Source organism: Malania oleifera, chromosome 4 (genome assembly GCF_029873635.1).
Source record: "Malania oleifera isolate guangnan ecotype guangnan chromosome 4, ASM2987363v1, whole genome shotgun sequence".
NCBI lineage: Eukaryota > Viridiplantae > Streptophyta > Magnoliopsida > Santalales > Ximeniaceae > Malania > Malania oleifera.
In genome coordinates, this window is record NC_080420.1 from 24,029,943 (window position 1) to 24,318,300 (window position 288,358).

At 36.4% G+C, this 288,358-nt stretch overlaps 7 protein-coding genes across 18 annotated transcripts; 4 read left to right on the plus strand and 3 right to left on the minus strand.

Moving 5' to 3' along the window:
* Positions 1 to 43,536: 43,536 nt before the first annotated feature.
* Positions 43,537 to 43,845, minus strand: LOC131153725 (uncharacterized). Its single transcript, XM_058106171.1, has one exon. It carries the CDS (start codon positions 43,843 to 43,845, stop codon positions 43,537 to 43,539), a length of 309 nt encoding a protein of 102 aa, XP_057962154.1.
* Positions 43,846 to 87,687: 43,842 nt separating this feature from the next.
* On the plus strand, positions 87,688 to 169,532 carry LOC131153623 (uncharacterized). 7 transcript variants are annotated; one of them, XR_009136285.1, is made up of 17 exons: positions 87,688 to 88,272; positions 88,849 to 90,059; positions 90,156 to 90,337; positions 90,947 to 91,152; positions 91,306 to 91,374; positions 96,980 to 97,052; positions 99,080 to 99,236; positions 99,392 to 99,683; positions 99,768 to 99,882; positions 100,054 to 100,217; positions 100,456 to 100,530; positions 100,653 to 101,077; positions 101,533 to 101,597; positions 102,471 to 102,520; positions 102,656 to 102,685; positions 134,545 to 134,769; positions 168,962 to 169,532. XR_009136285.1 is itself a non-coding variant. In XM_058106052.1 (12 exons), the coding sequence occupies exons 1-12, from the start codon at positions 87,865 to 87,867 to the stop codon at positions 100,839 to 100,841; spliced, it is 3,141 nt and encodes a 1,046-aa protein (XP_057962035.1). In that variant the 5' UTR covers positions 87,688 to 87,864; the 3' UTR covers positions 100,842 to 101,291. The 7 variants fall into 7 exon arrangements, 2 of the variants coding, with proteins under 2 accessions (XP_057962035.1, XP_057962036.1); XR_009136287.1 differs by lacking the exons at positions 134,545 to 134,769; positions 168,962 to 169,532 and adding exons at positions 132,652 to 132,861; positions 132,987 to 133,858; XR_009136284.1 differs by lacking the exons at positions 134,545 to 134,769; positions 168,962 to 169,532 and adding an exon at positions 132,987 to 133,858.
* Positions 169,533 to 195,693: 26,161 nt separating this feature from the next.
* Positions 195,694 to 197,978, plus strand: LOC131153271 (uncharacterized). Its single transcript, XM_058105472.1, has 5 exons — positions 195,694 to 196,094; positions 196,235 to 196,338; positions 196,524 to 196,695; positions 196,803 to 196,922; positions 197,032 to 197,978. The coding sequence occupies exons 1-5, from the start codon at positions 195,909 to 195,911 to the stop codon at positions 197,773 to 197,775; spliced, it is 1,326 nt and encodes a 441-aa protein (XP_057961455.1). The 5' UTR covers positions 195,694 to 195,908; the 3' UTR covers positions 197,776 to 197,978.
* Positions 197,979 to 198,388: 410 nt separating this feature from the next.
* Positions 198,389 to 200,821, minus strand: LOC131153317 (homologous-pairing protein 2 homolog). Of its 2 annotated transcripts, none has more exons than XM_058105537.1 (6): positions 200,686 to 200,821; positions 200,547 to 200,572; positions 199,515 to 199,782; positions 199,169 to 199,239; positions 198,865 to 199,053; positions 198,389 to 198,786 (listed from the first exon to the last, which is right to left on the minus strand). In XM_058105537.1, exons 1-6 carry the CDS (start codon positions 200,711 to 200,713, stop codon positions 198,751 to 198,753), a joined length of 618 nt encoding a protein of 205 aa, XP_057961520.1. In that variant the 5' UTR covers positions 200,714 to 200,821; the 3' UTR covers positions 198,389 to 198,750. The 2 variants fall into 2 exon arrangements, with proteins under 2 accessions (XP_057961520.1, XP_057961519.1); XM_058105536.1 differs by having other exon boundaries at positions 198,389 to 198,790.
* Positions 200,822 to 221,171: 20,350 nt separating this feature from the next.
* Positions 221,172 to 228,621, plus strand: LOC131154104 (uncharacterized). 5 transcript variants are annotated; one of them, XM_058106623.1, is made up of 5 exons: positions 221,172 to 221,720; positions 224,590 to 224,683; positions 226,888 to 226,925; positions 227,040 to 227,175; positions 228,085 to 228,621. In XM_058106623.1, the coding sequence occupies exons 1-5, from the start codon at positions 221,265 to 221,267 to the stop codon at positions 228,498 to 228,500; spliced, it is 1,140 nt and encodes a 379-aa protein (XP_057962606.1). In that variant the 5' UTR covers positions 221,172 to 221,264; the 3' UTR covers positions 228,501 to 228,621. The 5 variants fall into 5 exon arrangements, with proteins under 5 accessions (XP_057962606.1, XP_057962609.1, XP_057962604.1 ...); XM_058106621.1 differs by having other exon boundaries at positions 221,231 to 221,720; positions 227,040 to 227,205; XM_058106626.1 differs by lacking the exons at positions 224,590 to 224,683; positions 226,888 to 226,925 and having other exon boundaries at positions 221,222 to 221,720; positions 227,040 to 227,205.
* A 15,071-nt stretch (positions 228,622 to 243,692) lies between these two features.
* LOC131153727 (uncharacterized) lies at positions 243,693 to 244,511 on the plus strand. The gene is made up of 2 exons (XM_058106173.1): positions 243,693 to 244,102; positions 244,391 to 244,511. The coding sequence occupies exons 1-2, from the start codon at positions 243,693 to 243,695 to the stop codon at positions 244,509 to 244,511; spliced, it is 531 nt and encodes a 176-aa protein (XP_057962156.1).
* Positions 244,512 to 268,081: 23,570 nt separating this feature from the next.
* Positions 268,082 to 268,961, minus strand: LOC131153301 (small ribosomal subunit protein cS23z). The gene is made up of 2 exons (XM_058105512.1): positions 268,530 to 268,961; positions 268,082 to 268,463 (listed from the first exon to the last, which is right to left on the minus strand). The coding sequence occupies exons 1-2, from the start codon at positions 268,806 to 268,808 to the stop codon at positions 268,176 to 268,178; spliced, it is 567 nt and encodes a 188-aa protein (XP_057961495.1). The 5' UTR covers positions 268,809 to 268,961; the 3' UTR covers positions 268,082 to 268,175.
* Between the last annotated feature and the right edge of the window lie 19,397 nt (positions 268,962 to 288,358).

The window sequence follows — 288,358 nt, forward strand, 5'->3', positions numbered from 1 at the left end:
CATCCCCGCATCACCAAATATATGGCACAAAAGACTCGGATACATGGGAGAGAAAGGGTTGTTCACATTGGCAAGGAAGGCACTCATCAATGTGTCTAAAGGTACACCATTAAACCCTTGCGATCATTGTTTATTTGGGAAACAATATATAGTCTCATTTAATTTGTTGGAATTGGTGTATTCCCAAGAGGAGGGGTAAATTGGAATTTTAAAACTTTTGTCCAGGTCAATTCAGATTCCTCAACCAGTAATGCATAAACCTAGGATATTTCTATATAATCATAAACCCAATAAAATATTAAAACAATTAAATGCAAACATTCAAGTTCTGAAATTTAAAATGCGAAAATTAAAAGCAAGCACAGGAAATGTTATTGGGGTTCGGCTAATACCGCCTATGTCCTCGCCTCAGCTCGCAAGCCTGAGGATTACTACTATTGCTCACTGAATGGGTGAAGCAACATTGCTTACAACACCTTACCAAGATGGTGCACTTAACTTTCCTAATCGGATAAAAGTCAATCCGAGACTATTCTCATAGGGCTAGTCTCCCTCTTCCGACAACTTGTCGGGAATACAACCAGTAGTGTCAAATTCGTGTACAAGCAGAGGTACTTCTAAACTAAACAAATAATGTACAACAATATGCTCAATACAATTACAAATTGCACTTCCATAAGATATAAATGTATAAGCTCAGTGAAGTCTAAATGCCAACTCTCAGTTATGTGCAACAATAAAAATTTATATGTGAGAGTCGTGTGAATGTATCTTTAAGTTAAAATATATATATCAATCACAAACAATAACCTCAAAGATCTCAAAAGCACACTCAAATATCTCTAGAACAAATATCAAGTATAAAGTATAGGAGATATTTGAAATCAAACTTGTTAGAAAAGTATTTTATAAAAGCACACAAAAACAAGCCTTTGAATACTTGCAACAATAATGCAAAACTCACAAGCTTTAGAGAGTATTCCCACCGAAGACTTATGAATTAAATTAGAAGTGACTCTCAAGCTCACTTTCAATAAAATCAATACCAAACAAATACAATGAGAGTGTAAGCTAATATAAACAATCTCAATAATACTCTTACCAAGGGATTTTAGCAAGTAGGATGAATAAGAGAGGGATTTATAGCTTATATGAGTATTTGGAAATTCATAGGATTTTCATTAATGATTTTTGCTAATCTCACATTAATCTTTCCAAATGAACTAGTATATATAGACATACAAAATATTATAACCGTTGAGGGACATAGGAGTCTTTTTAGAAAAGATTAATGAAGGTTAAATAAAATTAACCTTATTTTATTGCAGTTAAAAATGTTTAACCCGAGATTTTTCAGTCGACTATATTTTAAGTTTGGTTGACCCAATTGCCAAGTTTGGTCGATTGTGGAGTGAGGGTTCGGTTGACTGACATAGGGCGATTTTCGAACCCTTCGAGGTTCGGTCGACTATATCTGAAATTTGATCTGCTATTCTAATGGTTCAGCCGACTCAATCACAAATGCACTAGAAGTTCGGTCAACTAAGTTGTTGGGGGTCAGACACGTGTGAGTTTGGTCGACTGTGGAAGATTTATTCAAAAAGGATACAGTCGACCGAGTGAAGTCAAATTGTTGACTTCCACCCAGTTCAGTCGACTGAGGCATTTTACACTGCCTAGGTTCGATCGACTGAATTTATCCACAAACTATTTTTGGCCCAAATAAAGACCTAAGTTAAATCCCTATAAATGTGAGTTATTAACCTATATGCTTGAAGGATTCCTATAGTCATTCTATGGACTTTTTGAGCATATGCAATCTATCATGCAAGTCATACAATTATATTACAAACCAAATTTAAAAACTAAAAGCAATACAATGAAAAACTTCTTCTTCTTTTTTTTGCTCTTTAGATTCCCATGGATTATGCCAAGAGTATGTGCTCGTTTAAGGTCTTTCTAGCTTCCACTTCACTTTCATGTGTGTGATCTAAATGATTAACCTGTTCAAGTACTTAGGCACACACATTAGTAATATGCAGTTTGTCATTATCAAAATCAGGGATCAGACTCAAAAAGTCAACAATCTTCCCTTTTTTGGTGGTGGCAAACACATCAGAGCAAAATGAGGATTGAGCCTAAAAAGGCTTCCCCTTAGAATATGCATAAATTAAATTTAAACAATAGAGCACACGCATATTAACAAAAGACAATTCAAAATATTTGCATTCAGTTTTAACAATAAGGTACAAATACAAACATGCATACTTACAATACATACATTTTGCTCATAAAAGTTAATACATACATGCATACATACAACATATAAATTTTGCTCATAAAAGTTCTCGCCCTTTTGGCGTAAGCAAAAAAGGCTAAGAAAGAAAATAACTTGTCATGTAAAACAAACTTAGCAAAAGAGAACTCCCTTTTGAAAAACATTTCCCCCTTTTTATCATATAGTATTTTGGGCATAAGAAAAATTGTAAGGATATAGCACTAATGCACATAAGTAAGAAAATAAGATATGTCACATGTAAAACCATCTCTTGCCAAATAACAAATATTTGGAAATAAATATACATACATATATATATATATATATATATATATATATATATATATATCCAATACTGGGGGTGCTTGCTAAAAAAAACTTTAAATGTCATGCAATCACAATTTTTCTAGTGATCATTTTAGACATAGAATAAAATATGACCAGAAAAGTAACCATATGGATCTAAGAAAAATATGGCAATTTAAGTTCAGATCATATGACAAATAGATGACTGTGGCAAAATAACAATACATTTTAGCACGTGACATGATGAATTCATTCAAGATAAGCTAAACATATTGGTGAGCAAAACAGAATAGAAGTTAATTTTAGATGCTCCCCCTATCGATTTGAATCCTGGCTTAGATGAAATAAATTGCTTATACTAGTCAAGATTTAAGTTATTAAGCATACCAAGAAATATAAGCAACCTTTTAAAATTTCTTTATCATAACTATACTGGATATTGATTAATTCATTTCAAGCATTGCAACCAATATAGTCTCCCTAGATCCTTCAAATGCATCAGAAAATATATACTAAGGCATGAAATGATACTCATAACCTAGAATGATCCATATCAATTTATAAACTTTTAAGAAATTGGATATGATATTCAAGGTTCTGAGAAGAGCCTCAATACTTAAACAGCAAACTAAGATGCAAATGAGTAGTTTATGCTCTCTTTCTTTAGCTAGAGCTTAACTCCCCCTAAGTATATGATGATTATGTATGGATGAAGTTCAATATTCAATTAGTTTTCATTCACCCTTTCAAAAATATTTTAACATTTGTTTCAAACAGTTGTTTCAACATAATCATCTTTGCACAAAATTTTATTTTTGAAAATATTTCTATCGAAATTTTGGCAACATGCCGTCTGTAAAATGTATATTTCCCAAACCTAGAAGTTGTAAAAATCATACATAATATGCACCAGTATTACACATCACTGCATCAGCCATACAAATGGCGTTCTAGATATAATTAGTAAAGCAAAAACAGTAGTGACAGTTGATGCATGATAAAGTAATATAGTCATCTGCATTATCAGTTCAACCATCAATAGTAGCTATCCATAATGACCCTACAATCAGATCTGAAAAATAGATAATAGGTGAACATGCAGTGCAATCGATGAAAGAAAACAGGATAATGTATGATGTTTAGATATACAGACCAAAATAAAAAGTAAGCAAATAAAGAGATAAGAAAATCAAATTGCTTCACGATGTTCTCCCAAGGCCTATGCACTGTATCCATCGTCAGAAGATCCTTGTTGACCTTATAGGTCATGCCCGGTTTTGATAATGACAAATACTTGTTATATTTTATGGGTGCTTGAGGTTATGTGTAGGTATTCTAATTGGCAAATCATAATGACAGCACAAAGAGAGATTGAAGTTGAAGACCCAATTTATGATGTATTTTATTATTATTTAAAGGGTCTGTAATAGTAAAGAGGGTTTGACTTGTAATAATTGCATGCATCACCTGTATGATTTAACAGGTAAGCTCATAACTAAAAAGAAACTAGAAATGACCCTAGGACAATCACTCATGCACGTATATGAATGATCATTTGAAATTGGTGATTGAATGCTTAAAACGGCACCGAAATGCACTAAGTGTTCACATTCAATCGACCGTACTCCCATGTATAGAATTCCCCAGTCAACCAAACTAGAACCGAGTCAACAGGTTGACCACAGCCCTGTTGACTAAACTCACTTAGCTCATTTGAACCCAATCAACCAAACTCCCAAGGAGTCAACTTAATTGACCTTTTGGTCGACCAAGCATAAAATGCATACCAACACCCTGGTCGATCGAGTTCCCACGTGTGGGAACTCAACAGTCGGTTACTGAGGTAGTTCAAAATGTTCCCGGTCAACCAAACTGCGCTAAAAGGGAAAAATCGCCCTTGGACTTACAAGTTCGATCGACTAAACTTATAGTTCATTTAATGCCCAGTCGATTGAACTTCAAGCAACTCGGTCAACCGAACTTGGCTCGATCAACCGGTGCTCTCGGGTTGCCCCATATTTTTTACCGCAGTTAATATTTTTAAATGAGGTTAATTTAATTAAATCATATTAAAACTTTTATAATTATTCCATTTGGGTCCTTAATGGTCATATTTTTCGGGATGTTTATATATACCCCCTCATTTGGAATAATTAGCATGAGATTAGCAATCTTAATTAGGAAAAATCTTTTGAAATTCCAAAATCTATAATACTCATTTTTGAGCCTCCAACACTCATTATTACTAGATTTTATTGCTCAAATATCTATGTAAGTGTGATTTGAATGTTGTTCTATAAAATTTGCTCTCTCAAGTTTATGCTTGTTTGATGTTATTTTATTTGAGAGCAAAACCTCAAGTGTTCTTAGAGGACTTCATTGATAAGTCTATCCTAAGAAGACTTCACTTGAGCTTCTGAGTATTGCATTGTCATTGAAATATCTTGAGAAGTTCGTATTTGATTTTGGTTGCAAAAAATTTTTCAAATCATTTTCAAATATCTAGTGTGTTTCATCATGAGAAATCTTTGAAGAGATATTTTTTTTATGTGGTGAAAATCTTTGTTGCAATATTCATTGAGTAATATCATTTGTTGAATACAAAGATTAAAACCTCTTGCAAACCAAATCTATATATATATCTTAAGCTTTATACATTGAGAAAATCTGCTGTTTGAGATATATGAAATTTGACTGATATCTTTGTTTGAGCATTTACATTGAATATATATTTTGTGATACAAAGATCATATTGGTTGCACTCTCACGCACTGATTACAACGATTACAAATATATTTGAGAGTAGACATCTAAAACCACATTGACCTTACTTTATTATATCATTTGGTGGTGTATGTGATTGCGTAGATTGGGTACACATCTACTTTACATGAAAGCATAATCATTGTACCATTTCATTATGAACAAATCTGTTGTATTCCAGGCACGGGTCTGAAGAGAGAGACTAGCCTTGGTAAATAGTCCTGAATTGGCTTAGACCCGGTTAGGAAATCTAGGTGCACCATCTTGTTAAGGCGTGTTGGTTGGGGTCAGCCCCTTGAATTGACCTAGTTGTAATCGGTGACGTTCCACCTGTTAAGTGAGCCTTTAGTGGAATCCTCGGGCTTGTGAGTGAGAGGCGGGGACGTAGGCACAGTTGGCCGAACCCCGATAACATATCATGTGCCTTATTTATATTTCTGCACTTTATATTTACCGCACATGTATGTCATGGTGTGAATGATGCGTTTGATTTAAATTTCTGCACATTATATTTATTGGCGCATTTGGAATTGCATAGAAAGACCCTAAGTTGTATTATATAGCTATCTCATTTAACCTAGGAGATAAATTTTAAAATTCCAATTCACCCCTCCCTATTGGGAATATACCAATTCCAACAATTGGTATCAGAGCCTCATTGCACTAGACTTAAAAGTTTTTGCAAAAAGATCGCAATGACTCGATTTGGTGTATCCTCATTCAGTGAGGGACAGTCACCTTCCAGTCCTCCTTTATTTTGTGGTGTAAATTATACCGCCTGGAAAACTAGAATGAGCATATTTGTAAAATCTATGAATTGGAGGGCCTGGCAGGTGATTGATAAGGGAATTTGTATGTCTCTAGAAAATGATATGAATTCAATGCATGCAAATTCATATGCCATGGATTTATTACATTACGCTTTAGATTCTTATATTTCTCATGAGTTTATGGCATGTAGAAGTGCACAGGAGATCTGAGTTGAGCTGGAAAAGAGATATGAAGAGATCGAGGAAAAGGAAATTGCCACTTCAAATGATGATCAGGTAGTGGCTTAACATAAGCAGGTTGCATTAGTAGATAATGAGGTATATGAATCTTACTCTACCTCATTCACTGATTTATGTAATGAAGCATGTCATGATTCCTATACTGAAAATTGTGATATAGCATATGTTGAATCATCAGTTGCCTCTAATGTCTACTTTGACAATGATGCATGTATTAATTCATGTGGTTTTTGATGTGATGATTCTTGTGCCAAATCATGTGATGTGTCAAATATTGAATGATCTGTTAAGTTTCATAATAATTTTGAGAGTGATGCATGTGATGATTTTCGTGGAAAATATTGTAATAGAGTGTATGTTAAATCATCTATCAAACCATGTGATAATGATGCAGATGATTCATGCAATGTTTATTATGATACAACTTATGATGAATTATACATGGTTTCTGTTGATGATGTTATGAATGCATGCAATGATTCATGTGATACTTATGGTGATAAATCTAACAATGTTGAATCATGTGCATCTAGTTCTAGAAGCATGACATCTTATAAGAAATTACATAAGGAGTTCTTTAGTGCTCATAAGTTCATTGTTAGGATGTATAAAAGGAAAATATTTCTGAAAAATGAAAATAAAACCATGATATACAAAAATATAAAGAACCATGATTATACAGAATTTTATAGAACCATGATATACAGAATATAGAACTGTGAAGTACAGAAATACAGATTATACAGAATGTAGACCCATGACATACATAATACAGAATTACAGCTACAAAATATACAGATATATAGTTATTATAGCATCATGGCCATACAGTTGATATAGAATCATGGTTATTACAGAAATATAGAATCATGGTAAAATAATTAGATTTATATAGAAATATTATTATACAGTATCAGACCTGGATGGAACGCAACAATATATTAAGCACGATACCATTGCGTTACGATATAGACAGTGCAACCATACGTCTTAGACAGAGTATGGTACAACCGATTATGCCCTCAGGTAGAGTGGTGAGCTCCCTGGCTTCCGGACTAGGTGGAGCGGGCCTTTCGTGTTATAGGCATCTAGATATGCATACAGTTAGGCTAGCACCGGAGGGCCAACCAGTGTTTAGCCTTGCCTACGAGCCGCACAACCTAATTATAAGTGGGTAAGTCATGACATATAGCCATCTAGGGGGAAGTTTACAGATTTATGTTTATGTATAGTACACACAGAAAGCAAAGATTACTTATTATAGATAGAAGTACCTTTGAATAGATAACTCATAAATTTTCATATTCTAAATGACATAAGCATGCGTTATTATACAAATGTTTTTCTTGATGTATATCGTATATTGTATAAATTAAATGATATGTTACCAATTAACTCATATGCCACACACTGGTAAAACATGCCACACACTGGTAAAACATGTTTCTCCTTACTGAGGGGTGTCTCACCCTGATATTATTAAACATTTCAAGTAATTGAGAGAGGCGAGCAGGGTCGGCTCAAAGGTAGAGGAGGTGTAGAGTCGGCGTAGTTTTTGGGGTGAGTTTTGGGCTGGTCTATGGAGCCCACAGTATTTTGGGATTTTTGGAAAATTTTATGTATATGTATGTATGTGTACAACTAGGTATATAGTACTCAGGTATTGTATTTTGGAATATGTTGGATATGTATGTACTTCTCCTGCTTAGGTGTTGTATGAAATGCACAAGATATCACGGTCCCACTTCGGGTCGTGATGATGTCAGCTATGCTCATGCAAGGTATAGAAAATTATATATTAATATAAAAGGAAAAAATGGATGAAAATTTCAGGTTGTTACAATTTGGTATGAGAGCCTAGGTTGCTAAGTTCTGTAGACTATAGAGTGCAGCAGAACAATACTAGAGTATAGGAATAGATTAGGAATTCGGTGAATTAATATTGGGTAAATGAAGATAAGTATTTAGGGTTTTGTTTAGTGATCGGGAAACAGAAGTTCCATTGTGGTTTCTGTGTCTTTCCTGGGGTGGCGATTTCAGTAAAGTCATAGTAAACTATGGTCGAGTTGCATTTCTTAATTACTGAACTGAATCTTAAATTGAGGGTAAGGACAATAGATTAATTGATGTTATAAGATTTTAAAATTTTATGAATATACTTATTATGTTATACAGACAAGGTCCTCAGAGTATGTTTTTTTAATTATATGATGGACCCTGGGGGTAGCAGTGCTCACATTAGTGGAGATGATGGTACATGCCCCTCTGGTACGGGCGGTGGTGATTCAGACGTAGTACTGCATAGCGTGGCTCGGCAAGTTATGGCTGAGATTGTACGTAGCTCTAAAGAGCAGGGAGTTCCATCGACAAATCGAGGTTGTACTATTAAAAAGTTCACAAAGATGAATCCTCCAACATTTGGGGGGGGGGGGGAGCAGATCCTCCAGCGGCTGAGAATTGGATGTAGGAGATCGAGAAAATACTGATGGTCCTCCATTGTACCAACGAGCAGTGGGTTCTTTATGTTGCCTATAAACTAACAGGTGAGACCAAAAGGTGGTGGGCAGTTACAAGATTACTAAAGGAACAGAAACGGGTACTAGTAGCTATGACCTAGTGCCAATTTTAAGAAATCTTCTTTGATCTCTATTTTCCCACCACCATCAGGGAGGCAAAGGTAACAGAATTTCTGGGATTGACTCAAGGAAATCTTACAGTCCAACAATATGCAGCGAAGTTTATTGAGCTGTCACACTTCGCCCCTTATATTGTTCCAAATGAGGTGGAATTGTCTTGGATGTTTGAGAGGGGTTTGATACGGGATATTTATAAACAAGTGGTGGTTTTAAAGCTGCAGGACTTCTCTAAGTTGGTTGATAGGGCCACTATGGCAGAGGAGAGCGAGCAAGAAAATGCAGGAGCACCGAACCAGAGGGATGTGGGGACCTCGAGTCAGAGAAAGAGGCTTGCATCTTTAGGATTGCAGACAAGTTCTAGAAGAGACCATTGGAGGGGAAATAGATTTGGCAGAGTTTAGAGGCAGGAGGGAGGAAATCATAGGTTTCAGGGTGAGCAAGCATTCCCTATTTGCTCTATTTGTGGTAGGAGGCATACGTGAGCATACCGGTTGGGGAGTAATGTTTGCTACATTTTTGGAAGACCTGGACACATAGAATGGGAATGTCAATGGTTACTGAATAGAGCACCAGATCCTATACAGATCCAGAGACATAACCAGGCACCCAGGGGTGGCAGCCGGTAGAGGAATGTAGCCCCGACGAGGGTTTATGCTTTGATGCCGAGAGACGCTGAGACTATCGCAGACGTCATGACAGGTATACTTACCACTTTATCATTTAAAGTTATTGTTTTGTTTGACACATATGTCACACATTCATTTGTTTCATCGAGTTATGTTAAATTATCTGGGATTGAGGCACAACTATTAGATGTAGAGTTTTCTGCTATTACGCTGACTGGATCTACAGTGAGATGTAGAAAGGTACTTAGGAATTTTCTAGTGGCCATTCAGGAGAAAGCACTACCATATAATCTCGTGGTACTAGACCTATAAGGGTTTGACATGATATTGGGTATGGATTTGCTGGCAGTTAATCATGCCAGCATAGACTGCTATCAGAAAGAAGTGATCTTCAGACCCCCGGGTGAGCAGGAATTCAGATTCGTGGGATTGCGTGCTTGCGCCCCACCACAGTTAGTGTCGGTTTTACAGGTGAAGAGGCTGCTTCAAGACAGTTGTCAAGGATTCATAGCTTATGTAAAGGAGAGGTCATAAGGAGAGTTAAAACTTACTAATATTTCAGTGGTTAGATAATTTTCAGATGTTTTCTGAAGGGGTTACCTGGCTTACCACCTAATTAAGAGATAGAATTTGCAATTGATCTGCTTCCAAGGATGACACCAATATCTAAAGCTCCTTACAAAATGGCTCCAACATAATTAAAAGAGTTAAAAGATCAGATGCAGGAGCTGCTAGAAAAAGGTTTTATTAGGCCTAGCGTATCGCCTTAGGGAGCACCGGTGTTATTTGGGAAGAAGAAAGATGAGACCATGAGGATGTGCATTGATTACAAAGAAATAAACAAAGTGACAATAAAGAATAAATATCCTCTTCCCAGAATTGATGATCTATTTGATCAACTCCAGGGGACTTTAGTCTACTCCAAGATTGATCTTTGGTTAGGTTATGACCAAGTGAGAGTTAAAGCGAAGGACGTTTCGAAGAAAACTTTCAGGACCCATTATGGGCATTACAAGTTTCTCGTTATGCCGTTTAGTCTGACGAATGCATCGACAACTTTTATGGACCTGATGAATCGAGTATTCCATCAGTATCTAGACTAGTTTGTTGTAGTTTTTATAGATGATATATTAGTCTATTCGAAGAGTTTTAAGGAGCATGAACATCATCTGAGGCTGGTGTTGTAGGTATTGAGAGAAAGAAAGTTGTACGCAAAATTCAAGAAATGTGAATTCTGGCTGAGGCAAGTCATTTTTTTAGGGCATGTGATATCCGGGAATGGTATAGTAGTTGACCCAGGCAAGATAGAGGCAGTGGTAGATTAGGTGAGGTAAAGAAATGTTCAAGAAATCATGAGTTTTCTAGGACTGGTAGGGTATTAACGACACTCTGTAGATGGGTTTTCCAGACTGTCAGGTCCCTTAACACGACTCACAAGGAATAGTGCAAGGTTTGAATGGTCTGACGAATATAATCAGAGCTTTCAAGAGTTGAAAGAGCGGCTGGTTACTGCCCTGGTGTTGGCTATTCCATTAGGAAAGGATGGATTTGTCATTTTCTCAGAGGGGGCTCAAGTGCATGTTGATGCATCACGGGAGAGTTATTGCTTATGCATCCCAACAACTTAAAGGATATAAGAAGAATTATCATATCCATGATTTAGAGTTAGCTGCAGTGATGTATGCCCTCAAGATTTGGAGACACTATCTTTATGGAGAAAAATGTGAAATCTTCACGGACCACAAAAGTTTGAAATATTTCTTCACTCAGAAAAAATTGAATATGAGACAGAAGATGACTGGAACTCACCAAAGATTATGATTGCACTATTAGCTATCACCCATGGAAAGCAAATGTGGTAGCTGATGTACTGAACAGAAAGTCAGTGGGAGCAGTATTGCCAGCAGTGGAGATTCAATACCCTATCCAGATGAATTTGGAGAGGTTGGGGGTGGAGCTGATAGAGGGTGATCACCAGGCATTCCTTGTCAACCTGGTGGTACATCCTACTTTGTAAGAAAGAATTAAAGCAGCCTAAAGGAGAGATCTAGAATTAGCAAAACTAATGGAAATAGTACAGGACAGATAGGGGGAAGAGTTTAGTACTTCAGATGACGGAGCTTTGAGGTTCCGTGCCAGACTATGCACTTCTGTAAACACCGAGATCAGGAGAATGATCTTAGAGGAGGCTCATAGATCCCTTTACACAGTGTATCCGAGTAGCACGAAAATGTACCAGGATCTATGGGAATCCTTCTGGTGGAGCAGCATGAAGAGGGAGATTGCTAAATTTGTGAAACAGTACTTGAGGTGCCAGCAGATATAGGTTGAGCACCAAAGACTGGCAGGGCAGATATAGCCACTTTACATCCTTGAGTGGAAATGGGATCATGTTTCCATGGACTTCATGACGGGGCTACCGCCAGCGTGGCAAGGAGAAAATGCTATATGGGTGGTTGTAGATCGGCTGACGAAGACCACCCACTTTATCCCTATCAAAGTTAACTATTCTATAGACAAACTAACATAGTTATGCATTCATGAGATAGTGCGCTCTCATGGTGTGCCAGTATCTATAGTCTCAGACCGAGACCCCCAATTTATTTCACGGTTTTGGAGGAGCTTTCAAGAGGTTATGGAATCACAGTTAGCATTCAGCACTATTTTTCATCCTCAGACAGATTGGTAGACAAAGAGGATGATCCAGATACTTGAGGATATGCTGCGACCATGCGTGCCGGATTTTGGGGGCAGTCGGACCCAGTATTTGTCACTAATCGAGTTTGCGTACAATAACAATTATCAGGCCATCATCGTAATGGCACCTTATGAGAATCTATATGGTAGGAGGTGTTATTCTCCATTATACTGGGATGAAGTGGGAGAAAGGCAAGTATTGGGACCAGATTTGGTGTAGTAGGCGTACAATTAAAGTCCGGCTTATTAAAGACAGAATCAGTGCAGCTCAAAGTCAGCAAAAAAGTTACGCAGATACTCGCCGCGAGGAGTTAGAATTTGATGTGGGAGATCGGGTATTTTTTAAGGTAGCTCCACTGAGAGAAGTTATGAGATTTGGGAAGAAGGGTAAGTTGAGCCCTAGGTACATTGGCCCATTTGAGATACTTGAGAGAGTGGGGTCAATTGCCTACAAGCTAGTTTTACCACCAGTTTTGTTTAGAATACACGATATATTTCATGTTTCCATGCTAAGTAAATACGTAACAGACCCATCCCATATGATCAGTTATGCAGAGATGGAGCTTAGAGATTAAATGGCATATGAGGAAGCACCAGTGTTGATCTTATACAAGAAGGAACAGAAATTGCGTACCAAGAAAATTCAGTTAGTAAAAGTCTTGTGGAGGAATCATGACATAGAGGAAGCTTCGTGGGAACTTAAAGAAGAGATCACACAAAAATAACCACATTTATTTAGTGGGATATAGTAATAGTCAGTATTGTTCAGATAATGACAGTTTTATTTTATGCAATGCAGAGTGATAAATAGATAGTGATATTTTAGATTATAAGTTTGGTAGTATTTTAGTTTTGGGAGAATTTTTTTTATGGGTATAATTGTAATCTCCCAAAACTGCGTATGTAACCACGGTATTCCTCTGCCATAAGTAAGGGTAATTAATAAAATAAGGAGCATGTTTTCCTCAATGGATGGTGTTCAATACAGATAAGCAAATTTTGAGGACGAAATTTTATAAAAAGGGGAGAATATAAAGATCCAAAGAATTATAGTAATTAAATAATAAAGGAAAATAGAAAAAAGGAAAATTTTAAGAGGGACTTAGGAGGGCCTCGTCGATGAACGCACAGTGCTTGTCGATGAGAGGCCTTCCTGGGATCATTGGCGTGGACTCATGTCTCGTCGACGAGAACTTACCGAGAGGGATGATTTCAGGGCCTGAAACTCGTCGACAAAGGTTAGGTGTTCATCAATGAACCCCCTTATTGGACTCATCGATGAGATGATGTGACTCGTCGATGGGGCCATGTGGATAGGCATTCTATATAAGGCCAAAAATCACATTTTCTCCGAGAGATTGCATGTAGGCTCTCTCTCTCTATCTCTCTCTCTAAAATTCATTCCCCTCTCCTTCTCTCTACGATTACGGCTTCGATCTTGCTCAGTTTGACGATCAGAAGCTGCCACGCTACTCCTGGGAAAATTCGCTTCAAATCTACTAGAGTAGATTGTTGGTTAGGCCAACTTGGGCACCATCCCAAAATCAGGGTAAGTTGATTATTTGGGTATTTTCAGTATTATCAGGCTTATTTGAGTTTAGATTCTGTGTTGTATAGGAATATATTGGTGTTTTGTGGAGTAAAACTAGGATATTATGTTTTCAGGATTTGGGTGTTTCTAGGACCCTGCAGGTATAGGTTGAGGACCCTAGCAGGTATCTTGCCGGTAGTTCAGGTAAATTATAGTTAAAAAATGCTGGATATGTGGAGTTGGGGAAAATATGAATGTGATAATTATTATGGTTAATTCAGTTGTGTGATTGGGGATTATATGGGTGTTATTTCAGGTGTTGAAAATTATGAACGTTGCATGCGTAAGATTGTTAAATAGTATCTAGAGCTAGATAGTCTGGTAAGGAGAATACATGTTATACGAGCTTTATTAGACATTTTACTAGTATAGCATAGTATTTTATCAGATCATGAAAATTATACATCTTTATAGAATATATTTATATGGAATTTTATTTAGTTGTGTGACATGAGAATTACTGAAATAGTATACATTATTCAGACAGAGTATAGAATTATGCTTATATATAGTTTCTACAGAAACATGTTATACAATTTTATAGAAAAATGATTATATAGCCTACAGAGTTATGAAACATAACTTATACAGTTATATATTCAAAGCTATGGTTATATAAAATTATTTAGAACTACAGGTTAAATGATATACAATATTTTACCCAATTATGATTACGTAGTATATTTCAGAACAAGATTGTACAGTGTTTTATAGAGTTGATTAGATAGGGTTTTTATTATCATGATTATATAGAAATATACAGAACCATGATTATATAGAATTTTATAGAACCACGATATATAGAATATAGAATTGTGAAGTACAAAAATACAGATTATACTAAATAAAGACAGTGCAACCATACATCTTAGACAGAGTATGGTACAGTCGATTGTGCCCTCAAGTGGTGAGCTCCTTGTTTTCTGGACCAGGTGGAGCGGGCCTTTCGTGTTATAGGCATCTAGATATGCATACAGTTAGGCTAGCACTGGAGGGCCAGCCAGTGTTTAGCCCTGCCTACGGGCCGCACAACCTAATCATGAGGGGGAAAGTCATAACATATAGCCATCCAAGGGGAAGTTTACAAATTTATGTTTATGTATAGTACACACAGAAAGGAAAGATTACTTATTATAGATAGAAGTACCTTTGAGTAGATAACTCAGAAATTTTTATATTCTAAATGACATAAGCATGCGTTATTATACAAATGTTTTTCTTGATGTATATCGTATACTATATAAATTAAATGATATGTTGTCAATTAACTTATATGTCACACACTGGTAATAACATGTTTCTCCTTACTGAGAGGTGTCTCGCCCCCAACATTATTAAACATTTCAGGTAATCCAGAGAGACGAGTAGGGCCGGCACAGAGGTAGAGGAGGTGTAGAGTCGGCGTAGTTTTTGGGGTGAGTTTTGGGCTGGTCTGTGGAGCCCACAATATTTTGGGATTTTTAGGAAGTGTTATGTATATGTGTATGTGTACAACTAAGTATATAGTACTTTAGTATTGTATTTTTGGAATATGTTGGATATGTATGTTGTAACGACCCGACCCTTTATATGGACCCAAGTGTCACTCACTTATACCAAATACATGTACCTGTTCAAGATATGTAAACAACCCGCCCTAAACAGGGACATACGGGTATAAATCATACATAACTTCGATGTAAATGTTGCGGAAAAACATAAACATCCGTTGGGATTTCTATCAGTCTTATACCAGAGTTTACTAATACATCCACAATTACATAAAACCAGACATAGAATAAATCTTGTTATTACATCCCTCCAAAAAGGACTTCTATCTAGGTTTAATACAAGATTCAAATGCTTACGTAAGTTAACAAAAAATAATCTCCCCGGTCCCTTTAACTACTAGGACCAACGTACTGATAGACCTGAAAACAAAGGTTGTATAATAGGGTGAGACACCTCTCAGTAAGGAAGAAAGTGTTACAACAATGTGTGACTGCATATATGCACATTTTCATGCAAACTTATACGTTTGAAACATTTGTTTATAATACTGTATCGTATAACATTTATCTGCACATCAAGTATTTAAATCATGCATATGAATATTAGAACAACTACCAGCTTGTCATACATGTTTTTCCTATTTACCCCGTGGCACGGGTTGTGCACGGATATCTCTAACAATGCCCTATTCGTGCAGGCACATGTCAAGTATCTATATATAGTCCGACTGCCCCATCTGGTTTATTATTTCACCAGTGTTTTCATTACACCTGCTGGCCGACCATCTATGTACCCACATTGATTTTAAACATAAGTGGTTGCGTTGTACCCTTCCAGCTGAGGAATATTCCCTGCCATTTGGAGTATCTTTCACCTCCATTACTAAAGTTTTTTCAACTTCTTACATTGGAGTATCTTTCAACCCCTACAGTAGTAAGTTGTGGTTCCATTTATCATATATACAATTTATAACAAAATATAGTAACCTATGCAATTCCAGTATTTTCACAAATTCAAATAATCACATTGGGTTCAAACCGGTGCCTATCCACTTGGTTTACCCCTTTTCACAAATACAACTCGGTGTATTACCAACCTTTATTTTCCACTTACTCAGTATAACATATTGTAACTCCGTTCCCATAATCTATATCAATAGTATAGAAAATTCATACATTTCCATTTCAACATATATCAGACAAGTTTAGTCCAAAAATCCGCTAAATGATATAAATCCAGTAAACATCATTTGAAAGGAAAAGTAAAGGATTCAAGCATATCCTATTACAATATAAATGTAAACAAGTGATTTTCATAAGATTTGGAGATCATACGCCAAAATCCTCGTTTTTACCAAAAATTGTAATATCGTAAAACCGGCATTTCTACTCGGTAGAATTTAGTAACTAAGTAGTTAAATCATACATATAAGTATAAACTAGCTTTTTAGCAGTTTAGTTTTCCAAAAATGACTGTTGCAATCAAATTCCCGTTACCTTAAACTCGAAATGAAACTACGTTCGAAAACGATCCAAACCGACAACTTGGAATCCCGAAAACCTAAAACCACAGAACATAATCTTACTATATTTTCTACTACTATCCAAATATCTAATCAAAACTAAGATCAGATCCCTACCTCGATTTTTGGAAAAACCCTGAAAATCTCCGAAACAACGATCTGATCCGATAAAATTGTAGAATTTTCTCTTCTGATCCACGCAGTACCCTCCGTTTTTGGAAATGGACGACGAACGGTAAAGAATCTTAGAGAGACAGAGAGAAATTCGCAGGTTAGAGAGAGAGAGAGAGAGAGAGAGAGCTTTTGGGAGAAACGTAGCTATTAAGCAACTCAAATTGGATATTTATAGGGCCTTTGACCAAGTCCAATTCGTCGACAAGGCAGCATCTTCGTCGACGAATCCACCACATGACTCGTCGACGAGGCCATCCCTTCGTCGCCGAGGTCAAGTCCCGGATATTTCTCTGATCCGCTCGGTATTTTCTCGTCGACGAGGCTCTGAATTTTGTCGTCGAGGATGTGAAGGACTTTGTCGACGAACGTGACCCTTCGTCGACGAACCCAGCTTATACAGGTTTGGGTCTCTACATATGTACTTCTGCTGCTTAAGTGTTATATGATATGCACAGGATACCACAGTCCCACTTCGGGCCATGATGATGTCAGCTATGCTCATACAAGGTATCAGAAATTATATGTTAATATAGAAGGAAAAAAATGGATGAAAATTTCAGGTCGTTACAATGACCTTTCTGCGTGGTGAAAATACAAATAGCCACGAGGTTCAGTCGACTGAATGAAGGTTCGGTCAGCGGAACCACAATAAATGCAGCTTGAGCTGAGTCTTGTCAGTCGACCGCGGAAGCATTCGGTTAGCTAAAACTTTAGGTGACCTTTCAGTTTCCACAACTCAGTCAACCGAATGACTTTTGTTCTTGAAGGGTATGGTCGGCTGAATGACGTTTGATTTTGGATTCGGTCGGCTATGGGTAGGCTTAATTGGATTTGGTTGGCTGAATGTCTTAAGTATAAAATCATATAGTTGAACGAATTAAGTCAAAGTCAAGATTCAAAGGTACGGTCGACTGAATTCATTAAGGCATTCAAATATAGTTGATCGAACACAGTCAACAATGCAATTTTGACCTGATTTTGACCAAGTCCTTGTTTTTACTACCCCTTATGGCTAATCTATGCTCTAAGGAAGAATAATTATTTGATTTCAATTGGAACTCTTCCGTCCTCTTGTCCTATGGGATTAGTTTTCATGATCACCCACAACATTTCTTTGTCTATGCCTCTGGCACCTCTAGATGTACATTTATATAGAATATGTCACATCATTAAGCAAATTTTTTATATACGTGAAAGATTTTTCTTATTTGTTCTCTTTTTACTAAATGAGGCAGATTTATGACTGTGGGACTTAAAAAGTGAACCCCTTCTAAAAGATTTATTTCTCTTAACTTCAAAGGGTTTATTATGATTATTCTTTTCATAATTAACTTTGAGTATGACTCTAGGATAATCACCAAATTTTTTTTCTAACAGATAATGTTCAATTGTTTAACCAACCTCTTATTCTCATTTTTCTTTTCTAAGCTAGCATTATAATCCTTTAAATCTTTCAATTGTTTTACCAGCCTCTTATTCTCATTTTTCAAAAAGATTTTCTGCTTAGACATCCCAACTAGAAGTTTATGCATTTTAAATAAAGTACATTCTAGTTCTTTGTTCAAAGGCATGCTTTCATTTATCGATTCGGCACATAATTCATCACAAGAATTATTATAATCATTATCATATGAATCATTGCATACAGCACTAGCAGTATAATCATAATTTTCAACAGATGATTCATAGCATAATATATTCTCGTATTCTACATGAGAATCATCAAGTGCATCAATAACAAAATTATCACAATATTTAATAGATGATTCAACACATGGAGCAACACAACATTCAACACAAGAATCATCCATCGAGCAAGAGAGAGAATTATATACCTCACGTTCTGTTATTGCACTAACTCCATGATTTACCACATCTAGATCATTTGAGCTTGATGCTTCTGAAGTGGTGGTCTCCTTCTCCTGGGTCTTTTCATACTTCTTTTCGAGCTCAACCTAGATCTCCTGTGCACTATTACATGCCACAATCTCAACAAAAATATTAGAATCTAATGCAAGATATAACATGTCCATGGCATATGAATTCGCATGCATTATCCTACTATCATTTTCATCCAAGGGTATACGAATTCCATTATCAATCACCTGCCAGGCCCTCTAGTCCATAGATTTTATAAAAATGCTCATTCGAATTTTCTAGTGGGTGTAGTTAACACCACAAAACAATGGAGGACTAGTAAGTGATTGTCCCTCTCAAAATATACACCAATGTGAGTCATTGCGATCTTTTAAAAAAACATTTAAGTCTATACAACGAGACTCTGATACCAATTGTTGGAATTGGTGTATTCCCAAGAGGGGGGTGAATTAGAATTTTAAAACTTTTGCCTAGGTCAATTTAGATTTGTTAACTAGTAATGCATAATCCTAGGGTCTTTCTATATAATCATAAACCTAATCAAATATTAAAACAATTAAACGCAAACATTCAAGTGCTGAATTTAAAATGCAGAAATTAAAAGCAGGCATAAGAAAAGTTATCGGAGGTTCGGCCAATACTACCTACGTCCCCGCCTCAGCTCGCAAGCTCAAAGATTACTACTATTGCTCACTAAACGGGTGGAGCGGCACTGTTTAAAACACCTTACCAAGATGGTGCACCTAACTTTCCTAACCGGGTCAAAGCCAATTTGGGACTATTCATAGGGCTAGTCTCCCTCTTCCAACAACCCGTCGGGAATACAACCAGTAGTATCAAATCTGTGTACAAGTAGAGGTACTTCTAAACTAAATAGATGATGTACAACAGTATGCTCAATACAATTACAAATTGCACTTCCGTATGATATGAATGTATAAGCTCAGTGAAGTCTAAATGCCAACTGTGACACCCCAAGCCTGTTACGTGGGACCCGAGTGCCATGTTGTTCAATCCTCCATCTCTGATACCATAATTAACATACACGCAGCGGAATATAAATAAATAACCTCAAATAAATACCAGAGTTCTATATAACATCCCAAAAATGAACACTACAGCATCAAGATATCCGTATCTACAACCAGCATTTAAAACATAACCCCATACAAATATATCTATATATTTACCAGTATCTCATAATACCTTAAAAAGAAAACTATCAAAAATAGTCTCAACCTAAGCCTTCAAGCCCAGTCTCCAGAAAAACCTGAAAAATTGATAATCTACTAGGGTGAGACACTTCTCAGTAAGGATGGAAGTAAATTATAACAGTGTGTGGCAGATGAATTTATATATATATATATATATATATATATATATATATATATCAAAATAAACTGTTTCTCATATAATATCAATAACAGTTAAGAAAATGCATCATTAATAACATCACTAACATTTGATATCATACACACATCTAATATGCACAAGTATATAATTTTTATGTAGGAGAAAGTCCCCAAGGATAGGAAAGATTAATAACATTAATAACATTTGTTTTTATTAAAGTTGAAGGTTTCCGAGGATTGGGATGATTACCCGCCCATACAAGTAGCTAAGAAACTACCTATCTGAGCACTCACCTTTCTCAGCAAGCCCCCGATGGTATGTTTACCTCGCTACAGGCACACACATGCATTCACAATATGCTATACCATTATTATTATGCTATAATTAAATTCACATGTGCACAATACATCTACACAGGAATCATGCATCTCATACTTCATCTTCCAATGTCCTCAGTACATGGCCCACACGAGCAACTGTGTACATATCAATACGTGGCCCACCCAAGCACCTACGTACTTCTTATCTACATGTAGCCCACATAGCCACCACTTTTCACACAAGGTGCATAACATGGCCCACATAGGTGTCATCGTCCACACAGGATACATAACATGGCCCACACAGGTGCCATCACCCACACAGGATATAACGTGGCCCACATAGGCACCACTATTCACCAGTATCCAATCCCCATGACCTACCCATAGTACATCAATAGAACAAACTCCTTAGACCTGTCAATGTCCTACCCTATATAAATGACAATATGACGAACTCCTTGGCCTGCCAACATCATATCATGATTTATATCTAGGAAATATAACAACCTTTTCATGTCAACATTATATCGTGATGCATACGAATAATAACCACACCACGTAATTCACACAGACGCATCAAAGCATTTGCACACAGGAATTCAACATATTAATACATTTCCACACAGGAATCAAACATAACAATTCATTCATCATGCCATAATTATTACAAGCATCCCCATATGCAAGCCCAAATATCACAGTAATTCATATTCAATTTATTAGGAAAAATCGTTCTCATGCCACACAGATTTAATTTCATATGCAATTATCCCAAATATAAACCTTAAACAAAATCATCATTTTCTAGTACTCAGGTTGTTCTGAAAATTATATAGATAAATACTAGGTTTCATATGCTCATAAATAACTGGTTCACCTTAATAAAATACTAATATAATTTTATTTCCCCTTACCCGACCCTCGAAAATAAACCAGTAGGGACCCTACACCGCTCATGCGGCATCTATGCAAAAGTCCCTGTATCCATAAATTCCAAACCAATCATCTCAATCTCGTAACACTTCTTAATAATATTCCTTAACCTATTTCCCTTAAACAATCATTAAAACCCAAAAATACAACCTTACCCTAATTTTGGAGCTACGCCCCGGAACCTCAAACCAAAATTCCGCTTCGCTAGATTTGTAGAGAATTGTTCCAGGAATCCTACGTTGGTTCCCGATCGTTAATTTGACTTAAGATTTAAGAAAATTTAAGGAAAGAGTGAGAATTTGTCTTATCCCAAGAGATATGCCTACGTCGCTCCTACGACAAATCCACTCCAGTAGAAATATCAGTGGTAGAGAATGGAGCCCAGTGGTATGTTCCAATTTTCGATCGGCCAAATATTTGCAGAGAAATTGAGGAGAGAGAGTGAAGTGGATGGAGGAGTGAGAGAAAGAGAGTGGACACAGTTGGGGGGTCTTTGTTCTATTTGCAGGAAAGAAAAAAAAAATCTTCCTAACATTGGTTTATATATATATATATATATATATATATCTTTTACACACACACACACACATAACCCTCAAATTTCTTAATTTAGTTAATTTTCTTAATAATAATTAATTAATTAATCAATAATTAATTTTTTTTGGTTGTTACATTCTCCCCACCTTATAAAATTTCATCCTCAAAATTTGTGAACCGATAATTCTATCTATATTCTAGTATTCATGAATCAATCACACACCATGCATTTCGATATACTCCACAATTCTAAGTAAACATATGAATCTAAAATCAAATCAACCATTAATATAAAATCATACCTGCTCTTACACCACGAGCAGTATCCTTACCAACTGGTGTTAACTTTGGTGTATTCCCAAGAGGGGGGTGAATTGGAATTTTAAAAACTTCTTAGGTTTAACCAGATATCAGTAATACACAACCTAGGGTCTTTCTAATCATATACCAATTACGCAGATAATGATATGCAAAAATTAAATCATGTGCAGCATTCACTATATATCGAATATAACATACATGTGCAGGAATATAAAGAATAAAGTACTAGAAATATAAAGTACATGCACGATATGTTATCAGAGTTCGGCCAATACTGCCTACGTCCCCGCCTCAGCTCGCAAGCCCGAGGATTACCACTATTGCTCACTTAACGGGTTGAGCGGTACAGTTTACAACCAGGTCAATTAACGGGGTTGACCTCAACCTATAACTACACCTTACCAGGATGGTGCACCTAACTTTCCTAAGCGAGTCAAAGCCAATCCGGGACTTTTACCAGGGCAAGTCTTGCTCTTTATGCCCACGCCTTGAATACAATCAATTAGCTTAAATTTTGCATACAATGAAAAGTGCTTCTAACACAAGCAGATTTGTACAACAATTCAGTACAGTATAATAAATGCACACCAATAATGTAAGAACTATAAGCTCAATGATGTAAGTGTGCAATCAACACTCAAAGTAATGACAATCTCAATCTAAGCACAAGAGTGTATTAACATGTTAATCCTTGAAACAATGTATAGATGCAAATCTCAATAACAATGGGGGTTTCAAAGATATCTACCAAGAATATTTAGAATATCTCAAAAATTCTTTTCTCAATATCAAAGCACACAAAGATATTCAAATATGAGCTTGTAAACGGATTTTTGCACACACAAAAATACAAGCCCAATGAGTCTTGCAATGAAGATGCAAAGATTCACTAGCTACAAGATTTTTCCCGCACACAGATTTATTAAATAAAATCGAGGAAAAAATCTATGCTTAACTCTCAATCCAAAATCAAACAAACAATATGAGAGTATAAGCTAGTGTAGGATCTCTCAAGATACTCTCACTCAAAAGGATTTTGCAATACAATGATCAATGGAAGAGTATTTGGTTTAGTATGGGAAGATAGAGCTCTCAAAATTTCAAAGGAAATTTTAGCTAATTAAATATCTAATCTCTCTTTAATTTTTGCAAATGAAGACATATATATAGCCTTTAGGAGACAAAGGGTATTCTTAAATTTGTTTAATAAATTTTAAAATCAATTTACCCTTAATTAATCCCAATTACCCACGGTAAAAATTGAGCAACCTAAGAGTTTCGGTCGCCCAAGCCTTCTGTTCGATCGCCCGAACAGAAACTGGTGAAAAAGTTATTTTTAATGTTCAGGTACCCAAGGAAAGGGTCGGTTTGCTGACCAAGGCAATTTTTCAAAAGTCTGCGATTCGGTCGCCCGATGTCAAGTTCGGTTTACCGAACTTGCATATTCGGTAGCCCGATGCAATTTTGAACGTGAGAGTTCAGACTGCCGAGTTAGTGGAAAAAGTAAGAATGGACATTCAGTTGGCCAAGGATGGTAGTGCCCTTTTCGGTTCGATCGCCTGAAGTTTGGTCAACTGTTTGACCTTTCAATGGTTCGGTCGCCCAAGGCAATTTAACTTGCTTAGTTCGATCACTCGAAACCCATGTGATTTAGCCCTTTAAGTCCTGTTTTAATTCAATTGATTCCCCATATAGCATATGTGATTTTGGGGACTATCTTACGTGTAAGTGCAAGGACTTAGGGTCTTTTCTAAGGTCTTAGAGCTTGTAGTTCCTGCATGCATGATATGCATATTATTACAGACCTTGTCCAAATAAATAAATATTACAGACCCAAAAGACTTAAAATAAAGATTACAACAATTGAAATACTTTGTCTTCAAATCACTTCAAGTCCATGTGCACCATATGATATTGCTAATTTGATCCTGCACACAAACTCGGCAAACATTAAATACCTTATATTTGTCATTATCAAAAATGAGATAGGACTCAAAAAGTTAACAATCTCCCTATTTTTGATGATGACAAATACAAATGCAAAAATGGGTAAAGCCAAATAAAGCTCCCCTTAAGAATATGCATACCAATTTTTGCAAGTGTATTTCACCCCCTTTTGGCATCAGCAAAAAGGGCATGTAAAATATAATTGGTTTTTGAAAAAAAAAAATAGCAATTGAGCACACAAATAGTATAACTGGCCATTTAAAATAATATAACAAACCAGGTCAAACTACAAATATTCGCAAATCATTGCAGTAAACAATACATAAGATCTACAAACAGAATAAAGTTCAAAACATGCGGCATATGATAGTAAAGAGTAGATTTGCAAATAAGTGTAGTCTAACAGGACTGTATACATTTTCATTTGAAACCACCAAACAAGTTATGCAATTCAAGAAACATATATGTATATAATAATAATAATAATAATAATAATAATAATAATAATAATAATAATAATAATAATAATAATAATAATAATAATAATAATAATAATAATTAGGCAAGAGATAAGGAGTTTTAGTTTTGAAATTTGATCTTGCCAAAAAGTATATGTAAATAAGTATGTATGTATATATATACATATATATATATATATATATATATATATCCCCCTTTAATGTTTGCAAAAAAAAAAAATGGCACTGGGGGTTGCTTGCTAAAGAAGAAACTTTAATTTAAAGCACATGTAAGCTAAATTTTTTTGGTGAATATTTAAGCATAAAACATCGCATGACGAGAAAAATACAACCATATGAAACTTAAAGCTATATTCAAAAACAAGATCATATGACAAAAATGGATGATTGTGGCAAAACTACATATTTCAACTTAAGATTTTCAATATAATCATTGTATTTAAGCACAAGCCACAGTGAACTCATATTAGATCTAAGCTAACAATATTTGCGAGCAAAAAAAAATAGGAATTTATGCTTAGATGCTCCCCCCTTTCAATTTGAATTATAGCTTAGATGAAATAAACTGTTTATACCAGTTAAAGACTAATTTCATTATGCTAAGTAATATAAGCCTTCATTTTAAATCTCTTAAAATAAATATACTAGTAATGGTTAATTTACTCTTTTAAGCAACCAGTATAGCTATCCCTATGGATTACATATGCATCAGAAAAGATATATTAAGGCATGATTTTGTGTTCACAACCAATAATAATCCATATCTATTCATTGAGCTTTAAGAGCTATATATGATCTTCCAGGTTTTCAGAAAAGCCTCGATATTTCAAAAAAGCGAAGTGATGCATTTGAGTTGATTTAGGACTATGATATCCTAAGGACACTGATTTTGAAATGATTAGTTACTCAGATACGGACTATGCGGGTTGTAAGATTAATAGAAAACGTACAAGTGGGACTTGTCACTTTCTAGGACGGTCTTTTGTCTCTTGGTTCTCCAAGAAACAAAACTTCGTAGTCTTATCCACCACTGAAGTTGAGTAATGGCAGCAGGTAGTTGTTGTGCACAAACTCTCTACATGAAATAACAATTAAAAGACTTTAATTTAGAATACTCAGTCATATCGATAAAGTATGATAATACAAGAACGATAAACATATCTAAAAATCCAATATCACACTCAAGAACCAAGCACATAGACATAAGACATCATTTTTTAAGAGATCACGTGCAAAAGGAGGATATACTACTTAAATTCATAAATACAAACAACCAATGGACGTACATCTTCACAAAACCTCTTCCAGAGGAAAGGTTTATATCAATAATAAGAGAACTTGGTCTATTACACAATAGGGAAGTGGTTTAGAAAGAATACAAGAAGAGAAAAGAAGAAAAAAAAAATTTAAGTCAATGCTCCGGAGGTAGAACCTCCGAGCGTACATCTTTAGTGTTCCCAGATGACTGAAAAGTCACTACCTTGTAGTAATTCAACTTCTCTGTCAGTCAGACGACTAACTTCTTAGATCCAGTCGACTAGATCATAGGGGATTTATATATTTTTAGCGCGAAACCCTAAGTTTTTTCATCCTAGTCAGCTGGACTTGGCTCCTCTTGTAACGACCCAAGGAATTTTAGTTATTTAAAACAATAATAAAGAAAATAAAAGGAAAAAGGGAAATGGAAGTAAGGAAAAATAAATTATAAAAGGGTACAAACAGGTGCTCGCCGATGAGTAGAATTTTCTCATCGACGAGAGATCTTCAAAAACTTGTTGCCGAGTATGTATGTCTCGTCGATGAGGATTAACCGATAGAGTTTTGGCTGTTTTGAAACTCGTCGATGAGCTCATGGCCTTGTCAACAAGTGTCCTTCAGTGGTTCGTCGATGAGTCCTATTTTCTCGCCGACGAGTCCACATGGCAGCAGCGTCTATAAATTAAACTAGGGTTGCTTCCATGCAAAGGAATTTATTTTCCTTCGATTTTCTCTCTCTAAAGTCATCTCCTCTCCCTTCTCTCTTCAAATATGGCCCGGACTCAGCCTAAATCAACGATCGGAAGTCGCTACAGTGTTCTAGGGAAGATTCTCTATACATCTAGCGGATCAATTTCTTAAACTGAGTTTTTTGGGAAATGCTCCTAAGTTGAGGTAAAGGTCTGGATTCTTAATTTTAGGCTTTTAAAAGTTTATTTAAAATTATTAAGTTGAGAAAATGTAGAAATAGTAGTTTATTTGGGGTTTATTTGATTAAATTAGGGTTTTTGAACCAAGGTCCAGGTGAGCATCACATGCATCAGTTTGGGATACCTATTGGTGTAATTCAAGGAGTCGGGTAAGGGGGAAATCTATATATTAAATCAGGTTTTTATGTATTAAATGGAAATGGATTATTTTATATATATATGTATATATGTTTTCATGTGGGTATAAATGTCAACCGTTTAAATAATGTTTTTCTAAGCTTAGGACTGCTTATTTAACTACGTATATGTGAAAATGAACTAAGGAAAGTGGAAAATATTTTCAGGATAATTATGTAAGAAATGAAGGTATATTTTTAGTATATCAACTTTGTATCTAAACGTTAAATATTGGTTGACTTATTTTACAGGCAATATATGAACTTTTCTGCTAAAATGTGTGGCATGAGTGGATAGTAATGTTGTTTGAACATATGTTATTTGTATGAGATGCAGACTATGTAAGAAATGCACTATTAATGAAATTTTATAAGGACCATGTTGCTTGTTTTTGATAATGCAACCATGTATGCAATGACAGTTAAAAGGAGTTGTAGACTAACTGATGTACAGCTAAAAGGAGCTGTAGTACGAATGAATGAAAAGAAAATGAATGAAATGGAAATGTGAATGAAATGGACATGAAATATGAAATGTGAATGATATAAAATGTTAAAGGTTACGTAAAGGAAAATGTTATGAAATGCTAAAGTTATGAACATTAACAGTTATGGATGTTTAAATAACAACAGACAGAATAATGTATTATGGTATTATCAAGTATTTATGCTAGTAGAACATGTTACGTTAGGGTAGGGCAAACTCTTCGTCTGAGGGTTTGCTGAGAAAGGTGAATGCATTAGTAGTATCAAATGTAGCAGTAGGTTGCATAATGCACTAGGGCAGAGGGAAACTACTTGTGGGCGGGTAGATTTCCTTATTCTTGGGGGCCTTCACTAGTAAACCTTTATATGAACTGTGTGAGTACGAGATTAATCTGTCACTTAAGGGCTTACTAAGTAAGGTGAGTGCTTTGGTATACTTGTATGGGCGGGTAATCACCCCTATCCCTTGGTAGTCTCGTGGGTAAATATTCCTATCCCCTTGTAGTCTCGTGGGTAAATATTTACTTGTGTATGATTAGGTTCAGAAAATGATTTCAGAATATATGTTAATGGTTTTGCAAATGATATTAAAATGTTGATTATAATCTCATGTTGACCACATGTTGTTTTTAATATATATTATTTCTTTCCCTTACTGAGATGTGTCTCACCCGATTACGAATTTATTCTTTTCAAGACTACCACGTAAACGAGCTTAGAGAAGCTCGAGGTTGATAACATTTTTGGGGTTCTAGATAAAGAAAAGGGTATAAATATTATTGATGATATTTTGGGATGTATATAAGTTATGTTTTATGTTTTTGTGCTTTAAATCTTCTATGATATGGATGGTTATGGAACATACTGGTGTTAGTGAATGTTGATTATTTTGGAGATATGTATATATATATATATATATATATATATAGATAGGAATACAGGTGATGAATGGCTCTTGTGGATTACAGATAGAATTAGTAAACTCTGGTATTTATTTTTATGATTGACGATCATAGTTATGTTTTTCGCCACGTATGTATGATTTAATTATGGATTATCAGGATTTAATCAGGTATAACGCACCGAACCGGGTTTAAGGGTTCGGGGGGTTACACCTCCACTCACCCGAACTATTTTTCTTCCATCTCCCTTGCTTGTAACCTCAAAATCTAGCATTCAAAGAAGTGGAAATCATCTTCCCCTTCAGATTTCTAGGGTTTCTGTCTCTTTCATTCATCAATATGGCAAGAACCAAATGAACAACGAATCGAGGTTCTACCTCCGGACAAGAAGAAGACAACATTGATCAATGGCTTGTTGCCTCAAGCCAAATAAAGATATCAAATTCATCTTTGAGCAACTGATCGCATACTCAGTAAGATCATTGACACAACTTTCTTCACAGTAAATTTTCCAAATATTCTACCAATGTTTAGGGAAATTGGGTGGAAAAATCTTGTTGTTTATCAAGCAAAGGGTCTATACCCAATCTTGTTAAGATTTTCTATGCAAATATGGCTCAAAATCAAATGATACTCACCACCAAAGTAAGAGGCCAAAGAATTGCATTAACCCCTCAAACCTTGGCCCCCATTCTTCGTATTGACCAAGGAGGTTTTGAGTGTCTTGCATTCTCACATACTTGGATCATGGACCAAGGATTCACCCCCGAGGAATTTTTATCGTTAATTATGGTAGAAGCACCAGATCAATTTAGGACTCCTCCTAAGTATACTCAGTTGAACCTTCAAGCATAGATACTTCAGAAAATCACAACATACAATATCACATCCCAGGCTAGATCCCACGATTACATGTCATATGTGGACTACTTCATCATGTGGTGTCTTTTGAAAGGGAAAAAACTTGACTTGTCCGGTTTGATTTTGAAATGGATGTGGACAAGGTTGGAAGCATGTCAAGTTACTCTTCCATATGGAGGCATTCTTAATATCTTGTTTTCTCATCTTAGTATCATCAGCCCAAATGAGTTGTTCATCAAAAGAACTCGATATGATCTTTTCAACTCCACAACTCTTAAACAAATAGGCTATGAGAAACATGAGCAAGGTTGGTTTCTGAGAGGAAGAAAACCACCTAGGCCAGCTCCTGAGTAAGCCTCAGCTCCTGATCAATAGCCAAAACCTCATATTGATGCTCCTTCATGGTTCATACCATTTCATCATCAATTTACTACTTTTACTAGTGACGTACACTTTGGACTTCAATCTCTTAAGGACAGTAACACCTCCATTCAGTCTAGTATTTCCTCCATTGATCAAATACTTAGCCGTTTGGAACAATATCATGTTAGTTCCTCACGTTATCCTAGTAATGAAGCATCTTATGAGTAATCTGAGGAAGAGAAAGATGAAGAAGATGCTGAAAGTTCTGGAGATGATGATGCAGCTACTACCGATGCTTGATGTTTTTGTTACTATAATATAATTCAATGCTATATTAGTTTTTGTTGTGCATCTCATTGCTATATCAATATATAATCAGTTTGTTTATGTTTCGGGTTGTATTTCAGTTTGTTGTTTTTGGTATGTATCTCATATTGCTTATGACACTATGTACATCTATGATTCTATATGAATATCTTTTTGTGTATGAATTTGTGTCTACCTTGGACTTTGATTGCTATTTATTTCTCTCTTTTTGATTAATGTCAAAAAGGGGAGAAGGATTAAGCAAAATTGAGCATAAAAGTTGCAAAGCAAAATTAAGAAGTTTGATACAACTGAGTGATATATGCTGATATATGATGAAATATTGATATATGAAATGAATATGATACGACATAAGATCTTGCAATATGAACTTTCATAAAAATGAAGTTGATACTATTAAATGATTATTGTACTTTCAAAACATTGTTAAAAATATGCTTATTGTAAGGGGGAGCTTTGTCAAGGATTACCCACTTTTGCTCCTTATTTGTCATCACCAAAAATGGGGAGATTATTGGTCTAACATGACTTACTAATCTTGTTTTGAGGATAACAAATCAAAGGTAATTTAACATGTTTTGTTGAAAGTGATGATACTTCAGGAATCAGGTTTTTAAATCTCAAGTTCGATTAAACATGTCATTGCAAGACTACAAAAGGGAAATAAAAGATTAAAGGACATAAAAGCATGTATTTCAAAGATAACTTGATGAAAGCTTAGAGAATTGAAAAAGCTTAGAGAATTGAAGCTCAGAGGCAAGATGGACTAAGAAAATGACAAGCATGAAGATTCCAAGCTTAGAATAGATTTAAATCTTAAAAGAGTCTCTATGAAAGTACTTCATTCAAATGATGATATGATTGAATTTAAAGCTTATTAGGAAACTCATTGACTTAGAAACCATGTTTTGAAAAACCCTAAAAAATATTTTTCAAAAGTCTTAAATTACATTGGGGAAAGCAAAAGAGCAAAAAGTTTTTAGAACAAAAATGAAAAATCAGATTTTGGTCTATCCAGGCGCTTGACAAAGTTGACCCAGAGGACTAACATGAAAATAAACTGATTTTGAGAGAAGCCAAGAGGACCCAGGCTACTAACTCATAATGACCTAGTCGACTAACTCCTTATTGCCTTTGAAATTCTCAGTGTTTTAATGGATCCTAGCGACTGACTCTCAGTTCCCAATCGACAGACTTTTCGAGATTTCAAATTTTAAAAAATAACAGGAAGTTTCCAAATTTGAGTTTTTGAATTCTAAATGTTATGAAAACTTAGGAAACACACCAAGTCACTTGGGGAACATGAAATACTCTTGTTTAAACGTCTATAAATACCCCCCAAAGCTAAGGATTCAAAACACCAACCAATTACACGGCAATCAAAGATCTCTTGCTCTCAAAATTTTTGAAGATCACTACTGAGTTTTGTTGTAAAACTCTCATGAATTATTGAGCATACTCTAAATTATTTCAATCAAGAAAGAAAGATCACAGTGATATACTTTTAAGGCTTCAAATTCTTTCTATTTTTATTTTGAATTGAAGTATATTGTAGTGCTTTATTATTGTACTAATCAGCTCTTGTTGAGAATGTCTTTGTACACTAAATTTGTTATTGTTTTTGTAGACGGTTCAAGTCTTTGAATCGTTGTGGACAAAGCGTGGGGTATCGTTTGGAGAGGCGAACTCTAGCCTATTGAAGGAGAGATTATAAGGTTGCTCCTACCCTCAAATGAGTGTGTAAGATTGCTCCTACCCATAAAGGAGTGGTATAGTGGAATCCTTAGGTGTGTTTCTTAAGGTGAGGATGTAGGCGAGTATAGTCGAACCTTGTAAAAACTCAGTCTCACTCTCTTCCCTACTCTCATTTAATTTTCTGTTCATACACACTGCATGGTTGGATTTTAAGTTTCTGCTCATATAAACTACGTGGATTGAGTTTTAAATAAACTAAAAATTAATTTGACTTTGAGATTGCAAAAACCGAAAGGGAATTCGTTGGTTGATCAATACTTATTGTGGAAACTGTAAGGGAGTACGTTAATTGGTTAACACCCAAGACTTATTAATTGAAAGTTTATTTAAAATTTGAGTTTTGGAAGAGTGTTGGAAATTTACATTGTGCTTAATATTGAGAAATCAAGTTCACTAATACAGGGCTTTTATTAGCTATATACTTAAACTTTACTTTGAGTTACTCAATTGCTAAATCTTGGAAGTGGTGTTGAATTCATTCTATATTGTGAATTATGTCTTGGTTATCTTGGTTGGATTAAATTAAATTACTGAAAGAAGTATTCAATTTGGAATCCTTATTCATAAAGGTTTATAACCAAGTAATTTTTTTGTTGAATTTGTGTTTGTAAATCAACTTTGTATGTGCGTCTGCTAAAACCAAAAAGAGTTAAGAAAAAGTAAATTAAAAAGGATATAAAGAATTTTTAAAATCCCAATTCACCCACCCTCTTGGGAATACACCTTTATTTTCAAAAGGGAATCACTCTCAAGTATATACAAATATATACACATTTGTTGAGAGTTGGAATATAGCTTAGTCCAATCTCACTTTAGCATAAAATCTTATCATCCAGAGTCTATTAATTGTATTGTGCTCATTGGTGTACGCATCTGCTTAGTATAGAAGCACCTTTCATTATACACAAATTTTATATTGTGATTGTATTCCAGGCGTGGCCTGGGGGGGGGGTGTTGATCTAGCCTGTAAGGATCGGTTGTAATTCAAGCGTGGCCTAAGGTGAGTCTTCTCCGCCCCTTTAAGGAGAAGTTGTAAAGGTTGGGATCAGTCCTGTAAATTTGAACTAGGATTTCCCTTGCATAGTAAGGAAATGGTATTGTAATTAGTGTCGCTCCTCCTATGAAGTGAGTTTTAGTGGAATCCTCAGGCTTGCGAGTTAGAGGCGGGGACGTAGGTACAATTGCCAAACCTCGATAACATATCGTGTGTCATTGTGCCTTTACTGTCTTTACATTTTGTGATTGCTTGCGTAATACTGGACTACTTTATCTGCCTAGCATATCTAAACGCATGAGTATCGGTTGAATTGGAACTTGTTGACCTTATAGGCCACACCTTGGTTTTGATAATGACAAATACAATTGTATTTAATAAATATCTAGTTCATGTGCAAGTTCCTATTAGCATATCTTCAGTGGCACGTGAAAAGCTTAAAGACTTGAAGACAATTTCATACTCTTAATTGTAATAGTTTTTAAATGAAATTTGTCTGTAATAGTAATTAGGGTTTTCGGTTTGTAATAAGCTCACACACATCACATGCATGATTTAATTTGTAATCTCAAACCGAACCATAGAAAGACCTTAGGGTGAACCATCGGTCGACCTTAGGTCGACAGACACCGGACTTTTTCGGTGTTTCCAAATTGGACCCTAAGTGACCTTAGGACACGCACATATGCACATATGTTTATAAGGCACTTGAAATAGACTTATTTGGGTCAATTCGGGACCGAAATGCACACTTGGTGCACTTTCGGTCGACCGACCAACTCAGTCCAATCTGGCCTGGTCGACCAAAACCGGTCCGGGTCAACTGTTTGACCCAGGCCCGGTCGACCGAGCCCTTATAGGTCATTTGACCTCGGTCGACCGAACCTCCTGGGAGTCAACTTTTTGACCTCCCGGTCGACCGACCAGATTTGTACTCCATCTACCTGGTTGACCGAGGGGTCTTGGGAGAATTCCCAACAGCCTGGTCGACCGAGCCCTGTAGTTCAAAAAGGTCCCGATCGACCGAACCTCGAAAATTTGGCAAATCGCCCTCTCCGATCGACCGAGCCACTCAGTTCAAAATTGCCCTAGTCGACCGAGCTACTTGAATCCTGGTCAACCGAACCATTTCTGGTCCACCGGACCTCTCGGGTTGCTCCCATTTTTTACCGCAGTTAATAATTTTTTAACGGGGTTAAATTATCTTAAGTGTCATTAATCTTTTCCAAAAATCCCTAATAAGTCCCCAACGGTCAAAATTTTTAGTATGTCTATATATACTCCTTCATTTGGTGATTTAAGTACGGATTAGCAAAAAAATTAAAAAATTCTCTCTCAAGCCAAAATAATCATTTTTGCCTCTCATTACTCACACTTCTTTTGAAACCTACTCAAGCTTACACTCTTCATCCATCTAAATCATTTGTAAGTGTATTGAGTACTTTTACTTAGAGGTTAGCTCTCCATATTGTTGCATATTTGAATCGATTTTTGAGAGCATAACCTAAGTTTTCTTAGGAGGCTTTGCCAATAAGCCTGCCTTAAGAAAGACTTGTTGTGACATCTCAAGTATTGCATTCTCGTTGCAATATCTTAGGAAGTTTGTTTTTGTTTGGAGATTGCAAAAATACTTTCAAACATATCCGAATATCTTGTGGTGTTCATATTGATATATTTGTGAAAAGATATTCGTGTGTGTGGTATATCAACCTTTGTGGTATTATTTATACAAGTATATATATCATTTGCCGAAAACAAAGATTATCTATTTTGCAACCCAAGCATATACGCATTCTATTGATTGATAATATTGAGGCTTGTTTGATATTCTGTGTGAACACTCTTGACTGAATATTTTGAAGTACACAGATTATTATTGACACTCTCACCTACTTGCAACACAGATAGAAAACATTGTTGAGAGTTGACATATTTAGACCACACAGAGCTTACATTATTAAATCATCTGTGGTGTTTGTGTTTGTGCGCACTTGTGGTACAAATCTGTTTTACGTGAAAGCACTCTTGTATTGTACCTTTGATTGTATATCTAAGAGATTCCAGGCGTGGCCTGAGGGGGCGGTAATCCATCCCGGTAAGGATTGGTGTAAAGGTTGAGGTTAGCCCTGTGTTAATTTGACCTGGTTTGTATAGGTGTCACTCCACCCGTTTAAGTGAGCAAGGTATTGTGATAATTCTTGTGCTGGTTAGCCAAGGCGGGGACTTAGGCAGTTGGCCGAACCTCGATAACATATCTGCGTGTCATCCTCTCTTTACTGCTTTCTGGTGCTTGTATGGTTGTTTAAACTGCATTATTTAATTTCTGGTGTATTTACATTATTTGCACTAGATTGACCCTAGGCTTGTGAACATACTGCTGCTAGGAGGAATACCTAGGAGATAAAATTTAAAAATACCAATTCACCCACCCCCCTCTTGGGATCACGGTAAAGCTAACAGAACTGCTTAGTAAAGACCTTAGGTTGTGGTTTACTGCTACTGGTTATTTGACCTAAAATTTTTTAATCTCCAATTCACCCCCCTCTTGGGATCACACCAAAGTCAACAATTGGTATCAGAGCCTCGTTGCATAGACTTAAATGTTTTTTCTAAAGATCGCAATGGCTCTAGTTGGTGTATCCCCATTCGATGAGGGATGATCATGGGTCAAGCCTCCTATATTTTTTTGGTGTTGATTACACCATGTGGAAATTAAAAATGAGTGTATTTATAAAATCTATGAACTGGAGGCCTGGCAGATGATCGTTAATGGAATTTGTATGCCTTTAAATGAAAATGATATATGTTCATTACATGCAAATTCAAATGCCATGGACATGCTATATTGCGCTTCAGATTCTAACATTTTTATTGTGATTATGGCATGTAAAAATGCAGAAGATATATAGGATGAGCTAGAAAGGAAATATGGAAAGACCTAGGAAAAAGAGACCACCACTCCAGAAGCTCCAAGCTCAAATGGTCAGGTAGTGTATTGATGACTCTGTTTGTGAATGCTGCTATATGTCATGTGCTGAATCTAATGATAGATCTATTGTTAATGCATGCAATGATTCTTGTAACAAATATTACAATATATCATGTGATGAATCATGTGATGGCTCATGTGATATTTCTGGAAATGATCCAAGCAGTGATTCATATGATAATTATTATGTTAAATTCTGTAATGAATCACATGATGAATTTAATGATGCTAGCATGACTTCTTACAACAATGTAGAGAATGATTTATTTAAAATGCATAAATTGCTAGCTAGAATATCTAAGAAGAAAATTTTTTTGAAAAACAAGAATAAGAAAGTGGCAAAACATTTAAAAGAATTAAAAGATTATCATGCCACCTTACAAAAGAAAAAGATTGAAAAGGTATTGAAATTTATCTGCTTGGAGGAAGAAATGAATGATCATTCCAAAATATCAACCAAAGCCAAAAATGAAAAGAATGATCATAACAAACCCATATGAGTAAAAATAAATACTTATTCCAAAAAGGGTTCAAAATTAATTGATATATCCCATAGTCGTCTTCATGCCTCTTTGAATAGAAATAGAACAAATAAGCATAATCCGTCACGAATATACAAAATCTGCTTATTCGGTAAAAAGAAATGGCACATTTGGTTTACCTGTTTATTTAGAAGTGTTAAAGGCTTAGATAAAGAGATGATGTGGGTAGTTATGAAAGCAAACCCCATAGAACTTAAGAAAGGGTGGGATCAAATAAGAGTTGAATATTCGTTTTAAATTCTTCCTGAGTTCCTAGGTTTAGGGGGTAGTGATGACCAAAAGGTTAAGAAGTGGTCTATGCTTAAAATATCAAATCTTAGTATATACATTCACCATATAACATTGTTGTACTAAGAACCATTAGAGAATCACGCCAATGTGGAAATACATGTAATGTATCCAATTTGAACTTAATGCACATATATCATAATGATTGGTGAAAATGTGAAAACATTGGCTATAGCCTTCTAAAATGAAATTCACTTCTGAATGGACAAGGCATCTATGCCTAATATATATTTCTTATTGCTTAACTCACATTAAAATATGAAAATCTTAAGTTAAGCATACATTGTCCATCACACAAGCTTGTGGTTAAGGGAATCCTTCTCACAATATATATCATTTAATCCTAAACCCATCCTTGAACTTAAAAGCCTTGAACAAGTAGCTGTCATTACTCTAGGATTTAGCACTAATGATCATAAATTCCTATTCTACAAGTGCTTATTTAAAATACATCTTGTTAATAAAATTAGAGGCATCCACTAAGGGAATTAAATCTTCATTCATTTATAATAAATTTTTTCCCTATGTGCTTAAATTATAAAAAATCTCTAATGTTGGTTTGCCTTTTCCTCCATAGGAACTCTTTGCCAACCACAATCAAATTCAGTAAAGTTTCATCCTATTCCATGGTTCGTATCCTTGCTCAAAATAGTGATCATACTTAAAGGATTCTTTCCAATTACCAAAGAGCTACAGTCAAAATTCATATACTCTTTAATACTCTTTGCCAAAACAATTAGGACAATATCTTTAGACTGCTTATCCTTAAAAATGTCCTGCCTATCCTAAATACTCTTCTGTACCCATTAGTGATTTAATTTTCAAAGAGTATTTATTCAAACTCCCTTCACAAGCTCTCAAAATTTAAGTCAAAACTTTTAGAGCTTTATATCCTTCAATGGAGTTGAATGGCTAAAATGACTACCTAGGTTTCAATCTAGATGATGGAACAAAAATTCATAGAAACATATGCACATGTAGTTAAAGTTTAACGCCATACGTACTTGTGCCTCTCACGCATTGAAATTCATAAGAGGCAAATATAGGCTTATGACCCTGAAGAAATGCTATTTGTAATTTTTTTGGTCTGGTAAGCCTAAAGCATTCAAAGCCAAGCTTAAATCATTAAAAATCTAAAGCACTTGGCTAAAAGTTTGAAAATTTTGAAAACATAAAAAGGCATAAGTTGATAATAGTATACAACTGATGGGGAGCATATATCTTTCATGGTTATTAATTTAAAATGCTCTCATTGTATCTTATCCATGTGCCTTCATAAGCATAGCACTAAACATTCACTATCCACCCTTGTTTAATGTCTATGTTTATCTATTGGATAGTTTATTTTAGCATGAACAGAAATTGAGCTATACTGAATATCTTGTGTTGATTGTCTACTTAAATACATGTTTGTATGGAATTCCAATGGCATCGCAGTTGTAGTATTGTGAACTGCATGCTGTAGAATCAACTAGGAAATCTGGTGCATGAGTTTTTGTGACTTGTAGGTTCTTATGGAAAACGTTCTATTTTTAAAACGAAATGCTGCCCAAATTTTTCTAAAAACCGCATACATATTTTTTTTGGAAAAATTGAACATTATGGACTTATATGCTTCATCGTTTTGTCTTTGAGTCCAAAGGTTTGTTCGCACTCCTAGTACATCACAATTATGTGCTTCATGACTGCATTCAATATGGTTTGTTCTAGTGACTTATGAACACCTTGCATGACTTGATTTCAGAAAACTTTGTTGCTTGTGTATTCTAAATCTTCTATCTAAGCTAGCTTTCTAATTGAAAAGGGGAGCTTCAGTCTTGAAATTCTACCTCTTTGGGCTCACCCAAAACTTTTGGATTAGATCTGTATTGAGTTTTATTGTGGTATGATTATTCAAGCTTAATGATCATATTGATTATCTTAAATGCAATGCATGCCACAAACTCTTTTCCTTAAGTCTCTGCCATATAATGTTGCATTAAGATCACACTTGATGTCATATGGTTGTTTTTCTTTTCCTTTCTGATCATATATTCTGTGATTAATTGCTCACCAGAAACATCTTGTTTGCTTGATCATTGTTTTATAAATTTTTTTTTTTTTTTTTTTTTTTTTTGCTAGCATAATCCCCAATGCACAATAGAAAAGTTGCCTACAGATATAGTAGAGTGCATAAACTAAGGGGGAGCAACTTTACTTAGAATACTACGGCTCCGAATATTTTAACTTTCTCACATTTATATTCATATATTTCATATTTTGTGAGAACTGCATCTATTATCCATAATGAACTTCACGTCTATACTATTTTATGGACATTAACAGTGTTATATGTGTTGCATGCATTTTCTTGGACCATACTGAATTGCTTGTGCAATACCTATTTTAAATAGTTTTGTTTCTCTACCTAAGGTTGCGTTACATGCATATTTTTATTACCTTAGCCCTTTATGATGATGTCAAAAGTAGGAAAAGTATCTTAGCAAAACTGGGAATATTTTAATTATAGTACTTGAGCGATAACTGCCAAAAATTTGAATTGCATGATTACTTGGTATCTTCATTCCACACATGCTTGAACTTAGTTGTATATTTTGTATGCATATTCTCAAGGGAAGTCTTTTATGACTATCCATTTTTGCTTGAGTATTTATCATCATCAAAAATGTGGAGATCGTTGACTCTATGAGTCATATCCCATTTTGATAATGACAAATCTCTTAGTATCTTACCCGTGCCTTGAGATTTTGTACAGGATTATCCTTAGCACGTGTGGATGGTAAAGATACACGTTTTGCCATAAAGAACCAAATGCTCACATCAAGATGGTAATTGAAGGACAATAGGAATGAAGACCATTTTTCTTTATTGTATTTGCAATTCAAATTCTCGGGTTTGTAATATTTATGGTCTATAATAATGCACTGCTTGAATGATAGGATCATATGCTCAAGAGACCATAGAATGACCATAGGAATCCCTTACGCTACAAATTTCATGCTTATAATAACAGGGTTAGAAAGTATCAAGTCAAAGAGGCATTACCTAAATTTCTAAGTGCCTTGGTCGATCGACCTCCTGGCATTATAAATGCCTCGTCGACCATCCAAGATAGAAGTCAATATGTTAACAAAGTCTCGGCCGACCGATCATAATTAAACGCATCGTTCATGGTCGACCGACCAAAAAAAAATATGACTTCTCTACCTACCTCGGCCGACCAGCCTATTAGTTCAAATGAGCCCCAAGCGACTGAACCATCGAAGGTTTGGAAAATTTCCTTGGCTCAACCGACTGAAACTATGCTCACCCAACATAACCCAACTTAAAGCTCTTAAATTTCTGTGAGTGTTCAGGCAACTGACCTTATGTGCCGGGTGACTGAACCTCTCAGGTTGGCGCATTTTTACTGTGGTAATTAAGGGGTAATTTTTAATTAAACATGGTTAAACTTTTTCTAAAATTCCCAATATGTCCCCAACGGTTATATTTTGTGAGAATTCTATATATACTCCCTCATTTTCCAGATTAGCAATGGATTAGCATTTTGATTGGCAAAAATTCTCTCTAAATTTTTTACACTCTCATTGCTTACACTCTTTCAATTTTCAAGCTTAATATACTCTCTTATTTGATTCTTCTTGCTAAAATCATTTTGAAGTAGAGAGCATTATATTCTTATACTCCTCATTTACAAATTATTTACAAGTTGAAGGGAGCTTGATTTTTATTGTTGTGCGCATTGTTATACATTATTTTGAAGCTCACTACTCTCACACGTGCACTGCTTTATATTGATTTTTGAGAGTGAGCTAAAGTTATTCCAATTATATTTGATTGATAAATATCATTTGGGAAGAACTCATATTAGCTTCTGAGTCTTTGCATCCTTATTGTCAGATTCAAAAGTTTGCTTGTGCTATTTGATAAAATACCTTTTTGCAAACTTGAACTCTAATCTCAGTTGTGCTTAATACTTGAAAAATATTTTGTTAAGATATCCACTTAGAGTTTCAAATTTCCTTTGATTATATACTGATTACATTATCTTAAATCAAGTTGAATCACTCTCAAGTATATACAAATATATACACATTTGTTGAGAGTTGGGATATTGCTTAGTCAAATCTCACTTAAGCATAAAATCTTATCATCTATGAGTGTATTAATTATATTGTGCTCATTGGTGTACGCATCTACTTAGTATAGAAGCACTTTTAATTGTACACAAAGTTTATAGTGTGATTGTATTTCAGGCGTGGGCTGAGGGGGTGTTGATTTAACCTGTAAGGATCGATGGTAATTCAGGCATGGCTTGAGGTTGGTCTTCTTCGCTCCTCCAAAGAGAGGTTGTAAAAGTTGGGGTCAGCCCTGCAAATTTGCCCTGGGGTTTCCCTTGCCCAATAAGGAAATGATATTGTAATTGGCGTCACTCCACCTGTGAAGTGAGCTTTAGTGGAATCCTCGGGCTTGCGAGCTAGAGGTGGGGACGTAGGCACAGTTGCCAAACCTCGATAACATATCATGTGTCATTGTGCCTTTACTATCTTTACATTCTATATGAATGCTTGTGTAATACTGGAACTGCTTTGTCTGCCTAGCCTATCTAAACGCATGAGTATCGGTTGAATTAGAACTGCTTAGTAAAGACCTTAGGTCGTGGTTTATTGCTGCTGGTTATTTGACCTAAAAATTTTAAATCTCCAATTCACCCCCTCTTGGGATCACACCAAAGTCAATAGCTATCTTGACATCCATTTGCAAAATTTCATAATCAAAATTAATTGCAATGGATAAGAGAATTCGGATAAACTTTAGCATGGCTACTACGAGAAATTTTCCTTATAGTCGATTCCCTCTTTCCGAGTAAACCCTTTCGCAACAAGCCTAGCCTTGAAGGTTTCCACCCTTCCATCTGATCCTCTCTTCTTCTTATAGATCCACTTGCATCCGATAGGTTTTATCCCTTTAAGTGGCTCTACAAGATCCCAAACTTGATTAGAGTATATGGACTCCATCTCCGATTTCATAGCCTTCTGTCAGAGTTCTGCATCTTTATCTTGAAGTTCTTCACCGTAGTTGCCGGTTTTGGTATCTAGTTCATTAGGGATCCTGCCATAAGACTCTCCTAGAAACATATACCCATCAGGCTAGTGTACAACCCTCCCACTACAATGAGGCACATTTTGCTGTGTTGATCCTGATCCTTGTGCACCATCATTCTGCCCTGGTTGTACAATCAGCGTATTGATGGTAGCTACACGTGATAGGTCAGACTCAGCTTGAATTACAACATTCCTCCCACAATGACGAGGCAATGGGATGTCAATAACTCTATCTTGTGGTGGTTCTTCTTGCGCTATTGGTATAGCTTATATATCTCTTATCAACTCTTCTAAAACAATCCTACTTCTGGGTTTGCGGTTCATTACATAGTTTTCTTCTAAGAATCGAGCATTGGTGCTAACAATTACCTTCTAATCCTTAGAACAATAAAATAAACCACCTTTTGTTCCTCTAGGGTAGCCAACAAGTAAATAGACATTTGTCCTTGATTCCAACTTATTTGTTTTCCTTTTTAGCACGTGTGCTGGACTACCCCATATCCAAACATGTCGCTACTTGGTTTGCGCCCAGTCCACAATTTTGTGGGTGTAGTAGGTGCTGACTTAGATAGGACCAAGTTCAAAATATAGGCTACTGTTTCTAGTGTGTGTGCCCTCAAAATGAATTAGGCAAATCTGAATAACTCACCATAGATCTGACCATGTCTATAAGATTCCTATTCCTTCTTTCTACTATACCATTTTGTTATGGCATACCAAATGCATACAACTGGGCTTCAATTCCCTCCTTTGATAAGTAATCCACAAATTCTCCTAAGAGGTACTCGCCACCACGATCAGATCGTAGTGTCTTGATACAATTACCCTGACGTTTCTCCATTTTTGCTTAAATACCTTGAATTTCTCAAAGCATTCAGACTAACGGCGCATCAAATAAATATACCCATACCTTGAGTAATCATTAATGAAAGTAACGAAATACTCAAAGCCACCTCTAGCCTGGACATTCATGTGGCCACACATATCAAAGTGAACCAGTTCTAATGAACCTAATGGTCCATTCTGAACCTGCCTTGAAATCCGTCTTAGATTAATACGACCTAGGCATAAGTGCCAAAGATAAGTTTGGTTCAATTTAGAAGGTCTCTTTCTCTTACATGGTAGTTTATCAGTGTTATTCAATTCATTTAGTTGCACTGTATGAGAAATATGATTAATAATATAAAGATCATCCACCAATGTACCAGAACAGATAAAACATTTATTTAACTTGATAACAACTGAGTTATTAAAATAAACGGAATATCCGTGATCAACCAACTTGGAAACTAAGATCAAATTCCTTCTAATGGAAGGTATATAAAGAGAGTCTTTCAATATTAAAATCCTATCTCTACCAAAAGAAATGTGAATATCTCCTACTGAACTACTACTCTCGCGCCATCTCCCAAAAATATGTAAATCTCCCCATCACTTAGCTAGCGAGTTTGCTGGAACCCCTTTGTTGTTATGTTTGGCAAGATAAACTGGATATTGTGATTTCCAGTGCCCTAGTTGCTTGCAGTGTAAACACTTGCCCTTAGGCTTTTTCACTCCATCCTACAGCCCACGCACTACTAAAGGAGCTCCCTGTGGTTTCTGAACCTTTTCTGCTTCTTTTGACCTTTTGGCCTAGAAGAAGAACCTTTCTCAGTCACAAAAGCAATAGTTGGCTTCCTGATAAGGCCCTTAGCTGCTTAAAGCTCTTTAAGTAGTTCTACCAATGAGTAAAAAAGCTTATTAATGTTGTAGTTCAGGCAAAACTGCTTGAAAGAGTCAGGCAGCGACAGGAGAACGATATCAACCAAGGTTTCCTCATCGATTTTAGCTCCAAGGATCTCTAGCTCATTGAGAAGACCAATTATCTTCAAAACATGATCCCTTGCTAGGGTTCCTTCTGCCATAGTAGTATTCATAAGTTCCTTCATAGCATTCTGCCTAGTAGCACGATTTTGATCCCCAAACATTTCTTTGAGGTTCTGCATTATATCATAGATAGAAGGCATAGACCGATGCTATTGTTGTAGAACATTCGACATAGATGCCAAAATGCAACACTGTCCCATCTCATCAGCCTTAATCCACTTCCGGTAAGCCTGGGTTTCCTCATCGATTGCCCCTTCACCGGGTTTCTATGGACATACCTCTACGAGCACATACTTGTACTCCTTTGCAGTCAGTACAATATCCAAATTCCTTTTCCAGTCAATATAATTAGGTCCAACCAGTTTGTTTTCTTTGAGAATAACAGTTAGGGGATTAAAAGACATTTTAATCCTGAGAATCACATATTATAACAAAATATGATGAGCAATATAAACTTTTAATTCAATTAAAAGAATATGGTTCCCTTTACCAATATTTTCTTTTAAAGAATCTGTCAACAACCTAGCACACTGTGTGTAGTATACCTCGATGGAAGGTCGTCTACGATTCAACATTTTTGTAGACAAGTGAGGACCTTTTAATTTTACTATCTAGGCAAAGTTACTATGCCAAACAAAATTAAACTGCTGACTTAGCTTTGGTCTTAAAAACAATAGCAATGACTTAGATGGTGAGGATACTATTATTCATAGCTAAGTGTATACCATCACATAATACTAGACCTATTGTCCCGTAGTGAATCCCCGGATGGAGAGGTGGCCCAATACTAACAATTATTAGAGTTTATACTTGGTGAGTCTGTAATTAATTCCATTCGATGGGGAGGAAATACTAACATAATCACATAAAATTAATTACTTCACCTATAAACTAGTGATGGAGACCATGAGATTTATATGTAATAAATTCCCTCACCCACTTAGTTATTTAATTCATGAGGGATACAAACGCGTGTTTAATATTCAAATAAATTTAATATTCCAATATTGGTAACTAAATTACACGCAACAAATAAAATTCCAAATTCCTTCAATATTTATTTTTTTTAAAAATTGTATTATAACTTGGGAATTAATTTTTATTCTCTAGTTGCAGATGCATAAACCAACATTGAAATTTTAAATTTTACATGCTAATAACATCAAGCAACTTGCGTCATAACACCGTGAATCTTTGTTCACAATTATGCAGTGCTGGGGTTCGGTGGGGGCTCAGGGCAGCACCCCCAGCGGGGTTTGACCTGCCCGGTCAAGTCACAGGGGTCCAGGTAAACTTAAATTCAAATTCAAAAAATGAACGAAAAACTGTTCTAGGGTTTTTCCTATTTTTTGCCACTGCTATGCACATGCCGCAACTGTGCCTCCTTCTCGGATAAAGCTACATCAGATTACAAAATCCTATGCCTTCATAACTGGAGTTCACATGCTACAAATCTTGTAATAAACAAGTACAATCATAAAACATACATTTGTGTGATGAAGCTACATCAGATTACAAAATCCTATGCCTCCACAACCAGAGTTCACATGCTACGAATCTTGTAATAAACAATCACAATCACAAAACATACATTCATGTGACCATAATTTTCAGACATAACACTGCAAAACAAAGGCCAGTGCATACACACGTTCTACCCTAAGCATGCATTGATTCGATTTTGGAAGAACACAATATTATCATCTGTATACAGTATCAACTGAGACTCTGATACCAATTGAAGGGACTTGTGGAATAGCCTTAAGATCCGTTTGTAGTGCATACGGATTAAAAAAAAAGATCAAAACATACAATCCCTAATTACATGATTAGGATTATACCTACAAGATCTGTCTTGTTTGATCCCGAATCTGCAAGTACGAAAACAAACTCTTAAAGAAAACCAAGAATCATCTCTTGTATTGCTTAACACGCCTTGCTACTGAGAGAGTGAGCTCATAAGCGGCTGCTAGGGTTTTCGTCTCTCACAAAAACGTCTGCCTCTATGAGAGTTTTTTCGTCTCTCCTAGCTGCTGAATGGAGCGCGTGTATATATAGGTTACAATGGGGATCTCTAGGCAAATATGACTAGGGCCTCCTAATCCGCCCCGAATTCATCCTTAATTACGTTAATTATTTCATACCAGTAAAGAATTATAATTGTACTCCTTGTCATATGCTCCTATTATTAAATGCTTATTTTTCTCCCCACGTAAAGATTACAGATACCCGTCTATTAAATTAAATTACTAACAATTTAATTAATTGACATATTAATTCCCTGAGACATTCCACTTAACTTATTTGATATGCTAGATTCAAAATCCACCTGCAGGGTTTGACACAATCAAAACTTATAAGCTTCCTCAAGAGGGTATCATCAATCCCGATTCCGGGACGTGGATTCCATCAATAATTAATGTTCACCATACACATAATGTCATCACCCAACTCACTGAATATTTTGACCCATAAAAAATCTCACTCTTCTATAAATCAAAGTAATAAATTAAACATTATATGCACGTGTCCAATAATCATATCAGGATTAAGAGCATAAGCACTCATAATAACCATGAGATATTAATTATTTTATATAGTCAGTATAAAAACAATTACCCCAAGACGGTCATATTCAATACACACAAGGTATAGTAGCACAAGGAGTGGGAACTGTACCATTCCCAATAGTCAAGATAGACCTATTAAAACCTTGTGCTACAGTCCTACCAATGGTGTGCTCAATTTCATTTAAGACTATGAACAATAAACTTATATTCTATAATAACTGATGATCTAATCTTCTGTATATAAATCGTACTCTACACACTAGAACACCTACTATATATAATAAAAGATACACATGCATAATCATTAAATAAATAATGTCAAGCAAACATTGCCCACAAAGATTCTCATTAAAATGGAATAACTGAAGTTATTGATAAATACTAAAACCGATTACATAAAGCATGTCTTTCAGTATAAATCCCTAACAGTATTTACATAAGATTTACAAAATAAAATGATAGTTTTCTTTACATAAAAGGGACTTATTTTCAAGGGTAACAATTGATGAAATTTTACTAATTTAATTGAGTTTCCAATCGTAGGTTAGGTTTTGGGACATGATTTAAATCTTAAAATTTGAACTTGTGCAAAGGCTTGAATAAATATTAATATAATTTCTTATTATACTTTACCTAATACATTTAAATTTAAATTCAAGTAATTTTTGAAATATATATTCCCAAAAACATGAATATATTATTTTTTAAATGATAATGTACAACAAAAATATAAAACCTAAGTGTTATGGGTACTTTATAGCAAACATTTCTTAATTTAAATTACATCAAGATTCAAGCTACATGCTTGTAATGGTAAGAAACTTAAGGGCTTATTTGGTATCATTTTTTTTCAGTATTTTATATTTTGCTTCTATATAGTGAAAAAAAACCAATTATGAAAATACATTTGTTTATGTTACCGATTTTTATATTTATTGACAGTTTTTAAATATTTGAAGAAAAAAATTGAAAATCAAATTTTATGATTTTCATTCTTTTTGGCAACCTATTATTAGGATATTTTAGTATTCAGAATTAACTTTTTGGGATCAAATCATTCATTTTATCCATATTTTAATAAAAATGAAAATAAAATGATTATAGTATAATTAAAATGAAAAGTGCCTATAAAATTTTTAAAAATTTTCAAAAATATATAAAAAAAGTTTATGAAATATTTTTTACTATTTTTCAATTGTCATAAACAATAAGATTGTTCTTATAAAAATAAATTTTAAAATATAATAATTAGTTAAAATAATTATAATAATATTTATTTTATTATAGTATTTTTATTATATATTACTTCATACTTTTATTATCTTAATCATATTTTGTAATTATTGTTTCATTTAAGGACTAAAATGAGCATTTATTTGATCTAGTTTTTAATTTGCTTTAGCTTTAAAAATATTAACTACATAATTTGCTGGTTTTCAATTTTAAATTTTTGTTTTTTATTTTTAGTTTTCATTTTTTGTCTATAGTTGTTGCCAAAAATTGGCTAGAGAATGTGGACTAGTTCTCCAATTGTTGTCACCTGCAAGGAATCAAACAGAAAGGCTTGGAGGGTCCGAGGTGTGCTCCGAGGGATTGCTCGGATGCCTAAGTCAGGGAGTGTGGGTGGATAAGATTATCGTAACAGTGAAAATAGATAACAACGAGATTCCTTACCTCTTCTAGGAGTGCCCCTTTGTAGCAGTGGGGGGCATACCTATATTAAATTCAATATGTATGGATCATTTATTTTGATGATAGGAGGTTATAATTTAATTCAAGGATATTAATATTGGAGAGTAATATCGGTTCCTTAATTTTGGTCTCTTATTAATATGCCCTATAAATCTTGGCTATATTAGTTCCCCCCCTCCTTTTCACTCTCGATTTTTTAATCATATTTTCTTGACTTAAGAGTACTTTGGGATGTCTAATTCATGTAGGCAATTTTGATTACATTTAACCATTTGGATGACTTGGACCCATTCCAAGTTGTTTAGGTTCATTCAGCCTAATCCAAGTCGTTTTTTGGTGAATCAGGCTCACTTGTTACTATCTCACCTCATAAATAGTGCTCATCAAGTGAGCATCTTCGAGTCGCATGAGCAGTGCTTATCAAATTGGTCATTTTTTGTGAGTCTTACTCACTCCTTGTTGCCTCATGAGCTATGTTCATCAAGTAAGCACCTTCGAGTCTCATAAGGGATGCTCATCAAATATACCTTTTTTGGTGAGTCGTGCTCACTTCTCGTTACCTCATGAGTTGTGCTCATCGGATGCGTAATTTTTTGTGAGTCATGCACACATCTTGTTGCCCCATGAGTTGTGTCAATCAGATGAGTCATTTTTGGTGAGTTATGCTCACCTCTTGTATATGTGAATGACAATGCAAAGGGGGAGAAGGCAATGATGATGACATCAACAATTGATGGAGGAGGAGGAGGTAGTGGCAGCATTGATGGCCTATGATCCACAAAGTAGAAGAATGGGAGAGGAAAAAATGGGGGTTGGCTTGAAGAGGAGGAGGAGGAAAAGGTGGTGGTGGTGACGACAACAATGACGACGACCTACGTTCTTCAAAGAAAGGGATACCAGAGGTGAGATGTCAATGCTAGCTCGCGGCGAAGGTGGAAAAAGAAAGGGTTTGGGGTGGGGAAAACTATGCAAAGAGAGGAAAGATGCACAAAGAGACGGGCAAAGAGGGGAGACGATTTTCTGCAAAATCATAAAGTTGCTACTGTATCTCTACAGTGAGTTAGCGACCACTTACAAATGGCAAAAAAGCCATCTCATATTACTTTCTCAATTCACTTAAAATGTATATTAAAAAGTGGTTGAAAAAAAAAATACCTTTTTGCATTAAATGTTTACTTTTATTTAAGTCAAACACCACTTTTAGTGTCAAGTGATGAGTGCTATAAGCACTTTTCTTTGTAAGTCCTCTTTATTGGTATTAATGTTCAAATGTTTCAAATTAATATAGATATATATATATATATATATATATGTTTAATAAATATTATATAACATCAATCGTTTTATTTTTAATTAAGTATATGTTAAATTTAATATTTTAGCTTTAATAGTTTTTTAGAATATTCAATATTTTTTTAACAAATTCATATTTATTAGATTGGAAGTTATTTTTAATTTTGTCTATATAATGTGTGATCCAACTTCATACCAACAAATATTTTTCTTCTTCAAAACAACTCTATCTTCTTCTCTTTCTTATGGTTTATATTTTATTGGGTAATTAAATGACACTACATCTCTTATAACTCTCATGTTTATGGGCGTACACAAAATAAAGTTATTTGAGTAATCCTTGAAGTTGTGCACCAGTGACTATAATTTGTGAAATATGATTATTTGTACAATCTTAGGTCTCAAAAGTTTCGCTACTGGTATTATACTTTCTTGATATTTAAGATTTGTTCGCTTTGTGAAAAAAAAAATGTTCATAAAAATTGTACGTTGGAAAATTTTCCTTATTTGTGATTATTTATTCATTAGCATTATAGTTTATTTGTAATGCCCCCAAAATAAATTCATAATAAATATAAAAATGACACCATCACTATGGGGACCTGTCACTCCCTGTGCAATATTCCATACAAAATCTCTGCATAAAATACACTATAGTAACTTGTGATGCCCAAAGTGGCGCCGGGCACAAAAATCCTCAACCTATCATAATTTAATTAGCGGAAGTATCTAAATATATACATCCCAACTACAATGCCAGAGTACTTCTATCTCCAAAATACATACACAATTCCCCAAAATCATGTCACATCCATAATCCTTTTCCAAAAACATAAAGTACATCCATATACATCCCTATGTCTCACTAGTACTCACCCTAGACAATGCAATCTAGTCCTACCCTGGAACACTCTAAGTATGGTCCCCTGAATTCCTTGAAATGTTGGAAAATTAAAGGAGTGAGACACCTCTTAATAAGAAGGAATAAATTATTATCAGTGTGTGACGACATGAGTTTTAGTGTTCTAGAGATACAATCATTATTCATCTCTTCTTTCATTGTGAAATCATGTAATGCTATACTCACGTGTGTGTATATAAATATATATATTTCAAAATGCTTACTTTTCTTTTCAAATCATACTCTGACATGTAATTAACTCTGTATAAGTAAATATGCATATATGCATAAAAGACTGCCCTGGATGGATAAACAATCAACATCATGAATCAACCCCACATGATCTGGGTTGTGCGGCTCGAAAAGCGAAACTTAGACATAGCTGGCCTAGCTAATCTAAGTCAGCTATATCTGTGTCTGTATTTGTATCTGTATCTGTAAGCCCGATTTGCCTACCCAACTGGTCCGGACTCTAAGGGGTAACTCTACTCTTCTATAGCTAAATCGACTGTATACCACCAACACGCTCATAGTAGTGTGGCTGCACTGGTATTTGTGAAGCTACGGTACCATGTTTAGCTATGGTCCATTAGGGTTCTTAAACCATATGATGTGATTTCAAAAATGATAAAGTAACATGAATTCACATTCACAATTCAGTAGAAAGCTATCATACTATAGTTTTATAATTAAATCATTGTAATATTGCATCTGTAGAGACCCAAAAATTTTAATTAATGAAAGTAATAAAAGAAAAGAAATGAAAAAGAAGGAAAGGGAAAAAGGGGGATCAGCAAGGGTTCGTCGACGAATCAATGGTCTTCGTTAACGAATGTCCCTCTAAGTCTTGTCGACGAAGTACACATGTCTCATCGATGAGAAGATACCGAGAGTCAAAGAATTTCAAGTTCGTTGACGAATCAGCCTCCTCGCTAACGAAGTGCCTTCATGGACTCGTCTACGAATCACTCTAACTCGTTGACGAAGCCTAGCCTATAAATAGGAAAACCCTCATTTTTCAGCGTGATTTCTCTCTCTCTCTCGTTCGCTTTCTCTCTCTCTCGTTCGCTTTCTCTCTCTCTCGTTCGCTTTCTCTCTCTCTCTCTTGCTCTCTACCTTACAGTTTTCCTTCTCTCTCTCTTTGATTTCAGCTTCATTAAAGCCTATTTTGACGATCAGGAACTGCCATGAGGTTCTTGGGGAGTTTCTCTACAACTTAGCCAGAGCAGACTGTTTGCTTGGAGTTCTTGGGCACCATCCAAAATCAGGGTAAGTGAAGTATTTTAGGGTTTAATGGGCTATTTGAAATATTCTGAACCTAGGAAGTACTAAATGAGAATTGTTCTAGGAATTGAGTTGATTAATTTGGGGAAATATGAATTTCAGGCTTTTAAGCTTCGAACATCATGGAGCAGGGATCTAGGGTGTTAGTGGACCTCTCAGTAAGCCAGGTAAGGGGAATGAATAATAGCAGCATTTTAGAAATTATGGGTTGAATAAATATGTGAAAATGGTGATATGATATTTTAACAGTATATATTCTGATATGAATAACAGACAAAATTGTGTAGCATATGATTTATACTGAGAACATGTTTGAAACTAGGTTGTGTGAACTGCATGGTGAGTTATGAGAATATAAGGTAAACATATATTGAAATGTTTTTGTGTAGAAAAGAATATAGGAGAAACCCAGTAATGTTTTTTTTTTTTTTATTGAACTGTAATGACAAAAGAATTGTTTTATTGAGAAACAATGAAAAGTGATACATCAAAGAGAATTTTCTGGGAAATGATGAAATATGTAACATGGATGTGTCTACTGGAAAAATGATGGAATATCATATATATGTATAGAAATGATTTCTATGATAAATGTGGCAGTATGAAATAACAATATGTTTAATACTGAGAAATGTTGAAATATGTGAAATGAGAATCTATTGCGAATACTGAATTGTGAATATTGAGATGTGAATGTGGAAATGTGAATATTGTAATGTAAATACTGTAATGTGAATATTGAAATGAAAATATGAAAATATGAACGTTGAAATGTGAATACTAGAATATGAATATTGCAATGCGAATATTGCAATGTGAATACTGAATTGTGAATAGCGAAATGTGAATGTCGAAATGGGAATACTGGAATGTGAATGTATAAATGTGAAAATGAGAACCCTGATGGATGGATTGTGATAGAAAGCACGGTACCAATGCTAGCGAATGATGAGTACAACCACATGGTCTCATGGAGAGTGTGGCGTGACAGTCGAATAACCTAGTGAGAAGGGTAGTTTTGCCCCTAGAGTCCGGACCAGGGTTAGGCAGGCCATTCGTACTACAAACGAGTATATGGATTGTTTCTTTTGATCTAGCCAGGTAGGCCAACTGCGGTTTAGATCCAGCCTTCGAGCTGCACAATCTCGACCATAGGGGGAAGTATGGCATGGAGAATATCCTCAAGGAAGCCATGAGTTACAGGCGTGCACGCATTGGTTACCGAGGACACTCATATGCTAGATGATGAAATGGAAATGAAAAAAAAAAAAGTGTGAGTTTAATAACATAAATAAATAAGGTGAAGTAAAACTCTCCGCCTGAGATCTTACTGAGTAAGGTGAGTGCCCTGATAAGTATCAGTTGCAGCCTCACCCGAGTTAATGGGGTAAGGTTATAAACAATATCAGAGCAGAAGAGAGCTACATGTATGAGAGTGTAATCTCTCTTATCCTCAAGAATTTCGCTGTTAAATATGGGTTGCATGTGAATGACTTGAAAAAAGGAATTAAAGCTTATAAAAGCTTGTGATATCTATATGATTATGAGTATAATTGGTATATTTTTCTCAAATGGTATTATCACTGAAATGAGAATATTATGATATAATGAAATTCTTACTGCCACACACTGTAAATAATTTATTCCGTCTTACTGAGATATGCCTCACCCAAATATCTACTATTTCAGGAAATCATGATAGACCTGGAGATAGAGCTTCAAGATAGAGGGGAGCCTACACCCTGATAGATAGGTTGAGTATATATACACACACACACACACACAATATGCATGTCTAACACATTTCCAAAATAGCAAAACACCCTAGGGGGTAACATTCATTCTTAGCTCAAAATATATATGGATGTATAGTACTCTGGGTATTTTTATTTTCGACGGTTTGTAATTATTGACTTTCACTATTAGGGTTGTTTATATAAGTTTGACTGATTACCCGATAGCCGTTTTGGGTCGGGTTATGCTAATATAGTATTAGAGATTATGACATGGCTGATGTTTGAGTATTATTGATTTAATCTATATATGTAATGGTATGAAAACGAGGCGTCACAGTTTGGTATCAGAGTCTAGGTTGTTAGGTTTTGTAAACTTTAGTAAACAGCGGAATACAATACTAGAGTATAGGAATGGATTTTTGAGGAGAATAGGGGATGTGTAGGTTGAGATATGAGTCAGTTATTGTTAGAGGATGGGATTGGAGTTTAGTGTTCTATCTCGCGACCTGGAGGCAGGAAATTTCGTGATTGTTTCTACAGTTTTTTTTTCTGAGGTGACAACTTTAGGAAAACCATAGTAAACCATCGTCGATTCTTGTTTCTGAGTGGTATAATTGAATCTTAAATTGGGATTAAGAATATTGGAGATGGATGATTATAGAGGAATATTTTATGAGTTTAGTTTGTTAAGTGTATTAGTGATGTTGAGATGATAGAGTTCTAATACTGTTTTATACCATTTTCAAGATGGATCTTGAGAGTAGCAGTGCACATGCTAGAGGTGATGATGTAGGGTTTTCCAGTATGGGTGGCGGAGACCCCGATGCAGTGCTACGTAGCATCACCCAACAGGTGATGGTGGAGATGGCTAGAGGTTCAGAGGAGCGGAACTGCATGATTGAGCAGTTCACGCATATGAGACCCCCATTGTTCTCTAGAGGAGCTGACCCACTTATGGCTGAGAACTGGATCCAGGATATAAAGGACATGTTGGCAGTTCTCCTATGTACAGATGAGCAAAAGGTGTTGTTTGTGACATTTAAGTTGATAGGGGAGGCAAAACACTGGTGAAGATCAGCGAGACTACTAGAGGAGCAGAGACCTGACCCTGTAGCAGTGATGTGGAATCACTTCAGGGAGATTTTTTTGAGAGATACTTCCTCGCTACTATTAGAAGTGCGAAGGCAGCAGAGTTCTTGCACTTGATGCAAAGGCAGATGATGGTACGACAGTATGTAGCCAGATTTGATGAGTTGTCCCAATTTGCCCCGTATTTGGTGCTAAATGAGGAAAAGAAGGCAAGAAAGTTTGAGGAAGACTTGAGACAGAGTTTGTTTGAGCAGGTAATAGGCTTCCGAGTCTAGAATTTTGTAGAGATAGTGGATAGAGCTACAATGATTGAGAATGGCCTGCAAAGAGGCGTTGCAGCACAGAGCCAGGGAAAGAGGCCCGTCCCTCTAGATTTTTAGTTAGGGTCCAGCTAAGGGCCTTGGAGGAGGTAGGATAACAAAGGAGGATGGGAACAAAGAGTGGACGATCGTGCAGTACAAGGTAGACATATGCCCCCTCTTTGTTCCAGGTGCTATAGGAGACACCCGGGAGAGTGTCAGGTTAGGGAGATTGTTTGTTATTGATGCCATCAGCCTAGGTATCAGCACAAGGCCGCATTTATTTATGTTATTATTGAAATTAGAAAATGCTATCAATTTATTTACGTTAAACAGTATATTATCATGTATTATATGTTATCAAAACCTGGATGATAATTCTGTTTAGTTTCGGGAGCATGGTACCATAGCTATACAATTCAGATTATTACAGTTCAGACTTGTGCTAACTGCCCCTACAAGTATATGGGGTGGGAGATGGATAGTCGATGTGGCTTTCAGTGTAGAGTTATATGAAATTAGGAATAGCTTCCCAAGAGGGGGGGTGAATTGGATTCTAAAAGTTTCTTTCAATTCCTTTTAAAATACCTTAAACTTCTTTTATTTATTTTAACCAATTCTTGACTTATTTTTTAATTCCTTAATCAATCAAGAACTTAGTTCTTTTATCCAATCAATTAAACACAATCTTCAAAGAAAATAATCAATTTATTTGCCAAGTACAAGTTAAACAACAAACAACCAAACCAAGATATAAAGTATTCAGCAATTTGGTAATATAAGATCTTGAGATAGTTTATTTGTTTATATAAGCCCTGTGATTATGAATTATAATTTATGCTTACTGAAGTAAATCCCTGTATAAATAAATCCAATCACTCTTTCCAAATATTTAGAATTCAAATAAACTCTTGGTAAATTTATCTTTGGGGTGTTAACCAAGTAACGTACTCCCGTATGGTTTCCGCAAGATATGGTGTAACCAACGTACTCCCTTTCGGTTTCCGCAACCCAAATCAAAATTGGATTTTAAGTTTACTTGATTTCCAAATATGCATAGTATGTATAATTTAGATATTTAAATCATCCATGCAGTTGTATATGAACTGAAATTAAAGAATAGGGAAAGAGAGAGTGAGATGGAGATTTTTACGAGGTTCGGCTTATACCCAGCCTACGTCCTCGCCTTTGGCAAACCACCAAAGGATTCACTAAACCTGTTCCGTTGACGGGTGGAACAAAACCGATTACAACACTCCTTGGTTAAGGCTAGAGTCTGCCTTCTCCAAACGATATTCCCTCGTTCGGTCACTCCTTACATAGGCTAGAGTCTGCCTCTCTAAGCAATATCCCCTTGCTTAGCCAACGATCCAAACACCTTGGAACGTCAATGAACTACAAGAAACATAAGATAAAATCTACGTACAAGTATACTCTCTCAAAGAGCAAGTTAGTACAATTTCAGCACTATATACTTAAATGTAAAATATCAATAGGAAATAGAATAAAGCTCAAGTGTAGAATGCACCAATATCCTTCTTAGAAGAGGATTAGCAGTAGGAATTCAAAGGAAGAAGGATCAACACTTCAGAGTTCTCAGCAAAAGAATTTTCCAATGAGCGAGCAAGAGAACTTAGGAAGAACAAGAATACTTTCAGCTTCTCAAAACAGATTTTTCAATTCTTAGTTTTTTATTTGTTTTGCAAAACCATGTATTTATAGGCTTTCAAACTTGCAAAAGTTTCCTTAAAGAATTTCCCTATTTATTAGAATATTTAAGGTTCAAACGGCTATAATTTAAAACATTCGAATTTTAAAAATTTGCCCGTTGAACAATTTTTAAATGTCTGACAGCAGTGACCTCGTTTCAGTGTTTTGGCCATAACTTTTTCTATATAACTCCAAATTAGGTAATCTTAGTGTCAAATGAAAGCTAAGAGAAAATACTACAACTTTAGTGTTTATCACTATTTAAAATAATGAGTTCTTGATAGAGAAAAATTCACCTCAATGCGGCTGTATAAAAACTGACAGCATTTGGGAAAAAAACTCTTTTTGGTGCTCTTTATTCCAAAAATGATTTTAACCTTTTTAAAATAATTTTTGACCATATAAAAATATTATTCAGGTATTTTAAAAAGTATCTAGGTCTAAGAAGTTAACCTAAGAGCTTCAAAATATTTCAAATGATATTTTAAACATTAAAGCACTTACATGAAACTTCTAAAATATTAACATTCTAAGTTCTTGAGTCTTCATGCTTTGTCCTTTGATTGAATCCATCTTTTCTTCAAACTTCCATATTCTTTAAGCTTTCTTACTTTGCCTTTCTTTGAATCTTTTGACTTTAATATGCCTTGGCTTTCAACAACTTATTCATGTCCTCATGTTCTTCAACAAGTAATTCATGTCTTGGCTCATTTAAGCTTCATTTGATCCTTGTGAGCACTTTGACCTTGCTTCCATCATATTTGATCCTTGTGGGCACTTTGACCTTACTTTCACATATATGAATCCTGAAATATCATTACTCACACAATTACATTAAATTTCACTTGTTTGATAGCATCAAAATAAGATAACAAGATTTTAAACCTTGTAAGGCTAACATTATAGACGTCCACCTGGAAGTTCGAACTAGGGTGTGGTAGGCCCATCGAATTTACAGACATTATTGACGCGACAGTGGTCGACCAGCCATTGTTGGGTCCCACCTTTGGGCTGCACAACCTGTCATGGGGGGTAATAAATGACATCAGTTAGCTATACCTCTTGGGTAAATTTTAGTATTGCTAGTAATATCAGATAATTCATGAATAGTATGATTTATTAGAATTACGAAAATATATATTTACTCAGCTATGTTATGATCAATGTTTTCTAGTATGTGAAATGTACTGTATATCTACCCTAGCAATAAATATTCATGTTGTCACACAGCTGTATTTAGTTTATTTTCCCTTACTAAGAGGTGTCTCAACCCAACTTAAACCATTTCAGGGAACCCAGAAAGATCGGAGGACCGAGGCTCCTGTTAAGATAGTTGTGCTACCCGCTAGGAGGGTAAGTTTTTGAACTAAGATCAGGAGATTTTTTTTGTAGGATCATAGGTATACTTTTTGTTGTTTTGGGGGATTGTATATAAACACAGTATTATGGTGGACTGTAGATAGCTCTGGTATTATGTACTTTATGGTTTGGAGAATATAATGTATATTTTACTGCTGCTTAGGTTTTCGCTGTGTATAACAGGTGTGCTCCTGTTATCCACGGGTTCAGGTTGACTTTATTATATGTGATTAATTATGTAGTAAGTTAAGTAGGTCGTGACAGTATGGTATCAGAGCCTAGGATGCTAGGTTCTATAGACTTTAAAATCTAGTAGTAATAATACCAGAGTATAGGATAAGGGAATTTGAGGTATGGTTTTGTAGTCTAGATGCAGGACTTCTGTGATGGTTTTTGTGATTTTTCTGGGGTGACGATTTTAGGAAAGCCATGGTAAACTATCGTCGGGTTAGGTATCTAGGTTGCAAAAGTGAACCTTGAATTAATATCATGAGTGATGAATTAGTTAAGGATATAATATACTAATTAGATGATATGTTGCTTTGATGGGGTCCTAAGTTAAGTTTATTGTTTTTCAGGATGGACCCTGGAGGTAGTAGCGCCCATGCCAGTGGTAATTAGGGTGCTAAGCCCTTAAGCGCTGCGGGTGGTGATTCAGATGCAGTACTGCGCAACGTGGCACAGAAAGTCATGGCTAAAATTGCTAGGAACTCTAGGAAGCGGGGTGGTCCATCGACAGGCCACGATAGTTTGATTGAGAAGTTTATTAAGATGAATCCTCCGGCTTTCTCAAGAGGAATTGATCCTGCTATTGCTGAAAACTGGGTGTAGGAGATTGAAAAAGTATTTGCAGTACTATAGTGTACTGAGGAGCAGAGGGTGCTGTTCGCTACATATAAACTGACAGGAGAGGCTGAGAGATGGTGGATGACGGTGAAACTCCTAGAGCAGCAGAGGACAGTACCTGTAGAGATGACATAGGAGTGATTTAAAGAGATATTTTTCGACAGGTATTTTCCAGCCTCGTCCAAGGAAGCTAAGATTAAGGAGCTCTTAAATCTAAAACAGGGACAGCAGACAGTGTAGTAGTACGCAGCACGATTCATTGAACTATCTCACTTTGCCCCATACATTATTCCAAATGAAACAAAAAAGGTACAACAGTTTGAAATAGGTTTGAGGAGATAAATTTTTAAGCAGGTGTCGATACTAAAATTGCAAGATTTTTTTGGGCTGGTAGATAGGGCCACTATAGCAGAAGTTGGGGAGCGATTGGAGGCTGAGGAGTAAAGACAGAGAAAGAGATCCACACCTCTGGTTCCCAGCAAGGGTCCAATTGTGGTTTGTGGAAGAGAGGTGGCTACTATAGAGACCAGAGGTAGTAGATAGGGAATCGTGGTTTTCAGGGTATGCAACCACTTCCAGCTTGCCCGACTTGTGGGAAGAAACACTTGGGGGAGTGTCGTGCGGGGCGAGGTATTTGCTACTGGTGTGGGAGCCAGGACATGTGATGAGAGATTGTCAGGCTCTGGTTGGTGCTACTCCCGCTCCTAGACCTGCTCGAGGAGGCTATCAAGCACCACGTGGAGGCCAGTAGAGGAATATAGCCCCAGCCAGGGTTTTCGCTTTGACGCCGGATGATGCTAAGACAGCCAGCGACGTGGTGACAGGGATGGTTAGCATGTTTTTGTTTAAAGTTATCGCATTATTTGACTCAAGGGCCACACACTCATTTGTGTCTATAGAGTGTATTAAATTATGTAAGGGCAGAAACATAGTTATTAGACGTTGAACTACTAGTGACTACACCGATCGGGTCAGTAGTAAGGTGTAGTAGGGTGTTTCGTGGCAGTCTACTTGATATTCATGGGAGAATTTTATCTGCTAATTTGATAATGCTAGACATGCATGGGTTTGATATCATATTCGACATGGATTGGCTAGCAGCTAACTTTGCCACTATAGATTGTCGTTCGAGAGAAGTGATATTCAAACCCCTAGGAATACCATAATTCAGATTTATAAGATCACGAGTGCAATCTCTACCTCAAATGGTTTCAGCTATTCAGGCGAGGAGACTGCTCTTGAGTGGTTGTTAGGGATTCATGGCCTTTGTGAAGGAAATATCAGGGAATAAATTGAAGCTCACTAGTACGTTAGTAGTGAAAGAATTTACAGATGTATTTTCATATTAATTACTAGGTTTGCCACCTGATCATGAGGTAGATTTTCCTATTGATCTGCTTCCAAGTACAGCGCTGATCTCTAAAGCACCTTACCGAATGGCACCAGTAGAGTTGGCAAAATTAAAGAATCAGTTACAGGATTTGCTTAATAAAGGTTTTATATGACCTAGTGTATCTCCGTGGGGAGCTTCAGTATTATTTGTGAAGAAAAAAGACAGGTCTATGAGGATGTGTATAGATTATAGGGAAATTAACAAAGTAACAATCAAGAACAAGTATCCTCTACCCCGTATAGAAGATTTATTTGATCAGCTCTAGGGTACACGGGTATATTTTAAGATTGATGTTAGACCAGGCTATCATCAAGTAAAGGTAAGGGCAGAAAATGTATCGAACACGACCTTCAATACCAGGTATGGGCATTACGAGTTTCTTGTTATGTCATTTGGTCTGACGAATGCTCCTGCAATATTCATAGATTTTATGAATAGGATCTTCCATCCATATTTAGACCAGTTTGTTGTTTTTTTATTGATAATGTACTAGTCTATTTGAGGAGCTATAAGGAGCATGAATGCATTTGAGACAAGTTTTACAGACGCTTAAGGAAAAGAAGTTATACGCCAAGTTCAGTAAATGTGAATTCTAACTCGAGGAAGTTGTGTTTTTGGGGCATGTTATCTCAGGAGATGGAATTTCTGTGGATCCTAGTAAAATTGATGCGGTAGGGAATTGGTCTAGACCGAGGAACGTCCAAGAGATCAGGAGTTTCTTGGGGCTAGTTGGTTATTACCATCGTTTTGTTAAGGGATTCTCAGCGTTATCAGGGCCTCTAACACGACTAACTAGGAAGAACGTCGGATTTGAATGGGACGACAATTGTGAGCAGAGTTTTCAGGTATTGAAGCAAAAGCTAGTCATAGCACCAGTGCTTATCATCCCATTAGGGGGTGAGGATTATGTTGTCTACAGTGATGCATCCTTGAAGGGACTTGGTTGTGTATTGATGCAGTATGGCAGGGTAGTAGCATATGCTTCTAGGTAGCTAAAAAAGTATGAGAAGAACTATCCTACCCATGATCTTGAATTGGCTGCAGTAGTATATGCATTGAAGATTTGGAGGCATTACCTATATGCCGAGGGATATGAAATTTGCTCTAACCATATGAGTTCAAAATACTTCTTCACTCAAAAGGAATTGAATATAAGACAGAGAAGGTGGTTGGAGCTAATTAAATATTTTGATTGTACTATCAATCACCACCAAGGAAAAGCAAACGTGATAACTGATGCACTGAGTAGGAAGTCTGCGGGATTAGCGCTGGCAGCTATGGAGATTCAATATCCGATTGTAATGGATCTGGAGAGACTCGGCGTAGAATTAGTCAAGAGTGATCCTCAGACATGTATTGCCAGTTTGGTGGTGCAACCTACTCTGCAGGAAATGATTAAAGCTGCTCAGAAGGAAGATCCAGAATTAGCAGATAATTTATTTTTTTATATCGTTCCACTAGAAGGATTCCCACAAGTCTCTGTACACTTTTGTACTTCCTGGATGTACTGTATAAATGGAATGGTGCGCCTCTTCCAAAATTGTCTTTTTAATTTCAGTATCACTACGTATGCATAACCTGGTAATGAAACTTAAAGCTCATCATCTAAGATATTTAAATCTGTCTCCAGCCAGCTCTGTACTTTATCCACAATCTTTACTAATTCTGCATCTTGCATCTGAGCAGTCTTAATCCTTTCTAGTAACGAAGGATGAAGTACCAGATTAGCAATAAATGTCTGATGATTACCCTCTACCAACTTCACACTAAGTCTTTCCAAGTCCATTCTGATATGATATTGCGCCACCACTGCTGAAACTGAGGCATTTCCTAACTTTCAACTCAAGGCATCAGCTACCACATTAGCCTTCCTTGGGAGATAACTGATGATATAATCATAATATTTAATCAATTCCAGCCACCTCCTTTATCTCATATTTAACTTCTTTTGCATGAATAAAAATTTCAAACTCTTATGTTCCGTAAATATCTCACATTTCCCGCCGTATGAATAGTGCCTCCAATTTTTTAATGCATACACCATTGCAGCCAACTCCAAATCATGAGTAGGGTAGTTCTTCTCATAATCCTTAAGCTGTAGAGAAGTGTATGCCATAATTTTTCCTTACTGCATCAAAACACACCCCAGCCCTTTCTGTGACGCATCACTATAAATCATGAAACCATCATTTCCTAATGGAATGGTCAAAACTGGAGCAGTGACGAGTTGTTGTTTCAATTCTTGAACACTCTACTCGCAATCATCATTGCACTCAAACTTTACATTCTTCCTCATCAATCATGTCAGAGGACTCGTTAGTTTCGAAAATCCTTCCAAAAACCACCGGTAGTACCCTGCTAGACCCAAGAAACTCCTGACCTCCTGAACATTCGTCAATCTTACCCAATCCACTACCACCCCTATCTTGCTTAGATCTACAAAGATACCATCTCCAAATATCATATGCCCAAGGAAAGTAACTTGTTCCAACCAGAACTCACACTTCTTGAATTTAGCATACAATCTCCTTTCTCTCAGCACCTGAAGAACTATCCTCAATTGATTCCCGTGCTCCTAGGGACTCTTTGAATATACTAGAATATCATCAATGAAAACCATTAAAAACTTGTCCAAGTACTGATGGAAGACCCTATTCATCAAGTCTATGAATGTAGCATGAGCATTTGTCAGTCCGAATGGCATAACCAAAAACTCATAATGGCCATACAAAGTTCGGAATGTTGTATTTGGAACATCTTCTGCCTTGACCTTCACTTGATGACACCCGGATCAAAGATCAATAATAGAATAGACTCTTGTTCCCTAAAACTAATCAAACAAACGATCAATATGGGAGAGAGGATACTTATTCTTAACTGTCACTTTATTTATTTCCCTGTAGTTGATACACATCCTCATCGTTCTGTCCTTCTTATTTACGAATAGAACTGGCGCTCCCAAGGGTGATACACTAGGTTTGATAAATCTTTTATCTAATAATTCCAGCAACTACTTCTTTAATTCTTTCAACTCTACTGGAGTCATTCTATAGGGAGCTTTAGAAATCGGTGCCGTCCCTGAGAGTAGATCAATAGCAAATTCAATCTCATGGTCGGGAGGCAACCAAGGTAAATCCTCTAGAAACACATCAGAGAATTTTCTCACAACTGGTATATCCTCAAACTTTAACCCTCCCTCGGGTGCTTTCTCCACAGAAACTAAATACTCCTGACATCCCTCTAGTAGTAATCTCCTCACTTGAATAGCCGACAATAACTGTGGTGAGAAGCGTACACAAAACCCCACAAATCTATACTCCTGCTCCCTAGGAGGTCTGAATACCACCTCTTTCTGATGACAATCGATGCTAGCATAGTTGGCGGCTAGTCAGTCCATTCCCAAAATTACATCAAACTCATGCATATCGTGTACTACCAAATTAGCAAATAGTGACCTTCCTTGAATACTGATTGGACAATCTCTAAGTATTTTCCTACACACCACTACAGTTCTTGTTGGCATAGCCACTGATAAACCGACATCCAATGGCTAAGCTTCTATTTCACATCTATTGTCAAACTCCTGGGCTATGATGAAGGAGTCGCCCCTAAATCAAACAAAACAATAGCTTTATATGACAAAATATAAATGATACCTGTCACCACATCGCCTGCTGCCTCTGCATCTCCCAGTGTCAGTGCATAAATTCGCGCTGGGGCGGTGTTCCTTTGTTGATTGCCTTAGGGTGCTTGGTTATTTCTTCGATAACAATTAGGATTGGGTGCATTAGCTAGCGACGCTCAATAGTCTCTCGCAATATGGCTGGGCTGACCACACCAATAGCAAGCATTCAACCTGATTCGACATTCCCCCCAATGCCTCCGATCACACCTAATACAAAGTGGGGGGTGTTGAGATACCCTGAGGGACTCGGTGTCTCGCTGCCTGCCGCTAGCCCATATTATATCTCCTCCACTGCCCCTGACCGGTACTCCCCTAAATCTAGGAGGCGTGGGTCTCTTCTTCTAACTCTGTATTTCTGTGCCCCTCTACCGACTTGCCTCAGCTATGATGGCTTTATCCACCAACTCTGAAAAATATCGCACCTGCAGAACTACCACATGCTTATATATCTCCTGTCTTAGCCCTCTCTCAAACCTCTACGCCTTTCTGAACTCATCTGGGATTATAAATGGGGCGAGACGGGACAGCTCCACAAACTTAGTGGCATACTATGACACTATCAGAAGACCCTGGGTCAGATTCAGAAACTCCTCAATTTTAGCATCCTTAATGGAGGCGGGGAAGTAGCGGTTGAATAAGATCTTCTTTAAATATTCCCAGGTCAGTCTTACTAGTACATGCTTCTGCTCCTCCAAGAGCTTCACTACTGACCACCATCGCTCAGCCTCTCCTGTCAGCTTAAATGTTGCATACATAACTTTCTGCTCGCCAGTGCAATGCAATACTATCAGAATCTTTTCAATCTCTTACATCCAATTCTCTGCCATAATCGGATCGGCACTTTTTGGAAAAACCGGGGGATTCATCCTGGTGAACTGCTCTATGATGCTGCCTTGGTCTACTAGCGGGCAACCTTGCTCCCTGGAACTCCATGCTATCTTTGTCATAACCTACTAAGCAACGCTACACATGACTTGATCTAAGTCACTGGCACCCGAGCTGGAAGCCCTCACATGGCTACTACCTCTAGCTTTCGCGTTATTATTCCCGGGGTCCATCTTGAAAAGAGGACAAAAACATTCTTAGAATTCTAATATCTTGATGTGGCGGGTACTATTATTTAACTAAGAATACAATTAACCATTTCAAGGACAAAACCTCTAATCCACAGAAATCCCAATCCATCCAACCAACTAACGTCTCAAATTCTAGTTTCTCCGCTTAGAAACAAAGACTATCTATGGTTTGCCGAAATTTTCTTGAAACTGTCCTCGCAAGAAAATCACAAAAGACCGTCAATAGATTTCTGCCTCCAAGTTTCGAAATGAAAACCTAAGATTTTATCTTAACTCCCAATAATGACTTACTAAATTCCTAGTCTACCCATCTCCTACCCTCCTCAAGACCCATCCCTATACTCTAGTTTTGCTATCTATTTAAGTCTGTAGAACCTAACAACCTAGGCTCTGATACCAAACTTTGAAACACCCCCAAAATAAATCCATAATAAATACAAATATAATGTAAAAAATGTTGATTAAATATATTGCATTTCAACACCACAATACTTTTATCCTTACAAGTATTGCTAGTCGGTTCATTTCTTAGTTAAAACTTCAAATTTAGTAATTAAAATGCAAGTCAATAACTCCATGTATCAATTTTGGGGCTTAAATATGACACTTGACAGCTTTAATGCATCAACAACAGTAAAGTATAAGAGCATTGACAAAAAAATAACTTTGACATATATTAACATTTAAGTTAGAGAAAATTAATAATATAATAATAGATCATCCGAGCATAGAATGTGACAACCCAAATAAAAATGGAATTTAAATTAATAAAAAGGAAGGGAAATTATCAGAGGCCTCGTTGACGAACACAGGGGATTCGTCGATGAGGGCATAAGAGGGCCTGGTCGACGAAGACAAGTTTCGTCGACGAGGAAATACCAATAGAGGTTTTGGAGTAGTCTGAATTTCATCAACGAGAAGTGGGTTTCGTCAACGAAATTATTAAAGAACTCGTCGATGAGATGACGTGGCTCGTCAACGAATCCAGTCCTATAAATATCAAAAACCAGGATTTAACGTAAAAATTAAGGAAAAATCTCACTCTCTCTCTCCCTACGGTTTCTCTCTCTTCTCTCTTCAATTCTGGCTCCGTCGCTCAACGAATCGACGACCTGAGGCCACCACAACGCTCCTAGAGAAGTTCTCTGTGAATCTTCCGAAGCGGATCATTGGTGGAACTTCGTTGAAAATCATCCCTGAGTTGAGGTAAGGCTTTTTATGCCGAATTTGGTCTTACAATAGTTATAGGAAACGATATACACGTGAAAATACTGAAGTTTAATACTGAGAGTTTTCATTTTCAGGGTATTAATCAAGAAATCCTACGGGTGTTAAACTAGGATATTTTTGGGGTTTTCTCAGTAATCAAGTAATGGAATAAACTAAAGTAGTTATTTTCATGCAAATTATTATTATTTATGAGAAAATTTATTTTCGGGAAAGCATGTACTATATCTTTATATTACGAAGGAAATGCACGTTTGGGAAAATACTGCTAATATGTTGAATTGTATATTATGCATGAGATGCCAGAAATTATGATTTTTAGAATACAATGTATGGTTTTATACAGAAAATGTATGGCATGAATATTATTTTTACATAGAGGAATATCATGATATGACAATGTTACGAATGGAATATGTTTTGAGAAATTATGAAAGAATACAATACATTATGATGTTGAAAATACATAATAAATTGATTATTTTCATAATGAAATACATATATGAAATGATTTAGGCGCGAGGCTGTATTTATGTATGATTTCGGCGCGAGGCCGTATTTATGTATGATTTCGGCGCGAGGCCATATTTATGTATGATTTCAGCACGAGGCCGTATTTGTGTATGATTTCGGCGCGAGGTCGTGTTTATGTATGATTTCGGCGTGAGGCCGTATTTATGAAACGATCCGCATAAGGTCGTATTTATGAAATGTTCGGCACGAGGCCATATTTATGAAATTATGAAAGATGCTATAATATCATGTATTATATGTTATCAGAACCCAGATGTTAGTTTAGTTCAATTCAGGAACACGGTACCGTAGCTTATAGATCAGATATCTATGATCAGATTAGTGCTAACCACCCCACGAGGGAGTGGGAGGTGGATAGTCAATGTGGCTTTCAGTAGAGTGTGGACGTCCACCTGACAATCCGGACCAGGGTGTGGCGGGCCCATCATACTTACAGACATTTTTGACTCGGCAATGATCGGCCAGCCATTGTCAGGTCCCGCATTCAAGCTGCACAACCCGTCATAGGGGGTAATACAAGACATCAGCTAACTATTCATCCCGAGTATGTTTTCAGTATTATCATTTATAACAAATGTTTGATGTACGATATGATTTATTAGAAAATATAAAAATCTATGATTATTCAGTACGATATGATGAATGTTTATAGATATATGAAATGTACTGTATATGTATAATTGCATTAAATGTTCATGTTGTCACACAGCTGTATTTAGTTTATTTTCCCTTACTGAGAAGTGTCTTACCCTCGAACTTAAATTAATTTTTCAGGAGACCTTGAGAGACCGACGGGTCGTGGCCGCTGCTGAGTGAGTTGAGTTATTCCACTAGGAGGGTAAGATTTTGATCTAGGATCAGGAGATTTTTGTTGTATGATCCTAGGGTTATTTTGATGTTTTGGAAGTTGTGTATAAATACAGTATTTTGATGATATAGTAAACTCTAGTATTATGTTTTATGGTTGGATGATTGAAATTTTATACTACTGCTGCTTAGGTTTCCGCTGTGTTTGACAGGTGTCCCCGTTACCCATGAGTTTGGGTTGACTTTTCTATTTATCATGTTACATTTTATATTGAAAATTTTGGGGTCGTTACATAGAAAGTTAGGGAGATCACCTAAATAAGAAACTTATAAGAGACATGTTAAAACATAGTATATAAGAGTAATGGTTAGGGCTCAAACAACGAAAACCTGAAAGACTTGCTATTTTGATCATCAATAAGCTTTTTCCAATGCAAAAATAAACAAAGAAAAAAAATCAACATTCTATCAAAATAACGGGAAAAATGAACATTTATTAAATAATGTTGACCTAGGTGGTCATATCCCGTTTTGATAATGACAAATACACATGGTACTGATATTTGCATTCAGGTTTGCTTACAGGTTCACCCTACACGTGTATTTGAAAAGAAAGTTACATCATGATGGCATATGGTGATCAGGCGGAAGAATGAAGAAAATTGTGTTGTATTTGTAATTACTTTTATATTCTTCATTCTAGGCTGTAATTTAATTATGGACTGTACCTCAATATGACTTGTAATAATCTGCATCATGCATGGTAGGTAGATATGTTAAAACATGACCTTAGTTAAACTTTAGGTTCCTACACATAGTGCACTAAGTCCCCAATATTACATAATTTATCATGGGAATTAACTGGAGTATAATTGGATTGAAAGGGTAAAAATTGTGAGTGGTCGGGCGATTGAACCCTTGGTGTTCAAAACACCTTGGGTGCCTGAACCGTGGATCGGTTAACATGATGACTTAAGTTCGGCAAATCGAACTAAAATACACATATCGTCCACAGTCGACCCAACCTGTGTCAAGAAATTTCCCACCAACTCAGCAGCATGAACATCCCGTTCAGAATAGCCTTGGGCAACCAAACTTCTGAGTTCACCAAACCGAACTTCAGACCAGGCACCCAAAATGCAGCCTTTTTGAGGAATCATCTCATTCAGTAAACCGAACATTATTTCAGGCACCCGAACCATGAAAATAAATTTTCTTGCTATGTCTATTCGGTCGGCTAAACTTGGACTCGAGCACCCGAAACTCTTGGGTTGTTTTTATTTTTACCTTGGTAATTAGGGGTTAAAATGGGTTAATTTATTAAACTCACTTAAAATATTTTTAATAATGCCCATTAAGTCCCCAGTGGTTATAAAATTGCCCTTGCCTATATATACAAGTTTATTTGCAAAAATTAGCAAGGATTAGCAAAATCATCAAGGCCAAATTCTCTCAAATTTCCAAATCCTATTTTTGCCTATACTACTCCCATACACTCAAAAACTTCAACTTCTTTGATTATCCAAGTGTTGTGAGTGTGCTAAGAGTGCTTGTACTTTATTCCATATTGCTTAATACTCTCAGTTGTGTGGTTTATTGATTAATTTTGATATTGAGAATTAAGCGTAAGTTCTCCCACTGGTTTTATATAATAAATCTTGTGTGGGAAAACTTAAAGGCTTGTGGTTCTTGCATAGATATTGCAAGATACCTTAGCCCGTATTTTTGTGTGCAAAAATATTTTTCAAATCTGCATTCAAACATCTCGTGTTTAGTATATTGAGAACATATTGTTGAGGTTGTTTTAATCATCTTGGTAGCATCTTTTGAAACCCTAAACTGATATTGTGATATTTCATACTGTGGTTCAAAGTCTTCTTAGAAATGCACTCCATATCTTGATTGCTTATTTATACTAGATTGAGTGGTTTGCACACATTATTAAGCACTGAGTATATTTACTATCATTCGTGCTAGCATTTTTATTTGAGCTATACTGTGGTACATATCTACTTATTTGAGAAGTATATTTTCGTGTACGCAAATCTATATACATTTGTTGTATTGCAGGCATGGGCCTAAAAAGGGAGACTAGCCCTATGGAATAGTCCCGGATTAGCTTAGACCCGGTTAGAAAAGTTACGTGCACCATCTTGGTAAGGTGCGGTTGTAGGTTGAGGTCAGCCCTACTAATTGACCTGGTTGTAACCGGTGCCGCTCTACCCGTTAAGTGAGTCATAGTGGAATTCTTGTGATGGTGAGCCAAGGCGGGGACGTAGGCAGTATTGGCTGAACCCCGATAACATATCTGGTGTCAGTTTATTTTCCACACTTTCTACACATGTATGTTTATGATTATTGGTTATATATCTACCTAGGTGTGAAATTGCTTAGACTGCTCCTAGGTTGCGTAATACTGATTGTTGGATTCGATAAACCTTGGAAGAATTTTTTAAATCTCCAATTCACCCCCCCCCCCACTATTGGGATTGCACCAAAACTAACAAATAACATAAATAAAAAATTAAAACCTTCAAAGGTTGCTCAATTTATTGAACTTCCTTTTCTTACTAACTAAATAGCAAATGACATAAATTGTATAATGCACAAGATAGAAAATTGCACTCATAATTTTTTAAGCCACTCAAAAAGAAAAAAAACAAATTTGATTAATAACATAAAATAAAAGCTATAAAAATAAAACAAACAAATGATTTTTTTATCATCTTGAGGTTACGCAAAACTACAATTTCAACATTAATATCAACATACTATAATACATTTATAATAATATAAACCGCAAAGTAATAGGCACAATGACATACTAATAATGTAGAGACCCAGAAAAGGAAAATAATAATTTATAATGAAATAATAAAGAAAAGAGAAAATTTGGTTTGGCACAGGTCAAACCATCGACAATTTTGTCAGCTAAGAGAAAATCGTTGATAGTTTTGAGTTATCGTGGCTAGGTAAGGGTAAAATAGTAAGAAAAATGTTTGGTTAAAACCAAACCATCGACGGTTTCCTGAAACCATTAACGGTTTTTCTGCGGGTGAGAAACCTATAAATAAGACTCAAGTTATTTTTTAGGTTTATTTCATTCCTCTCTCTCTCCCTCTCTTCTATTTTTCGCTCGATTTAAGCCCGAATCGAAGGATAAATACCATTTTGGGATCCCAGCGTCGATTCTCCGCAGTTTAACCAGAGTAATTTTGTGATTTAGGCTTTCTAGACACCACTCCAAAACTAGGGTAAGGAAGATGTTTTTGAAGTTTAATCAATTATTGGAAATGTGTGGGCCTAGGTAATGTTAAAATGGTTATTATTCTGGGGTTCAGATGATTAAATTAGGGTATATGGATATAGGGTTTTGTGCGAACGCCACAGGCATTGTTTTAGGATCCCTACAAGCATTTCTCGAGGAAATATGTAAGGGGAATAGATTATGTCAGACATTTTCAGAAATTTAACTAATTAAATTATAATATTGGATTTCTAAATGTATGTTTTGAGAAAATTGGGTTATTGAGTTTGAGTAAAACCCTAGAAATGTATATACCAATATTTTCATCAAAATACTATAGTATAACTTAATACTTAAAACGTGTGGCATGAGTTGAATATTATGCATTATTAATTTGTCAGTTCTTATGGATATATAGACGGAGATATGGTGTAATACAGGATAATGTTATGACAGTATTTTTATATAGATTTATACTGAGATACAACGTTCCATATAGAACTACGGTATGATAGAGTGTGTATACAGATTTACAGTATGACAGCATTTTATATAGAACTACAATATGACAGTCTTTGACACAGAAATGCATAATAATAGCGTTTTATATAGAACTGCAGTATGATAGTATTTTTATACAGAGATACAATATTACAGTGATTTAAATACATAACTATAGTATGATAGCTTTCCACTCAATTGTGAATATGAAATCATGTTACTTTATTGTTTTTGAAATCGCATCATATGGTTTAAGAATCCTGATAGACCATAACTAAGCACGGTACCATAACTTCACAGATATCAGTGCAGCCACACTGCTGTGAGCATGTTAGTGGTATACAACTGATTTAGCCATAGAAGAGTAGAGTTACCCCTTGGAGTCCAAACTAGTTGGGTAGGTAAATTGGGCTTACAGATACAGATATAGATAGAGATAGAGATACAGATACAGACACAGATATAACTAACTTAGACTAGCTAGCCCAGCCATGTCTAAGTTCTGCCTTTGGACCGCACAACGCGGATCATGTGGGGTTAATTCATGACGTTGATTGTTTATCCATCCAGGGCAGTCTTCTATGCATATATGCGTAGTTACTTATACAAAGTTAATTACACGTCAGAGTATGATTTGAAAAGAAAACTAAGCATTTTGAAATATATATATATATATATATATAAATATATAAATATATGTGAGTATAGTGTTACATGATTTCACAATGAAAGAAGAGATGAATAAAGATTGTATCTTTAGAACACTAAGACTCATGTTGCCACACATTGATAATAATTTATTCCTTCTTACTGAGAGGTGTCTCACTCCTTTAATTTTCCAACATTTCAAGGAATTCAGGGGACCATACTTAGAGTATTCCACGGTAGGACTAGATTGCATTGTCCAGGGTAAGTACTAGTAAAACACATGGATGTACTTTATGTTTTTGGAAAAGGATTATGGATGTGACATGATTTTGAGGAATTGTGTATGTATTTTGGAGATAGAAGTACTCTGGTACTGTAGTTGGGATGTATATATTTTGATATTTCCGCTAATTAAATTATGATAGGTTGAGGATTTTTGTACTTGGTGCCATTTTGGGCATCACAGGTTACCATCGTGTATTTTATACAGAGATTTTGTCCTAATTTATTTATTTAAATGGGAGATGCATGTGTATAAATGAGACAATACTATTATATTTCACTATTTTTCAATAGATAACATTTCAATATTTTATTATATTTCATTACATATATGGAAAAAAAATTATTATCTATTTTCATCATTTTACAAATGCATGTTTTTTGTAAGACACGTAAATTATTTTTGATTGTGGAGTTATCAACATTGTTTTTTAATATTCTATTTATATGTGAAATAAATGGTGATGCATAAATATATAATTAAATTAATATGTTCCATAATTTTTATAAATGGTTTTTGCAAAGTAAGATTTGGGGTGCATCATTTGAGTAGACATGTAGCCATAATATTGACATTAGTCATTATATCTATAAACTAATATGAACGAATTAAATAATCAAATGAGCTATCAATAGAGAGTGATCACGAAATGCAAGGTTACCTAAAACTAATATGATTGAAATATGATAATTAAGAAACAACTATTGATTAATGAACTCCTTATCTAAAGGATTAGTTAGAAAGCTAATAAAAATTATCGATGGGGATGTGTCTTAAACTTTTAACATAAACTAATAATGATGACAGCTCACCATATGTGATTGGAGATCCCATGGATTAGGTTCAATGGGTAATAACAAGTCATTGAGTTATTTGCTTAGTACTATCATTATTTTTACTCGCATCTATGTTATTAGAATAGCACAATTGCAATGATCGTGAGAATGAGTTTATCTCTTAATAAATCTATTTTGTTTATAATGTGATTTGTTTAGTTACAACTACACACTTGATGGATTTATCTATGTGAGCTTGGAAGTGGGTTCGCTTTTTGTGAAGGTTTATTGGGTTAAAACTTTTTATGACACTCATGAAAATTCAAGTATGGTGTATCACCTATTCGTTTGTATCAGTAAATGTTATATGAATGATGTGTTTATAGTGTTACACTAAATGAATTTGATTCAAGAATCTAATATGCGCCAAGTTCTCGTAAGTTAACATATTTTGTCTAAGCGCAATTCAAACCAAAAGGTATTGTCACCCGATGCATAAAAAATCTCATGGTTACCCAATATTGTTTTTATCATTCTTTGGTTTTTAAATTTGAACCATGTGGAGATTGTTGGTAATAATGCTCAAATGTTTTAAATTAAAAAAAAAATATCAGTTTAATAAATAGGGTAAAAGACATTAACCTATCGCAAGGTTTAGTAAAAAGACAAAAAACTACCCTAAAGTTTCAAAAATTTCAGGGACCTTTTTTGAAGTTTCAAAATTTTCTTCTTTTTTTTTTTTTGAAATTTGTCAAAAAGACACAAACTTCCCCTTATATTTTGTAAAAAAGTCAAGTCTTTTGAGAAGAGGTTTGTGATTTTTTAGTAAATCTTAAGGGAGGTATGTGACATTTTTTGGGAGGATAATGGGATTTTTAAGGTCTTAAGGGAGGTTATTGTCTTTTTGTCAAATATTATGAGAGGTTAGTATCTTTTGTCCTAATAAATATTATATAACAACCATCGGTTTTATTTTTAATTAAGTACACGTTAAATTTAATATTTTAGTTTTAACGTTTTTTTGAATGTTCAATATTTTTTAACGATTTCGTATTTATTATGTTGGAAGTTGTTCTTAATTTTGCCTATGCAAGATATGATTCAGTTTCATATAAGCGAATGTTTTTATTCTTCAAAACAACTCTATCTTTTATTTTATTTTTTTGCGATTTATGTTTTGTTGGGTAATTAAATAACGCTACATCTCCTATAAATTTGATGTTTGTGAGTGTACATAAAATCGAATCAGTTGAGTAATTTTGTAAGTTATCCTTAGTGCTATATACATCAAGATATATATTTTTTTTCTGTAGGCACAAAATTAGATTTAAGAAACATTAGTCATTTAATGCCTCAACTTTTGATAAGTATTTGTGTTTTATTTATTATTAATTTAATTAATGTTTATGTTTTCCAATTTTCGGAATGGGGAGGAGGGGGGCTTATGTGGAAAGATAATCGAAAAAAAAAAAAACAATTTAGGATTGCCTTAGTGATAAAAATATTGAAGGTGCATCATGAATTTTTTTTGTTAATACAAATATTATTAATTGTATAATTATATAAACATAATATATTATTAAATAATTAAAATTTTAGCATACTCTTGCCTTAGTTTAATAAATTATCTAAAAAATGAAAATATAACTACATCCCAATATATACATTCTTTCACCCTCTAATATGAAATATTTTTTATTAATTTTTTTTTCAATGTTTATACAAGAGAATACAGAAAATTATAAAAGTTATTTTCTAAGAATTTTACATAATTGTTAAAAAGCTGCAAATAAAATAATATTTTTTGTAATTTTTAAAAAAATATAATAACATTTTCCACAAGTTAACAACGAGTTTTTTTCCCGTTTTATTATTAAAAATAAATAAAATATTAAATAATACTCTGATTGGGAAAAAATTTCTCAAACTAATGCTCATGTAATCTCGCAACTTAATGCTGCAAGATTTAAACTGATGAGCCATTGGGAAGGTGACGCGTGGCAAGGAGGGGAGCAAATCTTGCAGCTTGGTGCTGCGAGATTTAAAGTGAGCAGCCAGCAGGAAGGTGACGCGTGGCGAAATCTCGCAGCACCAAGCTGCGAGATTTGTCTCTGAAATTGCACACCACATGGAGAATCTTACAGGTCTATCCTGCGGGATTTAAGCTCTGTTTATTTACAAATTTAGTGCTGCATAGGAATGTGATCTAGCGAGCTAAGTTGAAGCAACAAAAATAAAGTGAAGAAACAGATAATGATACATTTTTTTTAATGAATACATATATATATATATATATATATATATGTGTGTGTGTGTGTGTGTGTGTGTGTGTGTGTGTGGAATTCTCAATATAATATATGGATTAATTTAAGGTATTCTTTAAAAATTCATGGGTGCTTCATAAATTTAAAATCCAATTGAGATTAGGAGTTTAAGTTATTGGACTCTTTTCCTATTTTAAGTAAATTAAGAGTTAGGGTCTAAAATTTGTTTAATTTAAAAAAAAAAAAAAACTGATCTATTGAAGAAGAAAAAATTGTACGAGGAACTTGAATTGATTATGACCATTTTGGTTCGTGCATAAGTCAAAATAAAATTATCATAAGGAGAGTCAAAATTAAAATAGTTTAAGAATGTCATTTAGACCAATTAACGTATTGTTCCATAATACATAGGAAAATTTGTAAATTTTTGCAGTGATTTGTTACCAAAAAAAAGGACAAAAAATTTTAGTAAAATCTTGTAATCAAAATAAAGCTATTACAGTCTATTACATGTTCTATAAATTACACAACTAAATTTTAGTAACAAAATCATAAAATCAAACTTTATATCAAAACAAGTTTTTCCCCAAAATGAACCCAAATTTTTGAATCATACTATTGCATTTGTATTGACACAATAGACCCCTCACATTCATACACTCACAAAATAAAACAAAGTGCACGCTAAGCAAGATGCTAGCAAGTTTCATGCTTGTATACATTGTGCATTTCTTGATGTAAACTCATACAGATTCACAAGCACACAAGTAAAGGTTATGTATGTATACAGAACAGACATGTTGCAGTTCATTCACATTTTACTCTTTCCCTCTTACTGATGTACAAGCTCACAAACTATTGTCATTCCCAATCTTTTGTTCATAAACCCATAAAACTTCTAGTAGCTCAAAAATTCAACCTATAATCTCACTCTCATTGCATCTTTCTAAATTTTTTTTGAATACACAAGTAATCTTGTTTTGACTGCCCACGACACTAAATATATCGCCAAGAGTAAAATCCATTAACCAAATACCATACAAATTTTAGCGATACGAATTTTGCACTAAAAGATTATTCAATTTCAGGAATGAATTTAATTAGGCAATCATATCTTCAATATTCAATTTTTTGTTCAGTATTCAAATTAAAATTTCTAGGTTCAAATTCATGCCAGAATAAACTAGTTAATCAAATTTAGAAATGTTGAGTTCATTATCTTCCGCAATTTGCATGTTACAACATATATATAATTGTCATGTGTCATTTTTTATATTCGACAGTATTTAATTCTATGGAGCAAAGGTTGAATCTTTCACTATTTAGTTAAATAAAAGTTATTTTATTCATCTCAATTTAATTTGAAAAATTATATAAATAAATTTCAAGAGTATGAAGTGTGCACAAGACACATGACTATACAAATAAAATTAAAATAATCAAATATTACACAAGTGAAATAAAAATAATCAATGATATATACAAAAGAATAAAAAAATAATCAATACTATACAAATGAAATCAAAATAATCAATGATATACATACAAATCAAATGCAATGAAAATAATGCTAAACTACTTTGTGCCGTAGCGAGGTCATCTCCGGGGTCGTGGTGGCTACCGTCTGCGTTTACCCTCTCTTTACTGGTCAATAGCATTACGTGTCCTGTCCCGTCGTCCTAGATGTGGATCCTCTCCGCCAAGAGCACCTGCATAATCATCATCCATGCGGAGTGTCGCGACGTCCTAGGAGCGTGTGTGCCCCGGGGGGCAAAATAAAAATGTATTTTATATTTGTGGGACAAACAAAGAGTATCGGAGTCGCCACTAACCTTTTAGTATGGTTAGAACACATGATTACTACCCCGTTAAGGGTAGAATGGGTCTATGTTACCAGACTTGGGCTCGAGAGTTCGGTTACGCGAGGGGAAGGTACGAGCACCCCCTACGCGCCCGTTCTAACGAACGGTACCTAATTAATTTGGAATTATCCCTAAGTTAATCTAGTAAGTCTTTAAAATTACTCCTCTAGTAAATTTACTAATACACATGCAAAATGAACAAATTAATAAATAAATAAATAACACAAAAATATACGTAATACATAGATATTTACATATTCTCTCAGAACTAAAGGTACGTGATGCCCAAAGGCTCATACCCGCGCAATAAAATCATAGGGATAAAATCGAAAATAAATAAATGAAAATAAATAACACAAAACATAATACAAAATATAAATACTCCAAATAAGCAAAAATATTAAGAATATGTAATGATAGTAATAAAAAATAATAATAATGATAATAGTAATGATAATATATCATATTAATAATAGCAGATACTAAAATAATAACAACATATCACAATAATATCGTAATACCAATAAAAATAACTCTAAATATATAACATGGAAACACATAATGCCCTAAAATTACTATGTAAATGTACAATATTATATATGGAAACAAATCAATCCTAAAATTAATATACCAAATACAATAATAAGTATGGGAGCAATTAATGCAATTATGGAGACAAATCAACCTTAAAACTAATATGCAAAGTGCAAAATGATAAATATGGAAATAACTGAAATTATGGAGACAAGTCGACCTAAAAATTAACAAATAAATACACAATAATAAATATGGAAAACAACTAATAAAATTAGGAAGCAATCCAATCCTACAATTAATGTGCAAGCTATACAATATGGACACAAATCAATTCTAAAATTAGTACACAAGCCATATGGAAACAATTAAGCCCTAAACATGGAAACTAATAAAAATCTTAAACACGCTTAACTTATATCATAACATAATTACAATCATAAATGATGATAATCGAAAACCCTAAATGCTATGTAAATAACAAACATGGTGAAAGAGAAAAAAAAATGAATATATAATCAATAAGTATTACAATAATAATTATAAATACATGACAATGAGGAAAACAAAAAAAACAAACTTTAACAACAATATACAATATCAAATACCACTCACACATATACCAAAAAAACTCAAACTTTAAATATTAGAAACCCACATATAAACATTTTAATAATAATACAAGATAAATATATATAATAAAAATAGAAATTCTATAAGGAGGACAACATGAACATAATATTGATAAATATGTATAATAGCAATAATAATAACCATATACAAAACTAAATATCATAGACTCCTACCCTTAAATATTAGCTTCTAAACAAAATAAAAAAAATATGTATATCTATATATGTATATGCCTGCAAAAAATAAACAACCATTTCAGTGTCTCAGAATATACCAAAATAAACAAAGCTATAAAATAAATAAATAAAAATGCTAAATAAATAAAAATGCATGTGTGCTATGTGCTGTGCAGGGAGCTTGTAGAGGGAAGCACTTACAGTGGGGGGTGCCGCTGATTGTCGGAGCAGAAGTTCGCCGGGGAGAAGCTGGAGCTCTGGTTTGCTGGATCACTACTGTGATGGGAGTCCGATGTTGGTGATGGCTGTGTTCGGAGGGCTCTGCCCGTGCTGGTGTGGAGGACCTCCGGCAATTGCAGAAGGGTGCTCGTCGGAGTCATGCGGTGAAGGTCGAGCGGTAGAGGTGGCTGTGGCTGTGGCCGGCTGCTGGAGAGAGCCGAGGATGGTCTCGGCAGGGGTTGTTGTTGGTTGCTGCTGGAGAGTTGTGAACGGTAGGCTTGTCGAGGGATGCTCTGTGTTCAGAGGGTTGCTGTTAAGGAGCCTGAGAAGATGGTGCAGCAGGGGAGGCCGCCGGTGTTGCAGAGGACCTGGAGGATGGCTGGATGGCGGCGGCAAGAGAGTTGCAAAGGGTCTTCGTGGAGGGTTGCAGCAGAGCCTATTTGTAGCTGTGGAGAATGATATGGAGGAGGGGCTGTGGGGTTGTGGTTGTTGGCTGGGTTGATGGTCGGTGCGGTGGAGGAGGGAGGCTGACGAGAGAGATAAGAAAGCTTTCCCAAGAGGCTGAAAGGGAAGCTATGGAAATGAGGGGTCTTGGATGGAAGCAGAAGGGCTGCTGCAATGAGGGTGGCGCTTGTGGATGGCTCCAGGAAGAAGAAGAAGAAGAAGAAGCAGAAGAAGGAGCCATTTTTGTTTTATTATTATTATTTTTGCTTTGGCTCCTTTGCGCTCTGTTGTGCGCCCCCCCTCTGGCCTCTACCCAATCAAGCCTATAAATAGGCTTTTCACCTAAAACCCTAAAAGAACTTTCCTTTTTTGTTTTTTTCTTTTTATAATGATAATAGTAATTATGATAATAACAATAATAATAGTACGATAATAATAACAATAGTATTACTAATAATATTGGTAATAGTAATAATAATAATAATAATAATGTTACTAACAATAATAATAGTAAACAATAATAATAATAATAATAATAAAAATAATAATAATAATAATAAAATAATAATAGTAATAATAATAATGATAATAGCAAAATAATAGTAATAATAAAGTATAAATAATAATATAGGAAAATAATAATAATAATAATAAATATACCCAAAATAATAATAGTAAAGTAACACTAATTATAATACTAGTGATTAATTATAAGAAAATAAAAATAATAATAAAAATAAGGTAATAATAATAATAATGAAAATAACAAGAGGGGACCCCTTGTTCTATCTGGTTAGGGCAAAAATAGGGTATCTACACGAAGCGCACGTGGTGAGAACCAACATGATGTCTCGGGACGAGAACGAGGCGACATAGCGAGTGCATCGACCTCCTCCCCATCGAAAAGATCGTCCAATAAAAATGACATTTATGGGGTAGCAGCAAAGTTGGATGGGGCATCATCCGGTCTACTCGACGGTCCGACAATATCAACTGCAGTGGAAGGCGCATAAGGCGCTAACGGGTTTAACACGTACTCTGCCTGTACGACCGGTGGCAAGGAGATGGTAGTCACTGGATGACTAGAGGAGGCATGTCATCCTCCTCGTACCGGAGCTGGTCAACCTCCTCGTGCTGGTCCATCAGGTCGACCTCCTCGTGCTGGGATCCGTCTACCGTCCTCGTGGACGAGGTCTAGTGCAGCACTCATCAATCGGTGGATCGCAGGATTGGACGAGATCTGGTCTACTTCAATGACTATGTCAGCCTGCAGGATATGAAAATATTTGATTAAGGCATTCAAATCGTAACGTATTATAACAAAATCAGTTGTGGGTTAAAGTCTTCTTATGAGGCTCAAATATACAGCAGCGGTCCTGTCGACGAAGCGCCGTGTGATAGACCTATACCAAGTGAACTATAGGTCATCTAAATGCATTGGACCGTCCTTCGCCACTCCTGCTATGATGTAGTCTCGCCGATGCTCCCACGCAGTGACGAATATCGCGTGCGTAGTTGACCAGTCTGTGACCCCTCAACCGCGCCCATCCATGTCGTGGAGGTCATTCCCAACAATATCTACCCCCGACGTCAAAAATTGGGTGGGAATGCCCTGTCGATACCTAAACTGTCGCATGACTCGATTGGGGAGATACCACTTAATAATATGAAAGCATATGAGTGGCACTTGGGCTACCCACAGGTCACTCCCGTCTACATAGTCAGGCGGCAGGTCGGCTAGAATCTCAGTTGTGTAAGGCATCCCTAGAAACTGCACATGTGCTATACTTTAATTGGTTTATACCTTATGCTCCCGGTGCATGTCTAACTCGAACCTGTACCAGGGCAATGTGTGAAGTGCATCCATCGGTGCCCTCAAGTCGTCCCTCTATTTATATAAGATGAAATGTAAGTTTTCGAATGCAATGACTAGTACGTATTACAAATTAGTATTCGTAATACTTACAGAGTGAATGAGGAGGGATAGATGAAGTTGGTACTAATCGGTATGCGAGTGGGACATGATCAACCGAACGACCGTCCTGACGCCTCTGAATCTACAAAAAACCTCTCTGCATAGGCGCGAAGGAAGGAAATCTCTCCCAGGCCCAAACCTGGAGTAGGGGGCCGCAATCTGTGTCTTCAAGTGGTAAGCGGCGCGACACATCTCCCTGTACAGTCACACCAAAGTAGCGGACCCCCAACTGTACGAGTGACATGCTTCGAAGTCCTCAAGGAGTGGAAGGAACATCAAATGCGCATAGTTGCCTGAAACATCAGAAAATATCACCCCACAGATCAAACGCAACAAGTGGGCTTGTGTGAGGCATGCTATCGTTTGTGCATCTGCATCTGCTAAAAGCTGACGAAATGCATCCCCCTCGAAGAACTGCATACGGATGTGTGCTCCAACTAACTCGTTGTCGGGTGGAACAACCCCTAACAAACGCTCGCACATAGTATGCAAGGCGAGTCGACTTTGACGGTCTGTAGGTCCCTCCACTGGTTCGGCAGTGCGACCAGTCACGGCTCGCCCATCAATCGGCAACCCGAACAAAACACTGACGTCTTGTAGTGTGACGGTCACCTCACTATGAGGTAGGTGGAACGTGTGCGTCTCGGGTCTCCATCGCTTCACCAACGCCGTGATGAGATGCCAATCGAGCTGGATATGGGCAATCCAATGTCATAAAACCCTGCATCGCTTATCAGGCGAACGATGCGGGGGTCTGCCTCCAACCAACGCTCCGCAAACTGCGTGCCCCCTCGGCAGAACAGGGGGTTGGCGTGCCCATCAGCCCACGCTCGGCTGGCCTGGTGATGATCGCCCATCGTCAATATGCTCGGATCAGACGGCTCTAGATCACTCCTGTAAAATGCATCATCGCATTAGAATAAGTATATACAAAAGAAGAAGGGTTTGAATGAGTCCCAAACTACCTACGAAATCAATGCGACGATCCAGCTGCATCCCCGGGTTGGGTCCTTCTCAGACACCTTGTGCGATTATGTCCTTCTTGATGACATATAATGCACGTGCTCCTCTTCCTACCTTCCCTTGCATCCATCTCAATGTGTATACGGGAGCTCCTAGGATGACCTTTATGTCGAGCATACGCTGGATTTGCCTGTATAGTCGATAACGAGGATGCTAACCAGTACACCTCATGCATAATCGGATGAAAATCTGCAGCATATGTCGCAAAGTGTTCGACGGTGCTCCAACATGACTCAACGTACTGCATAACATTCAGTCGTATCTCTGCACATGCAGCGAGAAGGTGGGAGCATGGAAAGTGTAACGCTTGCCACTTCCCACACGAGCATTCGTGTGTATTTTGAATGCGTAGGGTTTGCACGTTGTTTCCATTATGAGTTCCCAACTGCGCAGTCGTGATGCTAAAAGTACCCCTAGACAGGTTGAACGTCGTCATGCGATGTCCGATCGCCTTCAACTTCCTTCTTTCCATCGCTAGCAATATATAAGGAGTGAATGCATTTCCTCCCAATATTGCGTTACGAGCAGCCTCCCGTTGGCTGTTGAAATAATGTGCAACACAATAAAATGTCAGTTGCATAAAGGCAGTGATTGGGAGGCTACGAGCGCCCTTTAGGACGGCGTTGAAACATTCGACGAGGTTAGTCGTCATGTTCCCATACCTTCTGTCACCGTCGTGGCACTGAGTCCACATATGAGGAGGGATCTGATCAAAAAACGTCTTCGCGGGTTACCCACCTTCATCGAATATCCTCTTCATCCACATGTTAAACTTTCTTACCTGATGCTCCCTTCCCGCTCATTCAGCCATACGCTTCAGAGTGACATTATACACCTTTGTGCTAAAGTTGTTGACCACGTGTCGAAGGTAGAATCGGTGGTGGGCACGTGGTGGTTGCCAATCGGGATTGCGATGCACTGCAGCGAGGATCCCTGGATGCCTATCTGATATAAGACAAATGTCGTCCCTATCGGTAATGGAACGAAGACAACATAGAAACAAATTCCATGTGTCCAAACTTTCCTCTTGCACAATAGCGAATGCAAGGGGAATATTTGCCTATTTGCATCCGGACACGTCACAATAAAGAGTTTTCCCTTGTACTTATCGTACAAGTGTGTCCCATCTATACATATAACTGGAGGACAGTGGGGAAAGCCCTGTATAGATGCCGCGAACACCCAAAATACTGATATAAATGTTGCGGTCTGATTGCTACCTGGTATAGGAGTCCACCTCCATTTGACAACAGTACCAGGATTATACGCGCACATTGCTTCCATCCACCTAGGAAAAGTCTGATAAGACATCTTCCAATCACCGAATACTTGGGCAATTGCCTTCTGTTTGCCCAACCAAACCTTCTTATATGAGATAGAATAGCCGAATCGACAATTTATGAACTCCTTCAATGTACGCATCTCCCCTGATCATATTCATGATCTCCCTAGTAATGAGGGACGACATGATTTGGTAATGGTCCTGCGAGAGAAATTTGTTCAAGCATGTGTGCGGACCACCATATTGAGTGATTTCAAAAAATTGGTGTTTCTGACGATACATTGCACGCATTCTCCAACCGCAATCAGAGTTCTTACACCTAACAACCCATAACAGTGGGGTCGATTGCACGACGTGGAAGTCATGGTGCGTTCGAGCGTGGTATATTCACACAACAACTATCAACTGATCTTTCGACCCAAATAGCATCCCTTGACTCAGCTCTGATGATTCATCCCAACGAGTTACCCATATAGGAAGCTCCTCACCATGTGACAAATTTGTAGCATCTATGTCAATTACACCATACATAGGAGGTTCGTCCATGAACTCGGCGTTATATGTGGCATCATTTGTTTCACGGGGGGGTGGGTCGACATCATCGGGGAACTCGTTCGCCCCTTCACCAATTTCTTGTTCGAATGTGTCATCTTGTAAATGACCATCATTCGTGATGTTCATCCCCTCGTCTAACGCGTTGTTCACAGTGGTGAACAACGATCCTAGTCATTCTGCTGGAACTTCCTCGCAAACACCATGATCATCCGTGTCAATAATAGGTCTTTCGTACGTGTGCAGCTCGAACGACGATCCCAGACATTCGTTCATATCCACAATAGGCATCCCACCAATATCTGTACTTGTGTATGGATCTGCATCTTCTTCGTCCGCTTCAACCACATGCTCAATAGACGTTCCCGTCTGCCCATCCGCAGCAACACCCATGTAAGGAATGTTTTTAACATATAATTGCACAGTCAAATATGTCGTTCCTACGCAGTGTGCATCCAACACAATGCGCAGACAGTAATCATCAATTACGGGAACAGCCTCATAGAGGACTGTATCATGATGCCCTTTAATTGGGTATCTTGCAGTTCCCACAATGCATATTGATTTGGATCAATATACAAACACTTGTATATCTTTGTATTCAATTTAGTTAATTTACACCTATGACCAATTCGAATAGGTCGAACTGGTGGAATACTATAACTAACACCGGTTTGTCCGGTTATAATGTGACCCCCTATGTACAACAATACTGTCACTGAAGTACTGTTTGAACTTCCTGCCATCTAAAACGACGCTCGGGAAAGATAAAAGACCTATGCAAAACAACAATAGTATGTGTAAGTGATATGCTAAGTCAATAGTAACCAAGAATTATTTTCACTATGTTCATGTGCATGCAATCTTCCCTAAATGTTTCACTTGTCAATTCAAAAATATTTTTGCATGCATTATGACTTTTCTGAGAAAAGTCCTACCGAAATTTCGACAGCATGCCAACTGTAATTTAAACATTTACCCATTTTTACAATGACCCTGAAATGTTTGCAAGCAATGTAATAACATAGTTTGAGCATGCGAGAACCTATGATATCTACCAGCATGTAATTCACATCACTGCATCAGCCATGCAGGAGGCATTTAAATTCGCGTTCAGGAAAGAAAAAAGACTTATTCACTTGATAACAACGTATTTTTTATACTTATAATAAAAATGATTGTCCTAATACTACTTGTATAAGAAAATGTTTGACAAAGTAATGGTGATGAAAAAAAAAATCATGTGTTAGAAAATATGAACTACAAAAATTGAAACACTATTTTTTTTTTACAAACCCTAGCTAACCCTTTGAAGCACAACACAACGCATTATTCATAGTTATACCTTTATTTGAAAGAGTTTTGTTAATTACGTAACTAAAAATGATGACAATGGTAATATTTTTTTTACAACATATTTTTCTAAATAAATGGATTAGTTGATTATGAGTTTGGTGAAATAACAATAAAATTAAAATGATAAGATCTAAATTTGGCTTTACAGGGGTTCGTTTGCGATTGAGGAATAAGCATGAGAGTAGTTGTGAATGTTTGTTCATAAAACAAAATACTTATAAGTGTTCATTGTTATATATATTTAGTTAAATTAGTATATAAATAGCAGTAAACCTATCCTTAAAGTTAGATTGTTCTCTAATTTGTGAGGTTAATGCTTAATGGCTTGAGATGAGGAGGAAGGTAGGAACTAGGTTTTTTAAATTTGGACTTCAATTAAAAATTTGAGACTTCAAAAGTACACACAAATTTGAATGTTAATATCATTTTTCAATTTTAAAATGACAGAAATTAGTATTAAGGCGTGAAATTCTTTTTTATGAAATTTTAGGTTTTAATAGTATACATAATAATGATAGATTTGTAACTAAACTATTATTGCTCAATTACACATTAATGTCAAGAATGTGATTTATATGGTGCAATATCTATAATAAAACAATTGTTCTTAAACATAGTCGATTGATATAAATGAAATTCATAAATCAGTCAAATATTATTTATTAATTATTATGCAAATATAACTCTTTTTGACGTAACAAGCCAAATAAAATGTTGTACGTAACATCTCAGTTCAATTATGCATAAGTTCACCTACTAATTATTACAAAATAAAATTATTTTATTAATATTATTATTGTTGCAAACAGATATGAAGATGGGGAATCTGAATTTCTCAAAATGTATGTCATGCCAATATACAGTAATTTTAACTTGCATATATTAGATATACATTTACACCTACTAATTATTACAAAATATTTTCTTAGTATTATGTGTGTGAGCAGTAGATTGAACAGGCAGAACATGAAAATAAATAAATAAAAAAGCAAATAAATTAAAACTAACATTTGTCTAGATGCAGCAATGAACCGGAATAATCCAAACGAAGCTATGAAATAAATCTAACTCAATGCAACAAATTTCTCAGTAAGTAAAACAATGAAATTCACGTTTTTGCTAAATAAAAAATACCTACCCCATCTTCTCCCTTAGATAGCCTCGCCTTCGCTCAAACGGTCACCTGCGCTTGAACGGTCACCTGCAAGCTTCACGAACAGTCACGTGCAACCTCTGCCTCTCTGCAATCTGCTTTCTTCTTCTGCAAAGAGTCATCTTTTGATCGCTCGGGAGAGATATGAGCAGACGAAGCAAATCTCGCAGGATAGACCTGCGAGATTCTCCACGTGTCACATGCTGCGCCATTTCAAAGACAAATCTTGCAGTTTGGTGCTTAGGGGTGTACAAAATTTACCAAAAAATTGAAAATCAGACCGAAACTGAATTACGATTTGCGGTTTCGGTTTCTATTTTGAAATATAAAAAATTTTGGTTTCAGTTTTGGCTTTGGAACAAAACCGAACCGAAAAAACCGAAAACCAAATTAATAAATAATAATTGTATAATTTTATATAATAGATGCTGCCTGTTGGTGTTGGATCGCCAGTCGCCGGTGAGAAACCACCTCTGGTTGGTCTGGATGGCGGAGATTTTTGGGACGAAGTCCATGCGGCGCTCGTGCTCCTCTTCTTAGAACTTGAGAGAGATGCCTCAGACAGAACCCTTTTGGTTCTGGATCCGTTTCATGAGGTGGGTGGAGAAGCCGGCGATCTTGTTTCGGAGGCGCTTGGAGGGGATAATGGCCACTTCTTGGATGATCTTCTTGTTGGTGAAATGGATCCAGAACTTGGTGTGGAAATCTAGGGTCATGCGAGAGTAGTACTTCCCGATCACCTGCCGAGAAGATTTCTTCACCGTCTTGGTGCGCACACGCCCCGTCTGTGTGTGTGTGTGTGTGTGTTTGCGAGAGAGAGAGAGAGAGAGAGAGAGAGAGGCCCGATGAACTGCAAAGAGGGCAAGTACATACTTGAGAAGGCACATGCAGGAACCACATGCTAGCCATCCTACATCGGTTGGAAATGGGAAGAGAACTAGTATCCCTACCTTATATATTTTATATGGATCCTCCTTTCAACATGACTCATGTTTTGGGCTTTGCAATTAAAGTCTTGGCCCATGAGTTATATAATGCCATAATGGGCTGTGGCCTGTTGATGCAGCCCAAGCTCAAGTATTAGTGTTGTTTTAATAGTTCAAAATTCGGTAAAACCGAAAATAATCGAACCAAACCGCAAAGTTCATAGTTTGGTTTTTTCATAAACCGACGGTATATGGTTTGGTTTCGGTTCAGTAATTTTGATAATTGAGGAGTTCGGTTCGGTTGGCAATTTTGGTAAAAACCGAACCGAACTGAACTATGTACACCCCTATTGGTGCTGCGAGATTTGTATCACGCATCACCTTCCCGCTAGCTACTCACTTTAAATCTCGTAGCATCAAACTGCGAGATTTGCTCCCCTCCGTGTCACGCGTCACCTTTCCAGTATCTTATTAGTTTAAATCTTGTAGCATCAAGTTGTGAGATTACGTGAGTATTAGTTTGAGAAATTTTTTCCCTATCAGAGTATTATTTAATATTTTATTTATTTTTAATAATAGAATGAGAAAACACTAGTTAACAACTCTAGTTTTAAACCGTTATTAGTTGCGCGTGCACGCCGCAGGTGAGAAGGTGCGTTGCCGCTTTGCTGCTCCAAAATTTGGCAATCTTCCAATTTCAAGCCTTATTCCACTCCCGACTATTCCCAAGGCCCAACACGATCTGCTCCATTTTCACGTCTCTCTCGGAAACCCTAACCCTAGATTCCCCGCGACACCGCCCCCATGGCCAGCGACGCCCAAGACTCCCGGCGGAAGCACCGTCGCTCTTCAGATTACGAGTCGGATGAGTCATCGAAGCGACGCAAGCACAGACACCACCACCGTCACCACCGTCGTAGCGGTAGAAAACACGAAGAAGATGACAAAGGCAAGCGCGACGAAGCAGAGCACGTCTCCCCTCCTCCTTCTCTTCCTCCACCACTTACAGCTCAGGCTCCTGTTGTTGTCGCTGGCCCAGGTTCTAATTGGCGTCCTGACTACGATATGGAGGAAGGAGAGATTGTCGAGGACGAGGATGGGGGGTTTGGTGTGGGGGACGATGAAATGGTGAAAAATAAAGGGGATTCTGATGCTGAGTCTGGCGAGATGAATATTGTTGAAATTCGTGATGAATCGGGTCCTCAAAATCTGGTGCGTTTTATTTCCCGATTGTGTATTTGATTTTTCTCTATTTGTTTTTACTTTTTCTTTGAATGCTGAGAAGATATGGGAAAATAGGAGAAAAATTATGTGTTTTCTTTACGTTTTATGCTGACTATTTACGCGTCTCCTGTCATCCAATGAATTGTACAGGCTCGTTAGATGGGTTTTTTTTTCTTAATTTTTTTTGTTTTCCCGGGTCCCAGAAATTCAATTCTTACTCTTTCTCAGCAACCAAATAATTTTTTGTTTCACTCTTGTGCTATTTTTGGGGATTGATGATAAATTTTGTTCACGGGACATTGTTAGAGTTCTTGAAACTCTCACGCACATCTAGGAACCTGCTTGCACTACAAAATCACGACTTTATTGCAAACAAGAGCCAGGTGCTCCACTCACCCATTTCCAGGAGAAGTTTCTATTGGGGTTTCCTGAAGACTGATGGCTTGCTATTTGAGTTGTAAGAGTTAGTTGCATCCTAGGATAACTTAATATTGTTTTTATTGGGTGCTTATGCGGTTGAAATTTGTGCAGTTATTTAATTTTTTATGTTTGCAATGTTCACAGGGAGGTCATACTGAGGGTTGTGCATCTCATCATAAAGTTCAGGAGAAACTTTGCCAAAACGAGAAAATTAGTGGAAAAAATGGTAGAAAATTGAAAACACTGGGAGAGGAAAGGAAGGGTGATGATATGGTAACTGATTTGATTATAGATAGAAAAGACAAAAAGGAATATCTAAGAGGCAAGCTGGAAACTAGCAATCATGAAATGCTATCCAGTGGCAGTCCAGTTAGTCCTATCAATGGGGACATTGTCCATGAATTTTTCAAAGAGGACATTCGGCCGCAAGTGACACATTCATTATCTAGTAGCAGAGAGGATAAATACAAAACTCTGAGATACTCACCGCCTCAAGACAGATACCATGAAAGGGTTCATGCTAGTGGCAGATCAAGGTCATGTGATCGTGTCAGGGAGAGATCTCGGTCCCAAAGCATTGTACAAGAGGTTATGGCACATAATCGTGAAAGGAATGCCACATTTTATGCTGACAACAGCAACACTGATCATGATTCAGACAATGAAAGAATGGTTCGACACAGCAGGAATCATAAACATGGTGGTAGAGATTTGGCAAGGGATGAGGAAAGAGAACGCAGCACTAGCTACAGTAGACATGATGGGCGAGAGGACAGGCACTGCAGTTGGGAAACATTGGACAGAGATAGGGATGAGAGGGAGGTGGAGAGGGCTAGGAAAAGAGACCGTGAATGTGATAAGAGTGGAGACTGGGAGATAGAGAGGGATATTAGGAGGGAGAAGGACAGGGAACAAAGCAGGGATAGGGATAGGAAAAGGGAGAAGGAACGAGATAGGGACAGGGACAGGGACAGGGACAGGGCATTGAAGATGGATAAAGAATGGGATCGAGAGAGAGATTGGAGCAGGGACATGGTGAGGGAGAGAGATAGGGTAAGGGAAAGAGATAGAAGTTGGGAGAGAGCCAGGGAGCGGGAGAGGGAAAAGGAAAGGGTTAGGGCGAGGGATAGGGATCGGAATAGGGATAAAGGTAGGGATACTGGGAGAGATAGCAGATACCATAAATATGAAATCCTTGATGGCTATGGTGATCGAGATAAATACAGTAGCAGGTCCAGGCATGCAAGACATGAAGAAATGAATTATTACACTGACAGGACAAAGAAATATGAATCATCAAAAATTGATGGGGCTAAACGTGAGCCCTACGAAGGAGGCGAAGACAAACCAAAAAGGTATGCGTTTTCTAATTTTCTCGTTTATTTTGTCATCAAGTTTTGAGGTATCCTTTTGACTGTTTTGTGAATTCTTAAAATATTATTTGGGTGCAGGGATGATGATGAACAAGAGGACTATGAAGAAAAGGTTGCATTGCAACTCGCTGAACAGGAAGAGGAAGATCTTAACCGAATTAAGGAGGAGAGTAGAAGGCGAAGACAAGCCATACTTGAAAAATACAAGGCTCAGGTGTTACAGCCACAAACTGAACCACATTCAGAGGATGCAGGGAAAAGTGAGGCTCAATTTCTTTTAAGCTTTCAATGGTCATGTTTCTTTGAAGCTATGAATTTAGAGAGCTGGCTTTGCGTGCTCACACTCTTGCTCCTGGGCTAAATTATGTAAATGATAATTTTCCAGTTGCCACAATTCTTCAATAATGCTTGATTCTCGTTCTTTCTCTCACCCTCTCCACATATTTGTGCCCACATTTGAGGCATATGGTTGAAAGTCGCATTGCATGACACATCCCATGCACTTAAAATAAGTTTGCATTGTACAATATGGTACAATGTATTACTAATGAAATAATTGATTTATGAGAAGTTTATGTTTTTTTGTCGGATACTGTTTCCAAAAGTGTTTAAACCTCCTCTGTGTGGATGTTCATCCTCATTTTAATGCTCGTGCTTTGATGGACATTATAACCATTTGATGCAATGTTGAGGATGGAGATTCTCTAACTTGTAAATCCTTCACAAACATCAGAGCAAACTTCAGCTGAGTTAGATGAAACATTTTTTGTTGACATGCCTACCTGAAATCCATTCTCTAAATTATATGCAATCATTTGTTTTTTCTGGTTAATTCTTATATGTACTTAGATCTTTTTATATGGACACAGATAAAGAGCCCGTTGAAGAGCCAGTTCGTCAATCTGTAGCCTCTGGTAATAATGTTGGTTCCAAAATTCTTGATGGGAGGTCTGATGGTGCAGATGTCTATGTTGCCGAGCCATCATTTTCTGTGGGGAAATCTCCTCTACAAAATGGAGTTTCTTCTTTTGAGAGGACTTCTGGTGCTGGTGGGCTAGGGGAGGGTACTCCAAAGGTGTGTGTGACAATATTTTCAAATTATAAAAAGACTTGCTTTGTTGCTTGGATATCTTCTACATCTATCTTGGACACATATACTTATTTTTTAGGTTCTTAGCTGTTTCATTTCCATTGATTTTTATGATATTTATCTTATTAATTTGTGCAGAGTGAGAGATCAGATGACATGTTCTGTGATGATATTTTTGGAGAATCACCTGCTGGAGTTCGCAAATCAGTAAGTCTCATTCTATGCAATTTCTATTTATTTAATATATTGCATCTCTTAGTGCTTTCTACTGTGCATTGCAAGATGGCATTAATAACCTGAGTAACAAAAAAGTGATCTGTCTTTTAGTTTTTGTTTTATTAATATAAGAATGTCAACTGCGGATTGTGGTTCTTCAAATGAGAGTTGGGCTAGGTCGTGTTGATTTTGTTGTTCCACTGTGATTGTATATGTGGAGCCTACCATTCATTGGGAATATTGAATTATTGCTATGTGCAGATGGGCTTAGATTAGCTTCTCATTTTGCGTTGCACATATTTTATGTTCTTTTTGATTCACATGTTACCTGGTCCCTTGTGAGATTGAGTTCGTAACATGTATCCGCTCACCTCTTTTAAAAAGTGACTTTGATTTTTCAGGGAAATAAGTACAAAATTTCTGAAAGGGGAAGAAAAAACTGTTTAGATGGGATATTCTTTTTTTCCCTTTAGATTGTTACTAGTGTGTGCAACGTATTTTGGATTACTTTAGTATGAAGCCATTATTATTACTATTATTATTAAGCATTATCATATTATATGTATCATGTTCATAATTAATTATAATTGGTTTAGGTTAGTTCAGGTTTAATTGCATCTGGAAGGTTGGGGCATGGAGTGCAAGTTGATGCAGTACTACCCAAAGAAGGAACAGAAACAGAAGAAACTGAGAATTAGAAAGGATTGAGGATGGGGTTATGGGAGAATGAATAAAGTAAACAGTGGTAAGAGAATGAAGAAAGGGAAGGGGAAGAGAAATCAGAACTTAGAGAGGGAAGAGTGACAAGCACAATAATGAAGTTTAATTTAAATACAACTGACCCTACAATTCACGGAACTTCACAGTAAAAAAATAACAATGAAACAACCCCTAAAGAATTAAAATGCGCAAAGTAATCCTAAATTAACTGAATTTCTAAAATGACTTAAATTTCAAAGCTAAGATAGAAATCCTAATTTCTAAATTTATAGCTGCAATGTAAGTGTAAAGTTTTCCATTGGCGTTCATTCATCAAACTCCTCATGATGGAGAAAATGTGACCTTGACTTTTGAAATGGTGTTGTAGCTGCAACTAGGGGTGAGCATAATTCAGTGAAAACCGAATTAACCGAATTAACCGACCGAAATTGGTCGGTTCGGTTCGGGTAAAAAACTTGGTTCGGTCAGTTCGGTTGGGATTTTACAAAAATTCGGTTAATTGGTTTCGGTTCGGTTAACAACAAAAAATAATTCGGTTAACCGATTAACCAAATTATTAATTAATTAAATTTTAAGTATAAATTATGAATAGAATTGTTTTTTATTATGAACATGGATATACCTTGTGGAAATTAATGTTGTCGTCGAAGGGGATGACGACGCCGCCAATAAATATTTTCAGTGAAAATTTTTTCATCTTTTTTATTTTCAACGTTTCAATAATAACAAAAACATCGCCTTATTTTTATTTCCACTTGATTTGCGAAGACCTAGAATAAATAAATAAATAAAAGTTATTGCACCTCAAAATAAATAAGCCTATGTGATAGAGTAAATGCATTGACACAATTATTAAAATAAATTAGTTATGAAATTTTTATTTAATGTATAATTGAATAAATTCGGTTAAAATTGGTTAACCGAATTACCTAAATTGGTAATTCGGTCGGGTTCGGTTCGGTGTGATTCGGTAGTTTGGTCTGTTCGGTTAACAACATTATTTAACTAAATTTTTCGGTTAATTCGGTTAATTACCCGAATTTGGCCGAACGACCGTTTGCTCACCCCTAGCTGCAACTCCATTGGTGGGAACAAACTTGAATATACACTAAAATCAAGATGCACAAATTGCATTCATCGTCTTACCATGGGATGTATTTTAGAGGCCCTCTAACTGCATGCAACATAGAAGGCCCGAATGACCTCTGATAAAATAACATGTCCTTAAAAAAAAACAGAAATCAATTTAATATCCAAAACCACTGACAACTGAGTCAAATATGTGTTCAATATGTATTCTAGAAGGATAAAAAATGTTTGGTTATGGATCTGTGGAGGGAGAAATGCAATGGATATGGATGGGGGCACATATTTAATGGATAGAGGAGAAGTAATCTCAAGGTAATTTTCCACAAGATTCCACAGGACCACAGCCAAGGAATTTCCAACAAATGAGCAACTAATTGTTAGTTATGTCTTTGGTTAGAAATGGAAAATTGAGGTCAAAGAAGTCATTGACATTAACATGCATATATGTCCTAGTAGTCTGGTGCTCATGTTGAAGTTCATTGCAAGTCTTCATAATCATGTTTGGAGGCAAATCAAGGTCTGCCTCTGTCTTGAAGCATCAAGGTGTCTGTGGACAGAAGTCAATTCTGAGGCACTATTTTGATACATGATTCATGTACACTGAAGAATCCTCTAAAGAATAAAGAAGTTGTGCACTAAAAATATGCAAACCAGTATGTATCCATGAAGTCAATTTGCAACAATATGCATGAGCACCATAGTAGTTAGAGGCGTGAGGCGAGCTGAGGCGCAAAGGGTCTTTGAAGCCGAGGCACAAGGCGAAGGCGCGCGCCTCATGAAGGTGAGGCGCACAATTATTAAAATGGTGTAAAATGTCTATTTGGGGTAATTGATATATGAACACATGAATATCTAGTAATATTAGAATTTAAAATGCCAAAAAATTCAAGTACAAAATTGCAAATTTAGTCCAAAAGCATCAACAATTTAACATAGTTCATCATCAAAAGAAAAGAGTACAAATAAAAAAATAGTAGCTAAATTTCAATAAAAAAAAAAAATATTATGTATTAATTATAATTTAGAAACTCACATTAATTAAACTAAATATTACAAATTAAAAAATAGTAGCTAAATTTCAGTAAAAAGAATAAATATTATGTATTAGTTATAATTTATAAACTTGCATTAATTAAACTAAATATTTAATTAGTAATTACATGTAAAGAAGAAGAGGAAAAAAAGTAGCCAAATTTCAATAAAAAGAATAAATATTATGTATTAGTTATAATTTATAAACTTACATTAAATGAACTAAATATTACAAATTTAAAAACAGTAGGTAAATTTCAGTAAAAAAATAAATATTATGTATTAGTTATAATTTATAAGCTTAGATTAATTAAAGAAAATATTTAATTTATAAGCTTACATATAAAGAAGAAGAAAAAGAGAAGCAGCAGGCAGCACGCAGGCAGCAGGAAGAAGAAGAAGAAGAGAAGCAGAAGGCAGCAGGCAGCAGGAAGAAGAAGAAGAAGAAGAAGAAGAACTCGCGAGGGCTCCTGCTGGTTGGAAACGAAGTCGCGAAGGGTCGTGCTTCTTCAAAATGTCGAAGACGAACTCACGATCCTGGTTCGAAGCTCGAAGATGAAGTAGCGAAGGCTTCCGGCTGGTTCGAAGGCTCGCAGACGAGCTCACGTTGCTGGTTCGAAGGATCACGAAGGCTCCTGCTGGTTCGAATCTGCAAACGAACTCACGAAGGGCTTCGAAGGGCCGAGTGGGGCTAGGGGCTATGTTCGTTCGAGTCCAGTGAGGGCCATGGGTGTGGCTGTGGCTATTTCTCTACTTTAAATGACTAAAAATTCATAAGGCGCGACTCACTGCTCCTGTCGCCCCAGTGCGCCTCGTCTCGCCTAGCGTTGCCTCTTGCAGGTCGCCTCGCCTCGCCTCACCTGGTTTGAGGCGCAAGCCTCTTCGCTTCACTGCGCCTTGCACCTAGGGGCGCGCTTTTAACTACTATGATGAGCACAACTAATATACGAATGTTTATCCTCAAGAACTTGAGTATTCTTTTGAACATATTGAATGGGCTTACAATATGCTAATTGCTTTCTATAAGAATGAGGGGCATGTTTCTTAAAATATATTTCATTTCGGACTCAGACTTAGTATGGCCCCTTGTAGTCTGATGTGAAGGAACTTTTAAGGAAGAACTGATGGAAAAGGAGTTGATTTGGGCTGTTGTAAAAATTGTTCAGCTGTCTTGTGAGAGAAGATATTAGAAAGAAAAACTGATCCTTACTGTTTGGTTAAAAAGATGTAGGGTGCCTGGAATTTTTAAAATAAAAAAAATGGATGTCACGAAACATTATTAATGCCTAGATAATTTTGTAGTATTTGAAAAAAAAAAAAAAACCAAGGATACTCATGGAATAGAATAGTTTGTTAGAGAAAGCTAGCTTTTAGCTTCTAAAATATCTAAGTTGTAACAACTAAAAATTGATGGTTGTTATTTATAAAAAATAACTAAGTTCTTGAAGGGGTGGTCGCTGGAAATATTTCAGATGGTGCAGAAGACCATGTTCTTGAAGTCATGGTGACGATACTTGTGGCTGGCTTTTGGGGGTTGCGAGATGTTTGCCGCTGATGGTTGGGGACGTGTGGCAAATCTCTTCTTGCGTTGTATTGTTGGACAAACAGGGGCAATGCATGTAATTATTTGGGAAAGTTGCAGGCCTTGAGACAGTTTGTGGTTATGATGGCAGTGGCAAGGTACTGTGGTTTGTTGTTCAGGTTTTGAGATGATTTTACAGTGGAGCTGATTTATCCAATTTTGCTCTTAGGAGATCCCAGCCAGAGAAGGAAAGGAGAGGGAAGAAACAGTTAGATATAAGAGGTTAGGGAGAGAAATAGAGGGTAAGAATGGGGAAGACGAACAGAAGAGAAGAAGAAAGAGAAGGGATAGGAGGAGGCCGTAAGTAGAGAGAGAGAATACAGGAATCGAGAGGAACACAATAGGGAAGTTTAATCCAAATATAACTGCATCCTAACCATACAATACACAATAATGTAATTTTATACCTTGCGTCGAAAATAAAATAAATAATTATAAACGACCTGTAAAGAGCTAAAATGCCCAAAATAGCCATAAATTAACTGTATGTCTAAAATATCCAAAATTTCTGAACAAAAAAACCTATAATTTCTAAATTTATAGCTGCAATATAAGCGTCTAAAGTTCTGCATTTGCGGTCTTCCAACACTATGTTATGTAGAAGAATAATGGGTGGACCTTGTACCTTGTGCTTTGCATCATAGCGAGGTGGGGTTTTGCATATATCAATTAATTTGGAGCGACAGACCACTTGTATGCTTTTGCTTTTTAGCTGAAGTAGATATTCCCTGTTTGAACAAAACAATAATATTGAGGCAAGGATCTTTTTAACTGTAGCTTTACATTATGTGGGGGTTGTGGGTTTAGTTTTGTCTTTGAGAATCAATTTCCTATATTATCATGCTGATTATTTATAATTTACTTCATTTTTGGCTGTTTGATTGACTGTTAATACTGTTGCTTTAACATTGATGAGAATTTCCTTGTGTGGTTGGCGGGTTGCACATTTGGTACATCAATTTTCTTCTGAATGGTTTGTTCACTCATGTCAACATGAAGCATGTTCTTTGCATTTGATTTTTTCTTTTCATAAATAGTGCTCCTTTGACTTTATTGTGATAATGTGATCTTATTTTATAATTTTATATGATTAAGTTGATATTTTGGCTTGACCAACGATCTTTTGGACAATTGTTCCAATGTCTTGATCTCTCTATCTCTCTTGCTTTGTAGGGTAAAGGAGATGGTTTGCCAGTTGAAAGGAGTGGCCTTCATGACAATTGGGATGATGCAGATGGATATTATAGTGAGTATTTTATCTATTGTTTGTCATAAATTAACTCCATTTACCCTGTTTTTGACATTGTGTTTGTTTTTTGTCATTTTTTTTGAAAAGGGTGTCGATGCCCAAAGAACTTGAGGTTGAATTTTGCTAGCCTGTAAGATCTCAACATGAAGACTATTTGTCATAAATTAACTCCATTTTCCCTGTTTTTGCCCTTTGTTTTTGTTTTTTGTCATTTTTTTTCGGAGGGGGTGTCGATGCCGAAAGAACTTGAGGTTGAATTTTGCTGGCCTGAAAGATCTGAACGTGAAGACTTTTGAGTTTTCTGCAGTTATTAGTAATATTGCTAAATAAGGGGCTGATTGGTATTATTTCTGTTTTTTTTTTGCATCACAGAATTTAATATATTATTGAAATGCCCCTATCCACAGAGTTTCTAAAAAATTGAAAAAAAAAACAAGTCTCTTAGAGCACTAGAAATTGAGTTAAAAAATATAATAATTAGCTTTTATTTTTATTGTAGCTTTTCTAATTTTTATTTCTTTACATTTTGATGATTGTAATCATATTGTTTTATTGTTATTTGATTCAAGGAAAAAAGTGAACATGCATTGATTAGGTGTCTTTAAACTCGTTTTTGTATTTTTCTTAGAAATATCAATCAAACATGCTGGTAGTTTTCAAGTCTTAATGTTTTTGGTCTTAGTTTTCATAATATTTGACAGTGAAGTCAATTCGACCCCTAAGTTTTATCAAACAAAATATGGGTGACCCTTCTCATTCTTCTCTTTTTGTTGGTGCCTATGAGCCATGGTTTTAAAACCCAGATTCGTACCAGCCTGGTAATATATATAAATATAATTGCAAATATGCTTCTGATAAATTTTAGTAGGCTATTAGAGCGAATAAAAAAAATGTAGATAATTTCTGTACTACTTTCCCTATTATTAATGAAGCTTGAAGTTTCTTCTTCTGGTTATATCATCATCATCATCATAATTATTATATTATTATTAAGTGGTAGCATGAGAAAATATTTGATTCAATTAAGATTTACTTAACCATTAAAGAGTTTCCCCGGTGGGGGGTGGTATGTGTGAGCATATAGTGTGTATGTATGTGTGTGCATATTACTTTTCAATGAAATTGACAAAACATTAAACTGGTGCAGTGGTAAACGAATATTCTTCATTAAGTGCCTGTAGCTTCAAGTCTGCAGGCAGCAGTTTATTTTATTTTATTTATTTTTGCTAGGGCTGGGTTGACTCAGCTGGTTCTTTGGGCCTGCTGAGTCAGGCCAAGTCATTTGGTTTTAGCTAGGATGACCCTGGTCCTGCGATTTTGGTTCTGCAATATCTCCTGGACTGGATAAATGACTGGTGTTGGTCCAACATGGTCAGACCAACCAGTCCTGTCTGGATTTTAAAACCATGCTATGAAAGTACGAATCATTGAATGGGAAAGAAGGATTTTCTTCTTCTCGGCTTAATCCTGAGCATGTTTTGTGCCTTTTAGGTTCCCAAATGAGGGAAAAGTTGCAATCATACAAAGTTGATCCTCGGAAGCCCATGCTGTCTGTTATTGAGTCTTTCAGGTTCCCCTTTCCCACCCCCTTGACATTGTGCATTTTCTTTACTTAGTGTTCTGGTGAAAAATTTGTGCATATTCAACGCCTTTTCCTTTCTAATACCATTATGATGCATTAAACTGCTGGTTTTTGCTAGCTGTTCTCCTGACTCTTTGTGCCCACTAAATGCATGCAAAATAATGATACGGTGTTTGAAAGCACTATTAAATATGTATTGCCAATGTTTAGATATCATTGGGGAGTATGGAAAATTTCTTCTGACTTTATGTTAGTAACAGGAACGCTCTGCTGAAATAGTTTACAATAAAAAATAGTTTGAAAACTATGATTAATCCAATATAGAAAAGCTTCTGAGGAAATTCAGAGTGTTTTATGGTTGTAAGTTAACCTGTCCTTCATTGTTTTTTCCTTTTATTCTTTAATAATTAAATCTCCTTCGTCACCATGACATTTTGTGCAGGCTACCGGTTTGGAGAAATACTTGATGGTCGGTATGAAGTTACTGCTGCTCATGGGAAAGGTGTTTTTTCGACAGTTGTCCGTGCAAAAGATCTTAAGGCTGGAAATGGTGATCCGGAAGAAGTGGCAATAAAAATTATACGGAACAATGACACAATGTGAGTTGCCATAGGATTTGGACTGGATTTAGGCTTCCATGATCCATACGATTCTTTGTCCTTTTATTATGTTCTGATTCTGGATCAATGTATGCCCAACTTTAGGCCCTAATTTTCAAAAGGAATTTTTTAATGGTTGTGCATGCATTATTTAGGTACAAGGCTGGTATGCAAGAACTGGTCATATTAAAGAAATTAGTTGGTGCGGATCCAGATGACAGGCGCCATTGCGTTCGTTTTCTTTCACATTTCAAGTATCGGAATCATCTTTGTTTAGTTTTTGAATCTCTTCATATGAATCTACGCGAGGTCTTAAAGAAGTTTGGTCGTAACATTGGCCTTAAGCTAACTGCTGTGAGAGCATATGCAAAGCAACTTTTTATTGCACTGAAACATCTTAGAAACTGTGGTGTTCTTCATTGTGACATAAAACCTGATAATATGCTGGTGAGTATTAAGTATTCTTTTCTTTTTGGTTTTCTTCCTTTTAATTGTTTTTCATCCAAATAATTAATTCCTTGTTTTCTTTAGGTTAATGAAGCAAAAAATGTGCTGAAGCTTTGTGATTTTGGTAATGCTATGTTTGCTGGAAAAAATGAAATCACACCATACCTTGTGAGCCGCTTTTATCGTGCTCCTGAAATAAGTAAAGACTTCCTCTTTAGCTATTCCATGACTTAAAATGGTCAAAATGCTTTATTTATTCTTTTTGGTAGGGGGTTCAGTTGGACATGCTCATTGATTGATGTTTGGGGAATGGTCTCTTCTCTCTTTTATTGAAAACAAGCCGTTGATTGAGCCTGATATTTTTGTGCAGTTCTTGGGTTGCCTTATGACCATCCACTGGATATTTGGTCTGTTGGTTGCTGCTTGTACGAGCTTTACACGGGCAAAGTTCTTTTCCCAGGTCCTTCAAACAATGACATGCTTCGTCTACACATGGAATTGAAGGGTCCTTTTCCAAAGAAGATGATCCGGAAGGTTTGAGTTTATTTAAATGCTTGGAGTATTATTCTATTTTTTGAACATTTGGTTTTTAACTGCAGCATCCGGGAATACAAATGTTCTCAAAACTTATTTTTTAAGCTGTTTTTTGGGTGGGTTTTGGGGGGGGGGGGGGTTGTCAATTTTTGTATATGTAAGTCATGCATTTATGCCTTGATATTTGTGAAAATTTCCTTGTTTGCTGATTTCCTCCTTCCTTCATTGCTTCTTACAGGCAGGATTTACTGAACAGCATTTTGATCAGGATCTTAATTTTCTTTCTGCAGAGGAAGATCCTGTTACGAAGAAGGTAGGCATTGATTTCCAGACATGAATTGACTATTTTAGTTTCTATTGTTCTGCCCTGAGTTGTAACAGTGGGAAGTCATGATGCCCTTTGATTGATTGAGCTTTTAAATTCTGCCATTGCAGACTATAAAGAGACTGGTTCTTAACATTAAGCCAAAAGATATTGGAACAATAATTACGAGCTCTCCTGGTGAGGATCCAAAGATGGTAGCCAATTTTAAAGATCTTCTAGACAAGATTTTTGTGTTGGATCCGGAAAAGAGAATGACAGTATCACAAGCATTGAATCATCCATTCATTACGGGCAAGTGAACAATGATGCTGATTTTCTGACCCCCAGAAATGCTGTTGCCCTAGATATTTGTACATTATGACTTTGAATTTATATTGAGATTTCTAATCATTGGGCGTTTATCTGTCTTTTATCTTCTCTGTGCTGGCCTAAGAGCTTTGGACACAGTTTTTGGCATGGTTGAAGCCGAAGGGGATGGTGTTTGGTCTGGACACCTACTTGGCGGTTCTGTCAGTGGATGTGTTCTGTTTCTATTGTAAGACAACTCGCCAAAGGCGTTTTTACCCTCTTTTGTAATCATTCTTGATGACAGCCAATGTGAAAATAGCATTTATTCTCTTCTACATTGACAATGATTTTGTTTGTACTTTTAGTGCGGGTATCTGCATTTCAATTTGTGGGGAAATTGTATGGAAAGAAGTATATTCCTTCGATTTTGCAAAATAATATTGTTCTGACATTATTATTCATTTGGACATCCGAATTTTTATTTATTCATCTTTCACTTCTTATTATTGGAGTCTGGATGGTTTGTTTCTACTGTTCTTCATGAATCTTTGCCTGGTTTTTGGATATCAAATTTGGAGGCATTGTATTTTATTTGTCATCCGCTGTATTTTCAGTGCATCTTCTTTACAATCTGCATTGTTTTTTTTTTTTTCTTTTGAATTTTTTTGGATCCTGGAGAGTCTAATTGTATTTTTCATTCAGGACATCTACCAGGGGTATGAGGCAATCCTTCAGTGGTTAGATGCTTAAAAGGCACCCAGGAGAAGGTATCTTGGTTTGTTTATTGGGAGCTTATTGTGGCACCATTTAGAGTACATAACATCATCTCAAATATCAAACAAATATTTTCCCCGTTGTCTGTTGTTTTTGTTGCCACTTTTAATTGGGAAGTTGGCAAGCTAAATGAAATTGTTTTTATATCCTCAAAAAATTATGACTTTTGTGGATATGCAAGCTCACTTGCATGACCATGCTTGTGCATGTGGGAGTTGGTGGCAAATGTGATGCATTTGCATGCGTAACACCATAGAATGCCCCATACCAACTGTCAGATGAAAACATGCATCACTTTGGTTAGTGGATTCGAAATTGACAATTCAATATTAAAGATTACAGGCCATTTGTTTCTCCTTTCTAATATTTTCTAATTTGTTGCCTATCCTTGTGCTTTAGGAGGATATCTAAGTCTCCATGCTTTTTTTCTTCATCTTCTTCTTGTATTCTTTCTTTCTTTCTTTAATAATTTTCTTTGTTTATATAAAAGAATTTTATTTAAAGAAAGAGAGATATCAATGGAATGTGGCTTGGCTTAATTGTATAAAAAGTTTCTAGTAATCGAACACTAATTGGATGGCAAAATGCTTGCAGTTCCATTCTGAACCGTTTTTTTTTTTTTTTGGCAACTGGCAATGCTATTATGTTATGTGGAAGTGATGTGTCTTAGCTGCCTTGGGTGTGCCATATACATTTTTTTTCTCTCTCCCACCCATTTTAATCTGGTCTCTCATAGGGGTCATTATTGCAGTGTGAACTCCATTTTTCTGCATGTTTGCTATGTTTCTTATATTCTTTGTCATGGTTTATATGCCTACCCTAATGAAATTGCATTACATCTTATCCATGGCTTGGTCATTATGGAGGCATTAACATCTGGAGGTGTATGGATGCGGCCTAGAAGTGAAGTATTTTGGTGAGTTTGTCAATTTTATTTTATTTGTTAAAATTTAATTCCCGTCTTCTGGCATCTAGAACAGGTTATATGCAATATGCTGAGTATTTTATTAATGGGAATAAAATGTTGATATGAACATTATTTATTTTTTAGGGTGCAATTCCTGATGCTCCGTCTATTATGGTAAGTACTCTCAGATTTAGAAATCATATCAACATCTCATTTTTTGATAACTTACATGGTGAGTTTGTGGTGGTTTCTGTTCTTCTCTAATGCTTTTGTTATTGAAGCTTAAGGTCTGTTTGCATCTTATTTGTGGTAATGTTGGCAATGGGTAAATTGTGCCTTCTTGTTTGTGCACTTATATTTCTGTATTTATGTATGTAAAGATCTGTTGGCGACTGCAATCCAGTTTTCTTCATTGCTATCATTTTGTTGTGGATGATCTGATTGTCTGCGTCATGAGACAAACAGAGTTCAAGTTACATACAAAGAGGATTTTGATTCAATCGTTCCTATAACCACACAATACAATAAACAAGTAATATTATGTTACATTCTTGGGGAATAATTTTATTTGTCTTTGGAGATTGAATGGAGTTCACCAAGTTCAGTGACGACTTTGTCGCACTTGCAGTGGTTTGGGATCTCCACTATGTAGGGTCGTTGAGGTGATGTATGCTACCAAATGCGGTGATCGGTGATCCCATTCTCTCCCATCTACATTAACGTCTTCTTATTTTCCCTTGGTCATTTTAATGACGCATGCTTCATTAACTTTTTAATCTTGAGGTCTTCACCCTACATCAAATGCCACCTTTGAGGTGATATATATATATATATATATATATATATATATATATTTATATGTGTGTTTTTGTGTATGTGTGTGTGTGTTTGTGAGAGAGAGAGAGAGAGAGACAGAGAGAGAGTGTGTATCTTGAAATGATGGTTTGCGAGGCCATTTGGACACTTGACTAATCCACTGGGATAATGGGCCCGCCTCTCTACCCTTCTCCACTTAAATACCAAGATTTTGTGGCCTGACCTTGATTTTTTGTCTACATCCTGAGAACTTGATTTTTGCTAATATCTTTGACTGGTTGCACAATGTTTATACATTGGACCAATCCAAATGAACCTTGGTGGGACCTTGGACAACCGAACCAGAAATCTCTGGTTTTGGTCTTTTTTTTTTTTGCTTTGCTTTGTTTTGTTTTTTGTTTTGTTTTGGTGTTTTAGCTTGGGAGGCAGCTTAATTGACAATCTACAAAAAAGGGAGAACTTTGGTAAACAGATGTCTTTTGTGTGAAGAAGATGTTGAATCTGTGGGCCAGATCCTCCTACATTGCCATCGTTGAATCTCATTCCTCTTGCCATCTTTTGTTGTGCAATGAAAGGAACAGGAGGGCCTGCAAAAATTCAATTACTCTGCTTCTGATTTGCAAAGAGCAGTGGCCAGCTGATGTTTCCAATTGGCACAGTGGGCAAATTGTGAATGATCATAATGTAATTCTTGATTTGTGTGACACCTTGCGGGGTGATTGACTGCTATTTCCCTGGGTTGGCATCCCCTCGATGCACAGCTAATAATAGCTCTTTTTATCGATGGAAAAAAAATCCGTACATTTCTTTTGGAATAGAAATATCTGGAATTTGTCTTAGAATGCAGAAAGGAAAAAAAAAAAAAACAACTGCATGAGTATCCTTCCTTCTATTTGATCCATCTTGGTTTTTTTTCTTTTTTGATGATTTTCAACTGATGGCTCCAATCCAATCCATTCAGAATCTCTATAACTGATCTCCCCCACTGAATAATCCACATAATTGCTTGACGAATTCTATTCCAAAGATATACATTTGTGCCCCAGGTCTTTCCCCTCTAATCATGTAGCTCGCCCAACACTGATCCTCCTTGCACTCATTTTATGTTAAGCCATGACCAGCTGCGACAAAGATCTGCTGAAGGAGCATTGTAGTGTTGTATGCAAGTTTGGTCGATAAATTCTTTGGCCACCTTGCACAGATAGCTGCTGCTTCTCAAAATTTGCAATTTAGTTTTCTAGTTCTTCATGGTTAGAATCCCTTGCGAGGATACTGCCTGTTAGAAGACACAGACCCCTAGGCAGAGCCTTTTCTTTCCATTTAGCCCCTTTAGGTGTAATAGGAAGATTGTCCATTCTTCTTTTCTTTCTGGGTATCTTTTCTCCTCTGCTGTCTTTGGCATCAGACAGGATCCTGAAAAGATTGTCAAAAATTCTTTCTAAGCCTAGGGTGCTTCTAACAAACATGGGACTTCTTATGCGGTTTCCCCTCTTTAAAGTTCCAAGCTATCAGCAATTGAAGCTGCATCTTTCCGAAGTGTTACTACTTTCAAGGTAGAATCTAATGTAAGCTAGAAACTCCTCCCATCCTTTTGTTGATAAGAACCTTCTAGGGAGGGCTGAAATCCGCCCTCTCCTATCTGCCTCATACTTTTCATGAACCGTCTTCATAAAAAAAGTTGTCTTATATATACTTTCATTTATATATTTTTAAATTGTATGACATAGTGTCATAGTAGTCAAAAGCGCGCCTAGGCGCGAGGCACAGTGGGGCGACAATGGTAGTGCCTCATCAGGGTTGAGGCGAGGCGACCTTCAAGAGGCATAGACAGGCAGGCGCACTGAGGCTCCAGACGCAGTGAGTTGCGCCTCAGATATCTGACCTTTTAACTTCATTTTTTTAAAACCTTCTAAGAAAGAAATTGTAGCCAGACTAGAACCAGCCCTAGCCCTAGCCCTACCCCTAGCCAGAGGCTTCGACTCAAACCAGCAGGTCCAGGCTTCGTCTTCAAGCCTTAGAACCAACACAAAACCAGCAGTCCAGGATTCGTTTTCATGCCTTCAAGCCTTCTCCAGCAAGAGAGCCATCACAGGAGCCCTTCATCTTCGAGGTTCAAACCAGCACAATCTTCGTCCTCGAGCCTTCGAACCAGCACGAATCACCTTCATCTTCAAGTCTTCGAGCCTTTGCAAGAGCCCTTTGTTTTTGAGGTTCAAGCCTTCGAGCCATTGAGTCATCATCGTCGGTCTTCGTGGCTTGCCAGGCTTCTTCTTCTGCTCTTGGCAAGTTATAGATTAACTTGCATTAGTGGGCTATGTTGATGCTTTTGGGCCTTCAGCCTGGCAATTTCATTTCCTTTCTAATTTGAAGATTGAACTCTTATATTTGGATCCTTCCCCTCCATTATCACATTAGATGTGTTTTTTGAATCAATTCCAGTTTCTTGGTAATTGAAGACAGGATTGGGGTGTGGACAAAAAACTAAGAAATGTTGCAATTTTCAATGTCTCAGATATTTTGCAGAATTTTGAAAATTTGGAAGTGAAATCTCAGGAATTATGTGTAATAAGAATAACTATGAAAAAACCCTTTTCTGACAAGCAAACAGAAACAATTTTATTGCATACTAGCAGTAAGTGTGGGATGAAGTGGAAAAATTTCTTCTTCTTCTTCTTCTTCTTCTTCTGTGGCTAGCAGGGGTAGCAAGTTATAGAGCTATGTTGTTGCTTTTGGGCCTTCGGCCTGGCAATTTCATTTCTCTTCTTCTTCTTCTTCTTCTTGCTGCTGCTGCTTGCTTATGGCTAGCAGGCTGCCCCTGCTCTTGGCAAGTTATAGATTAACTTGCATTAGTGGCTATGTTGATGCTTTTAGGCCTTCTGCCTGGCAATTTCATTTCCTTTCTAATTTGAAGATTGAACTCTTATATTTGGATCCTTCCCCTCCATTATCACATTAGATGTGATTTTTGAATCGATTCCAGTTTCTTGGTAATTGAATACAGGATTGGGGTGTGGAATGTTGCAACTTTCAATGTCTCAGATATTTTGCAGAATTTTGAAAATTTGGAAGTGAAATCTCAGGAATTATGTGTAATAACCATGAAAAGACCCTTTTTTTGACAAGCAAAACAGAAACAATTTTATTGCATACTAGCAGTAAGTGTGGGAAGAAGTGGAAAAATTTGATAATTAAACAAACTACAGGGTGCCACAAAAGGGATGTGTTAGTTTGTTAACACATTTATAGAATATTGACAACCACAGTTAATATGCTATTAGCAGTTGATATCGTATTATTTGATACTTGAATGGCATTTTTCCTGTTCTGGAACGCAAGCAATAAAACATTGACTGGGAGTAATGAAATATGTTCCTTATTGTATAGAGTTCCTGTCTGGCAGTGACAATACATTATTCTTATCGGGATCATAAAATTTAAGCATGAAGCTTTTTCAGAATAAAATATATTGGATATGTTACTGCAGCATATAACCTCAATTATATCATAATTTTTTAGTCAGTGTACATCAATTACAGGATTCTGCACTATGCTTTTTTACTGCTTCATTTGGATGCATAGCTTGACTGAGCTAACAGTTGCCAGTTAAAAATTGTTTTCCCCTGCTGGATTTTATTTGTTTGGACCATACTTCTTTCATCATTTACTGTGTTCTGTTCCAATTTGAACAGTTCCTACTCACTGAGTGTATTTCTTCTCACCCCACACCTCAGCTGTTTAACTGATGTTCATGGTTGAGGCATCCCTTTAACCATTAACCGAACTGAATTTTCATTTTACCAAAAATCTCAAACTGAACAAGTTTAAATGGCTATGTAAACCTTGGTTAACTGATTTTTTGGGTCAATATCAAATCATTAACCAAACAGTACCTAGTAACTAGAAAACTATACATTTCATGTTCAACAACAACAAAACCAAGCCTTAAGACCCACAAGGTGGGGTCGGCTATATGAATCATTTTCCGCTAATTTATGCGATCATGGATCATTTCTTTTGACAAAGTTAGGGCTATTAAATCCTTACTATCTCATTTCAAGTTATTTTAGGTCTACCCCCCTTTTGCTGCCCCCCCCCCCCCCCTCCGGGCAGTAAATAACTCACTCTTCTTCGCTAGCACACAATGTGACCTACATTGCAGGTGTCCTCTGGGCAGTAAATAACTCACTCTTCTTCGCTAGCACACAATGTGACCTACATTGCAGGCGTCCAATCAATCTGAGTACTCCCTCCCGTATCTTATCTTCTATAGGAGCTATACCTAACTTACCATGAATATGTTCATTTCTTAATTTATCTTTCAGTGTTATACCACTTATCCATCTAAGCATTCTCATCTTTGTAACTTTTACTCTTTGGATATTCTGTTTCTTCGTCACCCAACATTCTGATCCATATAACATGGCTGGTCTTATAGCCGTCCTACAAAAATTCCCTTTCAATTTTAAGGGTAATCTACAATCACGAAGCACACTTCCATTTTATCCTACCTGTTTTAACTCTATGCATTACATCATCTTCAATTTCTCCTTCAGCTTGCATAATAGATCCAAGGTATCGAAATCTACAAGTGCTAATTATTTCATCATCATCAAGTTTAACTTTGTCTCCAATATTCCTCCTACCATTACTGAAATTAAATTTCATATATTCTGTCTTATCTCTACTTATCCTAAACCTTCAAGATTCCAAAACTTCTCTTCATAATTCTAATTCAGCCTCTACTCCACCCCTAGTTTGTCATATCACTATGATATGACAATGTTAAATATATAATTTTTTCCAAAATACTGTCAAGTTTACAACATGTGAAAAATTAATATTATTTCATTTGTGCTCAATCATCTATGTAATATGTAAAATGTATAGATACGTAGTATAACTTTTATATGATTGTATTATGCTGATTCTGTAATGATAACCATGAATATTGAATGGATCAAACCAAAAACAAACTGGAGGCTTGAAAAAAATGAAAAAAATGTGAAAACAGAACCTAAATATAGTTAACTGATTTTTTATGGTCAGTTTTTCTTGGGCGCCATTCAGGTAGTAACTCATATTGTCAACCAAGGAAGGTGAATATCTGCTCGGTCCCTTGATGTGCATTGTTATGTTCAAATTTTATTATGGGAACAAGCTTAGTTGTTAGCCAATCAGTATGTGTCTTACAGTATATTGCAACATGCTGAATAATACGCTGTTGCGACCTCACATCATGAGTGTACTATGGAGATCTTGGCCATACAAAGATGGAATAGATCTCAACCTTTTGACATGGCTTTAATTGGGCAAAAGAGTGAGGCTCAATAGGCCAAATCAGAAAATACCTGACCAGAGTTGGCTGAGACTGCTGCTTTCTGCATTTGGTGTAAATAAAATAAAACATTCTGTTTTTATTTTTTTGGGTTGGGGGGGGGTGGTTTGAACATTTGATTGGAGAAAGAAAATTGCGCTCGATGACATAGATTTTCATATTTGATGCTCTCATACGTTGCTCCCACACTTGCCCGTCACACGGTGCAAATTGGTACTGCATGCTTCACCAGTACATGCAGTTCAAGTACCTGGCAATTCTGGCTACAACTTATATGATGTTATAATGAGGGTTCGTCTAGGGGTGGTGTTACAACAACATTCATTTTTTTTTGAGGGCTTTTGGATAACGACATCAAAAAAGGATTTCTGTTTGAATTATATTGAGGATTGGTCCCTGGTATATTTGAAAATTACATTCACTTGTTGAGATTTTCTGTGTGCTGAGCCTTGCTATTATTATTATTATTATTATTTCCATTTTGGATTCTTATAAGTTGTCTCAAATGTGGGCAAAGATATTTATTTATCACCAAAATACCAAACTGTTAATGATCTAGATGTATAACCTATTAAAAAGAGAAAAGTCATGAATGTAGAATATTTTTTGCATTTTTTTCAAAGAAAAGAATACTTAATGAACCTCCGCTGCTATTGCAATTCAGCACTTGGAATCCTATCTTTTAGCTGATGTATCATCTGTAGAAGAACTTGAAATAGCCGCAGTCTCTGCTTAAAAAATTGAAACAAGGCTATCTTCTGCCTCTTTTTGGTTGTGATTGGTATCTGCTTGGCCACTTCTCATTAGAGCATGTCTTTGAGGCGGCTGCTGTTTAGTCAAATTCCATGAGTTTGATCCAGTTGTTTCTTCAGCTTCATAGATTGTCGTTGCTCTTGGATCATAGGTTATCTTTCGATATGTATGACTTTCTTTCAATCTTTTTATTGTATGGAAAAGGCCAACCTATTTTTAATAAATTTGAACCAAATTAGGAGGCTTAAAATTAATATTAGGAAGGTCTAATTTTTTAACTTTAGGGAAAATGCCTAATAATCTCATAGAGTACAACATGAGGTATGGGTTATCCCTTGAACACGCCAGATGGATATTATCAATGCTTCATTTCTGGGCAGAGTCTGCCAACTGCCAGTCTAATCTGTTGGACTGTTGATTGGGCCTTGTTCAGATTGGCTTGTCAGAGGAGCTTATGGCCTGGCAGTTCACAGGGAGTATAGGAACAATTTTCCTTAAGACCAGTACTTCCTATGCTGTGTTAATCTGTGGTGGTTTATGTTGAATCTCCTGGAATAGAGAGTCCATTGCAATAAATAAATAATGAAATTGTGGTAGATTTAAATTTTTTGCCTTAATAAGGGTTGGTGTGGATGCTGGCTGTCATGGAATTTGATCATTATCATCCATTGCTGCTTACCTCATGCAAAGCTGCTCCATACTTCATTGTCTCCTGCTCATATTGTCACCTTTCTTCTGCTGCTCCTTATTGTGTCTCTATTATTAATTTTGAATTTGTATTATTACTCATGGTCTTTATATTTCATGTAATTAATTGAATGAGTTTTAGGGGATGTTTGATAAAATTAAGCATGAAATGCTTAATTCTAAATGCATTCCTGAATCGGTGAATTAGGACCTGAATATAACTAGAGTTGGTAATATTAACTATTAAATATGATTGCAAGATAAGATTTTGGAGATGAGACGTGAGACATGGAGTATTGTGGAATTTATATTTTCTTAATCAATCAGCAACAATGTTTAGAAGGTTCTGTTGAGGCTTACCTTGGGCTCACCCCAAGGGGAGGCATGCCAGAACACCTTGAGGCTCAATGTAAGATACTAATTCCCAAAAATGCTAATACATTAGATGCTAAGGCTTATGCATTCATACAAAAGACACGCCTTTTGTGCTTTTGAGTTGAGGTTTATGCATTTTGGGCGTGCGACTCTCAAGTTAGGTTTGGGTGGAAAAGTTTAACTACATGATCATATGAATGGAATTTTGTAATATGAGTTGAGTTCTAAAACTATTGAACATCAATCTTTCCAAAATAGTTGAGAGTTGTATCTTAGATCTTGAAATAATTTGAAATTTGTAAAATTTTGTCATGATATACGTAACAAATTCAAGTTAGCAACTTCTGAATTGCCAACAAGTTGTTTACAAATTATATTTAATTTTTATTTTACATTTATTTGTGATTTTCTTATTTCTTTTATTTTTAAACCATATTTTTATTTATTTATAGATTTTTATCTAACAGTAAAATTCTCAAAAGGCTTACGGTTTGCCTCTTAAGGGTTAAAACGCCTCACCTTACACCTTGGCCTTTTAAAACGTTAATCAGCAATGTGAAGATCTTTGGTTCAGTTTGAGGTAATTCAGCATTAAAATATTTACCAAATTAGTGTGCTTTGCTGAATTTTAGACCATTGAGAGCCCATCCTCTAGTAAGAAGCAATTAAGTGCAAACAAACAGGGCCTTTGTGTTTGGTCTCAAGGCTTACTTATATGCTTATTTGTGGCATAGGACTTGCGGAGTGCTCGGTTCTTATTTGTAGTGTAATCAAATAACTCTAGAAAGTTAATCTTGTAGCCTACTATTTTGCTCATTTATCTTATTTTATGACTTCATGATGATCGTGATGATATTGTTCAACTGCGGATGGTCTACTATTAGGCATGGCTCAATCAATTTTGCTTTGATGAATGGTTCTGTGTGCCTGCAAATATTTGTAGATCTATGGATATTGATGCATCTATTCCTTCTCTGGTAGCTGATGAACACCCCCAGCCCCGTTGCATGTCCAATTATTATATATGCTCTGAATGCTCTAGTCTGGTGCTTCTGGAAGCCTGGGATGAGTTTTAGATGTGTATGAGGAGTAATTTTTGGTGCTGACTCATGTTGGGCATGGCTTCCTTCATGTGTCCATGCCTTTGTTTTCTTAGCCATGGAGGCTAGGAGAAGATTTATTGCATTGGATGTTCATTTTATCACAGTATTTTGGGTAATTTTGGAGCTGTCATAGGGTTGTGATGGTGATTAAGTTCATTAATCATAATATCTGTACTCAAAAGGATTTTAAAAAAAAATTATAGAAATGTTTTACATCAATATTTTTGCACATTATATTTCTTTGTTTTAACTAAAATATGATACTTAAATATGTAGTTGTATTATTCCTTGAACTATTTTCTAGAGTAAAATAGAATAAAATTTACCATGTGTAGTTTACCATGTGTAGTTTTAGAAGAAAATTTTAAATTTAATCATCGTATGATTGAATTATTCATTTTATCTGAACTGAACTTAGAATGTAGCTGCCAAATGCAATTTATTTATTTATTTATTTATTTATTTATTTTGAATTTTAATGAATTGATTATACCTTGTTATCAAAATCTATTTTAATTTTGATATTTATAGTGTACCTTAATATAGTATTAGTAAATTGTATTTTCCTTAAAATTAAAAATTTTAAAAGAAAGAATTATTTTGTACAGACCAACAGGTATATATTAAAAAAGTCAGGATTGAGTTATGCTATTACACAACATGCATAGATATAATAGACTGTTGCCGATATATTTGTTGATACAATGTTTTGAAATATATATAGATATAATAGTTGGAATGTAGTAGGTATTTATATGCTCTTTGAAAAATGAAGGATATTATTATATAACATAATGTCTTAAGCTAACAAAAATATTCAACGCATTTATATGTGAAAATACAATATTGTTCCCAAGAGGGGGGGGGGGGTGAATTGGGTTAAAATTATGTTCTTTTCAAAACGTTTGTATTACAATAATAAACACAATCACAAAGTACTTGTAAAATAATCAATCCTAATCAACCACAATCAATACAAAATAACCAAGTACTTGATTCTTGTGATAATAGCCTTGTAGTAATATGCAGTGTAAGCCCTGTGTTGAAATTTACAATCACACTTCTTTCAAAGGTTTAGTTTATAAGTAAACCTTCAGTTTAATAGGTTTAGGATGATCAACCAACGTATTCCCTTTCGGTTTCCGCAATCAATGTTGATCAAACCAAAACAAATTATCTTCCAGTCTATCAAACACTTAGAATTCAGAAATTGTAAACAATCCACGCAGTTTGTAAAGTATGCTGAAAAATAAAGAGTAGGGAAGAGAGAGAGGAACGCAAAGTTTTATGAGGTTTGACTTATACACAGTCTACGTCCTTGCCTTTGGCAAACCACCAAAGGATTCACTAAGTCAGTTCCTTTGCCAGGCGGAACAACACCGTTTACAACACTCTTTCGATTAGGCTAGAGCCCGCCTCTCCAAACAATATTCCCTCGCTTGGCATAACAATTCAACAACTTTGAATTGTCTAGAAACAAGAAACAAGTAGAGAGAAATTTGTGTACAAGAGACACTTTCAAAACAGAGCTGGTTAGTACATTATTCAACACAAATATACTTAAATGTAATTCAGTATAAAGAGATTGAAGCTCAATTGAATTTAGATCACTGAATTTATCTTCTGTGTATTGAGAGATTGAGACTTTGAAGACTCAAATTCGGAGTTAGGATCAGCAGCAATTCAGTAGTGAAAGCAAGATGAACACAAGAGAGATTTAGAGCTTTGAGAGTTTTTGATTGCTGAAAAATTTTTTGGTGTTTAAAATCATTATAGTTGGGGCTATTTATAGATGTTTAAAAGATAATTCCTTGCCCCCCAAGTTTGCTTGGAGTAAACATTAAGTTTCTAAAAAGAGTAGAGCCCAAGAAAACCATTTAAAAAATTTTCCCGTTGAGCTTTTTTTATTTTATTTTAAAATCCTGTTTGAGTGGCAGTCACCTGCCACGATTTGGCAGTCGCTTGCCATAGTCAAAACTCAACACATAGAAGGCTAGCAGTGACCTACCAAGGCACAGGCAGGAGCCTGACTTGACCACCTAGGTGCCTAACAGGTCTTAGGCAATCGCCTGGGATCCTACCGCCTCTCAGTTTTTAATTCTTTTAATTTGGCAGTCTACTGCCTGTATTGGCAGTCGCCTGGCTCTCAGAAAATTGCTTTTCACTTTGAAAACTTCTTTCCTCACTGGAGACCTTTATCATTTTGATTTAGAAAACATATTTTAAGGTCTTTCAAAAATTTGTTACTTTGTTTCTTTTTATTTGTAAGAGCTTCAATTCAATTTATATTGAGGTTTACATGAAGTACTTACATAAAGGCATCCTTAAAACTCTAAACTTTTGAACTACATGTAAATCCTTACTTTGAAATCTTTCCTTGATCATATATCATCTGTGAGATTTCAATCAACTTTCATTCTTCAAGCTTTTGTAAAATATGTCCATCATGAGCTTTATTAACCCTTGAGCTTGGCTTTGAAATACTTGAGCTTTACCTGCTTCCTGAAACAGTTCAACTTGAAAACCATATCAAACTTATCTTGATTTGTTATTATCAAAATAAGAATTGTAAGCCTTGTTAGGCCAACAATATGTTTTTGAAATTTCATAGTAATTTAATTTCATAATATGCATGCATTTAACTTGAAATGTTAGTAGGTCAGAAGATTAAACAATAGATGAGGCAAATTGAGTTCAAGTTAAATATGTGTTCTGTGTAAGCCACAAAACTCAAAATAAATTAACACTAGATCTAGTACAACTTAATAGTAGTTTGTTTGTTTTTCAAATTAAATTGAGTATTTCGAAAATTGAATGTGAATTAAATAAATGAAATAATTAAACTAAAATAAGTTTTATGCGGATAAGATGAATCTTCAACTATTTTGTATATGGGGCTATTGAAAATTCTCTAGGTATATTCATGCATATTTTTTCCCTTGAGCTATTCTTGAAATTTGTCAGTGAATTTCGTTTTATTTTTTATTTTTTTTCTGTTTTTCAACCCCTTCAATTTGTTGGTTTGAATTGGTTGTTATGGGATGCAGCTTTATTTTGTTATGGGTCAGAATATAATATGAAGCATGACTGGCTACGTATGCCCATATGAGTATTCCTAACAAAACAAGTTAAGAAAAGGATATATTTGTCAAAATAATATTGTATTTTGGGTAGTTCATATAAAGATATCTCAGTATAAACAATTGCGAAAAAAAGAAAAAAAAAAAGAAATTTGTTAGGTCATATTAAGCTATCTTAATATAAACAATTTGCAAAAATATAAGACAATTTTGTCAAGTACTCTAGCGTACTTTAGTTCCGTACATAAATATATTTTTGTCTAAACTACTAAAAGTAAGATGTTTTAGTCAAGCAGAGTGTCTCATTCCGTTGAGATATTTGCAGTCTTATAGATGGTGTAGATCGATATTTTTGGACACTTTGACTGGATGCATGTGATAATATTTTAGTGATTGGTTAAGAAAAAGGGAAAAGGCTGTTCAATCATTGAAGCCCCCATATCTCATATTTCTTTTATTTATAATTTTGAATTATGAATTTTAATCATTGTAGAGTTATGCTCAGTGTCACCTAGATATATCTCTGTAGTTTACAAACCTGTTCTTTGAATTTCATGGGGGGTTGGTCGTTTGCAGATTGCCTTTCTTTTGCAAGGTCTCTTATATTCTATGACAGCTAATTTGTGAATGGATTTATTTACGGGACCAACTTAGATGTTTCTTCCTAAAGTAATTGTAGGTTGCCCCTGTTTTTTTTTTTCAACCTTGTTTCTCTCTCTCTCTCTCTCTCTCTCTCTCTCTCTCTCTGTGTTTAATTATAAGAAAATCCTTCTACTTTTATGCATCTTGTTATGAATGGAGCTTGTGATGTAGCCATGGAAATTTTTTTTTTTTTTGTTAATGGAATAATTTTTAGTGTTTTTTTTTTTTTTAATTTGAGAGTTTTTTATTATTTTTGTTTTCTGTTTTCAGCTTTCAAAGAATTACCAAAAAAAAAACACAATTTATTTTCCTGTTCTCTAAAATTTGTTTCGAGAACCTGGGAAACATCAGAAAGGTGTTTTTCAAGATTTCTGTACAAATGTTGGAAACTTGAAAATGAGGTGCCATTTTTGTAATTCTTTGGGAAACTGGAAGGGGAAAATAAAACATGTTCTCAATTAGGCAGTTCCGTAATTTTCTGCAACTTCCATGTAGTAATTTTGTTCAGAATTTTCAGTAAAATTTACTTAACATTTTTGGTTGTCATGTTGCAGCAGGTCCATAATTTTTTTTTTATTGAAACTTTTGTGCTAGAATTTCGTTTTCCTTATTTTCATATCAATTTATTAATTATTTGCCGAACATATGTTGTCAATGCAAGTGTTGTTCTGTTCTTTTACTGGATAAACACTTACCTACCAAATATCATTGGTTATCTATTTTCTTTTTAAAAAATGCAAAGTGTCTTGTTTTTTGGAGTGCGTATGGTATCTTATTGGATATAGTTGAATGAATGGGGATATTGGTTTGGATTTGTACGAATTTTTTTGGCCCTTGTGAAGCATAGGGGCTTCTCTCCGTCTCTATACTCTTTTCCTTCTGTTATTCAAAGGGAACACAGTTTGTCTTGTTTTATGGTTGGCAGTTACTGAAATGACCATTTCATCTTCAAAGCCCTTCCATATCTAGCCAAAACTGAGTCTACTTCATTACTTCTTCACTTTCAAATCAACAAGAATAGCTAATAAATGCCGCTGTTCTGAACTCTCCTGTCAGAAATCCTGCAATCAGTTACAATGAAATTGAGGGCAGAGGGCTTCCTTTTAGCCTTTCGAACAACGCAACTGGACTTTATACTTGCCATAAATTTGCCATTGGTGAAATTTCCTGAAGCTGTGTTGCATTTAGCTGTAATCTAGATTGTGCGGAAATTTGGTTCATTGGTTTTAAAAAAATTAAAAAATCAATTTCAAAATTGATGTATATACTAATCCAATTCTTGCTATATACAGTAATTACCATGTTATTTTGACACGTTGGTAAATAAAGTTGCAGTTAAATGCTCCGATCACCCTCCTCCTGCCCCTACTTTTGCAAATTCAGGTGTAAATTATTTGGTGAATGTATGGTTTTTGGTTTTCCTAATTATTTCCTTAAATGAGTTGTAAATATTCTATACTCTATAGATAAATGTTGGTTGTAGTCACTTTTTAAGTGAATGCTCTGTTTTGGAAGGCAGGTCTTGTCCTTGCCTAAGGAGTTATGCCTGAAACACATTGTGCTTTGAAAATACCAGTCACTTGAAAGGCAAACACATAATATAGGAAAGTATGCTCATTTGCACAAAAAGGTGTTTCTTCTGTTCCAGGCTTACGTATTTTGAGTTATTGAATTTTAAGTCAAATTTGTCTATATACTAAGCCTGTGAAGGATGGCAGATGTATATATGAAAGGTGGGTTAAGGAAGGCTCTAATCTGAGCGAAACTCTGGAACTTTTGTATATAAACTTTTAAAAAACAATTGAAAGTTGCATCTCGAATTACATACACAATTTCGACATTGTCATGCTGGGATTATCTTGTTGCATGATTTACTTGAATGGAATGACCAGCAAGTAGTCTACAAATCAAATTTGATTATTTTTCCAGATTTTGGTTGTAATTGTCCTTATTTATTCAATATGTGTGTGGTTTATATGTTTTTATAAAACTTAACTTTAATGGATTATGCCTTGAGGTAAAACACAGTGCCTTGTTAGGGTGGGGAAGGACACCAGTCCTCGGTCTTAGGAATCCTCAGCATTAGGGTTGCTGAAATTCATCAGTTGAAGATGGGAGACAATTTTTTTCCCTTTTTTTTTTTTTTGGGGGGGGGGGGGGGGAGGTGTGGAGATGTGTATCTTACCTTGAAATTGATGGCGTCTGTTTTGGTGTGATTATTGTCCTGAAAAGCTCCTCTTAAAAGCTAATTTCAAAGAATTCCATCTGGAAACAAACAGTTATGCATGGTCAGTGGACTTTTGAAGAGGGTGCGATAAAACTAGATGGGATTTGAGCTTTTAGAAGAAATTTTATGAAGTCTAAAATGCAGGATTGTTTGAATATGATTGAGTTGGGTGGATTTGGTACGAGCATGAAAATTTCTTAGTGAAATCTAATTACTCTTGGGTAGAAATATAGGCAAGGGATGTAGGCGTGACAACCTTTCACTGGAAGACAGTTAAAAAAAATTAAAGGTCCTGCCAAGGAGTTCTGTGAAGGAAGTTAAAAGTTGATAATCTGATGAAAAGAGGAGATTTTAAGTCAAGTAAGTGCTTATTTTGTGGAGTGGAGAACCAATTATTTTTTTGTTTGTATGAGAAATGTGGAGCTTGGTTTATGCTGTGGTTGGAACTTGTTACGTGGTTGCTGGAAGTGGTGTAATTGCAGGCTTGGAGGGGCTCCAGAGGGAGGGCAAAAGACACAGACGGATGCCACCCCTTGATTATTAGTCTGTATTGTCTGGAGGGTGAGGAATGCAAAAGCTTTTGAAGATGTGGAAACTCCACTTAAAAAGCTGAAAAAGAGTGGCTAGCTCTCTTAATGTCTTTTTTCTCTATAGTTATTATTTAAATGATTTAGAGTCTGTTTGATATTACATCTTTTCATTGTCTTCTGTTTTGTGTAATGGTGACGCAGGTGGCGTCAGCACTTTTGTCTGCATTTGTAGATTTTAGTTTCTATTGCTGATTTTCTCAACTATTTTGGCAACTACTGAAAACCTGATTTTCTGGTTTTCAGTTATGGGAGCCTGTTGTCAATAATATTTTAATATCTACTATTTACGTAAAATCATTATTTACACAAAATTTAAATACCAAATGATCTTGATTTTTCATTTTTATGCCGTTTTTTTAGATGATTCTTTTATTCTTGGGTGACTACATCTAGAGTGAAGATGCAAAGTTAGAATATTTCACTTTGATAACCTTTAGTTACACCTTCAGCATGGTTGTTGGCAATCCTATTACGGCCATCACCTGTTGCCAGCAATGCACTCATTATTTTGCTTGATCATTATATAAATCCATTTTGATCATGCTGGTTAAACCCCCACTCATATCTCACTTGAGATAACATGCCCCTTCCACTATTCCTCCCCGTTTTACTGCATCATTTAATGTTCAGTTGTTTTCATAACCATGATCACTTTCCATGCATCACCACCTTTTGGTTTAATGGTCATGCCAATTGCCATCTAGCTTTGCTCCCAGACCTCTTCTTCAATCAAATCCAGAGGCTCTTCATCAAATCACATCCAAATGCCAATTTCATATTACTTTAATAATTATATTTAAATGAGTGCTGCCAATTCTGTGGGTTTAACTAACGTGGGAGGTGGTGTGTGAGAAATCTGAGATACCTGGACTGGTATGCACTTTGAATGGGCACATACACAACCATTTTGGTTGTTTAGCCAACAGGAATACATTGGACAGCAGTATCACTTGGGGGGTTGGGGTGGGGGGGGGGGGGGGGGGGTTGTTGGGCAGCAAGCGAGACATAATTGCAGGAATAGGTTGACTTTAAGAAATATAGAGAGGGTAACGACACACCTGTTACCCTCACGTAATGCATCTACTTCATTCTTTGTTCGTAATCTGCTACAACCATATGAAAATTCATGGCATTATGTTTTAAAAACTTGTCTTCCCAATGTCACAAATTTTAATATAATGAATTGCAAGTCGTGTCTTAAAAATTTGTTGCATGTCTTGGGACTTTGAATGTGTGGTGTCAGCATCAAGTATTTGGCTATTTATTATGTTTCAACTGAACAGGGCTTTTAGTTGAATATGATTTATAGATTGTCTTAACCTGAGAAACCAAAATTGAGTGTTATAGGACCTTGTGGGTTACATTTTGTGTTGTTCTGCTGTTGCTGTTTTGGCATTGGCACCATGTTGATTCTGATGCCGAGAAAAGAGGTATGGTGTCCCGTGTTTTTTGTTCGCACTTCATCAATGGCCAACTCTGGGGCGGTGAATGATTAGGGCACTCACCAATCAATACCCGTTCCATTTTCCCTTTGACGTGGATGGAGTTGTCATTGTCGCGTTGAATGGCTGTAGTTGTAGCCACAACATGGAAGCTTGGTCTGCTTTTGTTTACCCCCTTTATTTTTCAATTGGTTTTTTTTTTGGTTTTGTTTTTATTTTTTATGATGAGATTTTGTAAGGCAGTAATACCATACCCGTTACCGATATATTGAAGCGAATTCCATTTGGTTGGTCTAACGAGAGATGTGAATATTGTATGATCTTGAGAGAAAAACACTTGGAATGTTTCTCCTGGCTGTTGCCACAACTGCAGTTTTCTTTTTTATTTTGCTTGGATTATTACTGTTGGTAAGTGGCTTGAAGAAGGGTGACGGAATCTCAAATTTAGAGACTGGTTACAGAAAATGCTATCGAAGGTTGTCAAAAATATTATCCCAGTTAATAATTTCTCAAAGCAGTGACCCAGTATAGATGTTGTCTTATTCGAGTGGAAACTATTCTTGACCAAGCCGACCTGACTTGGTGCCTTGGGCTCGGTGCAAGTCCATAGGAGCCAATGATAATTGGTGGGCTCAACTACAAACGTGCAGGACTATGATCTGCTCATATGAACAACGGTGATTTACATGCAGATAAGAAACCGAAAACCAAATTAAATTGTAAAATTCAATTAAACAGAACTAAAAAATGTGTTTGAACAAGCAACATCATTTTTCATAGTAATCATCTCTGAAGATGCATGAGTGGAAAAATGAATTTTCTTAAATTTAGATCTTAATTTTGTAAAACAGAGTACCCATTGGAAAATCAAATCTCATAAATTTTTTATCCTCTTTTTATGAGAGAGAAGCTATAACTTATTGTGCCATAATTTGATATTTTCCTTGAGAGATTTTATATTCATATTTGACCTTTACCAATCCTTATGAGGAGTTTCTTTTGTATTCAAAGCTTATGATGTCCTTGCCTTCGTTAAAAGTGGTGTGAAAGCAAAAGTTTTGTAAGTTCACTTGTTGAATAGTGAAACGAAGTGGTTGAGGACTTGAGAGAGTGGGAGTAGGCATGGGATAGCCAAATCACTATAAAAAAGTTTGCATCTCTCTTTCCTTATTTTCTTTGTTTGCTTTCATATTTTATGGATTTGTTTATATTTGTTTTAAATTGGTAATCAAGCACTTAATTTTTATCAAACCCAATTCACTTGTTCTTAAGTTGTGATTTGGGATAACAATTTTTTACTTTTTGGGTGAAGTTGGTGCTTATTCATGTATATCAAATTCGCGTGAAGATTTCTTCTATGCTGAAAAGTGGTGTCTCAAACAATGATTCATAACTCTAAACAAACAAAAACTATAAAATTGTGGTGTAAAAGCAAATTTTCTCGACGTGCTAATAGTTGTAGGACCTGTGTGATTGAAGCCATTAAGGATTATCTAAGTTTGGCAAATGGATTCAAATGGGATCAAAGCGTAGGAGGTAAGATTGATTTGAAAGCACATGGAATGCAATTTGAGGTACAAAAGATTGTCGACATCCCAATTTTAACTAGGTTACCCCAAGAAGACACGACACAATAAAAGTTGACTCCGTGTCCCGGAAATTGGAGCACCCTTTTGAGAAACCCGATCGAGTCCTGGTGCTTTTATCGAGTTTCAGTGTTTTTTTACCGAATTCCGGTTTGTTTTCAATGAGCTCTGGTATTTTTACTGAGTTTCGTTGTTTTCAACGAGTCCTAGTTTGTTATTAATGAGTGCTGGTATTTTTATCGAGTTTTAGTTTGTTTCCAATGAGTCCCGGTATTTTTACCGAGTCTCGATGTTTGTACCGAATCCCGTTTCATTTTTAATGAGCATTGGTATTTTTACCTAGTCTCGGTGTCTGTACCGAACACCGTTTTGTTTTTAGTGAGCCCCTGTATTTTTCCCAAGTCCTAGTATCTTTATCGAGTCCTATTTCGTTTTCAGTGAGTCATAGTATTTTTACCGAGTCCCGGTGTTTGTACTGAGTCCCGATGCGTTTTCACCAAATTTTGGGCGTTTTAGGAAAAATGGAGTCCTGGACCTTTGATTTTCGGGAAATCAAGTTTCAATTTTCGGTCGAGTCTCTCTTTTTGGAGAATAGGGTTCGACAATAAAAATACAGAAAATAATAATACAAAAAGGAAGAAAAATACAAAAAAGGACCATTATTATTAGTATATTATTATTATTATTATTACAAAACAAAAGCACAAAAAAAGCGAAAAAGAAGAAAAATAAAAAAATAATGTAAAAACTAGAGGGCATGTAGGAAAGGATAATGTTTTGTATCCAAAAAAATTTGTGCAACCTCCCCAATGGGTGCATCCCATTTTGGGTGGGGGTACATAGCAAAAGACATAAAAAAGGGGGTTATAAAAGGGGGAGGGGGGCGTGCCACTATTCATTCACAGACAACACAAGGAGACACACACAGCCCATCACTACCACCACTACTCACCCTCCTTTTCTTGCCAGCCTGTCTCCTTGCCCCCTCGCCAGCTCTCTCCCTCATCTCCGGTGCACAGACGCTGCCTCCCCTCCATCCCCACCCTCTCATACTCCATTTTCCCCTACTACAACCACCCCACTGCCATAACAGCTCACCAGCTCTATCCCTCATCACCACGAACACAACGCACATAGTAACACACAACAACACACCAATCCTCCACCAACTTCCCTCTATCTTACTAGTTCCACACTCATCTTTCTCACCCTCGCCATCTCCCTTTCACTAAGTCTCCATCTCCCCCATCTCTCGAACTCTCTCAGGTTTCCCTCCTCTCCATTTCCTCCCAAATTCCCCAGACCTTGCCATCCTCCTTCACGTCTCTGCCTACCACCATCACTGTTCCCTGCCAGCTACGCCTACCACCACCACCGGCACCACGCTCTGTAATGTCACCACCTCCGGTAGCCAAGCCATGGCTAGTCTCTCACAGAGATTCAACAGGTCCAACCTCACCTCGATTCATACCACCTACCACACCCCACGTCGTTGCCGTCGTCCACCTCGAGGAGAACAATGCAGCACCTCACCATCATCGTCGCCGTAGCTCCGGTGACCCAACTCCTTCAGCAACCCTCTCACCGTTGTTAAGATTGCAGGTGTGGAATAGTCGGCAGCAACACCTCCCCCGCAGCTTATGTTGAAATGAAGACCAACAGCCTAGTCATGTTCTTTGACATTGGAGACCGGCGACCACCAACCTCTGCAGACTATGCTAAAATTGCAGCCACCACCCTTTGAATTTTACTCCCCCTTGTGTGTGTGTATATATATATGTGCGGAGTTATGCAGAGTGCTGTGTGTAGTGTGTTGTGTTGTGCGTAGAGTGTTGTGTGCAGAACAGAGAGTTGTGTATGTGTGTGTGTGTGTGAGAGAGAGAGAGTTGAGTTAAGCACTATGGCTCCTTTTGTATAATTCTCCTGGTGGTAATAGTGATTTGGTGTGTGCTCCGTGGACATAGGTCGATTCGACTGAACCATGTAAATCCGGTGTTCCATTTTGTGTGTTTGCATTTCGTGTGTGATAGTTGCTCCAGGATCTAACCCCAACAATTGGTATCAGAGAGAGGTTGGAGCAAAATTGCCAGATTGAAGAAAAATTCACGGATTTGAGCCTCTATCTAGTAGCTCAAAATTCAATTTTGAGGCTACCATCACATTCCTTTTGTCAAGACAAAGCAAACGATGGCAATCAGAGCTCCAAACGACCTCAGATGGCCCCGCACGCGCCGCCAACCTCCAGGCGACGTTTCCACGCGCCAGCAGAGAGTCAGCAGGTCATCCCATGTGCGCCCGCGCGCTGGTGAAAGACCGGTGAACGGACGAACGAAAGAAGAAGACGTGACGTCAGCGCCACGTCGCCCGTTGTCACGGGCCGACTCTTTTCACACCGTTGTGAAGGGCCGTGTGGCGCTAGCTAAAGCACTCTTGCTTAACTAGTCAGCCTATCGTTTACCAACATTCATCCACGAAACACTTTCATTAACATTCAATCAGATAGCAGCGGAAATAATAATCAATTCATGAAAGCCGTGGCAACCAAGCAGTAAATATTGAAGCAAACGTAATTCATTAACAAGTCCTCCGTTGACATGTTGTACTTAGCGAGGGAGGCAAGTAGGCTAAGCACGTTGACAATTGCTAGTGAGTTTTACAATGATTGATGAACACTCACCCTCTCCCCTAAAGAGGTTTTTATGTAATTATCATCCTGGTACTAGGAAACATCAAAGTGACCAAGGAGTCATACTGCCTTATTTGGCTTATAAAGACTCTACTAGCAGAAATTAACCCTACACTAGTATTTACATGATGGAAACCCATCCTAAGCACACAAGATAAGCGGTCACAGGCAAGCATAATGCCCTGAATAAGCTTAGCTCGTGACATTCTCCCCCACTTATGCGGTCGACGGCCTCGTAGACTTTTGGCGATAGGTACACTTCAACTTTGTCCACGAATGGCTTCAAATCTTCCATAGAAATCCAGCTGATTTCTTTGTCATCAAGGCACTTCTACTTCACTAGGAACTTCTGCCGCTTCTTCCTTGAGGATAAGAACTTTCTGTCTGCAAGGATCTCTTCAGCATCATGTCTATCAGGTTGCACTATCTTCAACTCTGTGCTGTTTGATTGACTTCTGCTCAGGCCGTTGGTGTTGGCGTTGACTGGCTTGAGGCAATTGACATGAAATTGCGGTCTTCTCTCTTGATCTGCCCACTTCTTCATCTGCTTAGAAGCTTTCTCCAGATAGGCTTGGGCAAACTCTGCATTCTTTCTCCCTTCGCTAGTGAAGATGTACGCCCTGGGACTCTTTCGTCTGTACGGCTCGCCCATTGTGTGAGGTAACAGTGGTAGCTGGCCTGTAACAAGCTCAAAAGGGTTCTTGTTGGTTGTTGAGCGCCTTTGGGTGTTGCCACAGAATGGAGCCACATCAAGTAGTTGCACGCCATTCTTCTGGTTGTCGTTGAAAAAATGGCACAAGTACTCATCTAGCAGCTCTCTGAATCTCTTTATCTGTTCGTCTGTCTGTCGATGATAACTCGAAGAGATGTCAAGGTGTGACCTAAATATCCTGAAAAACTCTGTTAAGAAGTTGTTAGTGAACATTAAATCTTGGTCACAAATAATAACTTGGGGAACATCCCAATGTTTCACAATAGTCACAAGGAACAACTGTGTCGTCCCCTCTACCAAACAGTACTTTGGTGCGGCCATGAAAGTACCATACTTCTTTCGCTTCCCCTTGTCTTGTTGGCAAATGAGACAAGTTTTGGTATAATCAACCACATCATCCTGCGGGTGCGGCCAATAATACCTCCCCAGTAGTCCTGTCATTGGAGTCATCCTCCGCGAATACCCCTTAACGAACTTCCTGCAGTATCTAGTAAGGCCAAGAAAGGAACGCAACTCCTTCACTGTCGTGGGGATCTTCCGTTCTTGAATCATCTTTACCTTCTCCATACCCCTCTGGATACGACCTTGTTCAACGACTTGACCAAGGAATTTGTTGCTCCGCCGAGCGAAAGAGAAATTCTCTTTCTTCACATTCAGACTGTTTCCCCTCAGCCTGTTGAACACCTTCCATAGATGCTCTTCATGTTTCCTCTGAAACAACACCGATGCTCCCAATGGCGTTTTGGAAGGGTGAACACATCCCGCTTCCACTTCATCAAGCTGTTTCCCCAACTCTACTATCTCTCTAGGCGCAATCCAACATGGCACTTTAGCAGGTGGTTTTACTCCTGATAACAACTCGATCTCTTGCTCCACAGTCCGTCGTGAAGGCAAATTTTGAGGCAGCTTATCTGGCAACACCTCCTTATCCTCATCCAACACCGCTTGGATGGTTGTAGGCTCCAGCTCTTGGCCTACTTCTTTGTCTACCACCACCGTGGCTAGACGTGTCTGCTCACCTTGACCCAATCCTTCATTGAGTTGTATGGCTGAAAGGGACTTCCCGTCGTCTCCTTTCGTTGCAACGACTTGCACCATGTACGAGTGATCTCCCATCAGATACAGGGAACCAGCCGAAGGCATCAGCACTGTCCTTGTCCCCATTAGGAACTCCATTCCTAGAATGACTGCATAGTCATCCAATGGTACCGCTGTGAAATTCGCATGAACTTCCCACTGTCCAAGCTTTATAGCCACTTGCTTGGCTACTCCTAGAGTAGGCTGGGCTATAGAGTTAACTGCTTTCACGCGTCCTGTATCCTTCTCTAAGGATAAGTTAAGTCTCCCAGCTTCCAACTGCGAAACAAAATTATGAGTAGCTCCCGTATCCACCATAGCGCGAGTACTCTTCCCATTTATTTTCAAGTCCACAAACATGAACCCTTTTGCTGGTGTAACTTTCGGTGTTTTTGCCTACTTTTCCAATGCGTTCACCAACCGCACTGAACCCACCCTTGGGGCATCATCCTCTTCCCCATCATCTTCCACTGCTTGCTCTGCAATAGAAGCCTGTAAGACATTAAGTGATGCTTTGTGAGGGCACTCAAAAACTCTATGAGGACCTCGACACAAGAAACACTCAATTTTACTCTTCCCCTTTCCATTGGGTGTGTTGAACCCTTGAGACGACGAAGCTTCCTGTGAGGTTGATGATTTAGAGTCGGCTCCCTCACTCTTGGGTTTGCCATTCTTGAAAGACTTTCCACTGTTTCCCTCTCCGCCAAACCATTTGGACGAAGCGGTCTCATTACCAGTGTAGTCTGTCAAGCGTTCTGCAGTCGCTTGTGCAGTTGACAAGTCTTGAACCCGTTGTCTATGAAGTTCAGTTCTTGCCCATGGTTTCATCCCCTCAAGAAACTAGAACAACTTGTCCTTCTCCGACATATTCTGAATATCCAACATTAAAGCAGAAAATTGTTTCACATATTCATTGATTGACCCCGTATGCTTGAGATCTCTTAGTTTTCTCCTTGCATTATACTCAACGTTCTCAGGAAAGAATTGGGCCTTGAGCTCTCCCCTCAAGTCTGCCCAACTATTAATTACACAGTTTTTATTTTCAATTTCTCTATACTTGGTACGCCACCACAGTTTGGCATCACCAACCAAATACATGGTCGCAGTATCCACCTTTGCCTGTTCTGAGGCCATCCTCACAACGCGAAAGTACTGCTTCACGTCAAACAAGAAGTTCTCTAACTCCTTGGCATCTCGAGCACCCCCATACGTCCTGGGTTCTGGCACCTTGGTTTTGCTAACTCCCAGAGTGTTGGAGTTCCCCATAGCAAGAACCATCACATTTACCTTTGCATCCAGATTTGCCATCCGGGCTTGCAAAGTTTCCACAGTGTGGCGAAAGTCCTCTGACATGTTGCCTATCAAACCTACTTGATGTTTTTGTGATCCCATCACTTCATCAACAAGTTCTCTCATCTAGGCCACCTCCGCGGCCATAGTGTTGGTTGTTTCCTCAACCTGTGCTTCCAGCACGCTGATCCTCTCAGCATTGTTTGGTGCCATGGTCACTTACCAAAGCTTCCCAAATCCAACAACGAAGGCAATCGAATTCACGTAGCAACTCAACCTTGGGCTCTCACCAAGTGTCGCCGACTTGGCTTTGATACCAAATGTCACGGTCCGACTCTTTTCACACCGTTGTGAAGGGCCGTGCGGTGCTAGCTAAAGCACTCTTGCTTAACTAGCCAGCCTATCGTTTACTAACATTCATCTACGAAGCACTTTCATTAACATTCAATCAGATAACAGCGGAAATAATAATCAATTCATGAAAGCCGTGGCAACCAAGCAGTAAATATTGAAGCAAACGTAATTCATTAACAAGTCCTCCGTTGACATGTTGTACTTAGCGAGGGAGGCAAGTAGGCTAAGCACGTTGATAATTGTTAGTGAGTTTTACAATGATTGATGAACACTCACCCTCCCCTAAAGAGGTTTTTATGTAATTATCATCCTAACACTAGGAAACATCAAAGTGACCGAGGAGTCATACTGCCTTATTTGGCTTATAAAGACTCTACTAGCAGAAATTAACCCTACACTAGTATTTACATGATAGAAACCCATCCTAAGCACACGAGATAAGCGGTCACAGGCAAGCATAATGCCCTGAACAAGCTTAATTTGTGACACCTGTCCATGTCAAAGCAAGGTCATCCGGGACCTGCGCCTAGTCATTCGCCACAGTAGCGCCACGTGGCACCGAGTAACCATCCTAGTCAGCAGCCGTGTCACCTCCACGTTAGCGGTTGAGCCAGCGCCACGTCAGCCTGATCCCACGCCACGTCAGCACCACTTTAGCAATTGGGACCCACAGTGGGTCCCACATTCACTCTCCAATAGGTGGGCCCCACAGTGGGCCTTACAATGCCACGTCAGCTAACGGTGTTACTAATGCCGTTAGGAATATTCCATAATTGTTGACAAAAGTTTACCAGATTTGACCAAGAGTTTGATCGGGCTTTTTGAAGCCATTTCGGGTCCATTTTTCAGACGACTTAAGTCATTTCTAAGATTTTCGGTCGTTTTGGATCCAATCGTGCTGTCCGTTTGAGCTAATTTTGTCTCTAAATCAGCCAATTGAGATGTCAAACGAAAAGAACTCTCAGATTAAGATGTTTGACGGCACAAACTTCAGTTTATGGAAAATGCAAATTGAAGACTACTTGTTTTTTAAGGAGTTGCACTTACCATTGAAGGAGAAGCCAAAATCTATGAAGGAGAGCGAGTGGGAATTGTTTGATCGAAAAGCTCTTGAAGCTATCATAATGACGTTGGCAAAGTCTGCTGCCTTCAACATCAAGCACTTGACAACCACCAAGTTCTTTATGGATGCGCTATCTAATATGTACGAACAACCATTAGTCGCGAATAAGGTACGCTTGATGAAAAGATTGTTTACCATAAGTATGTCTGCAGGTAAAAATTTCAGCAGACACTTGAATAATTTCAACGAGCTGTCGGATCAACTCGCCTAAATTAGAATTACATTTGACAGTGAGATCCGTGCCTTACTGATTCTCAGTCAACTGCCTGAGAGTTGGAAATGTATTGTTACTGCTATTAGTAGCTTCGCAGGAAAATCAAAACTAAAGTACGATGAGGCTATCAGCATGATTTTGATGGAAAAGATCAGAATGCAGTCGAACAATGCCTCCACTTCAAGTTCAGCTTTGAACATGGAAAGTCGAGGAAAAGGGAGCGGACATAGATGATCAAACAATCGCGGTAGATCTAGGACTAGGCAGTCTAAATCCAGAAATCCCAGAGGTTCCCAGGGCACAAAGAACGTTGAGTGCTGGAACTGTGGAAAGGCCAGACATTTTAGAAACCAGTGCAAAGGTCCCAGAAAGGAATTTGAGGTGAAGACAGAAGCAAATCTCGCCTCTTCCTCAGGAGAAAAAGATGCATTGATATGCTCTCTGGAGAGCAAGTAGGAGTTATGGGTTTTAGACTCCGAAGCCTCATTTCATGCCACTTGTTGTAAGGATTGTCTACACACCAGGTAATTTTGGTAAGGTGTACCTTGGCAACGATTAACCTTGCGACATAATCGGCAAGGGAATTGTGAAGATCAATATAAACGGGTTAGTATGGAAGCTGAATGATGTTAGATATATTCTAGACCTGAAAAAGATATTGATCTTAGTTGGTCAGCTGGAAGATGAGGGATACACGATGACATTCATTGGCGATGAATGGAAAGTTTCAAAGGGTGTACTAACGATTGCGCGAGGTAAGAAAAATGGAACACTTTATCTAACCTCTAATGACTCTATGTCTATTTCAGTTGCTGCAGGAAATGACGACAGCAGCATATCGCACCAACGACTCGGTTGCATGAGCGAGAAAGGACTCAGAGTAATGCACTCAAAGGGAAAATTGAGTGGTCTACAATCAGTGCAGATTGACATGTGTGAGGATTGCATATATGGGAAACAGAAAAGGGTCAGTTCCTAGACAAACACCCGTGCCCCAAAGGCGAAAAGACTAGAACTAGTCCACTCAAATGTGTGGGGACCGACACTTGTCTTATCCATAGGTGGAAGGAATTACTTCATCATGTTCATTGACGATCACTCTCGGAAGGTATGAGTTTGCTTTCTGAAGTATAAGTCGAAAGTATTTGATGCTTTCAGGATATGGAAAGCTATGGTTGAAAATGAAACTGGTTTGAGAATTAAGAAGTTGAGAACAAATAACGGTGGTGAGTATCAAGACACCGGGTTTAAGAAATTCTTCTATGAGCACAGTATCAGGATGGAAAAAACTGTGCCAGGGACGATTTAGCACAACGGCATAGCAGAGCCGATGAACCGAACACTGACTGAAAGAGCTAGAAGCATGCGTATACAGTCAGGCTTACCATTGCAGTTTTGGGCAAAAGAAGTCGGCACAACAACGTACTTGATTAACAGGGGTCCATCAGTACCATTGGGCCACCGTATACTAGAAGAGGTATAGAGCAGAAAAGAGGTGAGACTTTCACATTTGAAAGTTTTTGGTTGTGTTGCATATATACATATTAGTGATCATGTCAGAAACAAGCTTTATCCTAAGTCCCGGAAATGCACCTTCGTCGGTTACGGTGAAGAAGAATATGGGTATTGCATTTGGGATAATGAAAACAAGAAGTTGATTAGAAGCAGAGACGTGATTTTCAGCGAAAATGTGATGTACAAAGACAAGCACACGATAGAATCCACCGAACCAATTCAGATAGAGTCAACCTATGTAGATATGGATGATATCTTAAAATGTGTCAGGACACAACATTAGAATACCGAGAATCCTCAGGTGGAGAAACCAGTGGAGCAGATCGTCGCACCACCGCCTCCTACTCCAGCTCCGGAGCTTAGGAGATCTATTCGGCCCTATGTACCAAACAGAAGGTATATAGATTACTTACTTCTTACAGATGAATGAGAGCCTGAATGCTATGATGAAACATGTCAAGTGGTAGATACGAGCAAGTGGGAGCTTGCGATGAAGGGCGAAATGAAGTCCTTCACCTCCAATAGAACGTGAAAACTAGCTGAGTTGCCCAAAGAAAAGAAGGCCCTTCACAAAAAGTGGGTGTATAGAATCAAAGAGGAGCATGACGGCTCCAGAAGGTACAAGGTTCGGTTGGTAGTTAAAGACTTCGAGCAGAAGGAAGGAATTGACTACACTGACATCTTTGCACCAGTTGTGAAGCTGACAACCATCAGATCAGTTTTGAGCATTGTTGCCTTAGATGGTCTATATCTCGAGCAGTTAGATGTGAAGACGGTGTTTCTTCATGGTGATCTTGATGAGGAAATTTACATGCATCAACCAGAAGAACTCTCAGAGAAAGGTAAAGAGAATCTAAAATGCAGGTTGAAGAAGAGCTTGTATGGTCTCAAACAAGTTTCCAGACAATGGTACCAAAAATTTGATGGCTTTATGCACAAGAATGATTTTCTAAAGTGTAACGCCAACCACTGTTGCTACTTCAAGAGGTATTAATATAACTATATCATTCTGTTGTTATATGTGGATGACATGCTGATCGCAAGACCAGATATAGAAGAGATCAGGAAATTGAAGCAGCAATTGTTAATGGAGTTTGACATTAAGGACTTAGGCTCAATGAAGCAGATACTTGGAATGTGGATCTACAGAGATAAGCAACAGGGAACATTGCAGTCATCTCAGTCAGAGTACATTAGCCGTGTTTTACAGAGGTTTAACATGAGTAGCGCCAAAGCAGTATATACACCTTTGGCAGGACACTTTCACTTCTCCAAGGATCAAGTTCCCTAGACAGATGAAGAGAAGGACTTCATGGCTAAGGTACCTTACGTCTCAGCCATTAGAAGTCTCATGTACGCCATGATTTGTACCAGACCGGACATTAGCCAAGCAGTGGGAGCAGTCAGTAGGTTCATGTCAAATCCAGGGAAGACTCACTGGGAAGCAGTGAAGTGGATCTTCAGGTACCTCAGAGGCACTGTTGATAAGTGCTTATGTTTCGGCAAAGGAGACTTGAAAGTCAAAGGGTACAGATGTCGATTTTGTTGGTGAAGTTGATCACCGCAAGAGCATCAGCGGATATATGTTCACTGTTAGCACAACAGTTAGTTGGATGTCACAGATACAAAAGATTGTTGTCCTATCCACTACAAAAGATGAGTACGTAGCAGTGACAGAAGCCAACAAAGAGATGATTTGACTTCAGGGTTTGTTGACAGAGCCTGGATTAAAGCAGGAGAGGAATGTTTTGTACAACGACAGTCAGAGTGCGATACATTTGGCAAAGAACTCTGCATTTTATTCCAGAATTAAACATATTAAACTGCGTTGTCACTTCATCAGATCTCTATTAGAGGATGAAGTACTGACACTTGAAAAGATTCAAGGTAACTGAAATCCAGCTGACATGTTGACGAAGGTTGTGACTACAGGGAAGCTGAAGTTGTGCTCAATTTCAGTTGGTCTTTATGCTTGAAGATAGATATGAGCACATCATTTACCTATACACTGGTTGAGATGCTGCCTCCGTCTCCAAGTGGGAGATTGTTAAGATTGCAGGTGTGGAATCGTCGGCAGCAACACCTCCCCCACAGCTTACGTTGAAATAAAGACCAATAGCCCAGCCGTGTTCTTTGACATTGGAGATCGGTGGCCACCAACCTCTGCAGACTATGCTGAAATTGCATCCACTGCCCTTTGAATTTTACTCCCCCTTGTGTGTGTGTATATATATATATATATGTGTGTGTGTGTGTGTGTGTGGAGTTGTGTAGAGTGTTGTGTGTGGTGTGTTGTGTTGTGCGCATAGTGTTGTGTGCAGAACAGAGAGTTGTGTGTGTGAGAGAGAGAGAGTTGAGTTGAGTAGTGTGGCTCCTCCTGTATAATTATCCCGGTGGTAATATTTATTTGGTGTGTGCTCCGTGGACGTAGGTTAATTCGACCGAACCACGTAAATTTGGTGTTCCATTTTGTGTGTTTGCATTTTGTGTGTGATTGTTGCTCTAGGAACTAACCCCAACACACCTTCGACAGCCAAGCCACGACTAGTCTCTCACAGAGACTCAACAGGTCTGACTTCACCCCGATTGAGACCACCTGCCACGCCCCACGTTGTCGCCGTTGTCCACTTCGAGGAGAACAACATAGCACCTCACCGTCATCGTCGCCGTAGCTTTGGCGACCCAACTCCGGAAGCAACCCTTGATTACACGTCAAATCTGCGTAATTGGGCACTTTAATCCGGTCTCTACGACTTATATTTTTAATTAAATGTCCAATTATGTCCAATATTTTAATAAAGTGCCGAATTTATCATTTTTGAGTTTTATTGCATAATTTATGAATTTTTGGTAATTTTTTTGTTGCAGAGAAATTCCTGGGAATCAAAACCGGCACCTGTTTGTAATTTGTACATAACTTTTCCATCCGAGTTCTGATTAAGACGATTCAAATTTCTGGACAAAGAGGAAAGGATTATCTGTAACTTCCGTGTTTTGAGTTTTGGGCGAAACAGGCTTCAGGAGGGTTAAACTTGGCTGTGAACGCAGAAAACAAAAATGAAGGAAAAAAAAGAGAAAAAATAAAATTAGTTTCCTTTGATGTGACCCGACCATGCATGGCTGAGTCGAGTTCTCTAAATGGGTCAAGGATCCGGGTCCTAGGGCTTCATACTTTTCCCCTCCTATTTATTTTTCTCTTCTCAGTTGGTGGTGCTCCCGCACCCAAACTCCCTTGCTCCCTCACCATACTCTCTTTCACCCCTGTGTTTTTTTTCCCCTCTATCTCTCTCCCTCTCTATTGCTTTGTTTTTATTTCTTATCTCTCTCTTTTCCTTTTATCCTCTCAGCTTCTCTGCTCTGTCTCCCTCTTCCCTCTGTCCCTCTCAATTTCTTTCTTCACTCCAGCCACCATAGCCGTCCACGACAGCTTGCAGCACCAACAGCTGCATCACCAGTCCACAGCAGTCGAGACTCTTCTGCAGACCAGCACACGAGCAGCAGACCAGCTACTCCTCAGCCTCCGCAATTCCACTACAACCAGGCCACCATCTCAGACCAACCCCTCTCCCTCTCCCTCTCTCTCTCTCTCTCTCTCTCTCTCTCTCTCTCTCTCTCTCTCTACCATCTTTTCCTTGTGTTTTTATTTTATTTATTACTTACTTGAAATCCTGCTGAATTTGCATTGACACTTGTTAAGACCTTGGATTTGAATATTAGTTAAGATGTTTTCTTTTATTATTGAAGTATTTATTTTTTTAGTGTTTTTTTTAGTTAAGTTTGCGATAACTTTCTTTAATATTCCGCATTATTTAATTAGCCTAGTAGAGCCCGGTTTGGTTCGAAAAAAAAAAAAAAAAAAGAAAAAAAATATAAAATACGAAAAGAAAGAAAGGGGTGTTTTTATTTTTAAGAAGTTAGAATGAATGTTCTTTTCATGACTTAATTCTTTGATGCTCGGTTTGATCAAAATTGTATTTTATTGTGGTTCTTTTGAGTGTTTAAGCATTAGATTTTTATTGCGTGTGCGTTTAGATTTGGTATGGGTTGAGTTTTGATTTAGTAAAATTTCGGTTTTTATTGCGCATGTGTGTGTTTAATTGAGTTTCCATTACGTATTTTTTAATTCCATATTCTAGGTTGCCATCTTTAATTAATGCATATTTCATTGTTTTCTTAAGTAGTCTAGAGTTTCCTTTAGTATTCTTTAAATCAATGCATGCTAGTTTTAGGATTTCAATTTACGTGTTATTTAATTCTTTAAAAGTGAAATTTAACAATCTTGAAAATCCCATATCTGAACTGAGTTTAGTACATTTTTGTTTTTGATTGGACGAATGAGAAATTTGAAATTAAAACGCATTTCTTAAGAAGTCGATCTAGTCTTTGGGTTGAATATTACATGACGTAACTCCTATACTTGGGATAGCTTCCGACCTACTCATTTTTCGAGTGAGTCAACCTTCTCACCGCAGCAGATCCTCTTGTCCACGGTAGACCCGTAGCAAATCTCTAGCACCTCTCGGGTTCTAGGGAGGCTAGTAGCAGCTATAGGCACACCCACGACAAGCCACCAACTCCGGCGTCCCCTCTCAGCTCTCACTCACCCCAGTAACCATCACCAGCTCCGATCATCAGCCCCGGCGACCCCACTGTGAGCCCCCTATCCCTGAACACACACTCACACGTGGAATGCTCACTCACGCATCCATGAACGCACACACACTACACACACAGTAACACACATGCAACACACCAAGCACTCACGCATGCATGAACACACCCACACTACACACACAGTAACACATACACCAAACACTCATGCATGGCTTCTCTTATTATAAGCGTTTTGATTTTCATTACTGAAATGTCTCTGTTTATATTTTTGTTCAATTGAAAACTTGATGTTCATGTTTTGTTTTAAAACTAATATCCATACTGTAGGTTTCTTTTTATTAATATAAAATGTTTTTAGGTTTCTATCAAATAATTAGTACTATTATGGTAGGATCCTTACTGTTGAAGTTTGTTTCAATATTCGAAGTTCAAATTCTCACTGCATTAATAATATTGCCGAAAGGTTTTTATGGCCAAGATTTGTTTCAATATCTAAGTTTTTTTTTTTTTTTAGTTGTATCACATTGTTAGCCGTTTAGGATTTTAATGTCACTATATATCATGTTAGAATTTTGGTGGGTTAATGTTTGGATTATATTATGTGTAGTATGTTGGAACTTTACTTATATATGTATTTAGACCATTAGTTATATTGCGTATTTAGTAACTTAGCATTTTAGCAATTACGTATTTGGTACATTAAAATGATATTTGTATTACATGTTTAATAAATTAGTAATATGTGTATTTAGCGGGTTAGGATTTTAATCATATGATATGTTTAGCCTCTTAGTAGTATATATTTAGTGTGTGAAGATCTTGGACGTATTGTATATTAAATATCTTAGTATATTGACAACATCATATATTTGGTATATTAGGATTTTACTTATATCTTATCATTTTAACTTGAATTGCATATTCACCATTTGTGTAGCATTACCTATATTGTACATTATTTTATATTTATAAAATGTGAAAAAATCATAAAAAAGGAAAATTAGGAAAATATTCTTGGTTTCACTTTCATTATTTGTAATTATGTTTTCGATATTTAAGATTAGGGAAATAGGGAAAATTTACAAAAAAATAGAAAAGATAAAAATTAGAAGAAATGTTTTGGAAAATGAAGGCTATTCCAGGTACCTTGTCACTTTCACGCACTCTCACGAAGATCACCACATGTTGGCTCGTATGGCCTTGACCGGGCCTAGAATTGGTTGACCGCTTTTTGTTTTGTAGTGATAATAATAATAATAATAATAATAATAATAATAATAATCCTTTTTTTGTATTTTTCTTTATTTTTGTATTATTATTTTTTGTATTTTTATTGTTGAATCCTATTCTCCGAAAAGAGAAATTTGGCCGAAAATTGAAACTTGATTTCTTGAAAATCGAAGGACCTAGACTCCATTTTTTCTAAAATGCCCAAAATTCGGTGAAAACGCATCGGGACTCGGTACAGACACCGAGACTCGGTAAAAATACCAGGACTCACTAAAAACGAAACAGGACTCGGTAAAGACACCGGGACTCGGTAAAAATGCCGGGGCTCACTGAAAATGAAATGAGATTCGATATAGACACCGGGACTCAATAGAAATACCGGGGCTCATTGAAAATGAAACGGGATTCGGTACAGAAACCGGGACTTGGTAAAAATAGTGGGACTCATTAAAAATAAACCGAAACTTGGTAAAAACACTGGAATTTATTGAAAACACCGGGACTCATTGAAAACAAATTGGGACTCATTGAAAACAACGAGGCTTGATAAAAATACCAAGGCTCATTGAAAACAAACCAAGACTTGGTAAAAAAACACCAGAACTCGATAAAAGCACCGGGACTCGGTCGGGTTTCTCAAAAGGGTCCTCCAATTTTTGGAATACGGAGTCAACTTTTATTGTATTGGGTCTTTTTGGGGTAGTCTGGTTAAAATTGGGATGTTGACAACAATGATAAAACCCACTTAAGTGACTATTAGAGAATCAAGCTAGCTCTTAGAGGAAGATGATTTTTTTATTGACCAAAATTGATATGTACAGACAAACTGGGCATACCCAAGAATAAGGGGGAACCAAATCCCACAAGCAAAACACAAGCAAAAAAATAGTAACTGGGTATTCCCAGGGCCAAAAAGGCTTTACAAAGCAAAGAACTCTATAAAACCTATCAACTAAACAAATGCAAGGCTCGGGGGATCAAGCTTCCTAAATAGAAACAAGAAATACACAAAAACTGGGCATACCAAGTGCCAAGAAGGCTTTACAAAGCATTACCTCTATAAAAACCTATCAAAATAAAGGGGAAAAAAAAAACCAAAGGCCAATGCAAGCCATCTAACAAAATAGTCACTGAACTTCCATTCTAGGGTTCTTCAAAACCGAGAGGAATGGATATTTGTTGTACATCATCCTATAGGAATGAGACTAAATTGTTTTGATGATTGCTTCTGTAGGAGTCACTTTCCCTTCAAATTTTAGTTTGTTTCTGAAATGCCAAATGAAGTAGATAGTAGCAGCAAAACAAGTCTTCTTAGAAATAGCTTGAATACCTGTCCCTCTAGCCTCTTTGTGAAGCCATTTAAGAGCCGCTTTAATGGTTGTCATCTTCCTTTTAATTCCTAACTAGCTCCTTAGAAAGCTCCAAACTGAATCAAATAAAATGCATTTGAAGAATAGGTGATCAATAGATTCCACTTCAGACCTGCACAAGGAACAAACCTGATCTGAATCAACCAGTTTATTGTTAGTTAAAAGTTTCCTTTGACCGCAAGCCAAAGAACAAAAGCATATTTCGGGTAGCAGCTAGATTTCGACACTTTTGCCTTCTAGTGGACTCTCCTTTCTTTGTCTCTCCAGTGGTGATAAATCTTTTTACAAAGAAGGTTATCCTCCTGATGCCTAGTTCTGAATTGGTTATCAGCAATAGCAAGATCAGAAGTCTCCTCAATAATTATGTTCTTTATTTCCACCATCTCTTTAAATATAAGAGAGTCATCATGCTTACTTTCAGCTTCCCAAATATTCTTCCCTTCAAATAATTCTGGTTTACCCATTTAGACCACAAAGAGTCTTCCTTAGCCTGAATATTCCACAAGGCATTCGCCAGAAGGGAATTGTTCCAGGTGTTGAGCTCAATCACTCCCAAACCACCTTCTTCTTTAGGGAGGCACACAACTTTCCAAGCAACTAGTGGCTTTTTTCTCCCACCCCAAATGAAAGCCCTGTATAATTTAATTATGTGGTTCACCACAACCTTGGGGATAGGCAGAATGGCCAACTAGAATCATTCAACCCCTTGAATAACTGAAGTAACAAGTTCCAGTCTACTTGCAAAAGATATAGTATTTCTCGGCCAAGAACTGAACATATTGCCAATTTTGTTTATCAAGGGAGTATAGTGCATAACATTCAGCCTCGTGGAAGCAAGGGGAATACCAAGATATCTAAGCGGGAACTCACCTTCAGCAAATTCAGTAAGCTCCCTAATTTCCTGCATGTCCTGAAAATTAATCCCAGGTGAAAATAGATTTGACTTCTGGTTGTTTGCTTTTAGATTTGAAGGGGAGTTTGTTAAATTTCGTTTGTGAGAGTCGTCTCATATCAAAAAATTAAGAGGAGGATGAGTGACTTATATACCTGAATGGGCCTTGTAGACACCCCGAAAATTGTAGGACCCTCTTTGAAAAGTCTGATCTTCTAAATTGAGTCCCGGTGTTTTTAACCGAGTCCTAGTATGCCAACCAAGCCCCAGTGTTGTTATACCGAGTCCCGATATGTTAATTGAGCCCCGGTGTTCAAATCGAGTCCCAATATTCTCAAAAATACGTTCCTTTTTTGTTTAAAATTGAATTCCTTTTATTTTATCTGAGTCTTCGTTATTTTTGAGTTCGGGTCCTCTTAATTGTCAGGTACAATTTTCATTTTTTTTAAAACCCAGGACTTGCCTTTTAGGAGGACGAAATTGGACAACAAAAGCGCAAAAGAGAAATAAAAAAGACAAAATAAGAAAATAAAAAAATCCAAAAAATGAATACCAATATATATATATACATAAAAGAAAATCCAAAAGAAAAAAAAATGATCAAAGAAAACGGGCGCACAATTGGAAGAGTGATTCTCTCCCAAGCGCGTGTATGAAAAAATATTCTTCTGTTGAAACGAAAAAATTTTCTGCTGTTGGAACGGATTTTTGGCGCAAATTGAATTGCCAGACTCTCTATAAAGAGAGAGTCTCGGTACTGAAGGAGAGGGGGCCATCTCACAGACCATCACCCACCACTACCCGCTGTCACTGTGCGCATACCGCCCCTTGTCTCCTCACCCCTTTTTGCTCCGTGCACATACCCCTCTTCTCTTCTCCCTGATCTCTCTCTCACAGACCCCTAGCCATCTCTCTCTCACAGACCCCTAGCCATCTCTCTCTTCCCTCCGCCCAGTAACACAGCCGATCACCATCCCCGAACTCAACCACAGAAAAGCTCCGGCCACCCCTAGCCGTCTCTCGGTCCTCGTTCTCTACCGCACCTCCACCTTCCGCGCCCATAGCCACCAACTATGCCCATCTCCTCACACCATCCACCACCCAGCTAACCTTCATCTTATAACCTCCATCGCCGCCACCATTGAAACCGGTCCGGCGGTGAGCACCCACAGCTCCCACGACCAGCACAACCAGCCACCGCCCTCTCTCGCCCCCTCTCTCCAGTAGTCACACACCAGCAAACCAGACCCCCGTTTCGTCTTCACCAGATCCTACATCTCCATACAGCAGCAGATCCTCTCGGGTGTGATAGACCAGCGGCAGAACTCCAGCTCCTCTTGGGTTCACTTGATGGCTGCCGTCTAGCCCAACACCTCTTGGGTGGCACCCGAAGTCTCTCAATCTTGGGTAGACTGCTGGAAGCCGCACGGGAACACCCGAGCCCTCCCTCTTCGCGAACCACTCCTGTCAAACACGACAACCCAACCCCGGTGGTAACTACTCTGTAACTTCCCTGCGAGCAGACACCGCACCACGCACACAGAACACACACTCAAACTCAAACGCCCAGTACACAGGTACGCTTTACACATCCGGGCACCCTTGTGTTGCATTTCTTTTATTTTTATTTTTTTTGTTTATACTGGCTTAATATTATGTTCTGGTATCTGTATTCATTTCATATTTGGTCTGGTTTGTTGTTTGGGATGTTCTCGTTTCGTTTACTTTGTCTTTATTATGAGTTTGAAGTAGCCATGGTTGATGGTGAGCTTGATTTGGTGTTGTGAGGGATGGTTTTTAAATTAGTTTGTTGTGAGGGGTGGTTGTCAAAGTAGCATCTATTATACTCCAACAACTTACAGCGTGCACCATAAATTCTGCAAACACACACTGCTAACCCACACGCACACACTATTACACACAATGAAGCACTACGCACACACACTATTTCATACACTAAAATACACACACACTGCCACACACACATCAAAACACACACTGTTTCACTACACACACTGCCGCACACACATAAAAACACACACTGTTTCACTACACACTGCCACACACACATAAAAACACACTGTTCCACTACACCCACTAAAACACACACTGTTCCACTACACACACTAAAACACCCACTAAAACACACACTGCCCCACGCACGCACACTGCTACACACACAATCTCACACACCTCTCACACTCACCTGCACAGACACTGACACACTCGCCTACACACACTATTACCAACAATAAAACACACACCACTAACACACACACACACACACACACCTGCACACACATCAACACACCCTTGCATGCAAATGACACCCATGCACATGCAACGCACCCATGCTCACATGTACCGTGCACCCATGCACACACTAAAACACGCGCCAACTTGGGCGCCCCATAGGCACCGCGTGTTGACTTGGTCTCGACCGGGCCTAAAACGAATTGACCTTGTTGGATTTCCCTCCTTGTGGGGCCCAACAAATTGAAAAATTGGTTTCTTTAATGTTGTTGGCTTCCCAGAAAGGAAAACAGCTGCAGCATGCTTTTTGTTTTAGGCTCCAAGGCCTCACGCGCAGTAATAGATGCTGCTCCATCTCCTTTTTTATTTTTGGCTCCATTTTTCCAACTAGCTGCCTCCTCTACCATTTTCATTCATTCTGTTTCCACTCACAAAAAACCTTACCCAGCTCCCAGCACTTGCAGCTAGCAACCTGCAGTCAGCACCAGCGCCATTTGTCTTCTTCACTGCAGCAAGCTGCTGCTGCTTCTTCTTCGTGTGTTTCTGGCTGCATATTATTAACAGCATATTGAGTTATTCTGGTTGTGCTCATTTTGGTTGGTTCTTTGAAGCGTTGTTCAGAATATTTGGTGAGACATTTCCATCTTGTTACATTTTTTTATACACTCTTGTGTATTTGTAAGGCTTATGCCTTTTGTATCCACTTTGTACAACATATTTGGTGATAAAGGATTTGGACCGCCGTGCCCCGTGGACGTACCTCAACATTTGAGAGAACCACGTTAAATTTCTTGTGTCTCAATTTTTTTATTGTTTGCATTACTCCATTGATTTACTTGTGGGAATTTGTTCATATATATATATATATATATATATATATATATATATATATTATATCTTTTCCCAACAAGTAGTATCAAAGCCGTGTTATTTGTATGCATTAAATTTTTGTAAATCATGGATGGTAATGTTGGCCGTATGATTAGTTTCAATGGAAGCAATTGGGTAACTTGGAAAACAAAAATGCAAGATCTTTTATTTTGCAAAGATTTGTATGGGCCTATTGAGGGTGATAGCCGAAAGCCTAAAGACATGAGTGATGATGAGTGGAATAGGCTTAATAGGAAAACCGTTGGTGTTATCCGGCAATGGATTGATGATAATGTTTTTTATCATGTTTCTACCGAAACTTCGGCATATGAATTGTGGAAAAAATTAGAGGGTCTTTATGATAGAAAGTCAGCCACAAATAAAACTTTTCTTTTTCGAAAATTGGTGAATTTGAAATATAAAGATGGTGGTCTTATTACCGAACATTTGAATGAGATGAAAAATATTATCAATTAGTTTGCTACTATGAAAATAGTTTTTGATGATGAATTGCAGGCCTTAATGCTTCTTAGCTTCTTGGCCGGAAAGTTGGGAGACTTTGGTTGTGACTGTTAGTAATTTAGCTCCCGATGGAATTGTTACTATGAATAAAGTAACTAATAGCTTGTTGAATGAAGAAATTAGAAGAAAATCAATTGGCTCTTCTCATTCAGAGGCACTTGTGATAGAAAACCGGGGAAGAGGCAGAAGTAAAAGTAGATATTCTTGCCGCAATGATAAATCAAGAGGTCGGTCCAGCTCAGTTTCGAAAAAAGATATTGAATGCCACTATTGTCATAAAAAGAGGCATATGAAGTGAGAGTGTAGAAAATTGAAATTTAAGGAGCAAAATAAAGAGAAAAATTTTGAGAAAAAGCATGAAGACACAACTTCAGTTGCATATGATGGTGATCTCATGGTTGTTTGTGATGCAAGTTGCATTAATTTGACAAGTCAAGAGACTGATTGGGTTATTGATTCCGGTGCATCATTCCATGTCACTTCTCGGGGAGATTTCTTCACTTCTTATTCCAAAGGAAATTATGGAGTTGTTCGGATGGAAAATGAAGGTTTTTCAAAGATTGTTGGCATGGGAAATGTTTGTTTGGAAACAAATTTGGAATGCAAGTTGGTGCTCAAAGATGTGAGACATGTACCCGATATTCGACTAAATTTGATATCTACCAGAAAGCTTGATGATGAAAGGTTTGACAACCATTTTGGTAATGGAAAATGGAAGCTCACAAATGGTAATTTGGTGGTGGCTAAAAGCAAGAGAACCGATACACTTTATATGATGCAAGGTAAAATTGGTAATGGTGTTATGAATGCAATTGAAAGTCACTCTTCCACTGATTTGTGGCATAAGCGGCTTGGGCACATGAGTGAAAAAGGAATGCAGTTTTTGTTAAAAAAGAAGCTCCTACTCGGGATGAAAGGTACCTCTCTTAAAGCTTTTGTTCAATGTTTGGCCGGTAAGCAACATAGAGCTCTTTTTCGTACAAAGTTTGTTACTAAAAAATTTAATGTTTTAGAGTTGATACGTTTAGATGTATGTGGTCCTTTGAAAGTTAAATCTCATGGTGGTGTACTTTATTTTTTTACCTTTATTGATGATTGTTCAAGAAAAGTTTGGGCTTACACTTTGAAGACTAAAGATCAAGTCTTAGATGTGTTTAAGCATTTTCAGGTTAAAGTTGAAAGGGAAACTGGAAAGAAGGTGAAATGTGTGCTCTTGGATAATGGTGGAGAGTATATTGGCCCATTTGATGCATATTGTTACAGCCAAGGAATTAGACATCAAAAGACTATCAAGAAAACCCCTCAACAAAATGGTATTGCTGAAAGAATGAACCGCACTATACTGGAAAGAATGAGATGTATGCTATCTCATGCGAAGTTGCCAAAATCATTTGGGGTGAAGCAATGAGGATGACGATGGACTTGATTAATTTGTCTCCTTCAACTCCTTTACTTGGTGAAGTTCCTGAAAAAATTTGGAAAGGTAAGGATGTCACTTATGATCACTTGAAAGTGTTTGGTTGTCGTGCATTTGTTTATATTCTAAAAGATGAAAGATCCAAACTTGATGACAAGACAATGCAATGTATTTTTCTTGGCTATGGGCATGATGAATTTGGATACAGATTGTGGGATCCGGTTGACAAGAAAATTGTTAGAAGCCGAGATGTTGTATTTTTTGAAGATCAAACAATTGAAAATTTTGGCACGGTTGAGCAACCACAATCTAATGGGAATGATTTTGTTGACTTAGACTTATCTTCTCCACCTTTGGCACATGATGAAAATATGGAAGTTGTTCTTCCACCTCTTGAAGATGTTAGAAATGATGAAATTCCTAATGATGTTGATGATGAAAATGAGGGGGAGCAACAAGTTCAAGAGCAAGCTCAATTGAGAAGGTCTTCAAGAGAGTCAAGACCTTCATCTAAATATCCATCAAGTGACTATGTTACTCTAATGGATCAAGGGGAACCCGAAAGCTATCAAGAAGTCATGAACCATGAAAATAAAGTTGAATGGGTGGAGGTTATGCAAGAGGAAATGAATTCCATAGTTGACAATCACACTTATGATTGGGTTAAACTTCCTCCTGGAAAGAAAGCCTTGAAAAATAAATGGGTGTTTAGGTTGAAAAATGATGGAAAGAATTTTCGGTACAAGGCTAGGCTTGTGGTAAAAGGCTTTGGTCAGAAAAAGGGATTTGATTTTGATGAAATATTCTCACCGGTTGTAAAGATGTCATCTATTCGGGTTGTTCTTGGCATGACAGCATACTTGAATTTAGAAGTTGAGCAACTAGATGTGAAAACCGTTTTCTTACATGGTGACTTGGAAAATGAAATTTACATGGAACAACCGGAAGGCTTCAAACAAAAAGGGAAAGAGAATTTAGTGTGCAAATTAAAGAAAAGTTTGTATGGGTTGAAGCAAGCACCACAGAGATGGTACAAGAAATTTGATTCTTTCATGATTGATCATGGTTACTCAAAATCCTCTTCGAATGATTGTGTGTTTGTGAAAAAATTTTCGAATGGTACTTATATTATTCTCTTACTCTATGTTGATGATATGCTCATTGTAGGACATAACTTCTCCAAGATTGACAAATTGAAGTTGGAGTTGAGCAAGTCTTTTGCTATGAAAGACTTGGGACTAGCAAAACAAATTCTTGGCATGAGAATTGTTCGTGATCGTGAAAAATGGCAAATTAGGTTGTCTCAAGAATGTTACATTAAAAAAGTGCTTGAGAAGTTCAATATGGATAAAGCAAAACCCGTTGGTTGCCCACTTGCTAGTCACTTTAAGCTTAGTTCAAAACAAAGTCCTACAAGTGAAAAAGACAAGGAAGAGATAAAGAGAATTCCTTATGCTTTGGTCGTTGGTTCCTTAATGTATGCAATGGTTTGCACAAGACCGGATTTAGCTTATGCTGTTGGAGTTGTTAGTCGGTTTCTCTCTAATCTAGGAAAGGAGCATTGGTTAGCGGTAAAATGGATTCTATGATACCTTAGAGGAACTTCAAAGGTGTGTTTGTGTTTTGGAAATGGTAAATCTACGCTCCATGGATTCACGGATGCAGACATGGACGGTGATGTTAATTCTAGAAAATCCACTTCGGGTTATTTGATGACTTTTGCAGGTGGAGCTGTGGCATGACAATCTAAATTACAGAAATGTGTTGCTCTATCTACTACGGAAGCTGAGTTTATAGCCATTACGGAAGCTTGCAAAGAATTGCTTTGGTTGAAGAGATTCTAAAAAGAGTTGGGCATGTAACAAGAAATGTATGCTTTTTATTGTGATAGCTAAAGTGCAATTCATTTGAGTAAGAATTCTATCTTCCATTCAAAGTCAAAACATATTGATGTTAGATATGATTGGATTCGGGATGTGTTGGATAAGAAAGTGTTGCAGCTTGAAAAAATTCACACTGATGATAATGGTTCAGATATGATGACAAAAACATTGTCTAGAGACAAGCATGTGAAGTGTCGAGTTTTGGCCGGTTTGGTGGAGTCGTCCCCATAAGTCGGAAGGGGGAGATTTGTTGGGTTTCCCCTCCTTGTGGGGCCCAACAAATTGGAAAATTGGTTTCTTTAATGTTGTTGGCTTCCCAGAAAGGAAAACAACTGCAACATGCTTTTTGTTTTAGGCTCCAAGGCCTCACGCGCAATAATAGATGCTACCCCTTCATCTCCTTTTTTATTTTTGGCTCCATTTTTCCGGCTAGCTGCCACCTCTCCCATTTTCATTCATTCTGTTTCCACTTACAAAAAACCTTACCCAGCTCCCAGCACTTGCAGCTAGCAACCTGCAGTCAGCACCAGCGCCATTTTTCTTCTTCATTGCAGCAAGCTGCTGCTGCTGCTTCTTCTTCTTCGTGCGTCTCCGGCTGCGTCTCTGGTTGTGCTCATTTTGGTTGGTTTTTTGGAGTTTTGTTCAGAATATTTGGTGAGACATTTCCATCTTGTTACATTTGTTTATACACTTTTGTGTATTTGTAAGGCTTATGCCTTTTGTATCCACTTTGTACAACATATTTGGTGATAGTGGATTTGGACCGCCGTGCCCTGTGGACGTACCTCAACATTTGAGGGAATCGCGTTAAATTTCTTGTGTCTCAATTTTTTTATTATTTGCATTACTCCATTGATTTACTTGTGGGAATTTGTTCGTATATATATATATATATTATATTTTTTCCCAACAAGACCTTCTTGGACCGGTTCTGTCCCGAACCAGTTGGGTCTTCTGAACCGGTATGAAATCGGTTTACCCTTCCATTTTATTTCCCATTTTTTTTTTCACTTTTCGCGAATTTTGCCTTAATTCCCCTTTGTTATTTAATTACTTCAGAAAAAATATTAAAAAATCAAAAATTTAAAAAAAAGTCTTTGCACTTGAAAAAATCACAAAAATCTAGAAAAGTCTTTGAAAAATCACAAACAATATTTTTGAGATTTGTTTTTGTCCTGAACGAGTCCGAAAACCTCCTAGAATATTATTGTCATACTTAGAAAAATCCTACAGATTTCAAAACTCCGGGAGTGTATTTTTGTATTCTATTTTCATAATTTTTCATTCCGATGATTGTAACAAAGGGTATGGACTATTCGGAGTATTAAATTGCCTCGGTTATGAGGGAATACTTATATAGAATTTTATTTTGTGCATTTTCTTTGATTTTTGGAAGGGAGTAATTTTGGAAGGCTTATTAAATTTGTTTTGGGATAATTTTTAATTAATCTGATACCGTTCGTAAGAACAGGCGCGCAGAGGGTGCTAATATCTTACCCTCGCGCAACAGTACTCCCGAACCCGACTCTAGTGAAGCAGACCGATTCAACCCCTAACGGGGTAACAATCAAATGTTCTAACCGCACTCCAAAAGGATAGTGACGACTTCATCACACATTACTTTTTCACGAAAATATTTTTTCAAAATCACGCATCCATTTTTCCCAGTTCGCAGCCGAACCCACATTTTTGCCGGAGAGTGGTTCTTTGACGGGGTCCGGGACATCGCGACAGGCCCAAAGCCTCCACTTTAAAATTTTGAATCAAGTTGATATTCCTTCATGAAGACTGACTGCCTTTTATGCTAATAATTAGATTTAAGCATGAAATTGAGATTAGAATGTAATGGCAAGATTGAGTGGGCTTCCCGTCACGTCTAAAGTCAAGGATCAATAAATTTATTTATTTTTAATAAAAGAGGACGACACCTCCATTTATTTATTAATATACCCTCACTTTTGGCGGAGGAATACCATGGTTACAAGATAAGACAAAAAGACGAGTGCAGAAAAACCCTCCCAAAAAAAGACCAACACCAGCAACCAACCAAATTAGGATAACAAAATTAAAACATAACTAACAAAGAAAATAAAAACAAAAACACAACCAACACTCTAGAGATATACTAGCGGTATATTCATTAATATACTTATAGAGTTTGTGTTAGATTCTCGAAAAATTTGAGCTACTTCGTACCTTTTTTGGTATTTTGGTTATAAAACCTAAAAATGTAATACATTTATACACACACATTGAGCAAAGACCATTAAAGGAAATTAAAGATTTTTTACATCAATTAATAATTAGGGAAATGCTTTACATTATGTTTGATTCGTGGAATTGTTATTCTTTGAATAAGATGAAATATATATAAAAGTTGGGAAATATGTAATTCCTAACTAGCTCCTTAGAAAGCTCCAAAATTGAATCTAATAGGGTGCATTTGAAGAATAGGTGGTCAGTAGATTCCACTTCAGGCCTGCACAGGGAACAAACCTGGTCTGAATCAACCAGTTTATCGTTAGTTAAAAATTTTCCTTTGATCGCAAGCCAAAGAACAAAAGCATATTTTCGGGTAGCAGCTAGATTTCCACACTTCTACCTTCCAGTGGACTCTCCTTTCTTTGTCTCTCCAGTGGTGATGGATCATTTTACAACAAAGGCTATCTTCCTGATGCCTAGTTCTAAATTGGTTATCAGCAGTAGCAAGATCAGAAATCTCCTCAATAATTATGTTCTTTATTTCCACCATCTCTTTAAATAGAGGAGAGTCATCATGCTTACTTTTGGCTTCCCAAATATTCTTCCCTTCAAATAATTATGGTTTACCCATTTAGACCACAAAGAGTCTTCCTTAGCCTGAATATTCCACAAGGCATTCGCCTGAAGGGAATTGTTCCAGGTGTTGAGCTCAATCACTCTCAAACAACCTTTCTTTAGGGAGGCAAACAACTTTCCAAGTAACTAGTGGCTTTTTTCTCCCACCCCAAATGAAAGCCCTGCATAATTTAATTATGTGGTTCACCAAAGCCTTGGGGATAGGCAGAATGGCCAATTAGAATCATTCAACCCCTTGAATAACTGAAGTAACAAGTTCCAATCTACCTACAAAAGATAAAGTATTTCTCGGCCAAGAACTGAACAGATTGCCAATTTTGTTTATCAAGGGAGTATAGTGCATAACATTCAGTCTTGTGGGAGCAAGGGGAATACCAAGATATCTAAATGGGAACTCACCTTCAGCAAATTCAGTAAGCTCCCTAATTTCCTGCATGTCCTGAAAATTAATCCTAGCTGCAAACAAATTTGACTTCTGGTTGTTTGCTTTTAGACCTGAAGGGGAGTTTGTTAAATTTTGTTCGTGAGAGTTGTCTCATATAAAAAAATTAAGAGGAGGATGAGTGACTTATATACCTGAATGGGCCCAAAGCCTATACTTTAAACTTTTGGATCAAGTTGATAATCCTTCATGAAGACTAACCGCCTTTTATGCTAATAATTAGATTTAAGCATGAAATTGAGATTAGAATGTAATGTCAAGATTGAGTGGGCTTCCTGTCACGTCTAAAGTCAAGGATCAATAAATTTTCTAGCGGTATATTCATTAATATACTCATCTAGTTTGTGTTAGATTCTCGAAAAATTTGAGCTACCTCACACCTTTTTTGGTATTTTGGTTATAAAACCTAAAAATGTAATACATTTATACACACACATGAGCAAAGACCATTAAAGGAAATTAAAGCTTTTTGACGTCAATTAATAATTAGGGAAATGCTTTACATTATGTTTGGTTCATGGAATTGTTATTCTTGGAATAAGATGAAATATATATAAAAGTTGGGAAATATGTAATAAAAAAGAAGTAGACAATTGCATGGTAATATTGGGAAATCGTCACTTTTTATCTATTCTTAAAAAGTTTCATATTATTATTTAATAACACTTTAATTTTTTGTATAACCAATTGTAGCCAATCTATTTATAAGAATAGATCGGCATTTCACGAACCAAACAAGGACTATTCCAAATGGAAATAATAATGGATCCTTGCAACAAAGCATGCCATTAGGACATAAGTTAGCCATCGATAGCAAGGTGTAGGAATAAACCAATTAGTTGAGCTAATTTAAAAGGCGACAAGTTAAATATGACATATATTATTGAAATTAAATATGGTGAATGAATTGTCTATGCTTAGAAATAGATTAATTACAATAAAAGAATTTGATCATTTGTGTAAAAAAACATATGTTATTATCATAAAACAAATAATTATATAAAACATTTTATGAATCCATAATAATAAATAATTCTTCAAAATATTTTTTAGATAAATGACTATATATTTCTTTCGTATTAAATGTTAGATGAAATAATGAGTATGTAAGGAATAGCTTTTACCTATATTACCAAATTTGATAATCTACGAGGTTCAATAAATTAATATCAATCACCAATTTAAGGTGATAATATCCATTAAATTAGTCAAAATTAGACAAATTTAAATGATGATGATATTAATATTTGTAAAAGTTAATTACTATATAATAAAATATAATAATCTTAAAATGTAAATATTGCTTTATCTATTGTCATGCTTTTATTTTGTATTAAATTAATAAATTTCAGAGTACGCAAAGGTGCAGTGACATGCCGAACAGTGCTAATATAATTTTCATTCAAGTTTTTTATTTAGAATTAAACTCAAAAGAATCAAAAAATTACTTTTTTAACAAAATATATATAATTTTGAGAGAGAGAGAGAGAGAGAGAGAGAGAGGAAAATTCATGAGCTTGATTGGGTAAAAGCAGGGAGGGTGACCTCTAAGCCTAACCTAACCACAGATGCAGACATCCTCTCTTCTACCATTCATTCACACATTAATTTGAAAGAATTTAAGTACATAAGGAAATTACATAGTACCTAGAAAAAGAAAAAAAGGACCCATCTATCACATCAATTTAAAAAGTAAAAATCACAATCAAAGTGGCTAAAATTTCAATTAGTAAGTACCTAAACGTAGACTAATGACCTATATATATAATATACTGCGTAATTTACTTCATGTCACTGCCCTCTACCTTCTAAGTCTTCCATTCCCATTTCACATTCAAGGGGAACCCCACCCTACTATCCTTAATGCCAAGGATAGAGTCCTTGTTCTAGTTGAACATTTCAAATTCGAAGCTTCAGGGGTGTGCAAGTAAGGTCCAGTGCAGGCCCCCAATTGAAAAGAAAAAAATCTCTTATCATTGACAGGAAATATGTGCAATATGGAGAAGACTTTTGGTCATGTAAATTATAGTTTTTTGTTGTACATTCTTAGAAGAATAGGTTCTGGAAAATCGCTCTATGTCCTTTTTACAAATGACAGTATCATTTTTTGTGAGAATGGGTCTGAGCAAGTTCTATTATTAGAGGCATCCTCTTGAGTTTTAAAGCAATTTCAGGCCTAAAAGTAAATTTGAGTAAAAGTAGAATTGTTCCAGTAGGGACTTTGATCGTAGACATTTGCCTGCAAGTCTCCTTGGCTGTAAACTTGGAGCCTTCCCTATTACCTATCTCGACCTCCCCTTATAAGCCAAGTTTAAAACCAAGGATATTTATGTTAAGATTGGAGGAGTCCATGGGTGGGTTTGATACACATGAGTGAATACCAACTTGACCCAAAAGCTTAAACCTATTAGGTCTTGGGCCCAATCATGTATATAAGCACCTATTATCCACTCTAATTTTCCAATGTGAGACAAGTTGACAAGTGGAATTCTCAACAATTTAGTATCCTATTATTGACATGTTTCAAAAAGAACTCATTGGTTGGAAAATAAACTATTTGTCCGAAAGTCACAGACTCACTTTAGTTAAAATTACTTTTTTTCAATCTCCTCGCTTACTTAATGTCTCTTTTCACTATCTCTAGTATGTTTGCCAAGAGATTGGAGGGTATCCAAAGAAGATTCCTTTGAGGGATTGCATGTAAGATTTTCAAATGCCATCTTGTTAGACAAGGAATCGTTAAACAACGTTTGTAAAAGGGTAGCCTTGGTCTAAGATTCCTTATTATCTTAAATAATGTCCTTTTTGTGGAAATGACTTTGGAGATTCATGAGAGAAAAATCATTTTGGAGTGATGCCATTGTTTCAAGTATCTCCATCATATTGGTTAGGTATGTGAAGATTTAAAGGAAGTTCACAGTACAAGTGTTTGAAGATATATCATAGTTTGATGGGATAAATTCTTCTCTTTCATCTCCTTTCATGTGGGGAATGGAGAGAATGTGTTCTTCTAGCATGATGTTTATGTGGTGAACCTCAACTCAGCTTCTCTTTTCCTTACCTCTTCAACTAGCTTGTGAAAAAATTCCTTCATTAGCGAAAATATGGATTTCGCTAGTTAGGGGATTTATAGGATATTCCTATGAATAGAAATGCTTTTGATTGTGACCTTGATACTCTTATAGGGTTTTTCAGCAATTTGTATAAGATTTAGTGACAATCGGCAAATCTAGAGGCCTTACTTTTTGTCATTTTTTCTAGATTTTTCTAGAAAATTCATGATGTATTCAAATCTAAACACTCTTTGGATTGTGTTGGTCAAGTTTGATTACTATTATTCCAAAGGTTTTTATGGGGTTTCCACCAAAAAAAAAAAAAATCGATTTTTCATTTTTTAAAAGGATTCTAAGATGTTCATATTCGCAAAGTTTTTAACAAAACTTAGAATTATCACCCATGATGTGAGTTTTGGATATTTTTTAGAACCTTTTAAATTTTTAAAAATCATATTTCAAAGCAGGTTTGTGATTCCTCCACCAAAAACCTACATTCTCTTCAAGTTTAAACAAGTAAATATCATTTTTCAAAGTAATCACCTTTGAAGAAGCTTGAGAATGAAAAAAATGAGTGTTTTTTTTATTTATAAATTTGGATCTACATCTTTGTTTTATAGAGTACCCATTGGAAAATAAAATCTCATAATTTTCTTATCCTCTTTTTATGAGAGAAAAACCAAAACTTCTTGTGCGCCATAATTTGATATTTGCTTTGAGAGCTTTTGTATTCATATTTGACCTTCAAGTCGTTTGCCAATCCTTATGAGTTAAAAATGGTGTAATTGGTTTCCTTAACCATCATGAAAACAAAAGTTGTAAGTTCATTTGTTGATAGTGGAACGTCGAGGTGGTTGAGGGCTTGAGAGAGTGGAAGTAGGCTTAGGATAGTCAAACCACTATAAAAAAAAAAAAGTTTTTCTCTCTTCCCTTAGGATAGTCATATTTTGTGGATTTGTTTAAAATTGATACTCAAGCACTTAATTTTTATCAAACCCAATTCACATGCTCTTGAGTTGTGATTTGGGATAACAATTTTAACTTTTTGGGTGAAGTTGGTGCTTATTCGTGTATATCAAGTTCTCGTGAATATTTCCTATATCTTGAAAAGTGGTATCTCAAACAATGATTCATAACTCTAAGGAAACAAAACTGTAAAATTATGGTGCAAAAGCAAATTCTCTTGATGTGCTAACAATTGTAGGACCAAATGTGTGATTGAAGCCATTAAGGATTATCTAAGTTTGGTAAATGGATTCAAATGGGGTCAAAGTGCCGGAGATAAGATTGATTTTAAAGTACATGGAATGCAATTCGAGGTACAAAAGGCATATTGATAATACCCACTTAAGCGACTATTAGAGAATCGAGCTAGGTCTTAAGGAAGATGATTTATGCTCAAAGGGGAGTTTGTTAAATTTCACTCGTGAGAGTTGTCTCATATCAAAAATTTAAGGAGAGGATGAGTGACTTATATAACTGAGTTGGCTCAAAGCCTACACTTTAAACTTTTGAATCAAGTTGGTATTCATTAATGTATCTTAAACTGTGTGAAGACTAGCTGCATTTATGCTAATAATTAGTTTTAAGCATGAAATCAAGATTAGAATGTAATGTCAAGATTGAGTGGGCTTCCCGTCACGTCTAAAGTCAAAGATCAATAAATTTACTAGGGGTATATGCACTAATATACTTATCTAGTTTGTGTTAGATTCTCGAAAAATTTGAGCTACCTCGTGATGCGCCTTTTTTGGTGGTTTGGTTATAAAACTTAAAAATATAATATATTTATACACACACACGCGCACATGCAAAGACCATTAAAGGAAATTAAAGCTTTTTGACATCAATTAATAATTAGGGAAATACTTTACATTATGTTTGGTTCGCGGAATAGTTATTCTTGGAATAAGATGAAATATATATAAAAGTTGGGAGTAGAGGGAATATTCCTTATTTATATATTCCTAATTATCTCATTCAGTAAGTAATAAAAAGGAGTAGACAATTGCATGGTATTACAAGGAAATAGTCACTTTTTATCTACTCTTTAAAAGTTTCATATTATTATTTAATATTAATTTAATTTTTTGCATAACCAGTCGTAGCCAATCTATTTATAGCTAATCTATTTATAAGAATAGATCGACATTTCATGAACCAAACAAGGACTATTCCAAATGAAAATAATAATGATCCTTCCAACAAAGCTTGCCATTAGGACCTAGGTTAGCCATTAGAAGCATGTTATTATAAGGTGTAGGAATAAAACAATTCATCGAGCCAATTTACGAGGTGACAAGTTAAATATGACATATATTATTGAAATTATATATGGAGAACAGATTATCTATGCTTAGAAATAGATTAATTACAATAAAAAAAATTGATAATTTGTGTAAAAAAAAACACGTGCTATTATCATAAAATAAATAATTATGTAAAATATTTTATGAATCTATAATAATAAATAATTCTTCAAAATATTTACTAGATAAATGACTATATATTTCTTTCTTATTAAATGTTAGATGAAATAATGAGTATATAAGGAATAACTTTTACATATATTACCAAATTTGATAATGGAAATTATATTCCCTTTTATTTTTTCAAAATTTATTATAGGAAGGAAACATAATCTAAGAGGTTCCATAAATTAATATCCATCACTAATTTAAGGTGATAATATCCATTAAATTAGTCAAAATTAGAAAAATTTAAATGATGATGATGATATTAATATTAGTAAAAATTAATTGCTATATAATCAAATATAATAATCTTAAAATATATTTATTGCTTTATTTATTATCATGCTTTTATTTCATATTAAATTAAATAAATTTCATATTACGTAGAGGTGCTGTGACATACATGATAAATTAAATTGATTCATTATATATATATATATATATATATATATATATATATATATATTTGATTACATAGGAACTCCAGCCACCAACAAGCCTTTCGGATCCCCTGGTGCGGTACCAAAATTTCGAATCAATGTCCTCCTCTTAGGTCTCGCTGATCAGGTAAAATACGGAATGCGGACACGGCTTCCGTGCATCAGTTGGATGTTCCACCAACCCGACCCCCGGGACATATCTCCATTACCATCCACGGTCCCCACTGGCTCATAGAGTAAATTTTCACTATCCACAGGTACCGCTGGTTCCATTAGTGTATCTACCTGGAATTGAACTTCCGATGCTCCTTTTTATGTGCTAATACCTTTCCACCGCTTCATGCGCCTGGAGGCAATTGATTCATTATATTTGCACATGCCAAACAGTGCTAATATAATTTTGATTCAAGTTTTTATTATAGTTAAACTCAAAAAATCAAACAATTATTTTTTTAACAAAATAAATTATATTTTGAGAGAGAGGAAAATTCATGAGTTTGACCTCTAAGCCTAACCTACCCACAGATGGACACATCCTCTCTTCTACCACACGACAATGACCTGCTCTAATTAATTTGAAAGAATTTAAGGAAACTAACTACCTGGGCAAAGGAGGACCCATCTGTCACATCAAAATAAATAGTAAATTATATAACTATCAAAGTGGCTAAAATTTCAATTAGTTAGTACCTAAAGCCATTACTTCACGTCACTACCCTCTACCTTCCAAGTCTTCCATTCCCACTTCATATTCACGGGGAACCCCAACCTACCGTCCTTAATACCAATGATGTAGTCGTTCTAGAGTTTATTTTTCCATCCTACAGGCAAGTTTTGATGGTTTTATTGGCTCTACGATAAACAAATCTAAATGTTTATTTTTAATATTATATTTTGAGAGATATGTTGATTTAAGGTCGAAATTTTTAGTTGAACGGTTCAAGTACGAAGTTTTAGGGGTATAGAAAGAGATATAGGATAAGAGAATTGTGCGAGCCAAGTCGAGTGTAGGCCCCCAATTGAAAAGAAAAAATATGCTGCCATTGACGGGGAATATGTGCAAGTCGGATATGGAGAAGACTTTTGGTCATGTAAATTGTAGCTTTTGTTGTACGTTCTTAGAATAATAGGTTATGGAAAATCACCCATCTCCTTTTTACAAATGATAGTATCATTTTTTTGTGAGAATGAGTTAATTCTATTATTAGATGCATCCTCTTGAATTTTAAAGCAATTTTAGGTTTAAAAGTAAATTTGAGCAAAAGTAGAATCGTTTCAATAGGGACTTTGATTGTAGACATTTGCTTGCAAGTTTCTTTGGCAGTGAACTTGGAGCCTTCCCTATTACCTATCTCGACCTCCTCTTGTGAGCCAAGTTTAAAATTAAGGGTATTTAGGATCCTATTGTTGGCATGTTTGAGAAGGAACTCATTGATTGGAAAATAAACTATTTGCCAACAAGTTGCTTTATGTCTCTTTTCACTATCTCTAGCATGACTTGTGAGGAATGGTGTAATCCCAAGAGGGAGGTTGCAAATTGGAATTTTAAAAACTTTTACTAAATAATTTTGTCGATTTGCCACAAATATCTCAATCAAAATTTAAGGCGTGTATATAAATCAATTACAAAAATATATAAACAATCATACACTTGCGGAAATATACATGAGTATAGAGAGAGAGAAAGCAAACACAACAATTTTTAAAGAAGTTCAGCTATCCCCGCCTACGTCTTCGCCTCAAGCAACCCACTTGAGAATTTCCTTTAACCACTCCTTAATTAGGCGGAGCCACTTTATACACACTCCTTCAATAGGGTGGAGCCCCCCTCTCCAAATGATACCCCACGCTTGGTCGACTCCTTCTAGGCGAAACCACCTCTCCAAGTGATATCCCCTCACTTGGCCATGGTTCACAACCCAAACTGCAAAGGCTATGATTTGAAAATAAATTTTCATACAATTAAATACTTCTCAAAAGCAAATTTGTACAATTGAAAAACTATATGCACTCTCAAATGATTTCAAATATGAAATTTAGTAGAGTTAGAGTTTTCCTCTTGAAGATATTGTTTCAAGAAGAATGAGAGTATGGAAAATGATTTTTCTCAAATGACCTTTTAAATATCAAATAGTGAGAAGTGTTGGGCTTTGTGGAATCTAGTTTCGTTTGATCTAGATGATGACCCGACTTGAATTAATGTTGTGTGGTTTCTTTAATAAGAGAGGTCCAAGCCTTCGCTCCATGGACTAAGCTACCTAAGTCATGCTCGTGGGGATCTAGGGGCAACACGCCCGGGAAAATTTTTTGGGCTCGTTTGTTAGCCCATTGGGAACCCTGTGCACAGCATATAAAACTATCGTTTTTTGGGTGATTAGGTTAGGTCGTCATAGAGAGAGAGAGAGAGAGAGAGAGAGAGCGAGAGAAATCATTCTACGGTGCACTCTTTGTATTTTTTTCTTCCTGATTATAGTGAAATCCCTGCAACTCTGTGGACGTAGGCAAAATTTTCGAACCACGTAAATATTGTCTTGTGCGTGTGATTATTTTTCTTTGGCGTGATTATTTCTCTATTTTTATTTCTCACAGGATCAGAGAATTTCGTGTTAATTCCTAACAAGAAGTCTTTCAAGCAAGTATATATATAAATGAATATACACTCAAAGCTCTCTTAAATAACCCAAAGATTTTCTCCAAAAATATTTTTCAAGACAAAAATAGGAGAATGCTAGGGTTTTGCTCTCAAAATGATTTTTGAAAAATTGACCTTTGATATACAAGATTAAGAAGTTTTTCAAGCAAGATATAGGAGTTGAATATATGCTCAAAGATTTCTTGTATTACTCAAAAGATTTTCTCCAAAAAGGATTTTCAAAATGAAAGGAGGAGAAAATAAATTTGATGCTCAAATGAATATAAAATATAAACAATAATCAAAGGATGATCAAATATATTTTCAATATGAATTTCTAATATGCTCCAAGTTAATTGGCAAGGTATTTATAGGAAAAACCAAGTTATAGCTGTTGGGGAATAAAGAAATAATTTATTTCAAAAAGTTTGACCGCGGAGAGCTCAAAATGGTCTGAACACGAGAGGTCCGATCGACTGACCCACGGTCCGGTCAACTGGCCCAAGGAGATTTTTCTTTTTCGCGTGGTTTGGTCGACTGGGCCATTGATTTGGTCTGCTGGATCTTCAATGTGTGAAGTCCGGTCAACTAAGCTTGGAAGTCCGGTCGACCAGGCCCTTTAAAAAAGGTAATTCTAGTCATTTGTTCTATTTAGTCGACTGAGCTTAAAAGGCTGGTTAACTAGGCCCTTTCGAAATTTGAATATTAGCCCTATTTTGACCTAAAAAATATTTCAAACTTTTTTGGTATAAGTTTAATTTTGTAAATAAATGGTTTTCATGAAAATGTTGGGATCCTAAGGTCAATCTAAGGTCAGGATTGAGCTTCAATTTAAATAATAAGATATACATGCACATTTAACACCTAATAATATTACTACTAAAAAAAACCATAAGTCTTCAAGTATTACTCTTTTGATGATCATGGAATACGTCAGTTGATGTGTTTGATTAAGTACTTCTTGACTTCCCTTTTGCATCAGTCACTTATGCTTACAGAAACATTAACCTGTTTATGCACTTAACGCACAAATGAGATGTTGTGATTTGTCATTATCAAAACGAGATAAAACTCAAAAAGTCAACAATTTCCTCCTTTTTGATGATGACAAATACAGTATTCTTTAAGAAGATCATTTAATCAACAAAACCCTTCATATATTTTAAGTTCATGAGATTTTTGGAAAAATAAAAATAGCATATGTCATGAATGCCTTTAAGCTTGAAGCAAGAGTAAGATTTATCTTTATAAGTTCATTTCTTGCCATTGGGAAAAAAAAAATTCCTTTTTTAATATCATCAAAAAGTACTAGGGACTATGCTTGCTAGAAAACAATCTTAAAACTAAGGTTAAGCAAGCTAACATTTTTTTTTATAAGTATTTAAAAAACATACTTCAACCAGAATTATCAACCATATAGATTCTAAATATATCAGAAAATTTTAAACAGAGATCATGGAATACATACACCAGTTGATTTTGGTGTGAAAACTTAGGAATGGTGTTATTTTTAGGAGAGATAATGAGACCCTGGATAGGTTGATTAATAAGATTATTAGAAGATACGAGGTTGAGTAGTATTGTTGTATTGATTTAGTTTCTGTGTCTGTATTTTTCCCGTTTGGTTTTAATGAAACTTAATATTTTCTGTTAGAATTTGTGTATTCCCAAGAGGGGGGGGGGGGGGAGTAAATTGGAATTTTAAACTTTTTCTCCTAGGTTAATCTATGCAATTTCCGAATGCGTAGATAAATATAATATGAAAATTAAGTCATACGCATCATTCACCCATAACATACATGTGCGGTAAATGTAAAGTGCGGAAATGTAAGCAAACACACAATATGTTATCGGGGCTCGGCCAACTGTGTCTACGTCCCCGCCTCAAGCTCGCAAGCAGGAGGATTCCACTAATAGCTCACTTAAGGGTGGAGCGACACCGTATACAACCAGGTCAAATTAACACAGGGCTGACCTCAACCTTAACCAGGTCAATTAGCGGGGCTGACCTCAACCTACACGCCTTAACAGGACGACGCACCTAGCTTTCCTAACCGGGTCTAAGCCAATCCGGGACTATTCCAGGGTTAGTCTCCCTCTTCAGGCCCGTGCTTGGAAATACAACCAAAGTGTATTACAATGAAATGGTACAGTGATTGTGCTTTCAAGTAAAGCGGATAAGTACCCAAATTCGCGCAATAATATACACCACAAATATGATTTAGTATGTAAGCTCAATGTGGTCTAAGATGTCAACTCTCAAATAGATTTACTATCGTTGTAATGAGTGCGTGAGAGTGCAAACTTAAATTATCTTTGTATCACAGGATATTTAATCTAAGTGCTCAAACAAAGATATTATCCAAACTTCATATATTTCAATCAACAAGTTTTCTTACATATATGTATATGAAGCTCTTAGCAACGTATAAATTTGGTTTGTAAAAAGGATACTCAATCTTTGTATTCAGCAAGGGATATATGAGTTAACGAATATTGCAACAAAGATTTTATCACACTAGCAAATATCTCATCAAATATTTTCAAGATAAAAATACAGTAGATATTTGAAAATGTTTTTGCAACCAAAATACAAATACCAACTTCTTAAGATGTTGCAACGAAGGTGCAAATCTTAGAAGATCTATCAAAGTCTTCTTAGGATAGACTTATTAACAAAGTTTCCTAAGAATACTTAGGTTTAGCTCTCAATCAAAATAACTCAATCAAATATGAATGGGAGGGCAAACCTATTAAATTTAAACACTCAAAACCAACTTACAAATGATGTAGGCAATATGAGAACGTAGGATTGAGTGTGTGGAGCTTGGAAATGAGTGTTATAGGGTTTTGATTTTTCAAAGAATTTTCCCTAATCAAAGTGACTAATCCCACACTAATTTTCTCAAATGAACTTGTATATATAGGTAAGGGAGAAAATATGACCGTTGGGGACCTATTGGGTATTATTAGAAAAATTTAATGACATTTAAGGCATTTTAACCTTGTTTAGAAAAATATTAACCACGGTAAAAATTGGACCAACCCGAGAGGTCCGGTCGACCAGAAATGGTTCGGTCGACCAGGACTCAATTGGCTCGATCGACCAGGGGCATTTTGAACTGAGTGGTCGGTCGACCGGGTAAGGGCGATTTTCCAAAACTCCGAGGTTCGGTCGACCGGGGCCTTTCTGAACTGCATGGCTCGGTCGACCAGACCGTTGGGAATCCTCCCAAGACCCCTCGGTCGACCAGGTAGTTGGAGTACAAATCTGGTCGGTCGATCGGGAGGTCAAACTGTTGACTCCCAGGTGGTTCGGTCGACCGAGGTCAAATGACCTATAAGGGCTCAGTCGACCGGGCCTGGGTCAAATAGTTGACCCGGACCGGTTTCGGTCGACCGGGCCAAATTGAACTGAGTTGGCCGGTCGACCGAAAGTGCACCAAGTGTGCATTTCGGTCCCGTATCTACCCAAATAATTCCTATTCAAGTGCCTAACAAATATATGTGAATATGTGTGTATCCTAAGGTCACTTGGGGTCCAATTTGAAAGCACCGAAAAAATCCGGTGTCTGTTGATCGAAGGGCACTCTAAGGTCTTTCTACGTTCCTTTCTCATTCATGATTCGGTTTGAGCTTACGTAGTAAATCATACATGTGATGTGCGTGAGCTTATTACAAACCGAATGCCCTAATTACTATTACAGACCAATATAAGTATATTACAATGAATATGATTTGGTCTTCAAGCTTTTCTTACTTTGTGCACATCTTGATCTTATCATTCTTGATTCCTGCACAAAACCTCAAACGTTCATTAGATACAATGAGTATTTGTCATAATCAAAACCGGGCGTGACCAATAAAGTCAACAATCTCCCCCTTTTTGATGATGATAAATACGATAGGTAAAAATATAGGGTTAAGCCTAAGAAGACTCCCCCTCACAATATGCATCTAATGTATTGAAAGAAACCCATTATTTTTGCCTTTTTCATCTCCCCCTTTTGGCAACAGCAAAAAAGGTCACTGGAATTAAAGTTCTAGGCAATGGGTGTTTAAATACATTTATACAAGGATAATTTTGGAAAGAGATTTTGAAAAATTTTGGCAGAGTGCCGTTTGTAAATAGCACTTTCCAAAAGATATCCTATATAAGTATGACCTGTTTGAGTTTAAATTTCCTAACAATTTATCCACAACTACTCAAACAGTTCAGTATGGTCCAATTACAGCAAGTGAAATATTAATTATGAACATGAATTGGACAAGTTGTGCAATAAAAGTATAAGGTGTGCACATAATCAATATATCTGGTGATAACAAGGTTCAAATAACATAGCAAACCTGATTAAACCAGAAATATACACAAACCATTTAACAATGAAAACATATCATAAGACCCGTGGAAGATTTGAGTTAAGGACACACGGCATATGATACCTAAAAGACGGTTTGAGCATAAATATAGTCTAACTAGTTCACGTGCATTTTCACATATTATCAATGAACCAGTTATATAATGCAACACCCTTAAGATATTTCATGACGTAAGATTTCAATACATGGAAGGCACAAGTCATGAAGGCATGTAAGCAAATTAGCAAGACATACAATATATCTTGCTTTCATAGATAGATGTATAGATATTCCCTTTAGTATGTGCAAAAGGTACTGAGAAGTTGCTTGATGAAAAGGAGAACTCCAATTTTAAGATAATCAAGCAATATTTTTCTGGGTTGTCAATTGTGCACATACTAAATTATAACCAGAAAAATCATAACCATAATGATCCAAAAATTTAAGATTCACATGCATGATCATATGGCAAGTCAAGTAACAGTGGCAACAGGAACATGTTTCAATTTTATGATTAAAGCATTCCATTTAAGCACAGGCCACACTTGATAAAAAGGTAGATATAATCCATACATATTTTGTGAGCAAGACAAGATATATATTTATTTTCAGATTGCTCCCCCTAAATGTATGCATATTATGAAACAATTACTTCACATGAATATATACATTTGGCACACACAAGTAATTGTTTTGATTATTTGGGCAAATGCCTACAGAAAATTCGGCAGCATGCCGGCTGTAAACAGGACATTTCCCAAATTTTACCTGCACAAAAACGTTCTCAAACAGACAATATTATAGAAGTAGGGCACACAAGAACCTATCATCTACCAGCAGGCAATTCTCAACAACTGCATCCGCCATGCAGTAGGCATTCTATACTACTCATGCATTTCAATATTACACACAGTTAACCACAAGAACATGTAAGTCAAGAGACTGCAAATGCATATATATATCATAAATAACCAAGGTAGTATGTCAATAACATCATGAGAGTACAAGATAAAACAAAAAAGCTGTTTTATTTAATATAGACCAGATGATATAAAATAACAACAAAAAGAATCAAGGCTCATGCTATCTGATCTGTGGACAACTCTGGAGTCTAGATCTCTCCTCCATCATCTCCTCTATCACCGCCATCGGCGGCATCGAAATCAAAGTCCATTGTCATCCGATCTCTCTCATCCTGCATCTCCTAAATGCGATCACTCAGCTCACTGAAGCCAGCTGTCATGGTCCGCTCCAAGTCTGTAAGGCGGCTATCAGTGGAGATGGAGTGTTGCTGGAACTCCTGCCGAAGTGCAGTGGATGACGATGCAAGATCCTGCAAGTCAGACTGTACTGATCCTCGAAACTGTATGAACATGTCTGACAAGCCGAAGATAGCAGCCATGAGATCCACCATCGATGGCTGTGGAGGCTGTGGTGGCTCCTGTGGGGCCCCAACATGTGCTGCTCTAGAGGGCGCCCAAACGTTCCCTACGAGCTCATACCCCATCAGTCTAAGGGTCACTCCAGAGAAGGTGTCCGCCGGTCGTCTCCTCTTTAGTGAAGCCACATTCATCCTCGTGACTCCAATACTTCTGAACAACTTGTTCAGGATTCCTCCATATGGCATGATCACTCGGTGGCCAATCGTCTTGGCCATCATCCATCGGATAATCAAGCTCGGCAGGTCCAACTTCTTCCGAGCAAAGAGGCACCACATGACGAAGCAATCTAAAAAGGAGACGTGCACTCTAGATCCCGCCTTGGGCAGGATATTATACGTGATCAGATGATGCACGATCTTAGCCTCTAAGCTGAACTGTCTGTACTGGGGAGGATGGATCTGGCTAGCAGTGCCAGGGTCAGACATGGTCAGATTGGCGAATGTGGCTACGGTAAATCCCTGATCAAGGATCCAGGAGTTACCCACCTCGGGGCACTGAAAATCACCACGGCCAATGTCTAGGACGTCAGATATGTATTGTGCGTCAAAGCGCACATCTGTCCTCAAAACACGGGAGAAATACCCGTTCTCGTCATTGCCAAGGTTGGCATAAAACATCCTAACAAACGTCGGGTAATGTCCCCCAGGCTGGTAGGAGATAAAGGATCTCCATCCCTGATACTCGAACATATCCAATATATTCTGAAAATACTGGCCCATAAATACTAAATCGAGTATCTTACCTAGTATAGCCTCCTTGGGACGGAACTCCCGTATGTACCGCATCTTGCATCTGTCTGAGAGAAAGTACTCATCCTCGGCATGTGCAAGATCGTGTGCTTCAATATGAGCCATGGTAGTGCAACTATGAGGTTTGGAAACTGGGTTTGCTAGGAAATGGGGAAGGATCTCTCAAGATTTCTCGCGCAAATGAGCTGAAAATGAAGAGATTCAACATATATATCGCAGCTCGGTCGACCAAGAGTAGATACGATCAACCGACGCTTGAAGTTCCCCAGGTACAGACACCTTTCGGTCGACTGAGGCGAAAATGAACTAGAATGGCCGGTCGACCATAAGGGTGTATTGTGACATGTTTCGGTCGACCAGGGGGAAACCGAGACTTCCGGTCGACCGAGACATTTTGTTCATGAGGGTTCGGTCGACCGTGAAGGGTCAAAGTCAACATGGCTGGTCGACCGGGGCATTTTATAATTGCAGTGCTCGGTCGACCGAGCATAGTGGATTTTCTCAGTTTTTCTTGATTTTTGATCCAAGGTTCTCCTTAAGGTCCAGATTTTATGTGTAACAGTATAGCCATAATTCTTAGGGGTTCTTGGTGAAGAGATATCACTCACGTGAGGTGCGTACCGAGAATTAACTTATCAACCTATTTTAGGTACAGGGCACTACGGAGTATGCGACTTTTCTTAACTTGTGCTCTATGGTAATTAGAGAGTATCCTGCAGAGATGATGCCATAAAGGAGCAAGGATATGAATCAATGAACGAATGAAAACTCACCGAGTATGATCGTGATTTGGTGATAATTTCCTATGGATGAGATATAAGATAAAGCCCTAAAATTTAACTTTGTACAATGGACAACTGCTGCTTAACTTTATGTTTTTCATGACGGCAGGGATTAAGCAATTAGACCTAGATACCGGGCGTACATGCCATGTCCATTTTGAAGTGGATAAAGGTTCTCAGTACAACAAGATAGCTTAATGAGTATGCATACTAAGAATTTTTGTTTTAATCAACAATCACTTCCTGATACTACAATCGTCACAACTCCCAAACCTAGGAATAAAGAAACGATAGCAAGAATGCATTTTCAGTTTGAGTTTGCTTTTCCTTAAGTCCTACGAGATTTGCTTCGCTGATTATCCATCTCATTTCCTTTTCTAGTCCTCTCTCGCTTCTTAGCAAGCAATTAAACCATATGTGCCACATAGTTTTGCAAAATAAGCGGGTATTGAATATACGTAAAAGATTATGCTTATTTATTCTGTTTTTGCTCAATGAGGCATGAAAGTTGGATTTAAAAGATGAACCCTTCTTGAAAATGTTTTCCTTTTTAACTCTTAAGGGTTTATTATGATTATTCTTTTCATTTTTAATTTCAAGCGAAGCTCTAGAATAATCATCCATTTCTTCTTCTAAGCAGATAATTTTCAATATTTTCTCAATCTTTTTATTTTCAAGAATAGCATGAAAATTTTCCAACCCCTTTAATTGATTTGCTATTCTTTTATTATCATTCTTCAAAAATATTTTATGCTTAGAAACTCTAACTAGAAACTTGTGCATTCTCAATAACGTCTTTTCTAGTCTTTCATGCGACAACATGCTTTTGGTATTCAATTCAGCAAATGATTCAACACACAGTTCAATACAAGAATTATCATATGAATCATTGCATGCATGTTTAACAAGACTATCACAAATATTCTCAGATGATTCATCGTACGATATGCTGCAATGCTTTTCACAAGAATCATCATATACATTATTAACAATATTATGAACAAATGATTCAGCATGAAACACAACACAACATTCAACATAAGAATCATCAACAAAATTATTATGGTATTTAGCAGATGATTCAATACATGCAGTGACATCACATTCAACATATGAATCCTCAAACGAGTTAGAGTGAGAATCATATACCTCATGCTCTGTTGATGCACTATCCCTATCACTTACCACTCCCTGAGCATCTGAACATGACATCTCTAGAGTGATGGTTTCCTTTTCCTGGGTCTCTCCATATTTCTTTTCAAACTTAACCCAGATCTCCTGTGCACTACAACATGCCATAAACTCATAAAGAATATCAGTATCTAAAGCACAATATAGCATGTCCATGGCATGTGAATTTGCATGCATCAAATTAATATCATTTTCTATAGGCATACAAATTCCATTTACAATCACCTGCCAGGCCCTCAAATTCATTGATTTTATAAAAATGCTCATTCTAATTTTCCACATGGTGTAATCGACACCACAAAACATAGGAGGACTAAAAGGTGACTGACCCTCACCGAATGGGAATATACCAATTTGAGCCATTGCGATCTTTTTGCAAAAACGTTTAAGTCAAGTGTAATGAGGCTCTGATACCAATTGTTAGAATTTGTGTATTCCCAAGAGAGGGGGTGAATTGGAATTTTAAACTTTTTCTCCTAGGTTAATCTATGCAATTTCCGAATGCGTAGATAAATATAATATGAAAATTAAGTCATATGCATCATTCACCCATAACATACATGTGCGGTAAATGTAAAGTGCGGAAATGTAAGCAAACACACGATATGTTATCGGGGTTCGGCCAACTGTGCCTACGTCCCCGCCTCAAGCTCGCAAGCAGGAGGATTCCACTAATAGCTCACTTAAGGGTGGAGCGACACCGTATACAACCAGGTCAAATTAACACAGGGCTGATCTCAACCTTAACAAGGTCAATTAGCGAGACTGACCTCAACCTACACGCCTTAACAGGACGACGCACCTAGCTTTCCTAACCGGGTCTAAGCCAATCCGGGACTATTCCAGGGCTAGTCTCCCTCTTCAGGCCCGTGCCTGGAAATACAACCAAAGTGTATTACAATGAAATGGTACAGTGATTGTGCTTTCAAGTAAAGCAGATAAGTACCCAAATTCGCGCAATAATATACACCACAAATATGATTTAGTATGTAAGCTCAATGTGGTCTAAGATGTCAACTCTCAAATAGATTTACTATCGTTGTAATGAGTGCGTGAGAGTGCAAACTTAAATTATCTTTGTATCACAGAATATTCAATCTAAGTGCTTAAACAAAGATATTATCCAAACTTCATATATTTCAATCAACAAGTTTTCTCAATACATATATGTATATGAAGCTCTTAGCAACGTATAAATTTGGTTTGTAAAAAGGATACTCAATCTTTGTATTCAGCAAGGGATATATGAGTTAACGAATATTGTAACAAAGATTTTATCACACTAGCAAATATCTCATCAAATATTTTCAAGATAAAAATACAGTAGATATTTGAAAATGTTTTTGCAACCAAAATACAAATACCAACTTCTTAAGATGTTGCAACGAAGGTGCAAATCTTAGAAGATCTATCAAAATCTTCTTAGGATAGACTTATTAACAAAGTTTCCTAAGAATACTTAGGTTTAGCTCTCAATCAAAATAACTCAATCAAATATGAATGGGAGAGCAAACCTATTAAATTTAAACACTCAAAACCAACTTACAAATGATGTAGGCAATATGAGAACGTAGGATTGAGTGTGTGGAGCTTGGAAATGAGTGTTATAGGATTTTGGTTTTTCAAAGAATTTTCCCTAATCAAAGTGACTAATCCCACACTAATTTTCTCAAATGAACTTGTATATATAGGTAAGGGAGAAAATATGATCGTTGGGGACCTATTGGGTATTATTAGAAAGGTTTAATGACATTTAAGGCATTTTAACCTTGTTTAGAAAAATATTAACCACGGTAAAAATTGGACCAACCCGAGAGGTCCGGTCGACCAGAAATGGTTCGGTCGACCAGGATTCAAGTGGCTCAGTCGACCAGGGGCATTTTGAACTGAGTGGTCGGTCGACCTGGCAAGGGCGATTTTTCAAAACTCCGAGGTTCGGTCGACCGGGGCCTTTTTGAACTGCATGGCTCGGTCGACCAGACCGTTGGGAATCCTCCCAAGACCCCTCGGTCAACCAGGTAGTTGGAGTACAAATCTGGTCGGTCGACCGGGAGGTCAAACTGTTGACTCCCAGGTGGTTCGGTCGATCGAGGTCAAATGACCTATAAGGGCTCGGTCGACCGGGCCTGGGTCAAATAGTTGACCCGGATCGGTTTCGGTCGACCGGGCCAAATTGAACTGAATTGGCCAGTCGACCGAAAGTGCACCAAGTGTGCATTTCGGTCCCGTATCTACCCAAAAAATTCCTATTCAAGTGCCTAACAAATATATGTGAATATGTGTGTATCCTAAGGTCACTTGGGGTCCAATTTGAAAGCACCGAAAAAATCTGGTGTCGGTTGACCGAAGGGCACTCTAAGGTCTTTCTACGGTCCTTTCTCATTCATGGTTCGGTTTGAACTTACGTAGTAAATCATACATGTGATGTGCGTGAGCTTATTACAAACCGAATGCCCTAATTACTATTACAGACCAATATAAGTATATTACAAAGAATATGATTTGGTCTTCAAGCTTTTCTTGCTTTGTGCACATCTTGATCTTATCATTCTTGATTCCTGCACAAAACCTCAAACGTTCATTAGATACAATGAGTATTTGTCATAATCAAAACCGGGCGTGACCAATAAGGTCAACATTTAAAAAAAAAAAAAAATAGTATAATAGAAATAAAAAATTATTATAATTATTTTACTTAATTGTTATACTTTCAAAATTTACGTTACAATAAAAAATTTTTGGGCACGATCACTTAAAATAGTAAAAATATTTTGTAATTGACTTTATTATCATTTTTTAAAATTTATGAATATTTTATTTCAGTTATATTTAAATTCATATGATCATTTTATTTTTATTTTAATTTAAAAGTGTATGAAATGAATGATTTAATCCAAAAGAGTTATTTTCAGATATTAAAATTTTTGGTAATAGAATTGTCAAACATCTGAAAAATCATAAAGTTTGGTTTTCAATTTTTTCACAAACAACAAAAAACTGAGTACAGAAACAGAAAACCAACAACGTAAATAAATGCATTTTTTATAATCTATTTCTTCATCATATAGAAATAGAAATAAAAAATAAAAAATAAAACAACAAGGATGACAAACATGCCCTAAATATATCCATCAGTTTGTCTATGAAAAATTAGCTTAGTAATTCTATAGAATTTTCTATTAAATAAAGATAAACATTTCCATTGCACAAACAATGAATCTACTGAAACCATTAATTCAATTGACAATTCAAATTTAGTTCTTTTGTTAAATGATTACATTAACTATGGGTGTTTCTTTTGTAATTTTAATTAGAAGAAAAATTAATCATGGATGTTCTTGATTTGTTTTGGAAAAAAAATTAATTACGTTTTTTTTTTTGATTACATAGGAACTCCAACCACTAATAAGCCCTTCGGACCCCCTGGTATGGCACCAAACCTACAGATCAGCGTCCTCCCCCTAAGTCTCGTTGATTAGGTAAAGTCTAAAATGCAGACATGACTTCCGTGCATCAATTGGACGTTTGACCGACACATCTTCATTACCATTCACGGTTTCCGTTGGCTCACAGAAAACTCTCACCATCCACGATTCCGGCTGGCTCACAGAGCGAACTCTCATCATCCACGGTCCTCGCTGGCTCATAGAGTAAATTCTCACCATCCACAGGTACCGCTGGTTCCGTGAGTGTATCTACCTGGAATTGGACCCTCGATGCTCATTCTTACGCGCTGATACCTTTCCACGGCCCCATGCCTATGGGAGCAACATTAATTACGTTTTACTTATATGGACTAGTGTATGCATGAACTGCCACCATTCTATTGAATTAGTATATGGATGGCTTGATAGATTTAGTCTACTTTTCTTCATTTTTCATCCATGCGTTGCTTGTATGATTACTGTATGAATAGAAGATGTTTTTAAAGCAATCTGAAATAATAATTTTATTTTACAAATTGAAGCTCCCTATTTTAGACAATTTACAAAATCACAAGAAAGTCAAAGATTTGAGTTGGCTTTCATACATATCTCATATAATTTGTTTTAAAAAATCACATTTTTTGTCATTTGACGGTCCAAAAATGAATATTTATGTATGCATTATTTAATGTATTAAAATATGCCCACATATATTTATGCATGTATGTGTGTATGTAGATGATATATATATGGTCGCAAGTTGTATCATGGACCACCATTGACTGTCACAACACAATTAGCCTTCTTTTTTGAAAGGTCAATGATAAACAAAATATATTAACTTAATATTTTTGTATAATTTACATGGGATCTATTTAAAGAAGATAAACTAATGCTTTGATTCACAAGTCTTTTTTTTTTTTTTTCATGTGTAAAAGAAAAAACTTATATTTTAGATACATATGATTCTTTTGTAATTCTTTTTATATCAATAAAAAAACTATATAATTTTTAAGCTAAGAGTTCCTAATCTTTTCGATATCTATTTAAATAAACTCAATGTGTAATGTGAGAGCATATTATAGAAAAGTTGTTCCATCTAGAGTTGACAAAAAATAAATTTGCAAATAACATATAATTTAGATAAATTTTTTTTAGAATGTTCATTTGTTATATAATAGTTAATAATAATCCAAATCTTTTTTTTTTTTTTTTAGATTTAAATCTTCTAATAAACGGCACATATCTCTAATCTTATAGGCTTGTCTATATATATATATATATATATATTATTTAACTCTTAATTAAAATACCATTTTTCTTTAAATATTGAAGAAGTCATGGCTTACTTTTTCTTTTTCAATTGTCATCAAGTCCTTCCTTAGCTTTCATCCTTGTCCAATCACTCTTCCTCTCTTAATCAAGGATCTCTTACTCATACAGGTGATTGGTGAAAACATTTATTGATATGTGGCTTCTTTTTCATTGTCTTTCTCTATTTTATTTTATAAAATGTGTTGACTTTTTGAATCTGATCCCTATTTTAATGCTGACAAAATGCTTGTAACTAATGTATGTTCCTAATACTTGAACAAGTTAATAATTCAGAACACACACATGGAAAAGGGAAATGGAAGTCGAAAAGGACTTAAAGCTCACATTCACTTTGCGAATTCCATAAAAAAAAAAAGAGCAAAAGAAGATTGAAAACATTATTTGTTTTAAAGTTGTATATGTATTTAGTTCATGGTCTGTAATAATTGCATGACATACATGATATGAATGGTAAGCTCAAAAAACCGTAGTCAGACCTTAGGGACCAACATCATTCATTGAAAACCTTTTTCTAAAAATACTAAAATCATAACAAGGTTTTCAAAATGAATTTAGGGCCAAAATTAATTATATAAAGATGTCGGTCAACCGACGTTGGATTTTTGGGCTTAATTAAAAAGTTTAGGCCATAAACTGACCTTAGGTCCCCAAGCACTTAATGAAAAATCCCTTAAGTTAAAATGTCACATTTATACAAACAGGGATAAAACTTAGGGTGATAATTAGGGTAAAAATTGTGTTTTTGAATAGTCCTCGTCGACCAAACCCTTTTAGTTATAATCAATTTTGTCGACTGAACACTTTGTTGGCTAAAAAGTCAAAGTTTGACTAAGCCTCGGTTGACCAAACGATTTGTGTTATAAACACTTTGATCGACCGAACAAGTTAGAAGTCAACATATTGATTTCGCTCGGTCGACCATAATGAAATTGAACGCACCGTCCTCGGTTGATCGAACCATAAAGTGTCTGACACCCCAACTACTTGGTCGACCAAACCTTGTAGTTCAAATTGACCTTGGTTGACCGAACCTCATGAATGGTCAACCGGCCTTTAGCCATGGTCGATCGAACCCACGAAGGGTTTAGAATAGCCCTGATATGGTCGACCAAATCTATAGTTCAAATTTGCCCTGGTCGACCAAACTTATTAAAGTAGTCAACCGAACCTTGTCCTTGGTCGACCGAACCTCTCGGGTTGGTCAATTTTTTACTACAAGTAAACAAGGTTATTTTTAATTAAACATCATTAATCTTTTCCAAAATGACCTCCGTGTCCCCAACGATTATTTTTTTACCCAACTCTATATATACCACTTCATTACTCAAAATTAAGAACAAGATTAGAGAGAAAAAATCTCAAAAAATTATTTTGAGCTATATTTTCATTTCTACTCTCTTTCATTATTTCTTTGATAAATCTTTCAAGAGAACATAGTTTTAAACTTTGCTTTGGGCATTCATTTTACGAATCAAAATCGTTTTAACTCTCATCTTGTATATATTTGTTACATCTTCTTTTGAGAGTATTATTTTAGTTTCTCCCACATTTTTCATTTGATAAATATTCTTGAGAGTTAATATTATTTGCTTGTGAATGTTGCACATTTATTGCAAGTATTCAAAAGCTCATTTGTGCTATATTACAAAAATACTTCTTGAGCATTAAACCCTAAGATCTCCTGTGCTTTATCTTTTACATAAATTTTCATTTGGAGATATTTTTTTGGGTTAAGATATTTGAGGCACTTATTGTTTACTCCAGTTAAATCAAAGATCATATATTTTTGTTTGTGAAAAATTGTTTGAAATCGAAAACCCTAAGTTCTCCTTACTTTATTTGAAAAATATTTTTAAGAGAAAATTTTTATTAGGGATTGAATCTTTGAAGCAATTATCATATACATCATTTTCAGAGATTGCAAATATATTTTGAGAAATTATCTATGCTCACATTGAACTTCATTTCATATCATATGTGAAGGCATTGTGCTTATTGTTGTACACATATGCTTTTTAGAAGCACCTGGTGTAAAGACTCGGAAATTTAAAAAAGATTAAAATAATTTAGAAAAAAAATTAAAATTAAAGAAATTAAATTAAATTAAGATAAATTAAATAATTAAATAATTAGTTATTAAATTAAATATTTTTACATTGGATTTAAAAAAAAAATTAATTGTAATAAGAGAAATATATATATGGTTAATATAATATATAAATATATATATAAAGTACTGACAGAAGAAAAGTAAAAGAAGAAGAAAGAAGAAAGAAGAAGGAAGAAAAAAAAGAAGATGTCAGGCACGCCCCCCCTGCAAACTTTCCTGTGTTCAGTACGTGTAGCCACTCCTCCGTCTCCGCTTCTCTCCTTCTCTCAATTATTCGGCGAGTTTGCAACAGATCGGGAAACGGAAGGTGCGGTTGGAATTCTGGTTCCGCTGCCAACATTTCTACTGGAGCAGATTTTTCATGGGAAAGGCTTAGACACTGCTTTTGGGAAAAGGTAATTTTTTTCCATTTTCTCAATTTCACCGTTAATATGTGGTTAAATTGACGAACGGACACCACCACGGGGTCCTAGTGGTCGTCATCGTCATTTTGACGTATATAATTTTCCAATTGGGGTTTTCTAGGCCCTACTCCAAAGCGAGAGTAGGATTTGAAAAATTTGGCAATTTGGCTAAATTTAAGGGTATATTTATTTATTTAGAAATTATGTCCCTAGAAAATATTTAAATAATATTTTATTCAAGAATAATTTATTGAAATTAGGAATTTAATTTCAGGGTCTGGGTGAGCGCCGCAGGTATTTTTCGGAGTCCCTGTTGGCGTAGTTCAAGAAACAGGTAAGGGGAAAAATATATATTAAATCAGAATTTTTATGAATTTAATAAAAAAATAAATTGTGTTATATGTACGTGTATATGTTTCAGTCTAGGCAAAATGCCAACTGTTTAAATTATATTTTTTCGAGTTTAGGGCTGTTTATTAGATATGTATGTGTGAAAATGAACTGATGAAAGTGAAAAAATATTTTCAGTGTAATTATATAAGAAATGAGAGGTATTTTCAGTATATAACATTAAATGTTGGTTGACTTATTTTACAGGCATTGTATGAATTTTATTATTAAATTGTGTGGCATGAGAATCTGTGCAAATTATATGTTAAATGTATGAGATGCAGGTTAAGTAAAACAATGAAAATAAAATATGATATGGACAATGTTGCCTGTGTATGTTAAATGCAACCATGTAAATGTAAGACAGTTGAAAGAGAGTCATGTTAGCAGATCTAGCACACTTCTATGTAGACTAACTGATGACAGCTAAAAGGAGCTGTGTTAGTAGATTTAGCACGTTTCTACGTAGATTAACTGATGATGGCTAAAGACCAGCTGTAGTACGAAGTAATGAAATGAAATGTTATGCAATGAAATAACTAATGAAATGACAATGAAATGAAATGACAAAAGCAAATGATGTAAATGGGAAAAAGTCACTTAAAGTGAAACGAATGTAAAGTTAAGTTATGAACAGGAATGAATGTGCATGAATGTATAATGACAGAAAAGAATGATGTATTATGATATTAGAAGTATGTATGTACGTAGAACATGTTACGATTAGGCGAGGCGTACCTTTCGCCTAAGGACTTGCTGAGTAAGGCGAGTGCACTGGTAGCTACAGATGTGGCAGTACCGCATAACGTACTAGGGTAGAGGGAACCTACTTGTATGGGAGGATAGATTTCCCTATCCTTAGGGCCTTTGCCGGTAAACTTTTGTATGAACTGTGTGAGTACGAGATCCATTTATCACTTGAGGGCTTACTGAGTAAGGTGAGTGCCCTGGTATGCTTTAATTGTGACCTTTGGGTTGCCAAATGTATCAGAGCAGAGGGGTGCTACTTGTATGGGCGGGTAATCACCCCTATCATCGGGAAATCTCGTGGGTTAAATATTCGCATGTGTTTGATTAGGATCAGGGAATGATTTTGAAAATTATGTTAAGGATTTTCAAATGTTAAATATTATATTATATATAAACTCATGTTGGCCACACACTGCTTTAATATATGGTTTCTTCCCTTACTAAGATGTGCCTCACTCGAATATGAATTCATTTTTTTTTTTTCAGGATTTCTCAGGATCGAGCTTTGAGAGCTCGAGATTTTATAACATTTTTGGAAGATATAAGAAAAAGGGTATATTTTTATGTTAATTCTAATATGTATATTTTATGTTTTATATTTTTATGTTTTAACTCAGTTATGAAAGGATAGTTGTGAAACATACAGGTATTAGTGGATAATGTTTTGGAGACATGTATATAATTGAATACTGGTGGATGATTAATTTAATATGGATTATAGTTAGAATTAGTAAACTCTGGTATTATGTTATATGGAGATTATGATTATGTTTTCCGCTGCGTATGTTATATTAATTATGGATTATTAGGTATAACGCGCCGGACCCGGGTTTAAGGGTTCAGGGCGTTTCATTTGGTATCAGAGCAATGTCCAGCAGAAAATGTGATTAATTTCACATCGCCTGGATATGGAAATGTTAGAATATTAGGTTAGAGATGATTTGTACCAGAGTATAGGAAATAGTTAGGATAAGGATGTTAGATGGATAGGTTAGATTAGGTGTTGAGAAGTATGTATGGTGTAGGAAAGTATAGGATTTTATCTTATAGCTTGGAGGCGGAAATCCCTTGGCGGACTTCTGTGATTTTCTGATTCATTCGAAAGTTTTAGAAAACCACAATAAATCCATCGACGGTGATGTTTCTTAGCCGTGAGACGGGTCTTTATATAGAGAACTTGGATATGTATTGGATTTAAAGTATATAATTGTATTGTTGAGATTATGGTGTGGGATATGATAAGTCAAGGAATTATGGGAGTGAAAGACCGGGTAACAAATTTTGAGGACGAAATTTTTTTTAAGGAGGGGAGAATGTAAAGACTCGGAAATTTAAAAAAATTAAAATAATTTAGAAAAAAAATTAAAATTAAAGAAATTAAATTAAATTAAGATAAATTAAATAATTAGTTATTAAATTAAATATTTTTACATTGGATTTAAAAAAAATTAATTGTAATAAGAGAAATATATATATGGTTAATATAATATATAAATATATATATATATATATATATCTATCTTATATAAAGTACTGACAGAAGAAAAGTAAAAGAAGAAGAAAGAAGAAAGAAGAAGGAAGAAGAAAAAGAAGATGTCAGGCACGCCCCCCCTGCAAACTTTCCTGTGTTCAGTACGCGTAGTCACTCCTCCGTCTCCGCTTCTCTCCTTCTCTCAATTATTCGGCGAGTTTGCAACAGATCGGAAAACGGAAGGTGCGGTTGGAATTTTGGTTCCGCTGCCGACATTTCTACTGGAGCAGATTTTTCATGGGAAAGGTTTAGGCACTGCTTTTGGGGAAAGGTAATTTTTTTCCATTTTCTCAATTTCACCATTAATATGTGGTTAAATAGACGAACGGACACCACCACGGGGTCCTAGTCGTCGTCATCGTCATTTTGACGTATATAATTTTCCAATTGGGGTTTTCTAGGCTCTACTCCAAAGCGAGAGTAGGATTTGGAAAATTTGACAATTTGACTAAATTTAAGGGTATATTTATTTATTTAGAAATTATGACCTTAGGAAATATTTAAATAATATTTTATTCAAGAATAATTTATTGGAATTAGGAATTTAATTTCAGGGTCCGGGTGAGCGCCGCAGATATTTTTCGGAGTCCCTGTTGACGTAGTTCAAGAAACAGGTAAGGGGAAAAATATATATTAAATCAGAATTTTTATGAATTTAATGGAAAAATAAATTATATTATATGTACGTGTATATGTTTTAGTATGGGTAAAATGCCAACTGTTTAAATTATATTTTTTTGAGTTTAAAGCTATTTATTAGATATGTATGTGTGAAAATAAACTGATGAAAGTGGAAAAATATTTTCAGTGTAATTATGTAAGAAATGAGAGGTATTTTCAGTATATAAATATTAAATGTTGGTTGACTTATTTTACAGGCATTGTATGAATTTTATTGTTAAATTGTGTGGCATGAGAATCTGTGCAAATTATATGTTAAATGTATGAGATGCAGACTAAGTAAGTAAAACAATGACAATAAAATATGATATAGATAATGTTGCATGTGTATGTTAAATGCAACCATGTAAATGTAAGACAGCTGAAAGAGAGCCATGTTAGCAAATCTAGCACATTTCTGTGTAGACTAACTGATGACAGCTAAAAGGAGCTGTGTTAGTAGATTTAGCACGTTTCTACGTAAACTAATTGATGATGGCTAAAGACCAGCTGTAGTACGAAGTAATGAAATGAAATGTTATGCAATGAAATGACTGATGAAATGACAATGAAATGAAATGACATAGGCAAATGATGTAAATGAGAAAAAGTCACTTAAAGTGAACGAATGCAAAGTTAAGTTATGAACAGGAATAAATGTGCATGAATGTATAATGACAGAAAAGAATGATGTATTATAATATTAGAAGTATGTATGTACGTAGAACATGTTACGATTGGGCGAGGCGTACCTTTCGCCTAAGGGCTTGCTGAGTAAGGCAAGTGCATTGACAGCTACAGATGTGGTAGTAGCTGCATAACGTACTAGGGTAGAGGGAACCTACTTGTATGGGCGAGTAGATTTCCCTATCCATAGGGCCTTTGCCGGTAAACTTTTGTATGAACTGTGTGAGTACGAGATATATTTATCACTTGAGGGCTTACTGAGTAAGGTGAGTGCCCTAGTATGCTTTAGTTGTGACCTTTGGGTTGCCAAATGTATCAGAGCAGAGGGGTGTTACTTGTATGGGCGGGTAATCACCGCTATCCTCGGGAAATCTCGTGGGTTAAACATTCGCATGTGTTTGATTAGGACTAGGGAATGATTTTGAAAATTATGTTAAAGATTTTCAAATGTTAAATATTATGTTATATATAAACTCATGTTGGTCACACACTGCTTTAAGATATGATTTCTTCCCTTACTGAAATGTGTCTCACTCGAATATGAATTCATTTTTTTTCAGGATTTCTCAGGATCGAACTTTGAGAGCTCGAGATTTTATAACATTTTTGGAAGATATAAGAAAAAGGGTATATTTTTATGTTAATTCTAATATGTATATTTTATGTTTTATATTTTTATGTTTTAACTCAGTTATGAAAGGATAGTTGTGAAACATACTAGTATTAGTGGATAATGTTTTGGAGACATGTATATAATTGAATACTGGTGGATGATTAATTTAATATGGATTATAGTTAGAATTAGTAAACTTTGGTATTATGTTATATGGAGATTATGATTATGTTTTCCGCTGCGTATGTTATGTTAATTATGGATTATTAGGTATAACGCGCCGGACCCAGGTTTAAGTGTTCGGGGCGTTACACCTGGGTTGTACCAAAAATATTTTATTTAAATATTGTTGAATTCCCAACATATGGTTGGAAGAGGGGGACTAGTGCTGTGAATAGTCCCGAATTGCTCTGACTCAATTAGGAGAACACCGGATTGGTTCAGACTCGGTTAAGAGAATTAGGTGCACCATCTTGGTAGGGTGTTGTAATCGGTGTCGTTCCACTCGTTAAGTGAGTCTTAGTGGAATCCTCTTACTTGTGAGCTTGAGGTAAGGACAAAGGCAGTATTGGTTGAATCTCGATAACATTTATCATGACTGATTTTAATTTCTGCAATTTAAATTTTTACACTTGAATGTTTATGTTTTATTATTGTGAATGATTGAGAAACTAAGCCTGTTATACTCACTTTGATTATTTATTCAGTTAAATTCTTGTAAATATTGGAATTTGTTTAGAAAGACCATAGGTTGCGAAATACTGCTGATATCTAGTCTAACTTAGAAAGAAATTTTAAAATTCCAATTCACCAATTCCAACAGAATGTTAATACTGCCTCCCCACCAAAAAAATCTTATGTTAGTTTGAAGTTTGATTACAGGATTTTGTAGCAAATGTATTAGGAGTTGTTTAGTAGCAAATGTATTTAAAGTTGACTACAAGATTCTTATTTAGGTTAATTTTTCTTTCGTTATGGTGTTACAAATATTAACTTGAGAAGATATTGAATTTATTACACTGATAAGTTCTTTTTCTACTTGTTTATTTCAACATAGGCAATGAAAACAATTTCTTTAATTTCAATTTGAGAATATATATTATGATAGAGCCCACATGCAAGTAACTAGCCTTCCATTATCAATTTCTTTATAAGCACTTGTATAATAAATTTATTCCAACACATTATAATCATATTTTAAAATTTTGTATTTACCATGAGAGTATAGTTAAGAACAATTATGAGTAAATGTATTTAAGCTCTAAATTTATTAGTATCATCAATAGATTATTTATTTCATCATTATAACATAAGTACAAACTCTCGTTGTTTTGAAAAAAAAATTATTTTATTTATGGAGCAATTTCAAAAAAATAATAATAATTATGAATAAAGTTATGATATAATTAAAAAATTAAATAAACATCATAAGGGTCAATTTTGTGTTACAATTTCAAATATTGATCATTTTATGAGGGTCAATTTTAAAATATTAATTAAATTATTGAATTACAGATTTATTGGTAGTTTCAAAATTTTAAATCATATTTTGAAGGATCTTCTTGGTGATGGGTTGTAAACAGTGACATAATTAATTTATTCAAACACATTATAATTCTATTTTAAAATTTTGTATTTACCATGACAATGTAAATTCTTTCTCATTTGTTTTAAATTTAATTGTGATCAACTACACTAATGTATTTTAAGCTATAAATAAATTAGATTGGTTTTAAGATCATAGATTATAAACAAATAACTATGAACAAAAATATACTCCCATTATTAAATTTTAAAAAAAATCTAGCGATGGTATAAAGCAATATATATATATACGTTACATAAATTTTAATTCAATTATAACTTGTTAGACAAATTAAATTACAAATTTATGAGGTCATTTCAAAATATTAGTCATTTTATTTTTGAAAATTTTAAAATAACAATTATGGAAAAAGTTAAACTTTCATTAATAAGATAAAAATCTAATAAGGATGGTAGAGATAAACTTATATATATGGTTACAAAAAAAAAAATTGATTATTTCAATTATATAAAATTTTGATATAATTATTATTAGATGTTACGAAAGTTAATTTACAAATTTATGATATAATTTTAAAATATTAATAATATTAATTAGGTGGCAATTTCAAAATATTAATTAGCCCATCAAATTATAAATTTATTGGGCATTTCAAAGAAATATCATTACTTACAACACATCTCCATGCATATAGCCACCAAAGAATAGAATGCCAAAAAGATATTATACACATAATAAACAAAAAAAAGTATATTTCATTATTTAATTTTCTATAACCATTCAAATTAATGAATTGAATTAATTTATGAATAACATATTAAACCTATATATATACAATTGTTGCTACCAAAAATTGGTTGATTGATGTAGACTAATCTTTTACCATGGCCACCTACAAGGAATCGAACAAGAAAGGCTTGAAGAACCCGGGGTATACTTCGGGGGATTGCTTGGATGCCTACGTCAGGGATGTGGGAGGATAAGATTGTAACAGTAAGAAAGAGTGGATGAGAAATTGTAGCAGTAAGAAAGAATAGATGAGAATGAGATGCTTACCTTCTATCTGGATGCCCCTTTTATAGTTGGGGATGATGTGCCCCTATTAAATTTGACATTTGTTTGCTAGTTATTTTGGTGGTGGGGGGTTTCATCATAATTTGGAAATTAATTGCAAAACCTTTATTTTCATCTTTCATTTGTTTGTTTTTTTAATCTTATTTTTATGTCATATCAATTGTCCCACACCTTTACTCTTGAGTTAAAGAAATTTAGTTCGAAAGCTTAAGAGTCTGCTTTTCGCCGAAGGCTTTGGTTTAATCTAAGAAGTTTTGTGTGTTATTTGAGAAAAAAAAATCAAGGCTCAGTCATTTTTAAAAGTTTTTACTTGAACCATGTGAGTTATTCTAGGCCAACCTTGAGGACCCCGACTTATGAGCGGTGCTCATCAGATGGGTTATTCTTGGTGAGTCATGCTTACTCTTGAGTTGCCTCATTAGCTATGCTCATCAAGTGGGCATGTCTTCGGGCCTCATGAATGGTGCTCATCTAATGGGTCATTCTTGGTGAGCCATACTCACTCCTAAGTTGCCTTGTGAGCTATGCTCATCAACTGGGCATGTCTTCGGACCTCATAAGCAGTGCTTATCAAATAGGTCATTCCTAGTGTGTTGTGTTCATTCTTGGGTTGCCTCATGAGTTATGCTCATCAAGTGGGCATGTTATCGGATCTACCCAATTCAATTGACCACCTCATCATCCTTCTTAATAACTCCAAGTGTTGAAGAGTTTATCTCAAAGGCATGTTGATCAACGCAGTAACTTTGTGCGCTTAGAAGTAGGGTCTTAGTTTCCTAGCTATGGACAGGATTGCGAAGGCAGCTTTCCCTACTAGCGAGTAATTGATCTCGGCTCCCCGTAACACCTTGCTTGTGTAGTATATTGGTTTGTGTTGTCTGCCTTCTTCTCAAGCTAGGGCAAAACTCATTGCTTAAAGATGCCACCCTTCCAATTATAATTTACACTTCTCTCTTAGTTTTTTGGGCACACATCTCCATTAAGGCCTTGATTTTGTCAGGAGTTACCTCTATCCCTCCGTGGGTCACCATGAACCCTAGGAACTTTCTTGCCGACATACCGAATGTGCACTTGGTGGGATCTAATCTCATTCCACACTTATGAAATAATTCAAATGTTCTCCTCAAATCCCTTCCATAGTCATCGGATTTTAAATTCTTTATTTGCATGTTACTTGCATAAGTCTCCATAGTGCTTCCCAAGAGATCTATGAAAATATTATTCACCAATTGCTAGTAATCCGACCCATTTGACTGCTTTACTAGCACCACATTGTTAAGCCATTCAGTGTAGTGAACCACCCTGATGAAATTAGCTTTTAAAAGCTTAGTCACTTCCTTATTAATTTCCTTGATTATCTTAAGAGCAAAGCTCTTATTCTTTTGCTTCATCGAACGATGACAAGGATCCACTTGGAGCTTGTGTTCAATAACTGCGGGACCAATCCTAGGCATGTCATCAGCAGATTGACCAGAAAAAAATGTTTGCATACTCACGCAATAATCTCAAAAGTTTTTTCTTCAATGAGTTTGAAAACGAGGCCCCTAATTGGACACACTTCTTTTGGTTGTCTTCCTTTAAGGGGATGTTGATTAAGTCCTTAACTGGTGTATTGACTTGTGGGCTTGCACTTCTTACGTCCAGGTCTTCTAAGGTCAAAGTCTCTCGCCCTTTTATTCTACCCTTTAAGGCCATTACACAACAACTGTGAGCTGCCATATGGTCCCCTCTTATCTCTCCTATTCCATCTAGGGTTGGGAATTTAACCTTTAGGTGGTTAGTGGAAGTGACAGCTTGAGTTGTATTGAGTATGGGACACTCCAATATTACATTGTAGTTGGAAAGATGGTCCACCATTAGGAAGCTTGTCATGAGATGATCTGTTGCGGTAGCATCCCTATTGTCAGTTGGAGCATGATTGTGGCCAAGAGGTGAACCACATCTCCTCCAAATCAAACTAAGGGTGTTAAAATGAGCTTTAAGCATTCTACCCCTATCTTTTTTTCTTGTAAAACAAACTAGAAAATTATGTCAGCTGAACTTCCATTATCTATCAATATCTTTCTTACCTGATAATTAGCAATGAGTAGTGACACTACCAGAGCATCATCGTGTGACTATTGAATTCCTTTCATATATTCTTCTATGAATGTAATAACCTCATCCCATCGCAATTTTTTTTGACTCTACACGTGGTTATCAACTAGGAAAACTTGCTTTACATACCTTTTCCTTGTTCCTCCATTAGCTGGTCCTCCGAAAATCACAACAACCTCTCCTACAAACATGCTCTTATTTTTTTAGCAGCTTCTAGTTTTTGATGATTACATTCTGTGGCTCGACAATCGTTCCTTTTTACGAATTTAGACAAGTGCCCTCATTGTATTAGAGTTTCAATTTCACCTTTTAGATGGAAACATTCCTCTATATCATGCCTATGGTTTCTATGAAGCTTGCAGAACTTTGAGGTGTTTCTTTTGTATGATGGGATCTGTATGTGTTCTCCTCTGAACTAATGGATGGTTTATTAATCTCTTCCTTTTAACCTCCCTTAATTGCTTCATTAATATCTCTCGAGTTCTTCCTTTTCAAATTGGTCATGCTCCTTCTTGTGGTGATAACCTCTTTTAAATTGATATACTTTTGGGCTGGTATCGTCAGCTTACCCATATTGACTGAGGGCTTCTTTGCTAACGAATTTAAGAAATCCCCTAGTTGAAGAGCTATTGTCAAAGCCGCCATCGCTACCTTATGATCCAAGTTTCGGATTTCTAAAGTTGGATTGACAAAGTGACACATGAACTCATTTAATGTTTCTTTCTCCCCTTGAACAAGACTCATTAAGTTAGGTAAAGCTTTCTCCATTTTTCGACTACTAACAAAATGCCCTATAAACTATTGCTCTATTTCGGAAAAGGACCCAATTAAGCCAGACTTTAGAATTCAGTACCATGCCCTGACATTCCCCTTTAGAATCGTTGCAAATGCTTGACACATGCATGATTGCGTTAGACGTACCTTGTAATTGCATCAATATCATAGAAGTGTCAAGATGGTCTAAGGATCTAACAGCCTATCGTACCCTTAAATGCTTTGCTTGGCATCTTAAACTTACTTGGCGAAGAAATCTCCACTACCTCTTTTGTAAAAAGGGGGTCTGAAGATTTGGTTGACGTCTCCCTTGCGGAGGAATGGTTGTGTGCCTCCTTGACTAGTTTCTCTAATTGGTCAACTTTCCTAAACTTTTCCTCAAGCTCCTGAGATCGTTGCTCATAAATACCCACACAATTAGAATCTTTATCTTTTTTGTCGGGTTTTTTACCTTTAGAGCAATGTCTTGTGATATCATCGCCTTCCCACTGGGTGCTGCTTTTATCTGGGTGGTTTCTGGGGCACATTATGTATAACCCTCTTCTTAATATAGGATCATATTAAACATGCATTCCACCATCTTTTGGAAAGCCAAAAATTCACTTAGGGGCACACTTGGTGATGAGTTGTTTGTTGGGGTGGAATGAATCAATTGGGGTGATTGACCCAACAATAGGTTTTGACTAAGAATTATACGATGTGATCATGGTGAAAGATAGAAATCCTCCTATTTCCCACAGACAACACCGACCAACTGTTGCTGCCAAAAATTGGTTGATTGATGTAGACTAATCTTTAACCATGACCACTTGCAAGAAATCGAACAAGAGAGACTTGGAGGACCCAAAGTGTACTATGAGGGATTGCTTCAATGCCTAAGTTAGGGGCTTTGAGAGGATAAAATGGCAACATTAAGAAAGAGAGGATAAGAATGAGATGCTTATCTTATCTCTGGTTGTCCCTTTTATAGTTGAGGATGACATACCCTTATTAAATTTGACATTTATTTGCTAGTTATTTTCATGGTGGGGGGTTTCATCGTAGTTTAATGGTAATAATTTGGAAATTAATTGCAAAACCTTAGTTTTCGTGTTTCATTAATTTGCTTTTCTAATCTTATTTTTATGTCATATCTACAATAATAATTAGTAAAATATTTAAATAATTAATAAAATTATGAAAAAAAACAATAATTTGAGAAAGTGTTCATATCTCATGTAATCTACTTGAAATTAATCAAACATTTTCCCCATGTATATGTGTATAGTATGGCACAATCAATCCCTCATTTCTAAAAAAAACAACATTAGGAGTAGAGGTGAGCATAATTCGGGGAAACTCGAATTAATCGTCCGAAATTAATCGGTTTGGTTCGGTTAAGAACACAAGATCTGTCACGCCCCGAACCTCGAAATGGAATCCAGGGGTGAGAATGTAATCTAACCTGTCCCTGTATCATACCAATCATCATCACAGATACAGTACAAAGGATGAGGGTCCGACCCCATGGGGTTCCCAGGCACCCTAAACGCATCCAAACACAATCATACACGCAGCGGAACAACCATACATACATATGCAGTACCATACCAGAGTCTATACAAGAGCAGACATAATGCTCTATCAAAACGTACAACGGGTGCCCAATACATCCCAAAATGGCAACCCACTAAAATTACAGTCCTAGCACTTACCCAGCGCTAAACGCAGTACATCGGCCACTACGCTCCCTACACCAGGACGCTAGTTTCGGTTACTCGAAGGGCTTGTAAAAACGTACATACAGCAGGGGTGGGACACCTCTCAGTAAGGAAGAACACAGGTTATATCGGTGTGTGACATTTGAGTGTTATCATGATACACTAACATGCATGGATCAATAGTCAAAACAATCAAAATAGTTCCAGTATTTTCACAAACCAAACAATACAATCTAGTGTCGTCACACCCTTCGGTTCGAAGTCGGACTGTCTGGTGGTGTTTTATACCTTTCAGTAAAAAATTGGTGATTTGGTAGTATTTCACACCCTTCGGCTTGAAGCCGAACTGTCTAGTGGTATTTCACACCCTTCAGCAAACGCCGATGATCTGGTAATATTTCACACTCTTCAGCTTGAAGCCGGACTATCTGGTGGTATTTCACACCTTTCGGCAAACACCGATGATCTGGTGATATTTCACACTCTTCGGCTCGAAGCCGGCCAATCTAGTGGTATTGCGCACTCTTCGGCAAAAAGCAAATTTTTTTCAAACCTGGAACAATTCGGAACCCTGTTCCTATTTCACCAAAATACAACATATGCATGCTTATATAACCAAACCAAACAAACCACACTCATTTGGTAATCTAAATCATGATTTTTCAAACAAATATAGTTTAAACAAGTCAAGGCACAGTCATCCCAATATCACAATATAAATCAACATATACCCACAGTTTTCAACAAAACCAGGGATGCAGCCCGTCGCCCCCTTTTCCCAAAACTGTAATAATGAAAAACCCATAATTTTTCCCGTTAGATCCCCCCAAATGAGTAGCCAAAACACACACAGGACCGTGAACCACAGTTCCACCGAGTCCGATTTCAAAAATAACCGATATAAACACAGTTCCCCAAATCACAAATCCCGAACTCCAAGGCTCCTAAACAACGAACCGAGTTCCAAAACCTACAAATCACAGTACAGAATATGCTCACAAGATAGTTACCTACAAAACTACCAAATCAGAAATGAAAACCGAGCCTTACCTCGATTTTTCGCCAAAACCCAAAAATCTCCGAAACGAGATTCTAATCCGTAGAAATTGTACAGAAACCTTCCACGATCCTCGTGGTAACCTCAGATTTCCGATTCCAGCAACGATCGGCGGAGAAATCTAGAGAGAGAGAGAGAGATATATATATATATATATTTTGAGTTTCTTAATGAAAAAGTAAAGGAAAATCCTACTTATAGCCCTTTGACTTAACCCAAATTCGTCGACGAAATGGTGCCTTTGTCGACGAATCCTTCACTGACTTCATTGACGAATCGATGGCCTCGTTGACGAGTTATGATATTCTTGATCTCTGAAACTCCTCGTCGACAAGTCTCTGAATTTTGTCGACGAGAAGAACAAAGGCTTTGTCAACGAAATTTTCCAAATTCCCAATTTACCCCTCTCTTATTTATTTAAATCCAGTTATCACGGTTCGGGTTCTTACAATCTCCCCTGCTTATAAAAATTTCGTCCTCGAAATTTGCCATCTCTCATTCACAAACTTATACATACAATCGAACACATAGACATAACTCAAAAGGAAATTGGCGACCACTACAGCGTAGTCCCATCATATACATACACATACATACCCTCAGTTATGGTGGAGGAATACCGTGGTTATATATACAACTGTCTCAGGAGTTCACAATACACTCACACTCCCGACGACTAACCACTTATCTCAACCCACAGTAGGATCATGTACAGATGATCAAAACAACTGTGGATACTTTCGGCGTATTTCCGTTTCCAGTTCCCAAGAAGCTTCCTCAACCTCGTGGTTTCTCCACAATACCTTCACTAACGGCATCTCTTTGGTACGAAACTTCTGAACTTTACGGTCCAGAACCTAAACAGGTATCTCCTCATACGCTAAAGTATCCCCAATTTCCAACTCATCATAACTAATAACATGTGAAGGATCCAACACGTACCTCCTCAACATGGATACGTGAAACACATCGTGGACCCTCGAAAGTGCTGGAGGTAATGCAATCCTGTAGGCTACCGGACCCACTCACTCAAGTACCTCGAATGGTCCGATATACCTTGGGCTCAGTTTGCCCTTCCTCTCAAATCTCATCAACCCTTTCATTGAAGCGATACGCAGAAATACCTTACCTCCCACTATGAACTCTAAATCACGGCGGCGAACATCTGCATAACTCTTCTGCCTACTCTGAACTGATCTAATCCTCTCCCGAATCAAATCCACCTTCTCAAACACCTGCTGCACAAGTTTAGGTCCTAACACCTGACGTTCACCAACCTTATTCCAACACAAAGGAGATCGATACCTCCGACCATACAAAGCCTCGAACGGTGTCATCCCAATACTAGACTGGAAGCTATTATTATAAGCAAACTCTACAAGTGGCATAAATTGTGTCCAGCTACCACCAAAGTCTAACACACAAGCTCGCAACATATCTTCCAATATTTGTATCGTCCTCTCCGACTGTCCATCAGTCTGGGGTGGAACGCTGTACTGAAAGTAAGCTTCATCCCCAATGCCTCCCGCAAGCTCATCTAGAATCGAGAAGTAAACTTCGGATCTCAATCTGACACAATGGACACCGATACTCCGTGCATTCTCACAATTTCATGCACATACAAATCTACTAGCCTACTCAAAGGATAGCCAACTTTTATCGGTATGAAATGAGCAGATTTTGTCAATTTATCCACAATCACCCAAATAGCATTCTGCCCGTGAAGCGCTAATGGCAAACCGGTCACAAAATCCATAGAAATATACTCCCATTTCCACACCAGAATAGGCAAAGGCTGCAACGGCCCTGTCTGCCTCTGATGTTCAGCTTTTACCTGCTGACACGTCAGACACTGCTCCACGAACTAAGCAATCTGCCTCTTCATACCAGGCCACCAAAAGGTCTCACGCAAGTCCCAATACATCTTTGTACTACCAAGATGTACCGCATACAAAGAACGATGCGCCTTCTCTAAAATCGTCCTTTTGATTTCATCATCATTCAGAACACACAATCTGGTCCCAAACTTCAACACACCTCCCTTAGAGATGTTAAACTCCGTAGCCAAACCCTGCTATACCTTTTTCCTAACCTCTGCCAACTCTGCATCACTAGCCTGCGCGGCCTTTATACGCTCAAATAAGGTCGGTTGAATCACCAAACCCGCAAGATAAGCCTGATGATCACCAACTACTAACTCTATACTCGAGCTTTCCAAATATTGTCTGATGTGACATTGAGTTACAGCCGTAGACACAACCATAGGCCCTGACTTCCGACTCAACGCATCAGCCACCACATTAGCCTTCCTTGGGTGACAACTGATTGTGCAATCGTAGTCTTTAATCAATTCTAGCCACCATCTCTACCTCATGTTCAACTCCTTCTACGTGAAGAAATATATAAGGCTCTTATGGTCTGTGAAGATCTCACACTGCACCCCGTACAGATAGTGTCACCAGATCTTCAGTGCATATACCACAGCAGCCAATTCTAGATCATACGTAGGGTAGTTCTTCTCATATTCCTTCAGTTGCCGAAAGGCATAAGCTACTATCTTACCTTACTCATAAGCACACATCCCAAGCCTTTCAGAGACGCGTCGCTATAAATCATTAATCCACCATCTCCTGAAGGAATGGTCAACATTGGAGCAGTGACCAGCCGGTGCTTCAACTCCTGAAAGCACTGCTCGCAATCATTGGTCCACTCAAACTGCACTCATTTCTTGGTCAATCGTGTCAGAGGTCCAGACAACTTAGAGAAACCTTCCACAAACCGACGATAGTAACCTGCCAGCCCCAGAAAACTCCGAACCTCTTGCACATTCTTTGACCTTACCCAGTCAACCACAGCTTCAATCTTACTAAGATCAACTGATATACCATCCCTAGTAACCACATGGCCTAAGAACGCAATCTAACCCAACCAGAATTCACACTTCTTTAGTTTAGCATACAACTTCTTTTCCCGCAGAATCTGTAACACTAACCTCAAATGTTCCACGTGCTCTTCCGTACTCCTCGAGTATACCAGAATGTCATCAATGAATACCACTACGAACCGGTCCAGGTACTCATGGAAAACCTTGTTCATTAGATACATGAACACCGCCAGAGCATTTGTCAACCCAAATGACATGACTAAGAACTCGTAGTGGTCATATCTGGTTCGAAAAGCAGTCTTTGCTACATACTCCAATTTGACCCTCACCTGATGATATCCTGACCGCAAGTCGATCTTCGAAAAGACCCACATCTCTTGCAACTGGTCAAAAAGATTATCTATATGAGGTGAAGGATAGCGATTCTTCACAATTACCTTGTTAATCTCACGGTAGTCAATGCACATCTGTATCGACCCGTCCTTCTTCTTCACAAACAATACTAGAGCTCCCTAGAGCGAAACACTAGGTCGAATGAATCCCCTATCCAGTAATTCCTGCAACTGCTCCTTCAACTCTCGTAGTTCTGCTGGAGTCATTCGGTACGGAGCTTTAGAGATCGGTGCCTTACCGGGCAGCAACTCCATCGTGAACTCCACCTCACGATCCGAAGGTAAATCACGTAAATCATCTAGAAACACATCTGAGAATTCGCTGACTACCCGACTGTCCTCGAGTCTCAACTTATCACGCGGTGGTTCCTTCATATAAGCTAGGTACCCCTGACATCCGTCCAAGAGTAGCCTCCTCGCCTGTAGTGCGACAGAATCTATGGGGCTGGACGCACACATGATCCCACGAATTCGTATTCCTGCTCCCTAGGAGATCTGAAAACTACCACCTTCCTATGACAATCGATAACAGCATAACTGAGAACCAATCCATCCCCAGAATGACATCGAACCCCAACATGTCTTATACCACAAGATTCGCCGGTAACAGCTTCTCCTGAATTTCCACTGGGCTGTCTACCAACATCTTCCTACAGAAAGATACACTCCGAGATGGCGTAATAACCGATAATACCTCATTCATGTCTCGGGTCTCAACCCCACACCGTCCCACAAAATTCACAAACACAAAGGAATGGGCCGAATCAAACAAAATAGAAGCTTTATTCGAAAGCAATAATAAGGTATCTGTCATCACGTTACCTGCGTGCTCAGCGTCTGCTGGAGTAAGAGAGTGTACTTTGACCGGAGCTGTATTCATCTGAATGGTTCCCCAAGGTATCTGATTGCTCCCTCGGTTCCCACTGAATGCAGGCACATCTCGCTTCGGTACACGACAATCACGAAACATGTGATCAGGCTAGCCACAGTTATAGCGGTTACCTCCAAATGACTAGTACTCACCCTCGTGCCATTTGTGGCATTTGGCACAACGCCCACGAGTCTAGCTTCCTTGAGAATCCTGGCACTCGGTATTTTGGCGGTAGCCCAAGCCCTTGCTTCTCTTCTTCCACAATCCCTTACGAGATCCTGTTTGAGAACCAGAAGGTACTGTCCTCTTCCTTGATTCCTGATCCGCCTCATCCTCTCGAATACCAGTCTCAATCATCGTGGCTTTATCCACCAACACCGAGAACTCGCAGATCTGAAGCATACCCACCAGTCTGCGGATATCCGTCCTCATACCCTTCTCGAACCTCCGAGTCTTCTCATACTCGCTCGAGATCATACATGGTGCAAAACGGGACAACTCTATGTATCGAGCCGCATACCCCTGCACCGTCATACTCCCCTGAGTCAACACAAAAAACTCATCTGCCTTCACATCACGTGTAGAAGTCAGAAAGTATTTGTCAAAAAACACCTCCTTGAAACGGCTCCACGTCATCTCCTCAGGACCAGCTCTCTGCTTCTCCAGCAGACTCACCGCAATCCACCATCGACCCGCCTCCCCAAATAGCTGGAAGGTGGCATAAAGGACTCGCTGCCTATTCGTGCAGTGCAGGACCTGCAAGATCCTCTCAATCTTCTCCACCCAATCTTCTGCTATCGTCGGATCAGTTCCTATAGAGAACGTCGGAGGATGCATGCGTGTGAACCTCTCAATTGTAACGACCTGCTTAATTAACTGATTTTTTTTTTCCATATTACAATATTCTACATGCTCTGATACCATACTAAGAAAAAACTCATTCATAAACCTAAGCAGCAAGAAGCGGAATCATACAAACATAACCATAACCATTATATATAATACCAAAGTTCTGAAATATTTTCCAATATTTACAAATATAACTGTATTCCCAAAATATCATCAACTGGTGAGGGCTATACAAAAACGTTCCCAAAAATGATACTCACTCTCTGATAGGGCACTATAAATGCTCCTCTATTTGCGAGTCTGATCTACTCGCCTACCTGGATCACCTAAAAAATGTTTTAATACTGGGGTGAGTCAACGCTCAGTAAGAAGAAATATGCTATTACTAGTGTGTGGCAAATGAGCTACTATATATATCATGAAATCTGTTTTCATATAAACATGAATAATTGAGTACCAAAGTACAATACGAATAATAAAGTACACCTATTTTCCCTATTGATTAACATATCAGTATTATGATAATAATTCAAAATACTTCTAGTGTACATAAGTAGGATCCTTATTTCTGTAAATCAATACGTAAGTATTAGTAACTGAAACTATTCCCTGTGGCTATCTATGTCATGACATGCCCCCTCATGATAAGGTTGTGTGGCCCATAAGCTGGATTTACCCTGGCTGGCCAACCAGGAATAAATCACTGAACTCTGTCAGTCGACCTGCCCACCTCAACCCATATCTGGATGGGGAGCCTAACCTCTTCAAGGGCCTAGGTGGTCGACCTTACCACGTATTATCTGAATAGGTGGTTGCACTGATAAAGTAACATAATATCTGTAGCAACGGTACCATGCTCTGTAGCTGCAAGTCCAATAAGGTCTGATATCATATAATATATTTCTATACATATTTATCTAATTTACCATGATTCTTAAGTAATCATAATAACCATGATGCTGCAAAACGTACTGAAATCTGAATAATCATAACATGGAACTGCATATTCGTAATACTGGAATTCGTATAATCATGATACTGAGATTCGTATAATCATGATACTAAAATCCGTAAAATCATGATACTGAAGTTCACATAATCATAGTACTTTAATCCGTAAAATCATGGTACTGAAATTTATAAAAATCATGAAACTACAATTCGTAAAACATATCACCGTACTACATACATATTCACAAGCCACACCATACTTTAATACATAATTTTCGTAAATAAATACATTGTATAATATTTAGAAATTTCCTAACATAACATATTTCTCTTACCTTAATTCTGAAAAGCTCCTACTGTACTCTAGCCCGATACCCGCAGGGTCTCCTATACAACACCCTGAAACGATATTTGTCAGAACTAAATATCAGTATATTTCTGCCTACATTATACTTTATAACTACCACAAGGCCAAAAGGAAACTAAAAGATCTTACCATGAATTTGGGATGAAATCCAACTTCGTTTTCCTAACGATTCGCTTTAGCAATCTTGCAGAGAACTCCGCCAGGAGCGTCGTGGTAGCTTCGGATCGTCGATCCGGCGACTGGTGGGGCCAAAAACGAAGAGAGAAGGGAGAGAGAGTCGTAGGAGAGAGAGAGAGTCGCGAGAGAAATGAGAAATATCCCGACTTTCCTCCTTATGTACTGCCAGATTCGTCGACAAGACACGTCACCTCGTCGACGAGTCTTTCATAAAATTCATCGACAAAGTCCTGTATTCGTCGAGGAAATTCAGAGTAGCCGGAAACCTCTCTCGATATTTTCTCATAGACAAAGCCTTGTCTTCGTCGACGAAATCCTTAAGGCCTTCGTCGACGAAACTCTGTATTCGTCGACGAAGCTTGACAATTTTCTGAAATTTTGATTATTTAATATTATCTCCAAAATGCAATGTTGGTTTCCTTTTGTTTCTATATCTATTTTATCTCCCTCTTATCATTAAAATGCTATTACTTTTCGGGTCACTATATCAATGGTGCACCTCGCAGCAACAGGAGAATGCTCACGTCTCCTCACACTCCACTTGATCTCCCGTAATACCTGCCTCGTCAAACCTCGAGGCACAGAAGGAGACTCATCACTCGCAGTCTCCTCTGAGCCACTTCCCAAGTTATTATCTTTGGGTTCCATTCTGCAACACAATAGAAATCTATCAGTATCCCTACAACACATACAATTAACACAATAATCTACACTAATCGTGTTAACTACTCCCTGCCAAGTCTAGGTCTGTCCTATCACACCGACACGAAAGTCATCAATGATCTGTCCTACTTTTACTGGAATCAACATCCTAGGAAAAACATGGAATACCGTCGACAAATCCCGATCTAGCAGCCGAACAACCCTCAACCAACTCTACCCATATCCACATCATATACTCTGGTATGTACTCATAACTAAGCCTAACCAAGTCTACAAGATCTAGTAACCTGGTAAGCTCTGATACCAAGCTGTCATGCCCTGAACCTCGAAATGGGACCTAGGGGTGAGAATGTCCTAACTTGTACCTGTATCATACCAATCATCATCACAGATACAGTACAAAGGATGAGGGTCTGACCCCATGGGGTTCCCAGGCACCCTAAACGCATTCAAACACAATCATACACGCAGCAGAATAATCATACATACATACGCAGTACCATACCATAGTCTATACAAGAGCAGACACAATGCTCTATCAAAATGTACAACGGGTGCCCAATACATCCCAAAATGACAACCCACTAAAATTACAGTCCTAACACTTACCCAGCGCTAAACGCAGTACACCGGCCACTACGCTCCCTACATTAGGATGCTAGTTCCGGTTACTCGAAGACTTGTAAAAATGTACGTACAATAGGGGTGAGACACCTCTCAGTAAGGAAGAACACAGTATATCGGTGTATGACATTTGAGTATTATCATGATACACTAACATGCATGGATCAATAGTCAAAACAATCAAAACAGTTCCAGTATTTTCACAAACCAAGCAATACAATCTAGTGTCGTTGCATCCTTCGGCTCGAAGTTGGACTGTCTGGTGGTATTTCACACCCTTCGGTAAAAAATCAGTGATGTGGTGGTATTTCACACCCTTCGGCTCGAAACCGAACTGTCTAGTAATATTTTACACCCTTCGACAAACATCGGTGATCTGGTGATATTTCACACCCTTCGCCTCAAAGTCGGACTATCTGGTGGTATTTCACACCCTTCGAAAAATGCCAGTGATCTGGTAATATTTCACACCCTTCGGCTCGAAGCCGGCCAATCTAGTGGTATTGCGCACTCTTCGGCAAAAATCGGATTTTTTTCAAACTTGGAACAATTCGGAACCTCATTTCTATTTCACCAAAATACAACATATGCATGCTCATATAACCAAACAAATCACACTCATTTGGTAATCTAAATCATGATTTTTCAAACAAATACAGTTTAAACAAGTCAAGGCACAACCATCCCAATATCACAGTATAAATCAACATATACCCACTATTTTTAATAAAACCAGGGATGCAGCCCGTCGCCCCCTTTTCCCAAAATTGTAATAATGAAAAACCCATAGTTTTTCCTGTTAGATCCCCCCAAATGAGTAACCAAAACACACACAGGATCGTGAACCACAGTTCACCGAATCCAATTTCAAAAATAACCGATATAAACACAGTTCCCCTTACCTTTTCCCCGAATCACAAATCCCAAACTCCAAGGCCCCTAAACAACGAACCGAGTTCCAAAACCTACAAATCACAGTACAGAATATGCTCACAAGATAGTTACCTACAAAACTACCGGATCAGAAATGAAAACCGAGCCTTACCTCAATTTTTTGCCAAAACCCGAAAATCTCCGAAACGAGATTCCGATCCGTAGAAATTGTAGAGAACCTTTCCACGATCCTCGTGGTAACCGCAGATTTCCGATTCCAGCAACAATTGGTGAAGAAATCTAGAGAGAGAGAGAGTAGGGAGAGTTCTAGAGAGAGAGAGAGATATGTTTTGAGTTTCTTAATGAATAAGTAAAGGAAAATCCTATTTATAGCCCTTTGACCCGGCCCAAATTCGTCGACGAAATGGTGCTTTCGTTGACGAATCCTTCATTGACTTCGTTGACGAATCGATGGCCTCGTCGACGAGTCATGATATTCCCGATCTCCGAAACTCCTCGACTTCTCCTCGTCGACTAGTCTCTGAATTTCGTCGACGAGAAGAACAAAGGCTTCGTCGACGAAATCTGCCAAATTCTCAATTTGCCCATCTCTTATTTATTTAAACCTAATTATCACGGTTCGGGTTCTTACAAGATCGGTTGATTCGGTTATGGTTTTACAAATTTCAATTAATTGGTTCGGTTAGGAAGAATGTTAATTCGGTTAACCGAAATAACCGATTTAATGATTAATTAAAATTTAAATAAAAATTAGTATATGTTAATTTGTTAATATGTTATTTAGAATATACTAATTTGTTAATATGTTTATTAATATATGTTAATTTGTTAATATGTTAATTAGTATTTGGTAAAAAAATCTACAATTATATTATGTTTTTATTAATTAATTTCAAATTAACTCAGTTAAATTCGATTAACCGAATTACCCAAAAAGGTAATTCGGTCAAGTTCGGTTCGGTGAAACCCATCTATTCGGTCGGTTCGGTTAATAGTTTTCATTAACTGAAAATTTCGATTAATTCGGCTAATTAACCTAATTTGGTCAAATTGATCGTTTGCTCACCCTTAATTGGGAGCCGACATGGTGCGTAGGATTAAGAAAGAATTACCGAGCATTAGTCCTCTTTCTATCTCTCTTCACGCGATTACTATTGGTCACGGACCCGTGATGCTGAAACATTTTACCCTTTTGAAAATCAAAACTAACCAATCCACGTACACACTCATTTCCTGGACCGATGGTGCCCAGCCGCGTTCGAACTTTAAACCCAATTTCCGCTCGGCTTCTAAAGTCAATGCAACATGCTTCCTGCATAAGAAAAGTCCAACGCGTACGTGCACTCTCTCTCTCTCTCTCTCTCTCTCTCTCTCTCTTCGTTGGCCATCACACGATAAAGGGTGCAAACAACCATTTGCATGTCTGTTCCGCCGTCTGATCTCCAGCGGCCATTTCCGTTCCCTGTGACTGCCTAGTACTACGTACGCAGTTAATCAGCGGCGGCCGGCGGCATGGGGAAGAAGCTTGACACCTTGCTGGGAAGATCCTTCAAGACCCACAAATTCAAGGCTCTCGTCCGCCTTGCCATTTCCCGCCTTGCCGCCTTAAAAAACCGGCGCCAAGTCTGCCTCTCCCAGGACCGATCCAACGTCGTTCAGCTCCTCAACCTCGGCCACCATGAACAAGCTCTTCTTCGGGTACGTACCGTACTGTTAAATTATTATCAGTTTCAAAACCCATTATGATGAATGATGATCATCGTCGTGATTTGATTTACTGATTCATTAATGAAAATTGTGATTTGAATTCAGTTTAAGAATTTGCTTTTGATGAGCAGGTTGAGCATGTGATCAAGGAGCAGAACATGTTGGACGTTTTTTCTATGATGGGGGGATATTTCCTTCTGTTGATCGAGAGGGTCCACCTCCTCGAACAAGAAAAGTAAAATTTATTATTTATTATCTATTGTTTTTATTCATTCTTTTATTTTTTTAAATCTGAAAAAGATGTTTTCAGCTTTATTTATTTATTTATTTATTATTATTATTATTATTATTATTATTATTATTTACCTATCTTAATGTGGTATATTGAGAGATGCTTGATTCTGTTTCCTCCATACATAGGGTGTGTCCAAATGAACTGGAAGAGGCAATTGCCAGTTTGCTATTTGCCTCTTCAAGATGTGGGGAGTTCCCGGAACTTCAAGAGATCCGGGCAGTTTTCAAGTCCCGTTTCGGGAAAGAATTTACAGATCGTGCGATTGAATTGCGCAACAATTGTGGAGTGAATCCCAAGGTATTGGTTAGTTCTTGTTTTGATTTTGTTCTTTTACAAGATAGAATTAACGTCCTGCAAATTTATTCTGTTTGAATGATCATAAATTTGTAATTGGTTTTCTATAGATTGTACAAAAGCTATCGACGAGGCAGCCTAGCTTGGAGACCAGAATGAAGGCGCTCAAGGAAATTGCTTCTGAGAATAGCATTGCACTTCAACTCGAGGAAGTGTCTATTAGAACGGAGGTATGAAAAGTCATATGAACAATAGAAATAGCCATTATCTTACTGCTATTATATATCTGCAACATTTAGATATATTCATGGAATGTGGCTTGTCACACAATGGGTTCAGGAGAAATTGGGCAGGGAGCAAAAGCCTAATCAACCCAGGTCACACCCATCAGTTAATTCAAGTGGAGATGGTTCCCAAGCAGCGCCTGAAGAAATCGAGATGGATGAGGAGTTCTCTAGTCCAATGAAAATGAGGCAGTACAGGGATGTCGCTGATGCAGCTCAAGCAGCTTTTAAGTCAGCTGCTTATGCTGCAGCAGCGGCAAGAGCGGCTGTGGTACTCTCTCGTTCCGAGTCCCAGGATCCCGATGATCAAAACAGTCCTAGCTCTGGACAAGAAAAAGGATCTGACTGCAAGGAGCCTATGGAATCTAAAGATAAAACTACTGGAAACAAAGAAACGGGTGAGGTGGAGAAGATCCATCCTATTGAGAACTACCATCTTGAATCAGAAGATAAGAAATTCAACAATGAAAAGAGACCAATTTCTGCTTCAAGTTCAGACTCAGAAGACACCGGGAATGCAAATGTAATGCCCTTGGATGTCCTCGGCAAGACCAAGCCATTGGAGAAGGGGATTGCTTTTGATGGGAGTGATGATGAGAAGTCTAATTTAATAAGAGATGATCTCTCGCAAGGAAATGGAGAGAAGTCCTATAACTCATTCCATGAACAGATCCCTCAAAGATTTCAATCTGGTCTCAAAATAGGGGCTCTGCCAAATTCCACTAAAGGATCAGTCACCCAAAGTGCACAACTTTTCAACATGAGGGGGCAGCCATTTTCTGTGAGGACCAGGCGATAATATATGTAGGAATTGAGAAGCATAAGCATATTAAAATTCTGTTGCATTTATTACGTAAATAAACTAATAGCATAGGCTGTGTGCGCCTGTCAGTTTTGTTCATTGATTTTTTAGCTATAAAATTTGCGAGAAGGGAAACTTTGTATATTGTTTTGGACTGTGATTGCATTTAAAGTATTTAATGGAGTCGAAAGTTATTATTATATTGTTGAGGCATCTAAGGTTATTGGTGTTTCCAGAACCTGAGGACGCTCAGTAACATAACATGTAGACATGGAATATATGATTCAATCCAGTGCAGGAAACCTCAGGTTCCCAAGAACCGAAAATTTCAATGACCTAAACCTGCTGAAAATGTGAGTGAAGGCCAAAATCAATAGCTAAAGGTGCCTTCATGCTCAACTTTCACATCCTAATATTATCCCCATCATTTCATTAGAAGTAGGTATTGCAAAGAACATTCATTTCTGTCAACATGGTAAACTAAGATTCATGTGCTAGTCAAGGATTCCCACAGGTTTGATCCAACATTTGCAAGGTTCGCACTGATGATTGTATGTGCAGTAGCTAATCGACCATAACAAAGAGCACTCTAAAGTAGAATTTACTCAGATTGAACAAGTTCTCAAAACTAATCTCTTTGTTTGTATATTTCTTTGAGATAACAGCAGAAATACAAGGCATTATGCATAATGTCTTATGTAAACACTAAGCACCATTGCATTTATAAAACAAATGTTCATCATGTAACATCTGCAAACAGCAAAATTACTAGGATCCAGAGACAAATCTGGATATTAGACGTATGCAGAACCTGCAAGTATTTGCAACAGATATATCTTCAAGAAAACACCAAGCAACCAATCTGCTGCGATCCTTCATAAAGCAACTGACCTCTTAGCTGTTTTGTTAGAAGTCATTGGCCTCTGGCCCGCTTCCTACTGTCTTGCATTAGATCACAATATGATTGCAAACTCACACCAATATCCTCATCATATTCAATTCCAAGCTCTTCCTGCAAAATGTAAACAGCTATTACAAACTTCTGTAAGTCCTCAAGACTAAAAAGACGGGACTCATGAGGAAAACCTTAAATTCTTTGAGATCCTTGGGTGAGTTCTCAGTTATAGAATCCCATAGATCTTTAAACATCCTTTTACGCCTTCGCCACTGACTTATGCTCTCCAAGTACATTTTCTCAACCACTTTCCGCTCTTCTGGGCTCACCAGAGTAACTCCTCCACGCAATTTATTCAATTTGTCTTCCATTTCCTCAATCTGGTATGAAATTAAAGATCAAGAATATAATCATTCTTCCTACAATCCTATCAGAAACATGGATACAAATTACCATCAATTTTATAAATAAGAGCGATCCATCTACAGTACATACCCCCATTCTCATTTTGGCTTCTTTGGCATGTATTTGTTCCAGGGTTAAATTTGATTGCAGAGCTTTAATTTCTGCAACAACATAACATATCAGATAAAACAAATTAAGAGGTGATCTTATATCTGTTCTCATATTGAAGTTCATGAAAGTTTGGATTTGAGAGGCAGAATCTAAAACCAGCAGTGAGAAATTCCAAAAATAAACTAACCAAGAATGTTATAATATGTTTGGGCACATGGCTGTAGAGCCCTAGAATTGGAATTGTGTGGATTTGAACAAAATTCAACACTTTCAATAAATAAACACAAATCTATGTAACAAATATATAGCAAAAAAAGGAGAATACCTCCCTCAACTTCACTAATTTTCTTCTTTTGCTCTCCCAAAGTTTCTTGTAGTTTAGCATTTTCTTCTTTCATCCGAACAAGCTCCTCACCATTTGGAATGTCAAATTGATCTTGCCGAGCAAGGTAAATCTTCTGTTTGCCATATTCCTTGAATGAAATCCTCCCACTATCAGCAAGTGTGTCCAGTGCTTTTTGCACAGCAGCTTTCTTGAGGCTGAACTTTTGCAATGAATCAGCAGCATTCTGGGAATTCAATGGTCTATTTTGCTGGACAAGAAGAATTAAAATTTTTTATAGAATATATACCAACTTGAACAACAAAGCATTGGTTTATAATATTTATCATTATTCACATTAACAGGTGTAATATATTACCAGCTTACTCCTAGTAATATTTATAGGAATGATTTCCAGAAGCAAGTTGGTGTTAAAATGTCCTTAGATACGAGATAAGAATATCCATTGTCAACAGTGATTCTTAAATAATCAACTTGTAACCATTAATTTGTGAATAATAAATAAAATTGAAGTAGATGCAGGTGTGTGTTGAGAAGCAATAAAAGCTGGGCACTGAATAACTCTTTGGCAAATTGAAGGAACATCCATTAATGATTTTCTTCCTATTATTGTTTTCGCGAACATCAAGAAAGTGGAAAATTGTTTTCAAATTGAAAAAACTACAGGAATTAGCTACAGTCTGGTTTGCATTTTGGAAGCACCACGGTAGCTTTTTTGGAGGCCTGAGTAGCAATGAGATTTCTGACTTAAAGCAAGAAAATCACTCCCAAATTCAATCAACGCAATGCCCAGATCATCCAAACAGTGCAATTTAAAGTGGATGACGCGGCGAAGAAGCACAAATTTTGGGGTTTTTGGACGACAGAATAAGAAAGCAAACAAAGAGTGTATGGTGGATACCTGAAAGTATGTAGAAAAAGAATCGGAAACAAAATCAGACTGAAATTCTTCATAACAGGTAGGAAATAACAGCAGGAGGTGCAGTTCATGGAAGCTGTGAGGAATTCATTTACCTCGTTCACGAAGTTGAGCACGATTCCTGCACATTTCACCAAAATAAAAATAAAGAAAGAAAGATAAGATAAGATCCTGCACATATATAATTGCACACGGCCATTGATGAATTGGGGAGAAAGAGGGAGAGAGGCTGACCTTCAACGCTGTCGGATTTGGGGGCCATGGATGGAAATGCGAGGAAGGAGGATGCGCGGGAAAATCCTGAAACTTCTTGAGGCAAGTGATGTTTCGCTTCGCCAGCATGTTACGACTCGGCACTAAAAATGAAAAATAACAAAACAAACGACGCCGTTTTCGTTTTTGTTTTTTCTTTTACCACTTTCCTACTCTTCGGCACTATATTTTAAAATAAAATAAAATATAGTTTAAATTTTGAGAATTATGGGAATAATTTTTTTATATATATTTCTAATTATTTTATTTAACATGTAATAAAAAAAATAGATATCTGCATAATAAAATTTAGAAATAATTATTTCTTATTTGTTCCTTATCATAAATTCATAAAATGTTTTACATTGTCAGTTAATTTATAGTAATAATATAATTTTTTATACAACTAATTATAACCAATCTATTAAATTAATCTATTTCTAGGAGTAGACACTTTGCAAACCAAAAGTAACATTAACTTCTTCTTCTTCTTCTTCTTCTTTCGTATAAAATCTAACAATGCCCTCTTAAGTTTTCAGAATAAGACAAGTGCGACACCTTTTAAGTAAGTGTGTATGAAAGATAAATTTTTTACATGTAATAAAATGATTTTTTTTTTAAAATGATATTAATTTAATAAATTAAATTAAAAAAATTGGTTAATGCAATATCTTGAAATTAACTAAACAAATAAAAAAAACTAACCTATTTTCAAGTTGACTAGTCCAACTGATCCAATGACTTTGAATAAACCAATTAACATCAGCATAACAACAAAATTTTTATTATTATTTTAATTTTTTTTTAAATAATTACATAAAAATTAAAATTACTAATAAATTTAAAAAATACCCAGTAATTATAATTTTATAAATTTTTACCAAATGTAATATTCATAACATTTAATGGCTAAACAAATCATAAAGCAAATAAAACAAAATTCAATAGTTTTAAATTCTAGTAACTTATCAAAGATAGTATTAAAAAAAACATAAAATAAAATCTCAAAAGTCATGCTTTATAAATTAAAATTATAAAATTAAATGTTACGCCTTTTCTGTGTAAAATATGAAAAATTCAATTTATATTAATTGGTTTACCTTTTATTAGAGGTAATTCACTGATTTTTATTAATTTTGTTTAAGTTGTTGCGCTATTAAATATGATATTCAACCAAGCCCAAAAAGTGAACCGTACTTGCACAACTGGCAGACCCAAGTCGACTTTAAACTATATTTTATTTTTAAAGATATGTTTAGTCATTTAATTTGCATGAAATGTATATAAAAATTTGTGAAGCAAAATAATTATCTAAATATTTTTTTAGAATTATTATTTATTTTCAAAAAATATATAATAATTTATTTATATTATTGTACTTATATCAATTAGTTCATTTTGTTGACCCTATGGGTCATACCCTGTTTTGATTATGACAAATACTCTGGTATTTGATGTCTATCAAGTTTGTGTGCAGGTTCTTAATAACAAGATCATTTGATGGCACATGAAGACTTGAAGATCGAAGACCCTGAAGAACATTTTCTTGTTGTAATTTATATTATTTGGGTCTGTAATAGTAATATAAAAAACATGGTCTATAATAATTAATGTCTTACCTGCATGGTAGGATGGATAAGCTCAAGACCATATATGGACCTTAGGGAACACCCTTCAGTCGACCGACACCTGATTTTTTCAGTGTTCTCAAACTAAAAAGGACCTACAAATGACCTCAGGACAGTCACTCATGCATATATATATGAATGGTCATTTGAATAGGGTGTTTGCATGCTTAAACAGGACTAAAATGCTCTAAATAGGTACATTCAGTTGACCGTACTTCCATGTACAAATACGCCCAATCGACCGAACCCGGACCAGGTCAATAGTTTGACCACAGTCCGGTCGACCGAACTCATATAGTTCATTTATACCCGGTCGACCGAACTACATTTGAGTCAACTTTTTGACCACCTGATCGACCAAGCCCAAAATGTACTCCAACGCTCGAGTCGACCGAGAGTCCTCGGGAGATGTCTCAACGCCATGGTCGACCAAACCACTCTAATTCAGAAAAATCGCCTTAGACCTCGATGTCCAATCGACCGAACTTATAGCTCATTTAATACCTGGTCGACCAAACCTCAAGAACTTCGGTCGACCGAACTTGTCCTAATCGACCGGTGCTCTCGGGTTGCCCCATATTTTTTACCACAGTTAATATTTTTAAACGGGGTTTATTAGGGTTAAAATGGTTTTAAACAATATTAATAATACCCTACATGTCCTAATGGCTATAATTTTTCTTATCTCTATATATAGCCATTCATTTGCAAAAATTAGAAACTTGATTAGCAAAACAATTAACAAATTTTTCCGATTTTCAAAAGCTCTATTTCTCACATCCAAACTTTATTTCTTCATTCTTACTCATCATTATTGCAAACCTTGCTAAGTAAGAGTGTTATTGTGAGTATCTAGTTAAGCTTACACTCTCATTAGTTTTAGTTTATTTATATATATTTTTATTCGATAGTAAGCTTGAAATTTTTCTAGGAGACTTCATTAATAAGTCTTCCGTAGAAAAACTTCATAGAACTTATGAGTTTTGCATCATCATTACAATACTCAAGAGTTCGTATTGTTTTTTGTTTGTGAAATAAATTTTTGCAAACCGATTTCAAATATCTCATGTAATTTTCTTTGAGAAATATTTTGTTGAGATATTTGTGCATATGTAAAAAGATCTTTATTGAAATACCCTTTGATTGATTTTATCTTCTTGAACACAAAGATCAAATTATTTTATAAATTAAATATGAATATCTCTTGTGGTACATATTAAGAAACATTATTTGTTAAGATATTTGAAGTGTGCTTGTGATCTTTGTTCGTGCATTAATGTGATTGAAATATTTTTTTTGACACAAAGATCCTATCACTTACACTCTCACGCACTGATTGCAATATTTGCATAAATATTTGAGAGTAGACACTTAGACTACACTGAGTTTATCAAATCCTATCTCTTGGTAGCATATTGATTATACTATGCGTATTTGGTACATATCTATTTTACATGAAAGCATAAACACTATACCATTTTATTGTAAACTTATTGTTGTATTTCCGGGCATGGCCTGAGGGGGCGGTAATCCAACCCGGGAAGGATTGTGTTGGTTGAGATCAGCCCCTTAATTGACCTGATTGTAAAGGTTGAGGTCAGTCTTATACTAATTGACCTAGTTGTTTAGGTGTCGCTCCACACGTTAAGTGAGTCTATAGTAGAAATCCTTGTACTTATTAGCCAAGGCGGGGACGTGGGCAATTTGACCGAACCTCGATAACATTTCTAGGTGTTGTGTCCTTTATTTCTTTATTGTGCATGCTTGATTAAGTCTCTAATGCATTTTAAATTTCGTTGTATATTTACATTGATTTATTTTACTTATACTAGATTGACCTTAGGCTTGTGTAATACAGTTGATTAGTGGATTGACCTAGGGGATAAAATTTTTAAATACCAATTCACCCCCTTCATAGGATTGCACCAAAGCTAACACATTTGAACTAGTATACTTTTCTAAAAATATTACACTTTACTAATCAACTTTTTCAACTTAATTTATTAAGTTAATGTCATTCTTTTAATTTATTGTCAAAATTGAGTGGAAGGGTTAAATTGTCATTTTATCAAGGATAAATTTTATTTTTTCACTAAACTTAACTATTGACTAATAATCAACTAACAAAAGGTTCATTTTATCAATAAAATTAACCTTCCAGAAAATTTTTAGTGAAAACAAGGGTGTAGTGTGATATTTAAAAAAAATCATGGAATGTTACTGGATTTTATCCTTTCTTTTTTTAATAAACAAGATACTATTAATATAAGAAAGATATAAATTTTTTAAATTTCTATCTTAGCATTCTCATTGCATTAGAAATTTTATTAAAAGTGATAGTTTTTAACTTAATTGGTGATTTGACAAATGTAAATATCTTAACTATATATTTAGTTTGCTAATTAGATTTCTAAAAATATGAGAACATGAATGTTATAATGTGATTTTAATAAGATTATTATGACACTTTTAATAATATTATTATATACAGTTTAAAATAGATATTATGTATATAAAAAAACATTATAAAAGTATTTAATAATATTTTTTTATAGAAATAATATTTTTTGCTCTTAAAGGTTAACTTGTGTGGATGTGGGTGGGCTATAAGATTTTTTTAATAATATGAAGTCTTTCTATATAGAGGTCAAATTGATATCTAAAAATAAACCAAGGTTCTCTAAAGAAAAGATGCAGATTAAGTATCTTTATTATACTACTTATTGGCTAGTCTACAAACTAATTCTAAAATCAAGGAATTGATAGCCCTGTTTGCTTTTATCAAAATTGGGATTGAGAGTATAATTACGTACGAAAAAGGAATTAACACCCTCTATACACTTGTTCTATGAACAATATCTAATTAACTATGAATTAACTCAAATTAAATAAGATGGTCTTTCATTAACTTTTAAACAATCTAGTGAACATTGAAATTTTCAAGAGAGCATGCAAAATTAAGTGCGACTTAGGAATGTCTAATATGACTTCTAAAGGAGGGAGTCTTATTAGATAAATCTCCCTTTGGACTATTTATAGGGGAGGTCTGAAACACTACTTTATCATTTATTTTATTATGGGGATGCACACATGCACACACACAAAAAACATTATATATACAAATATTAAACATGTAAAATGATCATGCAAATGCACTAAATTCAAGTAGAAAGGATCTCCAAAACACTCCCAAATTTTTGAAACATTTTCTAGGATTTTCTAGAATTTTTAAAGATTTTTCTAGAATTTTTTTAGGTTTTTAAAGAATTTTCTCCATTTTATTTGTTTTTTTTATATATTTTTATTTTATTTTATTTTTTTGGTGCCCTGAGTAAAAAATGACTCAAAGATTTTTTTCAAATTTATTATTATTTTCCTTTTTTTGAATTAAAAATAACTTTTTTATAAATATTAAATAAAAACTAGAGCGGTTCATGAAGTCGAATTTGTTCAGGTAGTTGTCGGCCTTAAGTTGACTTGAGCCAAACTAGATTGGCTTGATTTAGAGAATAGAAGTAGAGGCGGGAAAATACTTATGATTGCCACGTGTCAGCCATCCATTGCATCACGTGGCAACCCAAAATTGGCACAAATATTTTTTTTTTTGAAATCCAAAGGTGACATGTTGTGATGCCTTGATTTTTTATACCATTTTTTAAAAATCAATAATAAATTAATCATCACACATCGGCCACGTCAATAACTCTAATACCATTTCCATATAACCTAACCCGAAGAAGGTACCGAGTAAACAGTCATACATACAACCCTAACAGCAGAAGTCATAATGTTTACATACCACAGCAAATACACATACCAGAGTACTATCCCACTAGATCAATATACATATCTCAATACATCCCCAAAAATAAACAAAATACACTAGGGGAATCACACCTCCCTAGTCATACACTCACCCCGTATATCAGGCTACTGGCTTCCCATTATCTCAGAGTTCTATCACCTGGTCTATCTCGATTTCCTGAAATATTTAGATATTTGGGTGAGACACATCTTAATAAGACGAAATAAATATTTACAGTGTGTGGCAGTATGAGTTTCATTATATCATAATATACTCTTTTAAATCGTCACATCATCTGAGAAAATAAATTGATATATGCTTATAGTTATGTAACTATAGAATACAAGTTTTCATAAGCTTTTAATTCCCTTTTCAAAACCATTCACATGCAACCCATGTTTACCAGCGAAGTTCTTGAGAATAGGGAAGATTACACGTTCATACATGCAGCTTTCCTCTACTCTGATATCGTTTGTAACTTTCCCCGATTAACTCAAGTTCGGCTACAACTAATACTTATCAAGACACTCACCTTACTCAGTAAGCCCTCAGGCGGAGAGTTTTTGTAATGACCCAAATAATAATGGTACTTAAATAATAAAGAGGGGAGGAAATGGAAACAGTAACAGAAGGAGGCAACCAACTTTGTCGACGAACACGAAGCATTCGTCGATGACATTGCATTTTGGACGTAATAACCCAAGAATTTTTCCTAAAGCCTCGTCAATGAACACAGGGGATTCATTGACGAGGGAACACGAGGATCTCGTTGACGAGGAAGCAGTTCGTCAACGAGAAAATACCGAGTGGCTGTTTTTGGATTCTGAATTTCGTCGACAAGGAGATGGTATTCATCAACGAGTCTTATACTTGACCTCGTCGACGAGATGACGTGGCTCGTCAACGAGGGCCGCAGTATAAATAGTCCTAAACTCAGTTTAATGAACAAAAATTTAGCAAAAACCCTTCTCTTTCTCTCATGGACGATTTCTCACCCTTCTTTCTTCGATTTCGGTCCCATCAGTCGCTGAATCAACGATCCGAGGCTACCACGACGCTCCTGGCGAAGTTCTCTTCAAGTCTGTTAAAGCGGATCGTCGGTGGGATCGAGTCGAATTTCTCCCCAGAATCAGAGTAAGACCTTTTATTCAGTTTCTGGCTTTCTAGCAGTTGTAGGAAATGATGTAGGCCAAGAAATATTGATATTTTGTTCTAACGAAAATTATTTTCAGGGTGTTGAGCAGGAAGCCCTACGGGTGTAGGACCAGTATATGGTAGGGGTTTTTCGATAGTTAGGTAAGGGAAACATGCTATGTTAACCTAGTATGATTTTAGTATAAAGTTTATGTTTTTACCAGATTATTATTTAGAGCAGGAATTTATACAATTTATTAATTATGTTAAAATATTTCAAATTATTGTGTGGCATGAGAGTATGAATATTGTATAGAAACATGTTTTACAGTATTTTCAGGAATATGTTTTACAGAATATACAAACAGTTTAATGCTTTTACAGTATCTTTCAGAATACCATGATTTTACAATTTTACAGCACCATGACATGCAGATTTACCAATTATTTCAGAAAAATATAGTTGATATAGTTACAGACTATTACAACTTCATGGTTAATATAGTTATTATAGAATCATGGTGAAACAGTTAGTTGTATATATAAACGTATTATATAGTATCAGACCCTAATAGATTAGACAGTAGAGCACGGTACCGTAGTTACAGATATTCAGTTTAGAGTGCAATCACTTAACTTAGATAGTAAGTGGTATGAGGTCGATCGTGCCTAGTTGTGGATAGGCTCCCCATCAGATATGGGTTGAGGAGGACCGATCTGATTGAGGAGTAGAGTGGTTTACCCTGGTAGTCCAACCAGTGGTAGATCCAGCTTTCGAGGCACACAACTCTGTCATGAGGGGTTAAATCATGACATACAACCATCCAGGGAAATTTTCTCAGATATTATAGTATTATTAGACTTTCTGAAATAGTAGTATTATTATGAAAAGTAATTTTATACAGGTTGACATGTTAAATTATATAGTTAAAGGTTTTATTATCTGTTTTGAAATATCAGCATTTTCAAATTCAGTTACTCATACTATTCTAAATTAGATTAGTTTGTACAGATCTATAGCTCAGTAGCCACACACTAGTGATAGCATGTTTCGTCTTACTGAACTTTGGCTCACCCCAGTGTTGAATTATTTTTTTCAGGTGAATTAGTTGGGCGAGCAGTGCCGGCTCGTAGGTAGAGGCATTGTAGCACTACCCTTTTTTAGGGTGAGTGTTTTGTTTTGGGTTGTAAATTTTTGTTAGCCATGGTATCAGTATGGGTAGTTTTTGAGAGTACAGTGAAACATGTAATATTTGTGGAATAATTGGATACTCTGGTATATATATATATATAAGGTTGTGTTTCATGTTATTTGCTTCCTACTGTGTATGAAATTGTTTTAATTTAAAATAGTAGAAAAGATTTTATTTCTATAAGCAGGTTGTTACAGTTTTATTTCGCCTCAATTATTTATGTTATTAACTCACACAAATTCATTTCTTAATGATTTTTCATTTTCCATTATTTTTCATTTCTCATTTCAGTCCATCTTTATCATTCTTTCACTTTCCATTTCCATTTCCATTTCACTATCCAACACATGAGTATCCTCAGTACCCAGTGCCAATATCGCGTTTATAACTCATGGCTGCCCTGAGGATCTCTTTTCCACGCCATGCTTCCCCCCATGGTCAGGGTTGTGTGGCCCGAAGGTTGGATCTAACCACGGTTGGCCGACCCAGTTAAATCAAAATATCATATCATATATCTAGCGTTTATAGTACGACCAGCCGACCTATAACCCTGATTCAGACTCAGGGGGCACAACAACTCTATTAAATGGCTCAATCGACTACCACGCCACACACTCCAAGAGTTTGTGTGGTTGCACTATTACCACTAGCAACGGTACCGTGCTCAATATCACTACCCATCATTAGGGTTTCCATAACCATCCATTAGGGTTATTATTACCACATACCCGCAATCATTACGCGGTATTGACATTTCATCAATCACATTTCTTTATTCATATTTCAATATACATGTATCAAAATTTCACATTACAATTCTCACAATTCAATATTCATATTGCAAAATTTTACATTGTTATACTTCCCATTTCCATATTTTGATATTCATATTTCAGTATTCGCAATTCAATATACTCATTCCAATATTCATTCCATTCTCATAATAGCATATATTTCATTTTACATGTTTTAACATTTCTCAGTATACACATATCAGTATTTCATACTTTTTCATTTTCATGGGAATCATTTCTACATATATCTATATATCACATTCCCTCATTTTCCACTAAGCATATCAATATTTCACATTTCATCATTTTCCTAGAAAACACTCATCATCATATATAATTTTTCAGTATACTTCATATGTCACACCATTTTATCTGATATTCATAACATAATAAATTCAGGTAAAATATCATACTTCATTTTCACATAATAATTCAATTAGTATTTCTCAAAATTGACTTTTATAACTTATTCCCCTTACCTGACTTACTAAGATCTCGCTAAAGTACCCAAATTTTATGCCCCGCGGCATTTGATGCTCAAAACCCTCAAATTCACATTTTTCACAGACCAATCAATTCAACTCCCCGAAATAATAATTATTTTAATATTTCTTAAGCTCACACACTCCCAATACTAATTAATCTTTAAAAATAATTAACGGACCTATTTCCCCTATCCTACCCTAATTTTGGAGTGGTGCCTAGGAAACCCAAATTAAAAATCTGCTCTGGTCAACATGACGAGGATTGAACCTAGGACCCTATGGTGGTGTCCGATCGTCGATTCGGCTAGAGGTTTAAGGAAAAGTTGAGGAAAGAGAGGGAGTATACCTTACCCCAGGAGTGGTGCCTACGTTGCTCCTATGACAAATCCACTTTGGTGAAAATGTTAGTGGTGGAGATAGGATCCTAGTGGTATTTTCTATTTTTCGATCGGCGCCCATTTGGCCGAGATAATCAAGGAGAGAGGGAGAGAGAACAAGGAGAGAGAGAAAGAGAGAGATCGCCGAAGGGGGGGGGCGTTCTGCCTCCTTTCTTAGTTTCTGTTCGGAATGTTTTATATATATATATATATATAAAATATTATTATTATATTATATTATATTAATATATTATTATACTATATTATTTAATTTATAATAATAATAATAAATAAATAAATAAATAATTTATTTATTTATTTATTTATTTATTTTGAAATCACTACACCTCCTATAATAATTATTTTTGGGGCGTTACACATGTGGTAGGGTGATATCAGCATGATGTCATCTTCTAAATGGTAGATTGTGATTGGTGCGGGAAGGGCCATAGATAGCATCAAAAGTCAAGTCAAGAACATACACATTGAAAGATTTAGAAGGGAAGGAAATCAAGAACAAATGGAACTTTGAAATGTTGAAAATATACTATTCATAAATTGTATGCTTTAAAAGAAAGTTATAAAAAGTTTTAGAAGCAAGTTTCCAAAAGTTACAAAGCAATAAAATTTTAGAGTGAATTCTTACTGACTAGCTTTGCTGCCTTCTCCATCCTCTCTTCAATCTCCTCCCCTGACTGAGGACTTTCATTGCCATAACCAAGTGAACAGATGCTAGGCAGGGAGAGATAAGGGTGCAGTGTCTTGACCTGCTCCCAACACCTCCGAAAGCCTTCTTGATATATCTGAGAGTTGTCTATCAAAAACTGGTTGGAGTTGCAATAGTCTGATATCGTGGCACTCGCAACAAGTATTGTCAGCAACATGGATCTCTTCATTCAGAATCCTAGAGATCTTCTCTTGAAGAGCCCTCTCCCATGCCTCTGCTTCAGCACGAGCTTTATTTAGCTCATTCTATAGGGCAAGGTTTCGTTCCTTTGCCTCCGTAGAGACCCAATACATCTCGACCATTTTATCTTCCATTGTCAAAGCCATACCTACCTACTGAAAATAACATCACCAACAAGTATTGACAGCAACATGGATCTCTTCATTCAGAATCTTAGAGATCTTCTCTTGAAGAGCCCTCTCCCATGCCTCTGCTTCAGCACGAGCTTCATTTAGCTCATTCTATAGGGCAAGGTTTCGTTCCTTTGCCTCTGTAGAGACCCAATACATCTCGACCATTTTATCTTCCATTGTCAAAGCCATACCTACCTACTGAAAATAACATCACCATAAGCATATAGTAGTGAACTGCAAAGTAAGCTTATAGAAAAAAAAAAACAACAATCTGGTAAGAAGTATGTCGAGTAGTTGCGGCCAGGTTCTCGGGAAGAGTCATCTTCAGCTCCAAGGCATCTTCAAAATGTACCGCACACTAGAGAGCAGGGCTAGAAAGCAATGGGTCATGCAGTGCGGCGAAGGTAGCAGCAGCAGGTGGAGACATTTGAGTGGGTAGCTACTCGTCATCCATTGCACGAACATGTTCCACCTGAGAAGACTCACCTTGTAAGCTCTTCTTCTTTTTCTTGCATGCCCTTTGCGTTTTCCTTTGAGCAAGTATGTTCTCAAAACGATTAAAGACCATACCTAAAAAAAAAAAAAAGAGGAGGGTAAATACCAAATAAAGCATATATATACCACAAAGCTCATGAGAAGTAAAAATCGGGCGAAACGGGGTTGACTTGACACTGCACAAGGACCCACTCCTTGAGCAACTCGGTGTAGGGAACAATTCTCTACTGGGCTCCAATTTGAAGCTCCTGAAGGATGGCTTGCTCCAAGGGAGACAAAGATGGGGCCAGGTGGCACTGTTGGGCTAAAAAGGATGGTAGAGTTAGACGAAGAACAGAGGGGTAAAAATAATATGCCTATGTGTATATACAAAAAGGGAAGGATAGGGTAAGGAATAGTTGAGAGGGGTCGAACAGATGCAGGACCCATGATAATTAAGATTCCCTGATGCAAAGAAGAACCAGAATTTCCAATCATGGATGGACGAGTTGCTAGGGGTAAACAGTTTAAAATCAGGGAGACAATTGAAGTATTACACCTCTCTCTCATTGGTGTGCTTTCTCATCTAAAAGCAACTCCGAAATAAAGCTATCGTGGGTTGGTGACCACTTTGGATAAGGAGCACGAAAAAACATACTAATGTCAAGAATGAGTTGGGGGCCAGCAGGGAAAAAAAGGCAGCCTAAGACCAAGGTCAAGATAATTTGTATATAGGCAAATTTCATTAGGGCCTGGTTGTTGAGCAGACTCAGAGCTGGTGGGCAGCTTGACTTGGATACTATTTGGAATGGCAAGCAAGCGACGCAGGTCACCCAAATCTTCATAGGTAAGATAAGACCCAGCACTGCTTATGCTAGTCGGAGGCACATATTGAGCCTCAGAAGACCTCATGGGGAGTAGACTTTAAAAGGGCAAGAAGAAAAACAACTTGTACTTTTCAAAAAGAAGAATCAACAGGGACTACTTTCAACAATCTACTAAGAGCATTCAAGAACACATGAAGAACATTCAAGAACACGTGAAGAACATATGAAGAACAAAGTCAAAATAATACCACACAATGCCAAGGAAAAATAAACAAACACAATGAAAGCAAACAAATGAGAGGAGGATGGAAGGGTGTACCTAGAAGACGCAAAGAGAAGCTTTCAGTGGAGACAAGGAAGGAATGAACATAAGTGCCTTTTATAGAACAAAGTTGGCTCAAATCTCTAAAAAGGAACACATCATTAGAGGGCGGGAATCACTAGGAAGCTCGAATCTCAAAGAAAAATATACAAGTCCCATACAAGCACACATTCCAAGGAAGATGCGTACCTGGTCAGGCATAGATATCAAGTAGATGTATGCTGATATGACTCTCGAGAAGTTACCTATGCCAAGAAAGGTACATATCTCGAACAAGCACACATTCTAAGGAGGATGTATACCCGGTCAGGCACAGATTTCAAGTAGACATATGTTGATATGACTCCCGAGTAGTTGCCTATCCCAAGAAAGGTGCATGTAACACCCCGACCCCGAGGGGCCTGGGATATTAACTTTTTACTACTAATTTACAGCGGAAGCAAATAAACTCAATTTTATTCAAACCAGAGCGCTAATTATTCATGTTACAATCACTTATTTCAAAAGAAGAAAATTACACAAACGTAAATATCTGAAATCATACTATATTTCTAATTAATCTTTATTTTTCTAATCCCCACCCGCATGCTTGCTAAGCCTGATTTCCGACATGTCCTTCAGAGTTATCTGAAATAAAATATGATTGGGGTGAGACGACGCTCAGTAAGTAAATAAGATTATTATTAGTGTGTGGCCAAAATGAGTTTTTAAAGAATTTCGTAAAATAATATTTAATACTATAACTTCAATACTGCTTTTAGAATAAACATAAATTTAAAAATTTCTGCATAAAACTTTTGTCATCAATTTCAACAGTAAATTTTTACAATCATATACTATAACTGCTAAATTAAACTTTTAACTTTAAAACTGTAAAAATATTTAATGATAAACATACATATACTTTTCCTTATACGTTTTCCTTAGATCGTCATTTAAGTACCAAAATGATCCTTTTCACGTAAACTTACACTTTTCCTTCAAATCATCAGTAACTTTGTACACGTAATTAAATATGTATAAACATATATTATAAAAACCACCCTTAGGCCTGTTTGCCGTAAGTCATGTTTACCCCCATGACTGGGTTGTGCGGTCCGAAGACTGGACTTAGCTGGCTGGCTGACCAAACTAAATCAACGTACGTAAACTTTAAGTGAGATTTTTCTTATTAAGTCCTGGTCTAGAACCAGGTGTGCACTCAGGAGAAATCCACTAACATAAATAACCACTCTGTAAACAGTGTGGGTGCACTCTGATCCGTATAAACTTTAAGCTGCGGTACCGAGCATCTGTAACTTTGAACTTTCGTTGCCATAAGGGGTTTGAAAATCATCTTATTATAATTTATGCAATTTAAAATAATATCGTGAAAATCTCATCTTTACTCATATTTACATAAAAAAATGTAACGTAAAAATAAACTCATGCACACAATTTTTGTGTTAAAAATATATATAATTTTATTTTTGAATAGAAAGAAATGCTGAAAATTTACCCGAAGGGATTGGAACATTTCTTAACCCAAAAATAGATGCAAGTATATTAAAGATAGAACTGGTATAATTAAATATGCGTAAAAATAAACTCATGAAAATTTTGTGGAACTAAGTAACATAATTAAAATTTACGTACAAAATAAGCTTGGGTATGAATTTAAAATAAAAAGAAACTAACATAATCAAAATTTACTTACCTTCTTCTTTTACCGTGTGCTACGAACACAATAACTATCTTTAAGATATGAGATCGGAAAGAGTGGGTGTGTGAGAACTTACTCAAAATTCTTACTCCACCACAAATTCTTTCACTCACTAATCCTTCTCTTTCTTAGAAAATTGTTGTGAAAAATGAAGGTTGAGAGCTCCCTATTTATAGGAAAATTTTAGGGAAGAAATGGAATTTATAAAAGTGTGGGGAGATGGGTGAAATTATAATTTTTAAAAATTAAAGAATGGGCAAGGGATGGGCAAGGTATGGGATAGGGATGGAGGCCATGTGGGAGTGCTTGCCACCATTCCCACTAAATAATTTTTTTTTTAATTAATTACTTACCTAATTAATTAATCAATAACTTAATTAATTATTCTATTATTTTATTATTTTTTTTTCTAATCATTATTATCATTATTATTATCATTGTTATTAATTTTAAACTACTTTTAGTATTTATTTATTTTATTATTTATTTTTGAACAAGAATTAAATTTAAATTTTAAAAACTCATGTGGGCCCCACATGGTCTTGTGGGCCCCACACAACTTCGAGACCCGAATGGATCCTACGTAACTCGAATAACTCTTATACGATTTTATGCATCCTACATAGTTTTGAGACTTGTGAAAACCTCCATACGGCTTCGGGACTCATATGGGCCCCACACAGTCTTGTGGGCCCCGCATAGGATACCTATATTATTATTATTTTATCATATATTTCTACAAATTATATCAGTTAAAACATTATTTTATGTACTTATTTACGTATATAAACAGTGTCTTGTGGCTCCGGGACTCATGTGGACCCCACATAGTATTGTGGGCCCCACATATGATACCTATATTATTATTATCTTATTATGTATTTCGACAAATTATGTCTGTCAAAACACTATTTTATGTATATATACTTATTTACGTGTACAAATAGTGTCTATCCTGTTTATCCTATGAAATTCCATTTTGACCAGGCCGACCTCCAGGGAGCGACTGAGCCGCAATGGTCTCTGAGCACTCGCTAAGACAAGGTCTTTCTTAGGCATCAAACATGGAATCAAGGATCCTACAGAAAAACACTTCTGTATTGATATTAACTTAATGACTATTTTTATTATTTTATTATTATTGTACTTTAATCATATATATATATTTTTGGGTCATCACAGTGCATATCTCGAATTAGCACGCATCCCAAACAAGCACACAACCCCAAACAGACGTGATCCAAAACAGGTGCCTACCCCTTACACAACCACAAGCCCAGAGAAAGATCTCGGAACCCTATAATTATGGCCTAACTAATAGGCAAAGCTTATTAGGCTTAAAGACAACCTGTTTGATAAGCACGACTTATGAGGCGAAATAAAATCAGCCCAACTGATGAGTAAAGCTCATGAGGCCTGAAGACAACCCATTTGATGAGCACGACTCATGAGGTGAAAGAAAGCCATCCCAATTGATGAGCAAAACTCATGAGGCCTAAAGACAACCCAACTGATGAGCATGGCTCATGAGGCAAAAGAAAATGGGTCCAACTAATGAGCAAAGCTCATAAGGCCTGAAGACAGCTGATGAGTACCGCTTATAAGGTGAAATAAAATCAGTCCAACTGATGAGCAAAGCTCATAAGGCCTAAAGAAAGCCCAAATGATGAGCATAGCTTATGAGGCGAAGGAAAAATCGACACAAAGTGCATCTCAAAAAGCTGCTCGCACAAAAAGCATCTCAAAGAGCTACTTGGCACAAAGTGCATCTCAAAGAGTTGCTCGACACAAAGTAAATCTCAAAGAGCTGCTCGGCATGAAAAAGCAACTCAAAGAGCTGGTCGGCATGAAAGGACGCTTGAAGAGTTGATCGGAACACAGCTAGTCAGCATGAAAGGCCGTTCGAAGAGCTGGTCAAAACACAGCTGGTTGACACAAATCCACACAAAGAGCTGGTTGGTATAAAAGACCAGTCAAAGAACTGATTAGAACACAACTGGTCTGTAACGACCTGCCTATTTTACCATAAATTTTTTTTAATAACATTTAATATAATAATCCTGATATCCTGTTAAGCTGATAAAACATGATCAACTTGGACCCATGGGTACCAGGGATATACCTGAAATACAACTCTAATACCTAAGTAGCAGAAAACATAAAATTTTATATATATATATATATATATATATATATGTATATATATATATACCATAAATACCTGAAACCATACTAGATTTCTATTAAATCTGCAATATACATACATGTACAATCATCCGCAAAAGACCAAAAAGTGCTTCTAGGGTCTCAACCCAAAAATCCAACCCTAACTCTACCACTTACCCTTCTGATAGGGTAACCCAATCAATCTCTAATGTTGCAAAGCTTTATCCGCCCCTCTATCTGGATTTCCTGAAATGTTTATAATGTTGGGGTGAGACACCTCTTAGTAAGAGAAATAAACTAACATCAGTATGTGACAACATGAGTATTTTCGTGTTATACATGTAACAGTTCATAAATCATATTTGGTAAAACTGTCTGTATCATATTTGGATAAAACATAATTTATCATAACATGGTATAACGTACTGAGTTTCTATAGATGAAAATCATCTTATATAACTATACATGAAATAACATTCTGAATGGATAGCTGACTGGTGTCATGTCTTACCCCCACATGATTAGGTTGTGTGGTCCGAAGGCGGGACCTATCAATGGCTGGCTGACCACGCTAAATTAACATAAGTCTGTAAGTACGATGGGTTTGCCCCTCTTGGTCCGGACTGCCAGAGGGATGCCTGCACTACCATGAAACCACATCGACTGTTATTCTCCTACAGTCCTATACGACATGTGGTAGCTCTAACATATACATGATCGTGAACCTAGCTACGATACCGTGCTTTGTGAAAACCTAAATCAATAATGATACATAGCTGTTTCATAATAATATCTGTCATGATAATATTTTCATAAACTTTTGCATATCATATCATGTAAACCACGTCCCTTGCGCCGACATATTATATCTTGTAAATCACGACCCTTATGCCGGCATAGTATAACATGTAAAACCACAGCCCTTGTGCTAACATAGTATATCATGTAAAACCATGGCCTTTACGCCGACATATTTTAACATAGTTTTGGAATCCTTGTATTGTTTCAACATCATACTTTAAACATAGTTCCTGTACCGTTTTGAATATCTTCTTGAAAATAGTGATAATATGCTTATTCTGAAAACATAATATTCTGATATTACATAAAATCATAGAATTTCATAATCATGCCACACAAAAGTGAATAATGTTCTAATCGTAAGATCTGCACAAAAATCATATCCCCTGCTAAAATGTATTAAAATTATTTTCCTGTTAACAACAATATTTCCAAACCCAGTTCTATAACATACATAATTTTTTTGGAAATAAAAGCTGAATAATAATAAATAATTTTATGAAAATACTGACTTAGTTTATCCCCTTACTTGGCTTATTGAAAAGCCCACAAATAACCAATCTTGCACCCGTGTTGTTCCCAACTCAACACCCTGAAATTACATTTCCCCCCAACAAAACTTCAATATAAACTCATCTAATACCTTTCCTCAGCCCAAAAAATACCAAATACCTTAATAAATATTAAAATAACTAACTTACCCAAAATTTTGGGATGGTGCCCAAATTGGCCTAACCAACAAATCACTCCAGCAGATATGAAGAGAATCTTCCCAAGAGTGATGTGGCAGCCTCAGATTGTCGAATTAGCAAAGAACCAGGTTAAAAATCTAGAGAGAAGGCAAAGGGGACAAAGTTAGAGAGAGAGAGAGAGAGAGAGAGAGAGAGAGAGAGAGAGAGAGAGAAATCCTGCATGTTTCTTTCGCAGGAAAATGAATTCTTGACCTTTTATAGAATGCTTGTCCACATGGCCTCGTCGACAAGGCACATCTCCTCGTTGACTAGTCCATAAAGTAGGTTCATCAACAAACACCTTCTCCTCATCGACGAGTTTTAGGCCCTAAAAACAGTCTCTTGGTAAATTCTCGTTGACGAGACCCATGTCCTCGTCAACGAGCCCAAGAAGCCTATTCGTTGACGAGTACTCTGCACTTGTCGACGAGACGTTGCTGAAACCCCCTTTTTGAAAAAAAAATCACTTTCTCTACTTCTTTTATTATTTAATTACTATAATTCTTCGGGTCTCTACATGGTCAGCATGAAAGGCCACTCAAAGAGCTGGTCGGAACACAACTGGTTGGCACAAATCCACCTATAGAGCTGGTTAGAATAAGTTGGTCGGCACGAAAGACCACTCAAAGAGCTGGTCAGAACACAGCTGATCAACATGAAAGGTCACTCAAAGAGTTGGTCAGAACATAGCAAGTCGGTACAAAAAAGCCATTCAAAGAGATGATCAAAACACAGCTAGTCGGCATGAAAATCCACTCAAAAAGCTGCTAGGATCAGAGTTGGTCGGCACGAATGGCCACTCAAAGGGCTAGTTAGGTCGTAGCTGGTTGGCACAAACATTACCACAAAGACCTGTTCATCTTTTAGTTGTTCGGATCAAGGGATGTTTGAAAACATTGGCTCTACAAGCCGACAAAGAGATGGAAACGACTCGATAAGCTGCCTTGGCGGCTCGGTAGCGACATCGACTCAGATGAGTTGACAACGAGACGAAAATGGCTCGACAAGCCGCGTAGGTAGCTTGGTAGCGACATCATTTCGAAAAGTAGCGTAAGCATCTCGGTAGCAACATCGACTCAAATGAGCTGACAACGAGACAGAAATGACGTGGCAAGCCGCGTAGGCAGCTCGGTAGCGACATCGACTCAGAATGCCGCGTAAGCGGCTCTGTAGCGACATCAGCTCGGGTGAGCCGACAATGAGGTAGAAACGGCTCAGCAAGCTGCGTAGACGGCTCTGTAGCGACATCGGATCGGAAAGCCACATAAGCAGCTCGGTAGCAATATTGACTCGAATGAGCCAACAACGAGGCAGAAACGGCTCGGCAAGCCGCAACAACACCGACTCGGATGACTGACAAGTTATTTATTATTTTTTTAAAAAAGCTACTTTTGAACCCTGGAAGCAAGCTTCAAGTGTTCAAAACCTGAAAGGGGGGGGGGGGTGGGAACTGATATGCCCCAAATATATCAGTATTAAGAAAACTGCTATCAAATTGACACCTACCATAAATCAAGAGAATACTAAAGCACTACACTGATGAGGGCAGTTACGAAACCACCCAAGTCAATCGTCTAGCCGGAGTGATTCATGTCAATGCTGTAATGACCATACAAATTAGAGTGATCCACGCCAGTGCCTTAAAACGCTTATAAATGGCATATCACCATTGGGTCAAACCTCACCAATATAAAAAAGGACTGCATGAAGAGGTCAGGCATCTCATTCCAACCTATTCTATCGTTGTACAAAACTTTTCGAGTAAATCCCTTACTTAGACATCAGAGTGATCCCCCAGAGTATACCCTGGGTCCTCTAAGACGTTCATACTTTCCTTCTTTTTCACGTGATCATGATCAGAAAACATCTCGAAGGTCATTCAACTTTTCATTCAACAACATAAGACTGATAAGTATTGGGCAATCATGTTAACTATAGTAAATTTTTTTGTCAACTATAATAATTAAACCCTTAATGTTATGAAAGAGTACCAATTTATGATTATGTTTTAATATTTAGGAACACATTCTATTATTAGGATTTAATATCTTGAATTTATGCTTGTAATCGTAAAATTGATATTTGTTTGACTTGAGAAGGGTATAAATATGTGTAATGATTATTCTAAGAAGATTTCTAGCTCAATTCAACAAACATAATGCAATAACTTAGTGCTTAACAAACCCCAGTGTCTTTTATCTCTCTTATCCTTTTATTTCTTTCTCTTTCATTTTCTTTTTTGCAATAATTTAGTGCTAAAAAAGCCCTAGTGTCTTTTATCCCTCTTATCTCTTTATCTCTTTCTCATCCATTTTCTTCTCCCTTTAGCACTTTCGTATCTATCTCTCTTATCTCTTCTAATCTAAATTTTTTCAACTTTCTACTTTTCCCTCCTTTTACAATTTTTATGATTCTAACTATCCCGATCTTTACGCTTTTGATGAGAGTTGACATAATAAGTTCATTCACAACACAACCAACCTATCATCTATCCATCTAAATCCATATCATCACTTAAAATGTACTTGATTTTTGATAAAATAACAAGGAATAAAAATAAATAAATTTTATCCCACATCATGCATAAAACATCATTAATGCATACAACTCAAATACTTTATAACAACATTTTACCTTATAGAATGCTATTTAATAATGATAGTTTTAAACATTTTTCACAAGCATTATTAAAGCAATGTGGTAAAATATAACATTTGTTTTAGTGAAAATGGCTGAACAAACATATCTTTTCATTGGTAGTGGTTGAATACGTCATGCAAGAGTTGATGGATCCTAATATTTAAAATGTATTGAAGAGATTCTGTGTTGTAATACTAGATGAGTCATAAAATAACTTTGTTTCTCCTCATGAGTTATGAAACATGAGATGAAGTTGGGTCCAATCTTTTAATACTAAAACACAAATTGAGGCTTTGATTGAATGATTTATTTCTCCATCCTTTATTATGGAAATAAGGTTCGAGTCTCTTTGCATGCACGAGGTAGCATGGAATTTGTATATTATCTTTACTTTGGGAGTGTATGGAAGAGGAACCCCTCCAAAAAAAAGGGAGGGCTAACAAAGGAGGGCCAAATTACCCGGTGCCGAGGCGGAGAGGGATGACGGCGATAACGTCATCGTCTCTAGCATTCCTCTGCAACAAGCCCTTGCTCCTTCCTCCCAAACAACACAGACCCTCCAACTCAAACTCAAACACAAACCCTTCGCCATCTCCTCACCGGCTGCTTGGGCGAAGGAATCCTCTTTTCTCCAGCAACCCCAAAACATGGCCTCCTCTAGTTTTCGCCTTTCGAAGCTCGAGGACTGTTGCTTTCGCAGCTCGCCGGAAACCCACTACCGCGTCCACCTCCTCCGATTCAATTTCGAACTCAAAGGAGGATGCAGATGATAATTTTGTGCGGAGAGCCCTTCGAACCGTTCTGTGGATTGCTGAGGGTGTCTACGTTTTGTGGCTTTTTCTCCTTCCCTATGCCCCAGTAAGTTGCTCTTTGCTTTCTTGGATTTTTCTTCATTTTCGCGTCGTTTTAGTTTTTTGGTTTTGAAGGCAAGGGAGGATTGGTTTTTTGCTATTACAAACTACTTCTGTAATTCTAACCAAATGGTGTGTCATATTGCACGTTGCATCTTCTGTCCTGACTTCCAAACCCCACAATTCATACTTAATTAGGTAGAATCAGCACAAAATGTGTTGGAATTAAACAAACTATGTTGGAATTAACTACATCTATTAGCACCGCTTCTCACTCTTTGAATTGTTTTTTGATAATTTTTTCAGCGATGGGGAAATTAAATGCCCATTCCATTCTTAATGGTGGGCTTTTTGTTAGCTTAATTAGTCAATGGTGTTGCAGTGCACACTGGGTTGGTTTAGGTGAATTTATGGTGCTTGACTAATTTGTCAAAATCCTGATGGTGGCTGCGACATATTTAAGGTTTTTCTACTAACAAATCACTCACTAAAGTGGCAGCTGTTTTTAGTATTTTAATGTAGGTTTATTTATCAGCAAATATTTTGAGATAATCAACCCAAGTTAATCAGGGTTACATGTAACCCTGATCTTGAAAATTGTGATTTCGTTGACTTTCCTATGAAAACATGTGTGCCCTGTTGTTTGATTTCATTACAGTTACCTGTTTGTTAAATTCAGTTTTGATCTCATGGTTGAGTTGGTTAGTCCAGTTTGGTGCAATGTCAGCAAAAATTGAGCAGATTACCCAACATAACTAATAGTCCATGTGCAAATTCATAAATTCAGTTCTAGTTAAGACGTGGTGTTTCTACACTAGGTAAGACGTCTTGCCCACGAGTGTCCTGCTAAAAAGGTCATGAATGTTTAAGGTAGTCAAATGCTGCATTAAATGATGAAGTTTTGTGGAGAGATATCATTAAGCAGTGGGGATGGAGCTGCGGTTTCTCTCTTGGGGGGTCAAAGATAACATGACTAATCTCTGGTTTAATTTGGTATCTTATCCAATCCCAAAGCATCAAGCAATATTTTTCTTTTCAAGTCAAGTTTACATTTCTATATTTCCCTGATCTCTCTGCCCAAATGCAAGCCAGTTCATTCTTCAAATAGCATCCAATCAAAATTTCCTCCTTATTTCCCCTCAATTTCTCATCAGCCAAATGCTTATGAGGTAGGGAGGGACTTCTGTGTCTCACTCCTATCTATTCATAAAATTCAAAAAGCAAGCCAAGTTCTATTCATCTAAAATGTGGCACAGTTGCCATCATCCAAAAATGCATCCAAGAATCGAATGCTGTTTTTTTGATAGCTGCAACTGTAAATTAAATAGAAAACATAGGAACAAAGGAATAGAGATGCCTTTAATAAAATTGTTTGACTTGTATATATGTAAGATCCATAAGGACATGATGGGACATTGTCTCATTCCCTTCCTTTTCGGAAATGTGTTTTTTTTTTTTCTCATCTATCTTGGAGATTGCAAAGGATGGCTTATGTCCTCATTTTTCCTTACATGGTAAATTATTCTTGAACAATGTTATGTTAATTCAGGAGATACTTTTGATTTCAAGTGTGAGAACTATTTTGAAGGATTTCCTAAAAACTCAAATCTTCCATGAATATATTTTTTTTAATTTTCTTGGCTACATAGTCATTTAGGGTGTGTTTGGTACCCTTATGACCTGTATCTTAAAGGTCCCTCTAGCTTTAGTCTCCCTTCCTCCATCACATCTTTTATCTTTTCTATTTTTTATTTGAATTTTTGTTTCTTAAAAAGAGTGAGCTCTCATCTTTCAGCAGATCAAGATGGAGCTTACATGTCAAATTGAGCTTTAGAATAGGTTGTTGTATGATCAGCATCTTGGAGAATACTGACTTTTAACTTTGTTCAAAATATGTTATATGGTGCTGTGCTGCTCCCTACTTGTGATTTCAGGTCTACCATTTTTCTTGTGGGCATACTTGTTAATGTACAAAATTCACATTTGTCTGACTGGAGCTTTCCATTTATGAAGAATTTCTAACTTATTTGTCATTAGATGCTATCAACTATACTCAATAATTTGTTTAGATGTTTTAAGTGCTGAAAATAATCTTCTGAAAAAGATAGTGAACATGATCTTGGAACAACTAGCAAAAGGAATGTTGCATTTACATTTTCACAGTATTTGAAATAACATTGTTACTGTATTATGAGCCAATCCTTTTTGCAGTATGAAGACAAGATGCACAATCCACTGCAGAGAGAAAGATGGAATTGTTTTGTTTTTATTTTTTGGCTTCTCCAGTGTAATCAGGATGCTATTTTTGTGGTTTGGAAACTTTTGGAAGAAAAAACTTGCATGGAAGAGGGGCACCAAGTGAGATTTACAATGCACCAATCCCATTATGCCGTACTAGCATTTTCCATGCAATACCTGTAATGGGATTGTTGTGTGTTAAATGCTACCTGCAGCCCCTATTCCATGCAAACCAATCCCCTCCTCAGTGCAGACCAAATAGTGTGCCACTGGCAAGAGAGAATAATCTGATTACAGCCTTCCAACTTCAAATTCAATGACATGAATGCCTGCAATTTAAACTTCAAATTCTCTTAAAGCATGAACACCTGAACTTTGAACTTCAATTTACATTTAAGTATGGGGACCTTCCATGGACATCGGTTAGATATATCACAAAATTTTTTGATTGAACTTTCTTGTGGTGATTAGTGATTCTGCAAATCTGTAGACTTTGATATAGTTTGGCTTATATTTTATGCTCGTAAATTTTATAATGCCTCTAGGCTGTTATGGGGAAAATTTCACCAAACATAGCCTCACACATACTATGCAATGATGGGTAAAAGACTTAAGTTTTTTGCATGTATATTCCACAGGGAGATCCTGTATGGGCCATCAATTCAGACACCATCAATTCTCTTGTGGGTCTCTCTCTTAATTTTTTCTTTGTCTTGCCTCTCATGAACTCTGGTATGCTTCCTAATTGTTTGATAAACAATAGATGTAATTTAGTAATGTTCTTTATTCAAAATATGTCCTTTTATAATATTTATTGTACCTATACCAGATACTTTATTAGAAGTTCTAATCCTTATCCATGGAAAAATGATCCTAATCCTTAATGTTTTATATAAATTTGTTTCATGTATCTTCATTTAGAATTTTGAATTCATCCACCATTACCTATCTGTTTATTAAGGAGGCACACAACTTTTTTTAGGGCTGACTACTCAGTATTATTTTTGTGATAAATATTAGTAGGTTCTCATAGAGACTACATAGAAACAACCAAACTGTTTGTTGGAGTCTTATTATCATCGCATGACAGGGGTCTGTTTGTGAAGAAATATTATAAGAGTGTGCGCAATATGTAATTTTTTGATTATTGTCAATATTGTTTATTATATTTGAGGGGTACGCGTAATTCGGTTTCTCCATTCCATCATTTATTCCCCACCACTCCCCTCCCCCAAGTAAACTAAACCCTAAAAATCAACATGTTATCGGAGCATCTGTGGTACCTAGTCGATTTTGTTCCTCTTTTGACAGTTTAATACCTTTCAATGGTTTGGAAAAAAAATAAAATCAAATTGAATGACTTTTTATCTATTCTCTGTTCATCTTTGTTGTTGTGTTGGACAATTGTTAAGTTTCCTTTGGTGCAGATAGTCAGTATTGGGCATTGGATTCTTCAGGGGCTTTTTCTTGCAAATCTTTTTATGATTTTTTTATTAGTGCTAATTTTTCCTTTCCATTGTATACAAAAATTTTGGAAGGTTAAAGTTCCAACAGTTTTACTTGGTTGTGCTTAAGAGGGTTAATGCCAATAATGTTAGCAGATCAGTTGGAGACCTTTGCAGGCCCTTTCTCCATATGTGTGCTTTTTATGCCTTAGAAGCTCAGAAACAGCTTCTAATTTGGTTTTCCACTGTAATTTTGTTTGGAAAATATGGAAGAGACTTTTTGATATATTGGCAGAAAGTTGGGTTTGCCCAAACTTGGTGGAGACTCTGTTGGGTATCCCTTTTTGTGGCTTTGGTAGGAAGAAGGATACTGTGGTGTTATGGAGATTGTGCATTGTTTGCAGTGTTGTGGGGTTTATGGTTGGAGTGTAATTTGTTTATTTTTTGTTTTTTTTTGGGAAGAAGCTGATTTCCTTACTTTGGGATAAGATTAATTATTTAGCCTCGCTTTGGCGTGTTAGTTCGGGCCGCTTAAAGGGAGTGAGCTCTTTGACATTCAATGGGATTGGTTATTTTTGGTGTCTTGATTGGTGTGTTTCATCTCTTATTTCTTACTTCTATTTTGGCTGTCCAGATTGGGAGGATCTTAGATTCTCCTTTTCTTGTGCATTTTTTATTCCTTACTGAAATCATCTTCTTTTGCTACCAAAAAAGAAAAAAAAAAAAAGAAAGAAAAAATTTCAGTTCCATGAGGCATCTTATTGCCCTCTTCTTTAAATGTATCTGTGAAGGAAAACTTGTGCTGGCTGTTCTACATGTAGCACTTTATGAAAGAACTGCAAACACAAAGTTCTGTTCATTAAGGATTTGATTGCTAACGCCATTTGTCTGCTGATGTAAATGTGGGGGTTGACTTTAAAGTAAATGAACCTAATTTCTAACCCAAGAAGCAGCTCTCCTATTGTCGTGTCTATAGTCTGTACAATGTTGGGATTCAATTTACTAGCTGTACAGGAGTTGGAAAAAAACTTTTTGGATACTAATATTTCAGTTAAAATTATTAGTGCCACCAGTGATTCAGAGTCTGTTTAGTGCTATATATCATGGTTCTAAATCCTAGATGACAAAGGGTTGACCTATGCTACTCATCATTGTAACATTTTTTCATGGTTTTGGACATTGAGGATTAATCAGGTTACATTTTACACCCGATGGCATGGGATTAGACTGGTTAGCTGTAAGCATCATTCCATGTCAACATGTTTCACTTGGAGGGCTTGTTTTACACTTCTACACAATGCTTTAGAATGACATTTAACACTTTTTAATTGGCTCTGTTTTTCTCCCTTCTCCTAAAGTTTCATATATTTCATTTCATCGTGGCGCCAGATATTCAGCCATTACATGTGTTGAAGCAATGGAGATACCTTCTACTATTTTTTATCATGTTTTTTCCTTGAACCTTGTGCAATGAATTTTTTGGCAGAATAGCTGGCATTTATCTGATTGATGCTCCGGTACTTCACCCTGTAAGTACCACCATTAGATGTAAATTTGGAAAGAGAAAATGACATCCCACCCTAAAAAAAAAACTCCTTTCTTATATTCCACAACTAAAGAGTGGATATTTTTTATGTGATCAGATGGCTGAAGGATTATTCAACTTTGTTATTGGCTGGACATTGATGTTCGCTCCCCTGCTATTCACAGACCGTAAGAATGACAGATACAAGGGGTCTCTGGATGTTTTATGGGGCCTCCAGATGTTTCTTACAAACAGTACATTTCTTCACCAAACTCTAATGCTAGGCAAGAAGTGAGAAGGAAAGGGAACCCATCTTGATTGTGTTGGTGGAAAGTATGATAAATCCTTTTTGACAAATTGGGCTAGTACTTTATGGAAAAAAATAGAAAAGAAAATAGAGTATTGCCCAAACTCAACTTAGTCATTTATGGTTGGGTTCCAACCGAATCTCTTAAAGTTCATGACTGGTGATTTGAAAATGTGGAGATTAGATAAACTGTGATCATGTTGATTCAATGACGCCAAGGGTAATGGCTTCTCTTCCCTAGAGTTATGATGAGGAGGTTTGTTGGGTTTGAACTGGGTTTTGAGAGGGGGACCCTATTGGGTGAATAATAGAATATACTGAAAAGAAATGCTATTTCCATATTGATTCAGGAATTTGACTACTATGAAAGCCTAGCAATGAATTTGGTTATTCCCAAAGCTTTTAATTTGACATAGATAATTTTCTCTCACATCATTATATTTGAAATGTTATCCCCTGTTCTTGTAAGCAATGCACAGCCTTTTTTTTTTTCCTCACTGGAAAGTTTTGAGGTTGAGAGGGTGTTCCTGCAAATCATTGTTTTGGAAACATTTCAAAATAATTTTTAAGCGTAAAACAAGATCAGGCAGGTAGAAGTTCCTGAAAACCATAGACTTAGATAAACTTGCCTGCACATTTCAATGTTCCAGAAGCTGATTGCACCACCTTTTTCATCTTGAATTAAATTGAGTTCAAACCATTTGTCCATTTATTATGTCAGGGGAACAAAGAACATCCTTGAAGCCTAATGAACCAACTACCTTGCTTTCCCACTCTTCATTGATAAATTTTTTGAAAATGCAACTGCAGTTTCACTAACTTAAAGTATCTTTGTTGTTTTATCTCTGTGAGCCAGCTTTTCTGATACCTTACATGGCTATCCGGCTAAATGATGCTGATCTGGAGTATTCTCCAAGAGAGCCCTCTCAACTGGGCTCAGTGATGATCAATGGTGCACCTGTCGTAGGATTAATCGGAGGTGCTGTGTGTGTATTTTCTGTGCTGTGGGGACTCTTCGGCCGAATGGATGGTGATTTTGGGAGTATAATGGACAGATTGGAATTCTTGATTAGTTATCTGGGATCAGAGAGGCTGGCTTATGCATTTATTTGGGATATATGCCTGTACATAATCTTCCAGCCTTGGTTGATAGGTGACAACTTACAAAATGTTCAGAAAAGTAAAGCTGGAATTGTGAACTATCTTAGATTTGTTCCAGTCATTGGCTTGGCTGTTTACCTTATTTGTTTAGATGCTGATGGGGAGCTATAGCTAAATGTATTATTTTATGGAATGTAAATCAACTGGTTTTACGGGTGTTGTGCCCAAATGTGTTGATGTTTGTAAAAACATAATTCTTTTCCTCAAGTGAAAATTTTATCAGGTTAGTTCATTGTACACTTGGTAAATATTTATCTCTAGTTTGACAAAGTACTGACGGAAACAAAAGATAACATCCTTTTTTTTTTCTTTTTTTCTTTTTTGGTAAAAGAGGGCGGCACGTCTTAAACTTTATTAGAAAATCCTTCACTTATGGCGGAGGAAAACCGTGGTTACAATTTCGAGACTTTGGGACAATAAAAACAAAATTTCAAGACCCTAAAACTAATTTAACCAATATAAATCAAACCAAAAAAATCAAACACCAGCAATTGAAAAATTAAGAAACTAAACCACTAAAAGTGAATTAACACAAAACATTATGAGCGCAAAGAAGGAAAACTCAACAAGTTCAATCGAATCATTCCCTTGACTTGTTGAGGAAGATCATTTTGACAACTATATGATTGAGAAATATCAGATTCACCTTGTTTGGCAAAGAAATCTGCACTTTTATTCGCCTCCCTGTAAACATGTTTCATTTTGAACTGTATGCCTCTTAATGCTAGCATAAGTTCTTCCCACAAATCCCATAAGTTCCAAACCGAGCACTTCCCAGAATTTATCCACTGAACCAACAAAGCAGAGTCACATACAATCTCCACTTGATCAAATCCGAGATCTTTGCATAGATGAATCCCTAAAATAATCGCCTTCAATTCAGCCATGTTATTTATTCCATAACCCAATATTGAGGGGAAAACTGTTTTAAATAAACCTTTTTCATCTCTTATCACGCCTCCACCACCACAATTCCCTGAGTTACCTCTACAGCTCCCATCCACATTCAGCTTAACCCAACCTATCCCAGGTTTACACCATCTAACTACACGAGGAAGACGAACCCCCACATTTTTTACTTGAATATCCAAAGCACGAAGGACTACAATATTCGTGCAAGAAGCAGGTGCACATTTATTTAACTTGTCTGAAATGGATCTTAGCCAATATTTAATATCAAGCCACACAGTTCTCATCGATTCATGAATTGATTCCATCCTGACTCTACATCGACGAGTCCAGAGTCTCCAAATGATGAGACTAGGTATAGGACCTACCAAAATGCCTAACTGTGAGGCCCACCTTGCACAACTAAACCAGACATTAACTCTGCCTTTCCAAGTACTTGATGCCATACAACTAACACCCAACGCCACTGCTGCTTTTTTCCATACCTCCTGAGCAAAAGATCAGGTGCAAAACACATGGTCTAGAGATTCAATCTTGGCATTTGAACAACAATTACATCGAGAGGCCATCTGGACACCTACTTCTTTAATACGAGTATCAACCGGAAGACAAGCGAACCAAGACTTCCACATACAAATTGACACCCTTTTTGGCAACATAAGATGCCAGATCCATTTTGCAACTGAGAATTCCTCTTTATGCTCCCTTTTAATTTCCCAAGCACTTGCCGTGGTGAATTTTCCATATGTTGAAGGTTTCCAAATTACTGTATCAAGACCCTCCTTGCAAGAAATAGCAGAGTTCATTACTTCCTCAACCTGATCTTCACCTAACAGTTCCACTAATAAATCAACATTCCACCCATCTCTATTCCAACAATCTCGAGTTTGAAGCTTATGGTCACTGATTTCTAGAACCTTAGCACAAAGGGGTCCGGAGGCTAACCAACGATCAAACCATAAAGAAGCCGACCCTTCTTTAATTCGAACTCGGACATGCTCTAAAACTTCAGGAATCACATGAACAATCGATCTCCAAAATCTAGTTTCTTTCTCTAGTTTCATTTCTCTCAAGTGGTGTTTCTTATACAAATACTTGACTTTAAAGAATTAAGTCCACATATTATCCATAGTTAACAATCTCCACACAAACTTCAAATGCAATGATTTTTTTACCTCCTCCAAATCCCTAACACCCAAACCACCCTCACAAACAGGCTTACAAATATTAGACCAGGAACACCAATTCCTTTTCCTTTTATCATTTACTCCACTCCAAAAAAAATTTTGATAACATAGAATTTATCTTTTTGAAGACATTAGTAGGAATGTCCAATACCGCCAATTGATGAACCGCATTGATGATAATACATGCTTAATTAAGATTAGGCGGCCCCCTTGAGATAAAAGCTTAAATTTCCAACCCGCTATCTTTTTCCTCAATTTATCAACTAGGGGCTCTAAAATACGGGCCGTAAGCCGACCCGATACCAAAGAAACACCCAAATATGTAGCAGGAAAACCTCCTTCTGCAAAACTAGTCGTCCTTAACAGAGATCTCTTCCGAGCAAAAGTAATTCTCTTTGCAAAAAAATACTTGACTTTTCTTTATTTATCAATTGACCAGACCAATCCTTATACTTCTTCAAAGTCTTAATAAGCATTCGAATGAAACTTCTCTTGCCATTAGCAAAAATATGAATGTCATCCGCATAAAGAAGGTGAGATACCAAAGGCGCCCCACGAGGATGATAGTAAGCCCCTATCTTATTCTCCATAAAATTTTTCTTTAGAAGTCGAGAGAGAACTTCTTGTAAAATAATAAATAGATAAGGAGATAAAGGATCTCCTTGGCGAAGCCCTCGAGAAGGTTTAAAGAACCCTTTATAAGTGCCATTCATCATAATGGAGAACCAAGGAGAGGAAATACATTCTGCCACTAAACCACAGAATCTTCAAGAGAAACCAAAGCTTTCCAGAACCAAGTTTAAAAAATCCCAATCGAATCTATCATATGCCTTAGCCATGTCCACTTTGATCATTACATTTCCACCATTAGAATTCTTATGAAAAGAATGAACCATTTCTTATGCTAAAGAAATATTTTCAAATATACTTCTACCAGGAATGAAAGCTCTTTGTTCCGGAGAAATCAAAGCAGACAATAAACCTATCATCCTTGCAACAATAATTTTTGAAAAAATTTTGTAGATAACACTACAAAGACTAATAGGCATAAACTTGTCAAAACTATGAGGATTCTGAACTTTTGGGATTAGAACAATGTAAGATGCAGAATAAAATCTAGGAAGAGGGGACCCAGCAAAAATATCTCTAGCTACATCAATCACGTCTTCTTTTACAATATCCCAGCAATCCTGGAAAAAAGCCGAGCCAAAACTATCTGGACCTGGGCTACTATTTCTCGGGATAGAAAGAATAGCATCCCTTATCTCCACCTCAGGCGGTTCACGACAAAGATCAATATTCTCCTCTTCAGAAACCATAGGAGATATTATATCAACAAGGTTAGCTATTCAATTGGGTCCTACACCTGTTAAGAACGTTCAAAAATACCTTACTGCACCCTCATGAACAGCTTCCATAGAATCCAACACTTCTCCATTTGGAAGTTTCAATGAATGAATCATAGTCTTCTTCCTCCTTTGGTTCACAAAAGCATGAAAGAACTTTGTATTGTTATGCCCCGCCTCCAACCATTTTTTTTTGGCTAGATGAGAAATACGAATCTCCTCCCTCTTTTCCCATGCTTCCAGCTCAAGTTTAGTAAGGAAAAAATCTTCCTCCAATTCAAGCGAATACCCTTCCTGAAGTTGAGCCTCTAGAGCCTCCATACTTTCATCCAATTTTTTAATGTTCTGTTGTACATGTCCAAAAACCTGTTTGTTCTAGTTTCGAATTGCAACTTTCGTATGTTTCAATTTACCAGCAAGTATAACTAAACTCGAACCATGAGACTCCTCCCTCCAGGAAGGTGTTGAGCAATGCTCCGAGGGATATGGATGTGATGTTAAAAGAACAAAACAACTTGGGTGAACTCTCTCTCTCTGCCTCTCTCTCTCTCTCTCTCTCTCTCTCTCTCTCTCTATTATGTGTGCGTGTACACACACACCCTCACCCTCATCCGCCAGTAGGTGAATTCATTTCAATACCATTCAATTTAGTTCGGTTTTACACCACCTATTTGTATTTGGTGCATGGGTCAAAATGTTTTGTTTTTTAATGTCTAATTTTGAACAAAACACAGTAAAAGGTTTCTACAAATTTCAAATGTAAAGCTGAAATTCATGCTCTAAGCAAATGTATTCTTTTCCTCAAGCAACAAGAAAACAAAGTACCTATATCCAAAAGACACCTATAAAAAAAATACAAAAAATAACTTGCTCCTTTCTAAACAACAATTTGCTCCTAGCTTAAAAGTGGGAAAAAAAACTTTGCCATACCTTCTCCAATAAAATAGTCCCACATAAACTTGTATGGGAGATTACATTACTTATGTGATACTATTTTACTGGAGGGGTCATGAACCTCCTAGAGCATGTAAGTCCTTAAACAGGAAAAAAAAAAACAAGATAAAACAACCAAAGAAATGTCCAACAAGTTCGACCATGTTTTTGGGCTCTTTTGACATAATTTCCACTCTAAACCAAATTTAGTGTGCTCCCGCAACTTGGTTTTTGATGCATTTTGACCAGTTAGTGTTCATGCAAATCTCAACAATGAGGAGATTTAGAACTTGGCTTCATATTGGGCGACCTATAAGTTTTAATTAGTTAGTGTAAGCCAACCCTCAGTCAACTAGATGCTAGAGTTAAGTGATCTTGACTACATGATTGCACCTTGATTGAGAAGCACAACCATTACACCCAACTAAATTTATCATGGAGCAAGTCCTTATGTAGATCAAGACAAGGATCAATTTTGGTTGCCTTCTCCCTTACAATCATCTTCTTAAGTGAGATAAAAGGCAAATATTTTCCACTTTCATAAGGACCATATAGACGTGGCTATCTATATTCACTTGAAAAAAATATGATAGTCCTTGTCCATAAAGGCTATCCCAAGAGTTTTATGAAGAAAGATGTCAGAAGAAAAGGGCATTGGGGGAGGTGAGATCATCTAAAGTATGAGATTAGAGTACTTGAGTTGTGAAGCCACCTTAAACAATGAGGAAATATAGTTTGAAAAAGATATGCACCATGCACAAGAAACCTTGCTACCTAGATGTTTAAAGTTGTAGGAGAAATATTATCTTCGTAAAATGGTCAAGAAGGGGTGCAAGTGCCTAATGATGATGCATTTGTGGTAACAATAACCATAGGAAATTGTAAAGTGCAAAGATTTGATAGATAATGGAGTTTTTTTTGACATTCCCTTCTAATTAGTATTGGAAGGGATGGAAGTTAAGAAGGATAAGCTTAGACCCTTTGGGCGTCCTTTGGTCGGATTTGGAGTAGTGTAGTTGGTGGGGACCATCATCTTGCCACTAACAATCATGACCACCCAAGCTAAAATAGGTGATTGAGATGACTAATTTTTTAGTAATAATTATACCCTTAATCTACAATGTGCTTTTTGGAAGATCTTGCCTAAAAGCCATGAAGGGCATTATCTATATATATTGCCTTTTTGGTGAATTTCTTGACCGTACAAGTGGTTGGAGAGGTCAAGGTAGGGTAAGCTATTGTAACAATTTATCATATTACGATATGGCAAGTAAAATAACATGTCAAAGTGGGGGAAGCTGTTATTATAAAGGACCCAGGGGACAAGAGATGAGTTTTGTTTTGTTCAAACATTGTGTGAAGGTTTTGATCCACACTATCATTTGGAAAAACCAAGCAAGGAAGTACATAATAGGAAATTGTTATTAAGAAAGCCAATGTGGTGATTGACTTTGCCACTTTGAGAATAGTTTAATGTTTTCATGTACATTGTAGCAAATATGTCGGGGATTAACATACAGATAATGATGCATTAAAAATTAATGTTCATCCCAATAGACGAAAAGTAACTTCATTCTTGAGTGGGTAGAAGCTATCAAAATTAAGATAAGTTATTGGAGGATGGGGAGGTTGATTCCTTGTCTAGCTGGGAGCATTCCTCTTATATAAAAAAGAAAATGGTAAAAGGAGGAAATGCGTAGATTTCACATACCTTATTAGTGCTTGCCCTAAAGACAATTTCCTTTCGAACTAGTGTACAAACTCAACCTTGGCTCACAAGCTGCTAAGCTTCATGGGTAATCAAATTTGAATACACTCACAAGGAGAGGAGTAAATGATGTTCATAATGAGATATTACTACTTTTAGTTGATATCATTAGGACTCAAGAATGGTGGGACCATGCCTTTTTTGGTTAACCATGTCTTAAGGGGCTTTCTTGCAAAATAAATGAGGTTTATATAGATGATATGTTGGTGAATAGTAAGAGGATTGATAAACATGTTACTAATCTAATGGAAATGTTCAAGGTGCTAAGGAGGAATCAATTGAAGTTGAGCTAAAAAAAAGTGTGCCTTTAAGGTGTCCTTAGGAAGTTCTTGGAGTTCATGCTTACTAGCATATGGATAAAAGCAAATTCAAAGAAGATATTAAATTGTTGGATATGAGACCACCAAATAAAAAAAGAAGTGCAAAGTCTAACAAGATAGGTAGCATCATTAAATCAGTTTGTTGCTACATCAATTGAAAAGCACCTAACATTTTTAAAATTCTTTAAGGATTTTTAATTGGGTTTATTTGGGTTGGAACAGAAGAAGGATTTTTTGGAAATTAAACTATTAAAGAAGTGCATTAAGTCATGAATTAGCTAATAAAACCCTTTCAGGGGGAAGAATTGTTTCTTTACCTTGCCATTTCAGAAGTAGTTGTTAGCTTACTTTTGGTGAGGAATAAGGTTAGGCACAAAGTTTTGTATATTATTACTAGTAAGATCTGACAGGAGGTTGAGTAGAAATGCTTTCAAAACTAAAAAGTTGACTTTTGACTTGAGGAAGCTTTGTCATTATTTTTAGGCACATCAAATAGTGGTACTTATTGACTAGTCTCTTAGGTTGATCCTGTGCAAGCCAAATGTGTAGAGACCCGAAAAATAATAGCAATTAAATAATAGAGAGAAAGAGGGATAAATGGGAGAAAAAGGAATTTCAAAAAGAGGCAAAGCAGGGTTCGTTGACGAACGCCCTAGTTTCGTCAACGAACGCCCTTGTATGATTCGTGGAGGAGCCTCAGTATCTCGTCGACGAAGAGATACTGAGAGGGGGAAATTTCAGACATTGGTTCATCGACGAACTCATAACCTTCATCGACGAACTCCCTTCTTCGGTTCGTTGATGAGTCCACATGTCTCGTTGACAAAGTCACGTGACCAGCCATATATAAATACGCAAAAATCGGATTTTTGGCGAGAATTCAACTGCTTTCCTTTTTTCTCTCTCTCTTCATTTCGGATTCTCCACCTTCTTTCTAAGATTTTGACTTTATTTTTCCCCATTTTGACAATCAAAAGTTACTACGATGATCCCGGGGAGATTCTCTATAACTTAGCTAGAGCAGAATTTTGGTTTGAGAAGTTCAGGCACCATCCCAAAATCAGGGTAAGTAGGTTATTTTAGGGTTTATATGGTTAGTATGCTTTTTTGAACCTAGATCTTGTGTTAGATGAAAATATTCTAAAGTTTAAGTTGATTAAACTAGGGTGTTTTGATTTCAGGGTTTAAGTTTCCAAACACCACAGACATTGGTTGAGGATCCCAGCAGGTGTTTTCTTAGGAACTCAGGTAATGCTGATAAATAACTAGTAGTTTAGAATTTTATGGATAAAGATATTTGTGAGCTTAGGGAAAAAGGCGAGTATAGTTATTATTCTGAGTCTGGGTTGATTGAATTAGGAAATGTACATTATTTTAGGGTTTTGAGTTTGGTACACCGCGGGCGTGAGGATAAAATTGAGGTCAGACCTCCTAGTTAGTTAGGTAAGGGAAATATGGTGTGCCAGTTAAATTAGAATTTCTTATCAGTAAAGTGTAGTATATGTTTACGGGTTTTGAGAGAAAGAAATTATACATTATTACAGATTATAGTTAATGAATTTTAATTAGTGGTGTGGCATGAGAAATATTAGTATGGTACATAATTCTACTCAGATTTTACAGAACTATGATTTATATAGTTTATTCAGAGATTTATATAGTTTATTCAGATATTACCGTTTATTTAGATATACAGTTTTATTCAGATATTACAGTTTATTCAGATATACAGTTTTTTTCAGATATTACAGTTTATTTAGATATACAGTTTTATTCAGATATACAGTTTTTATAGTACCATAATATACATATTACAGAACCATGATGTATAGATATTACAAAACCATAACATACAGTTATTATAGTTTATACAGATCAGCTTATTACAGCGTTATGGTTAATACAACTTTACAGAATCATGGTTATTACAATTGTACAAAATCATGGTAAATTAGTAAGATATATAACAATATTATATAGTATCAAACCCTGATGGATCAGGTCAGATTACAGAGCACGGTATCGTAGCTATTATAGTATAGAGTGCAACCACATATCTTAGATAGTGTGTGGATTATATCTGTAGTCGATCGTGCCTTGGGAGAGATTGTAGGCTCCCCGGTAGTTTGGGTTGAGGCGGCCGATCTGACGATAGAGGTTTTAGTTGACTTATCCTAGTAGGCCAACCAGTGTTAAGTCCCGCCTACGGACCGCACAACCCTATCATGAGGGGTTAAATCATGACATACAACCATCTAGGGAAGTTTTCATAGTTATATATAAACATTTAGATTTACAGAAAACAACAATTATATCTATGGATACTAAAAGTATGTTTAAATAGAAAATTCATAAACAATTGTATTTTAAGCCACATAGGTGTGAGTTATACTGTATTATATTTTGCATGCTATTTCTGCTTCAATAGATTAAAAGTATATTGTTCATATAAACTCAGTTGCCACACACTGGTAATAGCATATTTCTTCTTATTAAGAGTTGTCTCATCATAATAATTTAACATATTTCAGGTGATCCGGTTAGACGAGCAGATTAGGTTCGAAGATAAATGGGATCTTATACTGTCCTATCTATAGGGTAAGTGTATGCCGAGAGATGTGTTTTTGTGTAAATACTAGTAGATCTAGTGGTGAATATTGGAGTGATGTATATATATGTTTTGGGAAAATACCGAATTCTAGTATTGTAATTATGGTTAAATGATTTTATGTTTTCCGCTGCCTAAGTGTGTTGTCTTATAAACAACTATTCCTTAGTGCCCACTTAGGGACTGAGATGTTATCGTAGATGTTATCAGGGGTATCATAGTAATATGATTTTATAGCATAGGAAAAAAAAATGGCATGAATTTTTGGGTCTTTACAAAATGTGTCTATAAGGTTGGTTACATAGTTTGTAAAGTTAGGAGAGTTTGACCTTCTCTGTTGACCTTGTCTAATAATCATAGCTCAAGTATTGACAAATTTCATTGTACAGTCAACAGCTCTTGTGAATTTAAGAATTGTAGGGCAAAAAGAAAAAGGAAATTTCATAAAGACATGGTGGACCTTATTTGTAGATGGAACATCCAATTCAAACAACAATGGAGCTAGGTCGATCCTCAACTCTAAAAATGAGCTCAGGTAAAGTATGCCCTTGCACTAGAATTTTAATTATAGAAAATAAGGAAAAGCATAAAGCTCTAGTGTATAAGATAAGATTGGCATTAACATAAAAGCATGTCAAATGAAAGTATATAGTGATCCATAGTTGGTAATAGAGTAAGTTTGTGAGGTGGGGATAGAAGTTGAAGAGGTTTGAGTGGCTAACTAATTAAAAGAGGTCAAAGGTTAGAAAAACATCTCAAGGATTTTGAGATTAAAGTTGCTAGCAGGGAGGACAATCATAAAAGCTCATGCTTTCCCCTATCTAGCATCTTCTATTTAGTTTGATTAAAAAAGATCCATTTTGTTTAAAAAGTGTTTAGCCAATGTACATTTAATAATAGGTGAATTGACCTGAATTGATTATACCTTCAATACTTGAGCAAATTAGGTTAATTCTAGTAAAGATCTTAATCAACCTGACTTAACCCCACCGTTAATGCTAGAGCATATTAGATTGCTTCAAAATGACAACATAAATTGCTTTCATAGGACTAGGCAAAGTAGGGCCAATTGAGGGAAGGCATGAGGAGGGCTTCAGTGAGGGCCAATAGAAAATACCTAAGCACCCTAACATGCTTGACCTTCATATCGACTTGTTTATGCATGACCAATTAGGGATCCATATGAGTTATTGATATGATGTATCCTTAATTACTTCGGTTGCTTACTAGGGGAAATATGGAAGTTAGCCCCCATTTGAGAAAGTTTTAGGGTACCTTGGTATTCAAGCACAATCAACCCTTGGGGAATTGTTCGATCCAGAGGCAATACACATTAGTTGATCATGTGCCCTATGTTAGCACTCAACACTTGAGATTGCTCAACCCTAAGGGCTTGAAGAGACCTTTTGTAGCAACAATAGAGGACCCAAGCTCGTTTCATTAAACTTGGTAGGCTAAAGCTTAGGCACTAGTGGGCTTAATATACCCACTCCAAGACTAGTCCACTTGAAAAATTAGACTCCAATGTGGCTAGAAGCTTGTGGAAATCATGTGATTTTGTGAGTGAATCCTGAGAAACCAACTAAATGGTTTTGACTAGATTATTCGTTGGTCCTTGTAGTGCTTCTAATGGCCTTCCCATGTAAATCTACCACCTCTACAAGAAGGTGGTAAGTTGATTGTGACTTTTTATCCTTGCTTTGCCAACTCTTTCATTAATTTGAGTCTCAAGAAGGTCTTTCAAAGGCAATTCAGGCCTGTAAAGATATTTCTCTTGGTAGTGTTGTGCAAGGATCGATCAAGAGTGTAAGAAACAATCTTGTGGGACAAAAGAAATACTAATCATATGCCTTGATGGCACTAACTTATTTCTTATATAACAAAATATATAGTTATTGTGTCTTTTGGGGTCAAAATGTACAAGTGTTAAATTTGCAATGATTTATTTTCTCTCCCATATTTTACATTGAAAAACATACATTTAAATAGAGAATTTCTAATCCTGTTTTGGTAATACAAATATCACAGTAGCAATGGGCATTTACATCTCCAGCTATCTTTCCTAATTCATTTTCTCACAGCTCACGCCAACACTCCCCCTCAAGTTGATGCATACAAGTCATTGATGCACAACTTGTTGAGTGAGTTGTGAAACTCTTTGCTTGATACCGCCTTTGTGAGTATGCCTGCTAGTTGGTCTTAGGACTTCACAAATGAAAATCGAATAATTTTTGTTTCTAGGTTTTCCTTGATAAAATGTTGATTCACTTCCACATGTTTTCTATGATCATGTTGAAATGGATCATGGGATATTGTAATAGTAGCTTTGTTGTCACAGAAGAGATCCATTTGTGAAGTAGAGGTGAAATCTAGTTCAAAAAGTAGTCTCTTGATCCAAAGTAGTTCACAAAGCCTTTTTTCCATTCCGCAGAATTTTGCTTCTGCATTGGAAAGTTCTACCACCTTATGTTTCTTGCTTCTCCATGTAACAAGATTCCCACCAACAAATATAAAATAACCTGAAGTAGATCTTCTATCTGAAATATTTCCAGCACAGTTTGCATCTGTATAGTCATTAATTCTTAAATGACTATTCTCTGAAAACATAAGTCCCTTCCTAGGCGAGGACTTCAAGTATCTTAGTATTCGGGTTACAACATCCATATGATCTTTACTAGGATTATGCATGAATTGGATAACTACACTTATAACATATGCAATGTGTAGACGAGTATGTGAGAGATATATAAGTTTGTCAACTAACCTTGGTACCTCCCTTTATCTGTTGGTACTTGGTCTAAGTATTCTCCAAGTCTGTGGTTTTGAATAATTAGAGTATCAACTGGTTTACACTCCAACATTCCTACCTCAGTTAATAAATCCAAAGCATACTTCCTTTGAGAAAGAAATATTCCTTTTCAAGACCTAACAACTCCAATTCTCAGAAAGTACTTGAGTCCTCCCAAGTTCTTCATTTCAAATTCGATGGCCAACTCCTTTTATAATCTGGATATTTCTTCTTCAACATCTCCTGTGATAATCATGTCATCCACATATACTATCAATACAGTTACCTTACCCACTATATGCTTCAGGAACAATGTTTGGTCTGAGTTGCTTTGCTTGAATCCATATTTCCTCATTGCTAGACTAAACCGCCGAAAGCATGCTCGAGGCGATTGTTTCAAACCATATAGTGCTCATTGCAATTTGCACCCGACCTTGGTTTCAGTGGATTCCGTATAGCCTAGAGGAAGATCCATGTACACTTCTTCAAGATCGCCGTGTAGGAAAGCATTTTTTACATCAAATTGATGTAATGGCCAGTCAAGGTTAACTGCAAGAGATAACAATACCCTTACTGTAGAAACTTGAACCTGAAAAATAAAAGGAAATAAATATAAAAGAGAGAAATAAAGGAAAAAAAAAGGAAAATAAGGAAATTGGTTTGGCAGGACCCAAACTGTCGAAAATTTTCGTAGAGCTTGGGAAAATTGTCTCCAATTTTAGTTAGTAGGGGCGGGTCAGCTGCCAAACCGTCGACGGTTTTCCTGCGAGTGGGCTTACTTAAGGGCTAAGCAACACATTATTTTTCATAACTTAAAAATTCTCTCTCTTTCTCTTAGGGTTTTTGGACTCTCTCTCAACTCTCACTCTCCCATAGACTCACCTGGAGCCCGTGCTCGGTCTCTGATCACTCTCCTCCTTTTTCTCGGCTTGCCGGTTTATTTTTGGCGGCGAATCGAAAAGCTAGGGTTTTCCATTTTTTGAATGGAATCAATTTCTTTTTCAAGAACTGGTAAGGGGATTAAGTTAAGTCAGGTTTTTAATAAGTTTGAACCGATTAAACTACTTTCTAAATAAGTATACTATGATATCAAAGGTTGTTTCGAAAACTGACCGTTCAAAAATGGATTTATGTTATTTTGAATAAAATGAATGATAGAAAGCTTGCTTATAAACTAAATATAGTATGAGGTACTGGTTGGTTATTTATGGATTATGTTTAAATACTGAAATCATGTGGCAGGTAAATAATTGGTATAGTTATTGTGGAACTGATTTCGGGTATGGTTGTGAAAATATTGAACTGTTTGTGAAATATACTCGAACTACCTTTGCAAAATATTGGGATTTAATATGACGACTGGGAGCAGAGTTTATTTAATGGTCAGGGACCGGGTTTTATTTAACTGCTGGGGGCCAGGTTTTATTAAATGGTAGGTTCTATATGAAATGAGATTTATAATATAGTGTTTATTATTTAAATTGCATGATATGATTTAAGAATCCTGAGGACCAGTTGTATTGTAAGCACAATACCGTTGCTAGGGACTTATATTGAGATCGTGTGCGCCCACACTGTACTAAGAGGTGTAGGGTGGTCTCCGCCATTTTGCCTACATAAGGTTGAATTACCTTTCCTAGGGACCCAGGTTAGGAAGTGGTAAGGCTATCGGACCTGCAACTAAATTGTGGATGCCTGCAGATGTACTTGTAGATGGTTACTTTGACTGTGTCTGGGTTGATCCCCCAGGGCATAAGTCCAGCCTGCGGGCCGCACAACTTGTACCATGGGGGAAGTAAATGGTGTGTTAGTCCTAGGGAGTGTCTTCTATGCATATATGTTGATTTATATAAAAGGTGTTATTATTTATTGAATTGGTTTATACTGAGGAAGAAAATGCATATTTTTTAACTGTAAAGGTGTGAGTATTTGTATATGAATTAAAATGCATATATGTTTATAGCGAAGTAAACTCTCCCGCCCAAGGGCTTGCTGAGAAAGGCGAGTCCCCTAATAAGTATCAGTTGTAGCCATACCAGGTTGCATAACATATTAGAGTAGAGGGGAGCTACATGTATGGACATGTAATCTCCCTTATCCTCGAGAACTTTCGCTAATAAATAATCATGTGTGTGTGTGTGTGTGTGAGAGAGAGAGTATGGTCAGAGAATGATTTTATAACTGTGGTTAATTAACAACTGATGATATTTTGTATACACTAAAATTCTTGATGGCCACACACTGATATTAACTTTATTTACCTTACTGAAAAGTGTCTCACCCCAATATACAAATCATTTTTAGGACCATCTTGAGGAAGAGCTTAGCAAGCTTCGGGGTAGGGTGATAGTTAGTTTTAGTTTTTGTGAGTGTCTGTAAGAACTCTAATGTAATTAAGTATGTTTGAAGTCCTTGGATGTGTAATATGGTTGTATGGGCCGAGATGGTTTTTGTATTATATCATGGTCTGTAATATGGATATTGGGAGACTGCTATGTATGCTAGTAGTTTAGAACTCTGGTAATGTATTTTGGAGAATGTATCATTAATTTTCGCTGCATTTATATAATGAATATGGTATCAGGTACACATACGTCACTAAAATAGCACCCCAGGCCCCACATGGCGGGTCAGGGCATTACAGGTGGTAGAGACTATGTTTGCTAGGTTCTGCAGACTTTGATGGTTAATAATTACCAGAGTATAGGTTGAGATAAGATAAGAATAGGAATGGGTAGATTAGGCGAGTCTTGGTCTAGAAACTCAGAGACAGTGATCCTTTGACGATCTTTTGTGTTTTTCCTGGAATGACAATTTTAGGAAAACCATGTTAAATCCATCAATGGTTTCGTTTTTGGGTTGAGAGATTGAAACTTGGGGACTTAAGCTGGAAAGTTAGGTCGGGTGAGTATGTGTTTGTCCTGGAGTTTTGATTAGAGGCCGATACGTTAGTTGGACTAAGTTTATATGAGCAACGGAGAGTATTATGGTTTGCAGGAGGGAAACCATCGACGGTTTTCTACAAGAATATAAAATTGCCGTCAGTTTTCTTCAAAAAAAGGTCTCTGTAATTCAGGTTTTTCGTCGACGGTTTTGGGACCCCCTAGAAAAACTATTGATAGTTTTGTGGTAGAAGTGTGAAAATCATTCTTTTTAGTTACGAATTCATATGTTATATTATTTCTTCATTCCATACTTGCATCAACTATGATAAATGTGGAATTTCTAAGTCTATTTCTATCCTATATTTAGGATGGATTCCAAGGAAAAGGACATCATAGCTGGAGGGGATAATCAGGTGGATACTTCCAGTGAGGATGATGTTGATGTCTGGTAGTGTTGCGAAGTATAGCGCGGTAGGAGAGGAAGGAGAACCAGAGAGACTGTAGAGAGTAGGATCAGCCATTGGTTGGTCGGGGCTCCATTTTTTAGTAGTTTACCCGGATGAATCCGTCGGCATTTGTAAAAGGAGTGAACTCGATTGTAGCTGAAGATTGGGTTCAAATGATTAAGGAACTGCTGGGTGTGCTGGAGTGCATGGAGGAGCAGAAAGTGCGGTATGCTACTTTTAAATTAGTGGGGGAAGCGAAGAGGTGGTGGAGATCGGTAAAATTGGTGGAGGAACAATGGCCAGGGCATGCGACTATAACTTGGAGCCATTTCAGGGAAGTATTCTTTAACAGGTACTTCCCTACTACTATCAGGGAGGCTAAGGTAGAGGAGTTCCTGAATCTGACTCAAGGGCACTTGAATGTACAGCAGTACGCGGCCAAGTTTGTGGAGCTATCTCGCTTTACTCCATACATGATTCCAGACGTGCCGAAGAAGGTCTGGAGGTTTAAGAAGGGTTTGAGGTATGAAATACGCACACAGGTGGTGGCGTTGTTGATGTAGAGTTTTTCTAAATTGGTGGATGAGGCCATGGCCATTGAGGCCAACATTCAGTAGGGTGAGAAACTAGTAGTAAACCAAAAGAAGAGGCCCTTGCCTCGGGGATTTCAGAATAGTACTAGCTAGGGTACATGGAGGAGGCTTGGTAATTTCACGGGCTAGTGGCAGGATATGGGATATCGAGCCTATCAGGGGAATCCCCCGTGTCCTACCTATCCTAGATGTCATAAGAGGCATTGGGGTGAGTGCAGGGTTGGACCAACTAGCTGCTACCGGTGTGGTGGGGCTGGACATATAGCGCGGGACTATCGCGCGATGTTGACTCACACTGCTCCACAGCATCAGTATCGGGGAAGTAACAAGGCACCCTGAGGTGGTCACCATAGGGGCACCACCCAGGCATGGGTGTACTTGCTTACGCCGGGAGATGCGGAGAATGCCCGCGATGTGGTGACAGGTACTATTTCCATTTTGTCAAATAGTGCTATTATGTTGTTTGGCTCAGGTGCAACGCACTCTTTCGTATCTCGGGGATTGGTTAAATTATTCGGGTTAGAGACTTAGTTGTTAGATGCCGAGTTAGGTGTGGTCACACCGATAGGGTCAGTGGTGGTGTGTAGTAAGGTGATCAGAGACTACCCAATGGAGATTCAGGGGAGAATGCTACTGCTAGTTTAGTTATTTTTGACATGCATGGGTTCGATGTTATTTTGGGGATGGATTGGCTATCATCTATCTATGCGAGCATTGATTTCCATAGGAAGGAGGTAGTTTTCAGACCTCCTGGGGAGCTAGAGTTTAAAATTATTGGGTCGTGTGTGTGCTCTGCACCACGGATCCTTTCGAAAATTTAGGCAAAGAGGTTACTTCTAGAGGGTGGCCAAGGGCACCTTGCATTTGTAAAAGAAGCATCAAATGAGGGACTTAAACTAGAGGATATCCCAATGATAAGGGAGTTCCCGAATGTTTTTCCTGAGAACTTACTGGGATTTCCTCCTAATCGAGAGGTAGAGTTTGCCATTGAATTAAACCTAGGGACAACACCCATTTCCAAGGCTCCATACAAAATGGCTCCATCTGAATTAAAGGAGCTAAAGGAGTAGTTGTAGGAACTACTTGACAAGGGGTTCATCAGACCGAGTGTATCACCATGTGGAGCGTCGATGTTGTTTGTAAAGAATAAGGATGGGTCAATAAGGATGTGCATCGACTACAGGGAAATTAATAACATGATAGTGAAACATGTACCTGTTACCTCATATTGACAATCTATTTGACCAGTTAAATGGCACGCAGGTTTTCTCTAAGATCGATATGTGATCTGGGTATCATTAGGTGAAGGTGAGGGAGGAAGATGTTCCGAAGACCGCGTTCAGGACTCAGTATGGCCATTATGAATTCCTCGTTATGCCGTTTGGATTGACAAATGCTCCTACAGTGTTCATGGATATGAAGAACAGGGTCTTCCACCAATATTTGGACCAGTTCGTGGTAGTGTTTATTAACGATATACTGGTGTATGCAAAGAGCCCAGAGGAACACAAGGAACATTTAAGGATAGTACTTCAGGTGCTGAGAGAAGGAAAGTTGTATGCTAAATTTAAGAAATGCGAGTTCTGGTTGGAACATGTTGCATTTCTAGGACATGTAGTGTCTAGGGAGGGAATTTTAGTGGACCCAGGCAAAGTAGAGGCGATATTGGATTGGGCGAGATCAACGAACGTGCACGAGGTTAGAAGTTTCTTGGGTTTGGCAAGATACTATCGTCGATTCGTTTAGGGGTTTTCAAGGCTATTAGGTTCTCTGACGCAACTTACGAGAAAGAATAAGAAGTTTGAGTGAACTAGTGAATGCGAGTAGAGTTTCCAGGAGTTGAAGCAAAGATTAGTCACTGCCCCAAAGTTGACCATTCCATCAGGAGAGGGTGGATTTGTGATCTATAGTGACGCATCTCAAAAAGGGCTCGGGTGTGTCTTGATGCAGTAAGGAAAGGTTATTACGTACTCTTCTCACCAACTCAAGGAGTACAAGAAGAACTATCCTGCACACGACTTGGAGTTGGCAGCTATAGTTTATGCATTAAAGATTTGGAAGCACTACCTATAGTGTGAAAAGTGTGAGATCATTACTGATTACAACATTCTTAAATACTTTTTCACCTAGAATGAGTTGAACATGAGGTGGCGAATATGGCTTGAAGTGATAAAGGACTACGACTATACCATTAGTTACCACCCTGGAAAGGCTAATGTGGTAGCTAATGCTTTGAATCGAAAGCCAGTGTGTGCGTCAATTTTAGCGGTGGTTGTATAGCATCAGACCAGGATGGACCTGGAAAGGTTGAGTGTAGAGTTAGTGAAAGGGAATTCATTGGTGATCATGGACGGTTTGATAATTCAACCAACCTTATAGGAGAAAATTAAGGATGTTCAGACGAAAGATGCAGAGTTAATGAAAATTATGGAGAAAGTACGAAGTGAGCAACAGATGGACTTTAATGTCTTTAAGGATATAGTTCTTAGATTTCACACCAAGTTGTGTGTGCCTAATGACGCGGGGATTAAAATGACGATTCTAGAGGAGGCTCATCCCTCTCTCTATACTGTTCATCCGGGAAGCACAAAGATGTATAGAGATATGCGAGAATTGTTCTGGTAGAGTAACATAAAGAGGGAGATTGCTAGATTCGTGGAACAGTGTCTAACATGTCAACACGTAAAAGCAAAGCACTAAAGCCCAGCGGGACCACTTCAGCCACCTGATATCCCTAAGTGAAAGTGAGAGCGTATATCGATGGACTTTGTGTCACAGTTGCCTTCAGCGGTGCATGGACAAAATGCCATCTAAGTAATAGTGGATTGACTGACAAAGACTGCGCACTTCATTCCAATTAGAGTCAGTTATTCTATGAATAGGCTAGCAGAGCTTTATGTGCACAAGATTGTATGACTTCATGGCATTTTGATTTCCATTATTTTAGATCAAGATCTACGGTTCACCTCTCGGTTTTAGAAGAGTTTTCAGGACGTCTTGGGATCCCAAATCACTATCAGTATTGCATTTCACCCGCAGACAGATGGGCAGTCTTAAAGGACCATTCAGATTTTAGAGGATATGTTGCGAGCGTGTGTGTTGGATTTTTGGGACTCATTGAGTTTGCGTATAATAACAGTTATCACGCCAATATTGAGATGACACCATATGAGGTTTTGTATTATTGCCGGTGCCGATCTCCGTTATACTGGGATGAGGTAGGCGAGCGGCAGATTTTGGAGCCAGAACTAGTTCAGCAGACCTCTGCAAAAGTCGAGCTCATTAAGGAAAAGATTAAAGCAACATAGGGTCGGTAGAAGAGTTACATGGATACTTGTCGATGGGAGCTAGAGTTTAAGGTAGGTGATATGATACTTTTCAGGATTGCTCCAATGAAAGGAGTGATGAGGTTTGGGAAGAAAGACAAGTTGAGTCCTAGGTACATTAGGTCATTCGAGATCCTGGAAAGGATTGGTCCAGTTGCCTATTGAGTGGCGTTACTCCGAGCTTTTTCTAGAGTTCCTAATGTTTTCCACATATTAGTGTTGAGGAAGTACATGCCAGATCCTTCACACGTGATAAGTTTTGAGCCTTTGGAGATCGGGGATGCTTTGGCATAGGAGGAGGTATTAGTTCAGATTTTGGATCGAAAAATACAAGAACTGCGTACTAAGGACATACCATTAGTGAAGGTGTTGTGGCATAATCATGCAGTTGATGAGGCTTCTTGGAAATTAGAAATGGGAATACGTTAGAAGTACCCACTGCTTTTCAGAGAGGTTCATCACTAAGCAGGTAGGTGTTTGGCTTTGTGCGTAGGTTGTGTAAGGTAGGTTTGTTTAGTATTATTAGTTGTTTACAGTTTTCATATATGAATGGTCTTTGGGAGAGTTTTGTATGATATTGTAATCTCCCAAAATATTGTGTGTAACCACGATATTCCTCCCCCATAAGTGAGGGTAATTAATAAACATGGCACGGGGGCGCTATATGGGTGGCTACCGACTTTTCTGTAGAGACGGATCTATATTTAAGAAAAACTTTAGAGTATGTGATCGGTAACAATTAGCAAATTTCGAGGACAAATTTTTCTGTAAGGAGGGGAGATTGTAGAAACCCGAACCCGAAAAATAAAAGGAAATAAATATAAAAGAGAGAAATAAAGAAAAATGAAAGGAAAATAAAGAAATTGGTTTGGCAGGACCCAAACTGTTGACGATTTTCTTAGAGCTTGGGAAAATCGTCGCCGGTTTCAGTCAGCAGGGGCGGGTCAACTGCCAAATCGTCGCCGATTTTCTGAGGGCAGGGAAAACCGTCGACGGTTTTCCTGCGAGTGGGCTTACTTAAGGGCTAAGCAACACATTATTTTCATAACTTAAAATCTCTCTCTCTCTCTCTCCTGTAGACTCACCCGGAGCCCGTGCCTGGTCTCCGATCACTCTCCTCATTTTTCTCAGCTTGTCTGTTTGTTTTCGGTGGCGGATCAAAAAGCTAGGGTTTTCCGTTTTTCGAACGGAATCGATTTCTTTTTTAAGAACATGTAAGGGGATTAAGTTAGGTTAGGTTTTTAATAAGTTTGAACCGATTAAACTGCTTTCTAAATAAGTATACTATGATTTCAAAGTTTGTTTCGAAAACCGAACGTTCAAAAATGGATTTATGGTATTTTGAATAAAATGAATGGTGGAAAGCTTGCTTATAAACTAAATATACTATGAGGTACTGGTTGGTTATTTATGGATTATGTTTAAATACTAAAATTGTGTGGCAGGTGAATAATTAGTATAGTTATTATGTAACCGGATTTGGGGCATGGTTGTGAAAATACTAAACTATTTGTAAAATATACTGGAACTGCCTTTGCAAAATATTGAGATTTGATATGACGACCGGGGGCCGGGTTTTATTTAATGGTCGGGGGCCAGGTTTTATTATATGGCAGGTTTTATATAAAATGAGATATATACTACAGTGTTTACTATTTAAATTGCATGATATGGTTTAAGAACCCTGAGGACTAGTTGTATTGTGAGCACGATATCGTTGCTAGGGACTTATATTGAGATCGTGTGCACCCACACTATACTGAGAGGTGTAGGGTGCTCTCCACCATTTAGCCTGTGTAAGGATGAAGTACCTTTCTTGGGGACCCAGGCTAGGAAGTGGTAAGGCTATTGGACCTACAACTGAGTTGTGGATGTCTACAGACATACTTGCAGATGGTTACTTTGACTATGTCTGGGTTGATCCCCCAGGGCATAAGTTCAGCCTGCGGGCCGCACAACCCGTACCATGGGGTAGTAAATTGTGTGTTAGTCCTAGGGAGTGTCATCTACGCTTATATGTTGATTTATGTAAAAGGTGTTATTATTTATTGAATTGGTTTATACTGAAGAAGCAAATGCATATTTTTCAACTATAAAGGTGTGAGTATTTGTATGTGAATTAAAATGCATATATGTTTATAGAGAAGTAAACTCTCTACCTGAGGGCTTGCTGAGAAAGGTGAGTCCCCATAATAAGTATTAGTTATAGCCATACCAGGTTGCATAACGTATTAGAGTAGAGGAGAGCTATATGTGTGGGCATGTAATCTCCCCTATCCTCGGGAACTTTTGCTAATAAATAATTGTGTGTGTTTGTGTTTGTGAGTGTGTGTGTGTGTGTGTGTGTGTGTGTGTGAGTACAGTTAGAGAATGATTTTATAACTGTGGTTAATTAACAACTGACGATATTTTGTATACACTAATATTCATGGTGGTCACACACTAATATTAACTTAATTTGCCTTATTGAGAAGTGTCTCACGCCAATATACAAATCATTTTCAGGACCATCTAGAGGTAGAGTTTAGCAAGTGATAACTAGTTTCAGTTTTTTTGAGTGTCTGTAAGAACTCTAATGTAATTAAGTATGTTTGAAGTCCATGGATGTGTAATATGGTTGTATGAGCTGAGATGGTTTTTGTATTATATTATGGTCTGTAATATGGATATTGGAGACTATTATGTATGTTAGTAGTTTAGAACTCTAGTAATGTATTTTGGAGAATGTATTATTTATTTTCGGTATATTTATATAATGAATATGGTATCAAGTACATAGACGTCATTAAAGTAGCACCCCGAGCCCCACGTGGCCGGTCGGGGCGTTGCACTTACAGTGCTTAGTTTTGCAACTAGTGAAAATGTCTCTTGATAATCTACCCCATATGTCAATGTATAGCCTTTTGCCACCAGTCTTGCTTTGTACCTTTCGACCGATCCATCTGCCTTGTGTTTGATGGAGAATACCCATTTGCATCCTATTGCTTTCTTCCCTTCAAGTAATGGAACTATTGTAACACCCCAACCCCGAGGGGGTCTGGGATATTAACTTTTTACTACTAATTTACAGCGAAAGCAAATAAACTTAATTTTTATTAAACTAGAGCGCTAATTATCCATATTACATTCACTTATTTCAAAAGAAGAAAATTACACAAACATAAATATCTGAAATCATACTAATATTTCTAATCAATATTTATTTTTCTAATCCCTACCCGCATGCTTGTTAAGCCTGATTTCCAACATGCTCTTCAGAGTTATCTGAAATAAAAATATGATTGGAGTAAGACGACGCTTAGTAAGTAAATAAGATTATTATTAGTGTGTAGCCAAAATGAGCTTTTTAAAAATTTAGTAAAACAATATTTAATACTATAATTTCAAAATTTCTTTTAGAATAAATATAAATTTAAAAATTTCTGCATAAAACTTTTGTCATCAATTACAACAGTAAAATTTTATAATTATATATTATAACTGTTAAATTAAATTTTTAACTTTAAAACTGTATAAACATTTAATGATAAACATATATATACTTTTCCTTATACGTTTTCCTTAGATCGTCATTTAAGCACCAAAATGATCCTTTTTACGTAAGCTTACACTTTTCCTTCAAATCATCAGTAACTTTGTACACGTAATTAAATATGTATAAACATATATTATAAAAACCACTTTTAGGCCTGTTTGCCATAAGTCATGTTTACCCCCATGACTGGGTTGTGCGGTCCGAAGACTGGACTTAGCTGGCTGGCCGACCAAACTAAATTAACGTACGTAAACTTTAAGTGAGATTTTCCTTATTAAGTCCTGGTCCGGAACCAGGTGTGCACTCAAGAGAAATCCATTAACATAAATAACCACTCTATAAACAGTGTGGGTGCAGTCTGATCCGTATAAACTTTAAGCTGCGGTACCGAGCATCTGTAACTTTGAACTTTCGTTGCCCTAAGGGGTTTTAAAATCATCTTATTATAATTTATGCAATTTAAAATAATATCGTGAAAATCTCAACTTTACTCATATTTTCATAAAAATGTAACGTAGAAATAAACTCATGCCATACAATTTTTTTGTGTTAAAATATATATAATTTTATTTTTGAATAGAAAGAAATGCTGAAAATTTACCCGAGGGGATTAGAACATTTCTTAACCGAAAAATAAATGCAAGTATATTAAAGATAGAACTGGTATAATCAAATACGCGTAAAAATAAACTCATGGAAATTTTGTGGAACTAATTAACATAATTGAAATTTACTTATAAAATAAATTCGGGTATGAATTTTAAATAAAAAAAAAAAAACTAACATAATCAAAATTTACTTACCTTCTTCCTTATGAACACTGTAACTATCTCTAAGAAATGAAATCGGAAAGAGTGGGTGATTGAGAACTTACTCAAAAATTCTCTCTCCACCACAATTTCTTTCACTCACTAATACTTCTCTTCCTTGGAAAATTGTTGTGAAAAATGAAGGTTGAGAGCTCCCTATTTATAGGAAAATTTTGGGGAAAAAATGGAATTTATAAAAGTGTAGGGAGATGGGTGAAATTATAATTTTTAAAAATTAAAGAATGGGCAAGAGATGGACAAGGTATGGGTTGAGTATGGGATGGGGATGGAGGCCATGTGGGAGTGCTTGCCACCATTCCCATTAAATAAATTTTTAATTGATCACTTACCTAATTAATTAATCAATTAGTTAATTAATTATTTTATTATTTTATTATTTTTCTTAATCATTATTATTATCATTGTTATTAATTTTGAACCATTTTTAATATTTATTTATTTTATTATTTATTTTTGAATAAGAATTAAATTTGAATTTTAAAAACTCATGTGGGCCCCACATGGTCTTGTGGGCCCTACACCACTTCGAGGCCCAAACGGATCCTACGTAACTCTAATAATCCTCATACGATTTTATAAGCCTTACACAGCTTCGATACTCGTGTAAACCTTCACACGGCTTCGGGACTCATGTGGGCCCCACACAGTCTTGTGGGTCCCGTATAAGATACCTATATTATTATTATTTTATCATATATTTCTACAATCTATGTCAGTCAAAACATTATTTTATATACTTATTTACGTATATAAATAGTGTCTTGTGGCTCCGAGACTCATGTGGACCCCACATAGTCTTGTGGACCCCACATATGATACCTATATTATTATCATCTTATTATGTATTTTTACAAATTATGTCTGTCAAAACACCATTTTATGTATATATACTTATTTACGTGTACAAACAGTGTCTATCCTGTTTATCCTATGAAATTCCATTTTGACCAGGTCGACCTCTAGGGAGCGACTAAGCCGCAATAGTCTCTGAGCACTCGCTTAGACAAGGTCTTTCTTAGGCATCAAACATGGAATCAAGGATCCTACAGAAAAACACTTCTGTATTGATATTAACTCAATGACCATTTTTATTATTTTATTATTATTGTGCTTTAATCATATATATATTTTTGGGTCATCACAGCTATGGTCCATGTGTTACAAGGCCTAAAGTCTTGTTATCTTATTTTGATCCTAATAAACAAGTGAAATTTAATGTATTTGTGTGAGTAATGATATTTCAGGGCTCATATATGAGAAAACAAGGTCAAAGTGCTCACAAGGATCAAATGAAACTTAAATGAGTCAAAGCATGAATTTAAAGATGATATATTAAACCTTGAAGATTATGAGGACATGAATGAGTTGTTGAAAGCCAAGGAATATTCAAGTCAAAAGAGCCAAAGAAAGGCAAAGTGAGAAAGCTCAAAGAATATGGAAGCTTGAAGAAAAGATGGACTCAATCCTAGGACAAAGCATGAAGACTCAAGAACCTAGAATGTTAATGTCTTAGAAGTCTTTATGTAAGTACTTTAATGTTTAAAATATCGTTTGAAATATTTTGAAGCTCTTAGGTTAACTTCTTGGATCTAAATACCTTTTAAAATATCTGGAAAATATTTTTATAAAGTCAAAAATTATTTTAAAAAGGTTAGAATCATTTTTGGAATGAAAAGCATCAAAAAGAGTTTTTCCAAATGCTGTTAGTTTTTATACTTCCGCATTGAAGTGAATTTTTCTCTATCCAAAACTCCTTATTTTAAAAAGTTTTCAACACTAAAGTTGTATGATTTTCTCTTATCTTTCTTTTGACACCAAGAACACATAATTTGGAGTTATATGGAAAACGTTATGGCCAAAACACTGAAGCGGTGTTACAGATGTCAAACATTTGAACACTGTTCACGGGAGGGACTTCAGCTGTCTGAATAGCACACAGAACCACCTTAGACGTCTGAACTTGTCACTTCAGACGTCTGACGATTTTCTGGAAAAGAAAATAAAGAGGTAGTAGCTGTTCAGATGTTTGAACCCGACACTTCAGACATCTGAACTCGACACCTCAGACGTCTGAACCCTCTCTTCAGACATCTGACCCTGTGTCCATTACATTTTTTTAAGGGGTTTCAGGAACTTTAGATGACTGAACTCGAATCTTCAGACATCTAAACACTGTTCAACGGGAAAAATTTTTAAATTCTAATATTTTAAAATATAGCCGTTTGAGCTCCAAACTTTCTAAAAATTTGGGAAACTCTCAAAGGAAACTTTTGCAACATGGAAACAAGTTTGAAAACCTATAAATACATGGTTTTAAAAATCAAAATACATCCAAGAATTGAAAAATCTGTTTGTAAAGCTGAAAGCACTCTTGTTCTTCCAAAGCTCTCTTATTCACTCTTTGCAAAACTCTTTTGCTAAGATATTCTGAAGTGCTGATCCTTCTTTCTTTGAATTCCTACTGCTGATCCTCTTCTAAGAAGGATATTGGTGAATTCTACACTTGAACTTCATTCTATTTCATATTGATATTTTACATTCAAGCATATAGTGCTGAAATTGTACTAACTTGCTCTTTCTAGAGAGTGTTTTTTGTACACAGCTATTCTTTTTATTTTTCTTGCAGTTCTTTGACATTCCAAGGATTGTTTGGATCATTGGCTAAGCAAGGGGACATTGTTTAGAGAGGTGGGCTCTAGCCTAATTAAGGACTGACCAAACGAGGGGACATAGTTTGGAGAGGCGGGCTCTAGCCTAGTGAAGGAGTGTTTGAGCATGGGGTATTGCTTGTAAAGGTTTTGTTCCACCCATCAATGGAACAGGTTTAGTGAATCCTTTGGTGGTTTGCCAAAGGCGAGGACGTAGACTAGGTATAAGCTGAACCTCGTAAAAATCTCCGTCTCATTCTCTCTTTCCCTTACTCTTTATTTTCAGCATATTTAAATTGCGTGGATGGTTTATTTGATAATCATATATACTATGTAATATAGAAATCAAGTAAACTTAAAGTTTAATTTTGATTTGGGTTGTGAAAACTGAAAGGGAGTACGTTGGTTATACCATATCTTGCGGAAACCATACGGGAGTACATTACTTGGTTAACAGCCCAAGGATAAATTAACTGAGAGTTTAGTTGAGTTCTGAATATTGAGAAGAGTGTGAATGTGTTGTTGAAAAACATATTGAAGAAGCAAATCTATATCAGCAAAGTATAAATTATAATTCAACTACAGGGCTTACAAATTCATAATCACAAGGCTTATATAAACAAACAAACTATCTCAATATCTTATATTACCAAAGTGTTGAATACTTTATATCTTGGTTTGGTTGTTTGTTGTTTAACTTGTACTTGGCAAATAAATTGATTGTTTGGTTTGAAGATATTGTTTAATTGATTGGTTGTTTAATTGTGTTATTGATTGGATAAAAGAACTAAGTTCTTGATTGATTAAAGAATTAAAAAACAAGTCAACAATTGGTTAAAAGAAATAAAAGAAGTTTAAGTTATTTTAAAAGGAATCAAAATAAATTTTTAGAATCCAATTCACCCTCCCCCTCTTGGGAAGTTATTCCTAATTTCAGTGTCATTCTTTAGTAGTGCCTCAATTTCTTCCTTTATTACTTGAGTCCATTTTGGATCAGACAAGGCTTCTTAAATTCTAGCTGGAACTTGACTTGAGGAAAGTACATGCACAAATGCTTTGAGGGGTTCGGATAATCTCCTGGTAGACACGTAGTTGGTAATTGGATACTTTGATCTTCGTTCTTCAATATCAGGAGAATATCTTTTCAGTAGCTTGCCACGATTTTCCCTAAAAGGTAATGTATATCTAGCAGGAGTATTCAAGTCACTTGTGTTTGAAGGTGTGTCTAGAGTGCTTACCTCAGGAATATTCTCAGGAGATGAGTCTGTAGATACTAAGGAAGGGGAGGAGCTTGATTCAATTTCTGAAGTCGTATTATTTCCCAAAGAAGATGTATTCTGCTCTGTAGGCCTATCCGGCCATGTGGTCTCAACCGGTTCTAGGCTTGGTGCTTCATATATGGGCTCAACCAACCCTGGACTTGGTGCTTGATCTGCCACAGTTTCAATGTTGGCCAGTCATAGTGCAACCAATTATGCTCTTCATCTCGTGTCTCCTCCTGAAGAGAAGAATTGGGGATTGGGAAAAAAGTGTCGGACTCCAAGAAGGTAACATCCATAGTCACATAGATACGTCGGGTAGAGGGATCATAACACTGATATCCCTTCTGGTGCATGACATAGCCCAAGAAAAGACAACGAAGAGCACAAGGATCCAGTTTGGTGCATTGATTTTTGTAAAGACACACATAAGTGACACACCCAAATACTCATGAAGGAAGCATTAGGGCTATGGGTAGAGAGACATGGGACACCAGAACCTAGAGCGGAGTCTTAAAATTTAATACTTTGGAGGGCAGTCTATTGAGTAAATATACGACGGTGGTCACCGCATCAGTCCAGTATCGAGGCGGCACATTAGCTCCATGTAGTAAAGCTCGTGCAGTTTCAAGAATATGGTGGTTCTTTTGCTCAGCTACGCCATTCTTGCTGAGGTGTCTAAGGACACGATGTCTCATGAATGAGTCCATGGTGTTCGAAATAGGTGCGGAAGCGTTGATTAACATACTCACCACCATTATCAGAGTGGAGAATGCGTAGCTTGGCTGAAAACTGAGTTTGGATCATTGCATGAAATGATTGAAACATGTGTAAAACTTCATCTTTATGTGTCATCAAGTAAAGCCAAGTCATACGAGTACAATTGTCCACAAAAATAACAAACCAACGAACACCAGACCCAATAGAAATAGGACTGGCCCCACACATCAGAATGAACTAAAGCAAAGTGAATAGTGCTTTTCTTCATACTTAGCATATATGAAGTACGGTGATTTTTTTCTAAGATGCAGGCATTATATTGAAGGTTAGATAGCACCACATTAGGGTTTAGGTAATAAATGTTTCAAATAACCAAAATTTGGATGCCTCAGACGTCGATGCCATAGCCAAATTTGTCGTTCCTTCACCATCACTCTGTATGTGATGAGCATGACCCACAATGACATTTTCCATGTAGTAAAGACCGCCCCCCCTTTTAGTACCACGTCCAATTATCTCCTTAGTAAGAGTATCCTGAAGAAGACAAAATGTTGGATAAAATAGGACAACGCAATTTAATTATGTAGCAATTTGACTAAGAGATAGAAATTTATGCGAAAGTGATGGTACAAGTAATGTATTTGATAATTGGAGGGAAGGAGATAGAGACACCGATCCGACCTCTATTACCGAAGAGACACCTCCATTAGCATTTGCAACACTAGTGCATCGCGGTGGAGATGTCATAGTAAAATCGGTAACTGCAAAAGTCATGTGGTCTGTGGCTCCAGAGTCAAGTAACCAGGAACCACAATCAACATCACAAAAGGAGATAACTAAACCAGAACCAAATTTACTTATATCTAGGACGAGTTCCACATTTTTGAAAGACTCAGCTAGGGTAGAGGAAGATATAGATTCATCGGTATAGACATCTTTATCGGCCATGGAAGGAGAGTGTGCAATTGTTAAGAAACTTTTCCCAAATAAAAAGCCAATGTGAACACAATAAGCGTGTAATAGTGTCAACACTACTATCAAGAAATGTTTTTTCACAATCTCCTCTCTATCAATTTTGTAGAGACCTAGAAAATAATAATTAATGAAATAATAAAGAAAAGGAAAATTTGGTTTAGTGCAAGGCCAAATCGTCGACGATTTTGGTGGAGCTCAGAAAACCGTCAATGGTTTTAGTTACGGAGGCTTAGTAAAAGGTAAAACAGTAAGAATGGTTTGGTTAAAAAGGCCAAACCATCGATGATTTCAGGGGAGCCGTCAACGGTTTTTCCTACACCAGCAACCCTACATAAAGGGTTTAAGTTCATTTTATATTAGAAAATCATACTCTCTCTCTCTCTCTCCCCTCTCTTAGGGCTGTAGTCTCAACTCTTTCTCTCTCTCTTCGATTTCTCTCCCAAAACAAGCCCGAATCAGCTGATAAACATCATTTTAGGATTCTGACAACATTTCTCTGCAAGTTAACCGGAGTGGTTTTGCAGTTTAGGCTTTCCACACACCACTCCAAAACTAGGGTAGGGAAGATATTTTTCAAGTTTAATTAATTATTGGAAGAGTATGGACTTAGGAGTATTAAAATGATAAATATTCTGGGGTTGAGCTGATTGAGTTAGGGTATATGGATATAGGGTTTGTGTGAGCGCCACATGCACAGTTTTGAAATCTCTGCAGACACATTTTCAAGAAACAGGTAAAGGGAATAGATTATGTCAGGAGTTTTCATAAATTTTAAAGATTAAATTATAACATGTGATTTCTGAGTAATATATGTATATTTTGAGAAAGTTGGGTCATTGAGTTGAGTAAAACCCTAGAGATGGTTATACCAATATTTTCAGCAGAATGTTATAGTATAGTTTATCACTTAAAATGTGTAGCATGAGTTGAATATTATGCTTAATGATTTTTTTTTTCAATTTTTATGGTAATGTGTATATAAAGACAGAGATATGGATTTATACAAACTTATAGTATGATGATTTATACTGAATTACAGTATTACAACATCCTATTAAGGACTACAATACAGAAATTATATAGTATGACAGCGTCCTATTAAGGACTATAGTACAGAAATTATACAGTATGACAATGTCCTATTAAGGACTATAGCACAAAAATTATATAGTATGACAACGTGCTATTAAGGACTACAGTACAATATTTTATACAAAATTATACTATTTCAGTTCTTTTGTACAGATTTATAGTATAACAGATTATACTGATTTGTGAAATAAAATCATGTCATTATATTGTTTTGAAAATCACATTATATGGTTTTAGAACCCTGATGGACCATAGCTAAGCATGGTACCATAGCTTCACAGATACTAGTGCAGCCACACTTCTCAAATAGAGTGTTGGTGGTATACAGTCGATTGTGCCATAGAAGTACGTGTAGAGTTACCCCCTGGAGTCTGAACCACCTGGGTAGGCCAATCGTACTCATAGTACAGATATAGATACATATACAGATACAAATACAGTTGACTTAGCCTGGTTAGGCCAACCATGGCTAGGTCCAACCTACGGGTCGCACAACTCGGATCATACGAGATTAATACATGACGTTATTGTTTATCCATCTAGGGCAGTTCTTCTATGCATATATGCGTATTTACTTATACAGAGTTATTGATTTATAAAAAGTATGATTAGAAAGGAAAATATGTATTTTGAAATATATTTGTACATGTTTACAGTTTTACATGATTTCACAGTGAAAGAAAAGGTATACAATGGTTATATATTTGGTACACTAAAACTCATATTGTCACACACTGACAACAATCTATTCCCACTTACTGAGAGGTGTCTCACCCTAGTATTCAAACATTTTAAGAAATCTTGACAGACGAGCGAGCAAGCTTCGAGGTAGAGGAGGAGTTGATACAGTCCTAGTTTAAGGATAAGTGGTTGTGTTAGGGGATATGTTTTGTATAATCCCTAAGGTATTTTATGGATTTTTAAGGATGTATATGTATACTTATCGAGATAGTAGAACTCTAGTATTGTATATGAGGTTCAAGTATTTTATGTTTTTCACTGCATAGAGAGTATGTATTTATGGACAGGTATTCCCAGTTCCCACTTTGGGTCCGAAATAAAACTGTGAATGTTATTATTAGTATTAGTGTAATTTTATATTCTTAGCAATATGGAAAAAAAATGTAACAAAATTTTCGAGTTGTGAGAAATTTAACATCCCAATTTTTCACTGCATCACAATACAACCCAGTAGAGTAATTTCAAGCCACACAAAAAAAATAACTCCCAAAGGTATTCCTCCTAACTGCATTTCTCAAATTAATGAGAACAAAGTACACACCTGAATTATGGATTGACTTCAAAAGTTGAACAAGACCTGCTTCTCAGTTTGTGAAAGAGAAGTACCGGGTGAAGATGGAGCAAATCAAACCTGATTGCGAAAAACGCTGGCGAACAGCGGCGACGATGATGAGATCATTGTTGTGTCAAAAAAGCAAGAAAGCCATCAAAGAGATCGGCGGCGAGGCGTGGTCGCGACAGCGATGGCAACGATCTGGTGGTCTGTTATGGAGATCTCAGTTCCGAAGAGGAGAGATGACTTCATGCTGTTTGCCGAGAGGTTCTGAAGCTTGAGGCGAGGGAGTCAAGGATATTACAGCACAGTGTAGCAGTTATATTAGTTTTGTTAGTTGGTTTTCATTTGATTTTTCTGTTTCTTCTGTTTTCTTTCTTTTCAACCTTCTTCCTCTGGTTATATATACAGAGGCTTCAGTTTGTAAAATTAGAATGAGAGAAATAACAGAAAGTTGCTTTCTCTTTTGTTCTAATTCAATCTGCTACACACTCTGTTTCATGGTATTAGAGCAAGAAAGAATAGAAAGCTGCGTAGGATCACTGCCATGTCCACTTCTTTCATTTCAATGAATAATACAAGTGAAGAAAACAATCCATACCACTTACAGAGTGGTGATTCACCAGGTACAATGCTAGTTTCAAATGTCCTCACTGGGGAAAATTATCATACATGGAGTAGATCCATGATGATGGACTTGAAGGCAAAGAACAAGATTGGTTTTGTAAATGGAACAATAGTTCATCCAGCTTCAACAGATGCTTCAAATGCTCTATGGGAAAGATGCAATAACATGGTTTCTTCTTGGATCATCAACTCAGTATCGAGAAAAATTGGAGCCAGCATCATTTGCTCCCACATTGCTACGGATATGTGGCAGGATCTTAAGAACATATTCACGCAAGGAAATGGGTTAAGAATTTTTCAACTTCAAAAGGATTTATCAATGTTAGTTCAAGAAAACATGTCAGTAAAATATTACTATACAAAATTTAAGTCTTTATGGGACGAGTTAGCTTACTATAATCAGATTCCCACTTGTTCTTGTGGTGTATAAAGAACATGTACTTGTGATGCCATTTGAGAATTCTTGAAATATCAGGATAAACAACATGTCATTCAATTCTTAAGGGGATTTAATGAAGGTTTTTCTCACATTAAAGGGTAGATTCTAATGATGGAACCCCTACCTGAAATAAATAAAGTTTTTTCTTTAATGGTCCAAGAAGAAAAACAAAGAGAAGTTTGCAAACCTAGGGTAATTGACACAGTTGCTTTTATGAGTAAAATGCCAGAATCGAATTTTTCAGGTCACAAATCTGCTTCTGGAAATCAACAACCAAGGAGAGCAAAATTGTTTTGCTCTCATTGTGGTTTGAATAATCACACAGTTGACAAATGTTATAAAATACATGACTATCCTCCAAGTTTTAAATTCAGTAATTCTCGACAGAAAGGAAAATCTTCATTAGCTAATCAAGTTACAAGCCATCCTCTTGATACAACCTTTGAATCTTATAATAACTTGCCTTTCTCTCAAGAGGACCGTCAGAAATTATTATCTCTAATCCACTCACAACCTGATAAACCCATCAGCCATCAAACAGCCAATGTTATTTCTACTAATCATCCACAGAATACCCAAGGTATGATACTTTTTAGTTTTTCTTCAAATTGTTCAGTAACTTCATCTCAGCATCATTGGATTGTAGACACTGGTGCTACAGACCATATTGTTCATTCCATTGATACTTTTACTTCTATAACAAAGCTTTTGGAAACTACTGTTATGCTTCCAAATGGAAACATTGTCCTAGTTACTCACCTTGGCACAGTTTGTCATGCCCCAAACCCGAAAATGGGACGCGGGGGTGAATTTAATAATCTAACCTGTCTTTGTATCAATTAAAACATACATGATACCACATACAAAGAGAGTTCGACCCTGTGGGGTGAACGAATGTCCCATTTACATACACATAAACATCCATACTCATCAAAATATGCATCGGAATACAGTCTTTCTATACATAAACGGTACCATACCAGAGTCTATACCATACAAGGATATACATCCCTATAAATACCATACATACTACGAGCATCTACAAAATCCATCACGACAACCCGATTACAAAAACTCGTACCTATCGGGCACTAGTAGTAACTAAACGACACCCCTCGCTTCCGGACGCTAGGATACTAGTTTCGGCTACCCGAAGGACCTGAAAAACATTTGTATATATTCAGGGTAAGACACCTCTCAGTAAGGGAGAAAACATGTTATATCAGTGTGCGGCATACCAGTGTTATTTTACATACTTCATAACACTATAACATACGATACAATTCGAAACATTTCCATACAGTTTCATACATATACATACAGTTCCATATAGTTCCAGTATTTTCACGAAAACCATTCCAATACATACGATACCCAAAACATACGGTCAGTGTCATCACACTAGTTCGCAACTACACAAGGTCACCTCGTCTCACAGCGATTACATTGCTACATACGCAACTACGCTACGACGGAGGCCCAATAGTGATTACATTGCTCCATACGCAACTACACAAGGTCACCTAGTCTCACATCGATTACATTGCTACATACGCAACTACAATGCGACAACTCAGGCCCAATAGTGATTACATTGCTACATACGCAACTACACAAGGTCACCTAGTCTCAGCGATTACATTGCTACACACGCAACTACGAAGCGACGACTCAGGCCCACAGTGATTACATTGCTACATACGCAACTACACAAGGTCACCTAGTCTCACCACGATTACATTGCCACATGCACAACTACGCTGCGACGACCTAGACCCACAATGATTATATTGCTACATACGGTGTAGAACACACCCATCGGTGATCAGCCAGATCATACTGGTGATATTTCACACCCCGGATATAGAGTCGGCCACTCTCGTCCACAGTAGTTAACCGATACATGGATGTTTTGCAAAATCCCTGGAATCATTTTGGAACTCACGTTCCTATACATTTTAGCGTACGGTAATAAGTCGCCACATAGCTGTTTTACAAATACCTGGAACAAATACATACATTCATACGTACCACACTTATTTGGTTTATAGAAAATCATATCAATTACAATTTCAAATATACAGTTTATGCAAATATGGATTATGGTCACCTCAATAATACAGTTTTAACGCAACCAACAATTTTTCAAACAAAATAGAGATGATACCCGAAATCCCCAAATTTTTCCGAAAACTGTAACCCGAAAATCCCGTATTTTTACCCGATAGATTTCCCCAAATAAGTAGTCAAAACATACATACGATCGTAGCCTACAGGCTTACCGATCCTGATTTCAAAAATGAATTGATATAAACAGAATCCCCTTACCTTAACCCGAATTCCAACTACGAACTTTACGGTCCTCAAAACTACGAACCAAGACTCCAAAACCTACAAACCACCGTATAGTTCATGCTTACAATCTGTACTACTACACATATATCGAATCAGAAATGAAAACCGAGCCTTACCTCGATTTTAGCCCGAAACCAGAAATCCTCCGAAACGAGATTTCGATCCGCTGGAAACGTAGAGAATCCTTCACTGATCCTCGCAGTAACTTTGGATTTGCGATTCAGGCGAAAAACGGCGAAGCAATCGAGGAGAGAGAGAGAGAGAGCTTCAAATCTTAGAGAGAGAAAGGAAAACCATAACTTAGCTAAGAAGAAACTACAAATATCCTTATAAAGACCTTTGACTTGAGGGATTTCGTCGACGAATTGGTGTTTCTTATCGATGAGGTCTTCAAGGATTTCTTCGACGAGACGAAAATTTTGTCGACGAATCCTGATATTTCCAACTTCCGCCTCTCGGCTTTTCCTCGTCGACGAACCTCTGAATTCGTTGATGAGAAGCCTTCTACCTTTGTTGATGAATTATGGCCTCGTCAACGAAGTCTGCAGAATTTCATTTTAACCCCTCTTTTACATAATAAACCCACATCTCACGGTTCGGGTTCTTACACAGTTAAACTGTCTGAAAGCTTCATCTCAAAGATGTACTTTGTGTACCATATTTTTCATATAACTTGCTTTCGGGTAGTAAACTTACCTCATCTCATAAATGTGTTTTTATTTTTTTACTTGATGTTTGATTCATTCAGGAATTTACCCCATGGAGGATGATTGGGATTGCTAGAAAATCTGCTGAGCTATACATCTTGCAATACTCGGCTGTTAATACTGTTGAATCTTCACCAACATCCAATATTGTAAACTCTATCATAAACTCCAAAGTCTGGCATAACAGATTAGGACATCCTTCTATGTCCCGATTGAATTTTCTTTCAAAACATGTATCAAATATTAGTTTTTTAGACAAAACTATTGATCATTGTACAATTTGTACTATGGCTAAACAAAAAAGACTTGCTTTTGAGATTCATTCATATAATAAAAGTTTTTATTTTTATCTTGTTCATGCTAATATATGGGGACCATTTTCTGTTCCAACTCATAATGGTTCTATATATTTTCTTACTTTAGTGGATGATCATTATAGATTCACTTGGACATACTTAATGAAAAGGAAATCTGAAGTTCAAAATATTTTTATTGCCTTTTATAATCTGGTTGAAACACAGTTTGAGACAAAAATAAAATGTGTAAGATCTGACAATGGTTTAGAGTTCAACATGATAAGTTTTTTTCTTTCAAAAGGAATTTTGCATCAAGTATCATGTGAAGAAACACCTCAACAAAATTCTATAGTTGAGAGAAAGCATCAACATCTTTTAAATGTAGCAAGATCTTTAATATTTCAATCAAACATGCCTTTGATTTTCTGGGGAGAATGCATACTCACTACAACATATCTTATTAATAGACTTCCATCCTTAATTTTAAATAACAAATCTCCGCATGAAGTTTTGTATAATTTTGTTCCAGCATATAAACATTTAAAAGTTTTTGGATGTTTATGTTATGCATCAACTCTTACCCATTCCAGATCAAAATTTTCTTCAAGAGCAAGACAATGTATCTTTATAGGGTATCCATCTGGTATAAAAGGCTATACACTCTACGACTTGGAACAGAAAAACATTTTTGTTTCTCGAGATGTCATATTTCATGAATCTATATTTCCTTTCTCCTATGATTTAAATAGGACTTCTATATATGACATTTCAATTTAGTCAAAAACCATTTCAGAAAATCTAATTCCAGTTCTCCCTAAGCTAGTTTCAGATTTCTCTGAGCATATTTCATTTCCTGAACCATTGTCATCAGCAATTCCTCCTGTTCCATTTGTTCCTCCTGTTTCTTCCAATACAAATATACCGTTACATGATGCAAATCAATTTCCATCTTTGCGAAAATCTACTCGATAGCACAGAATGTCTGGTTATCTGCAATCATATCATTGCAACTTAGCTACTTTTGCTTCTCAATCATCTCCCAGGGATCCTACTATTATTTCAGGTACTACACATAATATTTTTGAAGTTCTTTCTTTTTGCAGATTATCTGATTCACATAGAGCATTTTCTCTTGCTATTTCTTCTGATTTTGAACCTTCATTTTATCATCAAGCTGTTCAGCATGCTCATTGGAGAGATGTTATGTCTACAGAATTATCTGCATTAGAAATGAATAATACCTGGATTCTCACAACACTACCACCTCATAAAACTCTTATAGGGAATAAGTGGGTTTATAAAACAAAATATAATTCTGATGGTTCAATAGAGAGACATAAGGCACGACTAGTTGCTAAAGGTTATACTCAATTGGAAGGTTTGGATTTTTTTGAGACTTTTTCACCTGTTGCAAAAATGGTTACTGTAAGATGTATCTTATCACTTGCTGCAATACACACAATTGGCATTTATTTCATCTTGATGTCAATAATGCCTTTTTGTATGGGGACTTAGATGAGGAAGTTTTTATGAAGCCACCTCCAGGTTATTTTTGTAAAGGGGACAAAAAAGTGTGTAAGTTGCAAAAATCTTTATATGGCCTGAAGCAAGCCTCAAGGCAGTGGAATTCTAAATTTACTTCTGTGTTGTTTACATTGGGTTTTTCACAATCTAAGGTTGATTATTCTTTGTTCACAAAGAAAGATGGAAATTCTTTCAATGCCTCGCTGTTGTATGTTGCTGATATACTCCTAGCTAGTAGTGATCTAACTCTTCTTCGACAGGTTAAAAGCTCACTAAGTGTTGAGTTTAAGTTGAAGGATTTGGGGCCTGCAAAAGTCTTTCTTGGAATGGAGATAGCCCAATCGAAAAAAGGAATATCTTTGTCTCAAAGAAAATATTGTTTAGAGTTAATTCATATGCTGGATTGCTAGCTGCAAAATCTGTTTCATTTCCTATGGATCCTCATACCAAATTATCTAAAGATATTGGTGACTTGGTAGATGATATTTCAGCTTATCGAAGACTTATTGGAAGGTTGTTATATTTGACTCACACCAGACCATATATTACGTTTGTTGTGCATCATCTTAGTCAATTTTTGGATACCCCTCGCATTCCTCATTTACATGCTGCTATGCGAATCTTGCGGTATCTCAAATCTGCTCCTAGTCAAGGATTATTTTTTCCATCTTCATCAAAGGTTCATATAAAAGCTTTTTCAGATCAGATTGGGCTAGTTGTTTGGACACTCGTAGATCCATCAGTGGATATTGTGTTTTCATTGGGGATTCTCTTGTTTCATGGAAGTTTAAAAAGCAACAAACTATCTCACGTTCTTCAACTGAAGCTGAATATAGATCAATGACATTTACAATTTGTGAGATTATTTGGATAAAAAATTTACTTGCTGACTTGCATCATTCCCATCATCAACCAGCTCTCTTATTTTGTGATAATCAAGCAGCACTTAACATAGCAGCTAATCCAGTTTTTCATGAGATAACTAAACATATTGAAATCGATTGCCATTTGATTCGAGAAAAATTGCAAGCGGGTCTCATTACTACTTTACATGTTTCTTCTACTCATCAAATTGCAGATTTAATGACTAAACCTTTAGGTTATCAAGCTTTTGCATTACTTTTGTCCAAGATGAATGTGCACAATATTTACACATCATCTTAAGGGGGACTATTACAACACAGTGTAGTAGTTATATTAGTTTTGTTAGTTGGTTTTCATTCGGTTTTTTTGTTTCTTCTATTTTCTTTCTTTTCAACCTTCTTCCTTTGGTTATATATACAGAGGCTTCAGTTTGTAAAAGTAGAATGAGAGAAATAACAGAAAGTTGCTTTCTCTTTTGTTCGAATTCAATATGCTACACACTTTGTTTCAAAGGATGCGGCATGGAAAAATATTAGGACTTCGGGAAGGGAAAAAAAATATTCCTGCATAGGTTGTCTGTCGTTGCTAGTAGCAGGGCTGGCGTCGTCGTTGTCTGGACGAGGGTTGGTAGATCCTTCACCGTCGTCTGGTGGTTCCTTCGTCGGTGCTGCGGTAGCGGAGCCAGTGGTAAACAAATTCACCAAATAATTGGAGCAGAGGTCCTACGAACCTTGCTCAGATACCATGTTAAATTTGTAATGATTTATTTTCTCTCTCATATTTTACATTGAAAAATATACATTTAAATAGAAAATTTCTAATCCTATTTTGGTAATACAAATATCACAACAATAATGAACATTTACATCTCTAGCAATCTTTCCTAAATCATTTTCTCATACCTCTCGCCAACAAGAAGGATGCAAACTTCTTATCAAAGCTAACAGTTCATCTTGTTCTTAAAATGGGACAATTTGTTAGAATTTGATACGTAGGAATTGAATGAAATCAAAATTTTTGCTTCATCGTTCTTCATACAAAACCTTAATCCATTCCATTTACATCCTTTTTCTTTTCACGAACCAAACTTGATGTAATATTGTATTTTTTTTTTTCTAGTAATAGCCAAAATGCAGACTAGCTCCGACAAACTTCTCAATTAGACATAAACAGACTAGCACTACTTCGGTATGTTTTGGCAATAACAAGGAAACTCCTCTTAGCAACACATATGGAGCAGTTGCAAACAAAAGGAGAACCAGCTTTGCTGGAAAAATAAAGTTGAATTATGTATGGATCAATGTTTTTAAAAACGAGCACAACAGTTGCAGATCAGATCAGAACAAAGAAGCCAAAGCATACTCCAAAATCTAGCACTGAAGAAGCTATTGCCGAACCAGATAAGACAGGAACAGATAAAAAAGTTTGAACCACAATTTTATAGGATTTAGAAGAACTAATTGAGAAATACAACAAATCTCAATAACTAAAAACTACCATGTACAAAAATTGTCATGTTGAGGAAAGATTGCCCCCACTCTGCTGCCACAAATTAATGATATCAGTGGCCTGGTTAAGGAGTATGATCATTTGCTTCTGGGATATCCATGGTTTACTCCCCAGAGTGGCTTTGAGCTCTTCCCAAGCATCCTTCCTTGGCCAAAAGAAGTATGGGCTCAAGGGAATGGTGCCATGTCCCGGTATCAGCTGATCCAGTGCCAGACCTATGTTCTTTTCCATCCAAATGAACTTCAACAGCAACCTTGGCTTCTCCACTGCCTTCACCTTCACCTTTGCTTTCTACAAAAAGCATTAAATACTCAAAAAGTTAACTAATTGCAGAGAGAGAGAGAGAGAGAGAGAGACCTGTTTTTCTGGGGAAGGAATGGGGTTGGGGTCATGTGAGGCTGGAGGAGTTGGGTCCTCTGTTGGGGTTTCTGCTGTTACTGCTTCTGGGGCTGCATAAGCAGTGAAGGGTCTTTGATTTCTGCAACTGGGCTTGCTTCTGAGCTCAAGAATTGAAGATGGATGCAGCGATAAGGCTTCGGGCTTCGCGAAAATGGTGGGTTTGAGAGGCCTGAAAGGCATTGAAGAGGACCGGAAAGCAACATTAATGCCAGAAGAGTGCATGGTCATGGACAACATCTTGTATTCTAGAGAGAGAGAGAGAGAGAGAGTCTATGTCCGAAAAGAGGTCATGTTCAGTTCAGAGCCAGCGCAAGATCAACAATGGCGCCTTTGGGTGTTCGGTCCGTTCGGATAAGGAATGTGGGGTAGCTCTTGTCACTACTTCCGAGCAGAAGGATTAGAAGGTTTGGTCTGACCATGGGCCGAGCTTAGGCCCATTAGAGGCTTGTTTGCCAAGTGCCAACTATGGTTCGTGCTAATCCCTAGGCTTAGGCCCCCATTGAGAGCTTGAGATATGGATTTCAACAATTGAATTTAAAATTTTATGAATTTAGATATATTTTAATATAAAATTATATTAATTTTTTATTTAAATATACAAAAATTCGAATTTTAAATTCAAAATCTCAAATACTACTTTTGAGAGCATAGATTTTGAATCTTAGACATAAATTTGAGTGAATATGAACAAAAAATTCAATATAATTTTGTATTATATTTTGTCCAAATCCAAATTGAATGTCCCTCCCTAACATAAGGAAATAAAAATTCTAAAAAAATGCTTTTAACATGCTTTTTTGGTCATTTAAGGATTGTCTATCCAATGAATTATGGATTTTTCTCAAAGTCGGAATGAAATACTGAAACTCTAATCATCCAATCTCCATGTTGTTAGGGTAAGAAATAATTTATACAAACGATATTTGAATTAATTTCCCGTAATAGTGCAATATATTTACTTTAACATAACTTTTCAAATTGTAAGAGAAGATCTAAGGTTGAAGGAAAATTCATGTACCATTTTTAGGAGAATGAGGATACTAGGGTCGTGCAATGCATATTTGAACATTGTTAGGGACGAAGATAATACATGTGGCAAAATGTGTTTGATTTTGCAAACTTTTTTTACAATTTTGTTATTAATTTTGAAGAAAGACAACACGACTTGCTTTTATTTTATTAGAGAATACTTCATCTCTGTATGTATGCATGTATGTCCGCAAAATAAGAAAATTTAAAATAAAATAAAGCCTATAAACAACTCCATTGACTTGGGCCTGCAGTTTAATGGTCACTTTCTTTGCCCTCTAAAGGGAGTGATAAAGATGTGTTTGATTCCTCCTATTGCATTAGAGGGGAGGGGATTTGTGAATAGATGCATGTGTTCATAATTTATTTTTATAAAATTTGGATGAACTTAAAAGCCTAACATTTTGGAGTACTAAAATTGAAGGTTGTGATGGTAAATGATTTCTATATTAAGTAACATTATGTACCAAAGGAATTATATTAGTATGGGCCTTATGGGTAGGCAGTACAAACAAGTTCCTACCTTGATCCTAATGTTATACTGTTGATGTTCGTTCAGCTTAAACACACGCAGCGAAAGCACACAATAAATCACGAAACAATCAATAACCACTAATGCAATCAACAATAAATCACGAAACAATCAACAACCACTAATGCAATCACTCAATGATGAAATATAATCAATAAGAAAATAAACAATAATGAGAAGAAGCAAAAACACAACTAGAATGCACAAGATATACATGGTTCGACAATAGCTTACATCCAAACAACACTTGGGTTTCCACTATGATCAATGTCAAAGTTACAATCTTTGAGTTATAGTATTGTTTAAGTATGAACCCAATGCGTACAGAAGTGTTTTAGTATATCTAAACTACATTTGTATCGATACCCCGGAAGAAATTCCTCCGATAATCCCAATCTACAAGCCCCCAAATTGAATTTACGTGATTAATGCCAATGAAAATCTTCGATGGTTTGGAGCAGAAGAAAACTATTTGCAGTTACTGCCTAAAACAGTCGACGGTTAGGCCCCAAATCGTCGATGATTTACTCTCCATGGCTGCACCTTGCTTCTATCCCTTTGTCCCTCACGTCACGTAGCTTTCTCTGGTATATGTGATCCGCTCTGAATATGAGCCACATTCCCAACAATCTCCACCTTGGCGAATATTCACCACCTTGGAAATATGAAAGCATAACTACTGCTCCACCCCAATTTGTAGATTGGGATCCGCTTTGCCTCTAATACTTGGAAACGTAAACCAAGTCCAAGTCATGCTTAAACTTGATCATGGTAATAAGAACTTCACCTAGCTGAACACTCAACTCCTTAAATGATCCTCTAAACCACAATGTCACCTTGGCAGCCTCAGTCTCTGCCATGAACTCTGATCTAGTTGTAACCAGAAAATCCTGAAATTGTACCCTAGACTTCCAATAATTAGACCTTCCCACAATGTACCCGTTATAAGCCTCCTGTCATCCAAGCCCCCTGTATAGTCTCCATTTATGAACCTCACAACTGACGGATCCCTCTGTTTCCCACTGAAGTACCCAACTGCATTGGCATAGGACACCTTTGACACAATTGGAACATTACCGTCCATCTTCGAATATTAAGCAGTAGACTATTTGCTTAAATTTGCCAACAGTGTATTGGTGACAGGTTTAACATCAACCATGATAAACCTCACCAACACCTGATTCCCAAAACCACCCTGAGATAACCACAACCTCCATGTAGTTTTGTCCATAGATCCGCTCTGAGATAGCACCAATCTTCCCGCAGCTACAAAGTCACCCAAAGATAATTCCAATCTCCCTGCAACTTTAACCTTGCAAATCTCCAACCCAAGAATACACTTGGCAGCACTCAAAACCTTCATGTCAACTTTCATTCTCAACAAAGTCTCCGACTGATTTACCTCAGTCGGAACCTTTCCAGCAATTTGCATGTCACTCACATAAAACTACAGAATACCTACCTACTTGCAGCCTATATCCCTCTCCCCCTCTAGCAGCTCCACCAACCCCCACGTCTAATTTTTATACAATACCTCCATCTCCTCCACCATGGCACCTGTCCACCTACCCTTCTCCTGATCATGCACTGCCTCTTGAAAGTTAGTAGGATCCTTCCCGGTAGTAATGGTTGCTGAAGACATCAAATCATACCTGGGCGGTGTCCTGATAACGCCTCCAAGCCCATTGTGATCCTGCTGGTCTCCCGAGCTCGAACTCCCTGTATCATGACCAACATCATTTCTGCTCTGAGTCTGAAACCCTACCTAAATCACAATCTCCTTTCTGCTCCAGTTTATTCTATGACACTACAAGTGTAATGACCCGGAAATCATAATAATAAAAGAAAATGGGAAAAATGGATTTTTGGATAAGACAGGAGAAAACCAGCGACGATTTTCTAAAGGAGCCAAAAAATCAATGACGGTTTTGGGAAGTTACCGCGGCCGGGTAAAGGTAAAATAGTAATTTTGGAGCGGGTTAATAGAAAATTGGCGACGATTTTATGAGAAGCGCAGAAAATCGGCAACGGTTTTCTTGCCAATGCTGAAATTTATAAAGAACTAAGAGCTTCATATTTTTTTTAAAACAGATCAAACTCTCTCTCTCTCTCTCTCTCTCTCTCTCTCTCTCTCTCTCTCTCTCTCTCTCTCTCTCTCTCTCTCTCTCTCTCTCTTTCTTCAGAACCCACGGCCCCTCTCCCTTCTCTTTACAATTTCTACTCCAATAAGCCTCATTTTGACGATCAGGAACCACCACGGGTTTCCTGAGAAGATTCTCTACAATATAGGCAGAATAGAATTTCAATTTGGGGTTTTGGGGCACCATCCCAAAACCAAGGTAAGGGTGTTATTTGAGTGTTTTGGGTTGATTATTTAATTATTGAAGGTGTAAACTTATATGTGAATGTATTTCTGAGGTTAAATTGAGAAATTGGGATTTTGTGTAATTCAGAGTTGGTATATACATGGCAGGTAGGCTAGGTTTTCAGTGGGTGTTTTTCCTCAAGGACCCAAGTAAATAATAAGTAATTTATGATTCAGGAAATGTGAGTATGAAACTATTCTTAGAAATTCAGTTGATTGATAGGGGAAATATATATATATATATATATATATATATATGTGTGTGTGTGTGTGTGTGTGTGTGTGTGTGTGTGTGTGTGTGTGTAATTTCAGGATTATGGAATTATGAACGCCATGGGTGTGAGTTAGAAATTAGCAGACGAGCTTAGTAGCCAGGTAAAGGAAATATGCTATGTTAGGAATTTTAGAAATTTTATCAATAATATATATGTGTTTCAGGGTAAATTTTACAAAGTATAAATTATCCTTATTATCAGGAAATACAAATTCCAGTATAGGGGTTTTTATTTAACTGTGTGACATGAGTTGATATAAGAATATTTTAGAATTTATGCAATTTTTCAGAATACCATGATTTACAGTATTTTTGGCACAGAAATATATTTTACTAGATTTTGCAGAATTATAAATTACAGTGTATATATACAGACAGATATTTTACAGACATATATTTTAAAGTATTTACAGAATACCATGATTTCCAGAATTACAAAACCATAACACTCAGAAATTACAGTTTGTTCAGTCAGATAATACAGATCAGATATACAGTTATTTTAGTCATATATTACAGTATTTACAGATTAAATTTACAGTGTTATGGTTATTTTGGAATCATGATGAAACAATAAGATAATTATATATTAGTATTATATAGTATCAGACCCTGATGAAATATTTCAGTTAGATTAATTATTTTAGTCAGATTTAGTTAGCAGAGCATGGTATCGTAACTATTTCATATCAGAGTGCAACCACATATCTTAGATAGTGTGTGGATTTTTATCAATCGTACCTTGGAGGGATTGTAGGCTCCCTAGTATTCTGGGTAGAGGTGGCCGGTTTGACGAGGGAGATGCCAGTATCGAGCCTTTGGAAGGATTGCAGTAAGGTCGGACTAAGAATTGATAAAGTATCAGTTGACTTATCCTGGTGGGCCAACCAGAGTTAAGTCCCGCCTATGGGTTGCACAACCCTATCATAAGGGGTTAAATCATGACATACAGATTTCAATGGTAGTTTTCACAGTTATTTATATATATATACAGATTTACAAGATCACAATAGATATATTATAATACTGGCAGTATGATTAAATAGAAAAATCAAATATTACAGATGTATTTTAAGCCACATAGGTGTGAGTTACACAGTATTATATTTTATATGATATCTCAGTTCAGTTATTTATCAGTAAATGATTTACGTAAACTCAGTTGCCTCACACTAGTAATAGCATATTTCTTCTTACCGAGAGTTCTCTCATCCCAGTGATTTAACATTTTTCAAGTGATCCAACTAAACGAGCAGATTAGGCTCGCAGGTAGAGAGGTCGTCTACACTACCCTATCTGTAGGGTAAATGTTATTAGGGGGTTGTATTTTTGAGTAGCATTCGGAAGTTTTTTTAGGCAGAAGATGCTGGGATGATGTGTAATTATGTATGTATATTATGGGGAGATACTGAATTCTAGTATTGTATATATGGTTGTACAGTTTTGTGTTTTCCACTACATAGGTATTTTCCAATAATCATTACATAGGTATCAGAGTAAGGTAATTTGCAGTCTATATTTTTTTTTTTTAAATGGTATGAAATTTTAGGTTGTTACAACAAGTCTCCTATAACCACCCCAAAATTATTACCATTTTTTTATTTTATAATATACTATTACTCTTATACCCATAATACTATTCACTATAACGTCTCGAACCTGAAGTGATATCGAGGATACCTGTTATAAAACATACCATCTATGCAATGGAAAGCATAAAAACACTTTAACCTTATTTATAATACCAGAATTTAAGTATTTTCCAAAATATACTTATACATCTCCTAAAAGAAACACAATGTCTTAGGGGTATACCCAAAAATACAACTCCCAACTCAAAACCTTACCCTGCAGCTAGGGCAGTAGTAAAGTCCCCTCTATCTCGAAGCTTGCTTCGCACGTCTATCTGGATCACCTAAAATGTTTGCAATTCTATGGTGAGACACCTCTCAATAAGACAAAATAAATTACAACCAGTGTGTGGCAGATGAGTTTTACTTGAATAACATAATTATTAATTCAACTGTAACTGTGATAACATTTCAATGTAAAACATATCATAACTCACACCTATGCCTTTTAAAATAAGTTTTCTATTGAACATACTTTTAACTGTAATAGATAATTCATGTTCTCTATAAAACTATATATATTTATCTATAAAACTATGAAAGCTTCCCTGGATGGATAACTGTATACATGAATTAACCCTATATGCTTGGGTTGTGCGGCCTGTGCGCTGAACTTAACTCTGTCTGGCCTACCAGGCTAAGTCAAACTGTAAACCTCTGTAGTAAGATTAGCCCCTTCAACCTGGTCCTAACTACCAAGGAGCTCCTCGTCTCTCCTCTGGACACAATCAACTGTCATTCCATACTCTATCTGAGATGTGTGGTTGCACTATCTATACTGCATTAGCTACGGTACCGTGCTCTATAATCTATTCTGGTCCATCAAGGATCTAATACTATATAATATTATGTATATATATTATTTTTTTTACCATGATTCTGTATAATAACTGTAAATCAAAGGTCTATAATAACTATATATCATGGTTTTGTATTAACTGTAAATCATGGTTATGTAAAAGTTGTATATAATCATAGTTCTATGATAGCGGTAAAAATTTTTGTATTAAATCTTTGTACTATATCTGCTATTTCTCATGCCACACAATTTAAATGAAACTCTTACACTATAATCGGTACGGGAAATGTATTTTCCTGCTATATAAAAATAGTATATATCATTTGTAAAACTTTCCTGTATCTCAAAATTTCTGAATTTTCACAAACATATAATAGATGTAAAATTCAAATCCCATAAACACATGTTATACTTTAATTAATAAAATTCCTGAAATTAATTGTCTTAACTTATTCCCCTTACCTGATTATCGAGAGACCTGCTAAAACTCTATATTCACGCCTGCGGCGTTTGAAACTCAAAAATCCTGAAATCATGTATCCCTCAGAATAATATCACATTCACATTTTCTCGGATCCATGTACTCCATTTAATCAATGAAACATCAAACAATCAACTATTTATTACTCTTACCTCATTCCTTGAGGAAACACCCACAGGGACCCTAAACCTGTGCCTGCGGCGTTCGCATCAAAACCTTGTATTGCACAGATCCCAATTTATCAGTTCAATCCCAGAATTATGTTCATATTCACATTCCTAGGCCTATACACTCATTAAACCAATTAAACCACCAATCAACATCATAAACACCTTTCTTACCTCAATTTCTCAGTTTTGGGATGGTGTTTGGGATCCTTCAAACATAATTTTGCTCCAGTCAAATTGACGAGGATCACCGCTAGGCCTTAAATACAAAGTCTGATCATCGATGGGGTGAGTTTAATGAGAAAATAAGTAGAGAGAGAGAGAGAGAGAGAGAGAGAGAGAGAGAGAGAGAGAGAAAGAGAGGGTTTTGAATTTTTTTTACAAGAAATTGACATGCAACCCTTTTATAGATTTCTGTTCCAGGAAAAAATCGTCAATGGTTTTCTTAGGCTCCCAGAAAACCAGCACCGGTTTGGTCTTTAACCAAACTGGTTTTCACTGTTTACCCTCAACCTGGTCGCAGTAAAAATATAACTGTCGACAGTTTTCATAGCACTCCAAAAAACCGTCGTCGGTTTGTCCTCACCAAATAATTTTCCTCTTTTCTTGTATTTTTCTTATCATTTCTATTTTCCGAGTCTCTACATTCTCCCCTTTTTGTAAAAATTTCGTCCTTGAAATTTGCTATCTATCACATTTCTAACCTTAAAGAAAACATTACAATTTTATTAATTACCCTCACTTATGGTGGAAGAATACCGTGGTTACAAGGAAGAGTACTGGGACATTACAGTCATTTAAAGAAAAAGAAAACTCTCCCAAAACCATTTATAACCTAGAATAAAAAATACTAGCTATCCTACCTTACACTATACAAGTCAGAATACATACACTGTTAGTTATTCTACTCTTAATATCTCATCTCTGATCTCAACTGATCAGATGTGGATATCATTGGCGCATCTGTTCCTCTAATTCCCACGAAACCTCCTCGACTGCATGGTTGCGCCATAATACTTTTACCAGTGGAATCCTCTTCGTGTGTAACTTCTGTTTCTTTCAATTTAGAATCTATACAAATACTTCTTCATAATACAAGGCATCTCCAAGCTCTAGTGCCTTATAACTAATCACATGGGAGGGATCCGAGATGTATTTCCTCAACATGGATATATGGAATACGTCATGAATTCTGGATAGAATTGGTGGTAAGGCTAACTTGTAGGCAACTGAACCCGCTCTTTCAAGTATCTCGAATGGTCCAATGTATCTAGGGCTCAGCTTACCCTTCCTCCTGAGCATCATCACCTTTTTCATCGATACAATTTTCAAAAATATATGATCTCCTGCACCAAATTTCAACTCTTGCTATAACAACCCTAAAAACATTATACTTAATTAGGGTTACGATCCTAAAAAAAAAAAAAAATTAAAAAGGCCTAAATAAAAAGTCACCATGAGCTTAAATGACTAAGAAGGAGTAAATCAAAAGGGTATATCTTTTCTCCTTATGTTTTTATTAAATATTTCATGCCATGATTCATAATGCATATAGTGTTGAATTATTTATGGATCATGTGATATTTGCATACCATCTTATGAGGTGCACTTAAAAAGAACTTTTTTTTTTTCACTCATAAGATTTTAGGATATAATATATATAAGGGTTTATAATGCTTTGAATGCTTAAATATTGTTTGTGCTTGCAATTCTAAATTTTAGTATACACTATTATCATAATAAAAACTATTGAAATGCAAGCCAATATGAAAATCCTTTTTGATAAAAACCCAATCTATCTCGTTTAAGGTATATATATATATATATCTTTATGATTGGTTTATGTTTGAATATATTCGCTATAGCACATTTATGTGAATCTCCTACACATGGACGATTTTTTTTTTAAATGTTAAATAATTTCTAATGCTATATATATGCTTTTAAGTTAAATATTTTAAATATAGCATAACTTGTCCATGATACAGAATATAGTCTTAGGAAATTAATTTTTATACTATATCATAACCCTAAATTCAAAATGAAACTTAATGTTTAGACATCCTCAAATGCATCTATAGCTCATCCCCTGTTAGATTTTATAGATTAGAGCTAAGCATAAAATGATGAAAATTGAGAGCATAAGACAATAAAGCTTAGGCTATTTAATTGAGGGAGAGTTCTTTAAAATTCATCCAATGAGCATTTTTAATGTGTGGTTATACTTTTTGGATGATCTGTATGAGCTGAATGCTAATATCCATCTTTGCTGAATGACTATGTTGTGGATGGATAATTTATGACATAAATTACTATTTGAGCAACTACTATATTCCTATCTGAACTGAACACTTACAATCCATTCTTTGCTTAAATGTTTGATCATACTAAATGGATGGATTCTATTTTTGAAATGAAATGTTTGAGCTGAATGCCACTATCCATTGCCTATAAGATAAATTTATTATTTAATGGATAGTCTATACTGATTATACTATTGAATTGCATGCTTGGTTTGAATGCCTTCTACATGGCTGATGCAATGATGTGAATTGCATGCTGGCAGTGGAAATAGGTTCTCGCATGCTTAAACTAGATTATTATGAATTGTATGCGTGAATCTATCAGGTTTTTGTGCATAAAATTTTTGAAAAATGTCCTATTTACAGACGAAATGCTGCTGAAATTTCGGTAGAACTTTTTCAAAAAATAAAACCATGTTTTTGGATAATAAGTTAATGCATGCTAAAATGTTTTTAAAAGGATGAGTGAATAATAAATGAATATTAATTTTCATCCTTAGTTGAAAATGCATGCAGTAGAACACATAGGGAAGACTGCTCTAGTCAAATGATAAAAAGCCTAAATAGATAACTAGTGTGGTTGCGTTAAAATGAATGCTTATACTATCTGGTATACTTAGTGAAATTATTCTTAATTTGTATAAGCAACTTATTCATAGGATGCAAAGTAGTTAAATAGATTAGTACATGTAAAATCCTAAATGTTATATATAAATTGAAAAACATGTACAATCAAAGTTTTTGAATTCTCCTAGGATGCCCTTCATCATATACACTTCTTATTGACCTAGGATAACTTAGTTCATGGACACCATTTAGTCCAATTCTTTGGTTTATGTACATTCATTCAGGACCTAAATGGTAAAACATCATCCTTATAGTTAAAAGTCTCATATCTTGATGATGGTCCATGTAACTAGGCAATTGCATGACTTAGGGGGAATTTTTATATTGCACACACTCATTGTAGATTTTGAGTTGTGTCATTCTTTCTTTGAACCCCTATTGCATTATCTTAAGTATAGCCTTAATGGGCTATCGTATTTCAAATTGAAATGCAATACGTCATGCTAAGTGCTAAATGTCTAATATTTGCTGCATACTGAAATCCTTAGAAAGGATGAAATATGAGGAATATTCTTAAATGACTATCATCCTTGAGCTATAACGCAAGTATGTGTGCACGCAAATATACAGGGGGAGTTTAAGTCTCACTTTTAATAAAAATGAATAAGAGCTTAACGTCTAAAATCTCTTGCATACTAAGTTTTGTTATGAAGGATGAACATATTTTGAATGAGCTTAAATGAAATTCATCCTTGAACATTAATACACTTTTGTGTGTTTGAGACTATACCGAGGACTTTAAGCCCCATCCTTGAGATAAGGATTATAACTCACTTGCCTCATGAACTCATATTTTCATTGTTTCAACTTTTTGAGTCTGAAATTTTTTTTAGTACCCAATTCATCATATCCCATCTCTACTGAATCATTACTTGATATGGATTGTTTATGATATGGATGAACACCATGCATGACTTATTGTTTGACCTTTAGCACATATGTGTTTAAGGACATTTTACTGGTGAGATTTATTGGTCTAACATATATCCAGTAAAATCTGAAAAATAGCACTTATACTGTTTGAACTCTTAATGAACTTTCATAATCAACATCAGTATAAGTAGTTAAATAATCTAAGCACTTAGCCAAATTGATAGGGGGAGCATCTAAAATTAACTTTCCATCTTGTCATGTTCACCAAATATTTCTTGCTTAGATGGTTGTTTTCATTGTGACGTGTTTAAACGTGATGATTTTATTGAAATTTTTTTAAAATTAAAGTGTTGTTTTGCCATAGTTCTTTGTTTTGCCATATGATCCTTTTTTTTTTTTTAAATTTGTTTAATATCTTTGGATCTATATGATTGGTTTTTCTATAAATTTATTGAAATGCTTTGAGCTTAACTGTTTAACTAGAAAAATAATGTTTGCTTGAGTTCGAATTAAAGTTTCTTTTTCAACAAGCATAAGCTCCCAGTATTTATCGAAAATTTTAAGGGGATATATTTTTATACATACATATATATATATATATATATATTTATATATATATTTATATATATATATGTATATTTATTTATTTATAAATATACATTTATAAAAATAAAAATTAAACTTATATAGAATATTTTTATATCTTGCTTGTGTACTTAAATGTTTTCATGACTGTGCTTGTGTTGTATTAAATTTTATATCATGAAATTATATTGTTTATGAATTCTTTTTATGGGTGTTGCATAACTGGTTCATGGATCATATACGAAATGCATATAAACTAGTTAGACCGCTTTTATGCTCAAACCTACATTTGCTATCGTATGTTGTGTGTGTTGAACTTAAATCTTTCACAGGTCTTATGAAATACTTAAATTGTGATGGTTTGTGTATATTTCTAGCTTGACTTTGTTCTTCATGTCATTTTTATTTTGAATGACCAATCATTGTTTTATGAAAAATAAATACCAAAAACAAAAAAGGAGAGTATTTTATGAACAAATTGATTTTTTTTTTCAAAAAGGGGAGTTCTCCTTGCTAAGTCTGTTTTAAATACTCAAAATGTTTTTTACTTAACTTAGCCCTTTTACTGATGACAAAAGGGGGAGAATTTTATGTGTAAAATGTTTATGACCAAAAAGGGGGAAATTTCTTGAGGGCAAATAACATAGGGGCAAATTTCTAAGCTTGTGCTTGAATGCTAAAATTAAATGCATGATCATTTGCAATGTCTTCATTCGTGAATATTCCTGAACTTTACTGTTTATACTTTCTATGTATATTATTGGAATGAGCCTTTTCAGATTGTACCCATTTTGCTCTTATGTGTTTGTCATCATCAAAAATGGGGAGATTGTTGGCTTTTTAAGTCTGATCTCTATTTTGATGCTGAAAAACACAAGGGTCTCTTATGTGTGTGTTTAAGTGCTAAACAGGTATAATTCAGGTCACATATAAGATCAAGGGAACATGGAAGCCAAGAGAGGACTTAAAAGCTCAAAATTGGTACATTCCATGATGTCAAAGAGTAAAGGAGAAGAAGAAGACATGTTTCATTTGTATTGCATTTATTTTTTTTTATTATTTGGTCTATAATAATACATGCATCTGCATAATATGGTTATTTGCTCATACTAGACCATAGATTGACTATAGGGAATCATATGACCGTAGACTGACCTTAGGGTTTGGTCAGTCGACGTCAGATTTTTTGGGTTAACTCAGTTGGCCATAGATTGACCTTATGAGACCTAAAATTTTGGAACACAAACCTTTTCATAAAATCCAAAACATACAAAAGATTTAAATTATTTAAGGTAAAAAATCGGGTTTCGAGCGACCGAACTAGCTGGAGGTCAATACGTTGACTAAGGCTCAGGCGACCATCCTAGTTTTGAACTAAACGTCACCGGGCAACCGAACTCCTAAAGTCACTTTTTTCACAGTCCCCGGGCGTCCGAACCTGTAGTTCAAAATCATCCCAGGCGAACAAATTATGAAGTTCGACAGACCGAACCGTTCACTAGGTGACCGAACCTCGATCTTTTGGAAAATCGCCTTGGCCTAGACTATTGAACTTTGAATTTTGGTCGACCGAAGTAATTTTGAGCTAAAGGTTCGATCGAATAAGGGCGATAGAAAAGGTCACTTTCAAGGTTCGGTCGACTGTAGACGATTAGTTCAAAAATGGGTCGGTCAATCGAGACAAGTCAAACATTTGACTTTCACCCGTTTGGTCGACCGAAGTGTTTATAACGCAAATCCATCAGTCGACCGAGGCTTAGTCAAACTTTTGACTTTCTGGCCTACGGTCTGTTTGGTCAACTGAGCTAATTTATACTGGAAGGGTTCAGTCTACTGGGCTTTTAAATTAAGCCCAAAAATCCAACGTCGGTCAACCGAAGTCTTTGCGAACCTTGTTTTTTACCTTAAGTTATTTCAAAAACCTTTGTATAAGTTTTAACTTTTAAGAAAAAGGTTTTGAGTTTAGGTTGGGTCCCCTAAGGTCAGGTTTGGATCCCTACAATCAGACTATGGTCATTCTAAGCTTGCCAATCCATATCATGCATGACATGCAATTATTACAGACCAAAACCAAAATTGCATTTACAATAGAAATATGTGTCTTCTTCTTCTTCTTCTTCTTCTTCTTCTTCTTCTTTTGCTGTTAAACTCTTTATGGAATCTGCCATATGATGTGAGCTTTAACTCCTGTTTGGCCTCTATTTCCTTTCCTTATGTGTGTGTTTGAAATAAAGATTTGTTCACATACTGAGTACACACATAAGACATTGGTGTTTTATTTGCATCAAAACAGATATCTGAATCAAAAAGCCAACAATCTCCCCATTTTTTATGATGATAAGCACTCATGAGCAAAATGGGTACAGCCTGAAAAGGCTCCCCCTAAGACTATGCATAACTTAAAAAAACATCAATATAGTTCAGGCATATTTCATAAAGAAGACATTTCACATAATATGCATTTAGGTTTGACAATAAGGCACAAACATGTAGCATGCAATGTAGCTCATAATTTTATCATTTTGCTCCTCCTCTCCCCCTTTTGGCATCAACAAAAGGGTTAAGCTAAGAAAAATATTTGATTATTTTAAAAAGCAATCTTAGCTTAAAAATAGCACTCCCCCATTTTGAGATAACTTTAATTTTGCTTAGAAAATTTCTCCCTTTTTTTTTAAAAAAAAAAAAACACTCCCCCTTTGTGATATAATGTTTGGGCATAAAAATATGAAAGTCATTCGGGCAGAAAAAAAAATTTATAACTGTTTCGAGAAATATAGCATATAAGCACACACAACAGTATAAGTGGTCATGATAGATAAAAAATGACATACTAAACATGGTCAGACTAGAAAAATTTTCAAACCATTTCAATTCAACCATAACATAAGACCTGTAAAAGACATACAACATATGATAGCAAGCGTAGGTTTGGGGAAAAAAATTTGGTCTAACAGGTTAGCATGCATTTCCGCATATAATCACGGAACCAGTTATGCATTTTGAACATAAACAAACAAACAAGAAGGTGAAAGATAATGACTTTTAGTTTGATAGCATTTCTTGCTAAATATATATATATATATATATATATATATATATATATATATATATATATATATATCCCCTTATGATATTTTCAAGAACTTTCAGGGGTGTGCTTGCTTAAAAGAAATTTTAAAGATCATGCAAGCACAATTTTTCTGGTAGTCATTTTAAGCATAGAATAAAATGTGACCAGAAAAACAACCATATGGATCCAAGAAAAATATAGCAATTCAAGTTCAGATCATATGACAAATAGATGACTATGGCAAAATAACATATTTCAACTTAAGATTTTCAATAAAGTCAATACATTTTAGCACATGCCACAATGAATTCATTCAAGATTCAAGCTAAATATATTGGTGAGCAAAACAGAATAGGATTTAATTTTGGATGCTCCTCCTATCGATTTGAATCTTGACTTAGATGAAATAAATTGCTTATACTAGTCAAGATTAATCACGCCAAGGAGTATAAGCAACTATTTTTGTATTCCTTAAACCAACTATACTGAATATTTGTTGATTAGTATAGTTGTCCCTATAGACCATAGATGCCTCAGAGAATGTAAATTAAGGCATGTTATATAGTTCATGACCCAAGAACATTCCATACCTATTCATATAGCTTTAAGGACAGGATATGATGTTTAGGGTTCTCAGAAGAACCTCAATATTCAAAAAGCGAAAGTGATGCATGTGATTCCTTTTAGTTCTTTCTATAGGGATGTAGCACAACTACCCTGAATATGTGATGATTATGTAAGGATGGAATTTAATATTCATTCAGTTTTCACTCATTCTTTCAAAAATATTTAACATTAAATTATCATAATCATCTTTGTACATGGTTTTATTTTGGAAAAATTCTGACGAAATTCCGGTAACATGTTGTTTGTAAATTGGACATTTTCCCATAAAACATGTACATGATAATTGGTTGTTTTCAATAAAATAGATCATGCAAAGCACGCAACAACCTATAATCCACTACCAGCATACAATTCACTTCCACTGCATCCGTTATGCAGGAGGCATTTAATACAAGCATGCAATCCAGTAGTACAATCAACAGTTCATACAAAAATATAAACTATCCATTAAAGATAACATTATCAATAAACCACAGAGGATAGTTATAAATTCATTATAATATTCACATGAACATTTAGACATAAATGATATATGCACATATAAAAATGAGAGCATTTTAATTTATATAGTCATGAAAGATAAGTGCTCCCCCTGAGTTGTGCACACTTACTATCTTATGCCTTTTCAATTCTTCAAATTCTTAGCCAAGTGTTCTTAAGATTTTCAATGACTTGAACTTGGCTTTGGAAGCTTGGGATTAGAGGACTAAAAAGTCATAAACAATATTTCTTGGGGTATAAGCCAGCTTTTGCCTCTTTTCTTATGAACTTTAATACGTGAGAAGCACGGGTTCAAATGGCTTCTAGATTTAACTGCTCGTGCGTAGGTTTCTTTTGAAATATGAATTTTCTTTAAATTGAAATCTAGTGCAATTATTTTAGCCATTCCACACATTCAAATCTCTAAAGGATTTAACTTGAAGTTTGAGAGCTCGTGAAGGGAGTAAGGATAAATACTCTTAAAGATTAAATTATCTTTAAGTTCAAGAGAGTATTTATAAGACGTAGGACATTATTAGAAATATTTTTTGTGTTGGAGAATATGTCCAGGCTCCTTAGGCAAAGAGCATTTTAGAAGTATATGAATTTCTGAACACAGCTCTTTGGATATTGGAAGGTATCCTTTAGATATAATTATGATTTGGGGCAAGGATACAAACCAATGAAAAAGTGAATCTTTACCGGATGTGATCATGGAATGGTAAAGTTTTCCTATGGAGGAGAAGATGAATCAAGATTAGAGGATTTATATTTTAACCTTAAAGGGAATATTTTGAATAAATAAAACTTGAGTCCCTTAGTAGATGCCTCTAATTTTGATTAGGAAAAAAAATGTCTTTTTTAAATAAGCACTGATGCCTTGTTTATTTGGAGTGGATTTCATTCAAGCAAACTATATCCAATAGTTTCACATTTTACCCAATCATTATGATATAATCGTATAAAGTTCAGATTGGATAGGTTGCTTGAATTCTTGGATAGGTTTGATTTTCTAAGATTCTCAGTATACAGAAGGTGTATGGTGAAGGCATATACTAAGATTTTTCATTTTAAGAAAATACCACATCCCAAGCCTAGAGTCATCATTATACCGACTAAACCTATGATCTAAGGAAGAATTAACTAATTATATAATTTCTATTAGAACCAATTCTTCCCTTGGTTCATAGGGGTTTGCCATCATGATTACTCATTTCATTTCTTTGTCAATGCCTCTGGCACCTCTACATAGACATATAAACCAGATATGCCCTTTTCTTTCACAGTGTAAGCAGACTTTATGTGCATGCGAAAGATTTTTCTTATTAATTCTATTTTTACGTGATGAGGCATGAACAAGACAATGGGACTTGTAAAATGAACCCTTTTTGAAAGATATATTTCTTTTAACTCCAAAGGGTTTATTTGAACTACACTTCTCATTTTTCGATTTGAAAATTATTTCAAAATTATCTTTAATTTTTCTTTCTAAACAGATGATTTTCAATGCTTTCATAATCTTTTTTGTTTTCCAAGGTGGCATGATATTTTCTTAGATCTTTTAATTGTTTTGTCAACCTTCTATTTTCATTTTTCAAGAAGGTTTTATGTTTAGGCATCCTAACAAGAAACTTATATAGTTTAAATGAAAAATTTTCTAGTTTTCTATATACATGCATGCTTTCATCATATAATTCAACATATGATTCATCACAAGATTTTTCACAATAAACATCGCATGAATCGTTTACAGTATTATCACAAAGTTTGATAGATGATTCAACACATGATATTTTGCAACAATCAAAACAAGAATCATCAACTGCATCATAAACTGAAATAGGAGGTGAATTATATACTTCCTCATTGATTGACGTTATTAATGCATGATTTACCTCCTCTGGACCAGTTGAGATTAAATCCTTCAGAGTGATGGTTTCCTTTTCTTTTGCCTTTCCATATTTCCTGTCCAACTCTTCCCATATATCCTTTGCATTAGAACATGCCATAATCTCAAGTAGAATATTAGAATCTACAGCGCAATATAATAAATCAATGGCATGTGAATTTGCATGCATTAAATTAATATCATTTTCATTAGTAGACATACAAATTCCCTTAGCAATCACTTGCCAGGACCTCCAATTCATTGACTTTATAAAAACACTCATTTTGATTTTCCAGATGGTGAAGTTGACACCAAAAAATAATAGAGGATTGGAAGGTGATCATCCCTCTTCGAATGGGGACACACCAATGTGAGCCATTGCGATCTTTTTGCAAAAAATGTTTAAGTCTAGTACAACGAGGCTCTAATACCAATTGTTGAGATTAGTGTGTTTCCAAAAGTGGGGTGAATTAAGTATTAAAAAATTTCTTCCTAGGTGTAACTAATCCAACAACAGTATACCACAACTTAGGGTCTGTCTAGAATATACACCAATTCAATATATAAACTACTGAGCAAATATTTAAAAAAAATAAATCAATCTCAGTACTACCAATCATTCAATGCATATAAATAGTATAATCAGAGTAATGAAAAATATCATACAGGTGCGGAAAATAAATTACAGATAAATAAAGCTGACACTTGATATGATATCAGGGTTCCGCCAATACTACCTATGTCCCCACCTCAAACTAACAAGTAAGAGGATTCCACTAATGCTTGCTTAATGGGTGGAACGACACCGATTACAACACCTTACAAGATGGTGCACCTAATTCTCCTAACCGAGTTTGAACCAATCTGGTGCTCTCCTAACCGAGTTAGAGAAATTTGGGACTATTCATTGGGCTAGTCTCCCTCTTCCGACCACATGTCAGGAATACAATGATATTCAAATAAAATATTTTTCGTACAACCAAGGTACTTCTAAAAAGCAGATGCATACAACAATAAGCACAATGCCCTCACATATGATATGAAATGAAGCTCAATGTGAGTATGAGTATTTCTCAAAATGATTTTGTTAGCTTTGAAAATAATGTATATGATAAGCACTTCAAAGATTCAATCCTAATATAATTTTTCTCCCGAAAAAATATCTCAAATAATAATAGGAGAACTTAGGATATTAGCTTTCAAATAATTTTTTCCAACAATAAACTAATATGATCTTTGATAAAAATAAAGTATGAAATATATGTTTTTCAAAGATCTCAAAAACCCCCAAATAATATCTCCCAAATATATTGTTGAAAAAATAAAGTGCTGGAGATTTAGGGTTTTAAGCTCAAAAATATTTTTGCAATAAAGACAAGTGAGCTTTTGGAATCTTGCAATATATGTGCAAGAATTTCAAGCTAAGAAAAGTTTTCTCCAAGAAAATTTATCAATAAAACTAATGGAGAGAAAACTTAAAATCAACTCTCAAATGAATTTTGAAATGAAATATGTTGGTCTTACTATGTTTGATACTCCATTTTGATGCTAACAAACAAGTAGGATTTAACATGTTTTAGTTGAGTGTTGTGTTTTCTTAGGAATTCATATTGAAGGTACTCATGTAGCATGAATCAATAACTGATAGTATGGATCAAAGTCTGAAGACCATAAGAGCATGATGATTAAAAAGATCAACATGAGAGCACAAAGTTCATATTATTCTGTGAGATCAGAGATTAGCAACAAAGAAAGTTTAGAACAAAGGAGAATTTTTTGAGAACTTAGGACAAGTCTCTGTAAGTACTTTAAGTTTATTCAAGTATGAAGTTTTCATTTTGAAGCCCATTAAATAAAGAGACTTAGAGACCTTAAGATAATAACTTGGAACATGTTTTCAAAGTTAAAACAAATTTATATTCCAAGTAAAAATGAGAGAGAAATCAAAAAGTGACTAAGAAATAAATTTATTCAGTTAGCATACGACTGTGTGGTTATAGACAGACGACTGGCTAAATTAAAGGCTTAAAATTGAAACACAGAAGCCTGACAAATG

Excerpts from the sequence above, each read along its gene's own strand:
- LOC131153725 (XM_058106171.1), bottom strand. The coding sequence starts at position 43,845 with ATGCCTTCTATCTATGATATAATGCAGAACCTCAAAGAAATGTTTGGG.
- LOC131153623 (XM_058106052.1), top strand. The coding sequence starts at position 87,865 with ATGGCCAGCGACGCCCAAGACTCCCGGCGGAAGCACCGTCGCTCTTCA. Across the intron at positions 90,338-90,946 it reads TTCAGAGGATGCAGGGAAAA|ATAAAGAGCCCGTTGAAGAG; the intron begins GTGAGGCTCAAT and ends ATATGGACACAG. Across the intron at positions 100,531-100,652 it reads AAGATCCTGTTACGAAGAAG|ACTATAAAGAGACTGGTTCT; the intron begins GTAGGCATTGAT and ends CTGCCATTGCAG.
- LOC131153271 (XM_058105472.1), top strand. The coding sequence starts at position 195,909 with ATGGGGAAGAAGCTTGACACCTTGCTGGGAAGATCCTTCAAGACCCAC. Across the intron at positions 196,696-196,802 it reads ATTGTGGAGTGAATCCCAAG|ATTGTACAAAAGCTATCGAC; the intron begins GTATTGGTTAGT and ends GGTTTTCTATAG. Across the intron at positions 196,923-197,031 it reads AAGTGTCTATTAGAACGGAG|GAGAAATTGGGCAGGGAGCA; the intron begins GTATGAAAAGTC and ends CAATGGGTTCAG.
- LOC131153317 (XM_058105536.1), bottom strand. The coding sequence starts at position 200,713 with ATGGCCCCCAAATCCGACAGCGTTGAAG. Across the intron at positions 199,240-199,514 it reads AATTAGTGAAGTTGAGGGAG|AAATTAAAGCTCTGCAATCA; the intron begins GTATTCTCCTTT and ends ATGTTGTTGCAG. Across the intron at positions 199,054-199,168 it reads AAGCCAAAATGAGAATGGGG|ATTGAGGAAATGGAAGACAA; the intron begins GTATGTACTGTA and ends ATTTCATACCAG.
- LOC131154104 (XM_058106621.1), top strand. The coding sequence starts at position 221,265 with ATGGAAGAGGAACCCCTCCAAAAAAAAGGGAGGGCTAACAAAGGAGGG. Across the intron at positions 221,721-224,589 it reads TTCTCCTTCCCTATGCCCCA|GGAGATCCTGTATGGGCCAT; the intron begins GTAAGTTGCTCT and ends TATATTCCACAG. Across the intron at positions 224,684-226,887 it reads CTTGCCTCTCATGAACTCTG|CTGGCATTTATCTGATTGAT; the intron begins GTATGCTTCCTA and ends TTGGCAGAATAG.
- LOC131153727 (XM_058106173.1), top strand. The coding sequence starts at position 243,693 with ATGAATCCGTCGGCATTTGTAAAAGGAGTGAACTCGATTGTAGCTGAA. Across the intron at positions 244,103-244,390 it reads AGGTTTAAGAAGGGTTTGAG|GGTTGGACCAACTAGCTGCT; the intron begins GTATGAAATACG and ends GGGTGAGTGCAG.
- LOC131153301 (XM_058105512.1), bottom strand. The coding sequence starts at position 268,808 with ATGTTGTCCATGACCATGCACTCTTCTGGCATTAATGTTGCTTTCCGG. Across the intron at positions 268,464-268,529 it reads TTCCTTCCCCAGAAAAACAG|AAAGCAAAGGTGAAGGTGAA; the intron begins GTCTCTCTCTCT and ends TGCTTTTTGTAG.